The following is a 274,037-nucleotide window of genomic DNA, read 5'->3' on the forward strand; positions in this document are numbered from 1 at the left end:
CACATGAAAGTGTCTTGTGACCCTACTGTAATGCGCCTCCCAAATTAGCTTGGCACGCTCACTTGAAGGAACACAAAGGTGGCCCAGGTAGCATAATAATGCGTCTTGGAGGTGGAAATAAAGAACTTGCTTTCCATCTACTAGCATCTGGTATGTGGAGGCGAACTCTGGATCATTTTTGTATAGTTGCATCCATCTAGAGGTCTCATGGCCACAAGAGTTGAGAACAGTAGTCAATGCTGCAACTGGGGATCAACTGAGGCAATTTGCAACATTATTGGTTTTGCCCATTTTGTATTTAATGTTCATGTGGAATTGTTGCAGATATGTAGATCACTTCTGATGACGATAATTCTGCAACTTCTCTTGTGTCTGTATAAATTGAAGAGGTCAATGATTGGTGTGGATGACCGTCTCCTTCCCCAGAATGTAATTCTTCCATTGCCGGCAAGCCTGCACGATGGAATACATCTCTTTATCATAGGTGGGGTACTTCTGATTTGTATCGAAAAGTGTCTCACTATGATATTCCACTGGATGCCCGTGCTGGGTGAAGACTGCACCAATAGCATAGTCTGAGGCATCTGTCTTGATTTCAAATGGCTGTTGCAGGTCTGCCAGTGTAAGTACCAGTGCAACGCAGAGCTAGGGCTTCAACTCAACGAACGCTTTCTGTTGGGACTTGGACCAGGAAAACTTTTCTTTCACCCCGTCCTTAGTAATCTAACTCAAAGGCTAAGTGATATGGGAGAATCCCAACACGAACCTTCGATAAAAATTTGCAAGGCTCAAAAAGTTGCAAAGCTCCGTTAGAGTGGTTGGGGCTGGGCAATCCCGAATGACTTGGATTTTAGTTGGATCCACATGCACGTCACGTTCATCTATGGCATAACCCAAATATTGGACCTGACTCATGCCAAAGGTGCATTTCTCCAAGTTGGTACATAGTTTGTGCTGCCAAAGGGTTTGAAGGACCTGCCAAATGTGTTGCAAGTGTTCTTCCCAACTCTTGTTGAAGATGAGGATGTCGTCTAGATAAACAACCACGAATGAGTTGGTGAAGGGCTGAAAGATGTCATCCATTAGCCTCATAAAAGTAGCAAGGGCATTTGTCAACCCAAAGGGCATAACCAACCATTCAAAAAGGCCTTCCTTGGATTTGAAGGTGGTCTTCCATACATATGTGGGCTCTATTGGAACTTGGTGATAGCCAAACTTTAGATCGATCTTGCTAAAATACTTGGCCCCCTTGAGTTGGTCCAGAAGGTCATCAATCCGTGGGATTGGATACTTGTTCTTGACAGTGATTTTGTTTAGTGCTTGATAATCAATGCAGAGCCTCCAGGTCCCATCCTTCTTCTATACAAATATAATCGGGCTCCCACAAGGCGAGGAACTTGGTCGGATGTGCCCTTTTTGCAGCAGCTCCTGGATTTTCCACTTGATCTCTTCACTTTCCAGAATGGAGCGATGATATATCGGCCCATTGAGTAGAGGTGCTCTGGGAGTCAGATCGATTGAATGCTTTACCTGATAATGCATGGGTACCCCTGTGGGTAAGGAGAAGATGTCCTTGTATTCTTCCACGACTGTATCCACCTGCTTCTGCTGCGTGGAGGAAACCTTACTAGGGGCCATGGATGTGGCTACGATCTTCCCCTTACTTTAAGAGCGAATCAGAAATAAAACAAATTTCCCTGTCTAGGATATGATCTTACTTCATTTCTTAGCAGAGATAAAAGAGAAGGCGGTAGGCGGGGCTACCTCTGGTATCCTGTATAACTTACTACCCAAAGAAATAATAGCAAAGCGGTGTCTAGACTCATATACAACATGCCTCTTCCACAAGTATGGTTGTCCTAATAATACATCACAAAATTCAAGAGGAGCAAAATCAGAAAATACCTCATTCGTGAAGGGCTTGATGTTGTAGGGAACACGACATTGCTGGTTGACGCGGAGATCTCGTCCTTGATGAAGCCACCCGATGGTGTATGACTGCGAATGTGCTATAGTCGGTAGGCCCAACCACTTCACGACCTCTGCTGAAATGAGGTTCTTTTGGCTCTCGCTGTCAAAAATGAACTGCAGCGGAGAACCCTTCACCCACATCTGTGAGTGGAATAGGCGTTCCCCCTCCTCTGGATCTTCAGGCTCAATCTTCTGGATCTTGGTGGTGGCCACAATGGCATTGGGCTCCACGTCAATGATCTGCTTCCCTTTGTCATTCCCCTTGTCGGGTTCTGACTAAGAGTCGGAACATGTCTGACTCGGAAGCCTTCAGCTCGGCCACCAGTGACTGCTTGGCCCGACACTCACTTGTGTTGTGAGTGGAACTCTTATGGAACTCACACCACTTTCCCGTGTCCTTCTTTGTCTTCGTGGTGTTGTTCTTTGCTTGCGGCTTCAGCAAGTTATCCTGGGTCACCCCGCCTTGGCTTTGCCCTTTTCTCTGCAGTTTGGGGGTGCCTTTCCCTTGGTTCAGATTCACAAATCCAAAGTCTCGATTTTTCTGTTTAAACTTCTGTTCAATCTTGACAGTGTATCAATATGCCGTGCCGAGCGAGGAGATGTCGAGTAACTCAATCTCATCCTAGATGTACCTGTGCAGGTAACTGCGACACTTGAGTAGCAAATGTTTCTCAGAATCCTTGATACCAAACTTTGTGTGAAGAGTATGGAAAACATTGGTAAACTTAGGCATGTCTTGGTCCCTTCCCTGCTGTAGCGTGGTCCATTTTATGTATTTATTCTCATAGCTCACGACAGGGTAATACTGCTCTTTGATGGCGTCTCAGAATGAATTCCAAGTGGGTGTGCCCGAAAATAGTGAGGGTGTATCTTCTTCCTCCTTCTTGTTGATTTGGGGTAGCATGGGATGTGCTTTAGGCCTCAAATTTTGCAGACAGGCTTGGGCACATGCATTCCAAAGAACCCAAAAACCGTTTTGGGAAATTCCACCCAGAGACGATTTTATTAGAATAATTAATATTTTTAGTGGAGTTCGTAAGTCTAAACTTAGGAAAATTAAAATATTAATGGGTATTAATATAATTGTGGGTGTAACTTCTAAAAAAAGACGGAGATCAAACCAAAACAATATGAGCCTTTGATTAGGAGTTAATTGTTGATTTGGGTAGCATCAGATGTGATCTAGCCATGAAAATTGGTGGAGAGGCTAAAGCACATGAGATCTCCAAGACCCATAAATGGTTTGGGCAGATTCTAACCGGTTTGGGAGATATTAAAATAATTAATATTTTTAATGGAGTTCCTAAGTCTAAAATTAAGAAAAATAAAATATTAATGGGTATTAATATAAAACTGGGTTAGAAGGTTCCAAAAGTCATGGATCAAGCCAAATCTAATCTTAGTCGTTGATTAAAGATTTAATCTCAGCCGTTGGAGGATCAATAGGAAAAGTATAAGAAGAGGCTTGAGGGTCAATTGGAGAACACACTGAGGGAGACTAGTCAGTTTGATTTCTGGAGCGAGGTTAGCTGAGAAATTTGAACTAGTGGTCTGGAGAGCAGCAGGAGGCAACAAGTATGGAACAGAGGGTCGGGAACAACACCAGGGGAACAACACAGAGGTTGGAGAGGTAGGCGCAGAGGGTGCGGACTACTCAGTCACTGGAGGGCATGCGTGGGTGACGCAGAGAGGCCCAGCGCTGACGCAAAGAGGCATGGGATGACGCAAAGGGTCTGGGAGAAACGCAAAGGTCATCCAGGCTGACGCTGAGATTGGAGGAAATGCTAAAGAATTTTCTCTCTGTTGGGTAAGCCAGTTTGGCACCTAGTTGTACTGAAGAATTGCTGAATAATAAAATCGTCCCTTGCTGCACCGTTTTCCCACATTGGGTTTTTCCGGGGACTGATTGTCCAAAATATGTGTCGATGTGTTAATTCTTGTTCATGTGTTTGTTTCTGTATTATGATGTGATATCTGTAGCAGAATTTATTTTAATGTTTACTGAAGGATTTGCATAAATAAATTATCGAGAAATAAGTAGGTAAAATAAATCAGTGGTTACAGTGATATAATCTTCACATTAATCTAGGCCATTGGTTGTCCAACAGGAAGATATAAGAAGGGGCTTAGGGTCATTTTGAAAACACATCGAGAGATCAAGAGATTAAATTTCTGAAGTGAGCTAGGCCATTGGTTGTCCAACAGGAAGATATAAGAAGGGGCTTAGGGTCATTTTGAAAACACATCGAGAGATCAAGAGATTAAATTTATGAAGTGAGAAGTTCTTAGGGGGAAATTTCGATCAAGGAGATTTCTTGCAGTTGAGGGGTAGGGATAGTTGGGTTAGAGGATCTTCTCCGGAACCTTGAATAATCAATAGAGTTGTAGAGAAGTACCAGTGGATGAGAACGCAGACCTAGGAAGGACTGACGTTGGGCCAGGAGGGCCCACGCAGTGGTTGACGTAGCGCCAGAAGGACCAACGTAGAGGCAGATCTGTCCTCCAGCAAATGTCTGAAATTGCTAGGGAGCTGTGAGATCAATTGGGAAGGGTTGACGTCAGAGCTCCAGGAGGCAAGGAGACCCAGCGTAGAGCCTCAGAGAGCTCCACACAGTTACTGTGAAGGGGCAGCGAAATTGTAACTTGTAGCCGGGGATAGTCAGTTCAACAACCGGATCAGAGGGATTTGGCAGGTGAAATGACGTAATCTCACTAAGTTTTCTTCCAGTGTCTTTTTCTCTGTAACTGGATTGTCGGAAGGGCAACTAGAATTTTATTCAGAAATACTGCTTAATAATAATAAACCCTCAAAGTTGTTGCACTAGTTTTCCTGCATTGGGTTTTTCCGAGGACATTTGTCCAAAAATAATGGTGTCTATTGTGTTGTATTTTCTTTCCTGCTCAGTATCTTGTTTTCGCTTATAATTTAATTAAGTGAAGGTTGCAGTAGTATTTACTTTGATATTTACCGTAGAACACAGTAAATAACTTGTATGGATTAACAAGGAGAAGAAGTAACATCAGTTTGTTGCAGTAGGGATTCCTGTTGTGGAATTTTCACATGGTATCAGAGCTGTAGGTGAAGCAAGAAGAGCAGAGTCGGTAGATCCAGCGCTGAGCAGAAGAGGGAGTTCGAAAAAGCTGCAGGAGGCAACAGTTCGAAACCCTAGAGGGCTTACGCAGTTCCAAGCTGGGAGTGAAGATTTTCGAGGCAGTCTCTCTCCGAGTGAGTCGACGGAGAGAAGGACTTCCAGTTCAAATTTTTTTGCAGGGGCAAAGGGAGCAGCGCTGAAGCCTCAACATGAAAGAGCTGGTGGGACACAATTTTTTAGCAGGCCGTTTGCTGGGCTGAAAAACGTCAGAAGAGAGAAGAGAAGCACCTTGAGGGAACTTTCCTTAGCAAACTTCCCGCTGAGAAGTCCATTTTTTCATTGGCTGAGCAACAGGAGTGAGAAGCAGAAAGGGGATTTTTTACATTTTTGGCAGATATGGCAACCAGTGGCTTGAGGGATCAGGACAGGTTGGATGGAGCATCCAACTACGTCATCTAGAAGACTAGAATATCTTTCCTTCTAGATGTGCATGCTGTCAAGACAAACGTCGAAAACGTGGTGGCTAAACCTGCAGATGCAGATCCGCTGAAAAAGTACAAAGTTGAGATGACGAAGACCAAGAGAATGATCCTAGATGGAGTCAAGGATCATGTGGTGTGTCACGTTGCTAGCAGAGGGACTGCTAAGAAGACCTGGGATTCTTGGGCCACGTTATATCGAGATCTTCCGAGCAGTGGAAGATGTGCTTGGAGCAGAAGCTGAGATTTGCTTAGATGCAGAAGGGACATCGTGTGGATCCATTCCTCACAAAGCTGAACGAAACCCGTGATGTGTTGTCTTCTGCGGGGCATACACCTCAGGATTCAAAGTTGGTTAGACTGGCGCCCAATTCTATCTCAGATGAGTGGCAAGTCTTTGTCCAGAGTATCTTGGGCAGAGCAGAATTGTTGAATTGGGATGAGATGTGGCAGCTCTAAAACAAGAGGAGCTGAGGAGAGACTTATTCTGAAGGTCAAACTTGATGGAAGCAACAAAAGTGGGTTGAAGCCCAAGGAGGAGGAGGAGAATGCAACCTTTGAATCGAAGGGACAACAGGGGAAACATAGACGAAAGGATGACGTCTCTAACATGAAATGTTTCAGATGTGGCGAGATGGGACACTATGCATCTCAATGTCCTTTGAAGAAAAATGACAAGGATGAGAAGCATGATCCTAAGGTTGTAGTTGCGAAGATCGAACAAGAGGAGTTTTCCATAACAACCGAGATACCTCTAGGAGGGAGGTGGGCTGATTTGGAACTGTAGTTCGATACAACTATAGATGGGCAGGTTCCTTGAGGAGTCCACCTCTTGGATCAATACCTTGCTATAGGAGCCCAGTTTTGCAGTAGCAGGATGGACTAGTGTTGGACAGTGTCGAGGAGTGTCAGGGAGACAGTTGCAGTGGTTAGGAGCGCCAGAGACTGAACAACGCAGAGTAGAGTTGGCAGTAGTGCAAATGGCACAGAGCAGAGGTCAGAAAAAACATGGTAGATTCAGAGGATCAGTGCAGAGACTAACAACAGTCAGGGTTCAACATTCACGTGGTATCATACTGAACATTGTTAGTTCAGTAATTTGAGACGTTTTTTAGTTGCTTCTCTCAGCAATTGAGTTGCAGTACGGATGCGGTGTTACCAATGGCAGTGCTAACAACATAGCACATGCAACATTTGAGAGGGAGTTGTAGTACAGATGTAGCATTGGCAGTGGCAATGTCAAAGGAAGCAGTATAGTTGCAGAAGCAGCGCAGTAGTTGGTGGAAAACATGTCAGACATCAACAACGTAGAGGACGATGCTTCAGAGTCAGAGCAGTATACAACAACAATATATTGCTAGAGCACATTCGTCGCTAAGAGGGAGTGTTGATTTGGGGTAGCATCAGATGTGATCTAGGCCTCAAATTTTGCAGGGAGGCTTGGACACTTGCATTCCAAAGAACCCAGAAACCGTTTTGGGAAATTCCACCCAGAGACGATTTTATTAAAATAATTAATATTTTTAATGGAGTTCCTAAGTCAAAACTTAGGAAAATTAAAATATTAATGGGTATTAATCTAATTGTGGGTGTAACTTCTAGAAGAAGAGGAAGATCAAGCCAAAATGATCTGATTCTTTTATTAGGAGTTAATCTAGGCCGTTGGTTGTGCAACAGGAAGATATAAGAAGGGGCTTGAGGGTCATTTGGAAAACACACCAAGAGATCAAGAGATTGAATTTCTGAAGTGATAAGTTCTCATGAGGAAATTTCGATCAAGGAGATTTCTTGCAGTTGATGGGTAGGGATAGTTGGGTTGGAGGATATTCTCCGGAACCTCAAATATTCAACAGTGTTGAAATTTCCAAGTTTAACACGTCAGAAATTCTTCTTGCATTATCTGGTTTATTTCACCTACTTGTTTATTTCTTAACAAGTAATTTAACCATAGAAATACTGAAAATAAACACAAATGCAATCTCAACCATCTACAGATTATCAACTGAAATAATAGACAAACACACAAGGGACACCATTAATTTTGGACAATCGTCCCCAGAAAAACCCAACTTGGAAAAACCGGTGCAATAGTTCTGAGGGTTTTATTATTAAGCAGTATTCTTGAGTACAACTAGGGTGCCAAATTGGCTCACCCAACAGAGATATCTATCTGGCAATAATACCTCTCTTTGGAAGCAGATATTCAGCAAGTCTACTCCACGAAAATATCTCCAACGCTTCTTTGAGGCTTTGCGTCAGCCCTGCTAGCCTCCACATCACTCTGAAACCCCCTGCGTCTGCCTTCTGCTGCTCTGCGCTGGCTCTCTGGCCTTCTGCGTCACCCACGTAGGGCCTATTAGCCTCTGCGCAGTCACTCTGGCCCTCTGCGTGGCTCCTGCGGGCTCTGTGTAGCCTCCTCAATCTCTGCGACGGTCGTTCGACACTATCTCTGCCTCTCTGTTATGCACTCACTGCCCCTCATTGCAACTTAGATCACGTGTTCGAATTTTCTCAGCAAACCCTGCTCGAGAAAATCGAACTAACTGATCAATCTTGGTGTGTCTTCCACTGACCCTCAAGCCTCCTCTTATACCTTTTTTGTTGAGTCTTCAATGACCGAGATTAAATCTCTAATCGACGACTAAGATTAGATTTGTCTTGATCCATATCATTTAGAACATTCTCACCCAATTTTATATTAATACCCATTAATATTATAATTTTCCTAAGTTTAGACATAGGAACTCCATTAAAAATATTAATTATTTTAATATCTCTCTAACCGGGTGGAATTTCTCCAAACCATTTTTGGGTCTTGGAGATCTCATGTGCTTTAGCCTCTCCACCAATTTTCATGACTAGAGCACATCCAATGCTACCCCAAATCAACACTCACTCTTAGCAAGGAATGTGCTCTAGTAATGCTCCACCACTGAACATCACCTTGATCATCCAGCATCGATACCTGTGATGATGCTTGGCCTGCTACCCAACATCCTCTACACTGCTACATCTTGTACTGCTGCCCATGGCTCTGCCACTGCTAATGCCAATGCTACATCTGTACTTCAGCTCCCTCTGGATCTGTGTTGTTGTTGGTCCTTCCTCCCAACACTGCATCTGCACTGCAACTCTCTCTCATCATGTTGCATCGTGATTCCCATATCACTACCATCGCTATTTGCTACACTACAACTCAGTTACTGAGAAGTAAGTAACTGATCTACCCAACTACTGACATCCTTGTTAGGCTAGAAGCCCCCTGATGCTGAAGCTACCTCTGTTGCCTCTGCGCTACTGCAACCACCTCTGTGCTTCTTACACTATTGCAACCCTCACTGCGCTGCCAGAAACCACTGCACTCTAGCATTTCTTTGTCGCTCCATCCACATCCTGCTTCTATCGACATCCGTCATCATGCTACTGTCATTCAAGGCTCCCGTAGCCGGATATGATCCCAGAGTTTGGGTACCTCAAATATCCTGCCCCTCATCTTCTGTAGTCTTCCTGACTACAACTCGATGTCTCCCCACCTCTTCTCTAGAGGTGCATAAGCACTCATGGCACAATTGTCATCTGTCTCGACTTTTTTCTTCCCCTTAGCTGGAGCTGCCTTAGAGTCAGAAGCCTCTCCCTTATTCTTCTTCTTGGGACACTGGGTTGCATAATGATCCAGCTCCCCACAATGGAAGTACTTTACCTTAGAGACATCCTTCTTCTTCCTCTTCCCCTGCTATCCCGTAGATGCCAGAGCCGCATCCTCCTCCTCCTATTTCTTGATTCAACCTCCTTTGCTGCTACTTCCCGCCTTGGTCAACCGTCTGATCTCTTATTGGAGAAGAGCTGCCCACATCTCTTCCCATCCTAGAACATCAACTCTCCCTAAAATGCTTTAGACAAATGTCTCCCAATCCTCGGAGACTGCATTCAGGGCGGTCCTTACCATGAACTCTTGAACTGGTGTGGCCCTTATGGAAGTAAGTTGGTCCCGAATCTCTTGCAACCTATTAAGGTATAGATCTATCTACTCCCCCTTCTACATCTGATACGTCCGCAACTCATTCTCTAACAACATCTTCCTTTGCACGGAAGTGCCCTGATACAATGTCCTCAAGGTATCCCACATCTCCTTTGCCATGTTCTTCTCGGCAATATCCAGTATCACATGATCCTTAACCCCATCAAGGATTATGCACTTTGCCTTTGCCATTGCATCCTCATACCTTTCATTATCAGTTGGTTCGATTGGGATAGCCACGGTTCTCAAGGCAAAGCCTTTGATGCGATGTCTATCCAAAACAAATAGGATCCTGGCCTTCAAGATGACAAAGTTGGAGGCCTCGTCCAACCTGTCCTGATCCCTCAATTCGTTCATTGCCATCTTCGCTCTTTTACTGGACTTCCTCCGAATCTCGACTCCCCTTCTAGAAGTTCTCTCCTAGACTCCCTCTGAGTCTCGATTTCCCTCCTATAAATCCTCCTGACAACTGTCAAACTGCTCCTCTCCGATCCTCTATGCACCTGCAACATGAATCTTGATTTCTTGGCTAGAAATCCCTCAAGGCAACAATTCCCTCTACCTTGGTTTTTATCCCTTTAGGTACTGTTCTGCTTCGACAACAGCAACAAACCACCAACTTCCCTATCCACAATCTGCCCACAGCTCCCTAGGCCCCAACAACTGAAGAAATTGAGCCTCTTAGCTCTGCGCAATCATAGCAAGGCTGAATCACTCCCCTGGCCAACTGTGTCAAGCCTACCCGACTGAGTAGGATGACGTGGCTTTTCGTGAGCCTCTTTTGCCTCTGTGTTGACCCTCTATCTGGCTCGAAATGATGATGCAGGCCCTCTACGTCACTCCTTCACTGCTTCCTTCTGCTTAGGAACAACTTTGTCTCTCGGGACAACTGTTTCTACAGTAAATTTTCTGATTTAGCTGGTGCCTTCAGCTCTCCTGTGATCTGCAACCCTTTGATACCATGTTGAAATTTCTAAGTCTAACACATCAAAAATTCTCCTTGTATTATTTGGTTTATTTCACCTACTTGTTTATTTATTAGCAAGTTATTTAACCATATAAATATTGAAAATAAACACAAATGCAGTCTCAACCATCTACAAATCATCAACTAAAATAACAGACAAACACACAAGGGACACCATTATTTTTGGACAATCGTCCCCGGAAAAACCCAACTTGGGAAAACCAATGCAGCAGTTTTGAGGGTTTTATTATTAAGCAACTTCCTTGAGTACAGCTAGGGTGCCAAACTGGCTCACCCAACAGAGATATCTATCTGGCAGTGATGCCTCTCTTTGGAAGCAAATATTCAGCAAGTCTGCTCCACGAAAATCTCTCCAACGCTTCTCTGAGGCTCTGCATCACTCTAAAACTCCCTGTGTCAGCCTTCTGCTGCTCTACACTGGCTCTCTGGCCTTCAACATCACCCACAAAGGCCCTGTTAGCCTTTGCGCAGTCACTCTGGCCCTCTACGTGGCTCTTGCTGGCTCTGTGTAGCCTCCTCAATCTTTGCACTGATCCTTCAACACTATCTCTGCTTCTCTGCTATGCACTCACTGCCCCTCGCTGCAACTCAAATCACTAAAATCGAACTGACTGATCAATCTTGGTGGGTCTCCAACTGACCCTCAAGCCTCCTCTTATACTTTTTTCTGTTGAGTCTTCAACGACCGAGATTAAATCTCTAATCAACGACTAAGATTATATTTGGCTTGATCCATGTCATTTAGAACATTCTCACCTAGTTTTATATTAATTGTAATATTCCTAATTAGCCATGGCTAATTGGAATATTCGATTTTGCTCAATTTTTCCTTCTATAGTTATTTATAAATAAAAAGGTGAGGAAAAGGGGGACATAACTCACCTCTAGAATAAAGTCAATCCCTAGTAGCACAACGTTGTGACTTAAAGGGGAGCCAAGGGGGCCAAAGGACCACACAGATATGGGGCCCACGCAGACACTTGGAGGGACTGTGCAGATGGAATGAAGACGTGGCAAGAGAGGGACTACGTTAGAGGAGGAGGGCCTTGGTATTGAGAGAGACCAACGCTATAAAGGAGAAAGGAGCCTCCTCATTTTGTCATTCAATTATGTGCATTTGAGCTAGTCACTTCGACTTGGAGCATGCTAGCTGTTTAGCCTGTCTGCAACATTGTTTAGTGCATTGAGTGTCTCCGTTCAGAGATCTCACCCTTAGCCCCGGGGGACTTCGAGTGCCTACTCGGGCAAGGTAGTTTCCAGCAGTCTTTTGCACTAGGATTGATCTTTGGCATTGTGGAGGAGGTGAGCATTTGAGGACTGCACAGTCTTGAGAGAGAGGGATGCAGTTCTTCTAGTGGGAGTTTCGGATTGGGGGTTTTGTGGAGGATTAGAGCTGGGAGATTGAGCAAGGGATCAAATCTTGCATATTGGAGGATTTTGGCAGAGTTTTGGGCTGCGTTTTGGTGGATTCTATTCAGTGGCAGCGCATAGCCTTAAGGGACAGCATAGATTCCCAAGGGGGTGATTTTCGGGGGTCGGCTATTTCAGGAAAGCTTTCTGGGTTTCTTGAGTAGAGTTTCATTCCAGAGTTTCAGCATTTTTTGAGGAGGGGAACAACCCCAAATCCTCATTTGATTTCCAGCAGTAGCAGTAGCACGACAGTTCTCCAGCAGCTTGGACGCAGTTCAAAGAGAGGCCATTCCTTTGCTATTCTGAGTGTATTTCTTCACTTGCCTTGTGCAAGTCGAGGTGCCATCTTTCTGATCACCTCCTGTACTCATTCCATTATTGAGTATAATAAAATAGCTTAGCGTTTCTCTTTGCATTTCTTGAGTATCTGCTTATATTTCATGTTTTCAATATTATATGTTGTATCACTGTTATTTTTATCATTTTGAGTTTCTCGGTCACTATATCATTTGGACGTGTTTGGTTGGAGTTTGCTTGGGTTTGAGAGATATCCCAGAAATGGGATATTACAGTGGTATCAAAGCATAGATCTGGCTCAGCCTATGGAGCTAGCAATCTATGACACTGGGGAAAAGCCCTACATCTGTTACAGAGGTAAGAGATACAGAGACACGGGGCGTAGGTTGGAGAACACCTACGGAGAGGGAGACTATGTTCTAGTGGTGGATGTAGAATAGAAGGAGCCTGTGGTGGATGCAGAGCAAGAGGATCCAATGGCAGATGATGACGGAAAGAAATTTGTGGACATGCTCCTCAAATCAGTGCAGGATCTGTCGAGGCAGATTGAGGTGATGGGGCAGAGATTCATAGCAGTGGAGGCTAGACAACGTGAGAGCCCACGAGTTTTCCAGGTTGGAGAGGGATCGGGTGCATCTCACCATTTGCCAGAGCAGGTTGCCGCTCAATGTGATACTACTCAGCGGGTGGCCTCACATGCCCCTATATGCTCTACCATGCCCACTTTTGTAGGAGCAGACACGGGGGTCGGAGCACAGCAGGAGGCAGAGCCCGGTCACATGGGCGATTATTTTATAGAGTACCAGGCCTATGGGCAGGAGTTCAGGGATGCTCTCTCATTCAAAGACTTTGTTTAGCTCCAGTGGGATAGTAGACCTCGCGACCATCATAGAGGACACCGGCATTATCACGATGGAGACACCCACCGCACAGCTAGTAGATTCCACTTGCCTACGTTTGATGGTTCATCAAACAGTTTGGCAAGGTCTTGGGTGGAGAAGTTGGACACCTATTTCCAGCTTAACTAGATGTCAGAGGCAGAGGCCATCAAGGTGGCAACATTACATTTGGATGGTGAGGCCCAAGATTGGTGGTTCCATGGGATGGTTACACTCAGACATTCCACAGTGACGACATATGCCGAGTTTACCTGGAGATTGATGGAGAGGTTTGACCGGAGGGATCCGGAACAACGCTTTGTTGAGTTGACGAGGCTCAAGCAGACAAGGAGCCCAGAGACCTACATTGCAGACTTCTTGAGGATTTCAGTGATGGTGCCAGATCTATCCACAGCACGGAAGATCTACATGTTTTTGAGGGGTTAGTGAGCCACTTCGAGGTCTAGTCAAGTTCACTAGACCAGTCACACTCCAGGATGCTATCAGCAGGACCCGGGACTTACAGGATGCCTTACCCAAGACCCAGACACCTTACCCCCAGAGACAGGCTTTCCAGCCTAAGGGTAAAGACATGAGGATTCCGCCTCTGAAAGGGAATCCAGGACGAGCACAGATTGATGATGACGCCAGGAGGGAGTTGAAGAATAAGCAGTTGTGCTTTACTTATTAGGAGCCGTGGGCACCATGACATAGATGTGCTGCTAGCAAAGCACACTTTATTGAGGTCTTTTCCGAGAGCAGCGAAGAGGAAGATGACGAGGATGATGTGGAGGCAGAAGATAGTCATGCCATGCAGGGTCCCTCGCTGCCTCCAGCACCACCAGCAGGTGGTGTAGCTTTTGCACCTACTGGAGGAGCCCTTGCAACATTGCGAGGAGTTCCCAAGTATTTGACATTGCGCATACGGGGGACAGTACGAGGCCAGTGAGTATCAGTTTTGGTTGACAGTGGGGCAACCCACAACTTCATCGATGCACAGATGGTTGAGCGGAGAGGTATACAAAAAAAGAGCTTTGATGGATTTTCAGTTTTGGTCCGAGGAGATCAGACCATGGTGTGTGCTCGTTATGTCCCAGAGTTATCAGTGACTATGGGCACCTATACACTGACTGACCACTTTTTCGTGGTCAATATTCTGGACACCAACATAGTACTGGGTTTTCAGTGGCTTATCACTCTAGGGAAGGTCACGACAGATTAGAAGGTCCTAGAGATGGAGTGGGATGATGAGAAGATAGGGAGACATGAGAAGATACAGGGACAACACACATATCTGCCTCAGACTATTTCGGCTCATCGGATGGAGGCAATCTTTTGAAAGGGAGACATAGAGTGGGCAGTAGAGCTGCGTGCACTAGAGACAGGGACTATAGGGCAGACAGTGCACCCGGAGATACAGTCCATCCTTGACCGGTATGCCACTGTATTTGGGGAGATTTCGCCGGGACAGCCACCAGACCGAGGGTTTGAGCACACCATTGAGCTTGAGCAGGGCATATAGGGAGTGATTACTACCCCCTATAGGCATCCCAAGGCCTATCAGGATGAGATTGAGTGGGCCATTTAGTAGTTGCTAGCTTTTAGGCACATTCGGCCGAGCACGAGTCCTTTTGCTTCTTTCGTGGTGTTGGTGAAGAAGAAGGACGGCACATTAAGGATGTGCATTGACTACAGGGCCCTGAACAAGAAGACATTGAAGAATAGGTACCCCATACCCAGGATCGATGAGTTGAGAGGAGCACGGTTCTTCTCAAAGATTGATTTGAGATCTGGGTACCATCAGATTCGCGTGAGGGAGCAAGACATTCGCAAGACCGCCTTCAGGTGTCACTATGGGCACTTTGAGTTTTTGGTGATGCCCTTCGAGCTAACCAACGCCCAAGCTACATTCCAGTCTTGCATGAATCACATCTTCCGCAGTCACTTAAGGAAGTTTGTGTTGGTATTCTTTGATGATATCCTCATTTACAGCAAGACTTGGGAGGAGCATCTCCAGCACATTGAGACAGTATTGCGCATCTTGGAGGAGCAGCAGTTCTATGCCAAACTCTCCAAGTGTGAGTTTGGATTGATGGAGATGTTATACTTGGGACACATTATAGAGGTGGATGGAGTGAGGGTCCACGAGGAGAAGATCAGGGCCATCAGAGATTGGCCGGAGCTGAGAAACGTGACAGAACTTCGAGGATTCATTGGCAATTGTACTTACTACCAGAAGTTCGTCAAGAGTTTCTCATAGCTTGGTGCACCCCTGACAGATCTGACGAGGAAGGGGGCATTCAGTTGGTCGGATACAGCGCAGCAAGCCTTTGACAGGCTCAAGGAGGTTATGAGCAGCTGCCCAGTACTTGCATTGCCGGATTTTACGCAGCCATTTGTTTTGGAGTGTGATGCGTCGGGAGAGGGGATCGGCGCAGTGTTGATGCAGGGAGGTCACCCTATAGTCTTTGAGAGCCCGAAGCTCCTTCCGCATGAGAGGTTGTATTCTATATACGACAAGGAGATGCTAGCCATCATGCATGCATTGGACAAGTACCAACAATATTTAGTGGGTAACAATTTCAGGGTGAGGACTGATCACAACAGCCTCAGGTTTTTTTTGGAGCAGAAGCAGCTACAGGAGAGGCAGCGGAAGTGGATCAGTAAGATCCAAGCGTATGACTTTGACATTGAGTATGTCAAGGGTAAGAACAATGTGGTAGCAGGTGCCCTTTCACGTAGACCAGCCATGTTGTCTCTTATGAGCTTGGACGCAGACTGGAGGGCTCGACTCTGAGTAGAGTACTCCAAGGACAAATTTGCATGTGAGGTTCTGGATGGGCAGGTGGTGGATGATAGGTATAGGGTGGTCAATGAGATCATCTACTACAGGGATCGGATCTTCTTGACTGAGAGGTCTCAGCTCAAGAAGAATATACTTCAGGCGTCACATGATTCACCATTGGCAGGCCATCAGGGGTTTACCAAAACCTACAGGGCCATTAGAGAGAGGTTCTCATGAAAGGGCCTCAAGGAGTACGTACTCCAGCATGTTCGAGAGTGTGACGTTTGCCAGAGGAACAAGGGGGAGATGAGCCATCCCGCAGGATTATTGCAGCCTCTTCCCATTCCGGAGGGGAAATGGGAGTGTATTTCGAGGGACTTCATCACAAGGTTGCCCATGGTACAGGGCAAGGATTGCATCTTTGTCATCGTTGATCGACTGACAAAGTACTCACACTTTTTTGCCATATCTGCACACTATACATCAGCACAGGTGGCCGAGTTGTTCTTCAGAGAGATATTCAAGTTAAAGGGTCTTCCCAAGACCATCACCAGTGATAGGGACAACCGTTTCATGGGCGGATTTTGGCAGGAGCTTTTCCGGTTAGTGGGGACAGAGTTGACACTGAGTATCAGTTATCACCCACAGATGGACGGGAAAACAGAGATAATTAACAAGTGGCTGGAGGGCTACTTGCGTAACTATGTCAGTGGGCAACAGCGAGCGTGGCTGAAGTGGCTGCATCTGGGGGACTACTGCTACAACACTACACATCACATGTCCATTGGTATGTCACCATTCTATGCTTTGTATGGATATCAGCCCTTATCTTTTGCTGACGTGATGTTTGGTGCTAGCAAGGCTCTGAGAGCCAAGATTTCGATCCAAGAGAGTCAGGATATTCTCCGAGCTCTCAAGGATAATATGGCTACAACATAGAACCAGCAGAAGCTGTATGCTGACCGGGGTCGGGTGGAGAGACAATTTGAGGTAGGGGACTTCGTCTACCTACGGTTACAGCCATATCGACAGTCGTCACTGTAGCAGAAGGGGGCTGAGAAGCTCAAGCCCCGCTTTTATGGGCCATATAAGGTGATACGCAGGATTGGACAAGTTGCGTGTGAGTTAGAGCTGCCCCAAGGCAGCAAGATTCATAACGTCTTTCATGTATCATGCCTAAAAAAGGCATTGGGGTAGCATGTCACAGTGACAGATGAGCTACCACCCACGGATGATGAGGGGAATTTGGTGTTGCAGCCAGAGGCTATTATTGATACCAGGGAGAGGCAGCTGCGGAGCAGGGTGGTCTGGGAATTGTTGGTGAGGTGGAAGAATTTACCAGATGAGGATGCCACTTGGGAGAGTGAGAAAATTTTGCAGCATCCATCACTTCAGTGGCTTGAGGACAAGAAACATTTTGCCGGGGGAGACTGTAATATTCCTAATTAGCCATGGCTAATTGGAATATTCGATTTTGCTCAATTTTGCCTTCTATAGTTATTTATAAATAAAAAGGTGAGGAAAAAGGGAACATAAATCACCTTTAGAATAAAGTCACTCCCTAGTAGCACAACGTTGTGACTTAAAGGGGAGCCAAGGGGGCCAAAGGACCACGCAGAGATGGGGCCCACGCAGACACTTGGAGGGATTGCGCAGATGGAAAGGAACACATGGCAAGAGAGGGACTACATTGGAGGAGGTGGACCTTGGGATTGAGAGAGGCCAACGCTATAAAGGAGAAATGAGCCTCCTCATTTTGTCATTCGATTATGTGCATTTGAGCTAGTCACTTCGACTTGGAGCACGCTAGCTGTTTAGCCTGTCTATAGCACTGTTTAGTGCATTGAGTGTCTCCGTACGGAGATATCACCCTTAGCCTTGGGGGACTTCGAGTGCCTACTCGGGCAAGGTAGTTTCCAACAGTGTTTTGCAGTAGGATTGATCTTTGGCGTTGTGGAGGAACTGAGCATTTGAGGACTGCGTAGTCTTGAGAGAGAGGGACACAGTTCTTCTGGTGGGAGTTCTGGATTGGGGTTTTGTGGAGGATTAGAGCTGGGAGATTGAGCAAGGGATCAACTCTTGCATATTGGAGGATTTTGGTAGAGTTTTGGGCTAAGTTTTGGTGGATTCTATTCAGTGGCAGTGCAGAGCCTTGAGGGACAACGTAGATCCCCAAGGGGGTGATTTTCGGGGGTCAGCTATTTCAGGAAAGCTTTCTCAGTTTTTTTGGGTTTCTTGAGTAGAGTTTGATTCTAGAGTTTCAGCGTTTTCTGAGGAGGGGAACAACCCCAAATCCTCATTTGATTTCCAGCAGTAGCAGCAGCACGACAGTTCTCCAGCAGCTTGGGCGTAGTTTAGAGAGAGGCCATTCCTTTGCTATTCTGAGTGTATTTCTTCACTTGCCTTGTGCAAGTCGAGGTGCCATCTTTCTGATCACCTCCTGTACTCATTCCATTACTCAGTATAATAAAATGGCTTAGCATTTCTCTTTGCATTTCTTGAGTATCTGCTTATATTTCATGTTCACATTATTATATGTTGTACCACTGTTATTTTTATCATTTTGAGTTTCCCGGTCACTATATCATTTGGACGTGTTTGGTTGGAGTTTGCTTGGGTTTGAGGGATATCCTGAAAACAGGATATTACATTAATACCCATTAATATTTTAATTTTCCTAAGTTTAGACTTAGGAACTCCATTAAAAATATTAATTATTTTAATATCTCTCTAACCGGATGGAATTTCTCCAAACCATTTCTGGGTCTTGGAGATCTCATGTGCTTTAGCCTCTCCACCAATTTTCATGGCTAAAGCACATCCGATGCTACCTCAAATCAACACATAGAGGCAGAGAATCACTATTGGAGGCATTGTAGACCTAGGAATGACTGACATTGGGTCAGGGGGGCCCACACAGTGCTTGACGCAGAAGCAGAAGGACCAGCGTAGAGGAAGAGGTCTCTTCCAGCAGAAGTCTGAAATTGTCAAGGAGCTGCTGGATCAACCAAGAAGGGTTGAGGTCAGAGCTCTAGGAGTCAAGGAGACCCAACGCAGAGTTGCTGCAGAGCCTCAGAGAGCTCCACGCAGTTACTGCGAAGGGGCAACATACTTGTAACTTGTAGCCGGGGATAGTCAGTTCAACTGCTAGATTAGAGGGATTTGCCTGGTGAAGTGAGGTAATCTCACTAAGTTTTCTGTGAGTGTCTTTTTCTCTATAACTGGATTATCTGAAGGGAATCCAAAGTTGTATTTAGAACCACTGCTTAACAATAATAAACCCTCAGAGTTACTGCACTAGTTTTTTTGCATTGGGTTTTTCAAGGACCTTTGTCCAAAAATAACAGTGTCTATTGTGTTGTATTTTCTTTCTTGCTTAGTATGTTGTTTTCGCTTATAATTTAATTAAATGAAGGCTGCAATAGTATTTACTTGGATATTTACCATAGAACACAATAAATAACTTGTATGGATTAACAAGGAGAAGAAGTAACATCAGTTTGTTGCAGTAGGGATTCTTGTTATGGAATTTTCACATGGTATCAAAGTTGCAGGTGAAGTAAGAAGAGCAGAGCCGGTAGATCCAGTGCTGAGCAAAAGTGGGAGTTCGAAAACGGTGTAGGAGGCAGCAGTTCGAAACCCCAGAGGGCGACGCAGTTCCAAGTTGGAAGGGCAGATTTTCGAGGCAGTCTCTCTCTGAGTTAGACGACGGAGAGAAGGACTTCCAATTCAAATTTTTTTGCAGGGGCTGAGGGAGCAGCGCTTAAGCCTCAACATCAGAGAGCTGGTGGGATGCAGTTTTTTAGCAGGCCGTTTGCTGGGCTGAAAAGTGTCAGAAGAGAGAAGAGAAGCACCTTGAGGGAACTTTTCCTCAGTAGACTTTCTGTCGAGAAGTCCGTTTTTTATTGCCTGAGCAACAACAGTGAGAAGCAAAGGGGATTTTCGACATTTTTGGCAGATATGGCAACCAATGGCTTGAGGGATTAGGACAAGTTGGATAGAGCATCCAACTACGTCATCTGGAAGGCTAGAATGTATTTCCTTCTAGATGAGCATGCCGTCAAGACATGCACCAATAGTGTGGTGGCTGAACCTGCAGATGCAGATCTGCAGAAAAAGTACAAATCTGAGATGGCGAAGGCCAAGAGAATGATCTTAGATGGAGTCAAGGATCACGTGGTGTGTCACATTGCTAGCAGAGGGACTGCTAAGGAGATGTGGGATGCCTTGGCCACGTTATATCAGGGATCTTCCGAGTTGCGGAAGATGTACATGGAGCAGAAGTTGACATCTGCTCAGATGTAGAAGGGAAAGCGCATGGATACATTCCTCACGAAGCTAAAGGAAAACCGTGATGAGTTGCCTGCTGCAGGGCATACACCTCAGGATTCAGAGTTGGTTAGACTAGCCCTCAACTCTATCTCAGATGAGTGGCAAGTATTTGTCCAGAGTATCTTAGGCAGAGCAGCATTGCCGAATTGGGATGAGATGTGGGAAACTCTAAAACAAGAGGAGTTGAGGAGAGACTTAGTTAAGGTCAAACTTGACGGAAGCAACAATAGTGGGTCAAAGCCCAAAGAGGAGGAGGAGAATGAAACACTCACATCGAAGGAACAACAGGGGCAACATAGATGAAAGAAGGACATCTCCAAGGTGAAGTGTTTTAGATATGGCGAAATGACCCACTATGCATCCCAATGTCCTTTGAAGAAAAAGTGCAAGGATGAGAAGCACAATCCTAAGGTTGTAATCGCGAAGATTGAACAAGAGGAGTTTTCCATGACAACCGAGATACCTCGAGGAGGGAGGTGGGCTGATTTGGAACTGTAGTTCTATAGAGCTACATATGGGCAGGATCCTTGAGGAGTCCACCTCTTGGATCAATACCTTGCTATGGGAGCCCAGTTTTGTAGTAGCAGGATGGACTAGTGTCGGATGGTGCCGAGGAGTGTCGGGGAGATAGTTGCAGTGGCTAGGAGTGCCAAAGACTGAACAACGCAGAGTAGAGTTGGCAGCATTGCAGATGGCACAAAACAGAGGTCAGCAACAACGTGGTAGATTTAGAGGGTCAGTGCAGAGACTACCAGCAGTCAGGCTTTAGTATTCACGTGGTATCATACTGAACACAGTTAGTTCAATAATTTTGGATGTTTTTCAGTTGCTTCTCTCAGCAACTCAGTTGCAGTACGGATGTAGTGTTAGCAGTGGTAGTGCTAGCAGCATAACAGATGCAACATTTGAAAGGAAGTTGTACAGATGTAGCATTAACAGTGGCAGTGTCAAAGGCAACAATAGAGTTGCAACAACAGTGCAGTAGTTGGTGGATAGCATGTCAGACATCAATAATGCAGAGGACGATGCTTCAGAGTTAGAGCAGTATATAGTAGTAGTATATTGCTAGAGCACATTCCTCGCTAAGAGGGAGTGTTGATTTCGGGTAGCATCAGATGTGCTCTAGGCCTCAAATTTTGCATGGAGGCTTGGACGCATGCATTTCAAAGAACCCAAAAACCATTTTGGGAAATTCCACCCAGAGAAGATTTTATTAAAATAATTAAGATTTTTAATGGAGTTCCTAAGTCTAAACTTAGGAAAATTAAAATATTAATGGGTTTTAATCTAATTGTGGGTGTAACTTCTAGAAGAAGATGGAGATCAAGCCAAAACGATCTGAGCCTTTGATTAGGATTTAATCTAGGCCATTGGTTTTCCAACAAGAAGATATAAGAAAGGGCTTGACAGTCATTTGGAAAACACACTGAGAGATCAAGAGATTGAATTTCTGAAGTGAGAAGTTCTCAGGAGGAAATTTTGATCAAGGAGATTTCTTGCAGTTGAGGGGTAGGGATAGTTGGGTTGGAGAATCTTCTTCGGAATCCTGAATACTCAGTAGAGAGGCAGAGAAGCACCAGTGGAGGCAGCGCTGACCTAGGAAGGACTGACGCTAGGAAAGGAGGGCCCATGCAGTGCTTGATGCAGAGCTAGAAGGGCCAGTGTAGACGCAAAGTTGTTTTCCAGCAGAAGTCCGAAATTGCCAGGGAGCTGTCGGATCAGCCAGAAAGGGTTGACGTCAGAGCGCCAAGAGGCAAGGAGACCTAGCGCAAAGCTGACGCATAGCCTTTGAGAGCTCCACGCAGGCCCACACAGTTACTGCGGAGGGGAAGCACAGTTGTAAATTATAGCTGGGGATAGTCAGTTCAACTACCAGATCAAAGGGATTTGCCGAGTGAAGTGAGGTAATCTCACTAAGTTTTCTGCCAGTGTCTTTTTCTTTGTAACTGGATTACCGGAAGAACATCCAAAGTTGTATTCAAAACTACTGCTTAATAATAATAAACCCTCAGAGCTGCTGCACCGGTTTTCCCACATTGGGTTTTTCTGGGGACATTTGTCCAAAAATAATGGTGTCTATTGTGTTGTATTTTCTTTCTTGCTTAGTATCTTCTTTCCGCTTATAATTTAATTAAGTGAAGGCTGCAGTAGTATTTACTTCGATATTTACCGTAGAACAAAGTAAATAACTTGTATGGATTAACAAGGAGTAGAAGTAACATCAGTTTGCTGCAGTAGGGATCCCTATTGTGGATTTTTCACACTTCTCACAGTAGGTTTCCCATTAGTCCCATTGATTTATGATAGCATCGGATGTGCTCTAAGCCTAAAAATTTGCAGGGAGGCTTGGACACATGTATTCCACAATACCTAGAAATCGTTTTGGGAAATTCCTCTCGGAGACAGGTTTATTAAAATAATTAATTATTTTTAATTGGTGCGTAAGTCTAAACTTAGGAAATTAAAATAATTAAAGGGTATTAATTAAACTGAGGGTGAAATTTTTAGAAGACGACGAGGATCAAGCCAAAATGATCTAAGCCATTGATTAGAATCTAATTTGGGTCGTTGTTTCTCAATGAGAAGATTATAAGAGGAGGCTTGATGGACATTTGGAAATTACATCGGAGAGAGATCAAGAGATCTAATTTCTTAGAGAATGCAACACTACAGTTACTAGAGAATCGATTGAGTAAATTTCTTGTAGTGAGGGGCAGGTATAGTTTCTGGGGAAGTTTTCCTGGACCAGAGAGTACAAGGCAGAGAGGGCATAGAGACGTCCAGAGAGGCTGACACTGGGCCACGCAGAGCTACGCTGTGACAGCACAAAGATTTAGAGGGAGATCAAAATTCTGCTGAGGAATAGTCAGGATCTAGTGCTTGAGCTACGATGTGAGACCGGGAGGACTGAGAGCTGAAGTTTCCAGCCAGTAGACGATCATAAGGAGGTGTAGCACAGTCCCAGCTGCAGTGACGTAGTACTGCACAGAGGCAACACAAAGGCTCATCTCCAGCGCAAATCAATGTCGGATCTTCCAGTGACAGGGTGAGATTAGCTCACTACCTTTTTGCCCAATTAGATCTTTGTATAGGATTGTTGGTTTGGGCATCCGAAGAATTGTATTCAGAAAACTATTGCATAATAATACAAACCCTCAACTGCTGCACAGATTTTCCCGCATTGGGTTTTTTTGGGGACATTTGTCCAAAAATAATGGTGTCACTTGTGTTGTGTATTTCTTTCTTGCTTAGTTTCTTGTTTCCACATTTAATTTAATTAGTGAAGGCTGCAGTGTATTAGTTTCGGTATTTGTTGTAGGATGCAATAAATAATTTGTTTAGTAATTAACATATAGAAGGAACTTAATCAATTGTTGCAGTAAAAATTTGGGTCTTTCAATTTTTCACAAGTCCTTGACATGCGGGGCGACTTTGAAAAGTGTAAAAATAATATTTTCCTGGCTAGAAAAATCATGAACAAAAAAATATCCTTCTAGCATATTTAACCATTTATCTATAGTGTTCACAACTATCTAACCCTCAAATATGAGGATGCCAAAGTTAACTTGTACCTTAAAGGGTGTGGCGCTTCCAGAGTAGCTGCTAGAAGGAGGTGTGTCGCCCTTGGGTAGCCGCTGAAGGATTTGGGCAAAGTTGTACATCATCGTGTTCCTCTCTCGCTCAAGGGCTTCTTCAAGCAAGATTTTGAAAGGATCTCTTGCCCCCTTGTCTTTCTTCTCTTTCGCCATGGGAGGCCATCGGGATTTGCGAGGCTGGTCTTGCAAAGGTTCGACCAGTTCGAGCCCTAACTCCTTATATCTCGACCTCGTTGGGGACATGTAAAGAAAAACAGAGAGAGCAAATTGCTCTAATACCACTGATCTGAACCATAAACATAGAGATGTAGCAGAAATAGCATTTCATTTCATTAGTATCAAATACTGAAATATGCTTACACACAAAATGGAAATAAGACTAGCTCGGACAATCGTAGCTTATCTCTGAGAAGAGATGTGGCAGCTACATGCCTCTGAACTGTGTTATAATGAGGCTTGGAGGCCTCTTTATTATTGAGAAACAATGGAAAAACCTAAACATCCAAAAACTTAATCCTAGGAGATGAAACACCAAAACTATGGGCCCAGTTTGGGTAAATTGGTACATCAACTTCCCGAGGTCGTAACTTTGGCATATGATCTCCATTTGATGCGCACAATACCTCGTTAGAAAGATCTATTCCAGGAATGCAACTTCCGAGTGACCAACATATGCAATGATAGCCCCAACTTTCCCAGAAAAACATCGTTTAGGGCCTCAAAACGGTTCCAAAAGTTCAGGACCCGAAAAACTGCCAAAAATAATAAACAGTGCTACAATTAAGGAAATTGAAAAAATGAAAGAGATAGTGGTAGGGGTCCAAGTGGAATAGGCGGGTGGCCACCAACATCCTCCTGGATCAGGTTCATTGTTCATTAGCGAAATCGGATAACTGACAACGAAAAAACAAGAAGATACTCATTTCTAGAGATATTGTTAGGAGTGCAATTAAAACATGCGATAGTGTAATGTCTGGGTTCTTATTACTATGATTTTTGAGCTAACTGATACATACAGATCTCATTGAGTGCAATTCTTTACTATGAAAGAATTTGTGAGTCTCATGGAGTACAACTTCTCCTTGAAGAAAATTGCAATTGTGATGAACAACGTTAGAACAAAAATTGTGTCAAAAATGAACTAGAATACCTCATCACACAGGAGCTCATGCCCCGCCCTGATGGGGATTCTTCTATACTAGAGTTAGAAGTAACCTGCTTTCCGAGATATGAATTTTTTTTTTCCCCTATTCCACTTCCCCCAAACAAAAACGAGCAAGGAGCTATAGCGCAACAAGATCATGTGTGTGGAGTCCCTCGCTGCCAGATGGTTCAAGGAACTAAAGCGGAAGAAAGCATAGATTCTATATGTAATTTTTGATTTGAGGTAGCATCGGATGTACTTTAGCCACAAAATTTGGTGGAGAGGTTGGGGCACATGAGATCTCCAATACCCAGAAAGGGTTTGGGTAGATTCTAAACAGATAAGGAGATATTAAAATAATTAATATTTTTAATGGAGTCCCTAAGTCTAAACTTAGGGAAAATAAATATTAATGTGTATTAATATGAATCTGTGTTAGAATGGTCCAAAAAGACATGGATCAAGCCAGATCTAATCTTAGCCGTTGATTAGGGACTTAATCTTGGCCGCTGAGATGTCAACAGAAAAAATTAATAGGAGGCTTGAGGGGCACTTGCAGAACCAACTGAGGGAGACCAGTGGTTCAATTTCTAGAGCAGGGTTTGTTGAGAAATTGAACCAGAGGTTTGGAGAGCAGTCAGGAGGTAGCAAGTACGGAATAGAGAGACGGGAGATCAACACAGAAAAGGCAAACGCAGAGCTAGAGGAAGCCACGCAAAGGCAGCAGAGACTGCGCAGAGCCAGAAGGGCCCGCGTCATCCACGCAGAGGTTGCAGGAGTGACGCAGAAGCCCAGAGAGGCTGCGCAGAGCCTCAGTAGGCTGACGCAAAGGGTTCAGGTTGATGTAGAGGGTTTTAGGTTGTAGCAGAGGTCAGTAGGGCCTATGCTGGGTTTAGGAAGGTGTTGGAAGTTTGTCTATCTGTGGGTAAGCCAATTTGGCACCCTGTTGTACAAGAAAATTGTTGAATAATAAAATCCTCCCTCGCTGCATCGGTTTTCCCACATTGGGTTTTTCCAGGGACATTAGTCCAAAATAACTGTGTCAATGAGTGCATATTTTTGTTTCTGTATTACGAAGTGATATCTGCAGTAGTATTTATTTTAATGTTTGTTGAAGTAATTTCATGAATAACTTATGATGAAATAAGTAGGAAAAGTAAATCAATCGCTGTAGTGATTGAATTTTCACAGTAACAAGGATATATCCCAAAGACTTCTAATTGATTATTCTTGAGCCCGATGAGTGAGGACTGTCAATGCCTATGCTACGATAATTTAATTAACAAGTAAGGCAAGGCCCAACCCCACTCAACTGGGGAAATTTGAAAATAAGGCCGCCAACAGGGGCATGTACATAAATAGATAATATAGATAACATAAATATTCATGTTTATGTACATAGATAACATGTAATTATTATGCTTTTATTGCTTATCTCTAGACATTTTGAATGTGAATTAATATACGGTGTGAATTATTGTTATACAATTGCTTAATTATTATACAATGTGAATTGCTTGAAACAAAATGCATTATGTATTAATGCTATGCTCTTAATATGAAGTTTGAATGTAAAGACTCGCCCAGAGATTGAAATTCGAAAGTATAATTGAAAGTGTATTAAAGACAAAACAAAAAAACAAGAATTTGAATATGTTTGAAATATCATAAAACTAGGCATTAAATCCTTTGCTTCTGTTGACACCTAATCCGAAACGGATGGGTGAACTGGACAGTCATCAAGAAGATGAACTGATCCGTCATATGTATGTATATAAATAATAGTTAGCTAATGAATAATACATCAGTTCTTTCTTCCGCTCATTCTGGAGTTACCCTGGCCTGACATGGTATCAGAGCACAGGTCCCAGATGGGATTCCTTGTAACTCCCATCTCTGTCCTGAGCGCTCCTCTGTCCTGAGCGCTGCTTTGCCTCTGTCGCTGGACTGACATACCAGAGATGCGTTGGTGCCTCTGTCGCTGGACTGACATACCAGAGATGCGTTGGTGCCTCATTTTTCTCTCACCCAACGCTCATGGTTGTTAACGCTCTCACCGTCCTCCCACTATCGATGCACCAAGCTGAATCTATCCTTGAACAATACAGCTCACTGCCGTGTTGCTTGAACTTGTTTTCTGAAGAAGTGTCCCTTGCATTGCATGGTGCAGTACCCTCTCTTTAATGAAAAGCGTGCCCTCTTTAGTGAATAGGCGTGAAGATCAGCCTTCCATTACTGTGCTGTCCGCTCAATTCGGGTATGGGTTCTCACCATTTTCAAGTCGTTGACAATATCGAAGTATGGTGGACTCCTCCCTTCGGCTCGGTGCTTGCTACGCTGAGCGTTGGCTTGTGGGACTGTTGTGTGGTGTACTCGTCAGCGGTTGCAGTAGCTTGATGTTTGCTACGATCTGAAGAGCCTGCTTCCTTTGGAAGTTTAGGGAATCTCCAACGCATCGATCTGCAGAGGTGCCACAAGTTAAAGAGGCTGCCTGATTCCTTTGATGAACTAAAGAAACTCAAACGCATCAGATTGCCACGGTTTGAGGGGCCTGCCAGAATCCTTCGGTGATTTAAGCAAGGGAGGTAACGTGTTGCGCAGTTGATTTTAAATGGCGGTTCTGGTAATGTGATGTGTTGCGCAGTGGTATTATTTTTTATCGAATGCACAGTCGTATTAACGTTTGAATGTGTCTGCAATATTTGAATGCGTTTGCATTATTAACACCCTTTTAAAGCTGAATCCGCTCACTATATTCGAGTGTATTAAAGCTGAGCGCATCCGGGGAAAACACTGTGAGTATTAACGCTGAGCACTGTGGATGTATATATATATTGTCCAAGTTTGTGGTCCAGAATATATATATATATATATATATATATATATATATATATATATATATATATATTGAATGGTTTTCTTGCTTAAAAGAAAATAAAAGGGGAGGATATTTTATAAATTTTGGAGACATTTGAAGAAAACTCAGTGCACAAAGAATTTGAAATCTGTTACCCTTTTGAGTACAATTTCACTGTATATCAGCAGAATTTTTTTTATCAGCAGAAGTATTTTTCTATCAGCAGAAAGTTTTTTTTTACAGAATGCATTCAATCATTTCTATGGTAGGAATAGTTCTCACTGGCAAGGAGAACTATCCTGAATGGTCCCGGATGGTAAAACACACCCTCATCTACAATGAGTTGTGGAAGGGAGTGTGTGTCGGAGAAGAAGACAAAGACCCTGTGCAACCTACATCAGATAAAGAACTTGTCATTTGGGAAAACAAGAACAACAAAGCCTATGCATTGATAGCAGCATCTGTAAATGAAGAAGTAAGTCGTCATATTTCATCCTATTCCACTGCCTTTGAAGCTTTACAAAAGCTGAAAGAACTCTATGATACACATTCTGCACTTGAAGTTGTTCAGCTCATGATTAAACTCTTCACTCTTGAACTGAAAAATAATGATCCTCTTGCTCTTGCATCTGAAATAAAGTCTATAATGCATGATATTAAATCCACTAAGGTTGAGCTGGATATCTCTCTTATTGCCTTTCTCAAAGCACTCTATCCTACCTACTCCAACTATATTGAGTCATTACAAGCAAATGGAAATCTTAAAGATATAACCTTTGACTCTCTTGTGAAAAAGTTTGCTGAAAGAGAGAAAGCCTTATGGAAAGAAGACAGTCCCTGAATCTTCTGAAGAGACTGTTTGCCTTGCTCATAAAGAAAAGCATCCTGCTCAAGATTCTACAAGAGGAAGAGGTGGACGAAGAGGAAGAGGAAGATACTTTAGAGGCAGGGGGGCAGACATTCCCAAGCAGAAAAGGCAGATCTGCATTGCATTTGCTGCAAACGAAATGGATCACATGATGCTTCTACATGCAAGTTACCATGGGACAAGATTGAGCAGAGAAGAAATCAGCAGAAAGGTAAAACTGATGACACAGACAAAGGTAAAGCACTTGAATCCGCTCACTATATTGAGGCACAATGTAACATTGGAGTAAATGAAGACTTGTTTAATGCTTCACTTGCTTCTTCGAAAAATGATTGGTTGCTTTATTCAGGAGCAACCTGTCATATGACTCATAGGAAAGATTTTTTTGAAGATTTCACTGACAATGTTGATGGAGCAGTATACTTTGCAGATCAGTCAAAAATCAAGCCATCAGGGCTTGGCACAGTCAGGCTTAAACTGCCTGGTCTTCCAGACTTTCTTCTGGACCATGTTCTATATCTCCCACAGCTCAAGAGAAACTTGTTGTCCCTGGTCCACATCCGCCAACAAGGTCACTCCATTCATATGTTTGATGGCAAGCTTGAGGTAAGAAAGGCATCTGACCACTCACTTGTCATGAGGGGTATAGAAGAAGAAAGACTTCTTAAACTGCAAGGAACTTCTGCTTATGCACAACATTTCTCATATATTTTTCATCATGAAGAAGGTACACTTCCGTCAAGTTTATTATGGCATGCTAGATTTGGACATTTAAACTATGATAGTCTCCGCTTGTTGAAGAAAAACGGTGTTGCTGATTTGCCTACCATTCCTAGAAAACATAAGCAATGTGATGCTTGCATTCTAGGAAAGCATAGCAAACAGTCTTTTCATGATTCACATTCAAGAGCACATAAGAAGCTTGAACTCATTCATTCAGATTTATGTGGTCCAATGCCTGTTTCTTCTGCAAATGGAAATAAATATATCATGACATTTATTGATGATTACACCAGAATGTGTTGGGTTTATTTATTGAAGAACAAATCTGATGCTTTTCAAACATTCAAGAATTTTCATAAGTGGATTGAAAATGATGCACAATCTCATATTGGGTCTATTCGCACTGATAATGGAAAAGAATATACATCAAATGAATTTGAACACTATCTTCGCCAACATGGGATTAAACATCAAACAACTGTGCCTTATAATCCTCAATAGAATGGTGTAGCTGAAAGAATGAACAGAACAATTTTGAATATGGTACGATCCATGCTTTTCTTCAAAAATGTAAAGACAATGTTTTGGGCTGACGCTGTTCTATGTGCTGCATATATAAAGAATAGATGTCCATCTAGTGCTATAAGAAACAAAACTCCTTATGAATTGTGGTATGGACATGTTCCTTCGGTAAAACATCTCAAGATCTTTGGTTCCACCTGTTATGCTTTAATACCAAAGGTACATAGAAACAAACTTGGTGCTAGAAGTCGTAAGTGTATCTTCCTGGGGTATTCAAACACATCTAAAGCATACCGCCTCTATGATGAAGTAAATAAAAAGTTTGTTTTATCTAGAGATGTCATTTTTCTTGAATCATCCAAATCTGAAAGTGTTGTTGAGCGGCAACTTGATCGCTTGGATAGATTCACAAAACCGAAATCATTTCAAGAGTTTGATAATCAGATTCCACATCTTGAAGGGGGGATTCCTATACTAGATCAACATGTGGAATCTTCTTCTTCTGAAGAACAATCTCCCCTGCATGACACTCCAACAACGGATGATGCTTTAAGTGATGTAATTGATAGAATTGGGAGACTTAATCTTGATTCAAACCCAACTCAATCAACAGAGCAGCCTGGACCATCTCAGAAAGGTCCCCCAAAGTGGCTGACAAAGACACTTGAAAGTGTTCATCCTGATGAAATTAGAAAAACAGGAACCAGAAATACAAACCGACAAGATGGAGGTGATGTAGATAACTCTAATTCACCTGTTGATATGGATGTTACTTATGAGTGTGAATTGAACTTGTCTACATATTTTGAACCAACTTCCTTCAAAGAAGCTGCTTCTCATGATGAATGGAAAGAAGCGATGCAAAAGGAGTATGATGCCCTCATAAAGAATGGCACTTGGAAGCTGGTTGATCCTCCATTTGGAACCAAACCAATTGGCTGCAAGTGGGTCTACAAGAACAAGTACAAAGCTGATGGCTCACTTGACAAGCACAAAGCTAGGCTTGTGGCAAAAGGTTTTGCACAGAAGGAAGGGGTCGATTATGAGGAAACTTTTGCCCCCACAGCGAAATGGGCCACCATCCGGACACTCTTTGCACTAGCTGCTCAGAACGGTTGGAAAGTCCATCAAATGGATGTAAAAACTGCATTCTTGAATGGAGATCTAAAAGAGAATGTTTTTATGTCCCAGCCTGAAGGATTTGCTGTGAAAGGACATGAACATAAAGTATGCAAACTTGTGAAGTCCTTGTATGGCCTCAAACAAGCACCACGAGCCTGGTATGAAAAACTAACTGAGCATCTTCTGAAACTCAACTTCAATCATTTTGATCTTGATGATGCAACTTTATTTGTCAAGAAAGTTGGCAAAACAGTTGTATATCTTGTGGTATATGTAGATGATCTTTTAATGACAGGGAACAATGAAAGCTATATTGCATCCATAAAGAAAGAATTAGGAAATTTTTTTGAAATCACTGATTTGGGCTATGTTCATTACTATCTTCGCATTGAAGTAACCCAACATCCAAAGTCCATATTTCTTTCTCAAAAGAAATACATTGGAGATTTGTTAAACAGATTTGGCATGACAGAGTGCAATCCTCTTTCTACTCCAATGGAACAAAACTTGAAGCTCACATCTATTGAAGGAAAGGAATTTGAGGATGCAACAAAGTATAGACAGCTTGTAGGAAGTCTCATCTACCTCACTACTACCAGACCAGACATTTCATTTGCTGTTGGAATCCTCTCCAGGTTTATGCAAAAGCCTTGTGAGGGACATTGGTCTGCTGCAAAAAGAGTTCTAAGGTACTTGAAGGGAACTCAAGACCTTGGAATCAAGTATACACAGGTGGACGACTTCAACTTGATTGGATACTCTGATTCAGACTTCGATGGAGACAAAGAAACTGGGGTATCTACTTCAGGATATGCTATGAGTCTTGGATCAGGAGCTGTCTCCTGGAGATCACGCAAACAATCAGTACCAACAGATTCCACAACAGAAGCAGAATATGTGGCAGCAGCTGAAGCAACGAAAGAAATTGTGTGGCTCAGGAAAATTCTTGAAGACTTGCAGGTAAAACAAATACAATCAACTCCACTCATGATTGATAACACCTCTGCAATAAAGTTGGCCAAGAACCCAAAGTTCCATGATCGTACTAAGCACATCAATACTAAATATCATCTGATCCGACATCATGTTGAGGCCAAAACAATCCATCTCCGTCATTGTTCCACAAACGAGCAAATTGCAGACATCTTCACCAAAGCGCTTGGAAGAGAAAAGCTTGAAAGATTCAGAACGATGCTTGGACTCACCAACATCCCTTCAGATTAAGGGGGGGAATGTTGACACCTAATTCGAAACGGATGGGTGAACTGGACAGTCATCAAGAAGATGAACTGATCCGTCATATGTATGTATATAAAGAATAGTTAGCTAATGAATAATACATCAGTTCTTTCTTCCGCTCATTCTGGAGTTACCCTGGCCTGACAGCTTCATTAAGTCGCTTCCACCACTGTTAGTATGAGTTGAAACCATTACTCTTCTCCGTGCTTCCTAAATCTTTTGCATAGCAACTCGTTCCCTACAAGCATATAATTTACCATAACACTGAGAATACAAGAGAAAATTTCCAATATGTGTGCGGGAGTGTGGAGAAATCACCATTCTCCGCACCTCTGCATAACTTGATCTCCGCACTCATGTACAATGAATGCAGAAGCCCCACCCCCTCGTTTCTGCCTCCCACCACAAACATCAGGTCCCACCCCCTCGTTTCCACCTCCACACCTCTGCCTACGGACTCCTACCCACACACATCACCACTTGAAATTCCTTTGCATTATAGAGTCGCTGTCCATAGACTTTATGAAGAAGTGAAAGTCAAAATTAGAACCTCAACAAATATTTCAGAAAGCTTTAGAAGTGATATGGGAGTCAAACAAGGTTTCCCTCTATCTCCTACTCTTTTTGGCTTATATATTGATAAATTGGAAGAGTGGATAAATCTGCAAGGTGGAGATGGTGTTCGGTTGGGGGAGTTTGTGATAAAGCTTCTTTTATATGCGGATGATCTTGTATTGATTTCTAAATCGGCCAATGGATTGCAAATGCACCTATATGCCCTTGAACATTTTTGTAGAGAAGTGGGGATGCAAGTCAATACTAGCAAGACCAAAATAATGATTTTCTCTAATAAAAGGAAGCAGAGCCAACATACGTTCTTCTTTGAAGGCAACATTCTTGAAGAAGTAAATGAGTACAAGTACCTCAGGATTGATTTCAACAACAAACTTAATTGGGAGGATGCAGAAAGAAGAGAATTTTAGGAGGGTGGAAAGCATTATATGCTCTTCAAAACAGATGTAGAGAGGCAGAGTTATGGGATTGGAAAACGACTAAAACACTTTTTGGACTCCTAATTTGTCCAGTGATGCTATATGGGTGTGAATTGTGGGCTAGCAGCACCCCCGTCTCAAAATGGAAACAAATTGAGAAAATCCAAAAACGCTTGATCATGAGCAAGTTCAAAATAAAACGGTATCTTATGAGATAATGTTGAGTGAAACAGGAGCAACTCCCATCGAAGCAATTGCTATGGTGCGGCTCATAAGATATCTAAAAAGAATTGAGCAAATGGGAGTAGGTAGATGGCCTAATGTTATCTTCAATGAAGGCATGAGTGAAAGAAAGAAAACATGGATGAAACAAAACTACACATGGATGTAAAAATGGAATATCTACCTTAGTACCTGTCCCACAAATAGCAAGGAGCTAAAGGATTTTGTTATGAAGAAGTTTCGTAAACATGTATGGGGAAAAGAGTTGGGTAGAAAGAAGAAGTACTACATTGAGGAATTCAACCCTATGTGTGATCTACAACAAAAAGAGTTCATTGGAGCTAGCATTCCATGGAGGGAAAAGGTTCTTATTGCTCAATTAAGAACCAACTCACATCAACTTCGGTGTGAAACAAGATGGTGGAAAAGGCCTAAAGAAACTTGGGAAGAATGGGTGTGTACATTTTGCACGTCTGGGGCAGTGGAATCGAAAAAACATTTCATTTTGGAATGTGATGCATTCAAAGACATCAGAGAAAGTTATGGGAATATGCTAGCATTGGTTTCTTGGCATTGTCTTTTCAGTGAAGGGATTGTTGGAAAGTTGGGCCAGCTCATCATCAATTTGAACAAGAAAATGATTGAATTGCAAAAGACGAAAAACAGGGAACTAATAGTCCCATAGACTATTTTTAGTCTCGTGGACGTTAAAATATCATTTCATTTCATTTCATGAATGAAATTATCTTTTCTGCCTCCACACCTCCACCCATGGACTCCTATGCACACACATCACCACTTCTATTGAATGAATGAATGAAATTATTTTAATGTCTACGAAGTTAAAGATAGCCTATGGGACATATTGTTTCTCTATTTGGTTCTTGTATTCCACCCTTTTTCTGTAAAGTCTCACAATAAACGCTCCCAACTTCTCGACAAACCCCTCGCTAAATAAATTATCCCAAGAGTTTGCTGCCAGCGACCTCACAACCCTGCGCTTCAACAACAAATATTTCAAGGATATCAACACAGGGAGAGGCCTATTTACTATTGATTCTTCCATTTCAACGGATTCCAGAACACCATCCAGTGTGTCACTTTTTGCCAACGATGAGTACTAATTTTTCCACGTCTTCTCCTTTGCTTTTGTCAAACTTTCGTCCACCGGTGTCCTCACTGGGAATCAAGGCCAAATTCGCTCCAACTGTCACTTTGTGAATTGAAATTTACAAGAACGCTTTCAGTTTGTTGTATATCGCAAACGATAATGAACCTTAGGTAACTTGATTCATTGATAAATGTGCCCTTAACTAAGTTAAAAAAGGCGAGGCACGGAGTGGTGGGGGTGCTAACGCCCATAATACACACCGAGTTCGTACTCCTGTGATATAGTGCCTCTAACATTTTATCGTCGGGATGCCACCATATGCAAAAATGATGATAATCGCTTGACGAGGGCTTGACCTTCATCGCTGTAGACTGGACTTATCAAGATTTTGCTTTGGCAATATACTGGCCTTTTTACATTCTCCTTCAGGGAATTAGAAAACAAGGATCTGAAACCCAGTTATTTGACGCTGAGAGCTTTAACTACAAATCAGTCCATGGTTACACTACGCCAAATTATAACATCAATAAAATAATAACATCAGTACAAAATGTTTATTATGGTTATTAACATCAGTACAAAATGTTTATTATGGCACTTGCTATCTTGTGAATAGGTTGTGGGTTGCGTATCGTTGCTTGGTACTGCTCTAAAGCGTTTAATATCGGACTATGGGTGGAGTTACCCGCTTGAACATGTTTAAATTCCAAGTAACTCATTGCATTGATTTAGTACTTTGGCTGGACAGCAGGATACATTTGCACAATATTAAAGTTTTGGTGCAGCAAGTTTGGGCATTCGTCCACATTGTTCCATATACATAGATTTTCTTGGCTCATCAAAAGTCGAGCATGACATGATTTTGCATAGATTAATGAAATGAAATTTTAATGCTAGGAATAGTTTATGGGATCACTAGTTTTCTTATTTTTTTGTCTTTATAATTCAATCCTCTTATTATTCAAATTAATGATGAGCTGACTTAACCTTTTAAGAGTCCTCTCATTAAAAGACAATGCCAAGGAATTGATGTTAACATACCATTGTAACTGTCTCTGATGCCTTTGAAAGCATCACATTCCAAAATGAAATGTTTTTCCGATTCCATTGCCCTGGCGTGCAAAAGTACACACCCGCTCTTCCCAAGTTGCTTCTTTAGGTCTTCTCCATCGACCTGTTTCGCACTGTAGTTGATACGAGTTCTTAATTGAGCAATAAAAATCTTTGCTCTCCATGGAATGCTAGCTTTCGATATACTCTTTATTGGAGATCACAAGTGAGATTGAATTCTTAAACATAGTATTTGTTCTTTCTACCAAACTTTTTACCCATATACATTTATTTACGAAAATTCTCCCTAACAAAACTCTTTAAATCTCTTTAAATCTTTGTTATTTGTGAAAGATTCATGATACTGGACATAAAAATTAATAGCTTTTTCAAAAACGCTACTCATGCTTTAAACAGAGTCATTGTTGTGACCGTGATCACAAATTAATAAAACACAGTGATGTGAAGTCAAAATTTTTAGGATTAATTATTGTTTTTAGATGTGTTAGGATTTTAAAATTATTAAAATCATAACAAATACCATAAAGAAAAAGATCCGTAACATGTTGAAGTAAAGTACATTTGTCGAAAAAGGAATTATGCGTAAAGAAATAGTCCGCTCCTTACCTTTGGAATATGCATATTCCAGTTAAATGTAAATGTAACATATTGTTGAAAAAACAATAATCGACATTAAGCCGTTTGAATGCGAGGCACTATTGTTTAAGGGCACCGGAATTGATTGTTAAAGCAAGACGCTCGGCGTTGGTGGTGTTGCTTCGTAGTGAACAGAGGATTTCAAATTTTAATGGAGGTGCAGTACGGAGGACCTTCGCACTCCACACAATGAACTTCCTCAGTGTGCGGAGCTTTGCTCTGCACAAAACCCCCTTCGCCCACGTTTGATAAGCCCCACTCAAATCATTCCATTACCATATCCAGCGGAATCTTACAGATGAAAAATTGTTTAAATATCAATTTGATTCGATGATAAATCGCTCAAATTATCGTTTAAATGGTAAATTCAAAATTTTAAATTGTAACTTATAAACGGATTGAGAAATAAAATTATTTAAAAACCAAACGTTATTTTCTCTTTTCAGTCATTCATATAGTAAAAGATTACATGTCAAAGTTGAAAAGATTACAACTGTTTACATATTAAAGTTTTATAAAGGACTGAAACTATATAACTTGCCGTATGGAGCTTTAAAGTGGTTGCGATATATCACAAGTATTTGAGTATCAACATTTTTAAAAGTGTAGTTGTAGTTGCTTTAGCTCCGCCATGGGAACGAAGGCGAGCAGAACAATGTCGTCAGAATCTTTGCGTTCCCAGTTAATAGCTTCTTGGAGGTTTTTAATGGTTAATTTGTCTTCGTACAAACTCGGGAGTTCAGAGAATGGTATTGTGCAGGGATGTGGAAGCGGTCCGAAACTAATTTGCGCGGAGAATTATAATGTGTGGGAAGGCAGTGTGCAGAGCTTTGTTCTTCATCAGTGTGCAGAGCTTTGCCCCGTCTCCCCAGGTAAGGGACCTGCAACATTGGGAAAAGCAGTAGCAGGGTCACGCAGGGTCAGGCATAAGATTGTTAGTGTCGGAGCATTCACTGACGGGTGCACTCTTAATTTTTTTTTTTTTTTTTTTTAAATGAATTGTTAGTGACCGATAAATACCAAAAATAAACCCCTCTCCACCAGGGAACTATGTCCCATTAGGACTCGCTGAGCTAACAAAAAAATTAGAAATCTTAATAATATTTCCAGAAAATTGCAAAATTAATTTTGAATTTATAAGAAATTGGAAATATTAAACATTTTCATGAAATTTTAGTTAAAATTGCATGGAAAAATATTGAGAGTCAATAGGTGAATGCTATAGTCCACACAGACTAATAATGGTTGCTATTTTCTATTTCAATGGTGTTGCCTATCTCAACTAAATTGTTTAATGTATTTATTTCAACGGGGAGAACTAAAGTTTATTTAGAATATCACAAATACTTTATCATCTTCTGTGCATTGAAATTCTCATCAGATCTATCAAGTATAAGTAAATGTAATCAAAATATACATGGGCTTCATTTTGTCTCCTTTTTCTGTAATATAAAACATCATTGTTGAATAAATAGGCGGCCTACCAAACAGTCATTTCTAGTTGCCTTTCACCAAGAAACCAGAAAAGTAGGACAAGGAAAATCATATCTTGAAGAAACAAACTTGTCTATGGTAGAAGTTGTTCTCCTTAAAGATGTAAATTGCAAAATTGTACCCTTGTGATATATACAAAACAAAGGAACAAATGATATGATGAATAAAATTCTCATTTTGAGTTACTGTTCCATCTGGAAAGCTTTTTCTCAAACACTAATTCTCCACAACCATAAATGCTACTTAAAGAATAATAAATATTGTTTACTCCTAGACTAATAAAACGTGGTATAATTCGTTTGTCTAGACTATAACTAAAATATTGTGGAAACATTACAAGTTCCTTGGGGGAACGTTGCATGACTTCTATGAAAAATGAATATTTGGGCTGTAGTACATTGGTGACACTGAATCCCAATAATGACGGCAGACGTCTTAACATTTCTGCAACTTCCCTCCTGTATAGATACAAAAGGAAGTTACAAATTTACAGCATACACTTTTTGAGCTTGAAATGAAGCCATAGAAAATGGATGCACCTTTAGAATTATTATTCAAAATTTCTCATTTTGTGACCAAATCACTCTCTTTGTTTAATGCTTTAGAAAAGCAAATAACCGTATTCTATTACCCTGCCACAACTAAATGATATACAGACAGAATCAATAAGAGCCATGCTAAATATGAGCTATAACTCATTCATATAGTTGAATTACCAATGTCAAGCCATTCATAGGCAAATATAAAAGAGATCAATGCTAGTCCATAAGGCAAAGTAGAAAAGAAACAAAAATGTACCTTAGATCACTAATTCACTCACTGAATGCTAAAAGGGACTAAAACAAGTATATAAGCAATGGGTGAAACTGTACACAGAATTGAACATCTTCATTTAATCTCAATCTAGTTCTCACATTTAAGTTTCTAAAATATGTGAACATGTCTTTGATCAACCAGAGTTTGTTGATGGAGAGGCAAATCACTTCAATAATTTCATAAAGGTGACTTAGACACTATAACCTTGATATGAGATTCAATCAATATTTAACAAAATATATTTTCTATATTTCCCAATCATTTGTGTCATGAGATGATATATAACTATGATGATGTCAACACTGTAGTATGTTACTATGCCAAGAAATTTGAGGCTGGAGGCCTATAACCCTCCTCAATGTCTCCCACAAGGTTATTACAAACATTTTAAGAAAATGACTCAAGTCGCAAGCTTCCAAAATCATGTATTATCACCTTGCAGAGCATCAAATTGGCCAGGGAGATGAATAAGAAGGCTCACTTCCTTGAATTTGATCTTGACAAATCATATAATATAATTGAGGATTTATTGTAAGCATGCTACATGGGTTAGATTTTGTTTAGCAAAGCAATCAACACCCTTTTCTTTGATTTTTGGTAAAGGTTATTGTTAACGACCACCTCAAATCTCAAGGCATTCCTTTTTAGAGATCTGTTAGACAAAGATATACCTTGGCATCCCACATGTATGTTATAACTACACATCCCCTTGAATATTGTCTTGAGGTAGATCATAACCAAGGAAAACCTACAACATGTTGTTGGTTGATGTAGCTCGGATAGGTGTTCTAGCCTAAGGTGGTGTTAGTGAGCATAGGAACACAAGAGCAAAAAATATCTCCAAGCCCAAATTATTATTTTGAATGGAATTGTTTTAATTAAATTAATTAATCATTTTTAATTATTCCTAAGTTTTAACTTAGGGAAATAGATTAATTAATTGGTAATAATTGGGACATTGTCGATTTTCCTCTAGAGACTTCTAGAAAAGTTTCTAAGTGATCTTAGCCATCAATTAGATCATTTCAGATCTAGATCTTGGCCATTGATTTCTCAACGAGAGATTATAAAGGAAATTGATGGGAAGCCTTGGAGATCAATGATCATTGTGATTGGGGTTTGGCACCAGCGATCAATAGCAGTTGAAGCAGTAAATATTTTCCATAGTTTTTTTCATCGATATTCTTCCAATTTTTGAGATGCGGAGGAATTCCTCTAGAGATTTTCTACAGAGAGGGAGGCTGACTCAATGAGGTCATGAGGTTTCTAGGAGGACTGTGTTTTCTTTGAGAGAGGTCAATATTCCTTGTAGAGGTCGTATTTTCCAAGAGGAGGCCATACAAGATTGTCAGGAGGGCCATACGAGTTGCTAGAAGTGCCAAGAGGATGATTTTGTCCAGGCTGTGAGCATCATAGGGTCTAGGAGCCGTACATGTGGGGTCGTACAGGATGTATTTGCAAATGTGAGGCCGTGTCAAGTTGCAGAGGGAGGCCATGAGCCTTCCAGGGGTTAGATTGACTTGTGGAGGTGAAGAAATATTTTGCCAAAGCTTTGTCAGGGTTTGGCAAGCAATATTGTAATATTTATCAATTGCAGAATTTGCTGAAGATAATAATAAAACCCTTAGATCTAAAGAATTGGTTTTCCCTTTGGGTTTTTTCTAGGGACATTTTGTCCAAAAATATTGTGTCCATTTTGTGATTGGTTTTCTATCAGAGTTTCCACAATTTATTTTGGTGAATATTGCAATCGTGTTTTTATTCAGTATTTGCAGTAAAATAATTTTGCTCATAATTAAATACATTGGATAATTACCAATTGATTGCAATAAGCGATATTTTTATCGATTCCTCACATGGTATTAGAATAGATCTAAAGCGCCAAGGTTTACCAGAGTATATCAATGTAGGGGTTTGGAAGAGGAATCCAAGGGTTTAATACCCAAATTGATTTCTTCAGTTTGTTCTAGATTTACTTGGAGGAATTTTACTAGTGTTATTTTTTGCAAGAGAGGCTGAGATTTTCTGCCACGCTATGAGGGTTTCTGGAGGGTCGTGTTGCCCAGATCTAGCCATATGTGTGGAGTTGTTCAGGTCGTGTCGACGGATGAAATACTTCTGGAGGGCCAAGAAGGTGAGGTTGATTTTTTTTGAGAAGGTCGAGACTTCCATAGGCTAGATCATGAGGCTAGTTTTCCAGCCAAAGGCCACACGTGAAGGTCATATTATTTTCCAAGAGAGCTGAAAATTATGAGAGCAACGAAAATCACTTGCAGAGGGAGATCGTGAGGTTTTACAAGCACTTTTGTTAGCTGGTAGAAAATATTTATTTTTTATTTTCTCTCGAGGGGTTCAGTAATGGCTTCAGCAGGATTGAGGGACCAATATACGTTGGATGGTGCATCTAACTTTGGTGTTTGGAAAATCCAGTGCCTTATTATTTTGGAAGAACATGGGCTGAAGGAGTTTGCTACGAATTATATTGCTATACCAACAAATCCTATCATGCTACATGAGTATCAGAAAGATGATGCCAAGGTCAAGTGTATTATTTTAGATGGGTTTAAGGACCACATTGTTCCACATTTTGCGGAAGAAAATACGACCAAGAAAATGTGGGAGACCATCAACAAACTTTTCTAGGATAAAAATATAAATCGGAAAATCTTCCTAAGAGAGAAGCTCAGAAGCACCAAAGAAAATAAAGGAGAGAACGTTTTTAGTTATCTCACTTGCATCAGGACAGTTAGAGATGAGCTAGCATCCATTGTTGAGAAGGTTAATGACGAAGAGCTTGTGAGAACATCCTTGAATGGGTTTCAGAAGCAGTGGGATGTTTTCGTGCAAGTGGTTAGTGGAAGATCTGATTTTCCTAATTGGGACCACTTGAGGAACAACTTCACAAAGAAGGAGCTTCGGCTGAGCCTTGTGAAAAGAAACAATGGTAATAGTAGTAGTTCCAAGTAGAAGGGAGATGATAGTGAGAATGCCACTCTTGTGAGAAAGGGAAAAGCGAAGAAGGGATTTAGTAAAGGGTCTAACTTCAAGGAGGAAAAGAACAAGGACATGTCGAAGATCAAGTGCTATTTCTTTCACGAGTTTGGCCATTACCACAACAATTTCCCACACAAGAGGAAAGGTGACAACAAGGGAGAGAAGCAGACAATGGCATGTGAAAATTCTTTGAATGCAACAATTGGAGTTTAATCTTCTAATTGTTAGCAATTTATTTGTCTTCTGAATTATTATTCAACAAATAAGAATTAAATCATTGATGCATTATTCACAATAAAAACGCTACGAAAATATAAAATACAAATATGAGAAATAGATGCACACACACAAAAATTGACACTATTGTTTTTGGACAATCGTCCTTGGAAAAACCCCGAAGGGAAAACCGGTGCAACAAATGAGAGTTTTATTATTATGCAACAATTTGAGAAAAATATTACAATTGGTTTCCCAACTGCAAACCTCCGTAAATATAATTGCAAAATATGTTGGAGATGCAATATCTCATTTTGTAACTCAATCTGGCCCTCTCCTGACAACTCGCACTATTAGCAATTTATTTGTCTTCTGAATTATTATTCGACAAATAATGATAAATTTACTATTGCATTCTTCACAATAAAAAATTTGTGGAAAATAAAATATGAAACAGAGAAATATATGCACCCACAATATATAACAGGTGTTTTTTTGGACAATTTTCCCTAGAAAAACCCCAAAGGGGAAAGCCAGTGCAACAAATGAGGGTTTTTATTAATTCTTCAACAAATTCAAGAGTACAATAATCTACTTGCCAAACTGGCAAGGCTCTAACAATCTTCTATTGGCAAAATAATCTGGAAGACACCCTTGTCTCCCTCTACCACTGATCTGGCCTCCTAGCCTGCTTGCACTCTCCCTGGCCACTCACACTACAACCCAGAAATGCACACTACCTAGCTGAACAAATTTGTATAACCTCGAAAATGCCTCTAGGTGAGATGTCTAGCCTCCCTCTGTGAAAATTCCTAAACTGGAATCCATACTGCAACAACTGACGATATTTCTCCTATTTGTTAAATTCCTTTAAACAAATTACTTGTAGTTTCCTAAGACAAATATTGAAATACATACTTTGCAGCCTTCAATTAATTAAATATAATGCGGAAATAAGAAACTGATCAAGAAAGAAAATACAACACAATGACACAGTTATTTTTGGACAAACGTCCCCGGAAAAACCCAATGTGGGAAAACCGGTACAATAGATGAGGGTTTCTTTATTATTCTTCAACAAAAATTGTGAAAATTCCTAGATCTAACAATCTCTGGAATCCTACAGCAACTAGCTGAATGTACTTCACCTAGATCGTAAATATCATTACAAACTTATTTCAGATTTCTTCTTGAAACATTGAAGTAAATTATAGAAGCAACCTACACCAAATTAAATATAATTTTGAAACATAGAAATTGAGCAAGGAAAATAGAAACACATAGGACACCGTTATTTTTGGACAATAGTCCCCGAAAAAACCCAATGCAGGAAAACCAGTGCAGCAACTCTGAGGGTTTTATTAATATGCAGGAGAAAATCTGAGAAAAATTCTAGGATTCTCAACTAGCAATCTGATAAAGAGAGAATACTAGATGAAAGAATGGTGAAATGATCTCACCCTATCACTGGGAGAATCAGTGATTGATCTTGCTGATCTGGAGGCTCTGCGTCACCATCTGCGTGGCCTCCGTGCGGAACTTCATCACTCTCGACAGTTTCTGTGTCACCCTTGATGGGTATTACATTGCCCCTCTTCTAGATCCTCTGCTGGTTCAGAAAATCGATCTTCTGCCTCCCGGACTCACAACTAGACTTTCGGCAACTGAAACTTGACTTCCCTTAGTAGGAAACTCACCTTCCCCTCAAGGACTGCGTTGCCTCTGCATCAGCACTACGTGGGCCAGCGTCGGCCTTTCTCTGGACGTTTTTCTGTCCTCCCTCTACCATGTACTCTCCAGAAATTCCTTCTTTCGGATTCTCACTGTCTCTCTAGTGCAAGAAATCTCCTTAATCGATTTTTCCTCGTGAGAATTTCTCATTTCAGAAAATCAATTTTCTTGATCTCTTAGTGTATTTCCAAATCACCCTCAAACCCCTTCTTATATCTTTCTATTGGACAACCAAAAGCCTAGATTAATTCCTAATCAAAGGCTCAAATCATTTTGGCTTGATCCATGTCTTTTTCTAGAAGTTTCACTCATGATTAGATTAATACCCATTAATATTTTAATTTTCCTAAGTTTAAACTTAGGAACTCCATTAAAAATATTAATTATTTTAATAAAATCACTTTTGGGTGGAATTTCCCAAAATGCTTTCTAGGTTCTTTGGAATGCATGTGCCTAAGCCTCCCTACAAAATTTGAGGCTTAGAGCACATCTAATGCTACCCCAAATTAGCACTCCCTCTTAGCGAGGAATGTGCTCTAGCAATAGACTGCTGCTGCATACTGCTCTGACTCTAAAGTATTTTCCTCTGCGTTGTTGATGTCGGACATGTTGTTCACCAACTACTGCATTGTTGCTGCAACTGTACTACAACTTGTTGAATTTTCTAAGTCTATCCGTTAGAAAATTAATCTGTATTCTGCTGGTTTATTTCTTCTACTTGTTTAAATTTGAACAAGTTATTTAATACATTTAAATACCAAAATAAACACAATACAACCACAACATCTACAGATCAACAACTGAAAGAAAACAAGCACACAAATGCCCTCGGAAAAATCCAACTTGGGAAAATTGGTGCAACTATTCTGAGGGTTATATTATTATGCAGTCTTTCTAAGTATAGCTGGGTGCCTAACTGACTCACCTGATAGAGAAAAATACACGGCAACAATACCTCTATATTTGGAAACAAGTATTCAGAAAACCTGTCCCACGAAACCCTCTTTGGCACAATTGAAGCTCAGCCTTGGCGCTTCTAGCCTTTGCATCAGCCCTAGGACCCTCTGTGTCGGCCCTCTGAGGCACTACGCAGCCTCTGGGACCCTCTATGTCACTCCAGCAGCCTCTGCGTGGATGACGCAATGGCTCTGGCTTTTGTGCTGTCTTTGCTAGGCTCTGCGTAGTCTGGACTGGCTGCTGCTCTCGCTCTCTTTGCTTCTGTGCTGGTCTCTCAGTACTGTCTTTGCCTCTCTTCTTCATACTCGCTCTAGCAAAATGAATGCTTGATCACATTAGTGTATCTTCCAACTGACCCTCAAGCCTCCTCTTATACTTTTTTTGTTGGTCCTTCAACAGCTGAGATTAAATCTCTAATCAACGACTAAGATTAGATTTGGCTTGATCCATGACTTTTGGAACCTTCTAACCTAGTTTTATATTAATACCCATTAATATTTTATTTTTCCTAAGTTTAGACTTAGGAACTCCATTAAAAATATTAATTATTTTAATATCTTCCAAACTGAGTACAATCTGTCCAAACCATTTCTAGGTCTTGGAGATTTCATGTTCTTTAGCCTCTCCATCAATTTTCATGGCAAGAGTACATCTAATACTACCCCAAATCAACACTCCCTCTTAGCGAGGACTATGCCCTAGTAATACTCCTCATTGAGTATCACACTGATTATTTGGCACTGGTACCTGTGCTGATGCTAGGCCTCCTTGCCCAACATCCTCTGCACTGCTGCATCCTATATGCTGCCCATGGCCCTGCCACTGCCACTGCCACTGCTGCATCCGTACGACAACTCCCTCTGTATCCATGCTGCTACTGGTCCATTCTCCCAACACTGCATCTGCACTGCATCCCCTTCTCATCATGCTGCATCGTGCTACTGCATACTGCTACCTCACTGCAACTCGGTTACTGAGAAGTAAGTAATTGATCCACCCAACTTCTGACATCCCGTTAGGCTAGAAACACTCCTGATGCTAAAGCTCTCTCTGTCGCTAACAAGTGCTCCCTCTACTGACCTCTGCGCTGCTGCAACAACTCCCTGCATCTCGCACCGTTGCACACCTCTTTGTGCCATCCTGCATTGGTGCAACACTCTTCGTGCCTCTCACACTATTGCAACCTGCTAGCCTCGCGTTGCCCAGGGACTCCTACACTATAGCACTCTTCGCTGCTTCATCCGTATTCGTCTCTATCAACATCCGCCAGTCCTGCTACTCCTCTTCAGGGCTCCCATAGCAAGGTATAATCTAAGAGGTCCTCCTGGAAATCCTTCTGCCAACTGTCAAGTTGCTCCTTTCCGATCGTCTGTGCAACTGCAACACTAATTTGGATTCCTTGGCTAGAAATCTGCCTTGGCAGCAACTCCCTCTACCTTTGTCTTGCCCTATTAGGTACTGTTCTAACCATAGTACCCCACCAACTTAGCTCCCGCAAACTGGCCACAGCTTCCTTCACCCCAGTGACTAAAGGATTGAGCCTCTTGGCTCTGCGCAATCCCGACACCGGCAAATCATCTCCCTCAGCCGACTGCGTCAGTGCCCCTAGCCTCTGCATGAGCCTTTCTCTGCCCTCCTCAACCTCTGCGCTAGCCTTTCTCTGGCCCAGACTGATGACGCAGTCCCTCTGCGTCAACCCTTCCTCTGTCACTTTTGCAAGGATCAGCTACTGTTACTCGGGATAGTTGATTCTGCTGCAAATGCTCTGCTTAGCTGATGCCTTTAGTTTCCCTGTGATCTGCAACCACCCTTTGATACCATGTTGAATTTTCTAAGTGTATCCGTTAGAAAATTAATTTGTATTATGTTGGTTTATTTCTTCTACTTGTTTAAATTCGAACAAGTTATTTAATACATTTAAATACCTAAATAAACACAATACAGTTACAACATCTACAGATCAACAACTGAAATAAAACAAGCACATAAGTGACACCGTTATTTTTGGACAAACGTCCTTGGAAAAACCCAACTTGGGAACACCAGTGTAGCTATTCTGAGGGTTATATTATTATGTAGTATTTCTGAGTACAACTGGGTGCCTAACCAGCTCACCCGATAGATAAAAATACACGGCAGCAATACCTCTATATTCGGAAACAAGTATTCAGAAAACCTGTCCCATGAAACCCTCTTCGTCACAATTGAAGCTCTGCGCTGGCCCTTCTGGCCTTTTGCGTCACCCTCTTGCTAACTTGTGTCAGCCCCAGGACCCTCTGCGTTAGCCCTCTAAGGCATTGCGCAACCTCTGAGACCCTCTGCGTCACTCTAGCAGCCTCTGCGTGGATGATGCAGTCCCTCTGGCCTCTGCACTATCTCTGCTGGGCTCTGTGTAGCCTAGGGTGGCTGTTGCTCTCGCTCTCTCTGCCTTTGCGCTGGTCTCTCAATACTGTCTCTGCCTCGTATTCACTGACCCTCGCTGCTGATCATTGATTCAACTTTGCTTAGCAACCCCGCTCTAGCAAAATGAATCACTGATCACTCTGGTGTATCTTCCAACTGACCCTCAAGCCTCCTCTTATACTTTTCCTATTGGTCCTTCAACAGTCGAGATTAAATTTCTAATCAACGCCTAAGATTAGATTTCATTTGATCCATGACTTTTGGAACCTTCTAACCAAGTTTTATATTAATACCCATTGATATTTTATTTTTCCTAAGTTTAGACTTAGGAACTGCATTAAAAAGATTAATTGTTTTAATATCTCTCAAACCGAGTACAATCTGTCCAAACCATTTCTAGGTCTTGGATATCTCATGTGCTTTAGCCTCTTCACCAATTTTCATGGCTAGAGCACATTTGATGCTACCCCAAATCAACACAACTCCCTCTCAAATGCTGCATCTACTATGCTGCTAGCTTTGCCACTGCTAATACTGCATCCGCATTGCAAATCAGTTGCTAAGAGAAGCAACTGAAAACAACCAAGATTGGACAAGTATCCAGTGGACACACCTCGGTGCTGAAAGTCTGACTGCTGCTAGTCCCGCGCTGTCTTCTGAAGCCATTGCGCTGCTGAACCTCTGCACTGTGCCTCCACGCACTGCTGCCTCTCTACTCTGCGCTTGCTCACATTCTAGCGCTACTAACCACTGCATCTATTGAATCAACACCCCATGGCACCAACTAAAAACTCCTCCATCCCGATACTACTAATCATGGGCTCCCGTAGCAAGGTGATGATCCAAGAGGTGGGCTCCTCAAGGATCCCGCCCATTTGTAGCTCTATCGAACTACAGTTCTATATCAGCTCACCTCCCTCTTGGAGGTATCTTGGCTGTCATGGTGAACTCCTCCTGTTCAATATTTGCGGCTGCAAACTTAGGAGCATGCTTCTCATCCTTGTCCTTTTTCTTCAAAGGACACTCGAATGCATAGTGGCCCATCTCACCACATTTGAAACATTTCACCTTGGAGACATCCTTCTTTCGTCTTTGTTGCCCCTGTTGTCCCTTCGATGCAAGGGTTGCGTTATCCTCCTCCTCTACTTTGGGCTTCGACCCACTGTTGCTGCTGCTTCCGTCAAGTTTGACCTTGACCAGGTCTCTCCTCAACTCTTCTTGTTTTAGAGATGCCCACATCTCGTCCCAATTTGGTAAGCTGCGCTGCCGAGAATACTCTGGACAAAGACTTGCCATTCATCCGAGACGAAATTTAGAGCCAGTCTCACTAATTCCGAATCCTAAGGTGTGTGCCCCGCAGCCGACAACTCATCACGGGTCTCCTTCAATTTTGTGAGGAATGGATCCACAAGTTCTCCCTTCTGCATCTGCACAAATCTCAACTTCTGTTCTAAGTACATCTTTCGCTGCTCGGAAGATCCTTGATACAATGTGGCCAAGGCATCCCACATCTCCTTAACAGTCTCTCTGCTAGCAACGTGACATACCACATGATCCTTGACTCCATCTAGGATCATCCTCTTCGCCTTCGCCATCTCAGCTCTGTACTTCTTTAGTGGATCTGCATTCGCAGGGACAACTACCACACTATCAACATATGTTTTGAAGGCATGTTCAATTAGAAGGAAAGACATTCTAGCCCCATCCAACCTATCTTCATCCCTCAAGCCACTGATTGCCATATCCTCTGAAAATTGTTGAGCAACTCCCTCTTTCTCCCTACTACGTAGCTTCTAGGCTGGCTTACGCACTCCCATGGAGCTAGTAAGTCTGTTGTTTCTCTGTTGCTCAACAATTGAGAAACACTGATTTCCTCGGTAAGAAATCACTGAGGAAGTATTCCCTCACTATGTGATTTGCTTCCTTATTCTGACGACTTTTCTTCCCAACACTCAGCTTGCAGAAAACTAGGTCCCTCTAGCTCTTGCGTTGATGCTTTGCGTGGTTCCTTTTTCCTTGGCAAATTCTCGATCCGACAATCTTACCTCTCTATCGGCTCACTCAGAGAGAGACCCCTACGAAAATATAGTCCTCCTGGCTAGAACTGCACGATCCCTTAGGGGATTCGCTGCTACTTGCTACAGCAAGTTGGCCATTGCTTTAGTGCTAGATCTGTTGTTCTTGTTTCACATCAACATCTCTGATACCATGTGAAAATTCCTAGATCTAACAATCTCTAGAATCCTACTACAACTAGTTGATTCTACTTCACCTAGATCATAAATTACATTACAAACTTATTTCAGGTTTCTTCTTCAAACATTGAAGTAAATTACTGAAGCAACCTACACCAAATTAAATATGATTCTGAAACATAGAAACTGAGCATGGAAAATAGAAACACATAGGACACCGTTATTTTTGGACAATAGTCCCTAGAAAAACCCAATGTGTAAAAACTAGTGCAGTAGCTCTGAGGGTTTTATTATTATGCAAGAGAAAATCTGAGTACAATTCTAGGATGCTCAACTAGCAATCCGATACAGAGAGAATATTGGACAAAAGAATGGTGAAATGATCTCACCCTGTCATTGGGAGAATCAGTGACTGATCCTGTTGATTTGGAGGCTCTGCGTCACCATCTGCGTGGCTTCTACACAAAACTGTGCCACTCCCGGTAGTTTCTGCGTCACCCTTGCTGGGTATTACGCTGCCCCCTCTTCCGGATCCTCTACTGGTTCAAAAAATCGATCTTCTGCCTCCCGGACTTGCACCCCGGCTTCCGACAACTGAAACTCGACTTCCCTTAGTAGGAAACTCGACTTGCTCTCAAGGACTGTGGTGCCTTTGCGTGGGCAAGCATCAACCTTTCTCTGGATGTCTTTCTTTCCTCCCTTTGCCTCGTACTCTCTGGAAATTCATTCTTCCAGATTCTCACTGCCCCTCTACTGCAAAAAATCTTTTCAATCGATTTTTCCTCTTGAGAACTTCTCATTTCAGAAAGTCGATTTTCTTGATCTCTCGATGTATTTCCAAATGACCCTCAAGCCCCTTCTTCTATCTTTCTGTTGGACAACCATGTTGGCATTATGATACATATGTTGTACTTGATGGCAACCCACTCATCTCAGATAATAAATTATAATGTAGAGAAAATTTCACGCACTTATATGCAGAGAAAAGTTTATTTCATGTAGAGAAAAGTTCACGCACTTTTATGCAGAGAAAAGTTTATTTCATGTAGAGAAAAGTTCACGCACTTTTATGCAGAGAAAAGTTTATTTCATGTAGAGAAAAGTTCATGCACTTTTATGCAGAGAAAAGTTTATTTCATGTAGAGAAAAAGTTCACGCACTTTCATGCAAGGAAAAGCGCGTATATGTTGGAGAACTTACCTTTGGTCCATGGTAGTTAGTCCTTGGTATTTGAACCTATGGTTTTGGACCATGGTACCTCGTCAGAAGTGTTGATCCCAAGTATTGGGTTCGTGGTATTGGTTTATTATGGTTTTGGTCCGTGGTATTGCATGTAGAGAAAAAGTTCACGCACTTTCATGCAAGGAAAAGCGCGTATATGTTGGAGAACTTACCTTTGGTCCATGTTAGTTAGTCCTTGGTATTTGAACCTATGGTTTTGGACCATGGTACCTCGTCAGAAGTGTTGATCCCAAGTATTGGTTCATGGTATTAGTTCGACAGCTTTTGATCCTATGGTTTTGGCCCGTGGTATTGCATCCAAAAGTGTTGATCTCACGCACTTTCATGGTTGGTTCATGGTATTAGTTCGACAGTTTTTGATCCTATGGTTTTGGCCCGTGGTATTGCATCCAAAAGTGTTGATCTCACGCACTTTCATGGTTGAACAATTTTTTTTGATCCTATGGTTTTGGACCGTGGTATTGAGAAAGGACTAAGGCTATAAAAGAGGAAGGAGATCATTTGACAAAGCATCTTCTGAATTATTGAATATCTGATAAAGTGCTAGATCTGGAATATTGTGATTGGGTTATGGTGCAGATCTGGATTTGAATGAAGAAGGAACCTGAGCGTAAGGAGAAGGATAAGTTCTATTGATGGGTCAAAATCTTAAGGCTGGAATAGTGGTATCTCTATATGATTTTGATCTGTGATATGTGGCATACACTTGATCTATAAATCTAATAATCTGGGTCTGAATTATTGATGCATGTTTTATTTTACACATGTTATGATCTGGGTATGTCTGATGTATGGAACAACTGCAAAGTTATAAGGAAATATTTGCAGATCTGTATGCGGGTTGGCTTTGGTGAAATCAGAGATTGATGATGCAAGTGTAGTTGATTTTTTTTTTTTTGATGTTCTTGGATCCAGTCTGAAAATTAATGAAAAGTGGTCCTTGAAAGAAAAGAAGTAGGGGGTTGTAGCTCCCTTCCAGGAGAGACTGGAAAACGAGAGAGAGAGTTGTAGCTCTCTGCAGGTTGTAGCCTGCGTACTGGTAAAGGATTGCACCAGTACAAAATCATTGTAAAAGGAGTTTCTTATTAAAAGAAGATAGAGACATATTGCAGCAGGTGGTTTTCAACCACATTGGGTTTCCACCTTATATCTGGTGTTCTTTTGTGTGACTATTTGATTTTCTTGTTCCTGCTCATTATTTTATGATTCTGACATACAAAGTAATGATCAATATTTGAAGAATTATTCAAAGTATAAATAAGGAAGATATATTGAAAAGAATTTGATAACACTGATTCACCCCCCCTCTCAGTATTATTTCCAACAATTGGTATCAGAGCAGGTCCTTCTGAAGAAGCTTGATCGCTTGAAGGAAGATCTAACATCATGAGCAACTACGAGAGGGAAGCATCAATCAGGGCACCGATTTTTGATGGGACAAACTTCGTATATTGGAAGGTAAGAGTTACTGCCTATCTTCAATCTTTGGGTACAAAAGTATGGGACATTATAGAAACAGGGTATACTTTTCCATCAGCTACTCCTACAGATTCAGCTGAGAAGAAGAAATATGAAACAAATGCAAAGGCGGTTAATACTCTTCTAGGATGTCTATCTCAATCTGAATTCGTGAAGGTTATGCAATATAAATCCGCAAAAGAAATATGGGACAAGATTGTTTTGAGCTACGAAGGAGATGAACAGGTAAAACGTGCAAAACTTCAAACCCTCAGGATTCAGTATGAGAATCTCAGAATGTATAATGATGAAAGTGTGGCTAACTATTTTCTTCGTGTGGATGAGATTGTTAATTGTATGAAAAATTTGGGTGAAGAAATAAAAGAGGCTGTTGTGGTTGAAAAAGTTCTAAGATCTTTGTCACCTAGGTTTGAATCTAAAGTTTCTGCTATAGAAGAAAAGGAGAATCTACAACATCTTAAAATGTCACAACTACATGGAATTCTAACTGCTTATGAAATGAGAAAAGGAGGTCCATCTGACAGGAAAGAAGCTGCCTTCAAGGCTTCAGGTAAAGGAGAGTACTATGAATCAGGACATGGGTCAGAGGAAGAAGAAGAATCAAATTTTGTCAGAAATCTTCAACGGGGTGCTGGACGGTTCAGAGGTAAGTTACCCTTCAAATGCTTTTCTTGTGGAAGAGTAGGTCACTATGTTGCCAAATGTCCTCATAAGGATAAGATCGACAAGGGAAAGGAACCTATTAGATGGAACAAGAAACAGAATGCAAATAAGAAAAGCTACTACACTCATGAAGACAGTGATGGTCTATCAAATAGTGATGAAGATGAACAAGGTAATGACTATAAACTTTTAATGGCATTTGAAGATGATGATTACATGGATGCTATAGATGTGGATAGGTTTTATGAAGAGATTTCTAGACTTAAGACATGTATAGAAGAAAAGAATATGATCATTGATACTCTACAATTTCAAATTGATGAAAAAGAAAAATATCTTGAAAAGTTAGAAGGTGAAATTGTTGGCCTTAGAAAAGAAATTGAGAAAACAAAGGCTATTAATCTTAAGTTTGTCAAAGGATCTAAAACTCTGGATGAGATCATCAATGTACAGCGTTCTCCGCTAAACAAGACAGGTCTGGGGTATAATGGAGAAACATCTCAAGCATCCACCTCAAAGAGTTATCTTGATGCAGCAAGAAGGAATGAGCAAAAGCACAATGGAGATCATCAGGTAAAGCAGGGACGAAATACATCAAGAACGAACAAAGACTATCAGGTAAACCAGGGGCAATCTGTCTTAAGGATGAACAAAAGCTACAACCAGCCACAGGTAAAATCTTCTCAATTTGCTTCAAGAATGGATGACAATAGAAATTACAATCATTTGGCCGGTATATTTGATAATCGCAGAAGTTTCTTCAATGGGCAATGTTTCTCTTGCCATAACTTTGGTCACAAAGCAGCTCAATGTGTTGCATATAAAACAATCATGACTAGAGAAGCTCAAAAACAAAGAAGTATGATCGGGATTACAAAAAGGACCTATAACAACTTTTCGGCTCTTGAAAATGAAGTTGAATGTTCTATTTGCAATAACTTTGGTCATGAATATTCTGAATGCAGGAGCAGGTTTCAGCAGACAAAGGAACAAGCCTCAAGCACTAGAACATGGAGAATAAAGGAACCACAAACAGAAAGATGTGGGATAGCCTTTTATGCAGAGGGACAGGAAAATCTATGGTACATCGACAGTGGATGTTCGAAGCATATGACAAGTGATAAAGAAAAACTTGAATCATATTCTGCTTTAGAAAAGGGAAAGAAAGTTTCTTTTGGAAATGATACTCCAGCAGCTATAAAAGGAAAAGGCACAGCTCAGTTAAAAGAAAAGGTTAAAGCTGGAAATGTTTTGTATGTTGATGGCTTGAAGCATAACCTTCTGAGTGTCAGTCAGATGTGCGATCAAGGAACCGAGGTAATATTTCGATCAAATGGATGTAGCGTTCGTGATCTTGATACAGGGAAAACAATGATCAAAGGTAGAAGAACTCCAAATAATCTATACATATTTGAAGAAGGACAACAACAATGCTATTTAAGCAAGGATGATGAACATTGGTTATGGCACCGGAGGTTGGGGCATCTAAGCTTTTCACAAATAAGGAAGGCATGCAAATATCAGACAGTTTGTGGTCTTCCAAATATCAAAATTCCAGACAACACTATATGCAAATCATGTCAATTTGGTAAGCAAACCAGAACCAACTTCCCGGAGAAGGAAGGATCAACCAGCAGGCCTCTTGAACTAGTCCATACAGATGTATGTGGTCCTTTCAGGACGAGGTCACCTCGAGGAGAAGAATACTTGATATTATTCATTGACGATTTCTCCAGGTTTGTTTGGTTAGGACTTTTGAAGCACAAAGACGAAGCATTCGAAAAATTCAAATCCTTCAAAGCCTTGGTTGAAAATGAATCAGGTTACAAAATTAAGTGCCTCAGGTTCGACAGAGGTGGGGAGTTTACCTCAAATGAATTTTTCGATTTCTGTGAAGAACATGGGATAAGAAGGGAATTCTCTACAACTAGAACTCCTCAGCAAAATGGAGTGGTGGAAAGGATGAACAGAACAGTCCAACAAATGGCCTGTGCTATGCTTGATGAGTCCGGAACTCCCGCAACTTTCTGGGGTGAAGCTGCATATGCTGTGGTTGTTATTCTCAATAAAACAAATGTCCGAGTGAACAGCACTCAAACTCCTCATGAACTCTGGTATGGTGAGACTCCTTCGGTAAAACACTTCAAAATATTTGGGAGCAAATGCTATATTAAGAATACTGATGAGCAACTTAGCAAACTTGAACCTAGAGCAGATGAAGGCATTCTTCTTGGTTATTCTCCACACAGCAAAGCATATAAGTGCTACAATAAAAGACTTGGAAGAATTGTTGACAGCATTGATGTAGTGGTTGATGAAAAAGGATACATTCCTAGGCAAGTAAATCATGAAAATATCGAAGAAGATGAAGACTACCCTCAAAGACAGAATGATGAAGAAGAAGAACCTCAAGAAGCACCAGAGGAACAGATAAGGGTAGAAGAGAAGACTCCATCTAGGTACGTTCAGAAGAATCATCCAGAATCTCAGATTTTGGGGCAAAAAGAAGCAGGTGTACAAACAAGAAGAACAATTGCAGAAGCTTCAAGCTATTTGGCATTACTCTCATCCACTGAACCACAAAATGTAAAAGAATCATGCAAAGATGAATGTTGGGTCAAAGCAATGGATGAAGAACTTGAGCAGATCGAAAAGAACAACACTTAGGAGTTGGTTCCTAGACCAAAGGATAAGAATGTTATAGGGACAAAATGGGTCTTCAAAAATAAGTTGAATGAAAATGGGGAAGTAATTAGAAACAAGGCCAGACTTGTTTGTAAAGGGTATGCGCAGCAAGAAGGAATAGATTTTGAAGAAACTTTTGCTCCTGTTGCAAGACTTGAGGCCATCCGAATGTTCCTTGCTCTCTCAAGCTTTCAAAAGTTCAAAGTATTTCAAATGGACGTGAAATCAGCCTTTCTGAATGGAGACTTAGAAGAAGAAGTATACATTGAGCAGCCAGATGGTTTCATTCTTGGAAATGATCCAAATCTTGTATGCAGATTGAAAAAGGCTCTCTATGGTCTTAAACAAGCTCCAAGGGCTTGGTACTATCGTTTGGACAAATATCTTCATCAACAAGGTTTTTCAAAAGGATCAGCAGATAGCAATCTTTATATAAAAATTGAAAATGACAAATTGCTGATACTTGTTGTGTATGTAGATGACATTATCTTTGGCAGCAATGAAGAATCTATGAGTCAAAGCTTTGCCTTGGTGATGCAGAAAGAATTCGAAATGTCCTTGCTTGGAGAATTGACATATTTTCTGGGCCTGCAAATCCAACAAAAGGAAGGAGGGATCTTCTTGTCTCAAACCAAGTATCTCAAGCATATTTTGAAGAAATATGGCATGGAAGATGCAAAACCAGTATGTACACCCATGGTTACAGGATGTAGCCTCAGTGCAAATGATGAATCAGCAGCAGTACATCAACCAACCTACAGATCTATGATTGGAAGTCTACTTTATTTGACAGGTACCTGACCAGACATCATGCATGCAGTGGGAATAGTTGGAAGATTTCAGGCAAATCCAAAGGAAACTCATCTTCAGGCAGTAAAGAGAATCTTCAAATATCTTCAAGGGACTCAAAATTATGGCTTATGGTATCCTAGAGATACAGATCTCACACTTCATGCTTATACTGATGCAGATTGGGCCGGAAGCGTGGATGACAGGAAGAGCACAAGTGGTGGTGCATTCTTTATGGGTTCCAGATTAGTATCTTAGTTTAGCAAGAAACAGAGTTCGATTGCCTTGTCTATAGCTGAAGCAGAATATGTTGCTGCTGCATCTTGCTGCACTCAACTCCTTTGGATGATGCAGACCTTGCAGGATTTTCAAATCACTTGTACACCACCCATCTCCATCTTATGTGATAATACAAGTGCAATCAGCATTTCAAAGAACCCAGTCATGCATTCAAAAACCAAGCACATACCAATCAAGTATCATTTTCTCCGGGAACAAGTGCTTGAACAAAAGGTCAAGTTGGAGTATGTTCCTTCTAAGGAACAGGTTGCTGATATACTCACCAAACCATTACCTAGGGAGACCTTTGAATACCTCAGGCAAAAGCTAGGGGTTGTTGATGCATCATCTTGTTGTTGAATCTCTTCTGATTGTTGGTTGTACGCAAGGTTCATCTGAAGTATATGCGTACATGTGCTGGGTTGCGGATTGGTCAAAGATCGAATGGCACAGGTTCAGGGGGAGCATATCATGCATTGTTGGCATTATAGAGGAAGTATAGAAGGAGATCATGGATGCTGGTCTGAATATTGCTGCAATACGTCTCTCTCTTTGATGGTCATGGATTATGGTTCTTCTTTGCAGATCTGGTTTATAGTCAGGGGGAGCATGTTCTTAGGGGGAGCATAACCCTTTGCCCTTGATGTCAAAGGGGGAGAGTGATTGGTTGTTGTTGCCATCAAGTCCAAAGGGGGAGATTGTTGGCATTATGATACATATGTTGTACTTGATGGCAACCCACTCATCTCAGATAATAAATTATAATGTAGAGAAAATTTCACACACTTATATGCAGAGAAAAGTTTATTTCATGTAGAGAAAAGTTCACGCACTTTTATGCAGAGAAAAGTTTATTTCATGTAGAGAAAAAGTTCACGCACTTTCATGCAAGGAAAAGCGCGTATATGTTGGAGAACTTACCTTTGGTCCATGGTAGTTAGTCCTTTGTATTTGAACCTATGGTTTTGGACCATGGTACCTCGTCAGAAGTGTTGATTCCAAGTATTGGGTTCATGGTATTGGTTTATTATGGTTTTGGTTCGTGGTATTGCATGTAGAGACAAAGTTCATGCACTTTCATGCAAGGAAAAGCGCGTATATGTTGGAGAACTTACCTTTGGTCCATGGTAGTTAGTCCTTGGTATTTGAACCTATGGTTTTGGACCATGGTACCTCGTCAGAAGTGTTGATCCCAAGTATTGGTTCATGGTATTAGTTCGACAGTTTTTGATCCTATGGTTTTGGCCCGTGGTATTGCATCCAAAAGTGTTGATCTCACGCACTTTCATGGTTGGTTCATGGTATTAGTTCGACAGTTTTTGATCCTATGGTTTTGGCCCGTGGTATTGCATCCAAAAGTGTTGATCTCACGCACTTTCATGGTTGAAGAGTTTTTTTGATCCTATGGTTTTGGACCGTGGTATTGAGAAAGGACTAAGGCTATAAAAGAGGAAGGAGATCATTTGACAAAGCATCTTCTGAATTATTGAATATTTGATAAAGTGCTAGATCTGGAATATTGTGATTGGGTTATGGTGCAGATCTGGATTTGAATGAAGAAGGAACCTGAGCGTAAGGAGAAGGATAAGTTCTATTGATGGGTCAAAATCTTAAGGCTGGAATAGTGGTATCTCTATATGATTTTGATCTGTGATATGTGGCATACGCTTGATCTATAAATCTAATAATCTGGGTCTGAATTATTGATGCATGTTTTATTTTACACATGTTATGATCTGGGTATGTCTGATGTATGGAACAACTGCAAATTTATAAGGAAATATTTGCAGATCTATATGCGGGTTGGCTTTGGTGAAATCAGAGATTGATGATGCAAGTGTAGTTGATTTTTTTTTTTTGATGTTCTTGGATCCAGTCTGAAAATTAATGAAAAGTGGTCCTTGAAAGAAAAGAAGTAGGGGGTTGTAGCTCCCTTCCAGGAGAGACTGGAAAACGAGAGAGAGAGTTGTAGCTCTCTGCAGGTTGTAGCCTGCGTACTGGTAAAGGACTGCACCAGTACAAAATCATTGTAAAAAGAGTTTCTTATTAAAAGAAGATAGAGACATATTGCAGCAGGTGGTTTTCACCCACATTGGGTTTCCACCTTATATCTGGTGTTCTTTTGTTTGACTATTTGCTTTTCTTGTTCCTGCTCATTATTTTATGATTCTGACATACAAAGTAATGATCAATATTTGAAGAATTATTCAAAGTATAAATAAGGAAGATATATTGAAAAGAATTTGATAATACTGATTCACCCCCCCTCTCAGTATTATTTCCAACAAACCAATGGCCTAGATTGACTCCTAATCAAAGGCTCAGAGCGTTTTGGCTTGATCTGTGTCTTTTTCTAGAAGTTTCACCCATGATTAGATTAATACCCATTAATATTTTAATTCTCCTAAGTTTAGACTTAGGAACTCCATTAAAAATATTAATTATTTTAATAAAATCACTTATGGGTGGAATTTCCCAAAACGCTTTCTGGTTTCTTTGGAATGCATGTGCCCAAACCTCCCTGCAAAATTTGAGACTTAGAGCACATACAATGCTACCCCAAATAAACAAAAATCTCATGTACAAGATATAACCAATAGAATAGAAGAGGATTCTCTGTGAGAGATTTTATAGACACTTCTCGACGAGTTTCTGATCTAGGAGAGGGCCTACTGCCCCCTTTGCGTCTCATTGCGTCAGTGCCTGCATGAGAACTGCGTAGTCCCACCATCACACTGCCTCTGCGTTGTCCTCCCTCTGCTCTGCGTCTTCTGCTCCTGACCTTCAGATTGATGCTAATACCCTCTCTCTCTCTCTCCTTCTCACCTGCAACTCTCTCTCTGATTCGATTTTCTCTTTCCGAACTTCGACCAGTGAGAAAATAGATCTTACTTAGGTAACTGAGTATCTGCCTTTGGCGTCTTTTCCAAATGCCCCTCGATGTCTTTCTGATAATCTTCTAGTTGAAAATCAACAACCTAGATTAGATTCTAATCAATGGCTCAGATCATTTGGACTCGATCTTTGTCTTCTTCTAGAAGTTACATCCACAGTTTAGATTAATACCCATTAATTATTTTAATTTCCTAAGTTTAGACTTAGGGTCCCATTAAAAATAATTAATTATTTTAATAAAACTGTCTCCGGGTGGAATTTCCCAAAACGATTTCTAGGTATTGTGGAATACATATGTCTAAGCCTCCCAGCGAAATTTGAGACTTAGAACACATACGATGCTAACAAAAATCAACCCTCCCTCTTAGCGAGGAATGTGCTCTAGCAATGCGACTTGCCGAAGCATCACCTTGTTGTGTAAAATCTCCGTCTGCACTGCTGATGTCTGACATCACTCCCACCAACTACTGCGCAAATGCTGCATCTGTATTGCTGCTGACCTGCCACTACAAACTCTGCACCTATACTGCAACTCTCTCTCATTCCCTGCCATTGTAACTGAGAAATTACCTGTTTCTGCTACTGAAACAGATTCTCTACCATACCCATCTACTCTCTGAACTAAATGAACTTAGCTCTTCCTAGAGCCTTTGTGAGTACGTCTGCTACCTGATCTCCTGTGGGGACATACTGTAGTTGTACTGCCCCACGCTAAACATAGTCTCTGATAAAGTGACATCTGATATCAATGTATTTCGATCAATCATGAAATACTGGATTCTCAAAGAGTTTGATACAACTCTGATTATTACAGTAAATCTTGGTCGCTTCCATCCTTTTCCTGAACAAACTCACAAGCAATTTTCTAAGCCATATAGCTTTGCACGTAGTTGTGATGGCTGCCATATATTCTACTTCTGCTAAGCTCAAAGCTACCAACTTCTGCTTCCTGCTGCACCAAGAGATCATTCCTGATCCAACACTGAAGCAGTACCCAGAGGTACTTTTCCAGTCTACTGAACTACCTGCCCAATCTGCATCTGTGAATCCATTCAATCTGACGTCATCCCCTCGGGAGTATCTCAACCCATATCTGACTGTTCCATGCACATACCTCAGTATTGCCCAATGCACCCTTTTTGGTTCCACCATGAATTGACTAAGGGTGTTGACAGCGAAGCAAATGTCTAGCCTAGTGTTGACTAAATACATGAGCAACCTAATGAGCTGTCTATACAAGGTGGGGTCCACCTCCTTGTCTCCTGATGCCTCTATTTTCTTCCAATAATCATGGGAGTAGCCATAGCTCGACAATCCTGCATTATAAATCTCTTCAGGATTCCTGTAGCATATCTTCCTTGCCCAAGGAAGATCTCCCCATTCTTCTGCCAAATTTCCAACCCTAGAAAATAGTGCATCAACCCCATATCCTTCATGTCGAATTCTGCTTCAAGATTCTTCTTGCAGTCTTGTATGAGCTTAGATGACCCTGTTAAAAACAAGTCATCCACATATAATACCAGAATAAGTGGCTCATTCTCTACCATTAAATAGTAGAGATTGGGATTAGCATCACTCCTGACGAATCCCAATTGTTGCAAGTAACTATCAATCTGACCATACTATGCTCTGGGTGCCTGCTTGAGCCCATATAAGGCTTTCTTTAATTTGCACACATGAGTTCTCTTTTCATGTGTTTTGAAGCCTTCAAGTTGTTTTATATACACCTCTTCTTCTATCACTCCGTTCAGAAATGTTGTCTTGACATCCATCTGGTGAATTTCCCATCCCATTTGAGTTGCTAGGGATATAACGGATTTGATAGAGGTATATCGGGCTACTGGGGCGAAGGTCTCTTCATAGTCTATTCCTTCTTTCTGTGCATACCCTTTTGCCACGAACCTAGCCTTGTACTTCTCTATACTGCCATCTGCAACATACTTGATCTTGTAGATCCACCTTGATCCTACAACTGATCTATCCTCTAGTCTAGGTACTACTTCCCAGACATCATTCATCATGATAGAACTATACTCTTCTACCATGGCATCCACCCAAACTTGGTGTTGAATGGCTTCCTGAAAGTTAGAGGGTTCTTCAACCTGTGCTACCAAGGTCTGGTATCTGTCAAGCTGTCTACATTGCCTCTTCTCGGTTCTAAGAGCTCCAACAAACTCCTTTGCATCCCTCAGCGTCTGCCATACTTCCCTGCTAGTTCTGCCACTGGCAGTGGGAGGCTTAATCAATTCCTCCTCCTGGTCCTGTTGTTCCATCTGCAAAGAACTATTTGGATTTCTTTCTTCTGAAGAAATGATGGTACTGGTCACTGTATTTGATCGAGGTGTCTATCCTCCGACCTGTCCTCCTTGCTGCCCCTGCTGTTGCTTGACTACTAGAACATCTACTCACTGACCTTCTACTCGCATCTCTCGAGATTTCCTGAAAGCTCTATCCTCCATGAACTTCGCATCCTGTCTTACTACAATCTTCCTGCTGCTAGGAATGTAGATTCTGTATGCCTTTGAGGTCTCGCTATATCCTTTGAGGTACCCCTTTTCTGTAGTCTGATCTAGTTTACCGTGTTTCTCGTCTGGGATGTGACAATATGCCACGCTTCCAAATATCCTGGGATGAATTACTTCCGGCTTCTTCCCTGTGAAGACACCTTCGAGCATTCTCTTACCCAACGATTTGTGAGGAGTTCTATTCTGAATATATACCGCTGTGTTCCAAGCCTCTACCAATAAGAATCTAGGCAAGTTTGGATCATACAACATAGCTTTTATTACCCCAACAATAGTTCTATTTTTCCGCTCTACTACTCCATTATGCTCTGGATTATATGGAGTTGTCTATTCTCTTTTGATGCTCTCCTTTGCGCAGAAATTTGTGAAGTCTTTGTCCGTATATTCTCCACTATTATCTGAATGCAATACCTTTATCTCTTTCCCTGTCATGTTTTCAACGAGAGCCTTAAACCCTCTGAATCGATCAAAGACCTCATCCTTGGTCTTTAAGAAATAGATCCAGGTTTTTCTAGAGTGATCATCAATGAAGGTGATGAAGTATTCACCACCACTAAGAGCTCTTGTGGACACTAGACCACAGATATCTGAGTGTATCAATCCCAATACACATTCAACTCTATTTTTGCTTCTAGAAAAAGTTGCTTTAGTGTACTTCCCTAGTATGCATCCTTTGCATAAATCATCATGCTCAGTACTAAGAACTGGAACTCTTGTAACAGTCTCTCTAAGCATCCTCAGTGCTCCATGATGTAAGTGTCCCATTCGCCTGTGCCATAATTCATTCAGTTCCTTTTCACCATGATGACTGCTGCCTATCAGTGCCATTGGAGACTCGAATTTCAACCTATACAGTTTGTTGCTTCGAGCTCCACGTTGTCTCTTCTTCTTCTAGCTTGGATGTTTAACGTATGCTTTCTTTCCAATGAAGTATATATCATATCCCTTGTCCTATTACTGGGACACTGAAATCAGATTCATTCTTAACCCAGGCACATGCAGAACATGGTGGCTCGGATGCTGGTTCTTGCTTCCGTCTGAAATGCTATGGTGCCTCTCCCTACTAGAGTACACTTCGTTCTGTTTCCCATAGTAATTTGGAAGTCCATTTGTTCTTCTAGATAGATTGAGAAATATTCTCGTACTCTAGTCATATGGGTTGAAGCCACGCTATCAATGTACCAAACATCTGCTGATGTTGAACTTACTAAGCATGCGAATTCTTCTTCTAATCTAGAAGATAATTCAGAGACATCTTGAGTTTCCATTTTTTGGCTATTTTTCTAACTATCTCTGAAGCTATCCTGCCCCAGCAACTACTGCAAGAAAAACTGCGTCTTCTCCTGAAGACTGCTCTGCAAGGAAAAATATGCTGCAGGTTTTGCCTTTGGAAGTTTTCGAATTGGAAATCGAATTTCTCTTTCGATTCACTCAGAGAAATCAATTTCTCCTCAGACTTCGCCCTTCAGGCCTTCGAACTGCGCTGCCTCCTGGGGTTTCGAATTGCTGCCTCTGCAGGAATTTCGAACTCCCTCTTCCTTTCTACTTCTGAGCTCTTCTGCTCACGATCTATGCTCTAATACCATGTGAAAATTCCTAAACTGGAATCCCTATTGCAGCAATTGATGATATTTCTCCTATTTGTTAAATTTCTTTAAACAAATTACTTGCAGTTTGCTACGGAAAATATCAAAATACATACTCTGCAGCCTTCACTTAGATATAATGCGGAAACAAGAAACTGAGCAAAAAAGAAAATACAACACAATGACACAGTTATTTTTGGGCAAATGTCCCTGGAAAAACCCAATGTGGGAAAACCGGTGCAGTAGATGAGGGTTTCTTTATTATTCTTTAGCAAAAATATCATGTACAAGATACAACCAATAGAATAGAAGAGGATTCACTGTGAGAGATTTTATAGACACTTCTCGATGAGTTTTTGATCCAAGAGAGGGCTTACTGCTCCCTCTGCGTCTCACTGCATCAGCGCTTGCGTGAGAAATGCGCAATCCTAGCGTCACACTACCTGTGCGCCGTCCCTCCTCCACATCACAGCCTCTGCGCTATCCTCCCTCTGCTCTACATCTTTGTTCATGACCTTCAAACTGATGTTGATACCCTCTCTCTCCTTCTCTCCTGCAACTCTCCCTCTGATTTGATTTTCTCTTGCCGAACTTCGACTAGTGAGAAAATCGATCTTACTCTCGTAACTGAGTATCTGCCACTTGTGTCTTTTCCAAATGCCCCTCGATGTCCTTATAATCTTCCAGTTGAGAACCAACAACCCAGATTAGATTTTAATCAATGGCTTAAATCATTTGGAGTCGATCTTTGTCTTTTTCTAGAAGTTACACCCATAGTTTAGATTAATACCCATTAATTATTTTAATTTCCTAATTTTAAACTTAGGGTCCCATTAAAATTAATTAATTATTTTAATAAAACTGTCTCTGGGTGGAATTTCCCAAAACGATTTTTGGGTATTGTGGAATACATATGTTTAAGCCTCCCTGCAAAATTTGAGACTTAGAGCACATCTGATGCTAACAGAAATCAACACCCTCAACCTATGAAACCCACTCGCTCTGCCTCTGGAACATTGATTCGACAACTAACAACTGAAACATGGCTTCGGGCAACTCGCACTAGGTAAACTAGCTAACTTGCACTAGATGTAGCAACCTGTTGTCACACAAAGTGTCTAGGCAGCGCGACAATGCTCAAAGTAAGGGCTACCACTCTTAATCCTTACTCACTCCATTTAGACTCTCCCCTAGGTAAGTCAAGGGGGGTAGTCCCAAAAAGTAAATGGATGAGAAACCCTGTGGATTTTGGGCTCTAGGAGATTTTAATGATGGACAACTTGATGAATCTAAATGATTAAATCAGATTGATAGATTAAACGCCAACGTAAACAAGACACGACCACAAGATCGAAACAATTATCGACCAGTGCCTTCGATATTTGAATTAACCATCAATAAAACAAGTTACCTAGAATGATTTTCAATATGTGATGAAAAAGTGACAATAACACTGCAGCATGAAAAGAATTCCAGATATAAAATGATTATCGTTAATGACCAAGAATTAATCAATATTTTCTAGAAGCCAATATGATTTATCGCACTAGACTATAGAAGAATCGTAAGAATTTAAGATTTAGCGTTTATCTTTAGAAACACCAAGGAATTTAAAACTAATCAACGAGTCAAAAATTGAAATTTTAATGGGTCATAGGCCACATTAAAATTTTTAAACGTTTAAGTGAAAAATCCCTTAATTTAAATCCTTAATCACAAAATTTAAAATTTTTAGAATTTTTTAAAGATTTTAAAATGTTTTTAGATTTGTTAAAATTTTAATTTTTTTCCTTTTTTTTTATGTTTTTTGGATTTTTAGAACTTTTAATTCTAATCTAATTTTTATATTTAAAATTTTTTGATGTTTATTTTTATTTTTTATTTTTAGAAATTTTTTTAATGTTTCATGATATTTAACTTTTAGGATTTTAATGAAAATCAAAACCAATAATCGAAAGGCAAAAAAAAAAAATCGAAATTTTTAATTTTTTTTTAATGAATATGACTTCAATTTTATTTACATGAAGCCTAACCCTAAGCTGACATAAACAATAAAATACAAACATAAAACAAAAAAGTCGAACGTGGTTGCTTGCAGGTTCGAAGGAAGGAGACCAGTCGAAGAGCGGAAGACAGTAGATAGGGATGAGGGCAAGCTTTGAATGGAAAGGCAGAAAGGCTCGTTTTTGCAGGTATGTGGATGAGGGACAGAGCTCGAGCAAGGAGCCACAATGGAGAAGAAGCTATGGACAGGGAGAATGGAGCAGCGGGAGAAATATGACTGCAGATCTGGAGTAAGCAAGGCAGCAGGGATAGGAGCCAGGCAGGAAAGGAAAGGCAGATGAAGGTTTGCGTGTAAGGGGTTTGCAGCAGATGGAAAGATAGCACCGCGGGAGAGGTAACTACGCGCAGGGAGCTAGACGGTGATGGCTGTGGAGAGAGCAACTAAATGGACGCGCATAGTCAGCGGAGGAAAAGACTGCGATAGATTACGGGTTTCAAAAGAAAGAAATGATAGAGCAAGGAGATAGGTTTGCTAGCAACAGAAAGAAAATGAATCCAACGGATTTGCAGGTTGAAGCTTTGACGTTGGACATGGGTATGTCAACACGCAGGAATGGAGTAGCTTACTGTTGCGGATTTAAGGCAGCGAGGAAGGGAGAACTATGGCTCAAGGGCGATGCAAGACGAGAAGGGTAGCTGGAGGATGGAAAGATGCTCAGGTAGAAACCCATAAATCTTCTAGATCCCTAAATTTAAAACCCAAACCCAGACCATAAAAAAAATTTCGAAACTTTTCAGAAAAACGACGATGAACACAAAATTGAAATTTTCCTGCTCAAAAGAAACTAGACAGCCAATCTGCAGAACTTCCACCAGAACCTCTAAATATTTTGCAGAAATCTTAATAAAATTTTGAATCAGCATGCTTCAAATTTGACCCTGAAACCCTCACTGAAATTCCAGATCTGAAAAACTAAATTAATTCCCTGAAAAAATGATGATGATGGACCTCCAGAGATCCAGATCTTACCCTCCAGGGCCTAGATTTGGACTCTGCATAGCTTTCAGCTTCAGATCTGCAGCTGCAATACAACCAAAAACACCCCAACGATATACACAAAGACCCAAAAACACTAAAACCCTGAAAACCAAAGTCAGAAAACCAAAATTAATTACAGATCTGTGTACAAAAATGGCAGATCTATCAGATCTAGGGAGTGTGAGTCCAATTCCGCTCCCAGATCTGATGATCTGTGGCTCTCAACAGCCAGATCTGAGGAGGTACTAAGCTTGAAACCCTTCATGCATCACCCATAAAATAATATCTTATGATAAGCCCGGGATCAAATTCAAATTGGGCTCTTCAGAAAACACGGAATGGGAGTTGGCTGGTTTAGTCGAGAACTTTCTCGAATGCCCGTTGATCTGATAATCAAGGATTTTCCTGCAAAGCTTAATTTAGCCGTCAATCATAGAGCGAGAGAACGATAATAAAATTCAAATCTAATAGAGATACCTGCTATTGTATTTGAAAACTTAAATTACCATTCAAACCCCAGCGACCAAGCAAGATACCTGTACACAAATCGCTCTTCAGAAAGCTATATCAATGGCCAAAAAGAAATATATGCATGAAAATAATACACTAGCAGAAGTTAACCCAAAGTCTTTCTTTATTGCTAAAAAAAAAGATTACAAAAGAGAGCTTTTCGCTTAGTACACGATCAAAAGATCGAATGAATCTGACTGACAAAATGACCTCCTATTTAAAGATAAATCTTCCAACGGCTAGTTCATGTAATGACCCAACTTGAGTTACTGATTATTAGCATGCTTACGAGACGTGTATGATAGCTACATACACATGCATCGCAAGCATTACACTAGTATACATACTAATTTAATTATATAATTATATATACATACTAGAAAATGAATTAGTTTTTAAAAGTATTAATTAATACCTTATTTATTTAGTACAATAAATAAGGTATTAATTAATACCTTATTTATTGTATATTAAAGATCTTCTGCGGCATTATCAGATCGATTTTCTACATCTCTTCTGCGACTCCAGTAACTCTTCGGCTCGATCTTCTGCGGATCAATCTTCTGCGGCATTATCTTTGATCTTTTATGCGCTCTTCGGAAATGTCCTGTGAATTCCAAATTTGCGGCTCTCCTTTATAGATCTGTGGTTTCTTACTTTTTTTTCAGCAATCTTCTGTGGCCTTCTCTTTGGCAATCTTTATACTTAGCAGGAGATCATTTATCTTTTATACTTAGCGGGAGATCATTTCCCAGATGGCTCCCAGCTTCGCAAAAATAGCTACTGGCGTCTCTGGGGAGCAAGCTCCTGCCCATATCGTCAGTGAAGCCCCAGCTCCCACTGTGCAGGTGGTCCAGGCCTCACTCGATGAGGCTTTGAAGTTCTCCGAAAGTGCACTAATATGCCGATTCAATGGTTTGTGGCCGCGGCTGACAGATCTCCACAGTTGGATCTCGGAGGTATGGAAGCCTCTAATTCCTGATGCAATTAATATCTACCCTTGTGCTAGGGGTTTCTTTATAGTAGATTTTGAAAACCCTGAAAGCAGACAATGTATTCTAGATTCTAGCCCTTGGTTTTGGGAAAAATCAGGCCTATTCATGAGGCCATGGAACCCATCATTCGATCCCTCAACAACAGTGATAACCTCAGCACCAGTTTGGGTGAGATTGCCAAACCTACCCTTGCATCTCTGGAATTTCTCTTCGCTAGAAGCCATTGGAAATGCAATTGGGAAATTTTACTGCAGGTGCCAAAAAACAGAGGAATATGCCAGAACTACCTATGCACGCATCTGTGTGGAAATGGACTTCAGCGCCGGATTCCCAGCGGAAATACACCTAACAAGTAAAGACTATGTGTGGAACCAAAAACTCGATTATGAAAGTGTCCTCTTCAGATGTCGATCTTGCTTTGAGACAGGCCACCTAGCCAAAAATTGCCCAAAAGCCTCCCAGATAAAGTCTGCTAGGAAAAATCACCATAGATCTACATGGTGGGAAGGAGCACAAAAAGAACATTACACTGTCATCAAAGAAGAATACTCTCGAGAAAATTCTGAATCAAAAGAAATCGGGCAAGAAAGAAACAACTCTCAAGACATGCAGGGGGAGAACCCCGCCCAACAACAAAAGAGCGAACTCGACAACCCCTCAAACATCAACAGTTATGAGGATTCGAATACCGCACAAAAGAAATCTTCATTTAACAGCAAAGCAGATCTCCTAGACCAAACTTCTCCGAATATCTTCAAGAGGACGAACACAACAGACCGAGAAGCTAAGACACCAATATCCCAAGAACCAGAAAAGATGAAGGAGATGCAAGATAAAGAAAGTTGGAAGACCGTGGAGAAAAAAAAGAAAGCTACAGCACTAATCTCGCCAAGAAAGACGAGGAACCAGACAGTTAGAAACTAAGAAAATTATAGGTCCGATAGACCAATTTGGTCTCAGTGGACGTTAACCATCATCATCATCATCATCATCAAAATATATTAATTTATTTTATTAATAACATTTTATGTAAATAATAAATAATTATTATTACAATGGACAAGATTTATATTACTTCATAAATCTCTGAACAATTCATGATAAGGTACTTAAAAGAAAATACTTTTCTCGAAGTCGGTTAAGATGATAAAGATAAAATCTTATTTAATGCATAATGACCAACTCAAGTAAAAATATCTTAATGGATAAGGTTAAATCTTAAGATTAATTGGAGGAAAGAAAGGTGGGGTTTCTTGGGAGGGAAGAAACCTTCCCTATATAAGAAAAATCGAAAGGAGAAGTAGGGGGAGGAAAAAAATACAAAGAAGGGTGATGGAAAATCAAACTGTTTGAGGGATGAGCCAAGGGCTGAATTTTGGAACTGAAAATTGAAAAATCTTCAACTGTTCTTGGAGTTTTGGGCACGGGGGCCAGTGGACTTCCAATTTCGAAGTTCTCTGGAACTGGGAACCACAGAGGTTGATCCCAGATAGGCAGGGAGGAATAAGTTGGTTTGGTAATGGAATCAGAAAACTTGGAGCAATGTGATCAACACCAGACGGGAGAATCAGGTACGCAGATGCATTTAATTGATAGAATTTATTTGATGGAATTTTGAAAAAGGAAATCTGTCAATCTGATAAAATATAAAACTTAATATCAGTCTTTACATTTGATTGAAACAGAATATCAATCTTTACATTTGGTATCAGAGCAAGTTTAAACACCTGGGACCTTAGTGGCTACCATCATATAGCTGGAATTATAATTAACACTAAGAGAGTTCTCCTATTTAACACTAAGTGTTAAGTTTACAAATTCAAAACTTTTGGCACAAGGGCAGTTAGAAGGTCATAACTGTACAAAGAAGTTGACATTCTGAGCATAACTACATGATTAGGCCGCAGCCTGAACAAGACAGTGAAGTAATTTCAAGAGTATAGAAGTACTGTTTTTGAAAGGACCAAGAGGCTAGATTAATAGCCCATTCAAGGTCGAATCCTTTAGTAAAAGGAGCGAAATTCTGGGCATAAATATTAAGATAGCGAAATTCTGGGTATAAATATTAAGATCTGAAATCACCTTTCAAATTAAGAATACTGTGTCACCTCAGTAATCCGAAATCTTCAAAAGTCTATGCATTTTCTGTGGATAGTCACATCAAGGAATAAAGAGACATTTGAGGGCTAGTCAGCTAGTAAGTAAAGGATTTAGTGTCGAGTTGATTGGAGGCACTGTAAGTATAGTTAAAAGATCAACTTGAAGCTACAGTTACAAAAGACCAAAACCGAACTGTGGAAGGTCTGTTACAGCCACAGTGGATTAGTCCTGGAAGCAGTCTTCCAACAAATCAGATTTGAAGTAGCAAGCCCAAAACAGTGACAAACTTAGAAGGAAAAAGGCTGTCATTAACTACTAAATGCATAAAAGGATTAGCAGTGAACTTTAGTAATGGAAAGGATGTATCAGACTTCAATAAATCAGATCAAATTGCTTTAACTATGAGATTAATCCTAGAATGGGCATTAGAGGCCAGAAAACTCAATAAAGATTTAGCCTTTAGTTAATGTGTGTTAACCTCTCACGTGTCTTAGGTTTATAATAGCTAAATTTTAGGCTGATTATATCATTGTATGCTTAACTTCAGTTCTGAATGTGGTTATGACAGTCAACAAGAATAAGAGAGTAAATCTTCAAGGCCAAGAGACCTTCGCCCAAAGAGTGAGATGCCTAAAAGACCATGATATGCTAATGAAAATACCACTGCGAGCTTGAAATCAGACCTCTGGAATTCATATCAGACTACTGCAAACTAAGAATCAATGAAAAAAAAGGGGTGAAAATTAGTACAAGATCAATTATTTGCAATGTTCTTAGAGCTCAATCTTATTCATATTCAGATCTGATATGTGTTAAAATTCTGTAATGAGTGATTGTTGTTAAAGAAAACTTGTCGACCTTTATTCAAGGTAATTACCAATATGCAAGGGACAAATGCACAAGACCAATCTTAATGCCAAGTACAGTGTCCTAGACTTCAGAAATGCCTCAAAACAAACCATTGTAAACATAATATCAGTCACAGCGATTTCAGATCAGACCTTAAATCAGTCAACACCAGATAATAATCATTATAAATCAAACCAGAGTGTTTGCGCGTTCAACCTGTTCTTTTCTTTCCAAGAGGTGAACAGCCAAAACCTGGCAGTGATCTAGTGTGCATAGTTGAGTAACAATTATTTGAGGAGTTTGCATTGTTTAGCTTATTGTGTGATCGAGATTGCTGTTTGGGATGCTTGGAGTCTCCCTCTTGTATATCGACGATGTTTCTTTGTCTTCTTACGGAGGCCATTTGTCGCACTGAACCACAACTGTTGCCTTGACGAAAAACCTCGATTCACCTAATCAAATTAGGACGCTCAACTCAGAGCTCCATCTTATAGACTGAACCAATTTTATAAGGTTTGCTCAGCCCGTCAATCCCAAGCATTCGAAGCCAAGAAAATCATCTGTCCAGCTTTTCTGATTTTTTTTGTTTGTTTCTTTTGAGTACCAAATGTTGCAGGTGGTGTATTCTCAAAGAGACAACGATGATTACCTCACAAGTGTATGATTTTGCCAACAATTTGTGTACAAAATATAGACGAGTTTAATAGATTTATTATTGTTGTCACGATCTATGGCCATTTGGTGGAAGATGCGTGAACAAACAGAGTTGTAGATGTAATCGTGTTACTATATTGTGCTAACTTATAATACTACGTGTAAATATGAGACAAAGGTGAGTGTGCTAACAAAGCATGAGCGACAGACAAATATCTAATGGGCAAGTAAAAAAAGGGGGGGTTAATGCCGTGTCAGCGAAAGGGTAGTGCAGCTGTTAAAAAAAAAATCAAATCCTCTTAAATTGAGATAATAAAGTAATCAGTTAAGATGCCCAATAGTGCTTGCCACAGTGCTATCATATTTAGTTTTGCGCTTTCAACATTTCACGAGGAGGCCTTCCCATGATTGACATCTAAAATTGCAAAATAATGTTATGAAATCATTGCTGCCAGCAATTGCAGGAACACTTCCTGAACTTTTCTTCTGTCAATTGTCGGGCGATGTTGAATTGGGGGAAATCGAATGTTATTGGGCACGCAATCCATTATGAGCAGGTATAAAGTTATTAACCATTATTATCGGGTTTAGCATCCGGCGTGATGCAGTTCCAGCGACACTAAGTCGTGGCGTATACCAAAGCTAACGAAATCAACGTTCCACGGATTTAATGTCCGCATCTTAACTTTTTATGGCTGTCCCTTGAATCATTTAAAATTTGTATTTGGCGGTACATTTAATTTTTAAATTTTATTTCAATTTTTTTTTAATATATTATATTACCTGATACTCGTTCCCACGTACCTAAAGTACCCATGTATAGGAAACTCATGCAACAGACTTATTAATATGTAATTGATAATTAATATATTTATGGGGCATATAATGTATTCTTTAACTAAAGTAAGGTAATTGTACTATCATGTCCATGGTCTCACTTGAACATAATGTTCACGGTTGCTTCTGTTTTAGTTATATTAACTTACATTTGACACATCTAAAGGTCTTAAAATTTAATTGGCAATCCATGAAATTACCACCAAAGCTGTAGAATATCACCGAGGCCACATATTACTTCACGATTATCTTTTATTGGATTGTCTTATGCCGCAGTTAAATTGGCAATCCTCGAAAATACCACCAAGCCACAAAGTATCAAAATGTCGTAGAGAATGCGATAAAAATAAATTGATATAAACCACAAAGTATCAAAATCCTTATAGTTTGTTCATGCATAAAGGCATATGCTGTAGAGATAATGCGATAAAATAATTTGTTATGTGTGCGAAGTATCAAAATAATATCAACTTAGCCGCAGGGTTATGGATATTAAATTCGTCGCAAAATATCAGAGACAATATATCAATTTCAAAAGGGGGGGAATCAATTAAAAGTGGATGAGAGAATTCATCATAAAATAATGTCTGGACAGTATATACAGATCAAATGCACTGAGTCTGTTTTCAGTACCAATATAGTTGGTCAAATGTTGCTCTGTGTAAGGGACAGACCAAACAGCGACATTCCTAATCACAATGTGATAGCTATGACAACACTCAACATAAAGTCACATAAATAAAAAAAAAAAAAATAATAATAATAATAAAATTGTGCAGATTACAACGAATGAGCCATCATTGTCACTGTCGGTAATCATAATTGTATAGATAACCAAGTCATATAATTCGTGGATCTAGTTGGAAGGCATGTAGTGAAACTACAGTCACCTTAAAAAGGATCTGAGAATCATGTGTAGAAGGAAAAGTCCTATAGTAGTATCAAGTCATAAAGTCATCATCGCTGTGATTTAATAAGAGTTTGCGCTTATATATATATGCTCAAGAGATCCGAACCTTAACAGCAATAGAGAAATTCAACTCTTGAATAGAATCATAGTGTTTATGAGATATAACAAGCCTATTCGAGAAGACTATGTTCATTGGTTGATGAAGCCCTGTTCAAAGGGTCAATCTCAGAATCATATATCAGTCTTTTGGTAGATAGTTAAATCTATGATAGAATCCCTAGACCAAGAGTCTAATTTGCAAAAGAAAGCTACAAGGACCAGATTTACTATAGAGAAGTAATAAAGGAGATCTCTGGATAGTCCTCTACTACAAACAAGGAAGAGCTTCAAGCATATAATCTTTGTCTACAGGAAATTTCTATACCTATAGCAGCTCCTAGAAGTTGAAAAGTAGTGATATTGTCTCTTGATCGTGTTTGATTCTTTTGGAAGAAAATCTTTGGTAGAAGCAACTAGTATCTTGAACTAGCCTTGAGCAGGCCGAGGTTTTTACATTTTTAAGTTTGTATAAGCTCTTCTGTGAAACCTTTCTTCAAGTTTGCGTGAAAACTTCTGTAGGTGTTTTCTTAATAGTTTTTACTTCAGAATATATATACAGTGGACAAATAACATTTAAATGAGGCCTCTAAAGAGTCAAATATGATATCTTCATTACTCAGAAAATTACCCTGCCGTTATACATAATTTAGCCATATTATTATCACAATACCATAGTAAAAGATCTAGGATTCCCTCCTGTATATTCTCTTAATTTCCTATAAATTTCTGAGTTTGTGTGAAGGTTACAGTGATCCCTTTTTGCACATCAGTTTGTTATCTGTTGGCTGTAGGTGAACAATTTTCCACTATATTTCCAGTTAAATGATAACAGAACTAGACAATTGAGCTCACGTGGTTATATATACCATTCACAATTATTCAACAAGGAATACACTACTATTAAACACCATGTGATGAGCAACTAAACATCTTTCATCAAGGAGAATAACTCAGAATTGCCAAGCTGATTTCTTAAATTTCATGAACAAGAAATGGCCGAGCTGGTGTGCAAGACACAGTTATCTACATGGGCAACACATAAATTAAAGTAAGAGTGGTACTCTGAGTTGGATAATTCTAGTGATTTTGATTCAATGCGTGGTAGTTGGAGAGATAAAGATAGTGCCCTGACATTTCTGGGAGAGTAGGTTATTGTCTACTGTTAACACTCATAGAATTGAGATTTTACAAAATAGTATTTTGGGAAAGAATTCCAGAAAACATTCTGATGCTGGAAAATCTCTCAGCCCTTCTGTAAAAACAATTAGATAAGACATTAATGATTCCTTAGTGCGAAGGCAACACTTTGGTAGATGAAGAAACACATTTGAAATTGCAGAACCAATATGTTGAAGCTTTTTACCATGAATCTCAGGATATAGAGAAAGGTTTCCTTAAAAGAACACTTCCAATTAAACTAAGTGGCGAATTAATTCATGAATATGTAAAATTTAACATTATGGAGAGAATAATTGAATTCACAGGTAAAGGTTGAATTCAGGTTCTTCAAAAGATTCCCATATCTTGAATAAAGGATAAAAATTGGGACTTAATGGATAATTTGTTTAAGATATAAAATGATGTCGACATAGTAATGCAATTGGTTCCAATTAGTAGGTTATGTGCCTTATCTTTTGTTAAAGTAAAGTCTGAGAGCATTGACTTGATGAAAATAATGGGCAAACAGAAGCATACGGACAAGAGAGGCAAAGATGATTCTATAGCAAAGTGAGGCATAAATCTAAAACAAAAGCATTGAAACCTGATACAAATCATAGGCTTTATGATAGAGAAAGGAAATTTATGTGCAATGCTTATCACTTTGGCATGACATTTTGCACTAACTTTTCAGGAATGATTGTTGGGACGACATTTAGACCTAATTTAGCACTTCTTATAATTGATGAACACAACCTGAGCACAGGTTCCATGAGCATAAATACAACCTATAGGGCCGAGGTATTGAAAGAGTACTACCATTTAAATATAAAACAATGTATGGTGTATTATTGTTAGAGGAAATGTCGAGTACAAGATATGTTCCCCAAATGTTGTTGCATAACAAACAATATTATTGTTAAAAGAAATGAATTGAAGTCTATCTTTGCTAATGACTATACGCATGATGCATTTTGTTACCAAGTAAGATAAAACCCAGCTAGTTGTTATTGGAGCAAAAACATATAGATCAATGAACGTTTGGGACATAACAATATGTGCTCGTAAGATCAAATATCAAGTGTCAGTTAACAATCCAAAGTCACAAGTTTTATGCACAATCAATACACGAAAGAATGATTTCAAATTATTATGCTTAAACAACGCTGGTACATGGATACCTAGATAAACCATGACTTATGTTATGAATGTGATATTGATAATTTTGTTTTTATTTTACATATCAACACGAATGATGAAATGAAAATCGTTATCTGAATACAATTAATTTTGATTATATTGATGCATATGTTATAATTTGTGGGCAAGTGTTTACATGACAGATAGTATCATTACCAAACCAACTACGTGATGACAAAACTCCAAGAACAATTGAAGCTCAATGAGATTCCATGATAGGGTATTGACCCTAATTCTACTAGGAGGGGTGGAGGTGTTGCCCACCGTTTATCCTCCAAAACCTGGAGTCATGGGAGGACTGTGTGAGTCACGCTCCCCTAGACGTGTGATGATAACTGCCGGATGCCTACAAGGAAATCAGGTCGATATAGTCGACACTGCCATCCTTAGAGTTATGAATGGTTAGGTCAGTATAACTGACGCCATGACATACCCCAGTAGAGGACGGATACGATGGGAGCGGAATAGATTAGGAAGGATAGGATGATTTTAGAATAGCTTGGGAACCTAGTTGGAACAAGGTATGACTATTAAAAAAAAAATTATTTACGAGACATAATCCTTACACAAATTATATTAATCGTTAAATTAATTACTAATATACTATATAAACTCAACTTCAGAACGAAGTTTTCTTTGAAGGAGGGGTGTATGTAATGACCCAACTTGAGTTACTGATTATTAGCATGCTTACGAGACGTGTGTATGATAGCTACATACACATGCATCGCAAGCATTGCACTAGTATACATACTAATTTAATTATATAAATGTCTATGTAAGAAAATGAATTAGTTTTTAAAAGTATTAATTAATACTTTATTTATTAAGTAGTACAATAAAATATATTAATTTATTTTATTAATAAAATTTTATGTAAATAATAAATAATTATTATTACAATGGACAAGATTTATATTACTTCATAAATCTTTGAACAATTCATGATAAGGTACTTAAAAGAAAATACTTTTCTCGAAGTCGGTTAAGATGATAAAGATAAAATCTCATTTAATGCATAATAACCAACTCAAGTAAAAATATCTTAATGGATAAGGTTAAATCTTAAAATTAATTGGAGGAAAGAAATGTGGGGTTTCTTGGGAGGGAGGAAACCTTCCCTATATAAGAAAAACCGAAAGGAGAAGTGGGGGGGGGGAATACAGAGAAGGGTGATGGAAAATCAAACTGTTTGAGGGATGAGCCAAGGGCTGAATTTTGGAACTGAAAATTGCAAAATCTTCAACTGTTCTTGGAGTTTTGGGCACGGGGGCCAGTGGACTTCCAATTTCGAAGTTCTCTGGATCTGGGAACTGTAGAGGTTGATCCTAGATAGGCAGGGATGAATAAGTTGGTTTGGTAATGGAATCAGAAAACTTGGAGCAATGTGATCAACACTAGACAGGAGAATTAGGTATGCAGATGCATTTAATTGATAGAATTTTGAAAAAGGAAATCTGTCAATCTGATAAAATATAAAACTTAATATCAGTCTTTACATTTGATTGAAACGGAATATCAGTGTTTACAGTTTGAGTGATTCTTGTCAAAGTGATCTCGACCGTTGATGAGGATCAAAATTTCTTTTAATCTCATCCGTGGAAATTTTAAATATTGAAGAAATTTCGAATTTTTCAATTAAATGCATTTTAATAAATTCAAAAATTAAAATTTTGCATTTATTTCCTCAAAATTTTGACTTTAACTTAACCCCAGGGACCCAAGGCATAAAATTTAGCAAAATAATCAATTAACCTTAGTCCTTGAACCTGTTAAGATTTAATTTTTTAAAGGATCCACGAATTTTACCTCTGGAAAATTTAAATTTACCTAGGACATAGGACCTATGAGGGGATAAATTATTTTTCTAACCCTCAAGACACTTTACATCATGATTTTTTACATTTTTACATCTTAAGGAGGAAAACCCATTTGCAAAAGACCCTCACAGACTACCTAGTTCTACGCTACAAATATAATCTAGCAGATCAAGCAATTTGTAATAAAATAACCTAACCAAATAGTTAGGATTATTCCCAAATCACTTTTACATAGACTCGATCTAGAACACTAGGACTCCCCTAAGATTCAAATGACAAAATCCATTCCGACTTTCAGGTAGGCTGAGGGAAAACTTTGCCGACCATCCGATAATGGATCGGTGAGACAAAAAACCTCCCGAAATGTAGATTGTCATCAGAAAAGTAGGTTTACCTAGGTGATTACATATACGACAAGGATCTGTTGAGATTATTTACATTATACACATGCAGACTGGGTTTACATTATAAGATGATCCTTACGCTGACGGTGATAGCTAGATGGCAGGAATACATCGATCAGGCACTATTCCTTTTGCGAAAAGGGGGTGTACTGCTATGGGTAGTTGACACGTAGTGGTCAACATTTGGCTCTACTTGGGGACACGTTGCTGCACTGGAGAAATGTGAGAATCTAGAATCTACATGCAAGCAACACACAACAAAACATAAGTAGCGTCCATCCAAAAATCATCATATAATGTTAAGCACAGGAAAGATATAAGCTCTTCATTTATTAACTAGTTTAACAACATGAAAAACCAAATCTAACTACAAAATGAAACACTGAAATAATAGGGCACGAGGTTAGAAATACAATACAAAGATGCCCCATGGCATCAGATGCGTTCAATATAGTGCATACTGAGCATTTGCCTGCTTTCAGGCAAATCTGTCGGTTGTTTCTTGGATGTGCCATGTCCAATCCTGCATACGGTAGGACTTTTTCCTATCTGAAAATCAAGCTGCTTACAACCATCTGATGCATCAAATCACTTTCTTATTCTCTTTCTCTTGCATCTTTTCTTTGTGGCAGGTTGTATCACTGATGACGTGGAACATTCTGCTTCAAAACTCTCAGATGAAGTATGTAAGATATGCGTGATGTCTTTCTTCATTTTGCATTTGATTCTTATCAATTTCTGTTTTATTCGAGTCACCTTCAATTAGCCACTTTTCAATGGAGCAAATGACCTCATAATAAGATGGAGCTTGCTGCAGCAGATAAAGAGGCTTCTGATCTATTGACGTCTCCTTGTTTCTTTCACCCTCTGACCGATGTTGAAATTTCTTTACCTATATTGTTATGGCATCCATCTGGCTAGAGTGTTCAACCTCCATAACACTGACTTCCTTGGCATGTTCTTCCTCCATGCTCAATAACTTATTTCGAAGACATATCTGACTAGCTTCCATATCTTTTATTACTTTGTCATTCTTTGCCTTTATGGTCATCAAGCAATGTTGCATAGAGTTTATCTCTTTCTTTTGATTTGCTTGCATGGTAGCCAACTAATTATTATAATCGAATGTCATGATGGTCATTTCTTCATCCATAGTTAATAATTTGTTTTGCATAGAATTAATTTCCTTGTCATGAGTAGCTTTCATGGTTTCCATCTCCTTATCTCGCTTTTCCAGGTGGGTGTATAAAGTTCTCATATCCTTGACGTAATCAGTTACAAATTCTTCTTGATTAATCTCCATATTTTTTACCAGCCGCATTAGTTCTATAATTTGCTTCTCATTTTCCTTTTCATTGTCGACACTGATTTGATAACTTGTTCCTGCTTTTCCATTATCATGGATTTGATCTGCAATGGTACAGGTGGATTGCACATTCTGATATGGAGAATTGTCTTGAAATCTTTCATTGATAGCTGGATCAAAATCACTTTCATTCTGTCGCATAATTTTAGGGGCACAAGGCGAGCTATATTGATAACCATATCTATCTTTAAAAGCATTAACGATGTCTTGTAAAGAAGCAAAAGAATCTTCAGGACAATTATTAAACCAATTCAAAGCATTACCCTCTAAAGAAAAGACAAATAGATGCATTTTGACATCTTCATGATCATACTGGGGAGAACTACAATATATGAGCATTATACGAGAAAACCTGCATAGAAGCTTTCTAACAGCCACTGAGTCACCATCCGAGAAAAATGACAATTTATGAATGGCCACTTCCAGAATATCATGGAGAACATCAGTAAAATGACACGGGGTAATCGAATAATCCATGATGAATAATGAGAGACCAAATGGATGATAGAGAGAGACCTCTGCTCCAGATATTCAAGAGGTCCACAAGAAGGGAGCTTCTAGTAGAAATTCTTGTAGAAATGAAAGAAGTGGAGTTGTCACTTGAACATGAATTTAACTCTAGGATCCAAAAGGCAACAAACAACCGGATATAAGGGAAGGGCTTATTGTCTAAGAAATAATAAATGAAAGAAGTGGAGTCGCCACCCAAACAAGAAACGAACCGAAATGTCCAGGTGTTAAAGGTGCAGATGAAACGATTAATAAGAAAAGATAGGGCAATGAAAAGATCAAATGACGCTAGGAAATGCTGGCCGCTTGACAGGCTAATGAATGGTGAAACATATGAAATGATAGAAAGATGAAAGATGAATGATGAATGTCGTAAAGCCCAGGCCCAATAAATCGGTCCCCAACAGTGGCGCCAAAAAATGTTGTCGCACAAAGTGTCTACGCAGCACAACAACGCTCAAAGTAAGGGTTGTCACTCTTAATCCTTACTCTGTTTAGACTCTCTCCTAGGCAAGTCAAGGGGGTAGTCCCAAAGGTAAATGGATGAGAAAGCCTGTGGATTACGGGCTCTAAGAGATTTTAATGATGGACAACTTGATGAATCTAAATGATTAAATCAGATTGATAAATTAAACGCCAACGTAAACAAGACATGACCACAAGATAGAAACAATTATAGACCAGTGCCTTCGATATCTGAATTAACCATCAATAAAACAAGTCACCCAGAACAATTTTCAATATGTGATGAAAAAGTGACAATAACATTGCGGCAGGCAAAAAATTCCAGATCTAAAATGATTATTGTTAATGACCAAGAATTAATCAATCTTTTCCAGAAGCTAATATGATTTATTGCACTAGACTATAGAAAAATCGTGAGAATTTAAGATTTAGCATTTAACATCAGAAACACCAAGGAATTTAAAACTAATCAATGGGTCAAAAATTGAAATTTTAATGGGCCATAGGCCACATTAAAATTTTTAAACGTTTAAGTGAAAAACCCCTTAATTTAAATCATTAATCACAAAATTTAAACTTTTTAGAATTTTTTAAAGATTTTTAAATGTTTCTAGATTTTTTTAAATTTTATTTTTAATTTTTTTTTTGGATTTTTAGAAATTTTTAGAACTTCTAATTTTAGAATTTTTCATCGAAGTCAAAATCTAAATGAAACCAAAATCTAATTTTTATATTTAAAATTTTTTAATGTTTATTTTATTTTATTTTTTTTTAGAAATTTTTTTAATGTTTCATGATTTTTAACTTTTAGGATTTTAATGAAAATCAAAACCAACAATCAAAAGGCAAAATCAAAATATTAAAAAAAAAAAAAAACCACTAAACGAAATCGAAATTTTTTTTTTTTTTTAAATGAATATGACTTAAATTTTATTTACATGAAGCCTAACCCTAAGCTGACATAAACAATAAAATACAAACATAAAACAAAAAAGTCGAACGTGGTTGCTTGCAGGTTCGAAGGAAGGAGACCAGTCGAAGAGCGAAAGGCAGTAGACAAGGATGAGGGCAAGCTTTGAATGGAGAGGCAAAAAGGCTCGTTTTTGCAGGTATGCGGATGAGGGACGGAGCTCGAGCAATGAGCCACGATGGAGAAGAAGCTGTGGACAGGGATAATGGAGCAGCGGGAGAAATATGATTGCGGATCTGGAGTAAGCAAGGCAGCAAGGATAGGAGCCAGGCAGGAAAGGAAAGGCAGATGAAGGTTTATGTGTAAGGGGTTTGCAGCAAATGGAAAGATAGCACCACGAGAGAGGTGACTGTGCGCAGGGCACTAGATGGTGATGGATGTGGAGAGAGCAACTAAATGGACGCGAACAGTCAGCAGAGGATGAGACTGCGATAGACTATGGGTTTCAAAAGAAAGAAATGATAGAGCGAGGAGAGAGGTTTGCTGGCAATGGAAAGAAAATGAATCCAACGGATTTGCAGGTTGAAGCTTTGACGTTGGATGTGGGTATGTCAACACGCAGGAATGGAGCAGCTTATTGCTGTGGATTTAAGGCAGCGAGGAAGGGAGAACTATGGCTCAAGGGCGATGCAAGACGAGAAGGGTAGCTGGAGGATGGAAAGATGCTCAGGCAGAAACCCAGAAATCTTCTAGATCCCTAAAAAATATTTAAAACCCAAACCCAGACCATAATTTTTTTTCGAAACTTTTCAAAAAAACGACGATGAACACAAAATCGAAATTTTCCTACTCAGAAGAAACCAGGCAGCCAATCTGTAGAACTTCCACCAGAACCTCTAAATGTTTTCTAGAAATCTTAATAAAATTTTGAATCAGCTTGCTTCAGCTTTGACCCTGAAACCCTCACTGAAATTCCAGATCTGAAAAACTAAATTAATTCCTTGAAAAAAATGATGATGATGAACCTCCAAAGATCCAAATCTTACTCTCCAGGGCCTAGATATGGACTCTGCACAGCTTTCAGCTTCAGATTTGCAGCTGCAATACAACCAAAAACACCCGAACGATATACACAAAGACCCAAAAACACTAAAACCCTGAAAACTAAAGTCAGAAAACCAAAATTAATTACAGATCTATGTACAAAAATGGCAGATCTATCAGATCTAGGGAGTGTGAGTCCGACTCCGCTCCCAAATCTGATGATCTGTGGCTCTCAACAGCCAGATCTAATGATTTAGCACAGAAAAATTATTTTTTTTGAATTTTAGAGGAGGTACTAAGCTTGAAATCCTTCATGCATCACCCATAAAAATAATATCTTATGATAAGTCCGGATCAAATTCAAACTGGGCTCTTCAGAAAACACGGATTGGGAGTTGGCTGGTTCAGCCGAGAACTTCCCCGAACGCCCAATGATCTGATAATCAAGGATTTTCCTACAAAACTCAATTCAGCCGTCAATTATAGAGTGAGAGAACGATAATAAAATTTAGATCTAATAGAGATACCTGCTATTGTATTCAAAACTTAAATTACCATTCAAACCCTAGCGACTAAGCAAGATACCTGTATTCAAATCGCTCTTTAGAAAGCTATATCAATGGCCAAAAATAAATATATGCATGAAAATAATACATCTTACAACATTTCCATGAAGAGTAACACCAGTAGAAGTTAACCCCAAAGTCTTTCTTTATTGCTAAAAAAAAAGACTACAAAAGAGAGCTTTTCGCTTAGTACACGATCAAAAGATTGGATGAATCTGACTAACAAAATGACCTCCTATTTAAAGATAAATCTTCCAACGACTAGTTTGAGCGATCCTTGTCAAAGTGATCTCGACCGTTGATGAGGATCAAAATTTCTTTTAATCTTATCCGTCGAAATTTTAAATATTGAGGAAATTTTGAATTTTTCCATTAATTGCATTTTAATAAATTCAATAATTAAAATTTTGCATTTATTTCCTCAAAATTTTGACTTTGACTTAACCCCAGGGATCCAAGGCATAAAATTTAGCAAAATAATCAATTAAGCTTAGTCCCTAGACCTGTTAAAATTTAATTTTTTAAAGGATCCACGAATTTTACCTCTGGAAAATTTAAATTTACCTAGGACCTAGGACCTATGAGGGGATAAATTATTTTTCTAACCCTCAAGACACTTTACATCATGATTTTTTACATTTTTACATCTCAAGGGGGAAAACCCATTTGCAAAAGACCCTCACAGACTACCCAGTTCTGCGACACAAATATAATCTAGCAGATCAAGCAATTTGTAATAAAATAACCTAACCAAATAGTTAAGATTATTTCCAAATCACTTTTACATAGACTCGATCTAGAACACTAGGACTCCCCTAGGATTCAAATGACAAAATCCATTCCGGCTTTGAGGTAGGCTAAAGGAAAACTCTGCCAACCATCCAAGAATGGATCAGTGAGACAAAAAACCTCCCGGAATGTAGATCATCACCAGAAAAGTAGGTTTATCTAGGTGATTACATACACGACACGGATCTGTTGAGATTATTTACATTATACACATGCAGACTAAGTTTACATTATAAGATGATCCTTAAGCTGATGATGATAGCTGGATGGCATGAACACATCGATCAGGCGCTATCCCTTTTGCGAAAAGGGGGTGTACTGCTATGGGTAGTTAACACGTAGTGGTCAACACAACCCTCTTTGAAGATGAATTCGGCATCCTCTTCCTGTCTCCTGGACATTGGAAAATGCTAAGAAAAAGTCCCTCGAACTATTGCTCCTGAATCTTTGCTAAAACACTTAGTCTAATGCTTTACCTAGCTTCAACTACGCCCTTGTTGAATCCTTGCAACTGGGTAGTCGAACTACTCAACTCATAACTAATGCCTTCTCCAATCCCTTTGACCTGCGCTTATAATCATAGGCGTGGACATAGGTATACAATCCTGCATCCTAAACCTCTTCAAGATCTCTATAGTATATCTCCTTGACCAAGGAAGATCTCTCCATCCCTCTGCCATACTCTTCATATCAAAATTTGTTGCCAAGTTCCTCTTGTAGTCCTCTATGAGCCCTGAAGACCCTGTCAGAAAGAGGTCATCCACATACAACACTAGGATGAGTGGTTCACCCTATACAATCATATAGTAAAGGTTGGGATCCGCATCACTCTTCACAAATCCCGTTTGCTGCAAGTAGTTGTTAATCCAACCATACCATGCCCTGGGAGCCTGTTTGAGCTCATATGGTGCTTTCTTCAGTTTACACACGTGTGTGTCTCTCTCATGTGTCTTGAAGCCCTTTGGTTGTTCTATATATACCTCCTCCTCTATCACCTCATTCAAGAATGTTGTCTTGATGTCCATTTGATGAATCTACCATCCCATCTGCGTTGCTAGAGATATCACTAATTAGATGGAAGTATATCTGGAAACTAGGGCCAAGGTCTCCTCATAGTCTATACCTTCCTTTTGTGCACACCCCTTTGCCACAAACCTAGCCTTATACTTCTCCACATTGCCATTTGCGGTGTACTTGATCTTATAGATCCACCGAGAGCCCACAACTGACCTATCCATAGGTCTAGGCACTACCTCCCATACATTGTTTGTCATGATGGAGCTATACTCCTCCACCATGGCATCCTGCCACACCTGATGTTGTGCAGCCTCCAGATAACTGGAAGGTTTAACAACCTGTGCCACTAATTCTTGGTACCTACTTGGTTGTCTGTGTTCTCTCTTGCCCATCGTAGGATTCCCCATAAACTCCTGTGCTTCTTTCAATGTCTAACAAACTTCTCTACTAGTTCGACCACTAGTGGTGGGTGGTTCCACCAACTCCTAATCCTACCTCTGCTGTGAACTCGCTGGATCCTTTGCTTCCTAAACTAGTGCTAATACTGGTAACTGTATGAGAACCCTGCGATTGTCCTTACAACTAGACCAATGGAGCTTCTGCTAGCTCACTCTGATCATCTATTGGCATCTCGCGAAACCTTATGAAGGCCTTCTCTTCCATGAACTTCATGTCCCGTCTCACGATAATCCTCCTATTGCTAGGAATGTAGATCCTTTATGCCTTTGAGGTTTCGCTATACCCAACGAAGTACCCCTTCTCTGCAATCTGATCTAGTTTAGTGCACTTCTCATTTGGCACATGGCAGTAGGCTATACTACCAAATGTTAGTTTTTGTAGCATCGGATGTGTTATAGCCTTGAAATTTTGTAGAGAGGCTAGAATACACGAGATCTCCAAAACCCACAAATCGTTTTTGGAAATTCCGCCTAGAAGTGACTTAATTAAATTATTAGTCAATTTTTAAATATTTCCCAAGTCTAAACTTAAGGAATATGACTAATTGATCAGAATTAATTAAGTCAAAGTGTGAATATTCTATAAACTCACACAGATTGACTTCTAGTTAATCCTAGCCATCGATTAAGATCTAATCTTGGCCGTTGAAGTCCCAACAGAGCATTATAAGAAGAAGTCGATCGACACTTGGAGAATACACTTGAGAGGTTTGATTTCATGAGCAGATCGATTTCCAGAGTAGCAGCAGTCAGTTGTTAGAGAGAGAGGCAGTGAGAGAGGGGCAGAGATAGTGAAATCAGAGGAAGGATTCCAAATCCAGTGAGTGCATTTGCATAGAGGCAAAAGAGCCACAGAGGGGTTGATGCAAAGCAGCGCAGTAGCCTCTAGAGGCAAAGTCGATTTGCTAGGAGAGTTATGTTTTCAGTTCTAGAGGCCAGGAATGAGTTTCAGAGTGTCGGAGAAGCGTCTTTCTAGTCAACAGAAGGTAGAACGACTTCATCAGAGTCCAGTCCGAAGCAAGCCGTCCAGCTAGCTACGTAGAGCAGCGCAGAGGTTGACGCAAAGCTTTAGGAGGCCGAAATTCTGAAGGCAAGTTGTGCCGGGAGATTCCCTATGGGGTGAGGAAAATTCCTCTCCAAATTTTTGCCAGTATTTCTCTATAGCATTGTGTTGATTTTTGGTAGCATCGAATGTGCTCTAAGCCTCAAAATTTGTAGGAAGGCTAGGAAACATGTATTCCAGAATACACAGAAATTGTTTTGGAAAATTCCACCCGGAGAAAATTTTATTAAAATAATTATTTATTTTTAATGGATGCCTAAGTGTAAACTTAGGAATTAAAATAATTAAAAGGTATTAATTAAACTGGGGGTGAAACTTCTAGAAGAAGATGAGGATCAAGTCAAAATGATCTAAGCCATTGATTAGAATCTAATCTGGGCCATTGATTGATCAACGAGAGGATTATAAGAAGAGGCTTGATGGGAATTTGGAAAATACACTGGGTGAGAGATCAAAGATCAATTTTCTCAAGAGAGCAGCATAGCGGTTGCCAGAGAAGGTGATCGAGGAGATTTCTTGCAGTGAGGAGTAGGGATAATTTTCCAGAGGAAGTTTCCCTGATCCAGAGAGTGCAAGGCAGAGAGGGTAGAGAGTAGTCTGAAGAGGCAACAATAGGCCACGTAGAGGCAGTGTCGAGCTACGTTGTGATAACACAGAGCTTCAGAGGGAGTCTGTATTTCTGTTAGGGAACAGACCGGATCTAGTGCTGGAGTCGGGGTGTGATATTGGGAGGCTAGAGGGCCGAAATTTCCAGCGAGCAGAGGATCGAGAGGAGGTACATCGCAGTTCCAACAACAGTGATGCAATAACTGCGTGGGTATGATGCAGTAATGCGCAAAGACTGCATAGAGACAATGCAAAGGCTCATCTCCAATGCAGATCAATGCCGAATTTCCCAATGATAGGGTGAGATCATCTCACTATCTTTTTGTCCAGTTAGATCTCTGTATAGGATTCCAATTTGGGCATTCGAAGAATTGTACTCAGAAATCGCTGCATAATAATACAAACCCTCAGCTGTTGCATTGGTTTTCACACATTGGGTTTTTTCGGGGACATTTGTCCAAAAACAACGATGTCACTTGTGTGTACTATTTCTTTCTTGCTCAGTTCGTGTTTCCGCATATTATTTAAGTTGTGAAGGCTGTAGTTGTATTTATTTCGATGTTTACCGTATAATACTGTAAATAACTTGATTCAGTAGGAGAAATAATTAGTGGCTGCAATAGGGAATTTGGGTCTCCAAATTTTCACATGGTATCAAAGCAGGTGAAACAAGAGAGCAGACCCGAAGAGCCCAACATTGGAGAGGAGGAGGGAGATCGAAGTGCTGCGTAGGCAGCAAATCGAATCCCCAGAGGGATTGCGCAGTCCAGGTTAGGAGGGAAAGATTCTCAAGGAAGATCTCTCTTTGAGTGAATTGACAGAGAGGTAAGATCTCCAGATCGAGATTTGTCAGTGGTAGAGGCAGAAGCGCAGCAGAAGCTTCAACGCAGAGAAGTCTTTAGGTGAGACATAGTTTTCTGCAGCAGTTGCTAGGGCAAAAAAACGTCAGAAGAAGGAAGGAGACAATTTTTTAGGGAATTTCTTCCTCAACGAATTCCTAGCCAGGGAATTCGATTTCTCAATTACTAAGCAGCAATAGAGAGGAGAATAACTACTAACTCCAGCAAGGAGTGCGTAGGCCAGCCTAGCAGTAGCGTAGAGGAGAGGAGGGAGTTGGACATTTTGTTGGCAAAGATGGCAGCTAATGGGATGAGAGATCAAGATCGATTGGACGAAGCATCCAACTATGTGATCTGGAAGACTAGGATCTCCGACCTTCTAGATGAGCATAATCTCAAAGCCTATGTCGATAGTGTGGTAGCTGAACCTGCAGATGCAGATCCACTCAAGAAGTACAAGGTTGAAATGGCGAAGGCCAAGCGGTTGATCCTCAATGGAGTGAGGGATCATGTTGTATGTCACATTATTGGCAAAGGGACTGCCAAGGAGATGTGGGACGCCTTGGGTACATTGTATTAGGGATCATTCGAGCAGGGAAAGGTGTACTTGGAGGAGAAAATGAGATCTGCGAGGATGTAGAAGGGGGAACGCATTGATCCGTTGCTATCGAAGCTTCAGTTGGTCTGAGATTCGTTGGCAACTATAGGATCAACGCCTCAGCCCACCGAGATGGTGAGGTTGGCCCTAAATTTAGTCTCAGAATAATGGCAAGTGTTTTTCCAGAATATCTTGGGCAAAGAGAGATTGTCGGATTAGGAAGGGATGTGGGCCGCTCTTCAGCAGGAAGAGATGAGGTGAGATTTAGTTAAGTGCAAACTTGATAGCAAAAGCAGCAGTTGAACGAATCCCAAGGAGGAGGAAGAAAATGCAACCCTTGCATCAAAGGGGTAGCGGGAGCAACGAAGGCAGAAAAAGGACGTCTCAAAGATCAAATGTTTCTGGTATGGTGAATTTGGTCACTACGCTACGCAGTGTCCTCTCAAGAAGAAGGACAAAGACGAGAAACATGATCCGCAGGCTACAATCGCAAATATCGAGGAGGAGTTTGCCATTATTGCCCAGAAACCTCCAGGGGAGAAGTGGGGTGATCTAGTACTGTAGTTCAAAAGAACCACAAATGGGTAGGATCCTTGAGGAGTCCATCTCTTGGATCAAGACCTTGCTACGAGAGCCCATAATCAGCAGTAGCATAATGGACCAGTGTCAAGTGGTGCAGTTAGGTGCCAGAGTGACAGATGCAGTGGTTAGTAGCAGTCAGATATTGAGCAGGGCAGAGCTAGTGTTGGCAGCAGTGGAGTTGGCATAGCGCAGAGTCAGTAGCAACGTAGAGACTTCAGTGACAATGCAAACGCTAGCAGCAGACAGCTGTCGAACAATAGATGCATCATACTAAACACAGTTGGTTCAGTATTTTGGATGTTTTTCTAATGTAGTTGTTGCAGAAGGCAGCGACAACAGTTGGAGCAGAGTTGCAGTGAAAATGCAGTTGGCAGCAACATCAGAGTCAACAGCAGCACGGATGCAACATTTGCACAGTAGTTGGTGGGCAGTGATGTTAGACATCAACAACGCAGAGAGAGATGTTACAGAGTCAGGGTGATGCTTCAGTAGGTTGCATCACTAGAGCACATTCCTTGCTAAGAGGGAATGTTGATTTCTGGTAGCATCGGATGTGCTCTAAGTCTAAAAATTTGCAGGGAGGCTAGGACACATGTATTCCAGTAAACCCAGAAATCCTTTTCGGAAATTCCACCCAGAGACAGTTTTATTAAAATAACTATTTATTTTTAATGGATGCCTAAGTCTAAACTTAGGAAATTTAAATAATTAAAGGGTATTAATTAAACTGGGGGTGAAACTTCTAGAAGAAGACGAGGATCAAGTCAAAAGGATCTAAGTCATTGATTAGAATCTAATTTTGGCCATTGATTGATTAACGAGAGGATTATAAGAAGAGGCTTGATGGGCATTTGGAAAATACATTGGGTGAGAGATCAGAGATCAATTTTCTCAAGAGAGCAACGCAGCAGTTGCCGGAGAAGGTGATCGAGGATATTTCTTGCAGTGAGGGGCAGGGATAATTTTCTGAAGGAAGTTTTCTTGATCCAGAGGGTGCAAGGCAGAGCGGGCAGAGAGTAGTCTGGAGAGGCAGCGCTAGGCCACACAGAGCTTCAGAGGGAGTCCGTACTTATGTTGGGGAACAATCGGGATTAGTGCCGGAGTTGGGGTGTAAGACCGAGAGGCCAGAGGGCCGAAGTTTCCAGTGAGCAGAGGATCAAGAGGTGGCGCAACGCAGTCCCAACAACAGTGACACAGTAACTGCGTGGGTGTGACGCAGTGTTGTGCAGAGGCTCATCTCCAGCGCAGATCAGTGCCGGATTTCCTAGTGACAGGGTGAGATCATCTCACTATCTTTTTGTCCTGTTAGATCTCTGTATAGGATTGCTAATTTGGGCATCCGAATAATTGTACTCAGAAATTACTGCATAATAATACAAACCCTCAGCGGCTGCACCAGTTTTCCCACATTGGGTTTTTCCAGGGACTTCTGTCCAAAAACAACAATGTCACTTGTGTGTTCTATTTCTTTCTTGCTCAGTTCTTGTTTCCACATATTATTTAAGTTGTGAAGGCTGCAGTTGTATTTATTTCAATGTTTACCGTATAATACTATAAATAACTTGATTCAGTAGGAGAAATATAATCAGTTGCTGCAGTAGGGAATTTGGGTCTCCAAATTTTAACAGATTGCCAATCTCGGCATCCAGTTGTACTTAGATTATTTCACTGTTGCTTAATATTAAAACCCTCAACTGTTGCACCTGTTTTCCCAAGTTGGGTTTTTCCGGGGACATTGGTCCAAAAATAACTGTGTAAATAACTGTGTGTATGCTAGCATTTCTTCCAACGTTTATTCTTCTGCAGTTTTATTTGTGTAGGTTGCAGTGTGAGTTATTTAGTATTTGTTGTAGGAAACAATAAATAAATTGTTAATTAAAAATAACAATTAGGTGAATAATTTCCAGTTGCTTCAATAGGATTCGGGTTTCCGAATTTTCACACCAAATATTTTGAAGTGCATTTATATTAAAAAAACATCCAAAATACCAATTTAGTTGTAGATGATATGAAAACATGCATATTTGTACATAAATCAAGATAAATATGGCATCCATTGTACACCAATGATTAATTATTCGAGCATTAACTATCTAGACTATAGAAATTACAAACATGAATCAAATTTTGAAACATATCACAGATAATAAAAGGTAGAAAGTACCAAAATTTTAAGCATATAATAGAAAGTAGACATTTAGAAGATAAAATCATAAAACATTCAAATAACTTGTCTAGCAAGTGAGAGAGGATGGTGATTACAGGCGATTTCTGTAAGGGTTTAAGGTAAAACCCTAGATTTTACTGTAGCACTTTGCAGGCACCTGAAGCTGGGTACCCGTAGACCGACAGTTCCGCTCACCGTTTCCGTTGCTACCACGCACGTCTCTTTCCGCTGTCGGTTACTGCTTGCAACATGGACGATACGATGGAAGTCGAGGAACTTGATTTTTCCGAGGACCCTCACCCTAACCGTGTCATTTTCGGAAACCCTAACCTCTCTCGCACCGGCATCTGGCTCTTCTCTCCCGTCCGACCCTGCTCCGACTATTTCGTCGCTGGTGGTTTCCTTTCCGGGGCACTGTACTGATCCTCTGTTCATTGGGTCGCTTTCCATTGAATCTCCAGCGTTGGATTGCCCTCCGTTATCACCTGGTACTCTGCACTTTCTCACCGCAAACACTCCTCCATTGCCCTCTTTTGATCCCCATCCACCCATCTCGACTTTCTTCACCGCGCCACCTGAAGCCACTCACACTTCTGAGGTTCCAAACCCCCCCCCCATCTGCACACTCACCATCGGGATGCTTTGAGACTCCTGCGGTTAAGGTAAAGTCTGCGAAAAACACCCCTTTGGAAGGTTCACCTGATCCGTTGGCAGACCACCCATCAGCACCTCGTACAGGGAAGCGAAAGACAAAGTGTGTGAAGGCGACTTCAAAGGACATCACCATCTGGTTTGGCGAGACCTCTGCTATTGGAGAAGTGGCATATATGGCCAACACAGTACTCGTGGGACATGTTCGCGGCAGAGCTTATTCGGCCGTCAAACTCACTCTATGGGTCAAAGAGATTTGGGGTGGATTGCTTAAGGAGCTGCCTGAGGTGCAGGTCTTGCCCAGGGGCTGGTTTGCCCTACATTTTGCGAAAGAAAATTACACGGATTTGGTCCTCGCTAGGTATTGGCACATTGAGATGGCGCCGGTACTTCTCAAGAGATGGAGCCCCCTCTTCGATCCAGAGAGAGCAAATTGGGGCGGGGCCACTCTGGGTGCGCCTGCCAGGGCTCCCATTATAGTACTGGTGCGAGGAGGTCTTCATCAGGATAGGGAATGCCCTCGGTACCTACCTGGACCATGATCAAACTTTTGTGCAATCAAAGAATAGAACCCTTGCTCGCATCTTGGTCCACTTGGATACGCGCGAGGGATTGGAGGAGAAAATTACACTTCAATGGGGGAAATTCAGGGTCCAGATCCTGGATTATGAGGGAGTTCCCTTCCGTTGTCGGTGATGTCACAGGGTGGGTCACATCTTCAAAGACTGCCCTCTCATCAAGAAACCAGAGGACCCTCCAAAGGCGTCACCAGCTCCTTCCAGGATTGACTCGCTGGTCGTGCAGCGTTCTCCTGTTCCGGGCCCTTCTCCCCCGGCCAGCGATCCTCTCTCAAAGTCGGTGGACGAAGTGCACAGATCAATCTCGCCTCCACTCACCAGATCTCAGGCGGCTGCTGAAGCTGCAAAAGCATCGGGTACTCCTCTGACCTCTCTATCTCCTTCATTTGCATTTTGCACATCTTTTGTTCCACCTCCCATTATCACTTTTGTGGCTCACTGCACTATGGCTACTCCTCCCTCTATTGCCACTGCTGCTCCCTCCATTCAATCTTTATCCACATCCTCCACCTCTCCATCTTCCAACCAGATTTCATCATCCCATCACTATAATCTTCGCTCCCATAACCTATCTAGTGGTACACCGGTTCATCTTGCTGGCTTGGGACTCACCCTACCCGGCTCGGTTTCTTTGACTACGCGGGGGAGGAAATCAGACCTCTCCAAAGCCATCAAACGAGCAGGGGCTGAGGTCGCCTCTAGCCGTCAATCCACTCTTGACGGGGTTCTTAGAGCATTGAACACCCCGGGTAGGGTTCCCCCATGAAGTGTCTTTCTTTCAATTGCAGAGGCATGGCTAGTGCCTCCAAGAAACTAGCCCTGCGCAGACTCTTTGAGGTTGAACCTATTGACATTATCCTGCTCCAAGAAACCCTAGGTGAGGCTGATCTCATTACTAGCTCCCTAAAATCTATTTTACCGGGATGGAACTTTATGGCAATGGATGCAGTAGGGAGATCAGGGGGCCTTGCCATTGGATATAAGCCCCGTTCCATCAGAGCTTTAGCATCTTGGGGAGGCCACAGATTCATTGGATTAGATTTTTTTTCAGTAGAGCTTGGCATTAACCTAAGGGTTGTAAACATATATGGCCCCTGTCAACAGAGGGAGCATTTCTGGCAGCACCTGCTTGATCTCACGATTTTCTCCCCTGATCACATCATCCTAGGTGGTGATTTCAATTTCTCCCTGGGTTTTGGTGAATCTTGGGGGTCTATGGCTCAAGTGGATTCTATTACGGGGTACATGTCAAACCTCCTGGAGCAGCACGACTTAGTGGATGTCCCCATGAATAAACTTCTTCCTACTTGGCGGAACAGAAGGGTGGGTGAGGCTGCACTTGCTCGAAGATTAGATAGGTTCCTATTGAAGGTCCCCCTCATGCAGCATCTGCATCACTACAAGCAATGGGTCGGTTCAGGGGGCATTTTGGATCACTCCAAAACCAAAAGCCCCTTACAAATTTAACCATGTGTGGTTACAGGACCCTGCATACATTAACATGGTTTCGGAATTCTGGGCTGCAAACCCGATTGACAGATATGACTCCTTGGCTAAAGGCTTCTGCCATAACCTGTCTCAGCTCAAACATCTTTCTATTAATTGGGCAAAAGAGAAACACCAGAGGGAGGATTCGCTACTATCTCACATCGAATCTGAGCTGAGCTCTCTGCTAGATGAGCGAAGCCTGGGGTTTATATCAGCAGAGGACAAATCACATTTGATTGAGCTGGAGAATCAGAAGGCCAAGATCTTGAAGGAGAGAGGAATCTTTGAGACTCAGAAGTAGGGCCATATGGTTGAAAGCAGGTGATGACAATACTAGATTCTTTCAGAATTATGCAAAAGGTAGGAAGGTAACAAACACCATATGGAACTTACCTCTACCAGAGGGTGGAGTTGCTGATACTTTCAACAAACTCTCCCATCTCGGCTCTACACATTTCAGGAATCTATACAAAAACCCACCTGGTTCAAATCTGGCTGATATCATCAATGTGGCCAGACATTTCCCCAGATTTGTTAATGAGGATGAGGCCGAGGAATTATGTGCACCTGTGACTGCAGGAGAACTCGAAGGAACGTTGAAATGGTTCAAAAAGGACAAGAGTCCGGGGCCGGATGGGTGGACCATAGAATTCTATCTTGCATTCTATGACCTACTGGGGCATGATCTATTGAAAGTTGTGGAAGAATGCAGATTGTCCGGATCGCTGTACAATGCTATCAATTCGACTTTTATTGCCCTCATTCCAAAATCTGATTCCCCATCCTCCTTCAATGACTATAGGCCCATCTCATTATGCAATTGTTTGTACAAAATCATCTCCAAGATCATTGCAAACCGACTCCGCCCTATCCTATCTCATCATATTGCCCCCCAGCAATTTGCCTTTCTTGAACATCGCCAGATTCATGAAGCCATTGGCTCGGCCCAGGAGGCAATTCATTCGATCTGGACTAAGCATCATAAGGGCATTATTCTTAAGATTGATCTGGCAAAAGCTTTTGACCGTGTCAACTGGCTTTACATTAAGATGCTTCTTATTCATCTGGGCTTTCCCCATGGATTCATCACCTGGATTATGGCTTGTATTACCTCCCCTACTTTCAGTGTTCTCATTAATGGTTCTGCCTCCCATTTCTTTCATTCTGAGAGGGGGCTTAGACAAGGCTGCCCTCTCTGGTTCTGCCTCCCATTTCTTTCATTCTGAGAGGGGGCTTAGACAAGGCTGCCCTCTCTCTCCCCTCCTCTTTTTGATCATCATGGATGGGCTTAGCCGCTTGCTTGCATCAGCTAAGCGTGATGGAAGTCTTTGTGGTCTCAAGATATCTGATGCCTGTTTCCTCACCCATCTGCTTTTCGTGGATGATGTCCTCATCTTCCTGGATGGGAGTATTCGGGACTCTATTACTTTCTCCAAGATTCTCTCTCTTTTCTCGGTGGCTACTGGGATGATAGCTAATCACACAAAATCTACCATCACTTTAGCTCGAACTTCCATCCAGGAGTCTCAACTTGCCCTCCAGCATTTCCCTTATTGTATCATACCCCTGGACAGGGGTTTCAAATACTTGGGTTTCTGGATAAAGCCTCTTAGTCAGAAAATTGCAGATTGGGTTTGGCTTGTCACCAAACTGGAGAAAAGGCTTTCTATCTGGAGTCTCAGATACTTATCTAGAGCTGGTAGGCTTGTTCTTATCAAATCTGTTCTTGAGGCCACACCGATTTTCTGGATGGCATTGGCATGGATCCCCAGGAACATTTTGGCTTGTCTACAACAACTTTGTAACAGATATCTATGGAATGGAAATCAAGACAAAAAGATATTTGCATGGGTGAGCTGGAACAAGATTGCTCTACCAAAGAAATGGGGAGGCTGGGGTCTAAAAGATCTTCCTCTATTTGCACAAGCCCTTGCTGCAAAAATGGGTTGGACTCTGCTGACAGGACAGAATCTATGGACTACTATCACATATCATAAGTATATATGGCCTCAGCAAATCATGGACTGGGTTCGATTGCCGAGCTGGCCCAAATCTGGCATTTCATCAGTCTGGAAGGCACTTTTACATTCCCTGCCTCACATCAGGGACAATCTCGTTTGGAGAATCAACGATGGTTCATTGGCCCGCATTGGTTTGGATCCATGGTCTAGAGGTGGTGGTAGGTATCAGCTGTCTAGAGACCTCATACAGTATCTTCATTCCCAAGAGATCAAGGTGATTGCAAATATCGTGGACCCTCAGAACACAAACATCTTCTCCCAAGGATGGAAATCAGCCTTGCAGCTTGACTTACCACCACATTGGCACCAGGAATGGCATGAATACATTTCTGCATTATGCGAATCACACATCAGGATTAAAGAGGGACCAGACGAACTCATCTGGTGTCTTATGAGAATGGTACATACTCTCCAAAGACTGGATATCTATCCTTGATCTCCCACAAGCAACCGGAGCAGACCACTTTCTGGTGGAAGAGTATATGGAAATTAACATTGCCTCCTCGGACCAGATTGTTCTTTTGGTGTATACTCAGAGACAAAGTCCCCACAGGAGAGTCCCTCACCCATCGATCCTTTCATGGACCGAGCTGGTGTATTTTGTGCAAAAACTCATCTGAATCGACCCACCATCTATTTCTGAAATGCACATCTCTGATAAACCTCTGGCAAAATATCTCCACTTCCATCCATTTTTCTGGGCATTGGGAAGGCGAAGATATTAGCAGTACATGGGAAGCTTGGTACAATCAACATCGGGGTTCAAAGTTACAGAGTCTTCCTCTGATCATCAGCTGGCATATTTGGCTGGCACGGAACCGTTCTATTTTTGACAACAGACCTGTGTGCTGGCCTCACATCACTGCTTGTATTATATCAGCTTATAATGAGATGCCTGAACCTCATCAACCTCGACCCCGGAGGCCTCATGCCCCAGCACCCATTGATAAAAACATACCTTGGGCATTCTTCGATGGCGCGGCACAACAACATGGATGTGGTGGTGGTTTCATCTTTTACTTAAATGATCAGCATTATTTTAAAGTTAAGATGGGACTAGGAGCTGGAACTAACAATTATGCAGAACTCATTACCCTTCGTCACCTCCTGCATTTCTCTTTGGGACATAATTGCATGAGTTTAAATATTTTTGGGGACTCAAATATCATTGTGAATTGGTTCAATAATATTACTGTCTGTCACTCACACACACTCAGTAATATATTGGATGAAGTAAATATATTCAAAGCACAATTTAACACCATCTCATGCAATCACATTTACAGGGAACATAACAGCTGTGCTGACGGGCTATCCAAGGAGGCCACGACACTTCCCAGAGGAGAGTGGATGATCCAGGAACAGCGAGGGACAAATGAATACTGCTACTATCATCGGCCATACATAGATCAAAACTACCACAGGGCCGAGAGCCCTTGATCACTGGTTTTTTTGCAATTTTGAGCAATATATTTTGACAAACTCTGTATATATTTTTCATCAGGATATATTTATATGCTTTTTATAATGCCTTGCGTGGCATATGTACAGTCATATATCAGATTCATGTTATTGAAACAAACACCCTGCGTGGTGAAGATAACACAAAATAGCATAAGATTTTCGGTGAACATATAAATTTTCACTGAGCCCTCAGTGGCTGGAAGGATACAGCATATGCAAATAGCATCTACAATATGTAATTTTTCAAAGTTAATGAAAGATTACGATTTTTCCAGTGGAAAAGAACTTGTCTAGCAAGTGAGCAACTATCAATATGAGCCATGACCAAAATTCAAATAATATTGTTTACAAAATAGGCCACCTGGCCACCACCAACTACAAACTGAGCTAGGAAGAGTAAGACTAAAAAGTTCAAATTCACAACACTAAAGTTTAACACTCTACAGTCTAATCTATCATCTATAGAGTCTAGACTATGACAAAAATAATGAACTATGAATATATCTACTAATCTCTCCTCCTTACACCACGAGCATTATGTGAGCTTCCTTGTGGTGGCAGTGAAGAAGATGGTGGTCGTGGAAGTTGTGGAACTGCTGAAGATGAAGCCCCTACTGTTGTTGTTGAAGAATGCAACCTGGGGACTATGGCACTGGATGGAGGTGCCATCTCATATGGATCATCATCATCCTGGATAAAAGCATCCTCCAATTCCTCTAATTGCAACACTGCGTCCTCCAAATTGGCCTCCTCTGAATTTGAGTAATAGGAAAACAATCGCAAGTTCCTTTTAACATTGTAGATTAAACTATAGGTGCTCCAACACCTCTTTGCAAAAGAAGTGTTTACCACCTGTGATAGCGCTCATATTGCCAAAGATTGTAGAAGTGGAGTAGCACCTCCATGCATGTTCCAACACTCGAGAGAAGACAAATTCCCTCGACCTCTAATTGCATGATTGGTCCCAAATGCACCAATGCCAAGGATATAGTTGCTTAACTATTTTTGTAGCATCTCACAGTCCTCATCAGACACTAATTTATCCAATGATTTCATATAACCAAATAAAACCTCTGGATATTGGTGTGGTTTTCGTGCAAGTGTTGAAATTCATGATGGATGGTAGTATTTACGCATCAAAACATAGGCTAAGGCATGGAATGGAATGTTTAGCATTTCCCATCATTTTTCCACCTCTGCATGAATATAATTGTACAAGGTGATATCTCTAGGCTCAACAATGTCTTTAATCTACCCCAACATGCTATCCATTTGCTCATACACCTCCCCAATTATTGACTGATATGAATCTGCAAACTTGATCATGTAATAAATTAGTTTGGTGAATTGTAAAACATATTTAATCTATGACCAAAAGTAACTGTCAAGAACAGTGTCCTTGACTATATTAGCACCATCTCTATCAGTGCTCATCTCATCCCATGAATCACATGTCACCATAGCAGTTAAAGCTTGTCTCACCTTCACTAGCCGCCTAAAGGTGAGGTAATAGCTTGCAAATCTAGTTTTTGAAAGTTTGAGCAACTACAACTTGGAGTTAGTGCCATCCAAGTAGTTGACCCTTGTATGCCCTATGACATATTTACTGAGTTGCTTCCCTTTCTTGTAAAGTTGATTAATCCATCCACATTCTTTATGCTTCACAATATCATGCATCAAAGCTGATTAATCCATCCACATTCTTTATGCTTTATAATATCATGCATCAAAAGGTTCAGTGTGTGCACCAGGCACTTGGGACCAAAAGATGTGTGGATGAGTATGTTTAATAATTTTTCTTGCTCCAGTAAAATTTGTTGAATTATCAATGATCGCTTTAACTACATTATTAGGACCAACATCTTTGATTGTTGTCAATAGGAGATATGCAATGTTTTGAGAAGATGCCGTGATGGAGGAGGAGTCATGACTTGGAAGAAACATTGCCCCGCTAGCAGAAACACCAAGAACATTTATCAAATGTTGGTTTCTAACATTTGACCAACCATCTGATATAATGGATACCCCACAATCCACCCACTCATTTGTTAAACATGTCAAAGCTCCTTAAACCTTTGATTTTTCTCTATCTAATAACAAAGTTCTAGCTTTCTCATAGTTGGATCTCTTGTATCCTTTTGGGGCTTCATTGATGGCCTTAACCAAATCATGCTAGTAGGGAGAGCAAAGCACATTAAATGGTATACCGAAAGCAAAAAGAAATCGAACCACTTTTCCTTCCACATCATCCCTCCCACCAATATCCAGGAAATTTGCTATTGTTCTTCTACATCAAGAGGTTGCAAAAGTACTGTTGTTGCGCAGATTGACACGACAACGCTCAGACCGGGGGCTGTCACTCTGATCCCCGATCTCTCCGTTTAAGCCTGTCTCCCGCGGCTAAGGGGGGTAGACCCTATGGGAAGATGAAGACCAACTGCCAAACAGATGGGCTGGGAGACACGAAACACGATATGATAAGCACTAGATGGATTTAGAAATTTAAAAGACCAGTGCCTTGTGGAATAAATATTTAATCGCTTAATTGTCAGATGCTGCAACAATAACCATGTAGAGCGAGCATTTATCATGAAAGCTAGAACGACGCTCAATTGAAACAACGACGCTCTTAAAATGGGCAAAGCTCAATAACAATATTAGGAAAATTTTGATCAAAGGTTTAAACAACCACGCAAATGCAACAAATATTCATGATAAACATTTCTTCCACATGATAATTTCCGGAAAATAACTGGATCTAGCAAAGAAAATTTCCACAATATTTTTATACTTTTTCAAATTTATTTATTTATTTATTTTTATTTTTATTTTTTTAAATTTAAAATGAGATTTAAATAAAACCTAAATCTGAAACTTAAAACCAAAGACTTAAAACTTTATGATTTTTATTTTTTATTTTTATTTTTACAATTTTTATAAATTTATAATATTTTAAATTAAAGCTAAAATTTAAGTTGAATCTAAAATCCTAAAAGAAATTTCTACGCTAAACTAAAAAAAAAATTAACCCAAAGAGAAAAACTAAATAAAAATTTTTGCGATACATGAAATTATATGTTAGCCTAAAAATGAAATACGATGCCTAAACCAAAACTAAGACTTTAATCCTAAAAAATTTCGAACCATGCATAGAACGAAATCTGCGAAATGGAAAGTCGGCGAAGCTTGCAGGTCGATGGGAGCTTGACGGCGGGATTCTGCTCGACGGGGGAAGGGAAAGCTGCAGACGGGCTTGAAACTTTCAGCGAAATCTTAAAGGCGGAATGCTCCTTAACGCAGCACGTAGGTTCCACAGTTCAGATGATGGATTTCGACTGCAGACGCAATTTTTTGAAACCAGCATCCACGTAAAGCTTCAATTCTGCTTTCCTCAGATGCCAATCCACGGAGTTTGACGGCGGAAATGATGAGGACGTAGCAGCGAGGGGTAAATGCGCCGGAAAAAATGAACGCATGGAGCTGCAGGGTCGATCTGAAGGCTGAGGATTGGAAGGAGGCATGCAGGCAGAGAGGGTCAAAGTTTTTCTTTGAAGAATGGATCGACAGCGTGAACACCGCGTGGAGGATGAAGGAATATGCTGGTGCAGGTTTGAATGAGCACGGGAATGGCACACAAATCCAGCGGAAATGGCAGACAGAGGACCCTTAACCCACGTCGTTTGAAATGGAAAATGCCCACAGGATGACCAACAGCAGCGTGGAAAGATAGCCCCACGTAGATAATGATGTATCTTGATTCAGAAACGCAGGCAATACTGATGTGAAAATTTTTCCAGGTCTTGAAAAACCTTTGGACGGCGAAGCAGTGACCCTGCAAAATTTTTCCTCCAGATCTTATCTGTAACCTGGAAGATAGAGAATAAAAGCCCGCAGATATATGCAAAATTTTAAAGTAAAACCTTTCAAAATTAACCTAGAATCACAAAAAATTTGCAGCTCTAGAAAAGCGAGATTTAGCAATAAGCACAGAAATATTTTAAAGAATAAAAACTTCAGGTTTTCATTGTGAAGAACTTCAGAAAATCTCTCATGCAAATTAGAAAAATAAACTGAATGATAGACCCAGGATCAAATCCAACTGGGCTCAGCAAAAAATGCTTGCGGGAGTTGGCTGGTTCAGCCGAGAACTTCCCCTAACGCCCGACAATCTTCTTCAGTAAGAGATTTCCTGCACAGCTCACTTCAACCATCAGTAAAGAGGGCAAAAATGTTGCTAGATCTCAAAAAGTAATGGAGCTACCTGCCATTACTTCAGAAACCCTAACACCACTCAAACCCTAGCAAGTGAACAAGATACCTGTGGTCACAATACTCTACAATAAGCTATTAATGGCTGAAACATAAAACATGCAGAAACTAATAGCTCACAGCACTTCCAGAGAGTAACACCAACAAGATTTGGACCCCAAAGTCTTCTTTTATTAACCAGAAAACAGATTACAAGAGAGCTTCTTCAGTACCAGACTCACAGATCCAATGATCTGAAATGACCCCTAGCACCCTATTTAAAGGAAATGATCCCAACGGCTAGTTCGAGTGATCCATGTTGAAATGATCTCGACCGTCGATGAGGATCAAGACATCTCTTAATCTCATCCGTCGAAATTGTTAACTTATTATTAAAAATAATATTTTGCATGCATTCACTCAAAATATTATTATTTTATTATTTAGGGTTTATTGCTTTATTTTATAATTTTTTATTTATTTCATTTTTTAATTTTTTTTTTTTTTTTTTTTTTTAAATGGATCATCGAACTAAGCTTTTGGAAACATCACTTAGGACCTAGGACTTAGGACTCATGAGGGGGATTAAAACATTTTCCAACCCTCAAGACACATTACATCATGACTTTTACAATTTACATCTTAAGGGGGGAAAACCCCTTTATCATAGACCCACATAAATCACTCAGTTTCTGCGACACAACTATAATCTAGCAGATTAACACACTAGGATTCTCCTAAAGTTCTAATAACAAAATGCATCCCGGCTTTGGGGTCAGGCTGAAGGAAAACTCTGCCGATCGTAGATCGGTGAGACGAAAAACCTTCCGGGACGTAGATTATCATTAGAAAGTTAGGTCCACCTAGGCAATTTTACATAAACGACTCATATCTGCTAAGATTATTTACAATTCATACATGCAGACTGGGTTTACAATTAAACTGATCAAGCTGCTGATGACTGCAGGCTGGCATGGACACGTCGTTCAGGTGCTACCCCTTTCTGCCAAGAAAAGAGGGGGTGTACTGCATGGGTAGTTGACCGGTAGTGGTCAACATCTGGCTCTACTTGGGGACACGTTGCTGCTCTGTAGGAATGTGAGAATCCAGAATCTGCATCCATGCAACACACAACAAAATATAAGTAGCGTCTGTCCAAAAATCATCATATAACATTAAACACAGAAAAGATATAAGCTCTTCATTTATTAACTAATCTAGAGAAGCAAATCTAATCCTAAAACCGAAATGAAAATGCTGAAATGACAAGTAGGGTTAGAAATACAATACAAAGGATGCCCCATAGCATCAGATGTGTTCAATATAGTGTATACTGAGCATTTGCCTGCTTTCAGGCAAATCTGTCGGTTGCTTGTTGGATGTGCCATGTCCAATTCTGCATATGGTAGGACTTTTTCCTATCCGAAAATCAAATTGCTCGCGGCCATCTGATGCATCAAATCTTCTTCTCATTCTCTTTGTCTTGCGCTTTTTCTTTGTGGCAGGCTGTATCACTGATGACATGTAACTTTCTGTTTCAAAGCTATCAGATGAAGTATGTGAGATATGCGTGACATGTATTTCTTTATCCTGCATTTGATCCTTATCATTTTTAAGTCTATCTGGATCACCTTCAATTAACCATCTTTCAAACGAACCATTGACCTCCTCATAATAGGATGGAACTTGTTGCGACAAATGAGAAGGCTCCTGATCTGTTGATGTCCCCTGGTTTCTCTCATCCTTTGACCATTGTTGAAATTTTTGAACCTGTATTTTAATGGCATCCATCTGACTAGAGTGTTCAACCTTTATAGCACTGATTTCCCTGGCATGATCTTCTTTCATGGTCAATAACCTTTTCTGAAGGCCTATCTGATTAGCTTCCATATCTTTTATTACTTTATTGTCTTTTTCCTTTATGGTCATCAAGCAATGTTGCATGGAGTTTATTTCTTCTTTGTGACTTGCTTGCATGGTGGCCAACTGATTATTATGATCAAACATCATGATAGTCATTTCTTCATCCATAATTAATAACTTGTTTTGCATAGAATCAATTTCCCTATCATGATCAGCTTTCATGGTCGCCATATTTTCCTCTAAGCCTGACATCTTGCTTTGCATGAATCTAAATTTTGTTTCATGATTAGTCTTCATGGCCTCAATTTCTTTAGCATGCTGATTTTGCATAATTTCCATCTCCCTATTACGTTTTTCCAGGTGGGTGCACAAAGTTCTCACATCATTGACATAACTAGTTTGATTAATCTCCATATTTTTTACCAGCATCATTAGTTCTTGTATAATTTTCCTTTGCTCTTCCTTTTCATTGTCATTTGTCCCTAATCTTCCACTATCATGGACTTGATCTGTAATAGTACTGGTGGATGACATATCCTGATCTTGAAATCTTTCTTCAACAGCTGGACCTTTAATAGGATTACTTTCTTTCTGTTGCACAATTTTAGGCGCAGAAGGCAAGCTGTTTGGATAACCATATCTATCTTTGAAAGCATTGACAATGTCTTGTAAAGAAGTGAAAGAATCCTTAGGAAAATTGTTAAACCAATTCAAGACATCACCCTCTAAAGAAAAGACAAAAAGACGCATCTTGATATCTTCATGATTAAACTGAGGGGGTCTACAATATATGATCATTATGCGAGTAAACAAGCCTAGATGCCTTCTAACAGCGATTGAATCACCACCCGAGAAAATAGGTAATTTAGAAATGGCCTCCTCCGGAAAATCATGGCGACGGTCAGTAAAACGACATGGTTTAAATGAATAATCCATGATGAATAATAAGGGATCAGATGGATGATAGAAATAGATCTCTGCTCAAGAAAATCAAGAGATGAAAGAAGTGGAGTCGCCACTTGAACAATGAATCTGATTCTAGGATCCAAAAAGTAACCACAAGCAGATATGAGGAAAGCTTCTTGTCTGGGAAAAATGAGAAAATGGAGTCGCCACCCAAACAAGAAAGAAACCGAATAGATGCTACTGATATGGCGAAAAATAAGGCAATAAAAGATCCAAATGATAAACCCAAAGGTTGAATCTGCCAGCTCAAAATGAGAGATGAGAAAGATGAGAAAATGAATGTCGATGAAACTCCAGGAACAGAAAAACTCTGTCCCCGGCAACGGCGCCAAAAAATGTTGGCGTTGCCGGGCCAGATGAAAAGATAAGAAATGGGCCAGATGAAAAGATAAGAAATGAGAAGGATGATTGTCGTTGAAACGCCGAGAATAAAATGGTCCCCGGCAACGTCGCCAAAAAATGTTGTCGCGCAGATTGACACGACAACGCTCAGACCGGGGGCTGTCACTCTGATCCCCGATCTCTCCGTTTAAGCCTGTCTCCCGCGGCTAAGGGGGGTAGACCCTATGGGAAGATGAAAACCAACTGCCAAACAGTTGGGCTGGCAGACACGAAACACGATATGATAAGCACTAGATGGATTTAGAAATTTAAAAGACCAGTGCCTTGTGGAATAAATATTTAATCGCTTAATTGTCAGATGCTGCAACAATAACCATGTAGAGCAAGCATTTATCATGAAAGCTAGAACGACGCAAGATATCAATTGAAACAACGACGCTCTTAAAATGGGCAAAGCTCAATAACAATATTAGGAAAATTTTGATCAAAGCTTTAAACAACCACGCAAATGCAACAAATATTCATGATAAACATTTATTCCACATGATAATTTCCGGAAAATAATTGGATCTGACAAAGAAAATTTCCACAATATTTTTATACTTTTTCAAATTTATTTTTTTATTTTTTATTTATTTATTTTTTAAATTAAAAATGAGATTTAAATAAAACCTAAATCTGAAACTTAAAACCAAAGACTTAAAACTTTATGATTTTTTATTTTTATAAATTTATAATATTTTAAATTAAAGCTAAAATTTAAGTTGAATCTAAAATCCTAAAAGAAATTTCTACGCTAAACTAAAAAAAAAATTAACCCAAAGAGAAAAACTAAATAAAAAATTTTGCGATACATGAAAATTATATGTTAGCCTAAAAATGAAATACGATGCCTAAACCAGAACTAAAACTTTAATCCTAAAAAATTTCGAACCATGCATAGAACGAAACCTGCGAAATGGAAAGTCGGCGAAGCTTGCAGGTCGATGGGAGCTTGACGGCGGGATTCTGCTCGACGGGGGAAGGGAAAGCTGCAGACAGGCTTGAAACTTTCAGCGAAATCTTAAAGGCGGAATGCTCCTTAACGCAGCACGTAGGTTCCACAGTTCAGATGATGGATTTCGACTGCAGACGCGATTTTTTGAAACCAGCATCCACGTAAAGCTTCAATTCTGCTTTCCTCAGATGCCAATCCACGGAGTTTGACGGCGGAAATGATGAGGATGCAGCAGCGAGGGGTAAATGCGCCGGAAAAATGAACGCATGGAGCTGCAGGGTCGATCTGAAGGTTGAGGATTGGAAGGAGGCATGCAGGCAGAGAGGGTCAAAGTTTTTCTTTGAAGAATGGATCGACAGCGTGAACACCGCGTGGAGGATGAAGGAATATGCTGGTGCAGGTTTGAATGAGCACGGGAATGGCACACAAATCCAGCGGAAATGGCAGACGAAGGACCCTTAACCCACGTCGTTTGAAATGGAAAATGCCCACAGGATGACCAACAGCAGCATGGAAAGATAGCCCCACGTAGATAATGATGTATCTTGATTCAGGAACGCAGGCAATACTGATGTGAAAAATTTTTCCAGGTCTTGAAAAACCTTTGGACGACGAAGCAGTGACCCTGCAAAATTTTTCCTCCAGATCTTATCTGTAACCTGGAAGATAGAGAATAAAAGCCTGCAGATATATGCAAAATTTTAAAGTAAAACCTTTCAAAATTAACCTAGAATCACAAAAAATTTGCAGCTCTAGAAAAGCCAGATTTAGCAATAAGCACAGAAATATTTTAAAGAATAAAAACTTCAGGTTTTCACTGTGAAGAACTTCAGAAAATCTCTCATGCAAATTAGAAAAATAAACTGAATGATAGACCCAGGATCAAATCCAACTGGGCTCAGCAAAAAATGCTTGCGGGAGTTGGCTGGTTCAGCCGAGAACTTCCCCTAACGCCCGACAATCTTCTTCAGTAAGAGTTTTCCTGCACAACTCACTTCAACCATCAGGAAAGAGGGCAAAAATGTTGCTAGATCTCAAAAAGTAATGGAGCTACCTGCCATTACTTCAGAAACCCTAACACCACTCAAACCCTAGCAAGTGAACAAGATACCTGTGGTCACAATACTCTACAATAAGCTATTATTAATGGCTGAAACATAAAATATGCAAAAACTAAATTAGCTCACAACATTTCCAGAGAGTAACACCAGCAAGATTTGGACCCCAAAGTCTTCTTTTATTAACCAGAAAACAGATTACAAGAGAGCTTCTTCAGTACCAGACTCACAGATCCAATGATCTGAAATGACCCCTAGCACCCTATTTAAAGGAAATGATCCCAACGGCTAGTTCGAGTGATCCATGTCGAAATGATCTCGACCGTCGATGAGGATCAAGACATCTCTTAATCTCATCCGTCGAAATTGTTAACTTATTATTAAAAATAATATTTTGCATGCATTCACTCAAAATATTATTATTTTATTATTTAGGGTTTATTGCTTTATTTTATAATTTTTTATTATTTTTTATTTATTTCATTTTTTAATTTTTTTAATTATTTTATTATTTTATTTATTTTTTTTAAATGGATCATCGAACTAAGCCTTTGGAAACATCACTTAGGACCTAGGACTTAGGACTCATGAGGGGGATTAAAACATTTTCCAACCCTCAAGACACATTACATCATGACTTTTACAATTTACATCTTAAGGGGGGAAAACCCCTTTATCATAGACCCACATAAATCACCCAGTTTCTGCGACACAACTATAATCTAGCAGATTAACACACTAGGATTCTCCTAAAGTTCTAATAACAAAATGCATCCCGGCTTTGGGGTTAGGCTGAAGGAAAACTCTGCCGATCGTAGATCGGTGAGACGAAAAACCTTCCGGGACGTAGATTATCATTAGAAAGTTAGGTCCACCTAGGCAATTTTACATAAACGACTCATATCTGCTAAGATTATTTACAATTCATACATGCAGACTGGGTTTACAATAAACTGATCAAGCTGCTGATGACTGCAGGCTGGCACGGACACGTCGTTCAGGTGCTACCCCTTTCTGCCAAGAAAAGAAGGGGTGTATTGCATGGGTAGTTGACCGGTAGTGGTCAACATCTGGCTCTACTTGGGGACACGTTGCTGCTCTGTAGGAATGTGAGAATCCAGAATCTGAATCCATGCAACACACAACAAAATATAAGTAGCGTCCGTCCAAAAATCATCATATAACATTAAGCACAGGAAAGATATAAGCTCTTCATTTATTAACTAATCTAGAAAAGCAAATCTAATCCTAAAACCGAAATGAAAATGCTGAAATGACAAGTAGGGTTAGAAATACAATACAAAGGATGCCCCATGGCATCAGATGTGTTCAATATAGTGTATACTGAGCATTTGCCTGCTTTCAGGCAAATCTGTCGGCTGCTTGTCGGATGTGCCATGTCCAATTCTGCATATGGTAGGACTTTTTCCTATCCGAAAATCAAATTGCTCGCGGCCGTCTGATGCATCAAATCTTCTTCTCAATCTCTTTCTCTTGTGCTTTTTCTTTGTGGCAGGCTGTATCACTGATGACATGTAACTTTCTGTTTCAAAGCTATCAGATGAAGTATGTGAGATATGCGTGACATGTCTTTCTTTATCCTGCATTTGATCCTTATCATTTTTAAGTCTATCTGGATCACCTTCAATTAACCATCTTTCAATCGAACCAATGACCTCCTCATAATAGGATGGAACTTGTTGCGACAAATGAGAAGGCTCCTGATCTGTTGATGTCCCCTGGTTTTTCTCATCCTTTGACCATTGTTGAAAATTTTGAACCTGTATTTTAATGGCATCCATCTAACTAGAGTGTTCAACCTTTATAGCACTGATTTCCCTGGCATGATCTTCTTTCATGGTCAATAACCTTTTCTGAAGGCCTATCTGATTAGCTTCCATATCTTTTATTACTTTATTGTCTTTTTCCTTTATGGTCATCAAGCAATGCTGCATGGAGTTTATTTCTTCTTTGTGACTTGCTTGCATGGTGGCCAACTGATTATTATGATCAAACGTCATGATAGTCATTTCTTCATGCATAATTAATAACTTGTTTTGCATAGAATCAATTTCCCTATCATGATCAGCTTTCATGGTTGCCATATTTTCCTCTAAGCCTGACATCTTGCTTTGCATGAATCTAAATTTTGTTTCATGATTAGTCTTCATGGCCTCAATTTCTTTAGCATGCTGATTTTGCATAATTTCCATCTCCTTATTACGTTTTTCCAGGTGGGTGCACAAAGTTCTCACATCATTGACATAACTAGTTTGATTAATCTCCATATTTTTTACCAGCATCATTAGTTCTTGTATAATTTTCCTTTGCTCTTCCTTTTCATTGTCATTTGTCCCTGATTTTCCACTATCATGGACTTGATCTGTAATAGTACTGGTGGATGACATATCCTGATCTTGAAATCTTTCTTCAACAGCTGGACCTTTAATAGGATTACTTTCTTTCTGTTGCACAATTTTAGGCGCAGAAGGCAAGCTATTTGGATAACCATATCTATCTTTGAAAGCATTGACAATGTCTTGTAAAGAAGTGAAAGAATCCTTAGGAAAATTGTTAAACCAATTCAAGGCATCACCCTCTAAAGAAAAGACAAAAAGACGCATCTTGATATCTTCATGATTAAACTGAGGGGGTCTACAATATATGATCATTATGCGAGTAAACAAGCCTAGATGCCTTCTAACAGTGATTGAATCACCACCTGAGAAAATAGGTAATTTAGAAATGGCCTCCTCGGAAAATCATGGCGACGGTCAGTAAAACGACATGGTTTAAATGAATAATCCATGATGAATAATAAGGGATCAGATGGATGATAGAAATAGATCTCTGCTCAAGAAAATCAAGAGATGAAAGAAGTGGAGTCGCCACTTGAACAATGAATCTGATTCTAGGATCCAAAAAGTAACCACAAGCAGATATGAGGAAAGCTTCTTGTCTGGGAAAAATGAGAAAATGGAGTCGCCACCCAAACAAGAAAGAAACCGAAGAGATGCTACTGATATGGCGAAAAATAAGGCAATAAAAGATCCAAATGATAACCCCAAAGGTTGAATCTGCCAGCTCAAAATGAGAGATGAGAAAGATGAGAAAATGAATGTTGATGAAACTCCAGGAACAGAAAAACTCTGTCCCCGGCAACGGCGCCAAAAAATGTTGGCGTTGCCGGGCCAGATGAAAATATAAGAAATGAGAAGGATGATTGTCGTTGAAACGCCGAGAATAAAATGGTCCTCGGCAACGGTGCCAAAAAATGTTGTCGCGCAGATTGACACGACAACGCTCAGACCGGGGGCTGTCACTCTGATCCCCGATCTCTCCATTTAAACCTGTCTCCCGCGGCTAAGGGGGGTAGACCCTATGGGAAGATGAAAACCAACTGCCAAACAGTTGGGCTGGCAGACACGAAACACGATATGATAAGCACTAGATGGATTTAGAAATTTAAAAGACCAATGCCTTGTGGAATAAATATTTAATCGCTTAATTGTCAGATGCTGCAACAATAACCATGTAGAGCAAGCATTTATCATGAAACCTAAAACGACGCAAGATATCAATTGAAACAACGACGCTCTTAAAATGGGCAAAGCTCAATAACAATATTAGGAAAATTTTGATCAAAGCTTTAAACAACCACGCAAATGCAACAAATATTCATGATAAACATTTATTCCACATGATAATTTCCGGAAAATAACTGGATCTGACAAAGAAAATTTCCACAATATTTTTATACTTTTTCAAATTTATTTTTTTATTTTTATTTTTTATTTATTTATTTTTTAAATTAAAAATGAGATTTAAATAAAACCTAAATCTGAAACTTAAAACCAAAGACTTAAAACTTTATGATTTTTATTTTTATAATTTTTATAAATTTATAATATTTTAAATTAAAGCTAAAATTTAAGTCAAATCTAAAATCCTAAAAGAAATTTCTACGCTAAACTAAAAAATTAACCCAAACAAAAAAAACTAAATAAAAAAAATTTGCGATACATGAAAATTATATGTTAGCCTAAAAATGAAATATGATGCCTAAACCAGAACTAAGACTTTAATCCTAAAAAATTTCGAACCATGCATAGAACGAAACCTGCGAAATGGAAAGTCGGCGAAGCTTGCAGGTCGATGGGAGCTTGACGGCGGGATTCTGCTCGACGGGGGAAGGGAAAGCTGCAAACGGGCTTGAAACTTTCAGCGAAATCTTAAAGGCGGAATGCTCCTTAACGCAGCACGTAGGTTCCACAGTTCAGATGATGGATTTCGACTGCAGACGCGATTTTTTGAAACCAGCATCCACGTAAAGCTTCAATTCTACTTTCCTCAGATGCCAATCCACGGAGTTTGACGGCGGAAATGATGAGGATGCAGCAGCGAGGGGTAAATGTGCCGGAAAAATGAACGCATGGAGCTGCAGGGTCGATCTGAAGGCTGAGGATTGGAAGGAGGCATGCAGGCAGAGAGGGTCAAAGTTTTTCTTTGAAGAATGGATCGGCAGCGTGAACACCGCGTGGAGGATGAAGGAATATGCTGGTGCAGGTTTGAATGAGCACGGGAATGGCACACAAATCCAGCGGAAATGGCAGACAGAGGACCCTTAACCCACGTTGTTTGAAATGGAAAATGCCCACAAGATGACCAACAACAGCGTGGAAAGATAGCCCCACGTAGATAATGATGTATCTTGATTCAGAAACGCAGGTAATACTGATGTGAAAAAATTTTCCAGGTCTTGAAAAACCTTTGGACGGCGAAGCAGTGACCCTGCAAAATTTTTCCTCCAGATCTTATCTGTAACCTGGAAGATAGAGAATAAAAGCCCGCAGATATATGCAAAATTTTAAAGTAAAACCTTTCAAAATTAACCTAGAATCACAAAAAATTTGCAGCTCTAGAAAAGCCAGATTTAGCAATAAGCACAGAAATATTTTAAAGAATAAAAACTTCAGGTTTTCACTGTGAAGAACTTCAGAAAATCTCTCATGCAAATTAGAAAAATAAACTGAATTGTAGACCCAGGATCAAATCCAACTGGGCTCAGCAAAAAATGCTTGCGGGAGTTGCTGGTTCAGCCGAGAACTTCCCCTAACGCCCGACAATCTTCTTCAGTAAGAGTTTTCCTGCACAGCTCACTTCAACCATCAGTAAAGAGGGCAAAAATGCTGCTAGATCTCAAAAAGTAATGGAGCTACCTGCCATTACTTCAGAAACCCTAACACCACTCAAACCCTAGCAAGTGAACAAGATACTTGTGCTCACTATACTCTACAATAAGCTATTATTAATGGCTGAAACATAAAACATGCAGAAACTAAATTAGCTCACAGCACTTCCAGAGAGTAACACCAGCAAGATTTGGACCCCAAAGTCTTCTTTTATTAACCAAAAAACAGATTACAAGAGAGCTTCTTCAGTACCAGACTCACAGATCCAATGATCTGAAATGACCCCTAGCACCCTATTTAAAGGAAATGATCCCGACGGCTAGTTCGAGTGATCCATGTCGAAATGATCTCGACCGTCGATGAGGATCAAGACATCTCTTAATCTCATCCATCGAAATTGTTAACTTATTATTAAAAATAATATTTTGCATGCATTCACTCAAAATATTATTATTTTATTATTTAGGGTTTATTGCTTTATTTTATAATTTTTTATTATTTTTTATTTATTTCATTTTTTAATTTTTTAATTATTTTATTATTTTTTTTTTTTTTTTAAATGGATCATCGAACTAAGCCTTTGGAAACATCACTTAGGACCTAGGACTTAGGACTCATGAGGGGGGTTAAAACATTTTCCAACCCTCAAGACACATTACATCATGACTTTTACAATTTACATCTTAAGGGGGGAAAACCCCTTTATCATAGACCCTCATAAATCACCCAGTTTCTGCGACACAACTATAATCTAGCAGATTAACACACTAGGATTCTCCTAAAGTTCTAATAACAAAATGCATCCCAGCTTTGGGGTCAGGCTGAAGGAAAACTCTGCCGATCGTAGATCGGTGAGACGAAAAACCTTCCGGGACGTAGATTATCATTAGAAAGTTAGGTCCACCTAGGGAATTTTACATAAACGACTCATATCTGCTAAGATTATTTACAATTCATACATGCAGACTGGGTTTACAATTAAATTGATCAAGCTGCTGATGACTGCACGCTGGCACGGACACGTCGTTCAGGTGCTACCCCTTTCTGCCAAGAAAAGAGGGGGTGTACTGCATGGGTAGTTGACCGGTAGTGGTCAACATCTGGCTCTACTTGGGGACACGTTGCTGCTCTGTAGGAATGTGAGAATCCAGAATCTGCATCCATGCAACACACAACAAAATATAAGTAGCGTCCGTGCAAAAATCATCATATAACATTAAGCACAGGAAAGATATAAGCTCTTCATTTATTAACTAATCTAGAGAAGCAAATCTAATCCTAAAACCGAAATGAAAATGCTGAAATGACAAGTAGGGTTAGAAATACAATACAAAGGATGCCCCATAGCATCAGATGTGTTCAATATAGTGTATACTGAGCATTTGCCTGCTTTCAGGCAAATCTGTCGGCTGCTTTTCGGATGTGCCATGTCCAATTCTGCATATGGTAGGACTTTTTCCTATCCGAAAATCAAATTGCTCGCGGCCGTTTGATGCATCAAATCTTCTTCTCATTCTCTTTCTCTTGCGCTTTTTCTTTGTGGCAGGCTGTATCACTGATGACATGTAACTTTCTGTTTCAAAGCTATCAGATGAAGTATGTGAGATATGCGTGACATGTCTTTCTTTATCCTGCATTTGATCCTTATCATTTTTAAGTCTATCTGGATCACCTTCAATTAACCATCTTTCAATCGAACCAATGACCTCCTCATAGTAGGATGGAACTTGTTGCGACAAATGAGAAGGCTCCTGATCTGTTGATGTCCCCTGGTTTCTCTCATCCTTTGACCATTGTTGAAATTTTTGAACCTGTATTTTAATGGCATCCATCTAACTAGAGTGTTCAACCTTTATAGCACTGATTTCCCTGGCATGATCTTCTTTCATGGTCAATAACCTTTTCTGAAGGCCTATCTGATTAGCTTCCATATCTTTTATTACTTTATTGTCTTTTTCCTTTATGGTCATCAAGCAATGCTGCATGGAGTTTATTTCTTCTTTGTGACTTGCTTGCATGGTGGCCAACTGATTATTATGATCAAACGTCATGATAGTCATTTCTTCATCCATAATTAATAACTTGTTTTGCATAGAATCAATTTCCCTATCATGATCAGCTTTCATGGTCGCCATATTTTCCTCTAAGCCTGACATCTTGCTTTGCATGAATCTAAATTTTGTTTCATGATTAGTCTTCATGGCCTCAATTTCTTTAGCATGCTGATTTTGCATCATTTCCATCTCCCTATTACGTTTTTCCAGGTGGGTGCACAAAGTTCTCACATCATTGACATAACTAGTTTGATTAATCTCCATATTTTTTACCAGCATCATTAGTTCTTGTATAATTTTCTTTTGCTCTTCCTTTTCATTGTCATTTGTCCCTGATTTTCCACTATCATGGACTTGATCTGTAATAGTACTGGTGGATGACATATCCTGATCTTGAAATCTTTCTTCAACAATTGGACCTTTAATAGGATTACTTTCTTTCTGTTGCACAATTTTAGGCGCAGAAGGCAAGCTGTTTGGATAACCATATCTATCTTTGAAAGCATTGACAATGTCTTGTAAAGAAGTGAAAGAATCCTTAGGAAAATTGTTAAACCAATTCAAGGCATCACCCTCTAAAGAAAAGACAAAAAGACGCATCTTGATATCTTCATGATTAAACTGAGGGGGTCTACAATATATGATCATTATGCGAGTAAACAAGCCTAGATGCCTTCTAACAGCGATTGAATCACCACCCGAGAAAATAGGTAATTTAGAAATGGCCTCCTCCGGAAAATCATGGCGACGGTCAGTAAAACGACATGGTTTAAATGAATAATCTATGATGAATAATAAGGGATCAGATGGATGATAGAAATAGATCTCTGCTCAAGAAAATCAAGAGATGAAAGAAGTGGAGTCGCCAATTGAACAATGAATCTGATTCTAGGATCCAAAAAGTAACCACAAGCAGATATGAGGAAAGCTTCTTGTCTGGGAAAAATGAGAAAATGGAGTCGCCACCCAAACAAGAAAGAAACCGAAGAGATGCTATTGATATGGCGAAAAATAAGGCAATAAAAGATCCAAATGATAACCCCAAAGGTTGAATCTGCCAGCTCAAAATGAGAGATGAGAAAGATGAGAAAATGAATGTCGATGAAACTCCAGGAACAGAAAAACTCTGTCCCCGGCAACGGCGCCAAAAAATGTTGGCGTTGCCGGGCCAGATGAAAAGATAAGAAATGAGAAGGATGATTGTCGTTGAAACGCCGAGAATAAAATGGTCCCCGGCAACGGCGCCAAAAAATGTTGTCGCGCAAATTAACACGACAACGCTCAGACCGGGGGCTATCACTCTGATCCCCGATCTCTCCGTTTAAGCCTGTCTCCCGCGGCTAAGGGGGGTAGACCCTATGGGAAGATGAAGACCAACTGCCAAACAGTTGGGCTGGGAGACACGAAACACGATATGATAAGCACTAGATGGATTTAGAAATTTAAAAGACCGTGCCTTGTGGAATAAATATTTAATCGCTTAATTGTCAGATGCTGCAACAATAACCATGTAGAGCAAGCATTTATCATGAAAGCTAGAACGATGCAAGATATCAATTGAAACAACAACGCTCTTAAAATGGGCAAAGCTCAATAACAATATTAGGAAAATTTTGATCAAAGCTTTAAACAACCACGTAAATGCAACAAATATTTATGATAAACATTTATTCCACATGATAATTTCCGGAAAATAATTGGATCTGACAAAGAAAATTTCCACAATATTTTTATACTTTTTCAAATTTTTTTTTTTTATTTTTTTTTTAAATTAAAAATGAGATTTAAATAAAACATAAATCTGAAACTTAAAACCAAAGACTTAAAACTTTATGATTTTTATTTTTTATTTTTATTTTTATAATTTTTATAAATTTATAATATTTTAAATTAAAGCTAAAATTTAAGTTGAATCGAAAATCCTAAAAGAAATTTCTACACTAAACTAAAAAAAAAATTAACCCAAAGAGAAAAACTAAATAAAAAAATTTTGCGATACATGAAAATTATATGTTAGCCTAAAAATGAAATACGATGCCTAAACCAGAACTAAGACTTTAATCCTAAAAAATTTCGAACCATGCATAGAACGAAACCTGCGAAATGGAAAGTCGGCGAAGCTTGTAGGTCGATGGGAGCTTGACGGCGGGATTCTGCTCGACGGGGGAAGGGAAAGCTGCAGACGGGCTTGAAACTTTCAGCGAAATCTTAAAGGCGGAATGCTCCTTAACACAGCACGTAGGTTCCACAGTTCAGATGATGGATTTCGACTGCAGATGCGATTTTTGGAAACCAGCATCCACGTAAAGCTTCAATTCTGCTTTCCTCAGATTCCAATCCACGGAGTTTGACGGCGGAAATGATGAGGACGCAGCAGCGAGGGGTAAATGCGCCGGAAAAATGAACGCATGGAGCTGCAGGGTCGATTTGAAGGCTGAGGATTGGAAGGAGGCATGCAGGGAGAGAGGGTCAAAGTTTTTCTTTGAAGAATGGATCGGCAGCGTGAACACCGCGTGGAGGATGAAGGAATATGCTGGTGCAGGTTTGAATGAGCACGGGAATGGCACACAAATCTAGCGGAAATGGCAGACAGAGGACCCTTAACCCACGTCGTTTGAAATGGAAAATGCCCACAGGATGACCAACAGCAGCGTGGAAAGATAGCCCCACGTAGATAATGATGTATCTTGATTCAGAAACGCAGGCAATACTGATGTGAAAATTTTTTCCAGGTCTTGAAAAACCTTTGGACGGCGAAGTAGTGACCCTGCAAAATTTTTCCTCGAGATCTTATCTGTAACCTGGAAGATAGAGAATAAAAGGCCGCAGATATATGCAAAATTTTAAAGTAAAACCTTTCAAAATTAACCTAGAATGACAAAAAATTTGCAGCTCTAGAAAAGCCAAATTTAGCAATAAGCACAGAAATATTTTAAAGAATAAAAACTTCAGGTTTTCACTGTGAAGAACTTCAGAAAATCTCTCATGCAAATTAGAAAAATAAACTGAATGATAGACCCAGGATCAAATCCAACTGGGCTCAGCAAAAAATGCTTGCGGGAGTTGGTTGGTTCAGCCGAGAACTTCCCCTAACGCCTGACAATCTTCTTCAGTAAGAGTTTTCCTGCACAACTCACTTCAACCATCAGTAAAGAGGGCAAAAATGCTGCTAGATCTCAAAAAGTAATGGAGCTACCTGCCATTACTTCAGAAACCCTAACACCACTCAAACCCTAGCAAGTGAACAAGATACCTGTGCTCACAATACTCTACAATAAGCTATTATTAATCGCTGAAACATAAAATATGCAGAAACTAAATTAGCTCACAGCACTTCCAGAGAGTAACACCAGCAAGATTTGGACCCCAAAGTCTTCTTTTATTAACCAGAAAACAGATTACAAGAGAGCTTCTTCAGTACCAGACTCATAGATCCAATGATCTGAAATGACCCCTAGCACCCTATTTAAAGGAAATGATCCCAACGGCTAGTTCGAGTGATCCATGTCGAAATGATCTCGACCGTCAATGAGGATCAAGACATCTCTTAATCTCATCCATCGAAATTGTTAACTTATTATTAAAAATAATATTTTGCATGCATTCACTCAAAATATTATTATTTTATTATTTAGGGTTTATTGCTTTATTTTATAATTTTTTATTTATTTCATTTTTTAATTTTTTAATTATTTTATTATTTTATTTATTTTTTTTAAATGGATCATCGAACTAAGCCTTTGGAAACATCACTTAGGACCTAGGACTTAGGACTCATGAGGGGGATTAAAACATTTTCCAACCCTGAAGACACATTACATCATGACTTTTACAATTTACATCTTAAGGGGGGAAAACCCCTTTATCATAGACCCTCATAAATCACCCAGTTTCTGCGACACAACTATAATCTAGCAGATTAACACACTAGGATTCTCCTAAAGTTCTAATAACAAAATGCATCCCGGCTTTGGGGTCAGGCTGAAGGAAAACTCTGCCGATCGTAGATCGGTGAGACGAAAAACCTTCGGGACGTAGATTATCATTAGAAAGTTAGGTCCACCTAGGCAATTTTACATAAACGACTCATATCTGCTAAGATTATTTACAATTCATACATGCAGACTGGGTTTACAATTAAACTGATCAAGCTGCTGATGACTGCAGGCTGGCACGGACACGTCGTTCAGGTGCTACCCCTTTCTGCCAAGAAAAGAGGGGGTGTACTGCATGGGTAGTTGACCGGTAGTGGTCAACAAGTACCATGAGGAGATGGACCACCAAATCTAGAGGTTGCTCTCAATTCAAACTGACTTTTTTTGTTCCTTGTTTTTTTTTGTGCAACCTCCTCTATTTGGATGTATTTTATCCTTTGTTCCAATGAAACATTAGGTCAAATTGATATCCCTATGGAACCCTTTTTGTCATCACTATCCAATACCCCACAAAGATGCCTCTTCACACAGGTATATGAACCACTATAAGGTTTTCCTCCATGACAATCATGAGGACACAAAAACTTGTAGCTTCCACCAACTTTTCCCCTCTCAAGTTTAGTCATATAATTCAATGCAAATTCCCCCCCTTGCATCCTAATGCCCTCTTCATCCCCTTCCTCTTCAAACCCTTCTTCCTCATCATACATTGGTTCACTCGTAGTGCAACCACTATGCTCTTTCCCTTTTATGCCTACTCCCCATCAACATTATGAAAACTGAAATTGGAATGATAATCCAAAATAACACCATTTTAAAAAATAGATGGACAACCTGCGATAAAATGAGCAAGAAGAAAGAATGGGAAACTGTATGGAACGAAAAAAGTTCGTTCTTCAAGTTAAATACTCCAAAAGACTTGGAATATGTAGATCTCCATTGAGATACAAAAATATATATTAAAATGTATGAGTAAGAATGATGTTACAATTGAGAGTGAGGGGCTTGATTATATACCAAGCAAATGTCCTTTTATGAACGGTCATGTCTCCTTAGACATGCCTCTTTGTTTAACTAATTATTACTTATTTACATATTATTATGTTTATTATTATTATCTGTATTTATTACTTTTACATAAATTATATTCATAACATTGCCTTCCTCCTCAAAAATCTTTGTCCTCAAAGCTTGTTGATGAAAGGGCTTGATATCTTTTCATGCTACGAATGTATTCTGCTTGATCTCCTTTTATGCTGCGAATGTCTTCTCGTCTCGGGACAGTCATCTTTGTCGATTCCAGTTGATATGATTTTCTAAGTGACAAAAAAAATTGTCGCATTGAGAAGGGATCAAACCATCCTAAATTAATCTTCTGTCGAATCTTGCAGTGATTGGAAACTTGTAATGAATTGTTATCACTTCAGTGGATTCCACTAACATTAGTATTTTTCAGAACATCAGTTTGTTGTTTATGTTTTAAATATATAGCTTGATTGAGTTGTCTACTCTCGTGATTCAGATGTCGATAAAGAATTCTAGTGATTTGATTTTCCCTTATCTTGTTTGTGTCGTTTTCTTGATTTATTTGAAGTGTCTGATTTCCTTTAGTTATGACTTTAGTTATGAAAGTTGAATGGTTGATTTCTAGATCTTCACTTGAATCTTTTGTTGCTGGAACTGCAACTTCTGAGTACATCTTTACTTCAACTAGTTTGTCCTCTTCTTGAGTTGTGATATTGACTGGATTGGTATTTGTTCCTCTTTCTTCCACTTGGACTGAAGACTTTGACACTTCTTTCGTGATAAGTTCTTTTAATTTGTTTTTCAATGATTTCTTATCATCCTTAAGTTTCTTAATTTGAGTGAGTAGACTTTGATTATGGTTTTTGAGACGTAAGAGTTCCTCATTTTCTGAATCAACTTTATTTTGGTCTTCAAGCTTCTCATCTTTTAAACACTTGATTTGTTCTAATAACCTTTGGTTAAGGTTCTTTAAGCATAAAATTTCCTCTTCTTTTCCTGATAGACTTCCGTTGAGTTTCTTTTCAAAAATTTGTTTTTCTTGTTGTAACTGGTGTTTCTTAGCTTTACATTTCCTCACTTGTGTAAGTAATTTCTAATTATACTCCTTCAAACATGAATTTTCCTTATTTTTGTTGGATATGACTTCTTCAAGCTCTTTCTGCTTCTTTGATACTGTTTATGGATTCTCTTGAAACATTAGTTTCACAATATACTTAAGATCTTTTGATGAAGACATTATTAGTTCTGATTTCGTTGTCATGTCTTGGAACGTGACCATCTTCTTCTTGCAAGGGAACATCAAGAATTTGTTTTCTGTGTTTAGAATGAACGTACCTAATTCCTTGATCAAGGTCGACCGTGAATTATGTCAACCTCTTTATTAAGCATAGTTACAACACGAAATTTAGATATGTACTCATAATGATCAATTGTCACTGGTAAATCCTTAATTTCATAGTCGTTTCCTCCAAAAAGACCTTCTCGTTCGCCTATATTTGGCTCTAGAATTAATAGTTGATTTGCCAAAATTAATATGAATGTAATTATCCTCGATATTTGGATTAACAACGATACTAATCTCTTTCCTTTGGATGCACCTTTTTAATGTAATTAATCTAAAATCTACAATTGGAATACCTTTATAGGAGAATCTTCTTTCTTTTATTTTCGAATTAGGCTCCATTTTGCCTTTGTTGATAATTTGGTCGAATGATTTATGAAATTTATATATTCTTCGTGTGAGTAAGGACTTCTTCAAAATATAATATGTCTCTTTCTTTCCTTTTGATTTTATTTTCAAATTGACTCCTGTATAATTTTTATAAAAATTATTCTTTCTTTCAATAACAATACCCTTTTTTTTTCAAGTTATAAAAACCTTGAAACCCTTTGATACCTTTTTAACTTTATAATTTCCCTTAATAACTCCCTCTTTTTTTATAATTTTTTTTAAACTTTCTTTTTCTTTTCTTATTTAACCTTGTTTTTTTCTATATATATTTATAATTTTATTTTTTTGAAAAGTTACAACCCTAGTGAAACGTGGCTATTCACCTCTTTGGGGTATAATATAAAATATATGTCCACTTATGTGCCTTTGACCCGATAAATTTTCTCCACGTAAAAAGTAAAACTTACCATTCACATAAAGAGATTTTGTATTTCTTTTGTTCTTCTTTTACGTTGAAAATACCAAGGGAAATTACCATGGGTTGCTAAAACCACGAGCTTGTAAACCACTTAATAAAGAATCAAGATAATCTTATTTACCCTTCCTTCCCTTACGTATAGTTTTAAAAATATTTGGAAAGATTCCCTTTTGACTTTATAACGCACTTTCTATCATAATGTAAAACCTTTTTATATATATGAATGTTCTTCAAAATTTACATCCGACTATTTTTTTTACTAGAATCATTGAAATAACAATGGCCAAAGACCCTTTTTTAATTAAATAATTCTTTTTATTTTTTGACTCTTTTATTTTATAATTTGTTTTCCAATTCTTTTTTTAACTCTTTTATTTTTATTTTTTAAAGTGGCCAAGGGCCTCACCGAAAAAGGAGAAACTCCAAACTCCGAGCGAAATGCTTCAATTACACAACAACAAGGTTGACGGGAGGTTGATGGCCAAAGGCATGGTGATCAGTGAACCTGGCTATGATACCAAATGGAATGAAAAAAGTTTGTTCTTAAAGTTAAATTCTCCAGAAGACTTGGAATATGTAGATCTCCATTGAGATACAAGAATATATATTAAAATGTATGAGTAAGAATGATGTTACAATTGAGAGTGAGGGGCTTGCTTATATACCAAGTAGGTGTCCCTTTATGAATGGTCATGTCTCCTTAGACATGCCTCTTTGTTTAACTAATTATTACTTATTTACATATTATTATGTTTATTATTTATTATTTGTATTTATTACTTTTACATAAATTATATTCATATTAGAGTAAGAGAGGGAAGAGAAAAAACAAAAACACTAATAACAAGAAAATGAGGGAGTTTGAGATTTGCGCTTACCTCTTTAGCTCTTGCAGATGGTAACCCTTCTTTACTCCTCCATGTTGATTTTTGTAGCATAAGACATGTGTTCTAGTATCGACTTTGGTTAGAGAGGCTTAGAAACATAAGATCTCCATAACCTAGTAATCGTTTCTGGAAATTTCACCTAGAGACAACTCAATTAAATTAATTGATTGATAATTAAAAATGCCTAAGTCTAACTTAGGGAAATCGATTAATTAATGAGAATTAATTGAGAAAGGTGAGAATTCTCTAGAAACTCACATGGATCGAATCAGAGATGATCTTAGTCATTGATGAATATTTAATCATGGATATTGGTGAGCCAACGAGAGATTATAAGAGGAGGTTGATGGGATTGGAGATAGACACACTTAAGATCGATTTTCCTTGGCAGGTCGAGCTAGAGGGGACGCAGAGTCAGTGAGGGGCGGAGACAGTGAGTCCAAAGGAATATTTCCAATTCCAAAGAGGCAGCAGCAACTGATAGAATTATTCCATAGTGAAGTTGCACAGGGGCTACATAGTAGCTTCAAAAGGCGATTCGATTTAGCTGAGAGGGAGTTCAATTCAGCTTCCAGAGACCGAAATTTTTTTCTAGAGGGCAGGAGAGCCACCTCCAACAGCAGAGATAGGCAAGACAACTTGATCTGTAGCTGATCTTAACCACACATGCAAGGGTTTGCGTAGAGGCAACAAAGAAGGGTCTGCGCAAGGGTTGGACAATTAATTTTTAGAGGGAGGGAGAGGTCGGGATTGCTTGTGGAGGGAGAGAATTTTCTCTCTACTTATTTTTGTCATATACTTGTTGATTGGATATTCAGTTGGATATCCATAGATTGTACTTAGATCATTTACTATTGCATAATAATAAACCCTCATCTGTTGCACTAGTTTTCTCGCATTGGGTTTTTCCGAGGACATTTGTCCAAAAATAATTGTGACAAAATTACCGTGTGCTCTATATTTCTCAGTTTCCAACATTTTTATTTCTGCAACATATTTTATTTGTGAAGAATTGCAGTGTGAATCATTCGTCGTTTGTATTAGAAAATATACTATATAATTAACCAGTTAGAAGAATATTTTCCAGTTGCTACAATTTCAAGGAAAATTTCACATGGTATTGAAGCAAGTTTGATAGATCAGTGGCTCTGAGACAAAGAAGGGGAAATTCACAGCTCAAAGGTGTGAAAATGCCTAGAATTAGAATCCTATTGCAACAACTAGAAATTATTTTTCTAATAGTTAATTATTCTAACAATTTATTTGCTACCACAAATATCAAATAAATCACACTGCAAACTTCACAAATAAAACACTGCGGAAATAATAGCACTGGAAATTGAGAAAATTCTAGCGCACACACATAAAAAATGACACCGTTATTTTTGGATAATTGTCGCCAGAAAAACCCAACTTCGGAAAACTGGTGCAGCAGAGAGGGTTTTATTATTATGCAACAGTGAAAATTTGAGTTCAATCTATGCATGCCCAACTAGCAATCCAAACAACAAGAAAATCAGGGCAAAATTATTTTAAGGGAAATACCCTTCTTCCACAAGCAATCCCGACACAACTTCCTTCAGAAAACTTGGCCTCCTAGACCCTCCGCGCCAGCCTCTGCGCAGACCCTATGATGTCAAGCCTCCAACCTGCCTTTGATGAAGTTGTTATGCATTTGTCTATTGATGAAATCGCCTCTTCGGCACTCTGGACCCTCTGCCCGGCCTCAGGAACTGAGAACGAATTTTTCTCTAGCAAGTCGAATTGCCTTTCTGAAGCAACTGCACAGTCCTTTGCGCTGCCTCACTGGGAATAACTCGACCCGCTTGTTGTTGCCTCTCCAGATCTGGAAAACTTCCTTTGGGTCACTGTCCCTGCCCCTCACTATCTTTGCTGCCTCACTGAAGCTTGAATTCTCCGGCAACTAAATGCTGCTACTCTGGAAAATCGAATTCTCCAAGTGACTCTAATGTGTTCTCCATCACCACATCGATCCCTTCTTATATCTTCCTGTTGGGACTCCAACAACCAAGATTAAATCTTAATTGATGGCTCATATCATTTCTAGATCGATCCGTGTGAGTTTCTAGAGAATTCTCACCTTGATTTAATTAATTCTGATTAAATAGCCATATTCCATAAGTTTAGACTTAGGAAATATTTAAAAATTGGCTAATAATCTAATTAAGTCATTTCTATGTGGAATTTCCAGAAACGATTTCTGGTTTTGGAGATCTCATGTATTCTAGCATCTCTATCATGTATTTTAGTCTCTCCACCAAATTTCGTGGCTAGAACACATCCGATGCTACAAAAACTAACACTCCCTCATAGCGAGGAATGTGTTCTAGTACTGCACATCCTTCCACAACGCCCTCTCTGTATAACCTCCAGTCACGTTGTTGATGTCTGGCTACTATGACTGTCTCCCACTGCCCACCAACCACTGCGCAACTTTGATGTTACATTTGTGTCGCTGTTGACCCTGCAGTATTGCTGCCAACACCGCATCTACACTACAACTTTGTTGTTGCTACAACTGCAACATCTGCAACTGAAAAACATCTAAAATATTGAATCAACTGTGTTGAGTATGATGCATTTGTCTCCGGAGTCTTGACTGCTACTAGCCTCTGTACTGTCACTGAAGAATTTGTGCTGTTGCTGACTCTACACTGCTACCTGGTCCTGCTTCTCATCTTTGTCCTTCTTTCTGAGAGGACACTTGGTCTAGTAGTGGCCAAACTCGCCACACCTGAAGCACTTGACCTTAGATAGGTCCTTCTTCTTTCTCTACTCCCCTTGCCCTTGACTGGGACCCTTAGATGCGAGGGCCACATTCTCCTCCTCCATCACCACCTTCTGTCTGCTGCTACTGTTGCCATTGATGGAGCTCTTCAACAAAGCTCGTCTCAATTCCTCCTGCTGCAAATCGGCCCACATTCTCTCCCATCCTTGTAGTGTGTCTCTACCAAATATACTTTGGACGAAAACCTGCCAATCCTCTGAGACACTGTTGAGTGCCAATCGTACTAGCTCTGAAGATTGAGGCACTACCCCAACAACTGAAACCTTGTCTCAGACCTCCTGAATCCTGGTGAGGAAGGGATCTATGCCTTCCCCCTTCTACATCTTGATGCATCTCAGCTTCTCCTCCAGGAACATTTTTTGTTGCTTGAAAGTACCCTGGTATAGTGGGGAGAGAGCATCCTACATCTCTTTGATCGTTCCCTTGGCCGCTACATGTGAGACAATATGGTCTTGAACTCCATCCAGGATCAACCGCTTCACTCGCACCATCTCCTTCCTATATTCCTTGAGCTGGTTTGCATCCTGAGGAACTACCACTACATTATCAATGTAGGTTTTTAGGCCATATTCATCTAGAAGGAAGGGCATCCTATCCTTGTAGATGACATAGTTGGAAGCTCCATCCAACCTATCCTAATCTCTAAGCCCTGCAGTGGCCATCTAGAAAAATTGTCGAAAATCCCCCCTTTCCTTCTACTTGGCTGCTACTCTGCTACTAGCACTTCCTTCTGTAGTGAGAAGATCTGCTCACAACTACTATCAATATCAAGGAAAAAATCGAACTTCTAAGACTCGAAGTTCCCTAAGAGCAATTTTCCCTCTGTTGCGTGTGGTTTTCTCTTACACCCGACGCAGATTCTACTTCTGCAACCTACAGCAAAACCCTCTTCGTCCAACAAGGAATCTGCTCAGCAAAAATCTAAGTTGCAGTTGCTCCCTCCAACTGCTAGAATTACAATCCTAGGAAATTCGACTTTTATGCACTCCTGCAACTGAAAATCGAATTTTTCTACTCCAACAATTCGGCCTGCCTATCTAGATATTGTGTTGCCTTCGAGAATTTCGGCCTGCTACTCCCTCTGAGCAGGGAAATTCTTTCCTTCGCTTCTCAGCTTCCGGTTGATCACTTACGCTCTGATACCATGTGAAAATTCTTACAACTGGAATCCTAATGTAGCAACTGGGATTTATTTTTCTAATTGTTAATTATTTTAACAATTTATTTGCTACGACAAATATCAAATAAATCACACTACAACCTTCACAAATAAAATATTGCGTAAATAATAGCGTTGGAAACTGAGAAAATTCTAGCATACACATAAAAAATGACACTGTTATTTTTGGACAATTGTCCCCAGAAAAGCCCAACTTGCGAAAACCGTTGCAATAGTGAGGATTTTATTATTATACAACAATGAAAATCTGAGTACAATTTATGGATGCCCAACTAACATTCCAAACAACAAGAAAATATGGGAAAACATATTTTAAGGGAAATACCCTTCTTCCACAAGCAATCCCGACACAACTTCCTTCAAAAAACTCGGCCTCCTAGACCCCCTGCGTCAGCCCTTGTGCTGCTCTATGCAGACCCTATGACGCCAAGCCTCCAACCTGCCTCTGATGAAGTTGTTCTGCCTGTCTCTGCTGAGGAAATCACCTCTCCGACACTCTAGACCCTCTGCCCGACCTCTGAAACTGAGAACGAATTTCTCTCCAGCAAATCGAATTGGCTTTCTGAAGTAACTGCACAGTCCTCTGCGCCGCCTCACTGGGAATAACTCGACCCTCGCTGCTGCCTCTTCGGATCTAGAAAAATTCCTCTGAATCACTATCTCTGTTGCCTCACTAAAGCTCAAACTCTCTGGCAACTGGTTGCTGCTACTCTCGAAAATCGAATTCTCCAAGTGACTCAAGTGTGTTCTCCATCACCACATAAATCCCTTCTTATATCTTCATGTTGGGACTCCAATGGCCAAGATTAAATCTTAATCGATGGCTCAGATCATTTCTGGATCGGTTCGTGTGAGTTTCTAGAGAATTCTCAGTTTGACTTAATTAATTATGATTAATTAGCCATATTTCCTAAGTTTAGACTTATGAAATATTTAAAAATCAGTTAATAATCTAATTAAGCCATCTCTAGGTGGAATTTCCATAAACGATTTCTGGGTTTTGGAGATCTCATGTATTTTAGACTCTCCACCAAGTTTCGTGGCTAGAACGTATTTGTGCTACAAAAACTAACAAGAGGGAGAAACTGTACAATTTTTCCAAGGCCCACGTAGAGGCTGGCAAGAGAATTCAAACTATTGGGCAGAGGGTTCGATTTTCCAGTGTAGGTGGCAGGAAAATTCGTAGAGCTCAGTAGCAGTTCCAACAAGCAGTGGTGAAGCTGCGAAGCAGTTTCAGTGAAGCAGATCAATATTTTTGCAGAGCAAATTCTTGTTCTAGGCGTAGTTGTTTTAGCAGCAGTTTTGTAGTACTAGATTCAACGTCGGGTGGAAAAGAAATTGCACACACTGAGGGATTTTTTCTCAGAGGGCTTTCAGATTCAGTTTTCTGAAGGAAATTATCGATTTCCAATTGCAGAAGGTTGTGCGAGTTTGCCAGACTAGCTAGTTCGAGTTGCTAAGATTGCAGTTCATGTGCCAGTTCCGAAAAAGGGACATCTGGAATGCTAAGCGATTAGTCTCAGACAACAACTGAAGGGAGAGCAAGGCAACAATAGCAATTCTGCGCATTCCAAGAAGGAGTGAGAGTAGCCTAATAGGTAGCTGAGCAAGAGAGGATATTCCTGTTTATTTTTCCCAGTTGTCAGTTTTGCAGAAATGGCCTCAGCAGGACTTCGTGATCAGGATAGGTTAGATGGTGCATCTAACTACATTATTTGGAAGGCCCGAATGTCTTTTCTGCTAGATGAGTTTGGTATGAAGATGTATGCGGAACGAGCTATAGTCGTACCTATAGATCCACAAAAGCTGGAGAATTATAAAAAGGAGATGGCTAAGGAGAAGCAGTTGATCTTTGATGGAATTCGGGATCATATAGTCTCACACTTAGCGGCCAAGAATATGGCCAAAGAAATGTGGGATGCTCTCATAACACTATATCAGAATCCTTCTAAGAATCGGAAAATATTCTTGAAGGAGAAGCTAAGAACCACTAGGATGCAAAATGGAGGAATTACCCACTACCTTAACAGGGTTCAGGATATCCGGAATGAGCTTTCTGTCATAGGAGAGGTGCCACAAGAAGTTGAACTTATGCATGTAGATATCAACGGTTTCACGGAGGAGTGGACTACTTTCGTCCAAGGCATTATTGGACGAGATCAACTACTGGGTTGGGATCGATTGTGGGCAGATTTTACGTAGGAGGATATGCAACTTACTCTAGTCAAGAGTATTCTCGGTGGTAGTAGCAGAGGATCGAAGAGTGTGAAGGAGGAGGAAAATGTAGCCCTTGCATAATAGGGAAAGGCAAAGAAAGGCCCCATTCAAGGATACGGCTCACAGGGAGGAGAGAAGAAAAAAGACCTGTTGAAGATTAAGTGCCTCAAGTGTGGTGAGTTCGGTCACTACAATACCTAACGTCCTTAGAGGAAGAAGGACAAGAAGGAGAAGCAGGAGCAGGCAGCATCTTCGGCAGAAATTGATCAGTTGTCCTCCAGGTTGGAGGAAGATTTTGCTTTATATGCAAGTATAGCTCTAGGAGAAAGGTGAGGAGACATTGAACTCTAGACTCCAAAGTTGAGCAAAGTTGGGCTGTAATATCCCTAATGGAAATTTTAATAATAGATACTAGAAATAAACTTGAACAACAAAGTAATCGTAAATGGACACACAACTAGCAAATTGATACACAAATAGATGCCAATAAAATCACTAAGCCATTTTATTAATCCACTGAAAAGAGTACATCAACATGGAGGAATAGTGGAATATGAGTTTGCTAAACAAGGGAGAAAAACCCAAAAAATATCTCTAACTCAAGAGATGAATGACTAGAAATGACGTAGATGGCCCGGTGAGAAGATTGCTACAAACCCGCTACGACAAAATTGCTCTCTCAACTCCAATGAAGCACCGTGGGATTTCTGAATGAAATCTCCTCAAGAGGTTTGGGTTTTCGTTCAACACTCACTAGCGAACCCGAGGATTTCCATCTTGGGGCTAATGCTGAAGTAGAGAACCAGGTTCTCAACCTCTCATACAAGAAGAAATATCAAATCCAAGATGTCCCCTAATGGCCTCCTCCTCCTCTTTTATAAATCTTATGGACCCCTCTAGAACCTCCTATTTTATTATTATTTTAATAATGGAGCACTTTTCCTTCTTTTATTTCAATTAAAATTTTCTTTTTAATGTGGGAAAAGGGTAAATTGGCCACTATGCCTCCTCAGGTTACTGAAATCACTTCTAAGCATCTCGTCCTGTAGATCTCTTTGTTTCGGTTCCAACGAGCTATTACACTAAGGTGTTCTGCCAAGTATTGCTCCCGAAATGCCACCTTAAGTGTAATTAATTGAGTCAGACCCATTAATAACTTTGTTTTTTGAAAGTTGTTGGAATGCAATGGAATGAAAGGCAAACTATGCTGATGATGGAATATACCAAGCGAACGCCATCGGACCTCATAAAAACTCCTCAAAACCCCTCCAAAAGCCCTTGGGCCTGCCGAGGACGCCAACCTACACTTGTGACCTATTTGCCCCCAACTCTTTAAGTCCATCCTATCCATGCCATAAGGTACACCAGAAAAAGGAACATTACAAATCCTCCCGCCCCAAGATTCTTGCCCTCAAGCAATCTAAACCTGTGGACCAGTCTGGTGGCACAATGTAACTAAGACCCAATGCTCGGATCTCATACAAACCACTAGGCGATGGTATGTCCTTGTGTCAACCCACCATGAATGAACCCCTCAATGCCCAGATCCTAAACCAATCTTTGACTGAACCTGTCATCAACCAATCCTCCTGGATCCTAATGCCACCAAGAACAAGTATAAATGCTCCATGGCTCCTGCTGTGCTATAACTCCAACCATGAGTGCTTCTCCATCCACCGCGTACCAACTCATCACCTCTCTCCAATCCAACCTTTGGCATATACCAAGGTCAATCTCACCATGTTGATGTTGTGCTGAAATATTGTGAGCGGCCAACCTACATCTTGCTGCCAACTAAAGCATGTAGTATCCCTCACATCTGAGTTCTCCTGCAGTGCAATGCTTCTGACTCATGATCTCTCGCCAATCCAATGCACGGGCGCCTATGTAGAAAACAAGTTGACTAGGCTGATATGGGTCCCTGCTCAGCTCAGGATGCTTTATCTGGTCAATCAACAAGATCTGTCTAAGGCCAAAGTGGGCAAGATGTGCTACAAGCCCTGTCTATGTACTCCTGGAGAGGGATGCTCCCTGAAAGTACTACAACTCTGCCAACTGCCTATGCAAGTGCTTGCACCTCATTAGTGGGTCTGCCCAAAGATGGATGCACCACCATCTCAAAAAGATCCACCCTTATCTGGATGAAAACTCCACGCTTCTCCAGTCTACCAATCTCCTACAAAACTATCCCATCAGACCCTCGCACCTCCTAAAGATATATGTTGGCAAACACTGCCACCCTGCTAGTTGTCTGTACATCTGCCTACTCATCTATGGTTGTGCCCAAGGATGGATGCTCATCCTCCCCTCATGGGCTCAACATGAACCTCCAACTGACTCTCCCCAAAAGGCTCATCATGCATACTATGCATATCATCCTCCTAAGCTAACTCATGCTCCACCATATGCTGCTGCTGCTGAATCATCATTGGTGGCTCATCATCTTGAATGTCTCCCATAGGGTCCACTGGTGGCTCACCATACACACTAGAATATAAATCTAGCCTGCTGTCAATGACTCCACATGACTGCTCATGCTCCCCAGAGGCATCCTCATATGACCCCACAGACTCATCCAAAGAATAGTCCTCATCCTGAAAGACAAAAGGAATATCTTCCTTCTCTACCTCTGCCATCTCCTCTACATCTCTCAAGCATGAGTGGTCAAGTCTCCAAGGTTCTTTGCAGATGAAGCAAACACCCTTCCTCCTTAACTCATTCTTTCTACATGGTCTACCAGTCCTAAGCAACTCCTCCCTGGTTAATTGTCTCGGGAACAGTCTAATATTCTGCTCAACCAACCTTTCGGCTAGCTCATAAGCAGCGGGGGAGACCATCTGTTCCTCTCTCCAAATGGCCAACAACTTAGACTGTAACTTCTTGCATATAGCATCATGATTTCATAACTGAAGACAATATGGACTGCATGTGTGCTTTGACCGTGTTTGAATGATGTTTCTTAGTGTTGAAGAAGCATTGGAACATTTGAAAAATTAGGTCATCACACTCTAGATCAAATATGATGTCATAGGTTTGGAGTTTGGCCATATCTACCAAAATCCGGAGCTTTTTCCCATAGGTAAGACCCATAGTGTTATCCATGTCCTGAAAGGTCTCTACTATCAATTTGAAAACTCCCCTCATAACATCATCGTTGTAAGGAGGTATAGGTGTGGTCAACCTCATAATGTGACTAAGACAGGATGCAACTGTAAGCCTGGCCCCTTCACAAAGTTCCCCCAAGAACTTGTGTTGTATGAGAGCAAGCATAGCTAGTTTTAGAGCCCAAATTAGTTTCTCCCTTTCTAACTAGTTCACTTCGGAAAGGAGGGCATCTAATTCATCTAGTTTGAAAAGGACTTTCCATGTGACTCTCATGTGCTTCAAATCTGTCCCAAGTGAAAATATGTTGTGCCCTATTTCCTGACCCTTCTGCACATCCTTTGGTTGTTCTCTCTAAAGAATGGCATAGCCCCCCTTTGAGAAGGCTCTGTTGTTTGCTGGTGGTGGTTTATTAAGGGAGTTTATAATGGTTTGATCCATGTTTAGTCCAAAGGTGACAGGTACATCAAGCTGACTTATACATGACTTTGACAGTACTACAATAATACTTCAATATTTGACTCAATGCACAGGCCTTCTTACATCAACAACATAAATTTGATCTCATAGACAAGACCCTGCTTAAACCTTTGTTTTCCCACAATCACACTCAATAGCTTACAACTCATCCTATGACAGTGACCTCCATGGATATTCATTACAATAAGTACTATTTGACTCAACAAACAGTGTATTAGGCAGCTCATTAATACCTCAACAGAGACAAATAAATTTTGACACTAGACCCTCTCAACAATTATGTTCAGTTTTATAACACCTTGAATTAATGGTAAATAATTGATACATTCAAAACTAAACAAGCAACCATGAGTATGCTTACGACATAGTGATATAAATAAAGAACCTGATGAATTTTCTTAGAATTGTCTAGTACTCCAGTCTGTCCTGAAAATCCACAAGCTGAGCTTCTGCAGGTGATGTATGCTCTCTCTGTAATTGATATATCTGCTATGGAAGTGTGACACAATGATGAATCGAAACCTTATCGAATTTCTGCCTAGGTCACTATTCTACCACAATTTTTCCACAGGGTTTGCACAGACACACTTATTCTTGCTTCCACAAGACCTCGGCTTTGTCAATAACCAACAACAAATGCATGACATTCACTCGATCTTCCCAAGACTCTGTCTGTTCTGCCAATGACCTGCTACAAGACACTCTGTCAAAATGCTCTGCTACAGAATAGGTAATGACCTAATTTCCCCTTTAGAACATGCCCAACAAATACAATGACAATCACAGTCTCAACCAGCACAAAGGTTTTGGCTTTTGTATCTCCGATATCTGCACGAGTTATTGGACACACCACTGTCTCTCTGTTGTTTCACTATGTTGGCAATCATGATCCGAACAAAATTGAATTTGACTGCTCTACTCAGCCAATGGGCTTGTCGGAAATGTCTCATGTGGCCAAAAAACCACGTCTCCGCTTGAGAATGATGACGGTGGGCACCACGCCTGTGCTTTATGTCAGCTAGCTCTGTCAACCATGTACTTCTCAGCCGCCGCTGTCACTGTGGATTGGATTATATTTCCGGCCTTAGCTGTCACATTATATGTGGACTGGCCCATTGTTATGTAGATTGGCCTTTCTGAGTTGCACGTCAATTTGAACTCGCTCTGGTGACTGATCCAACCGATCTTGTATGTAATACGATTAGGGCATTAATCATTGTGACTTCCGATTACTCACGAGCTTGATCCTATCCAGCGCTAATCACTTGCAACCACAATCACAATTCTAACCATCCAGCTTCAATTGCTTTGTCTCTCGGCTAGCATACATCCTGATCACTTTCCTTCTGGACAATTATGTGGGCTCGAATTGTCGAGTAAAGTTCAACCTCGAGCAATGTCCATGCTGCTCTCGCAATTGTCATTCTCGACCTTTTGGCTCTCAGTGTTTGACTCGATGACACGACCATGAAGAATTATGGAACACTGCGCTTCCTCATCTATTGAAGAATATGTTTACTAGACTCGTTTGTTGTTGCCGCCAGAGATTATTGATTCAACTTCACAAAATTTTGCAAGAAGGGATTGCACAATTCAACATTTGGACAATGTCGTGCTGCCCATGCGGTTACAAATGCATTGATCAATTTAGAGACAAGGACGACCTCCAAATGTGGCACTAAACATCAGTAGCAATCATTCTGGTGTGACTATGGTTTCCATATTAGAATTCCAGATCTATTCCATAAACTCACTGATTACGTGCATGTCCGCTTAGGCATTGCCCAAATGATCTAGTGGCCCCACGTGCAGGTGTTCTTTGAATTTCATTACACAATCAAGATGTGATGTTCCTGTGAAAATTCCTCAACAGGAACCCCTACTGCAGCAACTGACGGTATTACTCCTATTTGTTAAATTCCTTTAAACAAATTACTTGCAGTTTCCTACAGAAAATATCATAATACATACACTGCAACCTTCACTTAATTAAATATTATGTGGAAACAAGAGACTGAGAAAGAAAGAAAATACAACACAATAGACATTGTTATTTTTGAACAAATTTCCCTGGAAAAAACCCAATGCAGGAAAACCGATGGAACAGATCTGAGGGTTTATTATTATTAAGCAGTAGCAAATTTTGAATACATCTCTGAATACCTCTTGGGTTATTCAGTTACAGAGAGAAATACTGGCAAAAAGATTTGTGAGATTACCTCACACAATCACTGAGAAAATCTCGACTAATCCGGACACTGAATGAAGTGCCTCTGGCAGGCCCTATGTTGCCTCTGCGCAGTCCTCACGCAGTCCCTGCATCAACCTCTCTAGGCACTGCATCACCCAATTTGCTGATCGATTTGTTGCCCGGAGTCTTTGCTCTTAGCCTCCCGGTCTCACACCCCGGCTCTCGACTTGTGAAACTGACTCTCCCCAGCGAAATCTCGGACTCTCTCTCACCCTCTGCGTGGCTCTTCGTGGCCCTGCGTCAGCTTCTGCAACTAGGCTATTGGATCACTCTCTGCCTCTCTCTGCCTCTCTCTGCTGATGATTCTCCACCTGAGAAAATCTCTCTCTCTCCAGATGTTATCCCTGCCACTCAACAACAAGAAATCTCCTCGATCAAAACTTCCTCCTGAGAACTTCTCACTTCATAAATTCGATCTCTTGATCTCTCGGTGTGTTTTCCAAATGACCCTCAAGCTCCCTTAAATAATCCATTCAAAGACCCAGATTAAAAGCTAATCAATGGCTAAGATCATTTTAGCTTGATCCTCATCTTCTTCTAGAAGTTACACCCACAATTAGATTAATACCCATTAATATTTTTAATTTCCCAAGTTTAGACTTAGGGACAGATTAAAAAATATTAATTATTTTAATAAAATCGTTTCTGCGTGGAATTTACCAAAATGCTTTCTTGGTTCTTTGGAATACATGTGCCTAAGCCTCACTGCAAAATTTGAGGCCTAAAGCACATCCGATGCTACCCCAAATCAACACTCCCTCTTAGCGAGGAATGTGCTCTAGCAATATACGTTGTTGCGTATTGCTCTAACTCTGAAGCATCGTCCTTTGCGTTGCTAATGTCTGACATGTTGTCCACCAACTACTGCGCTGCTAGTATAACTGTACTACTGCTGACGCTGCCACTACCAACACTGCATCCGTACTACAACTCCCTCTCAAGTGTTGCATCTGTGTTGCTACTAGCACTGCCACTGCCAACTACCACTACACTGCAAACTGTTGCTGCTACTCCATCAACAACAAAAAAACATCCAAAATTACTGAACTAATTGTGTTTAGTATGATACCACGTGAATGCTGAAGCCTAACTGCTGCTAGTCTCTGAGCTGACCCTCTTAATATATTGCGTTGTTGCTGACCTTTGCTTTGTGCCATCTGCACTGCTACCAACTCTGCTCTGTGTTATTCAGTCTCTGGTGCTCCTAGCCACTGCAACTGTCTCCCTAACACTCCTCGACACCAACCGACACTAGTCCTTCCTGCTACTACTGATCTGGGCTCCCGTAGCAAGGTATTGATCTGAGAGGGGGACTTCTCAAGGATCTTGCCCATCTGTAGCTCTTTTGAACTACAACTCCAAATCAACCCACCTCCCTCCTAGAGGTATCTCGGCTGTCATGGCGAACTCCTCTTTGATCTTCGCGGGCGCAGACTTCGGATAATGTTTCTCATCCTTGTCCTTCTTCTTGAGAGAACACTGAGTAGTGTAGTGACCCATCTCACAACACCTGAAATACTTGATCTTTGAGATGTCTTTCTTACATCTCCATTGCTCCTGTTGTCCCTTCGATGCAAGGGCTGCATTATCCTCCTCCTCCTTGGGCTTCGACCCACTGCTGTTGCTGCTTCCGTCAAGTTTGACCTTGACTAAGTCTCTCCTCAGCTCCTCTTGTTTTAGAGCTACCCACATCTCATCCCAATTCGGCAATGCTGCTCTGCCTAGGATACTCTAGACAAAGACTTTCCACTCATCTGAGATAGAATTGAGGGCTAGTCTAACTAACTTTGAATCCTGAGGTGTATGCCCCGCAGCAGACAACTCATCACGGGTTTTCTTCAACTTCGTGAGGAATGGATCCACACGCTCCCCCACGCTCCCCCTTTTGCATTTGAGCAGATTTCAGCTTCTGCTCTATTGTCGCACAAAGTGTCTAGGCACCATGACAACGCTCAGAGTAAGGACTGACACTCTTGATCCTTACTCCATTTAGACTCTCACCTAGGCAAGTCAAGGGGGGTAGTCCCTAGGTATAGTCTGTAGAACACGGGCTCTATGAGATTTTAATGATGGACAACTTGATGAATGTAGAATAAGTCTCGGTCAATTAAAATGGATGGATTAAAATAAGGCACAATCGCAAGATATAAATGACTATAGACTAGTGCCTTTTATATTTGAATTAACCATCGACTAAATAAAACAAGTTATCCAAAACAATTTTTCAATATGTGACGAATAATGACAATCATGAATAATCAATATAAACACCCAAAATTGTATCATGCAATAGATTCCAGATTTAATGATTTTCGTTAGGAATTTAGAACTTTTAATCACCAAATAACACTAAGGAACTTCAAATTTTAAATTTAATTATTCCTTAGGCAATAACTTCAATGTGATAAATAAAGAAGTCGAACTAAATCAAAGGGTTAAAATTTTAAGATTTTAATGGGCCATACGCCACATTAAAATATTTAATGTAAAAGCGCAAATCCCTTTAATTTAATTCCTTAGCCATTTCAAAGTTACCAAAAAAAAATTATATGTTTTAGAATTTTAATTTTTTAGAAATTTTTTATTTTTAGGATTTTTAGGTTCTTTAGATTTTTAGATTTCCTAATGTTTTTTGAAATGAAAATAAAAATTTAAAATCATGTCTTTAAAAAAAAAAAGTGAAAAAGAAAATCAAAATTAAAAAAATTAAAAGTCAAAACCAAATCCAAATGAGAAAGTAAAAAAATAAAAATAAAAAGTTAAAAAGAAATCAAATCGAATTTCAAAATAAAAGAAATATATATATATATTAAACTAACCCTAACGTATATACAATGTATATGAAATGAAAAACTAAACTAACTAAATGCATATACAATGATAAAACAAATGAAACCAAAAGAAATAAAACAACAAAAAAAATCAAATGAAATGGAATTCGAAATATAAAGAAACACCACAAACCTAATTGTAAAAAAAAAGAAAAATATCAAATGCGTTTGTTTGTTGTTTTGCAGCTGCAGGTCTAGCGGCGGAAGGAGAGCTAGAAGGAAGCAACGAGGGCGTGCAGCGCGTAGGTGGCTAGTCGAAGAGCAGAAGGCAGGGCAGCGAGGAAGGAGGATCGAGGGTAGACAGACAGTGGAGCTGTAGTGAGCGATTTTGGTAGTGATGAGGAGACTGCGATGGGAAGCAGAGAGCTGGATGGAGCTGCAAGGAGATGGTGAGATATGCAGGGAGCTCGGGTGAGGAAAGATATGTGGACAACAAACGCCGCGGGGCAAGAGGGATGGAGATGTGCAGATAGGCAACACACAGAGAACGGAGGACTACGGGTGGGCAGGTTTCTATGGCAGCAAGTTGACAGAGAATGCGGGTAGATAAAGGTTTGTAGAAGGACGTGGATTTAGAGCAGCGAAAAGAGGAGAATAAGGCTGTGGATTAAGGTTTGAGGGTAGAACGCAGAGATACAAAAGTGGAAAGAAGAGAAAGGTTTTGTTTGTTGTGCAGGTGGAGCAAAGGGAAATGAGCGATGAGGAGATATGGGGAAATCGTAGGCAGAGAGAGGAGAGAGTTGTGCGAGCTGCGGAGAAGAAATAGGCCAGCGAATTAAGGAATAACGCAGATCTGATATATGGCAGCAAGGGCTTAAAAAAAATTCGAAATTGCACAGTGAACCCAAAAACTCAGTCAACGAACTAATCAACAAAAATGGTGGCCCAGCAGAAATCTTAATTTAAAATTTTGAATTTACTTGCTTCAGATCTAACCCTGAAACCCTCGTGAAAATTTGCAGATTTAAGAATTTTGGAACCCTTATAAAATTTTTCAGATTTAAAACTTTTAAAAATCCTTATACTGCAAAAATCTGGATAGAATCCCTACAAAAATGATGTTGATGAACCCCAGAGATCAAGATGTTACCCTCTAGGGTCTAGATCTGGACTCTACACAATTTTCTTCTTAGATTTGTAGCTGCACGACAACAATAAAACACCCAAACGATATGTACAATGACCCATAAAAACCCAAGTCATAAAACCAAAAATAATTTACAGATCTATCCACAAGAATGACAGATCTGAAGAGTGTGAGTCCAACTCCTCTCCGAAATCTGACAATCTAAGGTTCTCAACAGCCAGATTCATCAATTTAGCACATAAAAAAATATATATATATATATTTTTTTGAATTTTAAAGGAGGTGCTTAGTTTGAAACCCCTCATGCATCACCACTAAAAAATCTTATAATAAGCCTGGGATCAAATTAAGTTGGGCTCTTCAAAAAACATGGATCGAAAGTTCGCTGGTCCAACTGAAAACTTCCCTGAACACCCGATGATCTAAAATCAAGATTTTCCTGTGAAACTCAATCCAGCCATCAAAATAGAGCGAGAAAATGATAATAAAATTCAGATAAATAGAGATACTTGCTATTACATTCAAAGTTTAAATTATCACTTAAACCCCAGCGAGTGAGCAAGATACCTGTATTCAAACACTCTTCAGAAGCTATTATCAATGGCTAAAAAAATTTACACATGAAAAATAACACATCTTACAATATTTCCACAAAGAGTAACACCAACAAAGATTAGCCCCAAAACCTTTCTTTATTATCCGAATAAAAATTACACAAGAACTTTTCGCTTAGCACACGACTCAAAGGTCGGATGAATTGACTAACAAATGACTTCCTATTTAAAGATAAATCCTCCAACGGCTAGTTTGAGTGATCCTCGTCAAAGAAATCTTGACCGTTGATGAGGATCAAAATTTCTTTTAATCTCATCTGTCGAAATTTTAAATTCTTGAGGAAATTTGAAATTTTCAATTAAATGCATTTTAATTAATTCAAAAATTAAATTTTTGAATTAATTTTCTCAAAATTTTGACTTTGACTTAACCCCAATGATCAAAGGCTTAAAATTTAGCAAAATAATCAATTTACCTTAGTCCTGGGACCTTTTAAAATTTGAATTTTAAGGACCGACGAATTTTGCCTTTGGAGAATTTAAATTTACCTAGGACCTAGAATTAATTAAATTTTTGGCTTAAGATTTTAATTAATTTTTTGGCCAGAAAATTTAATTAATTAACCTATGAGGGGATAAATTATTTTTTCCAACCCTCAAGACAATTTACATCATAATTTTCACATTTATACATCATAAGGAGGAAAACCCATTTGAAAAAAACCCTCACACACTATCCATTTCTGCGACACAAATATAATCTAGCAGACTAAGCAATTTGTAATAAAATAACCTAACCAAATAGTTAGGATAATTTCCAAATCAATTTTACATAGACTCAATCTATAACACTAGGACTCGCCTAAGATTCCAGTGACAAAATCCATTCCGGCTTTGGGGTAAGACTGAAGGAAAACTCTGTCGACCATTTGAGAATGGATCGGTGAGACAAAAAACCTCCGAGAATGTAGATCATCACCAGAAAAGTAGATTTACCTACGCAATTACATGCATGACACGAATCTGCTGATATCATTTACATTTTACACATGCAGAAAGGGTTTACAATATAACATGATGATCAGGTTGATGATAATAGTTGAACGACATGGACACATCGATTAGGCGCTATCCCTCTTGCGAAAAAAGGGGGTGTACTGCTATGGGTCGTTGACACGTAGTGGTCAACATCTGGCTCTACTTGGGGACACATTGCTGCATCGGAGGAATGTGAGAATCCAGAATTTGCATCCATGCAACACACAACTTAACGTAAGTAGCGTCCACCCAAAAATCATCACATAACGTTAAGCACAAGAAAGATATAAGCTCTTCATTTATTAACTATCCTAATAACATGATAAACAGAAATCTAATTACAAAATGAAGCACTGAAATAACAGGGTATAAGGTTAGAAATACAATACAAAGATGCCCCATGGCATCAGATGCGTTCAGTATGGTGCATATTGAGCATTTGCCTTCTTTCAGGCAAATCTGACAGCTGTTTCTCAGATGTGCCATGTCCATTCCTGCACACTGTAGGACTTTTTGCTATCAGAAAATCAAGCTGCTCGCAGTCATCAGATGCATCAAACCGCTTTCTCATTCCCTTTCTCTTGTGCGTTTTCTTTGTGGCAAACTATATCATTGATAATGTGGAACATTTTGTTTCAAAACTCTTAGATGAAGTACGTAAGATATGCATGACATGTCTTTCTTCATTCTGCATCTGCTCCGTCAAGAATGATGGATCAGTCTCACAAGTGTCATGAGTTATAACTTGATCTTTTATGGCTGGTGGATCAAACATGCAAACATCAACCTGATTCTTATCCATTTTATCTAGGTCACCTTCAATTAGCCACTTTTCAATGGAACAAATGACCTCTTCATTATAAGATGGAGCTTGCTACAACAGACAAAGAGGCTTCTGATCTGTTGACGTTTCCTTGTTTCTTCCATCCTCTGACTGACACTGAAATTTCTGTACCTATATTGTTATGGCATCCATCTAGTTAGAGTGTTCAATCTTCAAAGCACTGATTTACTTGGCATGGTTTTCCTCCATGGTCAATAACCTAGTCTGAAGACATATCTGATCAACTTCCATATCTTTTATTACTTTGTCATTATCTGCTTTTATGGTCATCAAGCAATGTTGCATAGAGTTTATCTCTTTCTCATGATTTGCTTGTATGATAGCTAACTGATTATTATAATCGAATCTCATGATGGTCATTTCTTCATCCATAGTTGACAATCTGTTCTGAATCGAACTTATTTCTTCTTGATAACTTGTTTCCATGGTAGTCACGTGATTTGAATGATTAAATTCCATGATCGTCATATTTTCCTCTAGGGCTAATAACTTGCTTTGCATAGAATTAATTTCCCTGTCATGATTAGCTTTCATGGTTTCCATTTCCTTAGCATGTTGACTCTGCATGTCGGTCCTCATATCCTCCATATTCTGAGCACACTTTTCTACTACGGTGGCTACGTGATCGGAGTGTTTAATTTTCATGATTTCCATCTCCTCATCACGTTTTTCCAGGTGGGTGTACAAAGTTCTCATGTCCTTAACGTAATCAGCTAAATTTTTTTTCTTGATTAAGCTCCATATTTTTTACCAGCTGTGTTTGACTGAACTGCATGTCTTTAACCAACTTCTTTAGTTCTTCTATAAGATGGTTATCATTCTACCTTTCACTGTCGACATTGATTTGATAACTTGTTCCTGCTTTTCCACTATCATGGATTCGACCTACAATGGTACAAGTGGATGGCACATTCTGATATGGAGAATTGTTTTGAAATCTTTCATTGACCGCTGGATCCTTTACAAGATCACTTTCATTCTGTTGCATAATGTTAGGGGCACAAGGCGAGCTACCTTGATCACCATATCTATCTGTAAAAGCATTGAGGATGTCTTGTAAAGAAGCGAAAGAATCTTTAGGGAACTTATGAAACCAATTCAAAGCATCACCTTCTAAAGAAAAGGCAAAAAGACGCATTTTGATATCTTCATGTTTATATTGGGGAGAACTACAATATTTTATTATTGTATGACTAAACTTGCATAGATGCTTTCTAACGACGACTAAATTACCACCCGAGAACAAAGGAAATTTATGAATGGCCTCTTCTGGCATATCATGGAGAAAATCAGTAAAATGACACAGGGTAAACGAATCATCCATGATGACTTGCTTGAAGGGATAAGGAGGGACCAACTGGATGCTAGAGAGATACCCCTGCTCAAGAAAATCAAGAGATCCACAAGAAGCGAGCTTCTAGTAGAAATTCTTGTAAGAAATGAAACAAGTGGAGTCGCCACTTGAACATAAATCTAGCTCTAGGATCCAAAAGGCAAAAACAACTGGATATAAGGGAGGGCTTCTTGTCTGAGAAATAATAAATGAAAGAAGTGAAGTCGCCACCCAAACAAGAAACGAACTGAAATGTCCAGGTGCTAAAAGTGCAGATGAAACGATTAATAAGATGAAAGATGAAGCGATGAAAAGATCAAATTACGCCAAAAAATGTTGTGCCACCGGCTCAAATGAAAAGATGAAGAATGAGAAGAATGATGAGGAAATGTCGTTGAAACGCCGAGAATAAAATGTCCCCAGCAACGGCACCAAGTTGGCGTTGCCGGTTAAAATGAGTGATAGAAAGATGAAAGATGAATGTCATAGAGCCAAGGCCCAATAAATTGGTCCCTGACAATGGCAACATTTTTTTTTTAACCCCAAGACACTTTACATCATAACTTTCATATTTTTACATCATAAGGGGGAAAACCCATTTGAAAAAAACCTTCACAGACTACCCATTTCTGCGACACAAATATAATCTAGTAGACTAGGCAATTTGTAATAAAATAACCTAACCAAATAGTTAGGATTATTCCCAAATCACTTTTACATAGACTCGATCTATAACTCTAGGACTTGCCTAAGATTCCAGTGACAAAATCCATTCCGCTTTCGGGTAAGACTGAAGGAAAACTTTGCCGAACATTTGAGAATGGATCGGTGAGACAAAAACCCTCTCGGAATGTAGATCATCACCAGAAAAGTAGGTTTACCTAGGCAATTACATACACAACACAGATCTGCTAAGATTATTTACATTTTACACATGCAGAAAGGGTTTACAATATAACATGATGATTAGGCTAATGATGATAGTTGAACGACACAGACACATCGATCAGGCGCTACCCCTTTGGTGAAAAAATGGGGTGTACTACTATGGGTCATTGACACGTAGTGGTCAAGATGCTCCAAGTACATCTTCCGTTGCTCGGAAGATCCCTGATATAACGTGGCCAAGGCATCCCACATCTCCTTAGCAGTCCCTCTGCTAGCAATGTGACACACCACATGATCTTTGACTCCATCCAGGATCATCCTCTTGGTCTTCGCCATCTCTGCCTTCTACTTCTTCAGCGGATCTGGATCTGCTGGTTCAGCCACCATGTTGTCGACATATGTCTTGAGGGCATGCTAATCTAGAAGGAATGATGATCTAGCCTTCTAGATGACATAGTTAGATGCTCCGTCCAACCTGTCTTGATCCCTCAAGCCACTAGTTGCCATTTCTTCCAGAAAATAGAAAGTCGAATGACCTCCTCTCTCCTCTATGTTGCTCTTGGGCTAGCCTATGCACTCCTTGTTGGAGCTAGTAAAATTGTTGCCCTTGCTGCTGCTCAACTCTAAAGAATACGAATTCCTTGGCTAGGAATTCTCTGAGGAAGAAATTCCCTCTTTTGTGCTTCTCCTCTTTCTTCTGACAATCTTCTGCCCAGCAAACTGCCTGCAGGAAAAATAGCACCCCACCATCTCTCCAGCTTCAGCACTGCTCCCTCTACCCTAGCAAAAATTCGAACTAGAATTCCTTCCCTCCGTCGACTCACTCGGAGATAGACTGCCTCGAATTTTCAGCCCTTCGGCTAAGAACTATGCAAACCCTCTAGGTTTCAAACTGCTGCCTCCTGTAGTTTTTTCGAACTCCCTCTTCTGCTCAGCGCTAGATCTACCGGCTCTACTCTTCTTGCTTCACCTGCAGCACTGATACCATGTGAAATTTCCTCAACAATAACCCCTACTACAACAACTGATGATATTACTCCTATTTGTTAAATTCATTTAAACAAATTACTTGCAGTTTCCTACAACACATATCGTAATACATACACTGCAACCTTCACTTAATTAAATATTATGTGGAAACAAGAGACTGACCAACAAAGAAAATACAACACAATAGACACGGTTATTTTTGGACAAATGTCCCCAGAAAAACTCAATGCGGGAAAACCAGTGCAGCAGATCTGAGGGTTTATTATTATTAAGAAGTAGCAAATTCTGAATACATCTCTAAATACCTCTCGGATTATTTAGTTACAAAGAGAGAAATACTGGCAAAAAGATTTGTGGGATTACCTCACACAATCACTGAGAAAATCTTGGTTGATCTGGATGCTAAATGAAGTGCCTCTGGCAGACCCTACATTGCCTCTGCGCAGTCCTGCGTCAACCTCTCTAGGCACTGTGTCACCCAGTCTGTTGATTGATTTGCTGCCCGGAGTCTCTACTCTCAGCCTCCCGGTCTCACACCCCAGCTCCTGGCTTCTGAAACTGACTCTCCCCAGCAAAATCTTGGACTCTCTCTCACCCTCTGTGCTGCCTTTGCGTGCCCCTGCGTCAACCTCTGCACCTGGCCTCCTGGATCACTCTTTGCCTCACTCTGTTGATGATTTTCCTACTGAGAAAATCTCTCTCTCCGGATGCTATCCCTGCCCCTTAACTGCAAGAAATCTCCTCGATCAGAACTTTCTCCTAAGAACTTCTCACTCATAAATTCGATCTCTTGGTGTGCTTTCCAAATGATCTTCGAGCTCCCTTAAATAATCTTCTCGTTGACATTCTGTTAGCGCTTGAAATTTCACCTCAGGCTGAGAAAGGTAAACCTCAAGGCAACATCAAACCACTTAGCCTCGTAGCTAGCCCTACGGGGCTGGAGAGGGCTCTCTCCGGTCTATCTCGATAAAGATCTTCAATGGGCGAGATAACCAATAGGGTTACACTGATTTTAGGCTAGTAAACTGATCAAAAGGGTTGATTTGGGATTTTTAGGGTTTTTGGTGGCACATTGGGGAGATGGCAATTTTGGGTGCGGGGATTGGACACAGTTTCTGCAGGGGGTTCTTTGGGGCGAGGTAGGAGACAGTATTGATGCCTTTGATAGAGGTGAATGGATGAGAATGACAGGTGAGGAGCTAAGGAGAGCAAGCAATAACTTTGAATTCCCCTTAAACAGTAGAAAACATTGATATTAACCAAACTTAAAAGCAGAGCATGACAGTCATGAGTTCTACTTTAACACTTCATTTGCCTAATGTGCAGAAGGAAAAGTAAGGAAATGATTCACATAACACACTTACAAGTACAAAGAGAAACACACCATCAACACATGTGTCCACAAGAATCCCAAAAAGGACTGCAAAACCCTGGTCTTCCTTTGCCAAAAATTGCAGAGATACAGTGAATAATACAATAATAGCTTCTCCCTCAAGAGTCCAACCATGAAAATGAGCAAGAGAGTACATAATATAGATCATCTAACATCTTTCCCTGCCTCTAGGGGTCGAGCTCACTATCCTAGGAGCTGTTTCAACCACTTCTAAACTAAGCACTGAAAACTAGGCAGTCAAAACAACTTGCCTCTATAAGCTAGGAAACCAATTCATTCATTTAATTTTCACCTATTTCATGAATGAATCTTCCAGAAGAGATACATAAGTGTAAAAGTGTCAAAAAATTACATTATTTACATCAAGGAGGATAGCAATCCACTCCAAAAAGTCAAACATGGTCAAAACTGCGTTTTTCTGAGCTGTACAGTGAAATTTTGAGAAATTTGCCTGATGGGTCGCGCGCCTCTACCTGACGGGTCGCGCGCCTTTGAGGGCATTTTTGGGGCACTTTCAGGTGTCCAAATGAGGCAAGAGTAGGCTTGTTCGAAAGGTTTGTGAGTTTACTTTCCAACCCAACTGGAATTTCTGAATTTGGTGGTCATTTGCCCCTCCAAAATTGCAATCTCCCAAGACTGCTTTTTGTGTGTCAAAAATGTGGCAGAAAGTCATTTTTTGCTTGTTTTTTGACTTTTTGGAGGCCCAAAACTTCATAAAATCTCTTGGCAATGGGTGAGCATGTGTAACTTTTCATGACAAATCCAGAAATGCTGAGTTTTCCCGGAACGGAGTTGCCAAATGAAAGGGTCGCGCGGGGGGTGAGACCCGTCAAGCGGAAAAACCTGTGTTTGGCACAAAAAATTCACAAATGACAAAATTTTCTCCAAATTTCTTGAAATTTGGGCTGGGAGTCCCCAATCAAGTATCATGCTCAGTCAAAAAGGCTTTGGCCAAAATTTGGAGTGGATCGGGCCTTTTCCGTCGTTTTAGTGCCTTGGCCAACCTCCTTGGATCTGGCGGTTGCAATTTTGACATTTCTCTAAAACCATGACACCTGTGCAAAAAGTGAAGGAGGTTTTTCTTCTTTGGCATGTTATGGACAAAAACCTCTCTCAATTTTCCAAAATTCATCTTTTATTGCTCTGGAACATCATTTGAGTGCGACTTGTCCCGATGTGTGAAACAAGGAATTTTGTCGAAATGGAGCGAAATGAAGGGGATAGGGGGCTTCTAAATTCTTGGGGAAATTTTTGGAAGTAGGGAGGGATGTTAGGAAGCAGGGGAAAGTGGAATCTCAGAGATTGAGTGAGGGGAAGGGGTCCAAAAGGGCAAAACACAAGCCAAACCTAGAAAATTGCCAGGTTGTAGCTAGAAACTAGGGTTTGTGCAAAAATGAGGAATTTGGCGGATCTAAGGGATGGGAAGTGTTTGATAAGGTATTTTAAGGATAGGGGAAGGTGTATGAACATCAGGATACAAGTTTTGCTAATGATTTGACCGTCCAAGAGAAATTGGCTTCAAAACCCTAGGAGAGGGAAATGACCTTGCCTAGGCACAACTGAAGCATGAATAAGCTGTGAAATGACCCAATGGAATTTGACATGATGATAACACCCCTCTGAATGAGGATAGACTCAGCTGAATAGTGACATAGGTTGGCATTTGGGCAACTTTGAAAAGAGTGAAAGCAAACCCTAGACCTAATGCCTAGTGACCAAATTTTGCTTGAAGACTCACTGAAATGACAAAATTTGACCTTGACACTTCAAAATCACTTTGTAAGAGCACATTTGATCACTGGAGGAAGGCTGGAAAGACTGACACTAACACATTCAACGACCCAAATTAAAAGCTAATCAATGGCTAAAATCATTTTAGCTTGATCCTCGTCTTTTTCTAGAAGTTACACCCACATTAGATTAATACCCATAAATATTTTTAATTTCCTAAGTTTAGATTTAGGGACCCATTAAAAAATATTAATTATTTTAATAATATCGTTTCTGGGTGGAATTTCCCAAAATGCTTTATGGGTTCTTTGGAATACATGTGTCCAAGCCTCTCTGCAAAATTTGATGCCTAGAGCACATCTGATGCTACCCCAAATCAACAATTCCTCCATATGTTTTTCAAATCACTCTTCCACTAGGACTGCGGCTCTAAACACACTCTTTGTGCGTAGTCACGTGCTCATAGGCCAAACACAATGCACGGTCAAATTAACCAATTTACGCAAAAGCCAACTGCACCAACACTCATGCAGATTCAATGCATTGCATTTAGTTCCAGCGACATGTTAATTATGCCAATCCGACATGCTCACTGTAATTTTTGTCTGCGTATCCATGATACACGCCTTCAACAGTTCAATCGTTCCTCTAGCATCGATCCCTGCTCATCATGATTGAATACACCCTACGCAGACCAAAAATCAAGATTTGGCCCTATCGAGCTAGAGTTGGCTCAGTCTTACTGTGGCAATCGGTCAACGTGTCCACCCAACCGATGGAACAAAGATGACGCGAATAACTATGACTGGTCATAATACGTTCACGCTCACCAAAATAAGCACACAATCCACACCTACACACAACACCTTGGTTGACAGCGGTCAAACCCATGTAACCTTTTTGGATACTCTCTCTCTTCGGTGACCTCATATTAACATTCCATTATGTTTGCATTCCAACATATTTGTTCTATTTGCACAATATCTCGAAGCAGACTGTCTTCGACAAATATGAAATATGGTCATGTATTGAACAGAACAAGAGATCACAGAAAAAACAAGAATCTCGACTTCCTATGGAAATGTCGCATGCATCAAATATCTTCTGGCAAAATATATTCTCTTTGATACAGAAAATCACCAACAACAACAATCTTGGCACTGGAGAATTTTTGAAACCCTTGATCTTATCTCAAAATTAATCTGCAATGAACCTCAGGCTAGTAGGAAAACCAACTCTGATACCACTATAATATCCCTAATGGAAATTTCAACAGTAGAAACCAGAAATAAACTTGAACAAGAAAGTAATCGTAAATGGACACACAACCAACAAATTGATACACAAATAGATGCCAATAAAATCACTAAGCCATTTTATTAATCCACTGAAAAGAGTACATCAACATGGAGGAATAGTGGAACCTGAGCTTGCTAAGCAAAACCCAGGAAAGATCTCTGACTCCACTGATGAATGACTCTGGCAATGATGTAGATGGCCCAGTGAGAACATTGTTGCAAACCCGCTACAGAAAAACTGCTCTCTCTACTCCAATGAAGCACCGTGAGATTTCTAAATGAAATCTCCTCAAGAGGGTTGGGTTTTCATCCAACACCGACTAGCGAACCTGAGGGATTTCATCCTAAGGCTACTACTGAAGTAGAGAGCCGAGTTTTCAACCTCTCATGCAAGAAGAAATATCAAATCCAAGATGTCCCCTAATGGCCTCCTATTTTATAAACCTTATGGACCCCTTTAGAGCTTCCTATTTATTATTTTAATCATGGAGCACTTTTCCCTCTTTTATTTTAATTAAAATATTATTTTTAATGTGGGAAAAGGGTAAATTGGCCACCATGCCTCCTCAGGTTACTGAAAATAACTTCCAACCATCCTGTCTTGTAGATCTTCTTGTTCTGGTTCGAACGAGCTATTACGCTAAGGTGTTCTACCAAGAATTCCTCCCGAAATGCCACCTTAAGTGTAATTAATTGAGTCAGGCTCATTAATAACCTTGTTTTTTGAAAGTTGTCGAAATGCAACGGAATGAAAGATAAACTGTGTTGATGATGGAATATACCAAGCAAATGCCATCGAACCTCATAAAAACTCCTCAAAACCCCTCCAAAAGCCCCTGGGCCTGCCGAGGATGTCAACCTGCACCTGTGACTTGTCTGCCCCCGACTCTCAAAGTCCATTCTATCCATGCCATAAGGTACACTAGAAAAAGGAACATTACATGGGCAGGGTCCATTGAGGTGAACATTGGACAAGTGTTTCCTCTTGGATAAATACCCTTGCCACAGGGGCTCGCAATATTCAATAGCAGATGGATCAGTGTCAGATATCGCAGCCAGTTCTTGAGGGATAGTTGCAATCAAACGCTGAGGAGCACAATGCAGACATACTCAATGGAAGGTGCAAAGACTAGTACAGTCAGTGACTCAGGAGATAGTTATAGTCCATAGATACAGATGATTCAGTGTTGTTAGATTTCAGTTGCAGTAGTTGCAACAGTAGTAGCATCATGAGATTAGTTGCAACGCAGTTGCAGAGTTGGCAACAATACAATTGGTACAGTGCAGTGTCAACAACAACACAAATGTAGGGTGATTCAACTCAGAGTAGTAGATGAATCAGAGTTGCGCAGTGGCAGTTAGTCACAGTTGTCAGACATCAATAATGTGTACGGGAGATGATGTTACGACATAGAGAGAACACCTTTTTTGCTAAGAGGGAGTGTTGATTTTTGTAGCATCAGACAGGTGTTCTAATCTCGACTTTGGTTAGAGAGACTTAGAAACACAAGATCTCCATAACCTAGAAATTGTTTATGGAAATTCCACCTAGAGATAGCTCAATTAAATTAATTGATCGATAATTAAAAATGCCTGAGTCTAACTTAGGGAAATCGATTAATTAATGGGAATTAATTGAGAAATGTGAGAATCCTCTAAAAACTCACGTGGATCAACTCAGAGATGATCTTAACTGTTGATGAGGATTTAATCATGGCCATTGGTGAGCCAACAAGATATTGTAAGACACACTTAAGATCGATTTTCCTTGGCAGGTCGAGCTATCCAGCAGCAACAACTGAGCGGGGAAAAGAAGTTTGAGCCAAAGGGGACATAGAGTTAGTGAGGGGCAGAGACAGTGAGTCTGAAGGAAGATTTCTAGTTTCGGAGAGGCAACAACAAGTGACAAAAGTATTCCACATTGACGTTTTGCAGTAGCTTTAGAAGACAGATTGATTTAGCTGAGAGGGAGGTCGATTAAGCTTATAGAGGCCAAGAAAGTTTTCCAGAGGGCCGAAGAGTCACTTCTAGCAATAGAGACAAGAAGGACGGCTTGATGTGCGGTTGGTCTGAGCCACACATGCGAGGGTCTGCGCAGAGGCAGCACAGAAGGGCCTGCACAAGGGTTGGACGACCAATTTTCAGAGGAAGCCAGAGGTCGGGATTGCTTATGGAGGGAGAAAATTTTCTCTCTACTTATTTTTGTCAGATACTTGTTGATTGGATAGCCAGCTGGGCATCCATAGATTTTACTCATATTATTCACTATTGCATAATAATAAAACCCTCATATGTTGCACCGGTTTTCCCGCATTGGGTTTTTCCGAGGACATTTGTCCAAAAATAAATGTGTCAAAATTATTGTGTTTGCTCTATATTTCTCAGTTTCCAACATTTTTATTTCCACAACATATTTTATTTGTAAAGAATTGCAGTGTGAATTATTCGTTGTGTGTCGTAGCAAATGAACTGCTTAATAATTAACCAGTTAGAAGAATAATTTCCAGTTGCTGCAATTTCAAGGAAAATTTCATATGGTATCAAAGCAAGTTTGACAGGTCAGTGGCTCAGAGACGAAGAGGGAGAAATTCACAGCTCAAAGGGAACAACAATACAATTTTTCTAGCGTCTACGAGGAGGCTGGTCAAGCGATTCGAACTACTGGGCAAAGGGTTCGATTTTCCAGTGCAGGTGGCAGGAAAATTCGTAGAGCTTAGTAGTAGTTCCAACAGGTAGTGGTGAAGCCAGGGAGCAGTTCTGGTGAAGCAAATTAGTATTTTCGTTAAGCAGATTCTTGATCTGGGCGCAATTGTTTTTGCATCAGCTTTGCAATACTAGATTCAACACCAGGTGGAAGAGAAATTACACACACTAAAGGATTTTTTCTCTGAGGGATTCCAAATCCAAGATTTTGAAGGAAGTTCTTGATTTCCAGTTGCAGAAGGTCGTGTGAGTTTGCCAAACTAGCTAGTTAGAGTTGCTGAGATTGTAGTTCGTGTGCCAGTTTCGGAAAAAGGATATCCATAAATTTGAGCGAGTAGTCTCAGACAATAGTTGAAGGGAGAGCAAGGCAGCAATAGCAATTCTGTGCATTCCAAGAGGGAGTGTGAGTAGCATAATAGGTAGCCAAGCAAAAGAGGAGGAGATTCCTATTTATTTTTCTCAATTGTGAGTTTTGCATATTGTTTCTAATTACTAAAGTGACCTAAGATTTGTCTCGCACCTTATTGTGAGGGGTGATCCTAGAAGCCTATTTACAAGAGAGGCTCAAATATGTGGCTTGCTTGCTTTTGAGGCAAGGTTTAAGGCTCTCAAGGAAGGGCTTAAGGGGAACTTCAAGATTTAGGTTTAGGGTATGTATTGTTGAAGAAAGTGTAAGTAGGTTCGGTCTTCATAATGACATGTATGTAATGAAGAAAATAAAATTATTATTGCAAGCCTTCCTTCATGGGTTCATGAGCAAGTGATTTTATTTTAGATGGTTCCCATTGAGAGGCTTACGATTTATTATTAGAGTCATAGAATTAATGTCATGTATGAAGAGCTCTTCTTGAGCATGTATATGAGTCAATAAAGGTGTCTAGAAGCCCTCCAAAGGCAAGCACAATCCATCTTGAAGAAATCAGCCTCCAAACAATAACAAAGTAAGATCATGTCGGCCTGTATCAATAAACACATCCATTCATACTGTTGTGTCGGCTTAATATGAGGGATGGATTACTATATATACCCAGCTAGGATCTTCGCATAAGGGCAGTAAAGAACTCGGATCCTTTTGAAGTTTCAAAGGGCAGTCACAAAAAGGATTTTGGAGGTCACAGTGAAGAAGTTTCGGAAGGTCTGTCCACAATTCAAGAATTCAAATCTCTCTGTTTTTCGAATGGGCACCATAGAGATGAAGTCTCGGCCTCCTCACAGTCTCGGTGATCAAAGTGCTCACAGAAGTAGCCTGGATACCTCAGAAAAGGGCTCAGACCTGTCTCCTTGCAGTCTCGGCATATTTGTGATGAGGAGGATCTCAGTGATCCCACAGTGACACACTCTGTCTCGGCATACATTCTAGATGCAGTCATAATCTCGGCATAGATGTAATCATGGTCTCAGTATAGATACAATCATGATCTTGATGAAGACATAGTTACAAGGTTATGATCTCGGTGACACTGGGTGCAGCTCTCATGTATATATATGCATATCTCAGTATAGAGATCTTGTTGTTATGGTGAAGATCTCGGTGAAGATGCAACAACGGTGCAACAGTAATGATCTCGGTGATGCAATAGTGATAACCTTGGTGTTGCAGTAGTGATGACTTCAATAGAAATGATGATGATCTCAGCAATGATGAAGAAGAGGATTGGTGTCTTGGCCTTGGAGTGGCCAAATAGGTCAAGGGTCATGGTCTTGGTATTCGTCAATTGGAATCTCTAAAAGAAGAATTTGTGCGGGTTTTCCTCTCAAAGAGCGAGAGGGTTTGGCTTTGGCAGAAAGCCAACATCTTGTGTTCTTGTCTCTTTTGTTTTGGTAACTATTTGAGGAAGTAAGAAAACACACTCTAATAATAACAAGAGAAAATTGTGCTAATAAGAAAAAGTAAAAGGTACCTAACAAGTAGTTATCACCGTGAGAAGAATCCTATTAACCTAATTTCCCTAGATTCCCTAGATTCTTCAACATGTATCTTATAATGGAGGTTCCCAGACCTTGAAATTCTTGTGAAAACTTGTATTCTCAGTAATGCTTGAAGAATTACCCTTAATAGTGTATGGACCACACAGGACCAAGTGGACCTAGGGGATAGGTCAAGGGGGTAGGGTTTAGCAACCAATGATATGCTTGGCTTATTTCGGAGGGAGAAGGGGACCAAAGAAATAATTTTTAAAGCAAGACAATGTGGCAGTCCCAATGAGGCTTTGAGCCTAAGGAAACAAAGGGAAAGATTCAATCTCAAGGCTAGGGCTTGAGATATCTCAAAATCCCACCGTTGGAATTTCTTCAAAATTGGAGGGCACCTAGGAGACACACCAGCGCAATAGGAGCCAAGAGATCGATTTTTTTTATGGATGGTTTGCAAGATAGATGATGCCCTAAGCGATGTTGATTTGTGGTAGCATCAGATGTTCTCTAGCCATGAAAATTGGTGGAGAGGCTAAGGCACATAAGATCTCCAAGACCCAGAAATGGTTTGGGGAAATTCCACCCGGTTGGAGAGATATTAAAATAATTAATATTTTTAATGAGGTTTCTAAGTCTAAACTTAAGAAAATTAAAATATTAATGGGTATTAATATAAAACTGGGTGATAATGTTCTAAATGACATGGATCAAACCAAATCTAATCTTAGTATTTGATTAGAGACTTAATCTTAGCCATTGAAGTCTCAACGGGTAAAGTATAAGAGGAGGCTTGAGGGTCAGTTGGAGACACACAAAAATTGATCAGTCAGTTCAATTTTCTGGAGCGGGTTTTGCTAAGAAAATTCAAACAAGTGATCTGAGTTGCAGCGAGGGTCAGCAAGTACATAGAAGAGAGACAGAGCTAGTGCCAGAGGGCCAGCGCAGTGATTGAGAAGGCTACGTAGAGGCAGCAGGAGCCATGCAGAGGCAGCGAGTGACTGCGTAGAGGCTAAGGGGCCTGCGTGGGTGACATAGAAGGCCAGAGAGTTGACGCAGAGAGGAAGAGGGCTGACAAAGAGGGTTCCCAAGCTACGCAAAGGCTAGTAGGGCTGATGCAGAGCCTTGGAGAAGCGCCAGAAGGATTTTCGTGGGGCAGACTTGCTAAATATCTGCTTCCAAGGAGAGGTATTACTGCCAGATAGAAATCTTTGTTGGGTGAGCCAATTTGGCACCCTAGTTGTACTCAAGAAAGTTGCTTAATTATAAAACCCTCAAAATTGCTGCACCGGTTTTCCCAAGTTGGGTTTTTTCGGGGACGATTGTCCAAAAATAACGGTGTCCCTCGTGTGTTTGTCTATTATTTCAGTTGATGATCTGTATATGATTGAGACTGCATTTGTGTTTATTTTCAGTATTTATATGGTTAAATAACTTGTTAAGGAATAAACAATTAGGTGAAATAAACCAAATAATGCAGTAGGGATTTCTAATGTGTCAGACTTAGAAATTTCAACATGGTATCGGAGCATTGCAAATCACAGAAGGACTTGTTAGTCCTTACAATCTCCTGGGCTGAAAAAGAAATCGAGAAGGGTAACCTCAAACCACTTCAGCACAACGAGCCCTACTGAGCATGAGAGGGATCTGTCTAAGTCTTTTATTAGTGATATGAATTTAAAGCAAATGAATTTTCGGCTAGATATGTGTTTTTGTTTGTTTGTTTGTAAAAATTTGGTTTTTAGAGTCGCTGAACCTAGGGTTTGGAGCCACAAATAGGTCTCGGCTTTAGGAGTGCATGAGCAAATATGAGAAGGAGCTAGATATCAGAAGCCATGGTGTATATTGAGTATTGTCAGTGTAGTATAGAGGATATAATGTGGAAGAAACTAATGAGCATAAATAAACATGATTTCATTAGTTTAGGAAGACATACATATAACTATGAAAACCAGATACAGAGCTTGAAAAACAAGAATTTTGTGTATTTTATTGTAAGGCATTCATAGAAAGAAGAGATATAATGTAGATAAATATGTTTAAACCATGAGAAAACAAGTAGAATGAAGTACAAGCACCATGAACTCACTGGGCAAGAGTTCCTTGAAAATAGCTGCAACCTGTCTCTGTGTTCGCTGAAAAGATGATTACATGCAAGCTTCCTTCACAAAAAATTCAACCCTTTTCTCCTGAGGAGAAATTATACATATAGACTCTCCTAGACCACTTGCCAACCTTCAGGAGTCGAATTCCTTGGTGGAGGAACTGACTCCAAGATTCTCTCAACCAACAGGTGAGACTGAGAAAGTGAAACTCAAACACTTCATGGAGAGTTTGTTTAGGAGTTCGCTTCTTTTATGAGGTCTAATAAACATTAAAAACAACCTATGATGTACATTTATTCATGCCTACATCACCTAGCCTCGAAACAAGTGCCATTACATAGAGAATCTTGACTTTGACTAAGTCAATCTAGAAACTAGAAATTTACACAGTGTAATTTACAAAATGAAACACAAAAAAGTGCAGAAGCGCAGTGCCAACTTTGAGCTGATTTCAGGTGCCTTCCAAGGGTCAAAATGCAAAATTGAGAGAATAGTCAACTAGCCCTTCAAGTCTAGTTTCCATAACAGTTTGAATTTCTGAATTTGGACCATGGGAAGGCCTTCAAAAATCCATTCTCCCAAGGTCACTCCAAAAGCGCAGCACCTGTCAAAAAATGGTCCAGAATGCTAGTTTTTTGCCACTTTTTTGCATTTTTCTTCAAAACTGAGCCACCTCTACAAAATCTGAGCAAATGTGTTTTTAGAGGATGGCAAGAGCTTTCCAAAAATGTAGACCTTTCCTCAAATGGAGGCCTGAAGGAAAAGCGCAGCGCCTTGGCACTATGTTTTTGGAGCAACTAAATTTCTGAATTTGGACCAAAATTTCTCAAAAAACTCAAAATGATCAAAATTTGCTCAAAATTGGAGGGAATGTGTAAAAACATGTTTGTTATAGCTTCGTTGATGCTTCAGCAAGCATCTCTAAGTTCCCCTCATCTTTTGGGTCTTTTTCAGCCTCCTTGAGCTTATTTTCAAGTTGCTTTACTTTGACATTAGCGATCATGTTTTGAGCTTGGTAGTGGTGCGCCATGTGTCTAAGCCACTGATTATCCCTGTTTGCCTTCTCAAGGAGTTTCTCCAAGTGTTCATTTACTCTATTTAGCCAATATTCCTTACCTTGATGAACCTCTAAGGCAATCCTATCTTCTACGTCAAGGTCCTCATTCAACAGAATTTGTTCTTGCTCTTCTTGCTTCAAGCTCGCTTGATTCCATGATCTCCTTACCTTTGCCAACTTGCTGCAATAACTTGGCTTTTTCCTTTTATAGGATCAACTCCTTTGATTTGAGTTCACTGTTTTTCTGTTCAAGGAATGATATGACATATTTTGCTCTTTCCAAATTGATTACTAGCTCCTTGATTTGATAGTCCTTATCTCTGATTGTTTGTCGCATGATTGAAGTTTGATCCTCGGCCTCTGAATCAACTAGCTCAAACTCATGCTCAACTGTGTCTTTCTCTTTCGCTGTCGATTCCTACTTTGTCAATGAAGAAGGCTTGGTCCCTTTCTCTCCATGAGAAGAAAACACAAGCCTCTGTCCTCTCTTGAATGTTTTGGTCACCTCAGGTCTAGGTGCCTAGGGAACCTCCTTTGATTTATTTGATAACCCTACTTCCATAGGTTGTGTTGATGTGTCTTGGTGAACCAATCTCATTTCATTTTTGAAACCCTGGATGATAGGAAAGGGGAAAAACAGTGAGGGATGAGTGAAAAATGAAATGATGGGTAGGTGGAGTTGAAAAAATGGAAAAGGGAGTTTGAAAGAGGTGGATATGGACTATGAACAACTAATAAAGATGAAATGAAGTGAAATGAGGGAGCAATGTATTTGTAAAAGGGAAAAACAGAGTTTTTGGGAAAAGTGCCCAAAACCCATAGGAATGAGCTAGGGTTTCACTCTTAGTGAGGTAATTTAATGTTTTGAGGTTGTTTCAGTGGTTCATATAGCATATTAAACATGTGTAGAGGTGTAGGATAAGATTTTACATGTTTAAAATCAAGAAAACCAAATGACCATCATCAACCCTATCATCATTTCATGAGAAATTCACTAGAAACCCTAATTGAAGAAATCTTTGGCTTGAATTCATCTTGCAAAACAAAAAGGTAAGTAAAGTGGTGTACTTACTTGTGGATGAGATTAGGATTGCAAGAAAACAGGTGAGAAAGCTTAAAAAATCAATTTGGGTGAGTTTCTGGCAAATTTGAGGTACTCTGGCCCAAGCGCAGCACAATCTTCCTGAGCGTAGCACAGCGTCTCTAAGCGCAACGCCATCTTCCAAACTACTTTTGGAGGCCTTAAACTGCTCCAAATTGAGAACTTGATAGCTCGTTGGAAAGCTCTTGAAGTCTGCTATAAGATAGACTCCTAAAGCATGCCATTTGGACGCTCCATCAAGGATAAAATTGATTTTCCCAAGGTCACTCCAAAACCTAGGGTGTCTTTGACAAAAGAGCAACTCCAACTTTCATAGCACTTTTGGATACCTTCCACTAATCCAAATCATGATCTTAATGTACCCTTGGAAAGCTTAGGATGTCTGCTACACAATAGAGTCATTAAGCACTGCCAACACCTGCTCCAAACCCCTGAAAAATTGTCTTGAAGTCAACCTGTCCAGAAGTGCAGCAACTCTCCTGTAGCAAGTGTATTTTAGGAATTTCTTTCAAATCATAACACCTGTGCATAAAATGGAGGTTTTTGTTCCTTGGACTATAATGGACAAAAGCCTCTTTCAATTTTGTAAAATTATTCTCCATTTCGTCGGAAACATATTTTGAATCAAACATGTCCCTATGAGAATGGATGAGGCGAGGTAATGTACTACAACATTGTCTTATTCGAAATAAAACATTACGTTTACCTTTATTTTTCTTTCCCTAAGTTGTTAACTCCCTTTACCCACTTAATCACATGATGGACATGTTTTTGGCAACATATGGTATCATGATGACACATGGAGTGAAACCCTAGACCATGACCTAAAATGAGGAATTTAACCATTTCATGACCTGAGACACTTAAATGAAGATATGATACCTCGAAGAAGACAATGACCATGATGAGTGATGAAGACCATGAGTAAGTGAAGGGAGCAGCCATGACCTGGACATCAACAGCCAATGACCAAATTTTTATTTGAAGATTCACTGAAATGACAAAAATTTGACTTAACACCCTAACAACACCTTGTAAGAGCATATTTGATCACTGGTGACAGGCTGAACTGACTGACACTAACAGGACTGAAGGCACCAACATAATCAGAAGTATTTGCAGCAGTAGTAGCTGTCCCGAGAGACAGAGCTACTTCTAAGCAGAAAGTGTTGAAGTTTCTAAGTTTACTTAGTTAGAAACCCTCCATGCACTTTATCTAATTTATTCCTACCTACTTGTTATTTTACTTAACAAGTTATTTACAATGTAAATATTGAAAATAAACACTATTACATGCTCAACATATTACAAATCAACAGCTAAAGGAAACAGAAACAATCACACCATATGACACCATTATTTTTGGACCAATGTCCCCGGAAAAACCCAATGTGGGAAAACCGGTACAGTGATTTGAGGGTTTTCTTATTAAGCAATATCAAAGTACAATCTGGGTGCCGAAACTGGCCTACCCAATAGAGAATTTCGATGGCAGTAATACCTCTCAGTTTCTGACAAATCTCCTAGCTAAAACCTCAGATAATCCTTCCGACAGCTCCTCAGCACCAATCTGCCCTAGAAACCCCAATGTCAGCCCCTCTCTCCCAGCGTTGGCCCTGCGTCACCCCGGATGGGTCTGCATCAGCCTTAAGAGGCCCTACGTCAGCGCTCTGGCCCTCTACGTCAGCAATTCTAGACTCTCTGAGGCTCTACGCAGCTCCTTGCTGCCTCTGCGTGGCCCTGCGTGAGCCCTGGCTGGCTCTGCGTCACTCTCTCTGGCTATTGCGCTGCTCTCCCGACACTATCTCTACATCTTTGTCTCTCTGTACTCAATGCCCATCAGCTGCAACTCCCGATCACTAATTCTATCTCTCTTAGCAAACCCCGCTCTAGAGAATAGAATCACTGATCACTCCGGTGTCTTCTCTAAGTGACCCTCAAGCCTCCTCTTATACTTTTCCTGTTGACATATCAATGGCCGAGATTAAGTCCCTAATCAACGGCTAAGATTAGATCTGGCTTGATCCATGTCTTTTGGACCATTCTAACACAGTTTCATATTAATCCACATTAATATTTTATTTTCCCTAAGTTTAGACTCAGAACTCCATTAAAAATATTAATTATTTTAATATCTCTTGAACTATTTAGATCTTTCCAAACCTTTTTTGCATATTAGAGATCTCATGTGCCCCAACCTCTCCACCAAATTTCATGGCTAGAGCACATCCGATGCCACCCCAAATCAACACTCCCTCTTAGCAAGGACTGTGCTCTAGCAATACTCCTCACTGAGTATTACTCTGATCATCCGGCATCGGTACCTGTGCTGATATTAGGCCTTCCTGCCTAACATCATCTGCACTATTGTATCCTGTACTGCTGCCCATGGTTCTACCACTGCCACTGCTGCATCAATGCGACAACTCCCTTTGCATCTGTGTTGTTGCTGGTCCTTTCTCCCAGCACTGCATCCGCACTGCACCACCTCTCATCATGTTGCATCATGCTGCCCACTACTGCACTCCAACTCAGTTACTGAAAAGTAAGTAACTGATCTCCCAATATGACCTCCCTATTGGGCTAGAGACCCTCTTGATGTTGAAGCTCCCTCTACCGCTGACAAGTTCTCCCTCCCTGACCTCTGCGCTGCTGCAACAACTCCCTGCATCTCGCACCATTGCACACCTCTCTGTGCCATCTTGCGTTGGTGCAACACTTCTGTGCCTCTCACACTGCTGCAGCTTGCTAGCCTCACGCTATCTCGGGACTCCTGCACTGTAGCTTTCTCTGCGGTCTCATCCGCATCCGTCTCTACCCTCATCAGTTAGTCATGTTACTCCTCTTCGGGGCTCCCATAGCAAGGTCTAATCCAAGAGGTTGGGTACCTCGAGGATCCTGCCCCTCATCACCTGTAGTCTGCCTAACTACAGCTCGATGTCTCCCCACTTCCGCTCAAGTGGTGCATGTGCACTCATGGCACAGTCACCGTCTGTCAAAACTTCCTTCTCTGCCCATGCTGGCCCTGCCTTAGTCTCGGAAGACTCTCCCTTACTTTTCTTCCTCGGACACTGGGTCGCATAATGACCCAGTGCCCCACAGTGGAAGCACTTGATCTTGGAGAGATCTTTCTTCTTCCGCTTTTCTTGCTTTCCCTCAAATGCTAAGGCAACATCTTCCTCCTCCTGCTTGACTTTGATCCCCTTGTTGCTGCTACCCGTCTTCGACTGCCATCTGATCTCTTCCTGGCGAAGAGCCGCCCACATCTCGTCCCAAGGTGGGAGAGTCCCTCTGCCCAGTATACTCTGGACAAATACCTCCCAGTGTTCTGAGATAGCATTCAAGGTTGTGTTCACCATCAACCCCTGATCCGGCATAGCTTCTATAGCAGTCAACTGATCTCGGATCTCATTCAGTCCTCTGAGGAAGGTAACAATCGATTCTCCCTTCTTGATCTGATACGACTTCAATTGATTCTCGAGTAGCATTCTTATCTACACTATGCTGGTACAATTTCTTGAGAGCCTCCCACATCTCATATGCCATTTCCTTCTCGGCCTTGTGTGATACTACATGATCTTTGACCCCATCAAGGATGATGCTCTTGGCCCTCACCATTGCCTCCTCGTACTTTTCATTATCATTGGGGTCGACTGGGATAGATATTACCTTCAAGGCGAAGTTCTTGACACGATTTCTGTCAAGTATGGATAAGATTCTGGCCTTCCAGACTACGAAGTTCGACGCTCCGTCCAGTCTATCTTGGTCTCTTACTCCGTGTAGTGCCATGATGCTCTTCTACTTCCCTCCTAGAAGTTCTCTGTTCGACTCCTCCGAGTCTCTACTTCCCGTCTAGAAGTTCTCTTCTGGACTCCCTCTGAGTCCTGATTTCCCTCTTGGAAATCCTTCTGCCACTGTCGAGATGCCCCCTTCTTTGATAGTCTTGTGCAACCGCACCACTGATCCGGGTTCCTCGGCTAGAAACCCTCGGTAGCAACTCCCTCCCCTTGGCCTTGCTCTATCAGGTAATGTTCTAACTACAGTACCTCAGCAGCTCCACTCTGCAATATTCCCATAGACTTCTAACCCCCAACAACCTGAAGGTGAGAGCTCCTAGGCTCTACACAATCCCGACACCAGCAACCCGGCCTCCTCAGCCAACTGCGACAGCCCTCCCAACTTCTGCATGGCTCTGTGTGAGGATCCCTTTGCCTTCCTTAGCCTCTATGCTGCCTCTTCCCAGCTCACCCTTGATGACGTAGGCACTGCATCACCCTTCCCTTGTTGCTCTGCTAGAAACAACTTCTGTCACCTTAGGGCAGCTGTTTTCTGCTGCTATTTCTTCGCTCGACTGATGTCCTTAGTCCTCTTGTGATCTGCAATCACGCTCTGATACCAGGTTGAAGTTTCTAAGTTTACTTTGTTAGAAACCCTCCATGCACATTATCTAATTTATTCCTACCTACTTGTTATTTTACTTAACAATTTATTTACAATGTAAATACTGAAAATAAACACTAGTGCATGCTCAACATATTACAGATCAACAACTAAAGAAAACAGAAACAATCACACCATATGACACCATTATTTTTGGACCAATGTCCCCAGAAAAACCCAATGTGGGAAAACTGACGCAGCTATTTGAGGGTTTTCTTATTAAGCAATATCAGAGTACAATATGGGTGTTGAAACTGGCCTACCCAATAGAGAATTTCCTTGGCAGTAATATCTCTCAGTTTCTGACAAATCTCTTGGCTGAAACCCCAGATAATCCTTCCGGCAGCTCCTCAACACCAATTTACCCTAGAAACCCCAGCGTCAGCCTCTCTTTGGACTGCGTCAACCCCTCTCTGCCCAGTGTTGGCCCTGCATCACCCCGATGGGTGTGCGTCAGCGTTAGGAGGCCCTGCATCAGCCCTATGGCCCTCTGCGTCAGCAACGCTGGCTTCTCTGAGGCTCTGCATAGCTCCTGGCTGCCTCTGCGTGGCCCTGCATGAGCCCTAGCTGGCTCTGCGTCACTCTCCTCGGCTACTATGCTGCTCTCCCGACACTATCTTTGCCTCTCTGTCTCTCTGTACTCAATGCCCCTCAGCGGCAACTCTCGGTCACTAATTATATCTTTCTTAGCAAATCCTGCTCTAGAGAATAGAATCACTGATCACTCTGGTGTTGTTAAGTTATGGTATGTTCTATGCTTAGAGAAATTTACTTATCTTTCTTATTATTATCCACAGATTAGCAATCACATGTACATTAAGTAAAGCGCAGATAGAACATTAAACGATCGACAAAAAACAAGCCAAGATAAGAGACAAGATGTGGCGGCTAGCCAGGGACAAACCTCAATATGGGGAAACCCTTTGATCAAATCTTTCTTTATCTTCAATAATTCAGCAGAGAGAAATAGTACAAAAATCTGATTTACATCAGCAGCAGCAAACCCTAGATCAGCCTTAAATTAGGGCAGTCAATATCTTGCAAACTGACCGTCGGATCGCCTTGATTCCTTCACCAAAAAATGCGGCCTTCCAAAGAGAGTCAGGTTCACCTACTGTGCAGTGCAGAGAGAGAATGATGGTCAATGCTGGTCAAACTTCTGATCTACAGTTGCAGCCCTAAAATCTGCGTCCTTCCTTCCACACATGTGAGAGAAGAGTCTTTTCTGCGCAAGAGAGAGAAGAGACTCTTTTCTACGCAGGAGAGAGAGAGATATGATGAGAGTGAAGTGTGCAAATGAGGAGAATACTCCTCATATTTATATGCAAAACGTTGGGGTTGAATAGATGCGACTGTTGGGCTTCTGAGCCTGCATAAGTTGTTGGCCGACTTCGACAATAAGTCCATAATCAAAATAAATTCATATCTCCATAAATACTTATCGGAATCAGATGATCTTTAGATCAATCCTACAACTCTCGACGAGAGGAATCTAATAAAACTATCATCATCCATGAATAAAGTAACCCACAGGAAGTTTGGCCCTAGTTCCCAATTTTAACACTCCCTCTCAACTAGGGAGAACTTCATCTGCAATCTGTCAGACCATCACTACTGTCCATCCATCAAATGCACTGACCTATATGGCTTGACCCTTCTTGCTCTGCTCAGTTCTGCTCTGCTTTGCTTTGCTCTGCTCAGTTCTGCTCTGCTTTGCTCGAATTATGAAGAAGAAGAAATAATCGAGGATGTATCATACCATCCTCCACTGACCCGAAGTCAGTCTCAGAGTGTGTACCACTCTCACCAGTCCCAGACCAGTCACATTGATCCCAGATCAATCAAGGTCATCCTAGCATAGGGAGTACAATAGATACAACGATGCGTCCATCGGTGCTACTATGGTCCCTATCCTCATTTCCCTGCTCATTGATCAGATGAGAGGTACTTCCCATGAGTCCCAGACTGCATGGGTAGGATGCCTCGACAAGAGAACTAATCATCTTGTCCACAGGAGAGCGAATCATCCTGTCCCAGGGGAGCGAATCATCATGTCCCACAAGAGAGCGAATCATCTTGTCCACAAGAGAGCGAATCATCTTGTCCCACAAGAGAGGGAATCATCCTGTCCACAGGAGAGCGAATCATCCTCTCCACAATCGCCATGGAGAACACATCATCCAAGACCACAGGAGAACTAATCATCCTGTTCCATAGTCACCATGGGGTGTCACAGGGGAAGGTTGAACCTCTTACCCTGTACCAAGTGCACCAACAGGGGATGGTGACTCACCCTGTGGTCATGTGTCACTCCAAGAAGTACGCTGCGCCCCCCTGGAGCTCTCAGAGCTCAGTACATCATACTTGACCCTCATCGGAGGGTCTCTAAACGACACCAAGTCGTTCTCGGAAAGTCATGAATTTGACCTTTCCTAGGAGCTTTGTCAGAATGTCGGCGACCTGTTCATCTGTACTGATATGTTGGAGTCTTATTGCTCCTCGCTGCACCATATCTCGAATATAGTGGTACTTGATATCAATATGCTTGGAGCGATCATGAAATACGGGATTTTCTGATAAACAGATCCTGCTCTGGTTGTCACATAGAATCACGGTGCTATCCAATGTAAATCCAAATAGCTCACTGAAGAGCTTTCGCAACCAGACTACCTCACAGGAGGCCATGCTAGCAGCAATATACTCTGCCTCAGCGGTGCTCAAAGCCACCGACTTCTACTTCCTGCTCATCCAGGATATCGAAGCAGATCCCAAGGAGAAACAGCACCCGGAAGTGCTTTGACGGTCCACCACACTGCCTGCCCAATCAGCATCAATATATCCAAATAGTCTCACATCTCCGGCAGTGTATCTTAACCCATAAGTAATTGTGCCATGAAGATATCTCAACAAATTCTTGGCACCAACCAATGTATGTGGTGAGGTTCAACCATATGTTGACTCAACGTGTTGACTGCAAAGCATATGTCTTGACAGGAGTTCACTAAGAACATTAATGCTTCGACGAGTTGACGATACTCGGTGGCATTTCATAAAACAGGTCCAGCAACACTACTGCTTAACTTTTTGAAGTCAAGCTCCATCGGAATAGTTACGGGCTTGCAGTCCACCATACCGAATCTTTCCAATATCTTCACCACATATTTTCCTTGAGATAGGAAAATTTCCCCTAGCTTCTACCAAAATTCAAGTCCTAGGAAATAGTGCATCAGTCCTAGGTCCTTCATTTCAACTTCAGAAGCCAACTCCCTCTTACATTTGTGAATGAGAGGGTCTGCACATGTTAGAAAGAGGTCGTCAACATACAGCACCAGTATGTGAGGTTTGTCATCTTCAACCTTAAAGTAAAGGTTAGGATCGGCTTCACTCCTAGTGAATCCCAGCTTCATTAAGTAGTTATTGATCCTCTCATACCATGCTCGGGGTGCTTGCTTCAGCCCATAGAGGGCCTTCTTCAGCTTGCACACATGAGATTTTCGATCATTAATCTCAAATCTTTTGGGTTGCTCCACGTAGACCTCTTCTTTGATCGAACCATGCAAGAACGCGGTCTTAACATCCATCTGATGTAAGTTCCATCCTTGTGAAGCTGCAAGGGCTATGATCAAGCGGATGGTGGTATATCTCACAACAGGTGCAAATATCTCGTCATAGTCTATACCTTCCTTCTGGGAGAAGCCACGAGTGACAAAACGAGCCTTATACTTTTCCGTACTTCCATCAGTTGCATGCTTTATCTTGTAAAGCCATTTAGAAGTGACAATTGTCTTGTCCAGGGGTCTGGGAACCACTTCCCAAACATCATTCTTCATAATAGACTCATATTCTTCGGTCATAGCATCCTTCCATACTTGATGCTTGACAACATCTGAGAATGATGAAGGCTCATTTTGAATGATTGTGCTCATGATGGTCAGGTATCCCTGATACCTGTTTGGTTTCTTACTTTCACAGAAGGTTCCTCGGGGTGCAGCATGTCCTTCAGCATCATCAAGTGTCCCCCTAAGCCATGAAGGCCTCTTCCTAGAAGGAGGATCAATGGGATCCATGGGTTCTTCCACATCAGGCATTGTTTCATCATCCTTTTCTTTCGGTTCCCTGGTGTCAACTTCTTGAGAGCTCCTCACAGTAGGAAGATTGTTCACCTTGCTGAGAGCCATATCTTCGTCAAAGGTGACATCATGACTAATCATGACTTCTCTTTGACCAGCTACATAGATTCTATAGCCCTTAGTATTTTCACTATATCCCACGAAGATTCCTTTCTTTCCAGATGCACCCAATTTGTTCCTTTTCTCTTTCGGCACATGAAAATACACAGGGCTTCCAAAAATTATAAAATGAGATACGTCAGGTTTCTTACCGGTGAACATTTCTTCAAGAGTTTTGGAACCCAATGCTTGATGGGGGCATCAGTTTTGTACATATACGACGGTGTTTGCAGCTTCGGCCCATAGAAACTTTGGAAGTCTTTGATCATGGAGCATAGCACACACAACTTCCACAATCATACGGTTCTTCCTTTCCACCACACCATTCTTTTAAGGAGTGTATGGTGTAATCTGAACTCGGGCATCCCGGTCACCATTTTTCTTACATCAGGTAGAGCTTTATAATGAAGGTGAGCAAACCTCCGATGCCATAGTTCGGACTGAAGAGATGTGTTACAAGACATGACACATAGCGGACTTCCTCCGACCTGATATAATGAATCAACTCGAAACCCAAGAGTGAAGGCATCTTTAATATTGTTTTTCCATACATGTACCTTGCCATCACTAAAAGCCACCTTGTAGCCTTTGTCTTCCATTGCCGAAATGGACACCAAGTTCTTTTTGAGATCAGGTACATATAATACATCCTATAGGTGGATTGTATTACCTTGATTCGATTTAAGAGAGACATTGCCTACACCTTTCACAGGATATTTCATATTATCTCCAAGGACAATTTCCAGATTGGTTTCTTTCTCTATCAGATTATGGAGAACTTCTTTGTAACCAGTGAAGTGCCTTGAGGCACCACTATCAATAAGGCAATTTCCCAGCGAGTCCGGAGGAGCAAAGGTAGATAGAGCAGCTGGTAGATAATATTCATCCTGCTTATTGTCAACAGTGTTAGATTCATACTTGGGATTTCTTGCCTTCTTGAATGGTTGTCCTCTTCCTTGATTTCCAGCACTCCTTTTACCTCAGCCATTTGACCTACCATTTCTTTGATTGCCTTGAGAGGGATTTTGATCATCATCCCGGTGTGAGTTCCTTTTATCAGGACACTCCCTTGCATAATGACCTGGTTTATTGCAATGATAACGTCGACCTTTTCCACCCTTTGGTCCAGTCTTCCTTTTGGAATGGTTTCTTCTTTTAGCATGAGAAGAAAAGGCAGCGGGATGACCTTTAAGTGTGGGCATTTCCTGTTCTTCCATCCTTGCTTCTTCTTGAATGCATCTTGCCATTAATTCCTCAAATCCAGGAGTTACATTATTGTTGAGGAGTGTAGTCCTGAATACATACCATTCAGATGGTATTCCTCCAAGAGTTGTGAGTGCCATTTCCCTGTCAGGAATTACTTCTCCAATAGATAGAAGATCATTATTGATCTCGGTGATTCTTAAGAAATATGCTTGCATATTTTCATCTTTGCCCTTCTTAATTTCCTTCAGCTTATTTCTAAGAAATAGAACTTGATTTGCATCATTAACTTTAAATAAACTCACCAGTCTATCGTAGATTTCCTTGGAGGTGTTCAGCTCAGAAACATAGGCCACCAAGCGCTTGTCGATAGAGTCCCGGATGATCTTCTTTGCTTTGACTTCTCCGGATTTCCATTTGTTCCTGGCAGCAGCGGGTGCATTTGATGGAGGTTCAACAATATTTCCTCTCACATGATCCAACACTCCCTAATCTTCTAAATTCAGATCGAGAGACATCTTCCATCTGTGATAGTCAAACTTCTCATGGAGCTTGTCTTCGGCGGGGAAGAGTGTTGAGGATCCCATAGTTCTTTTAGGATAGCCTTGCCAATCTTCTCTTCGGTGATTGCTTTTGCTCTTGCTCGAGCTTTGTCTTCACCTCAACTCTGATACCATGTTAAGTTATGGTATGTTCTATGCTTAGAGCAGTTTACTTATCTTTCTTATTATTATCCACAGATTAGCAATCACATGTACATTAAGTAAAGTGCAGATAGAACATTAAACGATCGACAGAAAACAAGCCAAGACAAGAGACACAAGATGTGGCGGCTAGCCAGGGACAAACCCCAATATGGGGAAACCTTTTGATCAAATATTCTTTTATCTTCAATAATTCAGCAAAGAGAAATAGTACAAAAATCTGATTTACATCAGCAGCAGCAAACCCTAGATCAGCCCTAAACTAGGGCAGTCAATATCTTGCAAACCGACCGTCGGATCACCTTGATTCCTTCACCAAAAAATGCGGCCTTCCAAAGAGAGTCAAGTTCACCTACTGCACAGTCCAGAGAGAGAGAATGATGGTCAACGCTGGTCAAACTTCCAATCTGCAGTTGCAGCCCTAAAATTTGCATCCTTCCTTCCACACGTGTGAGAGAAGAGTCTTTTCTGTGCTAGAGAGAGAAGAGGCTCTTTTCTGCGTAGGAGAGAGAGAGATGTGATGAGAGTGAGGTGTGCAAATGAGGAGAATACTCCTTGTATTTATATGCAAAACGTTGGGGTTGAATAGATGCGACTGTTGGGCTTCTGAGCCTACATAAGTTGCTGGCCGACTTTGACAATAAGTCCATAATCAAAATAAATTCATATCTCCATAAATACTTATCGGAATCAGATGATCTTTAGATCAATCCCACACCTCTCGACGAGAGGAATCTAATAAAAATATCATCATCCATGAAGAAAGTGACCTACATGAAGTTTGGCCCCAGTTGCCAATTTTAACAGGCGTCTTCTCCAAGTGACCCTCAAGTCTCCTCTTATACTTTTTTTGTTGACATATCAGAGGCCGAGATTAAGTCCCTGATCAACGGCTAAGATTAGATCTGGCTTGATCCATGTCTTTTGGATCCATTCTAACACAGTTTCATATTAATCCACATTAATATTTTATTTTCCCTAAGTTTAGACTTAGGGACTCCATTAAAAATATTAATTATTTTAATATCTCCTAAACTGTTTAGAATCTGCCCAAACCCTTTCTGGGTATTAGAGATCTCATGTGCCCCAACCTCTCCACCAAATTTCATGGCTAGAGCACATTTGATGCTACCCCAAATCAATAGAAAGCAACAAAGAAGGAGTGACGTAGAGAGCCTACGTCATCATTTCGAGCCAGAGAGAGGGCCAGTGCAAAGGCAAAGAGAGGCAGAAGAGGCTCACGAAGAGCCACGTCATCCTACTCAGTCAGGTAGACTTGACGCAGTTGGCCAGTGGAGTGATTTAGCCTTTGCCGGGATTGCTCAAAGCTAGAAGGCTCAGTTTTTTCAGTTGTTGGGGCATAGGGAGCTGTGGGCAGATTGTGGATTAGGAAGTTGGTGGGGTGTTGTTGTTATCGAAGCAGAACAGTACGTAATGAGACAGAACCAAGGTAGAGGGCTTCGCTGCCTTGATGGATTTCTAGCCAAGAAATCCAGATCCGAGTTGCAGTTGCAGAGAGGATTGGAGAGGAGCGGATCGACAGTTGGTGGGAAGATTTCCAGCAGGGAAATCGAGACTCAGAGGGAGTCTAGGAGAGAACTTCCGGGAGGGAAGTCAAGACTTAGAGGGAGTCTAGGAGAGAAATTCCAGGAGGGAAGTCGAGACTCAAAGGGAGTCCAGAAGAGGAGCGGAGATGGCAATGAACAGACTAAGGGATCAGGACCGGTTGGACGAGGCCTCCAACTTTGTCATCTAGAAAGCTAGGATCTTGTCTGTTCTGGATAGACATCGCATCAAGGGCTTCACCTTGAGAACCGTGGCTATCTCAGTCGACCTAGCTGATAATGAAAGGTATGAGGATGCAATGGCAAAGGCAAAGTGCATAATCCTTGATGGGGTCAAGGATCATGTAGTACCGCATATTGCCGAGAAGAACACGGCAAAGAAGATGTGGGATACCTTGACAACATTGTATCAGGGCACTTCTGTGCAGAGGAAGATATTGTTGGAGAATCATATGCGGTCATATTAGATGCAGAAGGGGGAGCAGATAGATCTATACCTCAGCAGGTTGCAAGAGATTCAAGACCAACTTACTTCCATAGGGGCCACACCAAATAAGGAGTTCATGGTGAGGACCACCCTGAATGCAGTCTCCGAGGATTGGGAGACATTTGTCCAAAGCATTTTGGGCAGAGTTGATCTTCCAGGATGGGAAGAGATGTGGGCAGCTCTTTGCCAAGAAAAGATCAGATGGTTGACCAAGGCAGGGAGTAGCAGCAAAGGAGGTCCAATCAAGAAAGAAGAGGAAGAGGATGTTGCTTTGGCATCTACGGGACAACAAGGTAAGAGGAAGAAGAAGGACATCTCCAAGGTGAAGTGCTTCCATTGTGGGGAGTTGGGTCATTATGCAACCCAGTGTCCCAGGAAGAAGAATAAGGGAGAGGCTTCTGACTCCAAGGCAGCTCTGGCTAAGGCGGAGAAAGAAGTAAAGACGGATGACGATTGCACCATGAGTGCTCATGCACCTCTAGAGAATAGGTGGGGAGACATTGAGTTGTAGTCAGGAGGACTACAAAAGATGCGAAGCAGGATCTTTGAGGTACCAAAACTCTTGGATCATATCGGGCTACGAGAGCCCCGAATGACAGTAGCAGGCTAACGGATGTCGGTAGAAGCAAGATGCGTATGGAGCGACAAGGCAATGCTAGAGTGCATAGTTTTGTACCAACGCAATGGGGGTTGCAGCAGTGCGAGAGGCACAGAGGTGGTTGCAGCAGTGCAAGATGCACAAAGGTGTTTGGAGCGGTGCGAGAGGCACAAAGGTGGTTGCAGCGGCGCAAAGGCAGCAGAGGGAGCACAGGATAGCAGCAAAGGTAGCTTTTGCATTAGGAGGATTTCGAACTGACAAGGATGTCAGTAGTTGGGTAGATCAGTTACTTACTTCTCGGTAACTGAGTTGCATTGCAGCAGTTAGCAATGGTAGTGCTATGGGCAACATGATGCAACATGTTGAGAGGGAGTTGCAGTACACATGTAGCAATGGCAGTGGCAGAACCATGGGCAGCAGTATAGGAGGCAACAGTGCAGGGGATGTAGGGCAGCAGGCATAGCATCAACACAGGTACTGGTGTTGGAGGATTAGTGTGATGTTCAGTGGCATTACTAGAGCACATTCCTTGCTAAGAGGGAGTGTTGATTTGCAGTAGCATTAGATGTGCTCTAGCCATGAAAATTGGTGGAGAGGCTAAGGCACATAAGATTCCAAGACCCATAAATGGTTTGGGGAAATTCCATCTGGTTTGAGAGATATTGAAATAATTAATATTTTTAATGAGGTTCCTAAGTCTAAACTTAGAAAAATTAAAATATTAACGAGTATTAATATAAAACTGGGTGAGAATGTTCTAAATGACATGGATCAAGCCAAATCTAATCTTAGCGATTGATTAGAGACTTAATTTCGGTCATTGAAGACTCAACAGGAAAAATATAAGAGGAGGCTTGAGGGTCAGTTGGAGACACACCAAAATTGATCAATTAGTTTGATTTTTTGGAGTGGGGTTTGCTAAGAAAATTCGAACAAGTGATCCGAGTTGCAGCGAGGGGTAGTGAGTACATAGAAGAGAGGTAGAGATAGTGCCAGAGGGCCAGCGCAGTGATTGAGGAGGCTACGTAGAGGCAGCAGGAGCCACGCAGAGGCAGCTAGTGACTGCACAGAGGTTGAGGGGACTGCGTGGGTGACACAAAAGGCCAGAGAGCTGACACAGAGAGGCAGAGCGTTGACAAAGAGGGTTCCAAAGCTACGCATAGGCTAGTAGGGCTGACACAGAGCCTTGGAGAAGCGTCGGAAGGATTTTCGTGGGGCAGACTTGCTGAAAATCTGCTTCGGAAGAGAAGTATTGCCGCCAGATAGAAATCTCTGTTGGGTGAGCTAGTTTGGCACCCTAGTTGTACTCAAGAAAGTTGCTTAATAATAAAACCCTCAGAGCTGTTGCACCGGTTTTCCCAAGTTGGGTTTTTTCGGGTACGATTGTCCAAAAATAACGGTGTCCTTTGTGTGTTTGTCCATTATTTCAGTTGATGATCTGTATATGAGTTGAGACTGCATTTATGTTTATTTTCAGTATTTACATGGTTAAATAACTTGTTAAGGAATAAACAAGTAGGTGAAATAAACCAGATAATGCAGTAGGGATTTCTAACATGTCAGACTTAGAAATTTCAACAAAGGACCTAATGGGCAGGGCCTAGAAAAGGAGAGGGAGTTGGATGAGAAAGGTTTAAGGTGATCACCTTTGGGTGGACCAATTCCTAATACTTTGGGGAGATTTGGAGTCAAGTAGAATTATGACTATGGACCTTCGGATTTTCTAGGTCAAGGAGGCCTCAAAGACAACTTCGCTTGGCACTAGGGTAGCAACAAAAACAACTTCAAAGACTTTATACTTCATTTTGCAAGATAAATGGCTTATCAAGATGAATTTTAGTAGTAAAACATCCTTAGGAATATTCATTCATTATACATGGCCCATACATGAAGCATTCACTATCCAGAAACAAATTTCCACAACTTCGCATAAGATATGCAACAAATAAGCCCTAGTATAACGAAATCCCAGAAACAATGTATGTAACAAAATTAGAAAGAAAGAATAGCATTAAAGTGTACTTAAAGGTATAAGAATATCTCCAACCATCCAAAAACTTGTCATCAAGAAGCTCCTAGACATATGAAAATTATCCAAACATCAAAATTCATTCCATGCTCCAAAAATTTGTCCTCCAAAAAGGATATCGAAAATCTCTAAAGAGATACAAGTTCCAAATCCAAGTAATGATGCTAAAATGAATTTGCATCACTTGTATTTATACACTTCTAATGAGTTCAATTTAGCTAATTAGGCCTACATTAGCCCCTAGAATAAAATGATGTGCAAAATAACTAACTTTTGGTGACAAGCCCACCAAACTAGCTCATAAACAAAAGAATAAGCTTTTCAAGGGGTTGAATGATTAATAATATGTCGTTGGGCCTTCTAAGAAGCCTGATGAAGTCCATAATGATGAATGGGGCTCCCAAAAGTAGTGGACAGAGGGTCGGCCCCTTGTTCTCCAAATAATAAACCTGTGGTGCTCCCAATGGGTGTGAGGGCACACAAGTAACCTCATGGGTCTCCAAGTAGGCTTAAGATTCATGTAGACCATCTATAAGGGCCCAAATGATGGTGTAAGTGATGCCACATCAGCATACAAATCCTGGGTCATCTGCCAAGTGCATGGTACAACTATGGGGTCGACTGGGCATGGTGAACTAGGTACCTCTTCCTCGTCCAATAGGTGAATCTCGAGCAATTCCTGAACATATCTAGGGACCCATGGAGTGTTGTCTACTGCTGTTGAGGCCCATGGCTCTCAAAGCACACCCTACATGTGCTAACGTAGTCAACTGGAGGGTTGGGACCCCGTATAGGGAGACCAAACCCAAAATGGAGACTATCAACAATCCTGCATAAAATCCAATGTGTCCCCTAGCCTTTTAGTACAACAAGTCATCAAAGGAAATCAAGTAAAATGTGAAAATTCTATCACTGCAACAACTGATTTACTTTACCAACTTATTTTCCAATAAGTTATTTATGAAATTCCTTCAATAAACATTAAAATAAATTCTGCTGCAGATATCACACCATAATACAGAAACAAACACATGCACAAGAATCAACACATTGACACAGATATTTTGGACAACAGTCCCCGGAAAAACCCAATGTGGGAAAACCGGTGCAGCAAGGGAGGATTTTATTATTCAGCAATTCTTCAGTACAACAGGGTGCCAAACTAGCTTACCCAACAGAGAGAAAAAAATCTCCAGCACTTCTCCCAGTCTTAACGTCAGCCTGGCTGACCTTTGCGTAGCTCCCAGACACTCTGCGTCAGCGCCTGCCTCTCTGTGTCAACACTGGGCCTCTCTGCGTCACCCACGCAGGCCCTCCAGTGACTACACAGTCTGTTGCTACCTCTGCATCTGCCTGAAAGGCTCTGCGTCTACCTCTCCAACCTCTGCGCTGGTCTTCTAGTGGTTCTCCCGACTCTTTGTTCCGTACTTGCTGCCTCCTGCTGCTCTCCAAACCACTAGTTCAAATTTCTCAGCTAACCCCGCTCCAAAAATCGAACTGATTGGTCTCCCTCAGTGTGTTCTCCAACTGACCCTCAAGCTTCTTCTTATACCTTTCTCGTTGGTCCATCAATGACCGAGATTAAATCTCTAATCAATGGCTAAGATTAAATTTGTCTTGATCCATGACTTTTGGACCCTTCTAACTCAGTTTTATATTAATACCCATTAATATTTTATTTTTCCTAATTTTAGACTTAGGAACTCCATTAAAAATATTAATTATTTTAATATCTCCCAAACTGGTTAGAATCTGCCCAGACCATTTTTGGGTCTTGGAGATCTTATGTGCTTTAGGCTCTCCACCAATTTTCATGGCTAGAGCACATTCGATGCTACCCCAAATCAACACTCCCTCTTAGCGAGGACTGTGCTCTAGTAATACTCCTCACTGGATATCACCCTGATCATCAAACATCGGTCCCTATGCTGATGCTAGGCCTCTCTGCCCAACATCCTCTACACGGATGCATCTTGTACTACGGCCCATGGTCTTGCCACTGCCACTACTGCATCTATACAGCAGCTCCCTCTGCATCCGTGCTGTGGCTTGTCCTTTCTTCCAACACTGCAACTCCCTCTGCCACGTTGCACCATGCTACTGCTGACTGCTATCGCACTGCAACATTACACCCATTTCTGCTACTGAAATGGATTCTTTATCATCCCCATATTTTTTCTAAAATAATCAAACTTTGTTCTTCCAAGGGCCTTGGTGAGCATGTTTGCCACCTGTTCTCTTGTAAGAGTGTAGCTCAACTGTACAGCTCCTCGTTGGACACAGTCTCTGACAAAGTGACACAGTATATAAATATGCTTTGACCGATCATGAAACACTAGATTCTCAAAGAGCTTGATGCAACTCTGATTATCGCACATGATCCTGGTCGCCTCCATTTTTCTTCAGAATAGGTTCACAAGCAGTTTTCTGAGCCATATGGCCTCACATGAAGCTGTGCTCGCCGCCATATATTCTGCCTCAGATGAGCTCAAAGCCACGAACTTCTGTTTCCTACTGCACCAGGAGGTCATTCCTGATCCAATGTTGAAACAGTGCCCAGAGGTACTTTTCTGATCCACTGAACTCCTTGCCCAATCTGCATCAATAAATCCACTCAATCTGATATCCTTACTCTTGGTGTACAAGAGTCCATAATCGATTGTTCCCTGTAAATATCTAAGAACATGTTTGGCTGCTGCCCAATGCGCCCTCTTCAGTTCCACCATGAATTTACTGAGAGTGTTGACAGTGTAGCAAATGCCTGGCTTGGTATTGACCAGATACATCAGGGGCCCTATGAGCTGCCAGTGTAAGGTGGGATCAACATCCTTGTCTTCTAATGCATCAATCTTCTTCCAGTTGGTGATCATTGGAGTAGCCATGGGTCTACAGTCTTCCATCCTAAATCTCTTCAGGATTTCTGTAGCATATCTCCCTTGCCCAAGGAAGATCTCTCCCTTTTGCTGCCAAACTTCCAACCCTAGGAAATAATGCATTCGTCCCAAATCCTTCATATCGAATTTTGTGGCTAGATTCTTCTTGCAGTCCTCGATGAGCCTAGATGATCCTGTCAGAAAGAGATCATCCACATACAATACTAAGATTAGCGGCTCATTCTCTACAACCAGATAGTAGAGATTTGGATCTACGTCACTCTTGACAAATCCCATCTTCTACAAGTAGCCATCGATTCAACCATACCATGCTCTAGGTGTCTGTTTCAGTCCATACAAGGCTTTCTTCAACCTACATACATGAGACTTCTTCTCATGTGTCTCAAATTCCTCTGGTTGTTCAATGTATACCTCTTCTTCTATCACCCCATTCAAAAATGTCGTTTTGACATCCATTTGATGAATCTCCCACCCCATTTGTGCTGCAAGAGATATCACGGTTCTAATAGATGTGTACCTGGCTACCGGGGCGAAGGTCTCTTCGTAGTCAATTCTTTCCTTCTGAGCATACCCCTTAGCCACAAACTTGGCTTTATATTTCTCTACAGTGTCGTCTGCAGTGTATTTGATCTTGTAGATCCATCTCAAACCTATCACTGATCTGTTTTGAGGCCTTGACACTACCTCCCAGACATCGTTCACCATTATGGAGTTGTACTCCTCTACCATCGCATCTAGCCAAACCTGATGTTGAGTTACCTCCTAGAAACTAGCAGGCTCCCCATCCTGAGCTACTAATGCCTGATATCTATCTAGTTGTTTTCACCCCCTCTTATTGTTTCGCATCGATGAAGTCCTTTGCATCTCGCAAAATCTGACGAAGTTCCCTGCTAGTTCTTCCTCTGCTAGCAGGTGCTTCTGTTAGTTCCTCCTCATCCTGTGAATCTTCTTGATCCGAGGAAGAATTCTTTTCTTCCATTGGTTGAAGAGGTTTAACCAACGACTCCTCTTTTGACTGCTCCTCGGAAGGCATTTCACGAGATTTTCTGAAAGCCCTGTCCTCCATGAACTTCACATCTCATTGAACCACTACCTTCCTGCTCCCTAGAAGATAGATTCTGTATGCCTTAACATTCTCGCTATATCCCACTAGATACCCCTTTTCCACAGTTTGATCCACCTTTTTCCTCTTTTCCTCGTGTTGTAATATTCTTGTTTTTGATAAGTTAGCTATTAGATGAAAAAATCAAAATGCCATACAAAAAATGATAAGTTAGGATATGGACCAAAAACAACTTGGAAAATAAAAATGTTAGGAATCATTATTATTACAGGTCCATATCAAATAAAATGATAGGATAGTTGCTCTAAAAAAGGAAGGCAAAATGAAAATGTTAGATAAGCAACAAAAGAAAAATATTTGCTTTAGAAAATAAAATTAAGGTTGCTAGCTCAAAATGCACCTTTGAAAATGTTCTTTTAATTAATCATGCTTAAGTTCCTTAATTATGATTTAATTGTTGTAATAAAGCTTGATGACCTTATAAATAAGTCATATCATACACTTTTGTCGTATTGGCGGAAGCGACAAAACGACACATCAGGCGTCGATAACCAACGGGCACTTTTCAATGAAGATTATTCACTCCACCCGGATCAACAGCAGAGGAAGCCTTTTGGCCCCCCTTCGGCCGTTTCCCATTAACGCGAGGGGGGGATCCGAAAAGCAGTTTTCATGGCTGTCGTTTTTTGCGACGTGGCGCCTCCACAATGTTTCGGACCCCCAAGGCTCGAAACCACAAACCATTATGCCCCCCCCCCCCAAAAAAAAATGCGCTATTGGTTTTCTTCCATTTGACCGTTGACTTCTTCTCGCGCCATATGCATCCGTTATCTCCATCCAATCACGAACCTCCACGTCACCAATCCGTTTTCATTCACCCATTCACCGCCTGCCACGTTATAATACCATTGCTATACACTCCAAAGTCGTTGTTGTGCCTAATTAACCGTTTAAACATCCGTTAAGCATTAATTTTCAACCTTTTGCAAATTGATTGCCTACGGCTAGATCTAAACAGTGAATTGAACCCAATTGAACCTATATATGCTCCATGGCTCCAATCTTTGCCACTTTTCGCTTCCATCCATAGATCAACAACACCATTTGTCATTTTGTGTATTTTCACCACTGTTATCCATTTTTTATTAAAACAACTTCTGAATTTCCCCTGCAGCAGGATGGATCCTAAAGCAAAGATACAAAAGACTGCTGAAGAAGGGAATCCCTCCACAGTGTCCCTTGATTTGGATCATATGCCCCTTGTAGATTCCCTTTTTAAGATCAATGACTGTGAATGTGAATTTGATTTTTATGAATTACATTCATGGTTAAAACTGAAATATGCTGATAAAGAGGACCCCATTCACTTTTGGGAGACACTTCTGCCATTATATTCTTTTCCTAAGACCCATCACTTTCCTGATTTAATCTCTTGGTGTCAAGCCAAGTATGACCCTGTGCAAAAAACTGTGATGACTCAGGATGGAAAAACCCTGATCACCATTACTGCTCAGAGCATAAATCAAATGTTAATGATACCTCCATCTGATTCCCTCAGCCATTTCTCACCTGCAGCTCTCATGGACCTCTACAATAAACTTACCTTCCCACAAAGAGCCCTTGTCTTTGAACTTTTCCTACCAAAAGATGCCGAAGTACCTAAGAGAAATCCACCATATTCATCTTCCATGTTCCCTGAAGCTACTAGACACATTATCTCTCTGTTATCATACCTCTTAGGTTATGAAAATGACCAATTTGTTGATGAATCCATCCTTGGATTCTTTTCCATATTTAGCTGATAATATACATGAACAGTTTATGAATTTGACCACTCAAGGAGTTTTCAGGTACAGTTCAGTCATAATCCATTTAATTTTGTTTCAACAGGGAGATCTATTGCCCATTCAGCTGAACAGACAAGATGAGCAGGGAGTGAATCAATCAGTGATTCACTGGACAGAGTTAGTAAGAGCAAGATCATCCAATTTTACATTCTCTCAGTTCATTGATTCTTTTATACATCCAGTTCTTCAACTACTCAACAGCCAGGCAGAGCCCAGAATTGGAGAAGAAATTAAAAAGACATTGCACCTATCAGAGCAGACCAAGACTGGTGACTGGTACCTATACCAGAATTACACTGAGATTAGGATCTATGGCAGTGAGTTGGCTCCATACAAACTGCCTAAGTATGTGCCAATGAGAATATTCTCACTGGAATACATCAAGCAGATGATAAATATGGATGAAGTCCATTTTGTCTCAGGCAAGAAGAAATCACAGTTTAAACTCAAAGCCAAGGTAGGAAATTTCATTTGTAACACTAGGTCTGCAGGTACAAAAGCAAACAGATTACTAAAGAACATGAACCTCCAGCCAAGCTTTACTTGGTCTTATGATCCTTTTGGGATCATTTTAGCTCTTAGAGTGCAGTTGAAGGCAACACCTTACAACCATACTCCCAGGCCAGAATTGGAAAAATTTATGAACCAGGAGCAATGGTCTGAAGGTACTCACAGAAGCTGATGAACAAGTTATATCAACTCCACAGACAAAGACTCCAGCTACACAGAGTACTCAGCATAAAAGAGCCAGAGAGGAAACTCAGTCAGCTACAGAACCAGGTAAAGAGTACTATATCTTACAAAAGAAGTTGAAAACCAGACTATCAATGTCATCAGGAAGCAAGCCACCAGAGATAATTGATCTTGGAGAATTGGAAGATGTTTCATCAGCAGGGACCACTGATCCCAAGCCTCCTTCTACTTCTTCAACTCCTTCAACTGAATCTATGGAGATTATTCAGTCAACTGAGACCAGCTCAGCAGGAGATGCTAATATCTTCTCAAAATTTTGGAAATCAAGCAAAAGAATGAAAGTCTTAAATCTCAAGTTTATAGTCAGTTTTGGAAACAGACATCCACTTCCCAGCATAGACTTCTTTCTGCTTTGACAGTGAAAGAGGAAGGATGCAAATGGCATTTTTGCAGGCTCAAATTCCATTTCCCAAATCCACAGCAAACTACAAGAAGACCATCTTCTCATTTGACGTGAACCAAATACATCCCATTGATCAAATGGATTTGCATAGGCAATCAGGTGAGATGTTATTTTCAACAATGACTACAACTGCCATGTCTCTTTCCAAGCTTGGAACTGCTTTGTCCAATGTACAGTCACAGCGTAAGATTGAAGAGTTGTCATCCTTGTCTAAAGATAACAAATTAAAGTCTTTAGAAGATATCATTATCAAGATTGGATATGATCACCAGGACTGTAAAGCAATTGAATAAATACTGCAAAAGAAGAATGTAGAGATTACAACCTTGAAGAAACAGTTGAAGCTGCCTTTCAACTGAGGATCCACAGACCAAGGAAATGGCAGAAAATGAACAGCACAGGAAGGAGATGTTGAATCTCATCATTGAGCAAAACATGCAGATCAAGAAAATGGAGGAGCAGATAGAACAACTGCTCAAGGAAAAAGAGGCAGCATAGTTTGTTGTGACCTCAATGATAGCAATTCCAATGACAGGTGCAGATTTAAGCTCATCCCCCACTGGCATTGCTTCATCTTCAACAACAGGGGAAACAACAAGGTTATCACAGGAGCTGCAAGCACAGAAACAACAAAATGAGAAGTTACTCCACAAGTTCCAAACCCTGGCATCACAGAAGGTAAAAAATGATACCTTGTATGTAGAGGAAATGCAAAAGTCACATAGGTTAGAGCTCAAGTTTAAATAGTTAGAGGGCAAGACTCTAATGGCAGACACTTTGGCCCAAGCCAAAGAAGACATCTGGTTAGATATTAGCCACTCTATAATAGAAGTATGGCCATCCATACAAATCATTTTTGAGCAGCAAGAACTAATTGCTAAATGCAGGGCAGAGATAGAGACCCAGAAGGAAGCATTGGGCACAAAACCCAAAGAAGCATCAAGGATGATCAGGGTACTAAACTCTAAAACTAGGCAACAGTTACAAGAGATGAACATTCCAGATATGACAGCTACTATTTTGGAAATTAAGAAAGTCCTAGTGAAGAAGAATCTATTAACTCAGCTGAAAACAAAAAGTGAATCTTTGAACACTACAGTTAGAAGGTTTCATTCTAAATTCAGTATGTTGCATAAGAAAGGGTTACCAGAGATAGTGTCAACAAATGATCAGCTAGTAAACTTAGAAGATTACTGTGAGAGACTATATACTATTGCAGCAGATAGAAGTCAATTTGCAGGTATAAAAAGACAAATTACTAGCAAAGAGTTTTTGGAAGCCTTGAGCTCTGACCTCACCATCAAATATGAAGTTGGACACCTTTTTATCACTAAACGCAATTTTGAGAGATATACCGAAGTTGATGAGATACATAGAAGGATGGTAAATCCCGAGATACCTAGTGAGAAAAGGTGGGATCAATTGTGTGAAACAATTGATTAACTTTTCATTCCAACAAGAAGATAGCAACAACAGATTTTGAAGGAACAGTCATCAACAACTTCCTATTTAATAGGGACACATCATGCAGCAATTTTTCTTTTCCTATCTTCTTTCAAGCTATTTTGTAATCAGTTTAGGATATTTTGTTTAAACTTGTATAAATAACTCTCTTCTATCAGTTATTAAAGATGGTACCTTTCCATAAGCAATCTTGTAAAGAATTGATGTACAAGCTTTTTCTAGATCACTAATAATAAAGTAAACGATTCCGAATTTGGTGTCATACAGTCTTGTTTTCTTCTATAAGTTTTTCATGTGTTTCATTCATTATGTTTATTCTGCATATGTTTAAGTTTTACAGAGATATCAGGTGAGAATAAATGTGTTACAATTATTCTTAAAATTCCTTGTGAAGTTATTACCATAAGAGACTGAGATATTGGACTATCTGTCTGAAAGTCTCCCTCTAGATCATAAATTTGTCAGCATCTTGTGTAATTTTAAGCATAGTTTGTTTAACTTTTGAACATTGGACAAAGGTTTTCCCACTTATGATGATTTATCTTTCTGTCTGAAATCTAAATTAATCATATCTCCTTACTATTCTTTCTACACACCTTATAAATTCAAATCACTATGTGAAGCTAAAAAGCAGCCCTTCGATTATCTATTAGTACTATCTAAAACAGTGTTTTCAAAACCATTTTTAAAAACCGGTTACCGGTCTAACCGACCGGTTAGCAAGGCCGCCAGTCTAAACCGGCCAAAAAACCCGGTTGGAAAGGCAATTTCACCATTTTTTTGCCCCTAACCGGCCGGTTTTGGACGAAACCGGCCGGTTTTGGACGGAACCGGTCGGTTCTGTCCTAAACCGGCCGGTTTTAGGCACGCCCACTGTAAAGTTATAAAAGCATATTTTTGACTGTGTTTTAGGGGTTTTGGGGGGAAACTAAGGATGTTTCAACCCTAACAATGTTGGAAATTAATGGTAATGTTAAGAAGTAAAAGTGACATTTCCTTTAATTTTCATTTTCATCCTTTTACTTAAATTTTTAACATTACCATGAAATGACTCAGGATGTTTGAGAGTGGTTTCGACCTCATTGGATTTCATATGGAGAAACTAGAATTTTAGATTTCACTCAAAATTCAGCAGACTTAATGGTTTTCAGGATTTCATGGTTTGGGGGTAAACAATGAATGCAATCGGAGCTCCAAATGATGAGCAAAACTCCTGATCTAGATCCCATTGTGTTGGATGATATTGATCCAATATCAGAATGGGTGGAGGAGACTGAAGAACCTGTATTTGAAGCTGATTTTGATATCGACATGGCTTTAGCAGGGGATGAAGCAAATTATGTGGTGGCATCAGAACCAGGATCAGTAGCGGCATCAAGGAAAGGCAAAGAACCAATGGAAGGCTCTAGTCATGCAGGTTGACAAACTTGTGCTTCCATTAGGTCCACTTCTATTGTCATTGGCGGCATTGATACTGAGGTTGCAGATCAGGCTGAGGCATCCTCAGACTCTAAACCAGATGATGTCTATGTAGCTCCTGATGATGATCCTATGTCTAGTAGTGGTGATGAACTTGATGATTGATCATGTGTACACTGTAGACTTGTAGTAGGCCAATGGCCTTGTTGTCGCATAGATTGTCACGACAACGCTCAGACCGGGGGCTGTCACCCTGATCCCCGATCTCTCCGTTTAAGCCTGTCTCCCACGGCTAGAGGGGGTAGACCCTATGAGATGATGAATACCAACTGTGGACCAGTTGGGTTGGGAGACACGATATAACAAGCACTAAATGGATTTTGCTAAGCTAAAAGACCAGTGCCTTGTGGAGTTAATGTTTAACGATTAATTATCAGATGCTGCAGAAATATGAACTCATTAAGAGCAATCATTTATCATCAAAGCCTGAGCGAAAATTAACTTTTATCAAATGCGAGAAGATGCTTAACGACTTAATGATACTCCAGCAATTTAAAATTTCGAAAGATAAAATGCTTTGAACAATCACGTAAAACACTAACAAGAGACCACATTCATGCAGATTCAAGCATGCTAAATCTCACAAAAAAAATAAACATTAATTCCACGTCGAAAATTTTGGCCTTAGTAGAAAAGATATGATGAATCTGGCAAAATTTTTCCACATATATATATATATATATATATATATATATTATGCTTTTATGATTTTAATTAATAAAATCTAAGAACTAAATCTAAAGCTTAAAAAATAATAAAATTAAACTACCAAACTAAAAAAATTTAATTCCTAAAATAAAAAACTATTAAAATCTAATATTAACGTCTATTCTAATATTAAATCTAAACTAAAAGCTAATACAAAATATAACTAAAACTAAATCTAAGCTAAAAAGGTAAAACCTAACTTAAAACGAAAGATTTTGATTTTGAAAACCTTTTAATTCTTTAAAAATAAAATAAGAGCTAATCTAATGACTAAAGGAAATAAAAAGAAAACGAAGCCTCACCTGATTACGCTGAAAGCCAAAACGAAAGTGATGCTTCCTGATCGCTGCCCTCTCAGTTTGAAAGGGGGGAGTGCCAGGACTTTAGCTGTCTTTATGCGATGAAGTTAATTCGATTGATGTTTCATTAGGGCTTTTCTCTTACCGCTGTTTATCTTTCTAGTAATTGCAGCGAATGATAATGAGATTTTGTGGGACAGCAATATTTTTAAAGGAGCCCTTGCTTGGATCCTGCCGTTGGGTAAAATACTCGACTTTAATTTCTATATAAGCCACTAAATCGCAGAACTTTGAACAATATTGTGACGGCCCTGAGCCGTCTTTTTATATGGTCAAATACGCTCCTACCAAGTTCAAACAAATTGCATTTTTGGCATGAACGATTTTTTGCTTGGACGGATACGGGCCACAACAATTTTGATGGGGATATTCTGTAGTGAACTGTGCAGAGTGTTCACACCTAATCTCCAACGGTTGGGTAAACAGGAACGTGAACAGTCATCAAGAAGATGAACTGATCCGTCCATTTTATGTATATAAACAATAGTTAGCTAATGAAATGATCAATCAGTTTTTTCTGCCCATTCTGGAGTTACCCTGGCCTGACATGGTATCAGAGCCAGGTTCCAGGTCCCTTTTTCTGGCATGCCTTGTAACTCCTCTGCCTCTGCCAGCGCTCTCTCCTCTAGTGTAATTGCATCCGTTGGTTAACGCCTCTACCTCTGCCAGCGCTCTGTCCTCAAACGGCTATGTCATTCTGCCACACCTGCGCTGCCCTGAATTCACCCAGAATCCAAAATCGTTCCAGCGTTCCTCTGCGTGACAACGCTTGTCTCTGACCTGCATCTGACATTTGAAATTGAACCGTCAAGGTACCTGAAGCGCTCCACATCAAGCCTTGAACACATCCGGCTAAAGACTGGGCTTCAATGCGTTTGTGAGGTGCTGGGTATTAGATGTGTCTGTGAGGGTCTGGATGTATATTCTCGGTTCATTGAAAGCCGCTCGAGCAAGTTCTTGTTGCCATTTCGATTCAAATTTTCTTGCAAGTCCGCTCTGCACCTCGGCTCCTCTCTCTATGGTTAAACCGCAGTAACACCGTCACCAACATGCAACAACAGCCTTGCATGTGATGACCTGACCCTGTGTCGACATCGCCGAGGGTTATATACAGCTAACGCATATGTCCAAGTCGCCAGATGCTCCCTGGATTGCCATTGCATCGAATGATTTGAGGGAATGGACCGAGGTTGCTGAATTCGTATCCGACTAGCTCTCCGTCAGAACCATACCCGCCTCTTCAGTATATGACCGAATTCTATAAGCTCCAGGAAGGGAAGGGATTTGAACACTGGTGGGCCCATAACCATTCGAACACTGGTATCTGTTGAAGCAACTTTTGGACGCATTTAGTCAATACATTATCTTCAGTTTGGAGATCTTTGAAACCATCTTTTTGCACATGCACTCTTGGCGTTGTTGGAGCCGACTTGTCGCAGAAACTTGATACCATCTTTGGAGCGGTATTAAGAGAGCACGTTGGAGCAGTTTTTGAATCATTGTTTGGTATTGTTTTAGTGCCTAATGTAACGAATCTATGGCTATTTTTTTTATAAGCTTCAGTGGTGGTAGTTGCCTGATTTGATGCGATCCCCAGCCAGAGACTCAATGTGCTGTAACAGTGAAGACTGTGAAGATTAAAACGCGCAGTATCATTCAAAAGTTTTATATATTGCGCTGCTTTCATAATAGTTTTGCATTGATATATATTGAAGTAATATATCCCTTATGCGTTTTGCATTGATATATATATTGAAGTGATATATCCCTTGCGCATTTTTTTTCAATTGCATAATATATTGATATATTGAAGTGATATATTAATAGAATGAAGTGATATATTGAAGTGATCCATTGCGCATTTTTCAAAACATAGTAATATTGCAGTGATATAAGAAATGCTGATGCTTCTATCAAACGTTAGAAGAAAATAAAGTGCATAAGGCTGTGGCATAAGGATTTTTTCAGCAGAAGTTTTTTTTTATCAACAGAAGTTTTTTTTTAGCAGAGACATTCTTTTACAGAATGAATTCAATCATTTCTATGGTAGGAATAGTTCTCACTGGCAAGGAGAACTATCCTGAATGGTCCCGGATGGTAAAACACACCCTCATCTACAATGAGTTGTGGAAGGGAGTGTGTGTCGGAGAAGAAGACAAAGACCCTGTGCAGCCTACATCAGATAAAGAACTTGTCATTTGGGAAAACAAGAACAGCAAAGCCTATGCATTGATCGCAGCATCTGTAAATGAAGAAGTAAGTCGCCATATTTCATCCTATTCCACTGCCTTTGAAGCTTTACAAAAGCTGAAAGAACTCTATGATTCACATTCTGCACTTGAAGTTGTTCAGCTCATGATTAAACTCTTCACTCTTGAACTGAAAAATAATGATCCTCTTGCTCTTGCATCTGAAATAAAGTCTATAATGCATGATATTAAATCCACTAAGGTTGAGCTGGATATCTCTCTTATTGCCTTTCTCAAAGCACTCTATCCTACCTACTCCAATTATCTTGAGTCATTACAAGCAAATGGAAATCTTAAAGATATAACCTTTGACTCTCTTGTGAAAAAGTTTGCTGAAAGAGAGAAAGCCTTTGGAAAGAAGACAGTCCCTGAATCTTCTGAAGACACTGTTTGCCTTGCTCATAAAGAAAAGCATCCTGCTCAAGATTCTACAAGAGGAAGAGGTGGACGAAGAGGAAGAGGAAGATACTTCAGAGGCAGGGGGGGCAGACATTCTCAAGGAGAAAAGGCAGATCTGCATTGCATTCGCTGCAAACAAAATGGATCACATGATGCTTCTACATGCAAGCTACCATGGGACAAAATTGAGCAGAGAAGAAACCAGCAGAAAGGTAAAACTGATGACACAAACAAAGGTAAAACACCTGAATTCGCTCACTATATTGAGGCACAATGTAACATTGGAGTAAATGAAGATTTGTTTAATGTTTCACTTGCTTCTTCGAAAAATGATTGGTTGCTTGATTCAGGAGCAACCTGTCATATGACTCATAGGAAAGATTTTTTTGAAGATTTCACTGACAATGTTGATGGAGCAGTATACTTTGCAGATCAGTCAAAAATCAAGCCATCAGGGCTTGGCACAATCAGGCTTAAACTGCCTAGTCTTCCAGACTTTCTTCTGGATCATGTTCTATATCTCCCACAGCTCAAGAGAAACTTGTTGTCCTTGGTCCACATCCGCCAACAAGGTCACTCCATTCATATGTTTGATGGAAAGCTTGAGGTAAGAAAGGCATCTGACCACTCACTGGTCATGAGGGGAATAGAAGAAGAAAGACTTCTTAAACTGCAAGGAACCTCTGCTCATGCACAACATTTCTCATATATTTCTCATCATGAAGAAGGTACACTTCCATCAAGTTTATTATGGCATGCTAGATTTGGACATTTAAACTATGACAGTCTTCGCTTATTAAAGAAAAATGGTGTTGCTGGTTTGCCTACAATTCCTAGAAAACATAAGCAATGTGATGCTTGCATTCTAGGAAAGCATAGCAAACAGTCTTTTCATGATTCACATTCAAGAGCACATAGGAAGCTTGAACTCATTCATTCAGATTTATGTGGTCCAATGCCTGTTCCTTCTGCAAATGGAAATAAATATATCATGACATTTATTGATGATTACACCAGAATGTGTTGGGTTTATTTATTGAAGAACAAATCTGATGCTTTTCAAACATTCAAGAATTTTCATAAGTGGATTGAAAATGATGCACAATCTCATATTGGGTCTATTCGCACTGATAATGGAAAAGAATATACATCAAATGAATTTGAAAACTATCTTCGCCAACATGGGATCAAACATCAAACAACTGTACCTTATAATCCCCAACAGAATGGTGTAGCAGAAAGAATGAATAGAACAATTTTGAATATGGTACGATCCATGCTTTTCTTCAAAAATGTAAAGATAATGTTTTGGGCTGATGCTGTTCTATGTGCTGCATATATAAAGAATAGATGTCCATCTAGTGCTATAAGAAACAAGACTCCTTATGAATTGTGGTATGGACATGTTCCTTCGGTAAAACATCTCAGGATTTTTGGTTCCACCTGTTATGCTTTAATACCAAAGGTACATAGAAACAAACTTGGTGCTAGAAGTCGTAAGTGTATCTTCCTGGGGTATTCAAACACCTCTAAAGCATACCGTCTCTATGATGAAGTAAATAAAAAGTTTGTTGTATCTAGAGATGTCATTTTTCTTGAATCATCCAAATCTGACAGTGTTGTTGAGCGGCAACTTGATCGCTTGGATAGATTCACAAAAACAAAATCATTTCAAGAGTTTGATAATCAGATTCCACATCTTGAAGGGGGGATTCCTATACTAGATCAACATGTGGAATCTTCTTCTGAAGAACAATCTCCCTTGCATGAAACTCCAACACCGGATGATCCTTTAAGTGATGTAATTGATAGAATTGGGAGACTCAATCTTGATTCAGTCCCAACTCAATCAACAGAGCAGCCTGGACCATCTCAGAAAGGTCCCCCAAAGTGGCTGACAAAGACACTTGAAAGTGTTCATCCTGATGAAATTGGAAAAACAGGAACCAGAAATACAAACCGACAAGATGGAGGTGATGTAGATAACTCTAATTCACCTGTTGATATGGATGTTACTTATGATTGTGAATTGAACTTGTCTACAGATTTTGAACCAACTTCCTTCAAAGAAGCTGCTTCTCATGATGAATGGAAAGAAGCGATGCAGAAGGAGTATGATGCCCTCATAAAGTATGGCACTTGGAAGCTGGTTGATCCTCCATTTGGAACCAAACCAATTGGCTGCAAGTGGGTCTACAAGAACAAGTACAAAGCTGATGGCTCACTTGACAAGCACAAAGCTAGGCTTGTGGCAAAAGGTTTTGCACAGAAGGAAGGGGTCGATTATGAGGAAACTTTTGCCCCCACAGCAAAATGGGCCACCATCCGGACACTCTTTGCACTAGCTGCTCAAAACGGTTGGAAAGTCCATCAAATGGATGTAAAAACTGCATTCTTGAATGGAAATCTAAAAGAGAATGTTTTTATGTCCCAGCCTGAAGGATTTGCTGTGAAAGGACATGAACATAAAGTATGCAAACTTGTGAAGTCCTTGTATGGCCTCAAACAAGCACCACGAGCCTGGTATGAAAAACTAACTGAGCATCTTCTAAAACTCAACTTCAAACATTTTGATCTTGATGATGCAACTTTATTTGTCAAGAAAGTTGGCAAAACAGTTGTATATCTTGTGGTATATGTAGATGATCTTTTAATGACAGGGAACAATGAAAGCTATATTGCATCCATAAAGAAAGAATTAGGAAAAAGTTTTGAAATGACTGATTTGGGCTATGTTTATTACTATCTTGGCATTGAAGTAACCCAACATCCAAAATCCATATTTCTTTCTCAAAAGAAATACATTGGAGATTTGTTAAACAGATTTGGCATGACAGAGTGCAATCCTCTTTCTACTCCAATGGAACAAAACTTGAAGCTCACATCTATTGAAGGAAAGGAATTTGAGGATGCAACAAAGTATAGACAGCTTGTAGGAAGTCTCATCTACCTCACTACTACAAGACCAGACATTTCATTTGCTGTTGGAATCCTCTCCAGGTTTATGCAAAAGCCTTGTGAGGGACATTGGTCTGCTGCAAAAAGAGTTCTAAGGTACTTGAAGGGAACTCAAGACCTTGGAATCAAGTATACACAGGTGGACGACTTCAGCTTGATTGGATACTCTGATTCAGACTTCGATGGAGACAAAGAAACTGGGGTATCTACTTCAGGATATGCTATGAGTCTTGGATCAGGAGCTGTCTCCTGGAGATCACGCAAACAATCAGTTCCAGCAGATTCCACAACAGAAGCAGAATACGTGGCAGCAGCTGAAGCAACGAAAGAAATTGTGTGGCTCAGGAAAATTCTTGAAGATTTGCAGGTAAAACAAGTACAATCAACTCCACTCATGATTGATAACACCTCTGCAATAAAGTTGGCCAAGAACCCAAAGTTCCATGATCGTACTAAGCACATCAATACTAAATATCATCTGATCCGACATCATGTTGAGGCCAAAACAATCCATCTCCGTCATTGTTCCACAAATGAGAAAATTGCAGACATCTTCACCAAAGCGCTTGGAAGAGAAAAGCTTGAAAGATTCAGAACGATGCTTGGACTCACCAACATCCCTTCAGATTAAGGGGGGGAATGTTCACACCTAATCTTCAACGGTTGGGTAAACAGGAACGTGAACAGTCATCAAGAAGATGAACTGATCTGTCCATTTTATGTATATAAACAATAGTTAGCTAATGAAATGATCAATCAGTTTTTTCTGCCCATTCTGGAGTTACCCTGGCCTGACACAGAGATCGATTGATACGCTTTCCCTTAGCGTATTACAAGAAATCGAATTTACGTGGCAAGTATGTGCAAGTGAGGGGAAATATGGAAGCGGCTGAGCAGGGAATGCAGAAATAGCGTGGGTAGATATGCGTGAACAGGCAAGCGACGGATTTGGAGCAGAAAAACACGTTGGTGGGCAGTGAATTTGTCTGCGGGCAGCTTGATGTAAACTCGATTGTGGAATGGGGAACAGTATGGAGGACAGGAGGCTGAAGGAAATCGATGCAAGGTTATGGTGGCAGCGTAATAATTTTGCAGGCTTTGGCAGCATACAGGAGTTGGAATTTGATGGGGAGCACATAGAAATAAACTTCCTGCAAATAATGAAACCCCAGATCTGGAAACAACTGATATCTGAAACCCTTGGACAGCAAAATCGCTTAGACAAACCCTGCAACCTGGAATGAAAAAATCACCCAAAAATGATATGTGCATAAAACAAAAACTGAAAACCCTAAACCCAGCAGAAAAAAAAAAAAAAAAAAAATTTACAGTATTTACAAACTGAAAGCTCTTCAGAAGCCAGATTTATCAATAATCACAGTAATATTATCAGAATTTAATTTTAATGTAAAACGCTTCAGAAAACCCTGCATGCATCAGAAAAAATATTTCGAATGATAAGCCCGGGACCAAGAACTGGCTGGGCTCTTTCAGAAAACACAACCCGGGAGTTGGCTGGTTCAGCCGAGAACTTCCCCTAACGCCCGATAAATCTGAAAAAAGGGATTTCCTGCACAGCTTAAAATCAACCATCAACATAGAAGGAGAAAACAATAGTGAAACCCCGATCAAATGGAGATACCTGCCACTATATTTCAGAATCTAAACTATCATTCAAACCCCAAAGATCAGACAAGATACCTGTGCCTAGATCAATCTTCATTAAGCTATCATTAATGGCTGAAAATCAAATTATGCAGAAAAAATAGAACAATCTTACAACATTTTCAGAAGAGTAACACCAGCAAGATTTTTAACCCCAAAGTCTTTCTTTATTAGCACAAAAATGACTACAAGAGAGCTTTCTTTAGCACCAGACTCTCAGATCTAAATCTGATCTCAAATGACCCCTAGCACCCTATTTAAAGTGAAAAATCCCAACAGCTAGTTCAAGTGATCCATGTCAAAATGATCTCGACCGTCGATGAGGATCAAGATATCTCTAAATCTCATCCGTCGAATTTTTAATGCTTTAAAAAATTGAAATTCTGCATTTATTTACTCAAAATATTATTATTTTATTATTTTTTAAGTTTTTACTTTATTTTATTATTTTTATTTATTATTTATTACTTTATTTTTTTATTTTTATTTTTTATCTTTAATTTTTCAATTTTTTAATTAATATTTTTTTAATTTATTTTTAAATGGATCCTTGAACTTAGCCTTTGGAAAAATCACCTAGGACCTAGGACTTAGGACTCATGAGGAGATTAAAAACATTTTCTACCCCTCAAGACACTTTACATCATGACTTTTACAACTTTACATCTCAAGGGGGAGAACCCATTTGGCATAGACCCTCATAAACCACCCAGTTCTGCGACACAACTATAATCTAGCAGATTAACACACTAGGATTCTCCTAAGATTCTAATGACAAAATCCATTCCGGCTTTGGGGTTAGGCTGAAGGAAAACTCTGCCGATCATAGATCGGTGAGACAAAAAACCTTCCGGAACGTAGATTATCACTAGAAAATTAGGTCCACCTAGGCAATTTACATACATGACTCAACTCTGCTAAGATTATTTACAATTAAATATGCAGACTGGGTTTAAAACATAAATTGATCAAGCTGTCGATGACTGTCAAATGGCACGGACATGCCGATCAAGCGCTATCCCTTTTTGCGAAGAAAAGGGGGAGTACTGTTGGGAAGTTGACACATAGTGGTCAACAAGCCTCATAGCTTGCAACATTGTTTTTGGACTTTATAGGCCATTTAGAGCCTCATTTCTTATGTATTTTGCTATTTTGTTGATGATATGTATTGCACTCGGTGCCATTTTGATATATTCACCTTTACATGGTATATAAATGAGCAATCTTCGCATATTTTGTCTCTATTGGCTTGGAATCATGGTTTTACATCTTAAAAATAGTTTGTTTCATTAAAAATTAATTATTTAATGTATTTTTTTAAAACTGGTTCGTTTAGACCAAACCAGTCCCGGTTAGACCGGTTCCGATTGGTAAACCGGTTCATTAGGTGGACCGGTCCGGTCACAGGTTTCGGTTTTAAAAACATTGATCTAAAAGAGTTAATACATCATTCTTACAGTTTGTTCGATGTATTGGTCCTCCATAAAAACCAAAACCAAAACTCCCAAAACAAATATCTTAGATGCTCTCGCATGATCAATTGACCATTATCATCTCATAGGAACAACACCTCGGGTACGTGGCAATATGCTAAACTCCCAAATATCCTGAAATGACTGATTAATCTTGCCCAATGCCCAATGAGGAGTCCCGTTCTGAACATAGAATATTGTGTTGCATGCTTCCGCCCACAAGAATTTTGGCATATCCTGATCATACATCATAGCCCTAGTTGCTTCTACAATAGCCCTGTTCTTCCTTTCTACTACTCCATTCTGCTTCGGATTGTAAGGAGTTTTCCACTCTCTTCTGATGCCCTCCTTAGCGCAAAAATCAGAGAAGTACTTATCGACATACTCTCCACCATTATCTGAGCGCAAAACTTTTATTTTCTTCCCAGTCAAATTCTCCACCAGAGCCTTGAACTCTTTGAATCGATTGAAAACTTGTCCTTGGTTTTCAGAAAATAAATCCAAGTTTTCCTTGAGTGGTCATCAATGAAGGTAAGGAAGTACTCAGCACCACTAAGAGCTTTAGTGGACATAGGTCCGCAGATATCTGAATGTATCAATCCTAGTACACTCTTGGCCCTGTTTTTACTTCCAGGAAACGCTACTTTGGCATATTTTCCTAGAGCACATCCTCTGCATACATCATCTCGTTCTGTACTAAGATCCAGAACTCCTGTTACAATGCTCCTGAGCATTCTCAGAATCCCATGGTGCAAATGTCCCATTCTTCTGTGCCATAGTTTGTTCAAATCTTTGTCTCCATGACTGCCTATTAGTGCCATTGGTGATTCTAGTTGTAATCTATACAACCTGTTACTTTTGATGCCGATCTGCACTTTCTTTTTCCAGCTCGGGTGTTTGACGTATACTTTCTCCTTGATGAAGAAGACGTCATAGCCTTTGCCTTGAAGTTGCGACACGGAAGTAAGTTCATCCCCAATCCTAGTACATGCAGCACATTGGTAGCACGGAACCACTCTCCCGATTCTGTTTGAAAAACTATGGTACCCCTCTCTACTGGAGTACAATTTGCCTTGTTCTCCATAGTGATCTGAAAATTCATCTTCTCCTCCCAATAATCTGAGAAACATTCTGGATTCCCGTCATATGCCAAGAGGCTCCACTGTCTATATACCATACCTCTGATGATGCAGAACTAGTCATACAAGCCACTTCTTCTTCCAGCCTAGAAGCCAACACAGAGAAATCGAAATCACTTTCTCTTGTGCAATTTTCTGAAAATATGTGCAAGTCTCCTGACATAGATGCCTCTACATCATGGTCTCGACTCATAATTGATTTTCTATTCTTGTCTCTGATACCATGTGAACATTCTATCACTGCAACAACTGATTTACTTTACCTACTTATTTTCCAATAAGTTATTTATGAAATTCCTTCAATAAACATTAAAATAAATTCCGCTACAGATATCACACCATAATACAGAAACAAACACATGCACGAGAATCAACACATCGACACAGATATTTTGGATAACAGTCCCCGGAAAAACCCAATGTGGGAAAACCGATGCAGCAAGGGAGGATTCTATTATTCAGCAATTCTTCAGTACAACAGGGTGCCAAATTGGCTTGCCCAACAGAGAGAAAAAATTCTCTAGCACTTCTCCATGTCTCAGCGTCAGCTTGGCTGATCTTTGCGTAGCTCCCAGACACTCTGCGTCAGCCCCTGCCTCTCTGCATCACCCACGCAAGCCCTCCAGTGACTGCGCAGTCTGCTGCTACCTCTGCGTCTACCTCTCCAACCTCTGCGCTGGTCTTCTGGTGTTGCTCCCTACTCTATGTTCCGTACTTGCTACCTCCTGCTGCTCTCCAGACCATTAGTTTGAATTTCTCAGCTAAACCTGCTCCAGAAATCAATCTGACTGGTCTCCCTCAATGTGTTCTCCAACTGACCATCAAGCCTCTTCTTATACTTTTCTCATTGGTCCATCAACGAGCGAAATTAAATCTCTAATCAACGACTAAGATTAGATTTGGCTCGATCCATGACTTTTAGACCCTTCTAACCCAGTTTTGTACTAATACCCATTAATATTTTATCTTTATTAAGTTTAGATTTAGGAACCCATTAAAAATATTGATTATTTTAATATCTCCCAAACCGATTAGAATCTGCCCAAACCATTTCTAGGTCTTGGAGATCTCATATGCTTTAGCCTCTCCACCAATTTTCATGGCTAGAGCACATCCAATGCTACCCCAAATCAACATAAAAGAGCTTACAAACCATGGACAACAGGTGGGCACTACATAATGGCATGCCCTTCCATAGTGGACTTTAGCATGTGCAAATGTCTCTAAGCTACAAATGGGGTTAACCAAGTATCCTATTAGGCGGTTTCTACTTTTAAAGGGGATAGTATGTCCAAGTTACATCTTTTAAAGGGTGGTGGCATGTGATGAAAAGATGAATGGAGTAGGGAGCGAAAGGAGAAGCCCTGGGCCGCATGCTGGGGTACAAGGGTAACTAGTAAAAGGTAAGCCCACACTTGGGTATATAATGTATAGGAGGGAGCAATTGTGGTACACGAGGTGCCCCGACCTTGATTTTTCCACTCTTCTTTATATTCCTTTTTCCTTTTACGATTTTTCTTTAATTAATTGCTCGGCGCTCAAGGGATAAGAGCATGATGTGTAAGATATAGCAGTGGATACACCCTTTAAGGTAGCGCAGTTCATTGCTTACCAGGGGTTGGGACAATCATGGGTTCATGAATGATAAATGAGGCTACTCTAGGGCCTATAGGAACCAGGTTGATGGCCATGATGATGGCGTAGAGCTAATTTATTGGCTTTTTCCCACATGCTAAATATGTTTGTCCCAACCATGTTTTGCATTTTGTGGTACATCTTCTTGTTGAATGTGGACAATTATGATTTTACTTTTATTTTCAGTTGCATCAACCTCCAGGGCATCATTCCAGGCCCGACCGAAGGTGTAGGCAAGGGGAGGGGGAAGGCTAACCCTATGTGGACCCAGTGGAGGAATGTGGACCCAAGTGGGAGAAATGGCGAATGGGGTTATAATGAGTGGAAAGGAGTGATATATGTGGATGAGGAAGAGGGACCACGCAACCAAAATCAGGGTTTCCCATGTAGTACCATCCCTAAAGCCCAAAGGTCAGTAAAAGAGATCCCATAGGACTAGGATCCAAGGGTAACATCCAAAAGAGGTGTAGGGGACAAAAGCACAGAACCAACCCACTCTTTCCGCTGAATCCCCCCATTAATCCATGCCCAAAAGTGTCCATGATAAGCAAACTACAATACTCAATTACCAAATGACAAGGCATACCTTATGGTTTGTGAGGCCCACCTTCAAACATAAGATCATGACAAATGGGTGAGGGACCACATGGTTGGCTCAGGTGGCAGAGAAATGGCACAATGAGCTAGTTGGTGGCTGTAAAGGGGTTGGCTGCCAGCTACGAACCCTCTTAGAAATTGTTTTCTCTTATGGATATCACCCACAAAATGGTGGGTAACAAAACCCTTGCCAACTTACCATGAGCCTACAAAACAAAGATTAGTGTCAAAATAACCTGCAAAACCCAACAAGTAAGCCAATACAAGACTGTAACAAGGAAAAAATTGCCCAAATAGGGTTGTGGCCTAGGGCTAGAATCCCTCCAAGGCTGCGGCCACCCTAGAAAGAGCCCAATAAGGTCGCGGCTAGAAAAAAAACCCCTCTAAGGGTTGCAGCTAGGAGAGAGGCCTCCTAGAGGCTGCGGTTGTCCAAACAAAGGCCTTTTAGGCCTGTGACTTGCCAAGGAAAAGGCCTTAAGGCCTGTGGCTAAGCCCTAAAGGGCTTCCGCTAGGGTAAAATGCCCACAAAGGGTTGTAGCTAGGCCTAAATGGCCTTAAAATGCCCACGGCTAGCCTTCAAATGACCTCAACACCCTACAAACACAAAATTATGGCGAGAAAACACTGCAAAACTGCTACAAAAGACCTCCAAAGGCTAGTAGCCTTGTTCTTTCAGCTAGACTTTGGGGAAATAGGGCTTGAAGAGGCTAGATCAGCTTCCTCTTGAACGATTAGCCCAGAAATCGATTTTTCCTTCAAACCCTTGAGGTATCACCTGCACAAATGAAATAGAGAAGACCCAAGAACCCCAATATATACAAAAATTGAAATAAAACCCCAATACTATACAAAAATAAAAAAAATTCAGTATTTTAAAATACAAGGGTTAGTGGAAAAATAATTTACAAATATTTACAAATAATTTACAAGATAAAATTTGCTCTCATTAGCATATTAAACTTTATGGCACAAGTAAATAAATTTGCAGATAGTGAGAAAATAATTTTTTAATTTTTGCAAAGCCCTCCTACATAAGATTTTCGTTAGATCAAGACTTGGAGCCAAACAAGGGTGTGATCCCCTCACAGTCTGTGAACTTGGAGGCCAAGGGCTGGAGCAACCTGTAACTCAATGCACTTCAAATGATAGATTATTAAACAAAAGGGGTTTGATTCACACAATAGATCTATAAGTCTGGAGATACCTGCCAGACTTCGCTAGATCTAGAATGATTACTCTAGCCCAACACCTAAGGCAAGATACTTGTACCAATAGATGTTCCTACTACCGTAAATTGAAATAATAATCAACGTTATAGTTCAAAGCATATCAATAAAACATCCAGCACATACCACAGATTAGCAAATGAGAGACACCTTGAATTGAACCCCAAAGACTTTTTATTAAGTGCAAAGAAATTCCAGCAGAGCCTTGCTCAATACATCAGATAATTGTTACATCATCCAAAGATGAAATGAGGAGCTTCATAGCTTCCTTATATAGAAAATGAGAGAAGAAAACCCCTCCAAGTGGAAAATAATGGCTAGTTGGCTTGATCCTCATCAAAATAATATCATCCATCGATTTTCAATTGCAATAACTTGATCTCCACCGTCGATTGGATTCTTATTTTTTATTTTGAGGAAAAAATTCAAATTTCTCTTAAAACCTCTTTTTTGCTAATCCAAAAAATAATATTTTGGATTAATATCCTCAAAAAAATCACTTTGACTTAACCACCAAGGTCCAAGGGGTCAATTTCTCTGAAAAAATCCATTTTTCCCTTGGTGGAGGACCTCCAAAATTTAATTCCTTTTTGACCCATGGATTTTTGATAATTTTCCACTTGGAAACAATTCAATTTTTCTCAAATTATTTTTTGACTCACAAATAATTATTTTCTGGGTAATTATTTCTTTTCATTTTTGCCAGAAAAATTAATTAAAAGACTCAAGAGGGGAATACATATTTTTCAATCTTCCAAGTGTGTCTATAATAAAATAATTTAGCCATGGTGCCTAAATATGAGTAACCATGCATTAAATTATTCCTAGACACATTTTTAAATCAAATATTACATTATCAACCCTTAGAAGGGGAAATACACATTGTTGTAGACCCTCAAGACATAACCCAATTCTGTGACATGACATATGATCTAGTATGAAAAATAAATCGTTAATTTAACATGTATCTTTTCAACAATTGTATATTTAAATCTTCCAATGATAGGAGAATAAAAAACAGTGAATAGTTGAAGAAATGACAAGATGAGACATGGAGATTTAGCAATGCCAGGGAAAAACCCACTATGGTGAAACCCTTAAAATTCTTCTTCTTCTTGTCAAAATCAAGGTTTAGTAGCAAAATTTCAATTTACAAATACGATAGTCAAAGATTTGACTTGTCAAAGTCAACCACGACCAACTCAATCAAATGTTGCTCAAAAATCAAACTCGGTCAAGGTCATTGGCTGCAATTTTCATCTCCACCTTAGGCCTGTAACAACAACTCAGTCAACCCAGTGAACGCAGGTCAAAATCTAAGTCAACCTATCCCAAAGCAGCCTAGAAATCCTCTGGCCAGCTACCAAACCGCTCCTCTCTAATCCTCCTTGCAACTACAACTCGGATCTGGATTTCTTGGCTAGAAATCCGTCAAGGTAGCAACTCCCTCTATCTTGGTTCTGTCTCCTTAGGTACTGTTCTGTTCTGACAGAACTGACACCCCACCAGCTTCTCAATCACAATCCGCCCACAGCTCCCCAAGCCTCGACAACTGAAGAAACTAAGCCTTTCAGGGTCTACGCAATCACGGCAATGACAGAATTTGCTCCTCCTGGCCACAGCGTCGATCCTTCCTCGCCGAGAAAGATAACCTGGCACTGCATAGGTTTGATCTGCCCCTTTTGGCCTCTGCGTTGACCCTCTTGCTGACTCAAAATGATGATGTAGGCCCTCTGCGTCACTTCTTTTCCACTGCTTCTGCTCTGGAACAGCGCTGTCTCTCGAGACAGCTGCTACTACTGCAAATTCTTCAGATTATTGTTGGTGCCTTCAGTTCTCCTCTGATTTGCAATGCTCTGATATCATGTTGAAATTTCTAAGTCTAACACGTTAAAAATCCCTACTGCATTATCTAGTTTAATTTCTCCTACTTGTTCATTCCATTAACAAGTTATTTATAAATATAAATACTAAAATAAACACAAATGCAGTCTTAACTCATATACAGATCAACAACTAAAATAACTGAGACAAACACACAAGGGACATCATTATTTTTGGACAATCGTCCCTGGAAAAACGCAATGCGGGAAAATCGGTGCAACAAATATGAGAGTTTTAATATTATGCAGTTTCTGAATACCACTAGGGTGCAGAAATGGCTCACCCAACAGAGAATGCCCTTGGTAATAGTACCTCTCCTTGGAGAAAGATATTACAGCTGATCAAACACCGAATGAATGATCCCACAACAACAATGGAAGCTCCTTAGCTACACTCCAAGCTTATCTACTACTCTGCATCACTCTGCAGGGACTGCGTCACCATTCTCGGCTCACCAACACTAAGTCTGCCCCACGAAAATTCTTCTGGCACTGCCTCTTGGCCCTGCGTCAGCTCAGCTAGCCTTTGCACAGCTACTAAAGCCTCTGCGTCAGCCCATTGGCTCTCTGCGTCAACTCTCAGACCCTCTGCATCACCCACGTTGGCCTCTTCAGCCTTTGCGTAGCTCCCAGCTGCCTCTGCGCCAGCCTCTCCAGGCTCTGCGCTCTCTCTGGCACTATCTCTGCCTCTCTGCTATGTATTCTCAGGCTCGTGCCGAACTACCCCTCGCTACAACGGATCACTAGCTCGATTCTCTTAGCAAAACCCCGCTCCAGAAAATCGAACTGATTGATCAATTTGGTGTATCTCCAACTGACCCTCAAGCCTCCTCTTATACTTTTCCTGTTGAATCTTCAACGGTCAAGATTAAGTCCCTATTCAACGGCTAAGATTAGATTTGGATTGATCCATGTCATTTTAAACATTCTCACCCAATTTTATATTAATACCCATTAATATTTTAATTTTCCTAAGCTTAGACTTAGGAACCCCATTAAAAATATTAATTATTTTAATATCTCTCCAACCAGGTGGAATTTCCCCAAACCATTTCTCGATCTTGGAGATCTTATGTGCCTTAGCCTCTCCACCAATTTTCATGGCTAGAGCACATCCGATGCTACCACAAATCAACACTCCCTCTTAGCAAGGAATGTGCTCTAGTAATGCTCCACCACTGAAACATCACACTAATCCTTCCGCACCGGTACCTGTGCTGATGCTTGGCCTGTTGCCTCACATCATCTGCACTGCTGCTTCCTGTACTGCTGCCCATGACACTGCCACTGCCACTGCTACATCTATACTGCAGCTCCCTCTCAATATGCTGCCCATGCTGCCCCTAGCACTACCACTGCTAACTGTTGCACTGCAACTCAGTTACCGAGAAGTAAGTAATTGATCTACCCAAATACTAACATCTCGGTCAGTATGGAAGCCTCATAAAACTGAAGCTGCCTTTGCTGCTATACTGTGCTCCCTCTGTTGCCAATGTGTTGCTGCATACACCTCTGTGCCTCTCGCACTGCTGCAACCTCCACTGTGTTGCCTCAGATTTATGCACCCAAGCACTGCCTTGCTGCTCCACTACACTTTGCTCCACCCGACCTCTATCATTCTGCTACTGTCGTTAAGGGCTCCCGTAGCCAAATATGATCGAAGAGTTTGGGCACCTCAAGGATCATGCCCCTAGTTTGTAGTCCTCCTGACTACAACGCAATGTCACCCCACCTCTTCTCTAGAGGTGCATGGGCACTCATGGCACAGTCATCATCAGTCTCGACCTCTTTCTCCGCCTTAGCTAGAGTTGCCTTGGAGTCAGAAGCGTCTCCCTTGTTTTTCTTCCTTGGACACTTGGATGCATAATGTCCTAGCTCACCACAGTGGAAGCACTTCACCTTGGAGATGTCCTTCTTCTTCCTCTTCCCTTGATGTCCCACAAATGCTAGAGCCGCATCCTCCTCCTCCTCTTTCTTGATTCAACTTCCCTTGCCACTACTCCCCGCCTTGGCCAACCTCCTGATCTCTTCTTGGCGAAGAGCTGCCCACATCTCCTCCCATCTTGGAAGAGTAGGCCTGCCCAAAATACTTTGGACAGATGTCTCCCACTCCTCGGAGACTGCATTCAGGGCGGTCCTCACCATGAACTCCAGATCTGGTGTAAACCCCATGAAAGTAAGTTGGTCATGAATCTCCTGCAATCTAAGGAGGAACAAATCTATCTACTCTCCCTTCTACTTCTGATACAACTGAAGCTGATTCTCCAATAGCATCTTCCGCTGCACGGAAGTGCCCTGATACAAGGTCGTCAAAGTATCCCACATTTCCTTTGCTATTTTCTTTTCAGCAATATGTGGTATGACATGATCTTTGACCTCGTCTAGGATCATGCACTTCGCCCTCGCCATTGCATCCTCATACTTCTCATTCTTAGCTGGGTCGATTGGGATAGCCACGACTCTCAAGGCAAAGTCCTTGATGTGCCGTTGATCCAGGACTGTCAGGATCTTGGCCTTCCAGATGACAAAGTTGGAAGCCCCGTCCAACCTGTCCTGATCCCTCAGTCCATTCACCGCCATTTCAGCTCTTCTGGACTCCATCTAAGATTCAACTTCCCTCCTGGAAATCTCTGTCTAAGTCCTGATTTCCCTACTGGAAATCCTTTGGCCAACTGTCAAACCGCTCCTCTCCAATCCTCCTTGCAATTGTAACTCGGATCTGGATTTCTTGGCTAGAAATCCATCAAGGTAGTGACTCCCTCTACCTTGGTTTTGTCTCCTTAGGTACTGTTCTGTTCTAACAGAACCAGCACCCCACCAGCTTCTCAACCACAATCCGCCCACAGCTCCCCAAGCCCCTACGACTAAAGAAACTGAGCCTTTCAGGCTCTGTCGCAATCCTGACAATGGCAGAATCTGCTCCTCTTTGCCACAACATTGATCCTTCTTGGCTGAGAAATATGGCCAGGCACTACGTAGGTCTGATCTATCCCTTTTAGACTCTGCGTTGACCCTCTTGCTGACTCGAAATTGCATCACTTCTCCTCTGGAACAACGTTGTCTCTCAAGACAGCTGCTACTGCTACAAATTCTTTAGATTATTGTTGGTGCCTTCAATTCTCCTGTGATCTACAATGCTCTGATACTATGTTGAAATTTCTAAGTCTGACACGTTGAAATCCCTACTGTATTATCTGGTTTAATTTCTCCTACTTGTTCATTCCATTAATAAGTTATTTATAAATATAAATACTGAAATAAACACAAATGCAACCTTAACTCATATACAGATCAGCCACTGAAATAACTGAGACAAACACACAAGGGACACCCTTATTTTTGGACATTCGTCCCTAGAAAAACCCAATGCAGGAAAACCAGTGCAACAGATATGAGGGTTTTAATATTACGCAGTTTCTTAATACAACTAGGGTGCCAGAAATGGCTCACCCAACAGAGAATGCCCTCGACAGTAGTACCTCTCCTCGGAGACAGATACTCCGGCTGATCAAACATCAAATGAACGATCCCACAACAGCAATGGCAGCTTCTTAGCTGGACAGCAAAAGCTGCTCCAAGCTTCTCTGCTGCTCTACTTCACTTTGCAGGGACTACGTCACCCTTCCCGGCTCACCAACACTCAGTCTGCCCCACGAAAATTCTTCTGGCACTGCCTCTTGGCCCTGCGTCAGCTACTATCCAATGAACATGATGTGGCTCTACCATAAATTGGCTCAAGGTATTGACTACAAAACATATATCGAGCCTAGTGTTGACCAAAAAAATCAAGGCTCCAATCAGCTAACGATATCAAGAAGGATTTGTTAAGATAGGACCAGCAACATCTCCACAAAGTTTCTTGAAATTGGCTTCCATAGGTGTTGCAACAGACTTGCAATCAACCATTGCAAATCTTTCCAAGATTTTGACAATATATTTGCCTTGACCCAAGAAAATTTCTCCAGGATTTTGCCATACTTCCAATCCCAAGAAATAATGCATCAAACCCAAGTCCTTCATTTCAAATTCAGCAACAAGCTCCCTCTTGCATTGATCAATCAATGAAGTGGCCCCAGTCATAAATAAATCATCAACATAAAGGACTAAGATCAAAGGTGTACCTTCTTTGATTTTGAAATATAGATTTGGATCAACCTTGCTTTTCTTGAATCCTAGCTTCCTCAAGTATCCATCAATTCTTGCATACCAAGCACTTGGGACTTGTTTGAGCCCATAAAGTGCTTTCTTTAATCTGCATACATGTGTTTCAAAACCTTGTGGTTGTTCAATATACACTTATTCCTTTAATATCCCATGCAAGAAGGCAATTTTTACATCCATTTGATGTAAGGTGTGAAAATTCCTATACTTAAGGAACCCCTACTACAGTAAAACTAAATTTATTTCTCCTACTTGATTTTAATATACATTATCAAGTTATTTTCTGAAAAATACTGAAGTAAATTACTTTTGCAGCCTACACAAATTTAGTTTGATTACATGAAACAAGAAACTGAGGAAAGAACAAGATACATAGGACACCGTTATTTTTGGACAAAATAGTCCCCAAAAAAACCCAATGTAGGAAAACCGGTGCAGCAACTCTGAGGGTTTTATATTATTAAGCAGTAGTTCTTAATACAATTCTGGATGCCCTCTCGGCAATCCAGTTACAGAGAAAAAGATACTAGCGGAAAACTCGGTGAGATTACCTCACTTCACCCAGCAGATTCCGGCTGATCCGGCAGTAGAACTGGCTAACCCCAGCTATCTATGCATTGGCCCTGCGTCAGCCCTACGCTGTCTCTTCTGCCTCCTGGAGCTTCTGTGTCAGCCCTCCCTGTTGTTTTGGCAACTCCCCGACAGTTCCAGATTTTTGCATGAAGGTAGCTTCCTTTTGTGCTGGCCCTTCTGGCTCTATGTCAAGCCTGCATGGGCCCAGACTGGCCAAGTGTCAATCTCTCTAGGTGTTGCACTGCTTCCACTGGTGGCTCCTCGCCTCTCTACCCAGTGTTCCCGAAATATCTCTGCTCGTCCGCTGCAGAATGATCACTTAGTTCGAATTTCTCAGCTTCCAAGCCCCAGAAATTTCGAGCTCTAGATTAATTCGTTCTCCCGGTGTGTTTCTAAATGAACCCCAAGTCCCCTTCTTATAATTTTCTCGTTGAGACTTCAACGGACAAGATTAAGCCTCTAATCAACGACTAAGATTAAAAACTTGACTTGATCTTCTTTCTAGAACATTCTCACCCATATTTTGATTAATACCCATTAATACTTTAATTTTCCTAAGTTTAGACTTAGGAACTCCATTAAAAATATTAATTATTTTAATAAAATACAATCCGAGTGGAATTTCAAGAAAACGGTTTCCGGGTTCTTTAGAACTCATGTGCCTTAGCCTCTCCACCAATTTTCATGCTAGAGTACATCCGATGCTACCAAAAACTAACACTCCCTCTTAGCGAGGAATGTGCTCTAGCAACAATGTCCAACTGCATGTTGCTCTGTCTCTGAAGCATCTCCTTTCCACACTTGCTGCAATCAACACTGTGCTACAGTTGCTATTGTACTGCTTCCCATGACACTGCCACTACCACTGCTGCATTTGTAATAGAACTCCCTCTCAAACGTTGCATCGGCTATGCTTCTAGCACTGCCACTGCTAACACTGCATTCGTACTGCAACTCGGTTACTGAGAGAAGCAACTGAAAAACACGCAAAATTACTGAACTAACTGTGTTCAGCATAATACCATGTGAATAATGGAATCTGACTGTTACTAGTCTCTGACCCTCTTAATCTTCTGCACTGCTGCCAACCTTGCTCTGCGTTGATCAATCTCTGGTCTCAAGCTACTGCATCTGTTTCTCCAACCAACCCACTGCATTTTGACACGAAGTCCATCTCGCTACTACTAAATCTCGGGCTCCTGTAGCAAGGAATTAATCCAAGAGGTGGGTTCCTCAAGGATCCTGCCCACATGTAGCCCTCCCGACTACAGTTCTATATCGCCCCATTTACCTCCTGGAGATGCGTGGGCACTCATGGCAAACATATCTTCGTCAATTTTTGCTGGAGCAGCCTTAGGATCATGTTTCTCATCCTTATCCTTTTTCTTCAAAGGACACTGGGACGAAATTTGGTGGAGAGGTTGGGGCACATGAGATCTCCAATACCCAGAAAGGGTTTGGGCAAATTCTAAACAGATCAAGAGATATTAAAATAATTAATATTTTTAATGGAGTCCCTAAGTCTAAACTTAGGGAAAATAAAATATTAATGTCTATTAATATGAATCTGTGTTAGAGTGGTCCAAAAGACATGGATCAAGCCAGATCTAACCTTAGCCGTTGATTAGGGACTTAATCTCGGCCGTTCAGATGTCAACAGGAAAAGTATAAGAGGAGGCTTGAGGGTCACTTGGAGAATACACCAGAGTGATCAATCATTCTATTCTCTAGAGCAAGGTTTGCTAAGAGAGATAGAATCAGTGATTGGGAGAGCAGCTGAGGGGCATTGAGTACAGAGAGGCAGAGATAGTGCTAGAGAGACGCAGGAGCAGCCAGAGAGAGAGACGCAGGAGCAGCCAATGCTCATGCAGGGCCACGCAGAGGTAGCTAAGTGTTGCACAGAGCACCAGAGGGGCCAGCATAGCTGATGCAGAGGCTCAGAGAGCTGACGCAGGGTCTCCTGGGGCTGACGCAAGGCCAACGCTGGGCTAGGAGAGGCTAACGCAATCTAGATTGCGCAGACGTTGGGGTTTCAGAGGCAGATTGGTGCTGAGTAGCTGTCAGAAGGATTATCCGAGGTTTCAACCAGTAGATTTGTCAGAAACTGAGAAGTATTACTACCAAGGAAATTCTCTGTTGGGTACGCTAGTTTCAGCACCCAGATTGTACTCTGATATTGCTTAATAAGAAAACCCTCAGATAGCTGCACCAGTTTTCCCACATTGGGTTTTTCCGGGGACATTAATCCAAAAACAATGGTGTCATATGGTGTGTTTGTTCTTGTTTCTTTTAGTTGCTAGTCTATAATATGTTGAGCATGCACTGGTGTTTATTTTTAGTATTTACATCGTAAATAACTTGTTAAGAAAAAAAATAACAAGTAGGTAGGAATAAATCAAATAGAGTGCATGGAGGGTTTCTAACTAAGTAAACTTAGAAACTTCAACATTGTATCAGAGCATGGTTGCAGATCACAGGAGGACTAAAAGACATCACACGAGCGGAGCAATAGCAGCAGAGAACAATTGTCCCGAGGTGATAGAGGTTGTTTCTAGTAGCGCAGGAACCAAGGAGTGTAACGCAAAGCCAGCCAGGGCCACGCAAAGGAAGCCGGGAGCTGTGCAGAGCCTTAGAGAGGCTAACGTTGTTGACGCAGAGGACCAGAGGGCTGATGCAGGGCATCCTAGGGCTAATGCAGACCAATTTGGGGTGACACAAGGCCAGCATAGGGCAGAGAGGGGCTGACGCAGTTCACAGAGAGGCAGTTGTTGGGGTCTAGAAGGATGCAGGAATATTGCAGAGTGGAGCCGGTGAGGTACTGTAGTCAGAATAATACCTGACAGAGCAGGGCCAGAGGAGTTGTTACTGAGGGTTTCTAGCTGAGGAACCCGGATCAGCAGTGCAGTTGCACAAGACAATCAAAGTAGGGGGCATCTCGACAAGCGACAGAAGGATTTCCAGGAGGGAAATCAGGACTCAGAGGGAGTCCAGAAGAGAACTTCCAGACGAGAAGTAGAGACTCAGAGGAGTCGAACAAAGAACTTCTAGGAGGGAAGTAGAGGAGCATCATGGCACTACACGGGGTAAGAGACCAGGATAGACTGGATGGAGCATCGAACTTCGCAGTCTAGAAGGCCAGAATCTTATCAATGCTTGACAGGAATCGTGTCAAGAACTTCGCCTTGAAGGTAATAGTTGTCCCAGTCGACCCCAGTGATAATGACAGGTACGAGGAAGTGATGGCGAGGGCCAAGAGCATTATCCTTGATGGGGTCAAGGATCATGTAGTACCACATATAGCCGAGAAGGAAACAACATTTGAGATGTGGGAGGCTCTCAAGAAGCTGTACCAGCATACTTCTGTGTAGAGAAGAATGTTGCTTGAGAATTAGATGAGGTCGTATCAGATGAAGAAGGGTCAATCAATTGACACCTTCTACAGAGGACTGAATGAGATACGAAACCAGTTGACTGCTATAGGAGCGAACCGAATCAGGAGCTTATGGTGAGGACAGCCCTTAATGCAGTCTTAAAGATTGGGAAGTATTTGTCCAGAGTATCTTGGGCAAAGGGACTCTCCCAACTTGGGACGAGATGTGGGCAGCTCTTCGCCAAGAAGAGATCAGAAGGCAGTCGAAGACAGGTAGTCGCAGCAAAGGGATCAAGGTCAAGCAGGAGGAGGAGGATGTGGCCCTAGCATCTGAGGGAAAGCAGGAGAAGCGGAAGAAGAAAGATCTCTCCAAGATCAAGTGCTTCCACTGTGGGGAGTTGGGTCATTATGCGACCCAGTGTCCAAGGAAGAAAAGTAAGGGAGAGTCTTCGAGACTAAAGGAGCGCCAGCACAGGCAGAGAAGGAAGTTTTGACAGACGATGACTGTGCCATGAGTGCACACACGCCACTTGAACGGAATTGCGGAGACATCGAATTGTAGTCAGGAGGACTACAGATGATGAGGGGCAGGATCCTTGAGGTACCCAACCTCTTGGATTAGACCTTGCTACAGGAGCCCCGACAAGGAGTAGCAGGATTGGCTGGGTGGGTAAAGATGGATGTAAATGGGGCGGCAGAGAGAGCTACGGTGCAGGAGCCTTGAGACAGCGTGAGGCTAGCAGGTTGCAGCAATGTGAGAGGCACAGGAGTGTTGCACCAGTGGAGGACGACACAGAGAGGTGTGCAGTGGTGCGAGATGCAGGAGAGTTGTTGCAGTAGCGCAGAGGTCAAAGAGGGAGCACTTGTCAGCGGCAGAGGGAGCTTTAACATCAATGGGTGTCACTAGCCCAACAAGGAGTTCAGTTGGGAGATCAGTTACTTACTTCTCAGTAACTGAGTTGCAGTGTAGCAGCAGGAGACATGATGCAACATGATGAGAGGAGGTGCAATGCGGATGCAGTGCTGGGAGAAAGGACCAACAACAGCACAGATGCAGAGGGAGCTGTCATATAGATGTAGCAGTGGCAGTGGCAGAACCATGGGCAGCAGTACAGGAGGCAACAGTGCAGAGGATGTTGGGCAGGAAGACCTAGCATCAGCACAGGTACAAATGCCAGATGATCAGAGTAGTACTCAGTGAGGAGTATTGCTAGAGCACAGTCCTCGCTAAGAGGGAGTGTCAATTTGGGGTAGCATCGGATGTGCTCTAGCCACGAAATTTGGTGTAGAGGTTGGGGCACATGAGATCTCCAACACCTAGAAAGGTTTGAGTAGATTCTAAACAGATCAAGAGATATATTTTTAATGGAGTCCCTAAGTCTAAACTTAGGGAAAATAAAATATTAATGTGTATTAATATGAATTTTTTTTAGAATGGTCCAAAAGACATGGATCAAGCCAGATCTAATCTTAGTCGTTGATTAGGGACTTAATCTCGGCCATTGAGATGTCAACAGGAAAAGTATAAGAGGAGGCTTGAGGGTCACTTGGAGAATACACCAGAGTCATTCTATTCTCTAGAGCGGGGTTTGCTAAGAGAGATAGAATCAGTGATCGGGAGAGCAGTTGAGGGGCATTGAGTACATGAGGCAGAGAGGTAGAGATAGTGCCAGAAAGCAGCAGAGCAGCCAGAGAGAGAGACGCAGGAGCAGCCAGTGCTCACACAGGGCCACACAAAGGCAGATAAGTGTTGCGCAAAGCACCAGAGGGGCCAGCGTAGCTAACACAGAGCACCAGAGGGGCCAGCATAGCTGACACAGAGGCTCAGAGAGCTGACACAGGGCCTCCTGGGGCTGACGCAAGCCAAGATAGGCTGATGCAGGGCCAGCGCTGGGCTAGGAGAGGCTGACGCAGTCCAGATTGGGCAGACGCTTGGGTTTCAGAGGCAGATTGGTGCTGAGTAACTGCCGGAAGGATTATCCAGGGTTTCAGCCAGTAAATTTGTCAGAAACTGAGAGGTATTACTCACAAGGAAATTCTCTGTTGGGTAGGCCAGTTTCAGAACCTAGGCCAGTTTCGGAACCCAGATTGTACTCTGATATTGCTTAATAAGACAACTCTCAGATAGCTGCACCAGTTTTCCCACATTGGGTTTTTCCGGGGACATTAGTCCAAAAACAATGGTGTCATATGGTGTGTTTGTTCTTGTTTCTTTTAGTTGTTGATTTGTAATATGTTAAACATGCACTGGTGTTTATTTTCAGTATTTACATTGTAAATAACTTGTTAAGAAAAAAAAAAGTAGGTAGGAATAAATCAGATAGAGTGCATGGAGGGTTTCTAACTAAGTAAACTTAGAAACTTCAACACAAAGTGGCCCATCTCGCTACATCTGAAACATTTCACCTTTGAAATGTCCTTCTTTCGCTTCTACTTTTGCTTTCCCTTTATGCTAGAGCTGTGTTCTCCTCCTCCATAGTTTTCATGCCACTCCCACTGCTGCCATTGAGGTTGACCTTAACCAGATCCCTCCTTAATTCTTCCTGTTGAAGGGTTGCCCACATCTCCTCCCATGAAGGTAGTCTTTCCCTGCCCAATATACTTTGGACGAAGACTTGCCATTCATCCAAGACTTCATTCAGGGCTGTCCTTACCATCGCAGTAGACTGAGGAGTAGACCCCATTGCAGCACGCTGGTCTTTGGTGTCCTGAAGACGTTGAAGATAGGAGTTAACCCTTTCTCCCTTCTGCATCAATGTCCATTGCAACTTTTGTTCTAAGCACATCTTACGTTGTTCAGAAGAACCTTCATGCAGTGAAGACAAAGCTTCTCACATTTCTCAGGATGTATCTTTGCCCTGCAAGTGTGAGACCACATGATCTCAAACTCCATCGAGGATGTACCTCTTCGCCTTTGCCAGCTCGGCCTTGTACTTCTTCTAATCATTGTCCGCAGGAACAACCACAACACTCTTGACGTAAGCTTCGAGATCGTAGTCCTCCAAAACAACTAAGATTCTAGTCTTCCATATGACATCGTTGGAAGCTCCTTCCAACCTGTCCTGATATCTGAGCTCATGTGATGCCATCTCACCCAAACTTACAAATTGACTCCTCTAGTCACTACGCAACATTGGTCTGTTGTCCAGCAAGTGAAAAATTCGAACTTTTGGCGTGAAAAGTCCTTTGAGGAGGAAATTCCCCTTCTATGTGTCTTCGCTCTTTTCCAACGGATTTCTGCCCCTGGCAGAAATTGCGCCCTTCAAGCACTGCATTGAGGCTCTACGTCACTCCCTTCGCCTTTGCAAGCTCACGAACCAAAAATCGTACATCTCTATCAACTCTCTCAGAGAGAGATTTTGTCAGAATCTCTACTTTCCTAACACAGAACTACGCAATCCATTCAAGGGGATTTGAATTTTGTCAAATGCAATTATTGGCCTCTCTACTCATTGTTGGATTTGCTCTTCCTGTTTCAAAATCAATGCTCTGATACCATGTGTGTGAAAATTCTATCACTGCAACAACTTATTTATTTTACCTACTTATTTCCCAATAACTTATTTATGAAAATCATTCAGTAAAAATTAAAATAAATTATGCTGCAGATATCACATAATAATACAGAAACAAACACATGCACAAGAATTAACACATCGACACAAATATTTTGGACAATCAGTCCCCGGAAAAACCCAATGTGGGTAAACCTGTGCAGCAAGGGAGGATGTTATTATTCAGCAATTCTCCAGTACAACTGGGTGCCAAACTGGCTTACCCAACAGAGAGAAAATTCTTCAGCACTTCCCCCAGTCTCAGCGTCAGCCTAGCTGACCTCTGCATAGTTCCTAGACCCTCGACATTAGCCCCTGCCTCTCTATGTCAACACTGGTCCTCTCTGCATCACCCACGTAGGCCCTCCAGTGACTGTGCAGTCTGCAGTCTCTGTGTCTGCCTCTCTAGCCTCTGCGTTGTTCGCCTGGTGCTGTTCCAGATTCTCTGTTCCATACTCGTTGCCTCCTGCTGCTCTCCAGACCACTACTTCGAATTTCTCAGCTAACCCCGCTCCAGAAATCGAACTAATTGGTCTCCCTCAGTGTGTTCTCCAACTCACCCTCAAGCCTCTTCTTATACTTTTCCTGTTGGTCCTTCAACGGCCGAGATTAAATCTCTAATCAATGGCTAAGATTAGATTTGGCTTGATCCATGACTTTTGGAACCTTCTAACCCGGTTTTATATTAATACCCATTAATATTTTATTTTCCCTAAGTTTAGACTTAGGAACTGCATTAAAAATATTAATTATTTTAATAATGCCCAAACCGGTTAGAATCTGCCCAAACCATTTCTAGGTCTTGGAAATCTCATGTGCTTTAGCCTCTCCACCAATTTTCATGGCTAGAGCACATTCGATGCTACCCCAAATCAACACTCCCTCTTAGCGAGGACTGTGCTCTAGTAATACTCCACACTAAGCATTACTCTGATCATACGGCATCGATACCTGTGATGATGCTAAGCCTCCCTGCCCAACATCCTCTACACTATTGCATCCTGTACTGCTGCCCATGGCTCTATCACTACCACTACTACATCTGTATTGTAGCTCCCTCTGCATCTGTTTTGTTGTTGGTCCTGTTAGCGCTTGAAATTTCACCTCAGGCTGAGAAAGGTAAACTCCAAGGCAACATCAAACCACTTAGCCTCGTAGCTAGCCCTACGGGGCAGGAGAGGGCTCTCTCCGGTCTATCTCGATAGAGATCTTCAACGGGCGAGATAACCAATAAAGAACACTGATTTTAGGCTAGTAAACTGATAAAAGGTTTGATTTGAGATTTTTAGGATTTTGGTGGAAAATCGGGAAAAGGCAATTTTGGGTGCGGGGATTGGACACAGTTTTTGCAGGGGGTTCTTTGGGGCAAGGTAGGAGACTGTATTGATGCCTTTGAATTAAGTGAATGGATAGGAATGACTGGTGAGGAGCTAAAGAGAGCAAGAAACCTTCAAGAGTTCTCTTTAGACAGATGAAAACATAAATATTAAGCAAACTTAAAAGCAGAGCATGACAATCATGGATTCTACTTTAACACTTCATTTGCCTAATTTGCAGAAGGAAAAGTAAGAAGATGATTCACATAACAAACTTACAAGTACAAAGAGAAACACACCATCAATACATGTAACCACAGGAATCCCAAAAAGGACTGCAAAACCTTGGTCTTTGTTCCTTTGCCAAAATTGCAGAGATACAATGAGTAATACAATAGAGCTTTCTCCCTCAAGAGTCCAACCATGAAAATGACCAAGAAAGTACATAATATAGGCAATCTAACATCTTTCCTTGCCTCTAGGGGTCGAGTTCACTATCCTAGGAGCTGTTTCAACCAATTCTAAACTGAGCACTGAAAACTAGGCAGTCAAAACAACTTGCCTCTATAAGCTAGGAAACCAATTCATTCATTAAATTTTTGCCTATCTCATGAATGAATCTTCTAGAAGAGATAAATAAGTGTCAAAATATCATAAAATTACATCATTTACAACAAGGAAGATCAAAATCTACTCCAAAAAGTCAAATCCAGTCAAAACTGCGTTTTGCTGAGCTGTAGGTGAATTTCTATGAAAACTGCCCAACACGTCGCGCCCTGATCCTGAACGCGTCGCGCGCCTTTGGAGCTGCTTTTGAGGCACTTCCAAGTGTCCAAATGAGGCAAAAGTGGGCTTGTTGGAAAGGTCTGGATGTCTACTTTCCAACCCAAGTGGAATTTCTAAATTTGGTGGCCATTTGCCCCTCCAAAATTGCAATCTCCCAAGACTACTTCCTGTGTGTCAAAAAGGTGGCAGAAAGTCATTTTTTGCTTGTTTTTTGACTTTCTGGAGGCCCAAAACTTGGTGAAATTTCTTGGCAATTGTTGAGCAAGTGTATCTTTGCATGACAAATCCAAAAATGCTGAGTTTTCCTGAAAAGGAGTTTCCCATCGAAAGGGTCGCGCGCGGCGCGCGATGTGTTGGGGGCAAAAACCTGTGTTTGGCACAAAAAATTCACAATTGACAAAATTTTCTCCAAATTTCTTGAAATTTGGGCTGGGAGTCCCCAATCAAGTACCATGCTCAGTCAAAGAGGCTTTGGCCAAAATTTGGAGTGGATCAGGCCTTTTCCGTCGTTTTAGTGCCTTGGCCAACCTCCTTAGATCTGGCGATTGTATTTTTGACATTTCTCTAAAACCATGACACCTGTGCAAAAAGTGAAAGAGGTTTTTCTTCTTTGGCATGTTGTGGACAAAAACCTCTCTCAGTTTTCCAAAATTCATCTTTGATTTCTCTGAAACATCTTTTGAGTGAAACTTATCCTGATGTGTGAAACAAGGAATTTTGTCAAAATGAAGCGAAATGAAGGGGATAAGGGGCTTTTAAATTCTTGGGGAAATTTTTGGAAGTAGGGAGGGATGTTAGGAAGTAGGGGAAAGTGGAATCTCAGAGATTGAGTGAGCGGAAGAGGTCCAAAAGGGCAAAACACAGGCCCAACCTAGAAAATTGCCAGGTTGTAGCTAGAAACTAGGGTTTGTGGGAAAATGATGAATTTGGGGAATCTCAGTGATGGGAAGCATTTGATAAGGTACTTTAAGGATAGGGGAAGGTGTATGAACATCAGGATACAAGTTTTGCCGATGATTTGACCGTCCAAGAGAAATTGCCTTCAAAACCCTAGGAGAGGGAAATGACCTTACCTAGGCGCAACTGAAGCATGAACAAGGTGTAAAATGACTCATTAGACACTGACATGATAATGACAACCCTATGAATGATGATAGACTCAGCTGAATGATGACATGGATTGGCATTTGGGCAATTTTGAAAGGAGTGAAAGCAAACCCTAGACCTAATGCCTAGTGACCAAATTTTGCTTGAAGACTCACTGAAATGACAAAATTTGACCTTAACACTTCAAGATCACTTTGTAAGAGCATATTTGATCACTGGAGGAAGGCTGGAAAGACTGACACTAACAGTCCATCTTCCCAACACTGCATTTGCACTACAACTCCCTCTGCATCCGCGTTGCTGCTGCTCCTTCTTCCCAACACTACATCTACACCGCAAACTCCTTCTCATCATGTTGCATCATGCTACTGCTGACTGCTACTACACTGCAACATCATACCCATTTCGGCTACTGAAACGATTCTTTATCATCCCCATCTTCTCCCTGAAATAATCAAACTTGGTTCTTCCAAGGGCCTTGGTAGGGATGTCTGCCACGTGTTCTCCTGTAGGAGTGTAGCTCAACTGTACAACTCCTCATTGTACACAATCTCTGACAAAGTGACATCGGATATCAATATGCTTTGCCCGATAGTGAAACAATGGATTCTCAGAGAGCTTGATGCAACTCTGATTATCACACATGATCCTAGTCGCCTCAATCTTTCTTCGGAATAGGTTCACAAGCAGTTTTCTAAGCCATATGGCCTCGCACGAAGTTGTGCTTGCGGCCATATATTCTGCCTCAGTTGAGCTCAGAGCCACGGATTTTGGTTTCCTATTGCACCAAGAGGTCATTCCTGATCCAATGTTGAAATAGTACCGAGAGGTACTTTTCCGATCCACTGAACTTCCTGCCTAATCTGCATCAGTAAACCCACTCAATCTGATATCCCTACCCCTGGTGTATAAGAGTCCATAATCGATTGTTCCCTGTAAATACCTGAGAACATGTTTGGTTGCTGCCTAGTGTGCCCTCTTCAGCTCCACCATGAACTGACTAAGGGTGTTGACAGCGTAGCAAATGTCTGGCCTGGTATTGACCAGATACATCAGGGATCCTATGAGCTGTCTGTATAAGGTGGGATCAACATCTTTGTCTTCTGACGCATCAATCTTCTTCGAGGTGGTTATCATTGGAGTAGCCATGGGTCTACATTCCTCCATCCTGAATCTCTTTAAGATTTCTGTAGCATATCTCCCTTGCCCAAGGAAGATCTCCCCCTTTTGCTGCCAAACTTCCAACCCTAGGAAATAATGCATTCGTCCAAAATCCTTCATGTCGAACTCTGTGGCTAGATTCTTCTTGCAGTCCCCTATGAGCCTGGATGATCCTGTCAGGAAGAGATCATCCACATATAATACTAAGATTAGAGGCTCATTCTTTACAACCAGATAGTAGAGATTTGGATTTGCATCACTCTTGACAAATCCCATTTTCTGCAAGTAGCCATAGATTCGCCCATACCATGCTCTAGGTGCCTGTTTCAGCCCATACAAGGCTTTCTTCAATCTGCATACACGAGACTTTTTCTCATGTGTCTCAAAGCCCTCTGGTTATTCAATGTATACCTCTTCTTCTATCACACCGTTCAGAAATGTCGTTTTAACATCCATCTAATGAATCTTCCACCCCATCTCTGCTGCAAGAGATATCACGGTTCTAATAGATGTATACCTAGCTACTGTGGCGAAGGTTTCTTCGTAGTCAATTCCTTCCTTCTGAGCACACCCCTTAGCCACAAGCCTGGCTTTGTATTTCTCAACACTGTCGTCTGCAGCGTATTTAATCTTGTAGATCCATCCCGAACCTACCACTGATCTATCTTAAGGCCTTGGCACTACCTCCCAGACATCGTTCACCATTATGGAGTTGTACTCCTCTACCATCGCATCCAGCCAAACCTGATGTTGAGCTACCTCCTGAAATTTGGCAGGCTCCCCATCTTGAGCTACTAATGCCTGTTATCTATCTGGTTGTTTTCACTCCCTCTTATTATTCCTTGGCCCACCGATGAAGTCCTCTGCATCTCGCAGAATCTAACGAAGTTCCCTGCTTGTTCTTCCTCTGCCAGCAAGTGCTTCTGTTAGCTCCTCCTCATCCGATGATTCTTCCTGACCCGAGGAAGAATTCTTTTCTTTTGTTGGTTGAAGAGGTTTGACCAGTGGTTCCTCTTTTAATTGCTCCTCGAAAGGCATTTCTCGAGATTTTCTGAAGCCTTGTCTTCCATGAACTTCACATCTCGTCGAACTACTACCTTCTTGCTCCCTGGAAGATAGATTCTGTATGCCTTAGCGTTTTCGCTATATCCCACTAGATACCCTTTCTCTGCAGTTTGATCCAGCTTCTTCATCTTTTCCTCGAGTATGCGGCAATATGCTAAGCTCCCAAATATCTTGAAATGACTGACTTCAGGCGTATTCCCTGTGAAGACTTTCTCTGGAGTAATCTTGCCCAATGCCCGATGAGGAGTTCTATTTGAACATAGACTGTTGTGTTGCATGCTTCTGCCCACAGGAATTTTGGCATATCCTGATCATACATCATGGCCCTAGCTGCTTCTACAATAGTCATGTTCTTTTTTTCTGCTACTCCATTCTGCTCTGGATTGTACGGAGTTTTCCACTCTCTTTTGATGCCCTCCTTACGCAAAAGTCAGTGAAGTCCTTTTCGACATACTCTCCACCATTATCTGAGTGCAAAACTTTTATTTTCTTCCCAGTCAGATTCTTCACCAGAGCCTTGAACTCTTTGAATCGACAGCAAACCTCGTCCCTGGTTTTCAAAAAATAAATCCAAGTTTTCCTTGAGTGGTCATCAATGAAGGTAACAAAGTACTCAACACCACTAAGAGCTTTAGTGGACATGGGTCTGCAGATATCTGAGTGTATCAATCCTAGTACACTCTTGGCCCTATTTTTACTTCTAGGAAATGCTGCCTTGGCATACTTTCCTAGAGCACATCCTCTGCATACATCATCTCGTTCCATACTAAGATTTGGAACTCCTATTATAGTGCTCCTGAGAATTCTCAAAGCTTCATGGTGCAAATGTCCCATTCTTCTGTGCCATAGTTCGTTCAAATCCTTGTCTCCGTGACTGCCTATTAGTGCCATTGGTGATTCTAGTTGTAGTCTGTACAACCTGTTACTTTTGATCCCGATCTGCACTTTCTTTTTCCAGCTCGGGTGTTTGATGTATACTTTCTCCTTGATGAAGAAAACGTCATAGCCTTTGCCTTGAAGTTGCGACACAGAAAGTAAGTTCATCCCCAATCTTGGTACATGCAGCACATTGGTAGCACGGAACCACTCTCCTGTTTTTGTTTGAAAAACTATGGTACCCCTCCCTACTAGAGTACATTTTGCCTTGTTCCCCATGTTGATCTGAAAGTTCATCTTCTCCTCCCGATAATCTAAGAAACATTCCCAGATTCCTGTCATATGCCAAGAGGCCCCCATTGTCTATATACCATACCTCTGGTGATGCAGAGCTAGTCACACAAGCCACTTCTTCTTCCAGCTTGGAAGCCAACATAGAGAAATCGAAATTTCTCTTGTGCAATTTTCTGAAAATTTGTGCGAGTCTCTTGACGTAGATGCCTCTGCATCATGGTCTCGACCCATAATTGATTTTCCCTTCCTGTCTCTGATTACTTGCTCTAATACCATGTGAAAATTCTATCACTGCAACAACTGATTTATTTTACCTACTTATTTCCCGATAAGTTATTTATGAAAATCCTTCAGTAAACATTAAAATAAATTATGCTGCAGATATCACATCATAATACAGAAACAAACACATGCACAAGAATTAACACATCGACACAAATATTTTGGACAATCAGTCCCCGGAAAAACCCAATGTGGGAAAACTGGTGCAGCAAGGGAGGATTTTATTATTCAACAATTCTTCAATACAACTGGGTGCCAAACTGGCTTACCCAACAGAGAGAAAATTCTTCAGCACTTCCCCCAATGCCAACGTCAGCCTGGCTGACCTCTGTGTAGCTCCCAGACCCTCTGCGTCAACCCCTGCCTCTCTGCGTCAGCATTGGGCTTCTCTGCGTCACCCACACAGGCCCTCTAGTGACTGCGCAGTCTGCAACCTCTGCGTTTGCCTCCCCAACCTCTGCATTGTTCCCTAGGTGATGTTCCCGACTCTTTGTTCTGTACTCGCTGCCTCCTGCTGCTCTCTAGACCACTAGTTTGAATTTCTCAGCTAACCCCGCTCCAGAAATCGAACTGACTGATCTTCCTCAGTGTGTTCTCCAATTGACCCTCAAGCCTCTTCTTATACTTTTCCTGTTGGTCCTTCAATGGCCGAGACTAAATCTTTAATCAATGGCTAAGGTTAGATTTGGCTTGATCCATGACTTTTGGAACCTTCTAACCTAGTTTTATATTAAAACCCATTAATATTTTATTTTTCTTAAGTTTAGAGGAACTCCATTAAAAATATTAATTATTTTAATATCTCCCAAACCGGTTAGAATCTGTCCAAACCATTTCTGGGTCTTGGAGATCTCATGTGCTTTAGCCTCTCCACCAATTTTCATGGCTAGAGCACATCCGATGCTACCCCAAATCAACAATGTGAAAATTCCTATACTCAAGGAACCCCTACTGCAGCAAAACTGAATTTACTTCTACTTGATTTTAATATACATTATCAAGTTATTTTCTGAAAAATACTGAAGTAAATTACTTCTGCAGCCTACACCAATTTAGTTTGATTACATGAAACAAGAAACTGAGCAAAAAACAAGATACATAGGACACCGTTATTTTTTGACAAAATAGTTCCCGGAAAAACCCAATGCGATAAAACCGGTGCAGCAACTCTGAGGGTTTTATATTATTAAACAATAGTTCTGAATACAATTCTAGATGCCCTCCCGGAAGTCCAATTACAGAGAAAAAGATACTGGCGGAAAACTGAGTGAGATTACATCACTTCACTCGGCAAATTCTGGCTGATCCAGCAGCAAAATTGGTTAACCCCGGCTATCTCTGCACTGGCTCTGCGTAGGCCCTACGTCAACCTCAAAGGCTCTGCGTCAGCCCTACGCTGTCTCTTCTGCCTCTTGGAGCTTTTGCGTCAACCTTCCCCGGTTGTTCTGGCAGCTCCCCAAACGTTCTGGATTTCTGCATGAAGGCAGCTTCCCTTCTGCGTTGGCCCTTATGGCTCCGCATCAAGCTTGCGCGAGCCCAGACTGGCCCAGCATCAGTCCCTCTAGGTGTTGTGCTGCCTCCACTGGTGACTGTCCGCCTCTCTGCCCAGTATTCCCTAACTATCCCTGCCCCTCTACTGCAGAATGATCACTTAGTTCAAATTTTTCATCTTCCAAGCCCCATAAATTTCGAACTCTAGATCAATTCGTTCTCTCGGTTTTTTTTTTTAAATGAACCCCAAACCTCCTTCTTATACTTTTCTCGTTGAGACTTCAACGGCCAAGATTAAGTCTCTAATCAACGGCTAAGATTAAAAACTTGACTTGATCCGCTTTCTAGAACATTCTCACCCATATTTTGATTAATATCCATTAATACTTTAATTTTCTTAAGTTTAGACTTAGGAACCCCATTAAAAATATTAATTATTTTAATAAAATACAATCCGGGTGGAATTTCACCAAACAGTTTCTGAGTTCTTTAGAACTCATGTGCCTTAGCCTCTCCACCAATTTTCATGGCTATAGCACATCCGATGCTACCAAAAACTAAAGGTACATCCTTGATAGGCAGCAAGTGCAATGATAGATCTAATAGTAGTATATCGAGCAACCGGAGCAAATATCTCATCATAATCAATTCCCTCCTTTTGAGAGAATCCATGTGCTACAAATCTGGCTTTGAATTTCTCAATGCTACCCTTTGCTCCATGTTTGATTTTGTAGATCCACTTTCAAGATACAATTGATTTTCCTTTAGGTCTAGGGACCACTTCCCAAACATCATTCTTGATGATTGATTCGTACTCCTCTGTCATGGCATCTTTCCATACTTGATGTTTCACTGCATCCTCAAAATTTCCTAGTTCATATTCGACAAGGTTGCTCATGAGTGTTGCATAAGATTGGTACCTTCATGGTACTTTGCTCTCTCTGAAAGTGCCTCTTGGGGTGTATGTTTTTCGGCATCTTGTAAAGTATCTCTTAACCACAAAGGCCTTTTTCTACAAGGAGGATTATTTGGAGGATGATCTAGCGGGTCCATGGGCTCCATAGGCTCATTATTAGGTTCAGTCACAGCCTCATCATCCTGATTTGTTTCATCATCCTTCTTTTCATCAATAGGAGGGAGAGGTAGATCTCTAGCTTTAGCAAGTGCAACATCTTCATCAAAAATGACATCACGACTGAATTCAACCTTTCTTTTACCAGGTACATATATGTGGAATGATTTGGAATCTTCACCATAGCCCACAAAAGTTCCCTTTTGACCTGAAGCTTCAAGCTTATTTCTCTTCTCCTTTGGCACATGGAAATATACAGGTGTTCCAAATATTCTGAAATGACCAATCTCTGGTTTTGTACCTGTGAATACTTCCTCTGGAGTTAGATTATTCAAGACATGGTGTGGGCATCGGTTTTGGACATATACAACTATATTGGTTGCTTCTCCCCATAGAAAGAAAGGTAGATCTTGATCATGGATCATGGCTTTTGCAACTTCCATAATTGTCCTATTTTTCCTTTTAGCAACACCATTTTGCTCGGGATTGTATGGTATAGTAGTCTCCCTTTTTATGCATGCTTCCTTGCAAAATTCTTTGAACTCATTTGATTCATATTCTATCCCATTATCAGTTCTTAATATCTTGATGGATTTTCCTATTTGATTTTCAACGAGAGCTTTGTAGTCCTTGAACTTCTTGAATGTTTGATCCTTGGATTTCAAAAAGTATATCCATGTTTTACGAGAGAAATCATCAATGAAGATAACATAATACAAATATCCTCCCAAAGAGGCCACTGGCATTGGTCCACAGAGATCAGAATGGATACAGTGAAGAATTTCTCTTGACCTGTTCTTGCTTGAAGGGAAGGGTGATTTGACATTTTTCCCACTTGCACAACCACAACATATTCCTTCATGGTCCACATGAATTTCTGGCATCCCAGTAACCATTTTACTCAAAATAGGCAGCCCTTTGTAATGTAAGTGTGCAAGTCTATGATGCCATAATTCACACTGATTTTGATGACTGTGAGATAGAGCCTGAAGAGGTTCGCCCCAAATTTTATAAAGATAATCCCTCCTAATTCCAATGGTGAGGGAATTTTTTATGTTGGAATTTCTAAGTCTAACTGTTAGAAATCCTTCCTGTACTTTTTGATTTATTTCTTCCTACTTGTTATGTTAATTAACAAGTTATTTACCATGTAAAACTGAAAATACAAGTACAGTCTTAACACATACAGATCATCAACTGAAGGAAAAACAAGCACACAAGTGACACCATTATTTTTGGACTAATGTCCCTGAAGAAAACCAATGGGGGAAAACCAGTGCAGCTATCTGAGGGTTTTATTATTAAGCAGTTTCAGAATACAATCTGGGTGCCAGAAATGGCTCACCCAACAGAGAATTCCCTCTGCCATAGTACCTCTTAGTCGAAGACAGATATCAACCCCAATCTACCCCACGAAATCTCCCAGCGTCAACCTCTAAGGTCTGCATCAACCTCTATGGCCCAACGTCAGCCTCTCTGGGCTCTACGTCAGCCTCTGCATCTCCCATGCTGGCCCTCCTTAGGCTTTGCGCAGCTCCTGGCTGCCTCTTCGTGGCCTTTGGCTACTTTTGCGTGGCCTTTAGTTGACTCTGCATCAACCCTCTCTCAGCTTCTGTGCTGATGCTCTCGGTACTATCTCTGCCTCTCTGCTACTACATTCACTGCCCCTCAACTACAACCCTGATCACTCCTTCGATTTCCTCAGCAAGCCCTGCCCCAGAAAATCAAATTCTTGATCAACTTTGTGTGTTCTTCAAGTGACCCTCAAGCCTCCTCTTATACTTTTCTCGTTGACAATTCAACGGCTGAAATTAAGTCCCTAATCAACGGCTAAGATTAGATCTAGCTTGATCCATGACTTTTGGACCATCCTAACTCAGTTTTATATTAATTCACATTAATATTTTATTTTCCCTTAGTTTACACTTGGGCACTCCAATAAAAATATTATTTATTTTAATATCTCCCAAACTGGTTAGATTCTGCCCAAACCATTTCTGGGTCTTGGAGATCTCATGTGTTTTAGCCTCTCCACCAATTTTTGTGGCTAGAGCACATTCGATGCTACCCCAAATCAACACTCCCTCTTAGCGAGGACTGTGCTCTAGTAATACTCCTCACTGAGCATCACCCTGATCATCCGCATCAGTCCTGTGCTGATGCTAGGCCTGCTGCCCAACATCCTCTGCACTATTGCATCATGTACTGCTACCCATGGCCCTGCCACTGCCACTGCTGCATCCGTACGACAGCTCCCTCTGCATCCGTACTGCTGCCCATGGCTCTGCCACTGCCACTGCTGAATATCCCCTCTCATCATGTTGCATCGTGCTGCCCATAGTACTGCCACTGCTAACTTCTACATTGCAACTCAGTTACTGAGAAGTAAGTAACTGATCTCCCAGCTCTGACATCTCCATCGGGCTAGAAACACTCCCGATGCTGAAGCTCCCTCTGTCACTGACAAGTGCTCCCGCTCTAACCTCTGTACTGCTGGAACAACTCTATGCATCTCGCACTACTGCCTCACGTTGTCCTGGGATTCTAGCACTGTAGCTCCCTCTGTCACTCCATCCGCATCCGTCTCTATCGACAACTGCTAGTCCTGCTACTCCTCTTCAGGGCTCCCATAGCAAGGTATAATCCAAGAGGTTGGGTACCTCGAGGATCCTGCCCCTCATCGCCTGTAATCCGTCTAACTACAGCTTGATGTCTCCCCACCTCTTCTCTCGAGGTGCATGAGCACTCATGGCACAGTCATCATCTGTCTCCACTTCTTTCTCTACCCTTGCTGGCGTAGCCTTGGTCTCAGAAGCCCCTCCCTTGCTCTTCTTCCTCGGACACTGGCTCGCATAGTGACCCAGTTCCCCGCAGTGGAAGCATTTGACCTTGGAGAGTTCCTTCTTCTTTCGTTTTTCCTGTTTTCCCTCAAATGCTAGGGCAGCATCCTCCTCTTCCTCCTTCTTGATTCTGACCCCCTTGCCACTGCTTCCCACCTTGGTTAGCCCTCTGATCTCTTCTTGACGAAGAGATGCCCATAGTTCCTCCCAATCTGGAAGGGTCAACCTGCCCAGTATGCTCTGGACAAATACCTCCCAATCCTCTGAGACTGCGTTCAATGCGATCCTCACCAACATCTCCCCATCTAGCATGGCCCCTATGGAAGTCAACTGATCCCGGATCTCCTTCAATTGACCGAGGAAGGTGTCTATCGGTTCTCCCTTTTTCATCTGGTATGACCGCAACTGATTTTCTAGTAGCATCTTCCTCTACATGGGAGTATGCTGATACAATTTCGTCAAGGCCTCCCACATCGCATTTGCCGTGTCCTTTTCAGCAATATGTGGTACTACATCGTCCTTGACCCCGTCAAGGATGATGCTCTTGGCCCTCGCCATTGCCTCCTCGTATTTTTCATTCTCAACCGGTCAATTGGGATCGCTATCGTGTTCAAGGCGAAGTGCTTGAGACGATTTTTGTCTAGAACAGACAGGATCTTGGCCTTCTAGACTACGAAGTTTGATGCTCCATCCAGTCTGTCATGATCTCTTATCCCATCCATTGCCATTTCGCTGCTCTTCTTTCGACTCTTCCGAGTCTCTCTACTTCCCTCCTGGAAGTTCTATGTGTGACTCCCTCTGAGCCTCGATTTCCCTCCTGGAAAGCTCTTTGCCAATGTCGAGATGCCTCCACTCCAATTGTTAGTGCAGTTGCACCACTGATCCAGATTTCTTGGCTAGAAATCCTCAGTAGCAACTCCCTCCTCCTTGGTCTTGCCTTGTTAGGTATTGTTCTGACCACAGTACCCCACGAGCTTCACTCCGCAACTTACCCACAGCCTCATATGCCCCAGCAAACTGAAGGTTAGAGCCTCTAGGCTCTGCGCAACCCGGGCACCAACAAAATCCGCACCTCCTGGCCATGGGCGTCAATTCTTCCTCACTGAGAAAGATGACCGGACACTGCATAGGTCAGGTTTGCTCCTCTCTGCCACTGTGTTGATCCTCTTCCCAACTCGAACTGATGATGCAAGCACTGCATCACCCCTTGTTGTTTTTCTGCTAGGAACAACTTCTGTCACTCGGGACAGTTGTTTCTGCTGCTGTTGCTCTGCTCGGTTGATGCCCTCAATTACCTTGTGATCTCCAACCACCCTCTGATACCATGTTGGAATTTCTAAGTCTAATTGTTGTAAATCCTTCCTATACTTTCTGATTTATTTCTTCCTACTTGTTCTGTTAATTAACAAGTTATTTACCATGTTAATACTGAAAATAAATACAAGTACAGTCTCAACACATACAGACCATCAACTGAAGGAAAAACAAGTACACAAGTGACACCTTTATTTTTGGACTAATGTCCCCGGAGAAACCCAATGCGGGAAAACCGGTGTAGCTATCTAAGGGTTTTATTATTAAGCAGTTTCAAAACACAATCTGGGTGCTAGAAATGGCTCACCCAAAAAGAATGCCCTCGACAGTAGTACCTCTCAGTGGGAGACAGATATCAGCCCCAATCTGCCCCACAAAATCTCCCAGTGTCAACCTCTAGGGTCTGTGTCAGCCTCTCTGGCCCAGTGTCAGCCTCTCTAAGCTCTGTGTCAACCTCTGGAGCCTCTGCGTCTCCCACGTTGGCCCTCCTCAGGCTCTGCGGGGCCTCTGGCTGCCTCTGCATGGCCTCTCGCTGCTTCTGCGTGGCCTCTAGCTGATTCTGCATTAACCCTCTCTCGGCTTCTACGCTGATGCTGTCGGTACTATCTCTACCTCTCTGCTACTGCATTCACTGCCCCTCAGCTGCAACTCTGATCACTCCTTCGATTTCCTCAGCAAGCCCTGCGCTAGAAAATCGAATTCTTGATCAATTCGGTGTGTTCTCCAAGTGACCCTTAAGCCTCCTCTTATACTTTTCTTGTTGAATTCAACGGCCGAGATTAAGTCCCTAATCAACGGCTAAGATTAGATCTGGTCTGATCCATGACTTTTGGACCATTCTAACTCAGTTTTATATTAATTCACATTAATATTTTATTTTCCCTAAGTTTAGACTTAGGGACTCCATTAAAAATATTAATTATTTTAATATCTCCCAAACTGGTTAGATTCTGCCCAAACCACTTCTGGGTCTTGGAGATCTCATGTGCTTTAGCCTCCCCACCAATTTTCGTGGCTAGAGCACATCTGATAGGAGAGTTCTTGGGCCATATAATTACTTTTCCATTGATGAAGGCAGTCCTGAAACCCTTATCTTCCATAGCAGAGACAGACAAGGGGTTTTTCTTTAGACCAGGAACATATAGAACATCATGAAGGGTAATGGATTCTCCAGAATTTAGATGAAAGTCAACATTTCCATATCCCTTTACAGGGTGAGAGGAGTTGTCTCCAAGTATGATATTGATATTCATATCTTCTTCAACCAAATTAGAGAGAAGTTCTCGGTATCCAGTAAAGTGCCTAGATGCCCCACTGTCCACCAGCCAGCTAGAGGCTCCCTCTGGAGATGCATTTGCAATAGCAGCAATAAGAACATATTGAGTTTGAGAATTTTCATACCTTTTAGTCTTCTTGGGAGGAGGCTGCTCTTCTTCCATGCTAGCATTTGCAGCTGGCCTTTGTCCCTTCTTCTTGTTGTTGAAGTTATTGCCACGACCATTGTTGAAGTTTCCTTTGCTGCTGACTCTGTTGTTGTTGTCATTATTGTTTCTTCCAACATTTCTTCTGTCAGGACAATCTCTGGCATAGTGACCATAGTTGTCACACCTGTAGCACTGCACCTTGGACATATCCTTGTTGTTATTGTTGGAATTTGAAGATGGCTTTCTTGACTTCCAATGAGGAGGCTTCCCTTTTCCTTTTCCTTTCTTAGCATGGGCAGAGAAGGCTGTTTTATCTTCTTCTTTGATAATGCCACGATTGATTCTTCTTGAGTACACCTGCCTAGTAACTCACTGAAATCAGGTATTGTATTTTGATTGCTGATGGTTTGAATGAACAATTCCCAAGATAGAGGTAAACCTCCAAGAGCTATTTGTACCAGCTCTTCATCATCAATTTCTTTTCCCAAAGTAAGAAGCTCATCCTTGATTTGAGAGATCCTCATGAAGTAGGTTGTGATGTTCTCTGACTTCTGCAATTTGATATCCCTGAGTTTGTTTCTTAAAGAGATGATGTGACTCAAGTTCTTTGTTCATACATGCCAACCAATTTGTCGTACATCTCTTTGGGTTTTTGCACCTTAGATATATAGGTAATGATATGATCCCTTAGGGAATCAATGATAATTTTCCTTGCTGTGGTTTCTCCCTTCTTGTACTTTGCCTTGACACTAGGATTTGCATTGGAAGGTGGTTCAACTGCTTCCCTGTCACATATTCTTTAACATCATTTTCTTCTAAAGTCACATCAAGTCTGGTTCTCCATGCAACATAGTTTGTTGCATCATTCAACTTATCCTCAGATTTGAAGAATGCAGAAGACATCTTGGCCCTGGATACTTGTTCACCAATCAAAAGAAGAGAAGATCTCTGTGCTCCTTAGACTTTCCTTCACCTCAGCTCTGATACCATGTTAATTTAACATGTATCTTTTCAACAATTGTATATTTAAATCTTCCAATGACAGCAGAATTAAAAACAGTGAACAATAGAAGAAAAGACAAGATGAGACACACAGATTTGGCAATGCTAGGGCAAAACCCACTTTGGGGAAAACACTTAAAATTCTTCTTCTTCTTCTTCTTCATGTCAAAATCAAGGTTTAGCAGCAAAATTTCAATTTACAAATACAGTAGTCAAAGATTTGACTTGTCAAAGTCAACCACAGCCAACCCAATCAAATGTTGTTCAAAAATCAAACTCGGTCAAGGTCACTGCCTGCAATTTTCGGCCTCCACCTTAGGCCTGCAATTCATCCCTGCAACAGTTCGGTCAACCCAGTCAACACAGGTCAAAATCTCAGTCAACCCGTCCCAAAGCAGCCTAGAAAAACTTGGTCAAGGTCAGCGCAGAAGGAGAGCTAGTCAACGCATTAAAATGTGGTCAAAAACTCGGTCAAATAGTGTTTCGGCCTCCTCCTGTACTTCGGTCAACCTCAGAAGATAAACCTGGTCAAACAGAAGAATAAGTGCTCCAAAAACAGGTCCGAAAATCCTCCTCTTGCCCTTGCACTTGTGAAGACTTCTTATGATTGGATGAGTGAATGAGTGAGTGATAAATGAAATGACATGACTTGCATTTATACCCTTCATAAGAGGTCGAATTCCTTTATGTGAGCTGACTTGTCCACAGATAGGCTGGTTGACCAAAAATTGAATTTTGTGTAGTTGAAGCTCCATTTGCAAAGGTTGACAAGAGTTGATATGACTTCTAGGAGGGCTAGAGAGGAGAATAGTCCTCTAGCTGCCCTAAACATCAATATACATAGACTTGATAAACACTAGGACTCACCTAAGACCTCATCAAAGAATTTCACCCGAGCTTTGGGGTATATCTGGGAGAAAAACTTTGCCGATTATCAGTGTTTACAAACACATAATTCGGGGAGGTTAAAAAAACTCTCTAGGATGAAACCCTTTGAGAAGAATCATAGGCTTACCTAGGTGTTATTACATGGCTTAATAGTCATACTAGAATCATTTACAACATAAACTTGCAAAAATTGAGTTTACAACGATAAAAATGATGTTGAATGATGACGATGATCATTGAAAAAAATTGTCCACTGCTTTGTACTCTGCTTCTCAAACTATTGACATGTACATGGTCAACAGGATGCTTTCGCAGCACTATATCAAAATCCTTCCGAGAATCGGAAGATGTTTGAGAAACGCTAGGATGCAGAAGGGAGAAGTTACCCCCTACCTTACCAAGATTTAGGATATTTGGAATGAGCTTTCTATCGTAGGAGAGGTGCCACAAGAAGTTAAACCTGTGCGTGTAGCTATCAATGTTTTCACCGAGGAGTGGGCTATTTTCGTCCAAGGCATTATTAGATGAGATCAGCTACTTGGTTGGGATCGATTGTGGGTGGATTTCATGCAGGAGGAGATGTGACTTGCTCTAGTCAAGAGTATTCTTAGTGGCAGCAGCAGAGGATCGAAGAGTGTGAAGGACTAGGAAAACATAGCCCTTGCATCAGAGGGAAAGGCAAAGAAAGGTCCCAGTCAGGGACAAGGCCGGCAAGGAGGAGAGAAGAAAAAGGACATGTCAAAGGTCAAGTGCTTCAAGTGTGGTGAGTTTGGTCACTACAGTACCCAACGTCCTCAGAGGAAGAAGGACAAGAAGGAGAAGCAAGAGCAAGCAACAACTTTGGTAGAGATTGATCAATTGTCCTCCAGGTTCGAGGAATATTTCACTTTGTATGTAGCTATTCCTCCAGGAGAGAGGTGGGGAGACATTGAACTCCAGACTCCAGAGTTGAGATAATCTGGATTTAAACCGAAACGCAACAAATTACAGATATAACCATAAATACAGAGATGCGGCAGAAATAACACTTTATTTCATTAAGATGCTTACAAACAGAATGGAAATAAGACTAGCTCGGGCGATGGTAGCTTATCTCTAAGAAGAGATGTGGCGGCTATATGCCTCTGAACTGAGTTACAATGAGGCTCAAGGGCCTTTTTATTATTGAGCAATAAGAGAAAACCCTAAACAACCAAAACCCTAACCCAAGGAGATGTAACACCAAGAGTTTATGGGCCCCGTTGGGGTTAATTGGGTAGCCAATTTCCCGGGGTCGTAACTTGGTCATATTATGTTTGTTAGATGCGTATGATACCTTGTTGGAAAGGTATCTCTAAGGACTACAACTACTAATGTGATTTCCATTGAAATTGTCAGAAGCATTTTGCCAAAACAACGTCGTTTAGGGCCTCAACATGGCTCCGGAAGTTCAGGACCCGAAAAACTGCCAAAAATAGTAAATTGTGCTACAATTAAGGAAACTGAAAGAACAATGGTGAGGGTCCAAGTGGAATAGGCGGGTGGCCACTAATATCCACTTGGATCATGAGAAGAGCTAGGCAGGGTTCACTGAGGTGAGCATTGGATAGGTGTTTCCTCTTGGATCAATACCCTTGCTATAAGGGCCCGCAGTATTCAGTAGCAGATGGATCAGTGTCAGATGGCACAGTCAGTTCTTGAGGGACAGTTGTAGTCATATGCTGAGGAGCACAGTGCAGTTGTAGTGCAGACAGACTCAGTGTATAGTGGAGAGACTGGTAACAATCAGTGACTCAGGAGACAGTTGTAGTCCATAGATAAAGTTGATTCAGTGTTGTTGGATTTCAGTTGCAGTAGTTGCGGCAACATGAGATCAGTTACAACGCAGTGGCAGAGTTGGTCGCAGTATAGTTGGTACAGTGCAGTGTCAGCAACAGTGCAGATGCAGGTGACTCAGCTCAGAGTAGCAAATGAATTAGAGTTGTGCAGCAGTTAGTGGGCAGTGGCAGTTAGTCACAGTTTCCAGACATCAACAACGTGTATTGGAGATGATGCTATGAGATAGAGAGAACACCCTCCTCACAAAGAGGGAGTGTTGATTTTTGTAGCATCGAACAAGTGTTCTAGTCTTGACTTTGGTCAGAGAGGCTTAGAAACACAAGATCTCCATAACCCATAAATCATTTCTAGAAATTCCTCCTAGAGACAACTCAATTAAATTAATTGATCAATAATTAAAAAATGCCTGAGTCTAACTCAGGGAAATCGATTAATTAATGGGAATTAATTGATAAAGGTAAGAATTCTCTAGAAACTCACATGGATTGACTCGGAGATGATCTTAGTCATTGATAAGGATTTAATCATGGTCGTTGGTGAGCCAACGAGAGATTTTAAGAGGAGGTTGATGGGCTTGAAGATAGACACACTTAAGATCGATTTTCCTGGGCAGGTCGAGTTATCCAGCAACAACAGCAGAGTGGGGAAGAGAAGTGCTAGAGGGGATGCAAATTCAATGAGGGGCAAAGACAGTTAGTCCAGAGGAAGATTTCCAGTTCCGGAGAGGCAGCAGCAAGTGACAAAAGTATTCCACAATGAAGCTACATAAGGGTTGTGCAGTAGCTTCAGAAGGCAATTCGATTTAGTTGAGAAAGAGGTCGATTTAGCTTCCAAAGGCCGGGAAAGTTTTCCAGAGTGCCGAAGAGTCACCTCCAACAACAAAGACAGGTAGGATGACTTGATTTGTGGTTGATTTGAGCCACACGTGCGAGGGTTTGCACAGAGGGAGCGCAAAAGGTCCTGTGCAAGGGTTGAGCGACCAATTTTCAGAGGGAGCCAGAGGTAGGGATTTCTTGTGGAGGGAGAAAATTTTCTCTCTACTTATTTTTGTCAGGTACTTGCTAATTGGATAGCCAATTGAGCATCCATAGAATTTACTCAGATTATTCACTGTTGCATAATAATAAAACCCTCATCTCTTGCATCGATTTTCCCGAATTGGGTTTTTCCGGGAACATTTGTCCAAAAATAATTGTCAAAATTATTGTGTGCGCTTTATATTTCTCAGTTTCCAACATTTTTATTTCCGCAACATATTTTATTTGTGAAGAATTGCAATGTGAATTATTCATTGTTTTTCGTAGCAAATAAATTGCTTAATAATTAACTAGTTAGAAGAATAATTTCCAGTTGCTGCAATTTCAAGGAAAATTTCACACTCCAATCTTTTTCTCCACTCCTCCAAGCTCTCCCCAAACCTCTCACAAGTCTGATCTCAAAAGTTTGGTATCTCCTCTCTTCTCCAAGCTCTCCCATGCAAGAATGAGGAAAAAAGGGGGGAAATGTATTTTAACCTCATCCCCTCTTTTCCTTAAATCACCCTTAACTCACTTGAACCCTAAGTAAAAAATTATTTAAGTCAAAAAAAAAAATCTCGTAGATTCGCCCAACCTTTTTCTCGAACCAGTTGCGATCTGCGGCAAAACCACGGTTCAGGCTGACAGAACCATGACGATTATGTTTTTCTACAAACCGTGAAAAAAAGGCTAGAACAGTGGTGCCACCCGCGGATTTGTTTGGGATGCGAATCTGCCCTCCCTGGTTCCTACAACTCTGGTTGGAACCTGATGCAACCATTTTGTCAACATTCCAAGGAAGCAGGATTCGAAAGCTTGAAGGATTTTTTTCAAAGTTCAGAATCATCAGCAAGCAGTTCTTATGTCATTGAAAACCCATTCTGCAAATTTGTAATGTAAACGATGCTAGTACGACCATTTAATTATGTAACAACCTAGGTAAGCTTATGATTTTGGCGACAAATTTCATCCTAGGAGGTTTTTTGTCTCACTGATTATCTGTATTTCTAAACACAGGTGATCGACAAAGTTTTTCTCTCCAGCCTCACCCCAAAGCTAAGGTGGAATTTATCAACAAGGTCTTAGGTGAGTCCTAGTGTTTTAGTCGATTCCATTGTAAAAGTGGTTTGGGAATAATTTAAGCTATTTGGCTAAATTATTTTATTACAGATCACTTGGTCTACTAGATCATATTGTGTCGCAGAATTGGGTAAGTATTATGAGGGTCTATAACGAACAGGTATTCCCCCTTTGAGGGTTGAATTTGTAAAATCTTATGTAAAAAATATTTTAGTGCATGGTCCCTCATACTTAGACACCATGACTAAAATATTTGAGGGTGGAAAAAGTAATTAATCCCCTCAAGTGTCAATTAATTAATTTTTCTGGCAAAAATAAAATTAAATCCTAAGCCAAAAAAATAATTAATAACAGTTAAATATTAAAATGTTAGACAAATTAAATTCTCCAAATGGAAAAATTCATGGGTTTAAAAGAAGTTAATTTTTGGAGGTCCCCCACCAAGGGAATATTGGAAATTTCAAAAAACTTTGGACCCTTGGACCTTGGTGGTTAAGTCAAAGTCAAATTTTTGAGGAAATTAGCTCAAAATAATTAGTTTTGAGCTAATAAAAAATGGTTTTAATGAGAAATTCGAAAATTCCTCAAAAATAAATATTTTTGACAATAGAGAGTAAAAGTTGATCAAGGATTTATAACCAATTGAGATTATTTTGACGGGGATCAAGCCAACTAGCTGTTATTTTCCACTTGGAGGAATTTCTCTATAAATAGAAGACTTTTTGCTTCTATTTTCATCTTATGATGAGCTGAGCTCTGATGTAATTTTGTAAACATTGGTGTGAAGCCATTGTTTTGCTGGGAACATTTGAACTTCATAATAAAAGACTTTGGGGTACAATTTATGGTGTCTTTGTCATTGATATATGGTATGTGCTTTCCTATATTGTGCTTAAAATATTATCTGAATCATTATTGCATTTGTAGATGATAGGAACATTCTATTGGTAAGTTGTGGGCTTATCTTAGGTGATCCGATTCATTGTATGTTCTAACGATTTTTCTTGAGAAAATATATAGAGTTTGCAGGTTCCCCGACCCTTGGGCTCCAAGTTCACAGACTGTGGGCACAGGCTGACCTTGTTTGGACTTCGAATATTTTATGTGACGTTCTTACTTCACTAAGGTTGTGGTTGAATATCTATCTTTTGAAATACATCTAGTCATCGTCATATAAAAAAATTTAAATCTCGAAAATTATTTTCAAGCATTATATATTTGTATAATTTGTAAATAGATTTTGTATAATAATTTCGTAAATAAATTTTTATTTTCTAAATAATTTCATAAATAAATTTTTCTTTTCTAACCCTTTGCAGTTGGGGTTTGGGGTTTGGGATTCTGAATTTTTTGTATATATTGGGGTTTTGGGCACTTGTAAATTTATTTATGCAAATGAGATTCAAGAAGATTCACTGGATTAGAGCTAGATCTAGGCCCTTGAGGGTAAGGGCTAGCATCAAGGTTTTTTGGGCAAATATTGAAAATCTGAAGCAAAAATTCAATTTTGTGAGGGTTTTGAAAATTTTTTAGGGCCTCCTAAACCCAGTGTCTTCCTCTAGGCTAGCCGTCCAACCCTCCTTACCTCTGCTTCAACCTCTTTTAGCCTCTTAAGGCTAGTCGTAGGCCTAATTAAGCCTCGGCCTACCCTATTTACCCTTGTCGTAGGCATTTGTGGCCTTTTTAGGCCTAGAGCCCTTCTCCTCCCCTTGGCCCTATCCTTCAGCCCTCCACTTCCTGCCCTAGCCTCCACTAGCCCTCTGTCTCCCTCTGCTTCCTCTGCCCCCTCCCTTTTTCTCCCTCCTCTCCTCTCATCTCCCTCTCCTCCCTAGGCCGCAACTGCCTTTGGCTTGCGGCAGCCTCTTGTGAGGCCTCATCCCTATGCCTCAACCCTCTTAGGGCTTGCAGAAGCCTTTTAGGGCCTTTCCTACCCTAGCCGCAGGCTTATCTAGGCCTTGCAGCCCTCTCCTCCTCAACGCTAGCCCTCTAGGGCTTAGCATTGCCCTTACTTAGCCCTCATTTGCCTTCATCTCATCTCTGTGGGTGCATTTGGTTTTCTGGACTGAAGATTGGTGTGTTTTGCAGAGGTATTGGTGTTTTTCAGGTGGCCTAATCATTGGACAAAATTTTGGCAAGTGGACTAGTTCTTACAAGGCCCCAAGGCCTAAGGGTTTGACCTCTAAACCCTCTCTTGCTCACTGTTTACCTACAACAGTCATATCTACATCATAACAGTGATATAATCCTCATGAAAGTGCTCTAAAAGTCACTCATAATTTGCCTAATACACTAAGGAATTAATTGAACACATTGGGCATTTTGTTTTAAGTTAAATTGTATGATCTTGATGACTATCATCTCTGATTGCAAATACATCTGAAGTCTGATATAACAGTGGTAACTTCATCATAAGAAGGCTATTCAACTCATAATTTTATATTGGCAAGTTTGGTTTGGCATTTGGAAACATTTTGGCACATTGGTAGCCCACTGTTTTCATAATTATCTCATTGCTATCTTGAATGGTTGGCATTTGGAAACATTTTGGCACATTGTTAGTCCACTGTTTTCATAATTATCTCACTGCTGTCCTGAAGGCTTCATAATCACTCACTCAATTGGAATACAAGTCACATAAGTGTATCATTGCTTTACACTACATTTGCTACTTGTTTCATGATTTTTGTGCCATTGTGGAGGAAGTAATTAGCAATAATAACATTTAAATTTCCATTGGTTTTGTTGTTCAAGAGTACCAACACATTTGTTGTTGTGAGTTGACTGAAGTTTTCATAAGATCACATCTAACTCATTCTCTAAAGCACATGATCTAATGACCTTGTTTCCCTAGGTGAAATAATCTAAGAGTTCATTAAATCTTGGTATCTTGTCAATTGATCTAAGTCACATTGCTTCTCTTTTGATATCTAATTAGAAACTTGGTAAATAAGTGCTCTCATATTGTCATTGATGAATCTATATTGGCATTGAAATTCTAAGTGTTCCTTGTTTAAAGGCTTCTAATCTATTTGAATTGGTGCTAATTTACATTGAGCATATCTGGAATAATATTGGCATTTATCTTGTTGAATATCTTGGAATCTTTTTATTTGAAGCGAGAGCATTGATAATCTTGTGGTAATAATCGTTGGTATCTTGTTAAGCATTGGTTAAATTATTCTAAGTGCTTCGTTTATCATTGAATAAGTTATTACGGGATTTTGGCACACCCCTTAACTATTGAATAATTCCATATTGTCGTATCTTATTGACACTTGGTAACTTGGCACATTCTATTATGGTTAAGGCTTGTCTCTTAATTTCCATTAATAAGTACTTATCGTCATAATTGAAGATTAATCATAACTAAAGTACTTAACATAAACAATCTTACTCAAGAATCACTCAATCCATCTTGCATTGCAGTCTAAGTCTAGTTGCATTAATAATTTACCTCCAAGCATAAGCTTGGTTGATAGATATTTAGGGCCACCCTTTCTCAATTTAGCTTTGAGGAATTCAGCCCCTCTGGTTAACACAGTGACCTTGCAGTCGTCAGAGCTACAGTCTCTGCAACGCTGGAGGCATCGGATGGTTAAAACACTAGGGGAGGCATCGGTAATTAAGCCTCTGCTTGCTTCCCATTGGCTTCCATCCCACAACCTACTCTAGAGACTAGTCCCAAAATAGTTAAGGGGAATGCTACATTTAGAATAGGCATATAATTAAAAGTAACCAAGATTCTTGCATCACACCTAGGTCTTAGGATTTGCATAGCATATAAGTTAGTGAAGCATCCAAGCAGCGATTGTTCATCCGGTTACTTAGCATCTAATTAGTAATAAGCAAGAAGTTGACTCCATAAGGCATTGGTCTCACATTCAAATCTAATCTAATCTTAAGTCTTGTTAAAATTAACCAAGTAGCTAGGCCATTCAATCGTGTCTCTTGGACTCGTTGGTTACCAACTTGTCCTTCATCTTCGCATTTCCATAGGGACTACCCCCCATAGCCTGTTGTTGGGACACATCTAGAACGGAGAGGTCAGGGATCAAAGTGACAACCTCTGACCTCAGTCGTTGTCACAATGCCTATACAATCTAAGTGACAACAAAACCTACAATCATTCTTTGCAATAATTAAAGTTGTATCAAGCTCTCTAAGATCTAGTGTTTAATGACATATTCAATCATATAGAGATCACATATTACTACATATGAGATAGAGTTCAGAAAGGAGCAATGAAGCTCCAATATATTCCCATATATCAGTAGGTCATTAATCTTTTGACGAAGCCCTTGGCAAAAGGGAAGCTTGAGGCATTCAAAGAGAGACTTGGTGATCCGGAAGGGTTCCATTGATTCAATTGTACAGGTGTTCAAGTGTCGTCATCAGTGTTCAGTGTCGTTGTCGCATCAGTTCAGCGTCGACAGATCGACAGTGTTGGTTACGGATCAGGTTGTTCAGGTAATGTTCATAGTTTTCATGGCATTCAATTGATGTGGTGTTGTAAATGGCTGTCGACTTATGTTCATCGACAGTTCCGCCAGGATTGGTCGATGACATGTGTCTTGTCATTCGACTCGCAGAGTTAGTGTTGACATGGGTCACGGGTGTCGTCGTGGCAGAGGATCGATTTCATCGTTTGTCGACGATAGGCACGGGTTTATTTTCATCATGTGATGAATGTCACGAACATCACATTGTGACAATATTTTGCATATGGGTTTCTAAAACTACATGTAAACCCTAATCTATGTATTAAATCCTAGACCTATGCCTAAGTTCTACCAACCATGATGCAATACAAAAACCATGTATTAAACCTAATTCCTAATGCTAAAACCTAAGTCATCAAACCTAACCCTAAGCCTAAAGTCCCAACTCTTGGACTATATGTAAACATATTATAAAACATTACAAATAAACGAAACAATTAAAAACACAGTCAGAAGACCGGGCAGTCATCTAACCGCATCGGAAACATGTGACTGGAGGTATGGTTAAGCCGCAGCCATCGGGGTTAACCCTAACCGCAACTCTCTAACCGCGTCGGACTATAATTTTGTTCACATGGGCGGAAGGGAACCGCCAGGGTAACATTCACCATATCGACGCAGCTCCAAACCATGACCATAGCCGTGTCATGTGAACGGGTAAGCTGTCGGGATAACGGTATAAGGTTTGAACGTCGGGCTTGGAAACCATGCGAAGTTATCGCATGTGACACGTCTCCGCAGATCAGAACCGCCAGAGAACAAGCCGCCAAGGTAACTGCTAGATAACAATTTATTACAAGTGTTCACATGGGCCATTAGCGCCTCCGCCTGGTTAGCTGCCAGCTAGCGATTTCGGGCTAACCTAAAGTTTATTTTGGGTTTTAAAATAGTTTTGGTTACAAAATTAATTCGACCACCATGCCCACCTACCTAGGTGTCAAGTTACAACTAGACCGAGGTTCCAACACACATTCTAAAGCAACCAATTCACCTCAAATACAGTCAGAGGTGGTTTCAATGCATCTTCAGGCCTATAAAGGCAGAATTTCTCTTCATTGATCAAGGAGAGTGGTTTTCAACTTTTGTATGCAAATTCTGGAGGACATAGGCGATCTTGTTTTCAGTGTTTCGGGAGCATCCGGGGTCGGTTTTGGAAACTGTAAGCAGCGTTGGAAAGATGGTTCAAAGGACTATCTGATGACAGAGGTCAGAATTTCCTGTGTGCAAGTTCAGTTTGACTAAATCACTATGTAATCGACTCCTTTCTTCTCATTCCTAATAAAAACGGTCACCCATCAGGGACGAACTCCATCATCAATTTGTTGTCTGGTATCGCTGTGTTTTAACTGTTTGCACTTCTGTTATGCATCGATTTTATGTCTAATCAGCTATCATAAAGTGTTCTTTTCAAGTAGTTTTTCCTCAGTTTACGTGCTTCAGCTAACATTCAAATAATTATTGGTTAATCAATTCTACATCAGTATTTAGTTTATGATCGTTTCAGATCATATAATTTAGTATCAAAGCAGGTTGTGTCTGTAGAATGTGCCATTGAATGTTAACCAGGTCAAAGTCGCAACGAGGAGAAGGAATCCTTGAGCAAATCGATCCAGAGATTGGAAAGCGATGAGTCATTCAAAAATCGACCATGTCAGGACCTGATGCAGGTGAAAACATTGAAACTAAGATGAGTGAAGAACAGTTTCAACAGGCGTTCTTAACTATGCAGCAGATGTTGGGAGAATTGTACGAAGACAAGAAGGCGAGAGATGCTTCTTCTTCAAAGGCATCGAAGAAGGACAAAGGTAAAGACAAGGTGGATAAACCACCCTCACCTCCATCATCAACTTGATGCTATGATCTGAATTTAATTTATGTGTTAATTAAATTCAGCAATTTATTTGTTTGATTGAGAATCGAGATCATAAGGACATTAGTCATTCAGGCTTGGAATTTTCACACTGTACACTTCCATAGACTAAGCATGTAAGGATGAAATTGATATGCAGAGGGGGTCCTTTGTCCCACTAATAATAGGGTCTCATACATTAATTTGGAATCTAGCTAGTTTGTGAATTTAAAATTATATATATATATAGTATTAAGAGCATATTAACATCAAGCACCCATCTTAACCTCGAGATATAATTTTAGAAAATAACACACACAAATATTAAACAATATCGACCCTTGTGTTAAACACACACAAACAAACACTAACTGTTGATGGATCATCCCCTACCTGGGCTGTAGAATGTACCTCTCAGTGCAGCTAAGTTAGAGTCCTTTATAATGCATATCATCTGACTTGCTCCTTTCATGTGGATCATCCAAGTAATTTATTTTAATATGACCTTCATTGTCCTAAATATACACTCTCTAGTGTTGTGCTAATAACAGTAGCTGCTTTAGCTAGGATTTCGTTTTACAATTAAGGCTTCTTAAGCCCCTACAAAATGTTGAATATTTGGTACAATGGCACTAGTCATGGGACATCTATATGGACTACGTTCTGTCTCTAACTTGCATACTCTTAGTGTAAGCCAAAGTTTTGGTGATTCATATTGCATGACAAATTAATTCACTTTGCAAGAAAATTGGACATAGAGTCCCTATGAATGTTTCAATGTTGAATTTATTTATGAATCTCTTTTAGCTTGAATTTCTTCTTTTACCTTTTGTTAGCTTTCATGTCGCTCTCTGCTAGATTAACTTAGTCCATTCCATCAAATTTCTTTAAAGTTTAAATAGTGAATTAGGTTTTGATCATAATGTTGATTTGGGGCAGCATCAAATGTGCTCTAGCCACGAAATTTGGTGAAGAGGTTGGGGCACATGAGATCTCCAATACCCAGAAAGGGTTTGGGCAGATTCTAATTCTAAATAGATCAGGAGATATTAAAATAATTAATATTTTTAATGGAGTCCCTAAGTCTAAACTTAGGGAAAATAAAATATTAATGTGTATTAATATGAATCTGTGTTAGAGTGGTCCAAAAGACATGGATCAAGCTAGATCTAATCTTAGCTGCTGATTAGAGATTTAATTTTGGTTGTTGAGATGTCAACAGGAAAAGTATAAGAGGAGGCTTGAAGGTCACTTGGAGAGCACACCAGGTGATCAGTGATTCTATTCTCTAGAGCGGGGTTTGCTAAGAGAGATAGAATCAGCAATCGGGAGAGAAGCTGAGGGGCATTGAGCACAGAGAAACAAAGAAGGCAGATATTGTGTCGGGAGAGCAGCGCAGCAGCCAAGGAGGGTGACGCAAAGCCAGCAAGGGCTCACTCAGGGCCACGCAGAGGCAACCAAGTGCTGCGCAAAGCACCAGAAGGGCCAACGCATCTGACGCAGAGGCTCCTAGAGTTGACGCAGGGCCTCCTAGGGCTGATGCAGGCCTAGAAAGGCTAATGCAGGGCCAGCGTGAGACAGAGGGGCTGACATAGTCCAGTTTGGGCAGACGCTGCGGTTGCAAAGCAGTTTTGTTCTAAGGCGCTGCCAGAAGGATTTTCCGAGGTTTCAGCCAAGAGATTTCTCTCAAACTGTGAGGTATAGCTGCTAAGGAAATTCTCTGTTGGGTAGGCCAGTTTCGGCACCCAGATTGTACTCTGATATTGCTTAATAAGAAAACCCTCAGATAGCTGCATCGGTTTTCCCGCATTGGGTTTTTCCGGGGGCATTGGTCGAAAAATAATGGTGTCATGTGGTGTGTTTGTTCGTGTTTCTTTTAGTTGTTGATCTGTAATATGTTGAGCATGCACTAGTGTTTACTTTCAATATTTACTTTGTAAATAACTTGTTAAAGAAAAATAACAAGTAGGTAGGAATAAATCAGAAAAAGTGCATGAAGGGTTTCTAAACTAAGTAAACTTAGAAACTTCAACATGGTATCAAAGGGTGATTACAGATCACAGGAGGACTAAAAGACATCAGCCGAGCAGAGCAATAGCAGCAGAAAGCAGTTGTCTCAAGGTGACAGAAGCTGTTTCTAGCAGCGCAAAAGCCAAAGAAGTGTGACACAGAGCTAGCCAGAGCCACACAGAAGAAGCCGGGAACTACGCAAAGCCTCAAAGAGGCCAGCGTTGCTGACGTAGAGGGCCAGAGGGCTGACGCAGGGCATCCCAGGGCTAATGCAGACCCATCTAGGGTGACGTAGAGCCAGCGTGGGGTAGAGAGGGGTTGACGCAGTTCACATATAGGCAATTGCTGGAGTCTAGAAGGCTGCAGAAATATTGCAGAGTGGAGCTGGTGAGGTATTGTAGTCAGAACAGTGCTTGACAGCGCAGGGCCAGAGGAGTTGTTACCGAGGGTTTCTAGCCAAGGAACCTAGATCAACAATGCAGTTGCACAAGACAATCAGAGTAGGGGGCATCTCGACAAGCAGCAAAAGGATTTCTAGGAGGGAAATTAGGACTTAGAGGGAGTCCAGAAGAGAACTTCCAGACGGGAAGTAAAGACTCAGAGGAGTCGAACAGAGAACTTCCAGGAGGGAAGTAGAGGAGCGTCATGGCACTACACAGGGTAAGAGGCCAGGATAGGCTGGACGGAGCATTGAACTTTACAGTCTGGAAGGCCAGAATCTTATCAGTGTTTGACAGGAATCGTGTCAAGAACTTCGCCTTGAAGGTTATAATTGTCCCAGTCAACCCCAATGAAAATGAAAGGTACGAAGAGGCAATGGCGAGGGCCAAGTGCATTATCCTTGACGGAGTCAAGGATCATGTGGTACCACATATAGCCGAGAAGGAAACGACAGTTGAAATGTGAGAGGCTCTCAAGAACCTATAACAACATACTTCTGTGTAGAGAAGAATGCTACTCGAGAACCAGATGAGGTCGTATCAGATGAAGAAGGGTCAATGGATTGACACCTTCCTCGGAGGATTGAATGAGATCCGAGACCAATTGATTGCTATAGGAGCAACATCGGATCAGGAGCTTATGGTGAGGACAACCCTGAACGCTGTCTCAGAAGAATGGGAAGTATTTGTCCAGAGTATACTGGGCAGAGGGACACTTCCACCTTGGGATGAGATGTGGGCAGCTCTTTGCTAGCAAGAGATCAGAGGGCAGTCAAAGATGGGTAACAGCAGCAAGGGGATCAAAGTCAAGCAAGAGGAGGATGACGTGGCCCTAGCATCTGAGGGAAAGCAGGAGAAGAGGAAGAAGAAAGATCTCTCCAAGATCAAGTGCTTCCACTGAGATGGGTCATTATCCGACCTAGTGCCCAAGGAAGAAAAGTAAGGGAGAGTCTTTCGAGACTAAGGCAGCGCCGCACGGGCAGAGAAGGAAGTTTTGACAGACAATGACTATGCCATGAGTGCACACGCACCACTTGAGAAGAAGTGGGGAGACATCGAGCTGTAGTCAGGCAGACTGTAGGCGATGAGGGCAGTATCCTCGAGGTACCCAGCCTCTTGGATTAGACCTTGTTACAGGAGCCCCGACAAGGAGTAGCAGGACTGGCTGGGTGGGTAGAGATAGATGCGGATGGAGCGACAGAGAGAGCTACAATGCAATAGTCCCAAGACAGCGCGAGGTTAGCAAGTTGCAGTAGTGTGAGAGGCACAGGAATGTTGCACCAGTGCAGGACGGCACAGAGAGGTGTGTAATGGTGCAAGATGCAGGAGAGTTGTTGCAGCAGTGCAGAGGTCAGAGAGGGAACACTTGTCAGCGGCAGAGGAATCTTCAGCATCAGTGAGTGTCTCTAGCCCAACAGGGAGGTCAGTTGGGAGATCAGTTACTTACTTCTCAGTAATTGAGTTGCAGTCCAGTAGTGGGCAGCATGATGCAACTTGATGAGAAGAGGTGCAGTGCAGATGCAATGTTGGGAGAAAGGACCAGCAGCAACACGGATGCAGAGGGAGCTGTCGTACAGATGCAGCAGTGGCAGTGGCAGAACCATAAGCAGCGGCACAGAGGATGTTGGGTAGAAAGGGCTAGCATCAGCATAGGTACTTATGCCGGATAATCAGAGTAGTACTCAGTGAGGAGTATTGCTAGAGCACAGTCCTCACTAAGAGGGAGTGTTGATTTGGGGTAGCATCGGATGTGCTCTAGCCACGAAATTTGGTGGAAAGATTGGGGCACATGAGATCTCCAATACCCAGAAAGGGTTTGGGTAGATTCTAAACAGATCATGAGATATTAAAATAATTACTATTTTTAATGGAGTCCCTAAGTCTAAACTTAGGGAAAATAAAATATTAATGTGTATTAATATGAATTTGTGTTAAAGTGGTCCAAAAGACATGGATCAAGCCAGATCTAATCTTAGTCGTTGATTAGAGATTTAATCTCGGTCCTGAGATGTCAACAAGAAAAGTATAAGAGGAGATTTGAGGGTCACTTGGAGAGCACACCAGATGATCAGTCATTCTATTTTCTAGAGCGGGGTTTGCTAAGAGAGATAGAATCAGTGATCAGGAGAGCAGCTGAGGGGCATTGAGTACAAAGAAACAAAGAAGGCAAAGATTGTGCCAGGAAAGCAGCGCAGCAGCCAAGGAGGGTGATGCAGAGCCAACAAGGGCTCATGCAGGGCCACACAGAGGTAGCCAAGTGTTGCGCAGAGCACCAGAAGGGCTAGCGTAGTTGACGCAGAGGCTCCCAGAGCTGACGCAGGGCCTCCTGGGGCTGATGCAGGCCTAGAAAGGCTAACGCAAGGCCAGCATGAGACAAAGAGGGGCTGACGCAGTCCAATTTGGGCAGACGCTGGGGTTGCAGAGCAGTTTTGTGTTGAGGAGCTGCCCGAAGGATTTTCCGGGGTTTCAGCGAAGAGATTTCTATCAAACTGTGAGGTATAGCTGCTAACAAAATTCTCTATTGGGTAGGCCAGTTTCGGCACCAAGATTGTACTATGATATTGCTTAATAAGAAAACCCTCAAATAGCTGCACCAGTTTTCCCGCATTGGTTTTTTCCAGGGACATTGGTCCAAAAATAATGGTGTCATGTGGTGTGTTTGTTCTTGTTTCTTTTAGTTGCTGATTTGTAATATGTTAAGCATGCATTGGTATTTATTTTCAGCATTTACTTTGTAAATAACTTGTTAAAGAAAAATAACAAGTAGGTAGGAATAAATCAGAAAAAGTGCATGAAAGGTTTCTAAACTAAGTAAACTTAGAAACTTCAACACATAAAAGCATTCATGTTTTGGAAGATCACAGATGGCATATTGTACTTTTGACATAATTATTTTATTGACATTACATAATACAATCATTTAAGTTGCAAATCTCTTTGTAGTCATATCATAAATCCCTCCAAATTGTTGGATTAAAAATCTATACATACCTTGTGAAGCCCAATACCAGGAGGTAGTTGACAGTGGGTTCCAAGTTCTTCTCAACACTTAATGTAAGCAGTTGTGGATAGCGAGTCACAAGTCTGTCAAAAACCTCATGTTGTACAGTTACATATTCAAATCACATAACAAACCAAAAAAATCATGGAAGAAAAAATATTTTCTTACTTGCCAATATCCAACTGGTCAATTCCAAGATTTTGAAGGAAATTTATATTTGGCTGCAATTTTGCTTCTACACTGTAAGCCAAAATCATTGGTTTAAGCTTCAAAACCTGAAGAGTGAAATCATCAGTTGTCTACAAAATCGTACAAAATATGAACTGTGGATAGAAAAGAGAAAGAACTGTGATTTAACCAGGAAGTATCCTACACAAAAATCCAAAGCATTTCACCTTACGTAATGACGGTCCCTTTACACCAATGTTTTCTAGGAATTTTACTGTGGGTCTCCACTTCTCTTCCCTCAAGCCAAGAAGCTGAGGAGCATTGTAAATAGTCTGAATCCCATGCAACAGAAGCTTCAGAATTGAATACCTTCTTTAAAAGAAAAATCATTTCAATAATTAAATGAAATCAAATATGAACCTAGGTGTAACCCAAAAGCCAATTTCATATGGTAATTATCCTGTATAATTTCCAGGCTGGGAACTAATCTAGGCCTTATCCCACCTTCATCCCCGTTTCTTCCTCTATGCTATGCTGGCATCAGTCTCAACTCTTAAACCATCATAAAGCAATCACTGGGAGAGAGAGACAATTAAAAGGTAGGTATCCTTTGGCATCTTTCCATTTAGAGTTTAAGACTTATGTATGGTATACATCAGGATGCAGTTGCTATCATGTATAGTTTTAAACTTTTAAGACTCACTCTACCCAGATCTTCTTTTTCCAACCCGAGCTTTAGCAGAAGCTGCACTTTTGATCCAAACTTCATTCTGTTTTTCAACAGTTGTGGATGTCTTCGAAAGATCTTGCCCATTAAGCTGGGATCTACTCCCAAACTTTCAAGTTGGGATACCGCTGGCCTGAAATCCTGGAATGAAAATGAGAGTAATCAAATTCCAATTTATAGAAAAAGGCCTGAAGTAGCATATGAGCAGAACAACTCACTAGAAAGATAAAATCATCATTGCAGAGAAGCCCACCAAACAACAGTAGAGGAAGCCAAACAATATGAAACCACAAACAACAGTAGAGAAAATCGACCAACATGAATTAAAATAGTAGCATGAAATAAATCTCATCTGCCTTAAAATTCACACACATCAGCACTAAAATATGGAACCATTAACTAGGAATCAGAAGCTAAATAATTGCCATAAATTCTTCGAATTATTGAAGCTACAAATGGCATTATGACCACTAGCAATAAGCCATGGGAAACATTTGCAAAATATAAAACTGAAAGGTGTGGCATTTCAATTATTTATGCACTATTTAAGTGTCAGTAACCATTAAAATTGGAAACTATATAGATTTCTATCATAGATATAGAATGAGGACGAGAAGTGGCATGCACTCTGATTTGGCCACATTTAACTCTTATATATGATTTAAATTTTTTAACAAACCCATCTAAGCTAGCACACATCATGGGACTGCTTTGTGTAGCAGGCCACCCAAAACAGTTAAACATAGCAATCAAAACAAAACCACAAGTTAACTACAGCCAATCCATATTTACTCTCAACTTAATCACAGCAGCCACTCGAGCTTGACTAGGGCATACTTACCACTTTCCATCTCACATTACAAGCCCGTATTCCACCTCCATTTTTGGGTTCAACTGACCATTGGTTCTTTGGGATTTGGCATCCATACATCCACATACCTGCGTAGGGCCTGAAACTTTTCCCTGGGAGGTTGATGCAGCTAAAAGAAGAGGAAAAAACATATTATGGCCACAAAATAAAATAAAAGAATATCAAAATGCAAAATATGGCTGGGACATACACATTAGCACATGGGCAATGCAATAGCCTAGCATGAGCTCTACCTCAATCATTATGGTCATCACCTAGTTCATAAGCATATGTTGCTCCATTATATCATAAAAAGGAACCCTTGCATGTACCAAAACCAATGGGCAATGAGTTGCCTCATCATTACAGAGTAATACAACTGCTACAAATCATACAAAGTAAGCTCTAACTCTTTGAATTATGAGCAGTAATACAAAGAAAAATCAAGAAAAAGTAAAAAGAGCACAACAGGGGTGGAAAAACAAATATTGAGTTGGTAACTCATGCATCCAGAATTTCTCCCTCCTCACATCTATACACTCAAGATATGGATCCCCATCATGTTGGTCCCTTCGACCATGGCACTTGGCCATGAAGTCGTCTCCCCTCCATACCATCATTATTCACTAACACCTACCAATTGAAGGGTGGACTGAGGAAATGTTAGGGCTGGAAATGTTGAGAAATCAAGATGCTTGTAGATTAGGGTAGATTTCTCTTAACTTGATAATTACTTGTGAATTTTTGTTGGCTTCTTATTAAATTTATGTTCTCTTCATCAAGCAATTACCAAAATGTACAAAACATGAAGATCACAAGAGACAAAGAACACAAGAAATTAGACTCCAAGCCAGGGAAAAACCCCACAAGGAGGAAAACCCAAGAAATCTTCTTCTTATAGAATTAGATCAAAATGAGATATCCAAGACCCGAGACCAAGACCAAGATTGCCACAAAGACCCAAGTTAACCCTCCTCTAAGCCATCTCCGACAAGCCATAGTCAATAAAAGCCAACACTGGTCAAATCTCTGAATTCTGGTCAATCCCTTAAATTTCGGCCTAGTAAAAACCTAAAAAAACTGCAAAAAGAACTCACATGTGTGAACAGAGTTAGGGCAGAAATCAATTCATCTTCTCTCTCCTTTGACCTCCTTCTCTCTCCTTCAACTTCGTTGGTTTTTCTTCTTGTCTTGGCATAGAAATCAGTGTGGATGATAAGTGATCAAATGAGGTTGAACTGGCTTGTATTTATTCAAGTCCAGGAGGTCAAATAGCTGCCTCTTTAGGCTGACTTGTCCAGGAGGGCCAACTTGGTCCTATAGATGAAAAATTGACCTTTTTGACTCAATAAAAGTTCTTTTTCTTTTTCTTTGCAAAAGTCCAAATGGGACTTTGACTCAATTACATTTCTTTGACTCAGAATAAATTTTTCTTTTGACTCAATAAACCCTATAAGCATGAAGAACATGCTTTGACTACAAAAATAAATAATAATAATAAATGAATATAATAATTAGTCTAGTGTTTCGAAAATCGTGATTAAATCACGATTTTTTCGCTAGGACGATTTAATCGCCCAAATAAATTGACGATTTATTCAATCTCAAAAAATCACAATCCAATCTCAAAAAATCATGGAGGGCAAAAACATCGACTTTTTAAAAGCTGCTTTTTTGGTTTTTTCTTTCATTTTGCAATCAGAGGGCAAGGGTGAGAGCTAAGGAGGAGAAGAACTCATCTAGAAGGGGAGAGAAGAGCAAGCCGAAGGAATTTAGGATCCCAAGCAAAAAAAAATCAAATTTGGACCAAGTTTCTTCAACAGGGCATGGATTTCAGGTATGGACATCAAATTTGGCCCCTTTTTTTGTTTTTTCCTTGGGTTTCAGTGACCCATATATTTTCTATGATTTTTGCTTGGATTTGAGTGTGTTTTTTTGCCATTTTTTTGCATTTTGTTAAAATTGGCAACTAGGGCCAAACTCCATGTAGGTCTTCTTATTCATGGCAGCTGATATTTTTCTTAGATTCCTCTCGTCGAGAGGTGTAGGATTGATCTAAAGATCATCCGATTCTGACAAGTATTCACGGAGATATGAATTTATTTGTGTTATGTGACGATTCGTCAAGGTCGGCCAGCAACCATATTACCCCCACTTGTCCTCCACGTTTTAGTATAAATAGAGGTGCCTTGAAAGTCATTTGTGACTCACCTCTTGTGATATCTTCTCTCCACTGTTTTGGGTTTTAGTGGAAGGGAAAGTCCTCAAGAGGATACGTTGTCCTAAGAAGAGGTTTGTCATGCCCTAAACTGAAAGGGACTAGGACGCAGTGAAATAAGGGACTAGGATGCAATCAAGCAAGGGACTAGAATATGCTAGTTTCAATAGCCCTAAATGCTGAGGTGAAGAATCCCTACTTACAGTTAAATAGAAGACCTTAACGCTGTCCCTATATGCCCTAATGCTGCCCTAAACGCAGCCATGGTGAAGAGACCTTAACGTTGTCCATAAGAGATATACACACTCCCTTTTCTAAGCCCTAAAGGAGATCCCTAACACGTTGTTCTAGGCCACAGTCAACAAGGGGTTTATCTACAGCAAAAGGAGGCATTACGCAACCCTAAGGATAGCCCTAGTTGCAGTCCAAGATTTGCTCTAACTACTGGGCTTATTCCGCACTAGAAGTTGCCCTTCATCCGCAATTAAAGAAGGCTTCAAGCAGCTCCTAATGTCCATTGTCATAATGGATATTTTATCCACTGTAGTGAGATCTATATGTTGGCCTAATACGCAGTGACCCTAACACTGTCCTTGAGTGACATAAAAGGAGGATGCATATATTGCTTTCTATTGTTGATTTGGGGTAGCATCGGATGTGCTCTAGCCACGAAACTTGGTAGAGAGGCTAGGGACATGAGACCTCCAATACCCAGAAAGGGTTTGGGCAGATTCTAAACAGTTTGGGGAAGATATTAAAATAATTAATATTTTAATGTAATCCCTAAGTCTAAACTTAGGGAAAATAAAATATTAAAGTGAATTTATATGAAACTGTGTTAGAATGGTCCAAAAGTTATGGATCAAGCCAGATCTAATCTTAGTCGTTGATTAGAGACTTAATCTCAGACGTTGATTTGTCAACAAGAAAAGTATAAGAGAAGTCTTGAGGGGCACTTGGAGAACACATTGAGGGAGACCAGTCAGTTCAATTTCTAGAGTGGGGTTAGCTGAGAAAATGAACCAGTGGTCTGGAGGGCAGTCACGAAACAGCAAGTACAGAACAGAGAGACAAGAGATCAGCGCAGAGGCAGAAAAGGCAAACGCAGGGCCAGAGGGAGCCACGCAAAGGCAGCAGAGACTGTGCAGAGCCTGCGGGTCCTGTGTCATCCACGTAGAGGCTGCAGGAGTGATGTAGAAGGCCAGAGAGGCTGCGCAGAGTCTCAACAGGCTGACGCAGAGGGTTTCAAGTCACGCAGAGGTCAGTAGGGCTGACGCTGGGTTCAAAAGAAGTGCTGGAGAATTTATCTATCTGTGGGTAAGCCAGTTTGAAACCCTGTTGTACTAGAAAATTGATGAAAAATAAAATCCTCCCTTGCTGCACTGGTTTTCCCACATTGGGTTTTTTCGGGGACATTAGTCCAAAATAACTGTGTCAATGTGTTGATTCTTGTGCATATGTTTGTTTCTATGTTACGGTGTGATATCTGTAGCAGTATTTATTTTAATGTTTATTGAAGTAATTTCATGAATAACTTATCATGAAATAAGTAGGAAAAGTAAATCAGTTGCTGCAGTGATAGAATTTTCACATCTATATGCTACTTATACGTTGCCCTAAGCCACAGTAAGGAGGTCTAAAGAGGTCCCAATCAGTGAAGATGCCCTCATCCGCTGTCACAACTAGTCATAACTACAACTATCTAACTGTTGTTTTAAAGCATGGATGAGGTACGTTTGGTGTTGATTTGGGGTAGCATTGGATGTGCTCTAGCCATGAAAATTGGTAGGGAGACTAAAGCACATGAGATCTCCAAGACCTAGAAATGGTTTGACAGATTGTACCCGGTTTGGGAGATATTAAAATAATTAATATTTTTAATGGAGTTCTTAAGTCTAAACTTAGGAAAAATAAAATATTAATGAGTATTAATATAAAATTGAGTTAGAAGGTTCCAAAAGTCATGGATCAAGCCAAATCTAATCTTAGCCGCTAATTAGAGATTTAATCTTGGTTGTTGAAGGACCAACACGAAAAGTATAAGAGGACGCTTGAGGGTCAGTTGGAAGATACACCAGAGTGATCAGTCATTCATTTTGCTAGAGCGAGGTTGCTAAGCAAAGTTGAATCAGTGATCAGCAACGAGGGGTAGTGAATACGAGGCAAAGAGAGGCAGAGACAGTACTGAGAGACCAACGCAGAGGTAGAGAGCGAGAGCAGCAGCCAATCCAGGCTACGCAAAGCCCAGCAGAGACAGCGCAGAGGCCAGAGGGACTGCGTCATCCACGCAAAGGCTACTAGAGTGACGCAGACAGTCCCAGAGGCTGCGCAGTGCCTCAGACGGCTGACGCAGAGGGTCCTGGGGCTGACGCAGGTCAGCAAGAGGCTGACACAGAGGCCAAAAGGGCCAGCGCTGAGCTTCAATTACGCCGGAGAGGGTTTCGTGGGACAGGTTTTCTGAATACCTGTTTCCGAATATAGAGGTATTACTGCCGTGTATTTTTCTCTGTCGGGTGAGCCGGTTAGGCACCCAATTGTACTCGGAAAGACTGCATAATAATATAACCCTCAAAATCGCTGCATCGGTTTTCCCAAGTTGGTTTTTCCGAGGACATTTGTCCAAAAATAATGGTGTCACTTGTGTGCTTGTTTTCTTTCAGATCTATAGATGTTGTCACTGTATTGTGTTTATTTCAGTATTTGAATGTATTAAATAACTTGTTCGAATTTAAACAAGTAGAAGAAATAAACTAGCAAAATACAGATTAATTTTCTAACGGATAGACTTAGAAAATTCAACATGGTATCAGGGCGTGGTTGCAGATCACAGGAAAACTGAAGGCATCAGCTGAGTAGAGCATTTGCAGCAGAATCAACTATCCCGACTGACAGTAGTTGATCCTTGCAAAAGCGACAAAGGAAGGGTTGACATAGAGGGACTGCATCATCAGTTTGGGCCAGAGAAAGGCCAGCACAGACGCTAAGGAGGGCATAGAAAGGCTCATGCAGAGCCACGCAGAGGCCAATAGGGTTGATGCAGTGGGCTAAGGGAGTTGATTTGCCAGTGTCGGGATTGCACAGAGCCAAGAGGCTCACTCCTTCAGTTGTTGGGGCGAAGGAAGTTGTGGGCAGTTTGCGGGAGCGAAACTGGTGGGGTACTATGGTTAGAACAGTACCTAACAAGGCAAGACCAAGGTAGAGGGAGTTGCCGCCGAGGCGGATTTCTAGCCAAGGAATCCAGATCAATGTTGCAGTTGCACAGACGATTGGAAATGAGCAACTTGAAAGTTGGCAGAAGGATTTCCAAGAGGGAAATCAGGACTCAGAGGGAGTCCAGAAGAGAACTTCCAGACGGGAAGTAGAAAGACTCAGCAGGAGTCGAATCGAGAACTTCTAGGGGGGAAGTAGAGAGACTCAACAGGAGTCGAACCGAGAACCTCTAGGCAGGAAGTAGAGAGACTCAAAGGAGTCGACAGAAGAGCAGCGAAATGGTCGTGAATGCGCTAAGAGATCAGGACAGACTGGACAGAGCGTCCAACTTTGTGGTCGGGAAGGCCAGGATCTTGTCCATTCTAGACAAACATTGTATCAAGGGCTTCGCCTTGAGAGTGATGGCTATCGCATTTGACCGGTAGCTAATGAAAGGTACGAGGAGGCAATGGCTAAGGAAAACTGCATCATCCTTGATGGGGTCAAGGATCATGTGGTACCACATATTGCCGAGAAGGAAACGACAAAGGAGATGTGGGACACTTTGAAGACATTATACCAGCATACTTCCGTGCAGAGGAAGATGCTCCTATCAGCTGAGGTCATACCAGATGCAGAAGGGAGAGCAGATAGATGTCTTCCTCGGTCGGTTGAAGGAGATTTGTGACCAACTAACTTCCATAAGGGCCACGCCGGATCGGGAGTTGATGGTAAGGACCGCACTTAATGCAGTCTCCAAGGATTGGGAGACATTTGTCAAGAGCATACTCGGCAGGACGAGTCTTCCAGATTGGGAAGAATTGTGGGCGGCTCTTGGTCAAGAAGAGATGACCAAGGCGTGGAGTAGCAGTAAAGGGGTCAGGATCACGAAGGAAGAGGAAGAGGATGCAGCTCTAGCATTTGCGGGAAAGCAGGAGAAGAGGAAGAAGAAGGACCTCTCCAAGGTCAAGTTCTTCCATTGTGGGGATCTGGGTCACTATGCGAACTAATGTTCGAGGAAGAAGAGTAAGGGAGAGGCTTCTGACTTGAAGGCAGCGCCAGTGAGGGCGGAGAAATAAGTCAAGGAGGATGACGATTGTGCCACGAGTGCTCATGTGCCACTTGAGAAGAAGTGGGGAGACATCGAGTTATAGTTAGGAGGACTACAGGCGATGAGGGGCAGGATCCTTGAGGTACACAACCTCTTGGATTATACCTTGCTACGGGAGCCCCGAAGAAGAGTAGCAAGACTAGTGGATGTCGGTAGAGACGGATGCGGATGAAGCAACAGAGAGTGCTACAATGCAAGAGTCCCCAGGCAGCGCGAGGCTAGCAGGTTGCAACATTGCGTGAGGCACGGAGAGTGTTGCACCAGTGTAGGATGGAACAAAGAGGTGTGCAACGATGCGAGATACAGGAAGTTGTTGCAGCAGCACAAAGGTCAATAGAGGGAGCATTTGTTAGCGGCAGAGAGAGCTTCAGCATTGGGAGTGTTTCTAGCCTAACAGGGATGTCAGAAGTTGGGTGGATCAATTACTTACTTCTCAGTAACTAAGTTGTAGTGCAGTAGCAGTATGCAGTAGCACGACGCAGCATGATGAAAGGGGGATGCAGTGCAGATGCAGTGTTGGGAGAATGGACCAGCAACAGCACGGATGCAAAGGGAGTTGTCTTACGGATGCAATAATGGCAGTGGCAGGGCCATGGGCAGCAGTACAGGATGCAGCAGTGTAGAGGATGTTGGGCAGGGAGGCTTAGCATCAGCACAGGTACCGATGCCAGATAATCAGTGTGATACTCAATGAGGAGTATTACTAGAGCACAATCCTCGCTAAGAGGGAGTGTTGATTTTGGGTAGCATCGGATGTGCTCTAGCCATGAAAATTGGTGGAGGCTAAAGAACATGAGATCTCCAAGACCCAGAAATGGTTTGGACAAATTGTACCCGGTTTGAGAGATATTAAAATAATTAATATTTTTAATGGAGTTCCTAAGTCTAAACTTAGGAAAAATAAAATATTAATGGGTATTAATATAAAACTGGGTTAGAAGGTTCCAAAAGTCATGGATCAAGCCAAATCTAATCTTAGTCATTGATTAGAGATTTAATCTCAGTCGTTGAAGGACCAACAGGAAAAGTATAAGAGGAGGCTTGAGGGTCAGTTGGAGGATACACCAGAGTGATCAGTCATTCATTTTGCTAGAGCGGGGTTGCTAAGCAAAGTTGAATCAGTGATCAACAGCGAGGGGCAGAGAGGCAGAGGCAGTACTGAGAGACCAGCGCAGAAGCAGAGAGAGCGAGAGCAGCAGCCAGTCCAGGCTACGCAAAGCCTAGTAGAGATAGCGCAGAGGCCAGAGGGACTGTGTCATCCACGCAGAGGCTGCTGGAGTGACACAGAGGGTCCCAGAGGTTGCGCAGTGCCTCAGAGGGTTGACGCAAAGGGTCCTAGGGCTGACGCAAGTCAGCAGGAGGCTGACGCAGAGGCCAGAAGGGCCAGCGCTGAGCTTCAGTTGTGCTGGAGAGGGTTTCGTGGGACAGGTTTTCTGAATACCTGTTTCCAAATATAGAGGTATTGTTGCCGTGTATTTTTCTTTGTCGGGTGAGCCGGTTAGGCACCCAGTTGTACTCAGAAAGACTGCATAATAATATAACCCTCAAAATAGCTGCATCGGTTTTCCTAAGTTGGGTTTTTCCGGGGACATTTGTCCAAAATTAACGGTGTCACTTGTGTGCTTGTTTTATTTCAGTTGTTGATCTGTAGATGTTGTGACTGTATTGTGTTTATTTCGGTATTTAAATGTATTAAATAACTTGTTCGAATTTAAACAAGTAGAAGAAATAAACCAACATAATACAAATTAATTTTCTAACGGATAGACTTAGAAAATTCAACATTTGGGAGTAGTTGTCACTAGATTAGAAGTCAGAGGGCTAAGCTGCTATCTAGGGTCTTGATGAAGGCTACTGCTACATCTAGCTACCATAGCAAACAGCTAAGGTTGTTCCATGACCATGACAGTATTGTAGTGTACAGCACAGTGGTGATGGACATGGTGTGATAATAGCATGATGGGGGCAACATGGTGTAGTATGGTGCAGCACAATGGATGCAGCATGATGCATTGCAGCAACTTGAAGATGATGGGTATAGCAACATGATGTGAGTAGTGCAGTAGCAAGAATGTATTGCAGCAGCATGATGATGATGTATTGCAGTAAGCATAGTGCAATGAAGGGTACAGTACAATGCAGCATGAAGGATGTAGCATAATAATGATGAGGAGCAGCATGATGGGTACAACATGGTGATTGGGTGCAGCACAGTGATGAGAGCAGCTCAATGATTGGGTGCACCACAATGACGGGTGCAGCACAGTGATGGTGCAGCATGGTGATGGAGTCACCTTGTAGGATCAGTTGAAGTAGTATGTCTTCACCAAAGTTCAGATCAACTACCTCATGTGTTATCTCCATAAAGAAGATCTCTGCTCTTATTTTGACAAGTCAAAATGTTGACTTCTAATGTATATGTACTATCTCTCTCTATTTAACTATTGAAGAACATAAGAAGAATTGATCAAGGCTTTCCCCACATTAGGGTTGTCCCTAGCTGGCGCCACGTCTTGTGTCCTCTTGTCTTGGCTTGTTCTCTGCGATTTATGTTTATGTTCTATCTGCATTTTACTATCATGATAAATGTGATTGCTATTGAGGTAATATGGAAAATTGACGTAAATTTGCTCTCAGCATAGAACATACCTAAAATTAACATGGGATCAGAGCTGAGGTGAAGACAAAGCCCAAGCAAGAGTGAAAGAGCAATCACCGAAGACAGTTGGAAAGGACAAAAAGGTTCAATGGGTTCCTCATCCCTCTTCAAATTCACCAAGGGTGAAGTCGAAGCAAAGAAGACTATCAAAGTGGTGCAGCGGAAGCATCTGGTGGCCTACCTACAGGTCACTTAATGGGAAGTCCAGATCTAAGAATGGAAAAAAAGGCAGATGCCTTGCTTGCAATAAGTTTGACCATTATGCGAGGAAATGTCCAAATAGAAGGGACACATCACTTGATGATGATAACAATCATTCTAGGGGCATCTTCAATGATCAAAGGAATGACATGTACAATGGAAAAGGAATAAAAGGAATGCAGGTCATCAAGGAAATGGCCGACTCTTCAAAGAAATCAAGGAACTCCGGGAATGAAGAATCAAATGTTGTATTTGATAAGCTAAAGGAGTATTATCTTATATTGGCCCTCTCCACTACTTATCCTCCAGACTTTTTGGGAATCTGGCTTATTGATAGTAGTGCTTCAAGGCACTTCATCGGATAGAAAGAAGCTTTTTCTAATTTGATAGAGAAGGAAACAATTGTGGAGATTATACTTGCAGTCAATGCCACCTATCCTAGAAAGGGTGTAGGGAATGTTACCCCTCAATTGAATGAGGGTAACACTATTCATTTACAAGAAGTTCTTTATGTACCTGATCTCAAGAAGAACCTAGTGTTCATTTCGACAATGGAAGTCAAAGGTTTCAAGGTGGCATTCATTGATGGAAAGGTACATGTTTGAAAATGGAATTTTCGAGATTCTTTTACTCAGGGGTCCAGGGTTGGCAATTTGTATCAAGTTGCAGGAAGTCCATTGGGGACCATGTCGTGTGACTCATCTCTTCTATGGCACCGGAGGTCTGCCCATCTTTATTATGGGGCCCTACCCGATGTGAGTCAGATGGTGACAAGAATGCCTGAGTTCAAAAAGAGCATGGAGGTACATGTCCGAGATGTACCAAAGGAAAACTTACAAGGGGACCATTCCCCTCACGTAAAAGCAAGTCCACAGATTTGGAACAACCCGAGGGGTTTGAGATTCATGATCGGGAATCTCATGTATGCAAGTGGAAGAAAGCTCTCTATGAATTTAAAGCAAGCACCTCGAGCTTGGTGTGAAAGGATTGAGAGCTATCGGATTAAGCTGAGATTCACTAAGAGTGAAGCCGATCCAAACCATTGCTTTAAGGTTGTGGATGATAGACCTTTCATATTGGTACCTTATGTGAACGATCTATTTCTGGCAGGTACAGACCCTCTCATTTACAAAAGTAAGAGGGAGTTGGATTCCGGATTTGGAATGGTGAACTGCAAGCCCGTGACTACCTCGATGAAGCCTAACTTTAAGAAGTTATGCAGTAGTGATGCCGAGCCTGATTTGGGAATGCCTCGAGTTTCATAAACTCATACTAGCATTGATGTTCTTTGTGAACTCCCGTCCGGATATATGTTTTGTAGCTAGCATGTTGAGCTCATATATGGTTGAGCCTCACTAGATTGGTGCCAAGACTCATTTGAGATATCTTTAGGGTACAATCTCTCATGGATTGCAACACACTGTCGGAAATATGAAGCTGCATGATTATTCTGATGTTGACTGGGCAGGCAATGTGGAGAATCACAAGAGCACTTCTGGGTGCTAGTTCTCTTTGGGTTCTGCTTCGATATCCTGGATGAGCAGGAAGCAGAAGTCGGTTGCTTTAAGCACCGCCGAGGCTGTATACATAGCTACAAGTATGACCTCGTGTGAAGTTGTCTGGTTGTGGAAGCTCTTCAGTGAGCTATTTGGACACGTGCTGGATACCATCGTGATCTTCTGTGACAACCAGAGGGGGATTCGATTGTTGAGGAATCTCGTGTTCTATGATCGCTCCAAGCATATAGACATCAAGTACCACTTTATCTGGGATATGGTACATCGAGGAGCAAGAAGGCTCCATCGCATTAGGACTGATGTGCAAGTCATCAATATTCTGTCGAAGCCCCTGGGAAAGGTCAAATTCTTGACTTTCTGAGAACGACTAGGAGTCGTGGAGAGACTCTCTCCTAAGGGTCCTATATGATATGGACATTGAGCTCTGGGAGCTCCGGGGGGCTTGGGGGTACATCATGGAGCGATGAGAAACCATAGGGTGAGTGGTTCAACCTTCCCCTAGTGGTCTGCTATGTAGGCAGGATGAGTGGTTCATCCTTCTCCTGCTGAGACACAATCATAGAGTGAGAGGCTCAGTCTTCCCCTAGTGATTTGTTGTGTACAGGGTGAGTGGTTCAGCCTTCCCCTGGGATACCCCTGGCGACATGTAGGCAGGATGAGTGGTTCATCCTTCTCCTGCTGAGACATCCTACCCATGCAGTCTGGGACTCATGGGAAGTACCTCTCATTTGGCCAGTAAGTAGGGAAATGAGGATAGGGACCATAGTAGTACCAATAAACGCATCATTTTACTACCGTACTCCCTATGCTAGGATCATATTGATCTGGGATCAATTGGAACTGACTTCGAGTCAGTAAAAGTGATATAACTCCCTCTCTTTTTGGAACTGATTTCGGATCAGTAAGAGTGATATAACTCACTCTCTTTTTGGAACTGATTTCGGATCAGTAAGAGTGGTATGATACTCTCTTTATTTGGAACTGATTTCGGATCAGTAAGAGTGGTATAAGACACTCTCTTTTATGGAACTGACTTCAGGTCAGTAGAGGATGGTATGATACATTCTTGATCACTTCTTCTTCTTCATAGTTCAACAAAGCAGAGCAGTGCAAGGAACTGATGGTAGAGATAGTACAGTCTGGCAAATGGATTAGCAGATGGAGTTCTCCCTAGTTGAGATGGAGGGTTAAAATTGGAAACTAGGGCCAAACTCCATGTGGGTCTTCTTATTCATGGCAGCTGATATTTTTCTTGGATTCCTCTCGTCGAGAGGTGTAGGATTGATCTAAAGATCATCCGATTCCAACAAGTATTCATAGAGATATGAATTTATTTGTATTATGTGACAATTCGTCAAGGTCGGCTTGCAACCAAATTACCCCCACTTGTCCTCCATGTTTTAGTATAAATAGAGGTGCCTTGAAAGTAATTTGTGACTCAACTCTTGTCATATCTTCTCTCCACTATTTTGGTTTTTAGTGGAAGGGAAATTCGTCAAGAGGATACGCCCTCCTAAGTAGAGGTCTGCCATGCCCTAAACTGAAAGGGACTAGGACGCAGTCAAGCAAGGGACTAGAATATGCTGGTTGCAATAGCCCTAAACGCTAAGATGAAGAAGCCCTACTTACAGTTAAATAGAAGACCTTAACGCTGTCCCTATATCCCCTAACGCTACCCTAAACGAAGTCATGGTGAAGAGACCTTAACGTTGTTCATAAGAGATCTACACACTGCCTTATCTAAGCTCTAAAGGAGATCCCTAACACGTTGTTCTAGGCCGCAATCAACACGGAGTTTATCTACAACAAAAGGAGGCATTACGCAGCCCTAAGGAGAGCCCTAGTTGCAGTCCAAGATTCACTCTAACTGCTGGGCTTATTCCGCACTAGAAGTTTCCCTTCATCCGCAATTAAAGAAGGCTTCAAGCAGCTCCTAATGTCCGCTGTCATAATGGAGATTCTATCCACTATATTGAGATCTATATGCTGGCCTAATACACAGTCACCCTAACGCTGTCCTTGAGTGCCCTAAAAGGAGGATGCATATACTGCCTTCTATATGCTACTTATACGCTGCCCTAAGCCACAGTAAGGAGGTCTAAAGAGGCCCCAATCTCAGACGTGAAGATGCCCTCATCCGCTGTCACAACTAGTCATAACTACAACTATCTAACTGTTGTTCTAAAGCATGGATGAGGTACGTTTGGGAGCAATTGTCACTAGATTAGAAGTCAGAGGGCTAAGCTGCTATCTAGGGTCTTGATGAAGGAGTCTACTGCTACAGCTAGCTGCTTTGCTAGGCTGCAAGCCATAGCAAGCAGCTAAGGTTGTTCCATGACAGTATTGCAGTGTACAACACAGTGATGATGGACATGGTGTGATAGGTGACAACATGATGGGGGCAGCATGGTGTAGTATGGTGCAGCACAATGGATGCAGCATGATGTTGAAGATGATGGGTGCAGCAGCATGATGTGAGTAGTGCAACAACATGATGATGATGTATTGCAGTGAGCATAGTGCAATGAAGGGTACAACACAGTGCAGCATGAAGAATGCAACATAATGATGATGATGAGCAGCATGATGGGTACAACATGGTGATCGGGTGCAGCACAGTGATGAGAGCAGCTCAATGATTGGGTGCAGCACAGTGACAGGTGCAACATGGTGATGGAGTCACCTTGTAGGATCAGTGGAAGCAGTATGTCTTCACCGGAGTTCAGATCAGCTACCTCATGTGTTATCTTCATAAAGAAAATCTCTGCTCTTATTTTGACAAGTCAAAATATTGACTTTTGATGTATATGTACTATCTCTCTCTCTGCTGAACTATTGAAGAACATAAGAAGAATTGATCAAGAGTTCCCCCACATTGGGGTCTGTCCCTAGCTGGCGCCACATCTTGTGTCCTCTTGTCTTGGCTTGTTTTCTGCAATTTATGTTTATGTTCTATCTGCATTTTATTATCATGCTAAATGTGATTGCTAATCTGGAATTGATATTGAGCTAATATGGAAAATTGAAGTAAATTTGCTCTCAGCATAGAACATACCTAAAATTAACACATTTAGTGGAGAGGGTTTTTTTGTCAAAAATTCAAAATCTTGATTGTTAGTTTTATTTGTTTAAATTCTTCTTGTGCCCTAGTTTTTTCCATGATTTTTGCTTGGGTTTGAGTGTGTGTTTTTTGTCATTATTGTTGCATTGAGTTGAGGGGTTTTTTTTGTCAAATATTCAAAATGTTGTATGTTAATTTCATTTGTTTAACTTGAAATTCTTCTTGTGCCCTAGGTTCAACATTCAATCTTACATTAAGACTCAAGAGTTTAACAAAGTTACAAACATGTCAAGAAAATTGGACCCTATGTGGGAATGTGATGAACCCGGTGGGGGATTTGACAGATCAAATTTGACTTGCAAGTTATGTGGGCATCATATGACAGCGAGAGTATACCGATTGAAATTCCACCTTGCTCAAATTCCTAGACTGTAGTAGGGTTTTACACAAATACAAATCCAGAGATCATCTGTACAGCCCTCAAATCATTGGAAGATATAGAGACAACCAAACTGACCAAGGAAGCTCTAAAGAGACAAATGGAAGGGGGTGGAGTGATGGGAGGTGACCACGAGGGTGGTTCTTTGTCAATATCAATTTCTATAGCCAACCCCACAATGGCTTCATAATTTTTTGTTCCTAAAACCACACCTATGTGAAATTTTCCTTGAAATGCAGCAACTAGAAATTATTCTTCTAACTGGTTAACTATTAAGTAGTTTGTTTGCTACAACAAACAACGAATAATTCACACTGCAATTATTCACATATAAAATACGTTGCGGACATAAAATGTTAGATACTGAGAAATATAGAGCACACACAATATATGACAACTATTTTAGAGAATTGTCCCCGGAAAAACTCAATGCGGGAAAACCGGTGTAGCAGATGAGGATTTTAATGTTATGCAGCAGTGAAATTATAAATACAATTTATGGATGCCCAAACTGGCAATCCAATCTAAGAGAAACACTGATAAAATTAACTGAGGGAGATTTACCCTCCACAAGCAATTCTGGCTCAATCTGACCACTTGAACTAGCTAACTCGGACCCTTTTGCGCAACTTTTGTGCAAACCTTGCGCAATCACTCACACGCTCTACCCAGATCTGCCACAAATTTGCCTCTCATTGACTGTTGCTGCTCTAGGAATGATCCTCTGGCCCTCTAAAAAATTATTCCGATCTCCGACAACTGAATCCTCCTCCTGCTCAACCAAATCAAACTGCCTAGTTGAGGCTACTACACAGTCCCTATGAAGCCTCCTAGAGAAATAACTCAACCTCCTCACCTGACTCTCCGAAACTAGAAATTTCCTGTGGAATCACTGTCTCTGCCCCTCTACGTCCCTTCCAGCTTGAACTCTCTTCCTCTGCTCGACCTTTGTAGTTGGATAGCGTGATCTGCCAAGGCAATCGCACTACTGGCTTCTCTCTCGTGTGTTTATTTCCAACCCCATCAATCTCCTCTTATAATCTCTCGTTGGCTCACCAACGACCGTGATTAAATATTCATCAACGGCTAAGATCATCTCTGAGTCAATCCATGTGAGTTTCTAGAGAATTCTCAACTCTCTCAAATAATTCTCATTAATTAATTGATTTCCCTAAGTTAGACTTAGGGATTTTTAATTATCGATCAACTAATTTAATTGAATTGTGTCTAGGTGGAATTTCCAAAAATGATTTATGGGTTATGGAGATCTCATGTGTTTTAACCTCTCCATAAAGTGTGAGACTAGAACACCTGTTTGATGCTACCCAACCATCAAAAACTAACAACCTAGTGTACAACCATCTATCAAATCAACTCTTAAAGAAAAGAGAAGGAATAAGTAGACAAGTTGTTGGGTAGGTGTTTTCTTTCGAGTGATGTTCCCTTCAGCATTGCCACGAACAATCCATTTTTATAGGCCGCAATTGATGCTATTGTTATTGTTGGCCCGAGGTAGAAAGCCCCTTCCTATGATGACTTTAGAGGGAGTATTCTTCGGAATGAAAAGGCGGAATGCACTTAAGATATTGGAGGAGTTTAGGGGCTCATGGGCACAGACAGGTTGCACTATCATGTCAGATGGTTGGACTGATCAAAAGGGTAGAACCCTTATTAACTTCTTGATTAATTGTCCCAAGGGGACAATTGAAATTTGTTGATGCATTTGCACATATCAAAAATGCACGGTTATTATGTGATTTGTTGGACGTGTTCATTCAGGAGGTGGGTCCACAACATGTTGTCCAAGTCATAACGGCCAACGCTGAAAATTTGTTGCTGGCAAGATGCTTATGGAAAGGCATCCTAATTTATTTTGGACACCTTGTGCTGCACACTGCATTGACTTGATGTTGGAGGACATACGAAAAATTCATTTGGTCAAGGATATTGTTGAATCATCAAAAAACATTACAAAATTTATATATAATCATGCAATTACAAAATTTATAGATAATCATGCAGTTGTGCTTCATTTGATGAAAACATTAACCAACAACAAGGAGTTGGTGCACCCTTCTATTACACAGTTTTCCACTAGCTTCATATCTCTTCAATCTCTCTTGAATTTTATGTGGGATGTAAAGAGAATGTTCATTTCAGAGGAGTGGCGTGCTTTGTCATTTAGCCGCAAACCAGAGGAAGAGGCCATATGCAGGCTAGTTTCATACTAGGAAATATTCTGGGCAGGGGTGCAAGTTGTGTGTAGCATTACTGAACTTTTGGTAAAGGTTCTTCGGTTAGTTGATGGAGACAATCCCAGAATGGGCTACTTGTATGAGGCCATGCATAGGGCCAAAGAATCCATTTGCAACTATTATGATGATAAGGGAGATGAGGGGTTTGAGAAACAACTGATATGGGTAGTGATTAATGAGCAATGGAACAATACACTACATCGCCCCATTCATGCTGCAGGGATCTACCTAAACCCCGCATTTTCTTACTCTTGTGGTTTCTTATTTGATGTTGAGGTCATGGATGGATTCTTCACTTGTGTTCAAAATATGGTGTCATCTCCAGTAGAATGTGTTGAAATTTCTAAAGAAATGGAGATATACAGGATGGTAGGTGGCACATTTAGCTTTGACATGGCTATCCATGATAGGAAAACCAAAATGTCAGGTAAGCTTTAGTTTGTTTCAATTTTCAAATTTCATTGTCTCTTCATACTTTGCTTCAACTTTCAAATTTCAATTTTTTTCTTATGTTTCTCTTATTTGTTGTAGATGCATGGTGGAGAAGCTATGGTGGTAGAGTACCCAATCTCCAAAAGCTTGCCATTCGAGTGCTCAGCCAAACATGTAGCTCCTTCGAATGCAAGCGCAACTGGAGTGTATTTGAAAAAATACACATTAAGAAGCACGACAGGTCAAAATTCTCTAGTTAATTTTTTGAATTCATTAAATAATAAAAAATATAATTTATTATTTTTATAATTATTAATTTATAATTTATGACCCTTGTACAAGTTGGAGTCCCAACGCCTTAACGACATGGTCTACATCTACTACAATCTCTAATTGTGGGTGAGGCAACTTGAGAGGACACCTGACATGGAGGCCACCTCATTGGATGGGATTGACACCACTTCTGCATGGAGGGTTGAAGCCGAGAGGCCTATCATGGAATCAACCCCTGATTGGTTAGAGGAGGAGGTAGTGGAGGGGGTAGCAGCTGCAAGAGGGGAGGAGCAACAGGAGGAGGAGGTGACACCACCTACCATGGTCACCAGTAGAGGACATGGTCTACCTCCTATAGCTCCTAGTTCTTCAGCTTCTAGAGGACATCAAAGTCCAATGCCAGCCCTAGGGCCTTCTTCATCTAGAGGGAAAGTTGTTACATTTTCTCACAAGAGGGGCAGAGGAAATCAGTAGTTACTTGGTTCATTTCATTGTATATGACTCATGATATGAGATACATTATTATATTTTTTGTTGATATTTTGAGGCTAAGTCAGGATTCAGGACATGATTCACTATTATGTGTGATGTAGCACTAGACATATTACACATCTTATATATTAGTTATCTTTTCATATTTATGTGTCAATGCATTTATTTTATGTTGTGGATGCTTTAGATACTAAAAAAATTGAAAAAAAATAAATTATATATATATATTGTATATTTTTTTAATTTTGCCAATTTTTTGCCGATTCTTACCAATTTTCCCGATTTTTATGATTTTTTCCAATTTCAAACCGTTGTTGATTTAATCTTGATCGTGATTATTGCAACATTGATAATTACATCAATAATACATTTGAATTTCATAATGAAGATTGACACTAGTTACATTTTCAACAGGAAACACCTAATAGGGTTGTCCTTTAGTCACTCCTACCTAGAGAAGAAACATCATTGCAAGTTCAAGGTCCCAGTTTTGGAAGGGAAGCCTTGTTTGAAGTAATAAATAGCCCTTTCGATTCAAGTTGGTTCACTAACATGCAAAAATGATTATTGTCCTTGATGACTGGTTGCTTTCACTAGACTTTATGTTGTGATTGTCAGGTGGTTCAGCGGCCCATGACCTAGGCACCATAACCACAAGTACCCAGGCCCCAAAGGAGTATATTGGCACCCACAAGTGAAGCATTGATAGCCATGGGTCTCCTAGTAGTAGCAACACATCATACCTACCCCTAGGTACCTTCTGCACCTAGGACTTTTTATCACTTTGCACTACATTTGATGTTTCTTCAGGATAATACACTTGGACCAGCATGTCCCTAGGTCAACCTTAGCACCTTCTGAAGGGTGGCAACTAATTCAGGGCCGAAATGAGGATATTCTCACCTTTTGAGACATGGGAGGGCTAGTATCACATGGAAATCCCTCAACATTGGAGTAGAGATGGACATTTTGAGCAGTTGGAGACCCATGAGACCACCTTCTGTTACCCCAAGTGGATTTTGGAGACCACGAAGGGATATTTATGGAGATCTGAGGGCCAAACCTCAAACAATGGTTTTTAGAGGCTTCTATACCACACTTGACACTCAAAAGCCTCAACGCTTGGCATTTGGAGCTCCTTTCTTCCATGACATCAACGCTAGTATGCTCACGACTCACACGTGTGGGATTTTCATTGCAATTATGAAAAAGCTAGTTGGGTTGGCTTGTAACCCAAGGGTCTTAATGTAATTTTACTTGTTAGTACGGGCTTTAGACTAAAAATTGGATCTTATCCTCCTCATATAAATAGAAGAGAGGACCATGTCATTTCTCATCATCATCACTTGGAAAATTCAGTTTCTCTTAGGATAATTTTGGCCTTCTTTACTTGTGGAGAGATGTGATCTATGGAACGAATTTTGTATTGGAGCTGTCTTTGTCTTTGGAGAAGTTATCTTGGATCAATGATGGATTATTCATGCATGTTATCTTGTAAGTGAGCCTTGTATTTGATAAATTTTTGCTTTATGTCTAATGTATGGAATATATTGGTAATCTAGGGTTTTTCTATTGTGCCCTAATTTGTTGAAATCAAATGCATAGAAGCTATATATCATTATTGCATGCATTACTCATTATATAACATGTGAATGGTATTCCCCTTGGTGAACTCATGTTGTAGCTCTCCCAAGTGCCTTTGATCCCTCACAAAGATAATAGTTAGGGTTTTGATGCTAGGGCATCAAAATATCCTTACTCCTTTGCAAGGATTAGCTGACCTTAAAAACCCAATGCAAGAAAACTGGTGCAGCAGATCTGAGGGTTTATTATTATTAAGCAGTAGAAAATTTTGAATACATCGTTGAATACCTCTCGGGTTATTCATTTATAGAGAGAAATAGTGGCAGAAAGATTTGTGAGATTACCTCACACAATCACTGAGAAATTCTGGTTGATCCGGATATTGAATGAAGTTCCTCTAGCAGGCCCTACGCCGCCTCTGCGCAGTCCTCACGCAATCCCTGCGTCAACCTCTCTAGGCACTACGTCACCCAGTCTATTGATCGATTTGCTGCCCGGAGTCTCTGCTCTCAGCCTCCCGATCTCACACCCCGGCTCCTGGCTTCTGAAACTGACTCTCCCCAGCAAAATCTCGGACTCTCTTTCACCCTTTGCATGACCCTTCGTGGCCCTACGTCAGCCTTGCGTCTAGGCTACTAGATCACTCTCTGCCTCTCTCTTTGATGATTCTCCGGCTGAGAAAATCTCTCTCCGGATGCTATCCCTGCCCCTCAACTGCAAGAAATCTCCTCAATCAGAATTTCCTCCTGAAAACTTCTCACTTCAGAAATTCGATCTCTTGATCTCTCGATGTATTTTCCAAATGACCCTCAAGCTCCCTTAAATAATCTTCTCGTTGACATTCAACGGCCCAGATTAAAAGCTAATCAATGGCTAAGATCATTTTAGCTTGATCCTCGTCTTCTTCTAGAAGTTACACCCACAATTAGATTAATACCCATTAATATTTTTAATTTCCTAAGTTTAGACTTAGGATCCCATTAAAAAATATTAATTATTTTAATAAAATCGTTTATGGGTTCTTTGGAATACATGTGCCCAAGCCTCCCTGCAAAATTTGAGGCCTAGAGCACATCCAATGCTACCCCAAATCAACAAACACATCAATCAAACCCGCCTCTAGAAGGAAAGTGAATTACCTCCTCTTCACAATTGGAGCCTTGTACCTAAATGGTGTCTTCCCCTTAGAAGCCTTTTAAGCCACCTCACACCTTAATACATAGAATTCCTATTAACTGACATTTATACCGGGACTCCTCCCATAGATGAAAATCCATAAAGAGCAGGGAGTAGTAACTGTGGTGACAATGGGCTACTACCTCATTGTTGTCAATTTGGTCTAGGGGTAGCCTTGTAGGGTACCTATTACCCACCAAAAGCAGGTGACCCCATAGGAGAATTTTTTTCTCCCACACTTTGCATCCAGCTAGCTAGCTAGTAACCCTTGATAGCCACCACTAGCTTATGAGGTGTCATTTTATCTCCACCACCTACATCAGTCATGTATTCTTGTTAGTTTTTGTAGCATCAGATGTGTTCTAGCCACAAAATTTTGTGGAGAGGCTAAAAACACGAGATCTCCAAAACCCATAAATCGTTTCTAGAAATTATGCCTAAAAATGACTTAATTAGATTATTAACCAATTTTTTAAATATTTCCTAAGACTAACCTTTGGGAATATGGTTAATTAATCAGTGTTAATTAAGTCAAGGCATGAATGATCTAGAAACTCACACAGATCGATCCAGAGATGATCCTAGCCTTTGATTAAGTTTTAATCTTGGTCGTAGGTGCTCCAACAGAGGATTATAAGAGGAGGTCAATGTGGTGATGGAGAAAACACTTGAGCAGTTCGATTTCTTGGCAGATCGATTTCCAGAGTAGCAACAATCAGTTGTCGGAGAGAGATAGAGATCGAAGCAGTGTGAGAGGGGCAAAGACAGTGATCTAGAGGAAAGATTTCCAGATTCGGAGAGGCAATAACAAGAGGGTCGAGTTATCCCAGAGAGGCAGCACAAAGGCTCTGCACAGTAGCTTCAACAGGCAGATCGATTTGCTGGTGAGGAAAAATCATTCTCAGTTCCAGAGGTCGGGCAGAGGTTCCAGAAGGCTGGAGAGACGATTCCCTCAACAGCTAGAGGTAGAACGACTTCATCAGTGGCAGTTTCGAGCCACACGTGTGGCAGACAACGCAGGAGAGGCTCACGCTGGGGTTTGGAGGCCGAGTTTTCTGAAGGCAAGTCGTGCCAAAGATTGCCTGTGGGAGAAGGGAAATTCCCTTCAGTATTTTGCCCAGATTTTCTTGCTGTGGATTGCCAGTTTCAGGCATCCAAATTGTACTCAAATTTTTCACTGCTGCATAATATTAAAACCCTCATCTGCTGCACCGGTTTTCCCAAGTTGGGTTTTTCCGAGGACTTTTGTCCAAAAATAAGTGTTATTTTTTATGTGTGTGTGCTAGCATTTATTCTTCCGCAGTTTTATTTGTGTAGATTGCAGTTTTATTTATTCAGTATTTGTTGTAGCAAACAAAAAATAAATTGTCAAATTAAACTAACAATTAGGAGAATAATTTCCAGTGGCTGCAATAGGATTCTGGTATTGGAATTTTCACATGGTATCAGAGCGCAATTGATCAGTCGGAGAGCTTAGGAAAACCAAGGAAAGGAATTTCGCTGCTCAACAAGGGCAGTAGGCCGAAATTCCCAAGGGCAGCGCAGCCATTCTACCAAGAGGCCGAGTTACTTGTGGGGGTTCGATTTTCTGAGTGAGGAAGAAAAATTCGATCTTTCCAAATTGAATGATTCCAGAGGTAGAGGGAGCAATTCAGTACTTTCGTTGGGCAGATCTCTAGTTGGGCGCAGTGGTTTTTGCAGCAATTCGCTAGAGCAAGGCCAACGTCGGGGTGGAAGAGAGAAGAGCACGCACAGAGGAAAAATTTTCCTCAGGAACTTCTAGTCTCAAGAAGTTCGATTTTTCCTTGCAGATCGGTAGTCGTTGTGAGCATATCTTCTCACTCCAGAAGGGAGTGCGAATAGAAGAGCAATAGCCAAGCAAAAGGAAAGAGGAAGTTTTCGACATTTTGTTGAGATGGCCACTATTGGGTTCATGATCAGGACGGGTTGGATGGGGCTTCCAACTACGTCATCTGAAAGGCAAGGATGTCCTTCCTTCTATATGAGTTTGGCTTGAAAACATATATTGGTGCAGTGGTAGCAGTTCCCCAGGATGCAGATCAACGGGAGTATAGAAAGGAGAAGGCACGGGCGAAACGATTGATTTTAGACGGAATCTGGGATCATGTTGTTTCACATATAGCTGGCAAAGATACTGCCAACCAGATGTGGGATGCTCTCACCATGTTGTATCAAGGTACTTCCAAGCTACAGACGATGTACTTAGAGGAGAAGCTGAGATGCATCAGGATGCAGAAGGGGGAAGGCATAGACCCCTTCCTCACCAGGATTTAGGAGGTCTGAGACCAGTTGTCAGTTGTTGGGGTAGCGCCTCAACCCACAGAGCTTGTGAGATTGGCACTCAACAGTGTCTTCGAGGAATGGCAAGTCTTTGTCCAAAGCATATTGGGCAAAGACAAGCTACTAGATGGGACAGGATGTGGGTTGACTTGCAACAGGAGGAATTGAGGCGAGCTCTTCTAAAGAGCTCCATCAGTGGCAGCAGCAGCGGACAAAAGCAAGTGAAGGAGGAGGAGAATGTGGCCCTCGCATCAAAGGGTCCCAGTCAGGGACAAGGGGAGCAAAAGAAGAAGAAGAAGGACTTGTCAAAGGTCAAGTGCTTCACATGTGGTTGTAAAAATTCCTACACTGAAGGAACCCCTATTGCAACAGATCTTAATCTAGTTCACCTACTTGATTTTTAAATTACATTCATCCAGTTATTCTTCTGAATACTGAAGCAAATTACTTCTGCAGCCTACATTATTTAAATATTTGATCTCATGAAACAAAAAACAAAGCAAAGAACAAGATACATAGGATACACTTATTTTTGGACACAATAGTCCCTAGAAAAAACCGATGCGGGAAAACCGGTGTAGTAGTTTGTTGATTTTGGGTAGCATCAGATGTGCTCTAGCCATAAAAATTTGTGGAGAAGCTAAAACACATGGGATCTCCAAGACCCGGAAATGGTTTGGGGAAATTCCATCCAGTTAGAGAGATATTAAAATAATTAATATTTTTAATGGGTTCCTAAGTCTGACTTAGGAAAATAAAAATATTAATGGGTATTAATATAAAACTGGGTGAGAAGGTTCTAAATGACATGGATTAAGCCAAATCTAATCTTAGCCGTTGATTAGATATTTAATCTCGGTCATTGAAGACTCAACAGAAAAAGTATAAGAGGAGGCTTGACGGTCAGTTGGAGACACACCAACATTGATCAGTCAGTTTGATTTTCTGGAGGGGGGTTTGCTGAGAGAAATCGAACCAGTGATCAGAGTTCCAACAAAGGGCAGTGAGTGCATAGCAAAGAGTCAGAAATAGTGCCAAAGGATCAGTGCTGAGGTAGAGGAGGCTACGCAGAGCCAACAAAAGCCACATAGAGGGCCAAAGGGATTGGGCAAAGGCTACCAGGGCCTGCGTGAGTGATGCAGAGGGCTAGAGAGCCAGTGCAGAGCATCAGAAGGCTGACGCAAAGGGTTCCAGGCTGACGCAGAGGCCAGGAGGGCTGACGCAGAGCCTTAGAGAGGCGTTTGAGAGATTTCCAGGAGGAGACTTGTTGAATATCTGCTTCCGAAGAGAGGTATTACTGCAAGATTGATTTCTCTATGGGTGAGCCAGTTTGGCACCCTAGTTGTACTCAATAAAGCTACTTAATAATAAAACCCTCAAAACTGCTGCACCAGTTTTCCCAAGTTGGGTTTTTCCAGGGATGATTGTCCAAAAAATAACAGTGTCCCTTGTGTGTTTGTCTATTCTTTCAGTTGATGATCTGTAGATGGTTGAGACTGCATTTGTGTTTATTTTTAGTATTTATATGGTTAAATAACTTGTTAAGAAATTAAACAAGTAGGTGAAATAAACCAGATAGTGCAGGAAGAATTTCTAACGGGTTAGACTTAGAAATTTCAACATGGTATCAGAGCGTTGCAGATCACAAGAGAGCTGAAGGCACCAGCGAAATCAGAAAATTTGCAGCAGAAACAGTTGTCTCGAGAGACAGAAGTTTTTCCTAAGCAGAAAGCAGCAGAGAAGAAGTGACATAGAGGGCCTGCGTCATCAGTTCGAGCCAGAGAGAGGGCCAGCGCAGAAGCAGTGAGAGGCAAAAGAGGCTCACGAAGAGCCACGTCATCCTTCTCAGCCAGGTAGGAGTGACGCAGTTGGCCAAAGGAGCGATTTAGCCTTGCCGGGATTGCACAGAGCTAAGTGGCTCAGTTTCTTCAGCTGCTAGGGCCTAGGAGCTATGGGAAGATTGTGGATTGTGACGCTGGTGGGGCGTTGTTGTCGAAGCAAAACAGAACCTAACGGGACAGAACCAAGGTAGAGGGAGTCGCTACCTAGGCGAATTTCTAGCCAAGAAATCTAGATCAGTGTTGAAGGGGATCAGAGAGGAGCGGTTCGACAGTTGGCAAGAGGATTTCCAAAGGGAAATCGAGACTCAGAGGGAGTCGAGGAGAGGATTTCCAGGAGGGAAATCGAGACTCAGAGGGAGTCTAAGAGAGAACTTCCAGGAAGGAAGTAGAGACTCAGAGGGAGTCGAAGAGAAGAGCAGAGATGGCAATGAACAGACTGAGGGATCAGGACAGGTTGGATGGAGCATCCAACTTTGTCATCTGGAAGGCCAGGATCCTGTCTGTTCTAGATAGACATCGCATCAAGGCCTTCACCTTGAGAACTATGGCTATCCCAGTCGACCCAGCTGATAACGAAAGGTATGACGATGCAATGGCCAAGGAAAAGTGCATAATCCTTGATGGGGTCAAGGATCATGTAGTTCATCATATTGCCAAAAATAATACGACAAAGGAGATGTGGGGTACCTTGACAACATTGTATCAAGGCACTTCCGTGCAGAGGAGGATGCTAATGGAGAATCTGTTAATTTTAGGTATCTTCTATACTTCGAGCAATTTATTTCAATTTTCATAGTTAGCTCAATATCTTTTCCAGATTAGCAATCACATCAACATTAAAGTAAACTGCAGATAGAACATAAACATAAATCACAGAAGACAAGCCAAGACAAGAGGACACAAGATGTGGCACTAGCCAGGGACAAACCCCAATGTGGGGAAACCCTTGATCAATTCTTCTTATATGTTCTTCAATAGTTCAGCAGAGAGAGAGATAGTACATATACATCAGAAGTCAACATATTGACTTATCTAAATAAGAGCAGAGATCTTCTCTAAGAAGATAGCATATGAGGTAGCTGATCTGAGCTAAGTAGAAGGCATACTGCTTCCACCGATCCAAGGTGACTCCATCACCATGCTGCTCCTCACTGTGTCGCACTCAATCATCACGCTAGACCTCATTACCATGTTGCACATATCATACTGTTGCACCTTATCATCATGCTGCACCTGTCACTGTGCTGCACTCAATCACTGAGTTGCTCTCATCATAGTGTTGCTCCCATCACTGAGCTGCACCCAATGCTGCACCCATCATGCTGCATCCATCATGGCATCCAATATGTTGCAACCATCATGGCATCCAATATGCTGCAACCATCATCCCATTGCACTCACCAGTCTTAGCTGCTTGCTATGGCTTACAGCCTAGCAGAGCACCTAGACTCCTTTAACAGGTCTAAAGTGCAGTCTCCTAATAGTCCTTAAAATCTGCCCAGATTTGACTGCAATTGATCTCCAAGGAAATATCATTTCCTTTACAATTCAGAGTAGCCTTCAAGCCCTAAACAATTACTGAACTATGTCTATGCTCACTTCTTATCCAAGTGGCATACAACAGTCCTTAGAACATGATTATGACAGCCTATAGAGTGGTTGATATCCTTCCAGCAAGAGCTCACTCAAACCTCCTACCAGCAAGTAGTTCAGCCCTTTAATTTGACCCCTGAAACAACTCTCAAATGTACACGCTGATCAGTCTCTTTCTTGTTGTGGTTGAGGTTCTTTTGACTGCTGAAATAGGCCTCCCATGACTGCGATCAGACCCTCCTTTCACAGCAGCTATACCTCTCCCTTAATGGCTGTTGGGACTCTCCTCCTACTGCTGCTAGAACATCTTTTAAAGGCAGTGTTTAGGGCTGCCTTGATTTAGATCAGTAGTTTAGGCAGTAGGGCTTCCTCATGACAGCGAAGTCTTTTACAAGTTAAGACCTCCTTTGACTGCGTCCTTGATTCTTTTAGAATAGTGGATGTGGGCATGGCATATCCCTCTTAACAGCGTCCATAGGGCTGCAAAAATCCTCCTAATTTCTACGGCTAGGGATTCCTTTAGGGCTCCTTGGATAGCTTTGAAACTCCCTTAGACAGAAGACCCTTTTCTTGGCTGCGTTTAGGGCTTACACTTTTACTGCCCCTCTTGATTGCGGCTAGGGCACATCCAAGACTCTTCCTTCCCATGGCAGTGTTCAGATCTAGGGCATGCCTTCTCCCATGACATCGTTGAGCTAGGACATGCCTTCTTCCATGAAATCTTTGAGCTAGGGCATCCCCTCCATGACTACGTTTTAGGGCATCATCTCCATTACCGTGTTTTAGGGCATCTTCTCCATTAGGGCAACATTGTCTTCTTAGGATCTCTCTTCCCACCAAAACCCAAGACAAGTGGAGAGGAAGAGATCACAAAGTGTGTGTACAAATGACCTTCAAGGCACCTCTATTTATACTAAAACGTTGAGCACAAGTGGGGGAAACTTGGTTGCTGGCCGACCTTGACGAATTGTCACATAACACAAATAAATTCATATCTCCATGAATACTTGTCAGAATCGGATGATCTTTAGATCAATCCTACACCTCTCGATGAGAGGGATCCAAGAAAAATACCAGCTACCATAAATAAGATGACCCACATGGAGATTGGCTCTAGTTGCCAATTTTAACACTCCCTCTCAACTAGGGAGAACTCCATTTGTTGATCCATATGTTTGACTGTACTATCTCTGCCATCAATGCCCTGCACTGCTCTGCTCTGCTCTGCTAAACCATGAAGAAGAAGAATTGATCGAGAATGTCTCATACCATTCTCTACTGACCCGAAGTCAGTTTTATTGATCCTATATCAATATCACAAGAGAGTGTCTCAAACCACTCATACTGATCCCAGATCAATGGAGGTCATCCTAGCATAGGGAGTACGGTAGATACAACGATGCGTCCATTGATAGTACTACTATGGTCCCTAACCCCATTTCCCTGCTCATTGATCAGATGAGAGGTACTTCCCATGAGTCCCAGACTGCATGGGTAGGATGCCTTGACAGGAGAACTAATCATCCTATCCCACAGGAGAACGAATCATCCTATCCAACAGTCGCCACAAGAGAACTAATCATCCTGTCCCAAAGTCGCCACGGGGTATCACAGAGGAAGGTTGAACCTTTCACCCTTTACATAATGCACCACCAGGGGAGGGTGAGTCGCCTTGTGGTTGTATGTTGCTCCAGTAAGTACCCCAAGCCCCCCAGAGCTCCCAGAGCTCAATGCATGCAACATGCAAGACCCTTATACGAAGGTCTCTCGATGACTCCAAGTCGTTCGGGAAAGTCACAGATTTGACCTTTCCCCGGGGCTTTGACAAAATGTCTGTGACCTATACATCAATCTCAATGCGATGGAGCCTCCTCGCTCATCGACTTACCATACCCCAGATAAGGTAATATCTGATGTCTATCTGCTAGAGCAATCATTGAATACAGGATTCCTCAACAATTGAATCCCCTGTGGTTGTCACAAAGGATCATAGTGGTATTCATCATGTGTACAAAGTTCAAACAGCTCACTAAAGAGCCTCCACAACCAGGCAACTTCACACGAGATCATACTCGTAGCTATGTATTCGGTCTCGGCGGTGTTTATAGCAACCAACTTCTGCTTCCTACTCATCCATGATATCGAAGCAGAATCCAAAGAGAACCAGCACTCAGAAGTGCTCTAGTGATCCTCCACACTGCCTGCCCAGTCAACATTCAAATAATCATGCAACTTCATATTTCCGGCAGTGTATCTCAATCCATGAGAGATTGTGCCCCGAAGATATCTCAGAAGATTCTTGGCACCAATCCAATGAGGCTCAACCAAATATGAGCTCACCATGCTAACTGCAAAACATATATACGGACGGAAGTTCACCAAGAACATCAATGCAAATGAGTTTATGAAACTCAGAGGCATTTCCCAAATCTGGTCTGGCATCATCACCATATAACTTCTGAAAGTTAAGATCCTCGAGGTAGTCACGGGCTTGCAATTTACCATTCCACATCTGGAATCCAACTCCCTCTTACTTCTACAAGTGAGAGGGTCTGCACCTATCAAAAATAGGTCGTTCTTAGAAGGTGCCAGTATGAGAGGTCTATCATCCACAATCTTCAAACAATGGTTTGGATCGGCTTCACTCTTAGTGAATCTCAGCTTCATTTGACAGCTATCAATCCTCTCATATCAAACCCGGGGTGATTTGCTTCAAGCCATAGAGGGCTTTCTTCCACTTGCATACATGAGATTCCTGATGAATCTCAAACCCCTCGGGTTGTTCCAAGCCTGTGAACCTGCTACATGAGGGGAATGGTCCCTTTGTAATATTTTCCTTCGGTACATCTCAGACATGTACCTTCATGCTCCTTTTGAATTCAAGCATCCCAGTCACCATCTGACTCACATCGGGTAGGGCCCCACAATAAGTAGACCTCCAGTGCTATAGATGAGATGTGTCAATTGACATGGTCCCCAATGGACCATCCTACAACTTGGTACAAATTGCCAACCCTGAACCCATGAGTAAAAGCATCTTTGAAAATTCTATTTTCAAACACGTACCTTTCCATTGATGAATGCCACCCTGAAACCTTTGACTTCCATTGCCGAAATGGACACCAGGTTCTTCTTGCGATCAGGTACATAAAAGAGATTCTGTAAATGAATCAAGTTACTCTCATTCAATTGATGGGTAACATTTCCTACACCCTTTCCGAGATAGGTGGCATCAGCTCCAAGTATAATCCCACGATTGTTTCCATCTCTACCAAATTAGAGAGAGCACCCTTCTATCTGATGGAGTGCCTTGAAGCACTACAATCAATAAGCCAGATTCCCAAAGAATCTGAAGGAGAGGGCCAATACAAGATAATGCTTCTTTATCTTATCAGAAACAACATTTGATTCTTCATACCTGGAGTTCCTTGCTTTCTCTGAAGAGTTGGTCGTTTCCTTGATGCCTTGCATTACCGTGATTCCCTCTGATCATTGAAGATGTCCCTAGAATGATTGTTATCATCACAA

At 41.0% G+C, this 274,037-nt stretch overlaps 1 protein-coding gene across 2 annotated transcripts; it reads right to left on the bottom strand.

The window, feature by feature from the left end:
• Nucleotides 1-36,912: 36,912 nt before the first annotated feature.
• LOC149218735 (uncharacterized) lies at nt 36,913-243,454 on the bottom strand. 2 transcript variants are annotated; one of them, XM_089382456.1, is made up of 5 exons: nt 243,294-243,454; nt 242,818-242,922; nt 242,591-242,697; nt 242,413-242,505; nt 36,913-37,234 (listed from the first exon to the last, which is right to left on the bottom strand). In XM_089382456.1, the coding sequence occupies exons 1-5, from the start codon at nt 243,402-243,404 to the stop codon at nt 37,135-37,137; spliced, it is 516 nt and encodes a 171-aa protein (XP_089238582.1). In that variant the 5' UTR covers nt 243,405-243,454; the 3' UTR covers nt 36,913-37,134. The 2 variants fall into 2 exon arrangements, with proteins under 2 accessions (XP_089238582.1, XP_089238581.1); XM_089382455.1 differs by lacking the exon at nt 36,913-37,234 and adding an exon at nt 38,005-38,305.
• Between the last annotated feature and the right edge of the window lie 30,583 nt (nt 243,455-274,037).

Source organism: Pinus tabuliformis, chromosome Q, assembly GCF_031772625.1.
Source record: "Pinus tabuliformis cultivar Carrire ecotype Pingquan chromosome Q, CPIR1, whole genome shotgun sequence".
Classification (NCBI taxonomy): domain Eukaryota; kingdom Viridiplantae; phylum Streptophyta; class Pinopsida; order Pinales; family Pinaceae; genus Pinus; species Pinus tabuliformis.

Bases quoted from the DNA above. Each gene is read 5' to 3' on its own strand.
- LOC149218735 (XM_089382455.1), bottom strand. From the start codon at position 243,404: ATGGGCAAGATCTTTCGAAGACATCCACAACTGTTGAAAAACAGAATG. The intron at 242,923-243,293 runs GTGAGTCTTAAA...CATGGGATTCAG, and splicing joins AAAAAGAAGATCTGGGTAGA to ACTATTTACAATGCTCCTCA. The intron at 242,698-242,817 runs GTGAAATGCTTT...TTCACTCTTCAG, and splicing joins AGGGACCGTCATTACGTAAG to GTTTTGAAGCTTAAACCAAT.